The sequence below is a fragment of the Perca flavescens genome, chromosome 7 (assembly GCF_004354835.1).
Source record: "Perca flavescens isolate YP-PL-M2 chromosome 7, PFLA_1.0, whole genome shotgun sequence".
NCBI lineage: Eukaryota > Metazoa > Chordata > Actinopteri > Perciformes > Percidae > Perca > Perca flavescens.
The window spans coordinates 26,963,415-27,197,529 of record NC_041337.1 but is presented as its reverse complement, the minus strand read 5'-3'; the positions used below and the strand labels follow the sequence as shown (position 1 = coordinate 27,197,529).

At 40.1% G+C, this 234,115-nt stretch overlaps 10 protein-coding genes and 2 long non-coding RNA genes across 20 annotated transcripts; 4 read left to right on the top strand and 8 right to left on the bottom strand.

Moving 5' to 3' along the window:
• Positions 1–2,841: 2,841 nt before the first annotated feature.
• fam131c (family with sequence similarity 131 member C) lies at positions 2,842–17,922 on the bottom strand. Its single transcript, XM_028583808.1, is given in 7 exon segments — positions 2,842–3,491; positions 4,395–4,484; positions 4,743–4,819; positions 4,821–4,965; positions 11,679–11,763; positions 15,871–15,935; positions 17,661–17,922. Coding segments are annotated over 7 exon segments (765 nt in total). The 5' UTR covers positions 17,692–17,922; the 3' UTR covers positions 2,842–3,219.
• Positions 17,923–28,858: 10,936 nt separating this feature from the next.
• On the bottom strand, positions 28,859–52,907 carry epha2b (eph receptor A2 b). 2 transcript variants are annotated; one of them, XM_028582925.1, is made up of 17 exons: positions 52,768–52,907; positions 51,975–52,054; positions 49,735–50,383; positions 38,489–38,644; positions 37,795–38,154; positions 37,277–37,401; positions 36,829–37,000; positions 36,629–36,728; positions 35,873–35,928; positions 35,639–35,764; positions 34,771–34,968; positions 34,559–34,620; positions 34,180–34,389; positions 33,814–33,963; positions 33,467–33,660; positions 32,163–32,318; positions 28,859–30,632 (listed from the first exon to the last, which is right to left on the bottom strand). In XM_028582925.1, exons 1-17 carry the CDS (start codon positions 52,850–52,852, stop codon positions 30,524–30,526), a joined length of 2,988 nt encoding a protein of 995 aa, XP_028438726.1. In that variant the 5' UTR covers positions 52,853–52,907; the 3' UTR covers positions 28,859–30,523. The 2 variants fall into 2 exon arrangements, with proteins under 2 accessions (XP_028438726.1, XP_028438727.1); XM_028582926.1 differs by having other exon boundaries at positions 34,783–34,968.
• A 21,617-nt stretch (positions 52,908–74,524) lies between these two features.
• spen (spen family transcriptional repressor) lies at positions 74,525–103,843 on the bottom strand. Of its 5 annotated transcripts, none has more exons than XM_028581891.1 (15): positions 103,803–103,843; positions 97,661–97,981; positions 90,250–90,864; positions 87,199–87,356; positions 86,800–87,000; positions 86,567–86,718; positions 86,321–86,446; positions 86,060–86,173; positions 85,861–85,974; positions 85,657–85,757; positions 77,688–85,521; positions 77,205–77,549; positions 76,904–77,098; positions 76,621–76,797; positions 74,525–76,496 (listed from the first exon to the last, which is right to left on the bottom strand). In XM_028581891.1, the coding sequence occupies exons 2-15, from the start codon at positions 97,858–97,860 to the stop codon at positions 76,365–76,367; spliced, it is 10,464 nt and encodes a 3,487-aa protein (XP_028437692.1). In that variant the 5' UTR covers positions 97,861–97,981; positions 103,803–103,843; the 3' UTR covers positions 74,525–76,364. The 5 variants fall into 5 exon arrangements, with proteins under 5 accessions (XP_028437692.1, XP_028437693.1, XP_028437689.1 ...); XM_028581892.1 differs by lacking the exon at positions 103,803–103,843 and adding an exon at positions 103,730–103,782; XM_028581888.1 differs by lacking the exon at positions 103,803–103,843 and adding an exon at positions 100,498–100,898.
• LOC114558127 (uncharacterized) lies at positions 99,913–112,012 on the top strand. Its single transcript, XR_003692918.1, has 3 exons — positions 99,913–100,051; positions 110,997–111,167; positions 111,817–112,012. It is a non-coding gene; the product is annotated as an uncharacterized LOC114558127 (long non-coding RNA).
• On the bottom strand, positions 104,529–107,358 carry tmem82 (transmembrane protein 82). The gene is made up of 6 exons (XM_028581893.1): positions 107,146–107,358; positions 106,957–107,029; positions 106,587–106,785; positions 105,980–106,394; positions 105,493–105,680; positions 104,529–104,980 (listed from the first exon to the last, which is right to left on the bottom strand). The coding sequence occupies exons 1-6, from the start codon at positions 107,237–107,239 to the stop codon at positions 104,900–104,902; spliced, it is 1,050 nt and encodes a 349-aa protein (XP_028437694.1). The 5' UTR covers positions 107,240–107,358; the 3' UTR covers positions 104,529–104,899.
• A 1,435-nt stretch (positions 112,013–113,447) lies between the features above and the next one.
• mad2l2 (mitotic arrest deficient 2 like 2) lies at positions 113,448–116,832 on the bottom strand. Its single transcript, XM_028583274.1, has 8 exons — positions 116,452–116,832; positions 115,983–116,101; positions 115,789–115,860; positions 115,590–115,690; positions 115,371–115,465; positions 114,202–114,275; positions 113,930–114,022; positions 113,448–113,802 (listed from the first exon to the last, which is right to left on the bottom strand). Exons 1-8 carry the CDS (start codon positions 116,489–116,491, stop codon positions 113,764–113,766), a joined length of 633 nt encoding a protein of 210 aa, XP_028439075.1. The 5' UTR covers positions 116,492–116,832; the 3' UTR covers positions 113,448–113,763.
• A 3,907-nt stretch (positions 116,833–120,739) lies between these two features.
• slc25a45 (solute carrier family 25 member 45) lies at positions 120,740–129,606 on the top strand. 2 transcript variants are annotated; one of them, XM_028583425.1, is made up of 7 exons: positions 120,740–120,875; positions 123,762–123,818; positions 123,918–123,961; positions 124,048–124,119; positions 124,235–124,423; positions 126,126–126,360; positions 128,845–129,606. In XM_028583425.1, the coding sequence occupies exons 2-7, from the start codon at positions 123,782–123,784 to the stop codon at positions 129,123–129,125; spliced, it is 858 nt and encodes a 285-aa protein (XP_028439226.1). In that variant the 5' UTR covers positions 120,740–120,875; positions 123,762–123,781; the 3' UTR covers positions 129,126–129,606. The 2 variants fall into 2 exon arrangements, with proteins under 2 accessions (XP_028439226.1, XP_028439225.1); XM_028583424.1 differs by having other exon boundaries at positions 120,740–120,916.
• A 1,853-nt stretch (positions 129,607–131,459) lies between these two features.
• LOC114558882 (solute carrier family 35 member E2A) lies at positions 131,460–141,694 on the bottom strand. Its single transcript, XM_028583165.1, has 9 exons — positions 141,403–141,694; positions 140,224–140,704; positions 139,266–139,401; positions 138,444–138,571; positions 135,249–135,369; positions 135,123–135,176; positions 134,967–135,039; positions 134,520–134,665; positions 131,460–133,176 (listed from the first exon to the last, which is right to left on the bottom strand). Exons 2-9 carry the CDS (start codon positions 140,501–140,503, stop codon positions 132,948–132,950), a joined length of 1,167 nt encoding a protein of 388 aa, XP_028438966.1. The 5' UTR covers positions 140,504–140,704; positions 141,403–141,694; the 3' UTR covers positions 131,460–132,947.
• LOC114558884 (uncharacterized) lies at positions 137,868–139,495 on the top strand. Its single transcript, XR_003692994.1, has 3 exons — positions 137,868–138,096; positions 138,421–138,583; positions 139,340–139,495. It is a non-coding gene; the product is annotated as an uncharacterized LOC114558884 (long non-coding RNA).
• A 1,667-nt stretch (positions 141,695–143,361) lies between the features above and the next one.
• On the top strand, positions 143,362–156,471 carry LOC114558883 (uncharacterized). The gene is made up of 9 exons (XM_028583167.1): positions 143,362–143,399; positions 145,991–146,099; positions 146,756–146,930; positions 148,173–148,318; positions 150,214–150,390; positions 154,555–154,671; positions 154,831–154,917; positions 155,482–155,629; positions 155,914–156,471. Exons 3-9 carry the CDS (start codon positions 146,756–146,758, stop codon positions 155,931–155,933), a joined length of 870 nt encoding a protein of 289 aa, XP_028438968.1. The 5' UTR covers positions 143,362–143,399; positions 145,991–146,099; the 3' UTR covers positions 155,934–156,471.
• Positions 156,472–157,138: 667 nt separating this feature from the next.
• Positions 157,139–180,845, bottom strand: nadka (NAD kinase a). 3 transcript variants are annotated; one of them, XM_028583740.1, is made up of 12 exons: positions 180,762–180,845; positions 175,744–175,920; positions 172,344–172,427; positions 165,355–165,484; positions 164,983–165,091; positions 164,771–164,856; positions 164,207–164,309; positions 163,922–164,064; positions 162,320–162,419; positions 160,294–160,451; positions 159,732–159,814; positions 157,139–159,232 (listed from the first exon to the last, which is right to left on the bottom strand). In XM_028583740.1, exons 2-12 carry the CDS (start codon positions 175,893–175,895, stop codon positions 159,085–159,087), a joined length of 1,296 nt encoding a protein of 431 aa, XP_028439541.1. In that variant the 5' UTR covers positions 175,896–175,920; positions 180,762–180,845; the 3' UTR covers positions 157,139–159,084. The 3 variants fall into 3 exon arrangements, with proteins under 3 accessions (XP_028439541.1, XP_028439540.1, XP_028439542.1); XM_028583739.1 differs by having other exon boundaries at positions 180,653–180,841; XM_028583741.1 differs by lacking the exons at positions 172,344–172,427; positions 175,744–175,920; positions 180,762–180,845 and adding an exon at positions 168,554–168,956.
• Positions 180,846–183,563: 2,718 nt separating this feature from the next.
• On the bottom strand, positions 183,564–229,305 carry gnb1a (guanine nucleotide binding protein (G protein), beta polypeptide 1a). Its single transcript, XM_028582717.1, has 11 exons — positions 228,853–229,305; positions 197,695–197,801; positions 196,178–196,216; positions 195,813–195,919; positions 191,482–191,545; positions 190,867–191,029; positions 189,736–189,802; positions 189,065–189,266; positions 188,538–188,754; positions 186,360–186,475; positions 183,564–185,826 (listed from the first exon to the last, which is right to left on the bottom strand). Exons 2-10 carry the CDS (start codon positions 197,749–197,751, stop codon positions 186,369–186,371), a joined length of 1,023 nt encoding a protein of 340 aa, XP_028438518.1. The 5' UTR covers positions 197,752–197,801; positions 228,853–229,305; the 3' UTR covers positions 183,564–185,826; positions 186,360–186,368.
• Positions 229,306–234,115: the final 4,810 nt, after the last annotated feature.

The following is a 234,115-nucleotide window of genomic DNA, read 5'->3' as shown; positions in this document are numbered from 1 at the left end:
GCGCCGCCAAAGATAAACAAACGGTGACAGGAGAAATGGGAAGTACACAGAGACGGAGAAAGACGAGTCTAAACGGTCTAAACCTTTCTGTTATGTCAATGGTCTAAACGCCAAAATGAAAAAAAGTTACCCAAGCGGCTCAAATAAAAGAAAAAAGCGAAAAGACATTTTTTCGGGAGTAGCAGGACCTTCATCAGCTCTACTTTGGTAGCCTACACAATGCATTCTCTGTTGATTAGTTGATTACATTTGCCTTCTGGTTGACAGCACAAAGGAGCGAGGATAATAGAGAGGGAGAAGGGCAGAGAGAGCAAGATAAACAAGGTGAGAAAATGGCTAGGTAGCCTATAAGACATGTATATGGTAGGACTACTGTGTTTTGTTTTCTCTTTTATTTGAAGATTATTTTCTAGTTGATTACAAAATGTTTTGTATGTGATTGTCAGTGATAGGACGGAGGGAAGGAGATAGAGGGAGAGAGGAGGATGGGGAGAGAGAGAGAAGGATGGAGGGAGAGTGGACAAAGAGAGGGACCTGGAAGAACCAGGTGAGAAAGTGGACATATATTATACGGGCAAAAACACTTAAAACATTCCATTCACATTATATTTACATATGCATTTCATGGAGGACTAGGCTCTTAAGAAAAAGAGATGTTGTGTTTTTCCCATCTGGTTCAGAGGCATTATTAGATTAGATGAAAAAATTGAAAATCAACAGCAGAAAAAAACATGAATAATCTTGTCTAAAAATATGTTAAGGCTTATTTTACCATTCAAGGTATGTGCAGGGGTGTAGCTCCAAATTCTGGGCCCTGTGAAAGGCATTTTCTATGGGCCCCTCCCTGCAGCCAAAGCTATGAATTCTAGCATATTTTTGGGCCCTCCTCACATGAGGGCCCTGGGCACTCAGTCCCCTTCCCCCCCCAGTCCAACACCCCTGGGTATGTGTGCTGCAATAATCATGCTTTGTAGTTTCCATCTTTTTTCACAGCAGATGCCTTGAATCTGTTGATAGTTTGTCATAATTGCATATCTCAATCTGTCTATTTCTTTCCTCACAAGAAGTCATGATTTAAGAGTTTAAAAAAAAAAAAATCTTACGGGAGCATGCCCCCAAACCCCCCTAGCTTAACTGCTATCAACTTTTCATTAGGGGCTGAGCACCCCCAAAGGTCAGATCCTAGAATCGCCCCTGCCTCTGCGCCTCCCTGATAGCAACACGTAGCGTGCACCAACATTCACCCTGAAAAAGAAAAGAAAATGTATAATAATAATATCAATTACAAATCTTCTCACAGAGGCTTTGACGTAAAAATATTGAGTGATTTCTCATGTTCACGTCAGGAATATGACAAGAGTTGCCTTGGTAACGAGGTTCCTGCTAAGCTTAATCAAATCTTGATTGCACTCCAAATTATCATTAGTGCTTTTTTCCGGTGTGATAATTACAACTCAGAACATTTTTGAATACTAAATAACAAACTTCACAAATCAAATCAAAATAAAATGTTTTACAAAATCAATAACTTGTGTTGTCACGTGAACCTGCCAAAAGAAAATGTATGAAGGGAAAAAGTCCAGAGTAACAAATTAATAAGATATGACAGATGTTAAGTTAAGTATCCATATAGGTTTCTTCTTTGTCTTAAAATGTATCAATGAAAAGTTAATGTCTACCATCATATGATTATCCAGTATGAGGCAAAGGTCTTGTTTTCATTGTTTTGGCCATCATTTCGATCCGTTATAAGATTGCACTCACCAAAGTCATTATTAAGATGATGGACCACGGTGACATCACTACGTCACACTTCAGAAAAGTTTTAATAAACTGCAATTATTAAAAGCTAAAAGAATCACACTTAAGGATTCAGGGGGATTATTATGCAAGATTGCATATGCAATGCAATTATTATGCAAGAGGACTTTTTTGCGCAACTCATTTTCTAAGGACATTTAAAGTCAACTAAATAAGAAACATATTGCTTAAGATTCTACATGCAACAGGACTCTAATCTAATAGTATCTGAAGAGCAGCTCCAGTCCCTGTTTGCTGGTTCCCTGGTGATTCCAGACTGAGTTTTCAGACACTATATTGATTTTAATAAAATAATCATTCTGTCTGTACAGCAAGATTCAACCCTACAATAACTTGCAGCTTGTCAGAGTGAAACTGTCCAACCCGATACTGTCACATTTCTTTCGCAGAGCAAGCCGTTGTTTTTGCACTGTGGAACTAGCTAGGCCTCAAATCAGTCGCCTGTTCTGCTTCAGGATTTTTCTTTCATGGATGTGATCACCTAGCCGTGCACAGCCTTTTGTGACTGAGATAACAAAAGGGAAAGCAGCCATGACGCACCACACAGCAGAGCTTCATTTAGTGTAAACAGTGCTGAAAGAAACACCATGGCAAGTAACACTAACACCTCCATTCTCCAACCATCTCACACTCTCAAACACACAGGCAGGCATGCTTACATACATGTGCAAACACACACACCGACCAACCGACCGACGTGCACGCTGACAGGTTCTGTGTCCTTCTCCCGTTCTGTTTTTCTTCACTCATCTTTTCTCTGCACCCGTCGCTCTCAGACTAACAAGTGTGAATAATAGCTAACTATAGCTGGGACTCAGACATATAATTGTGTGTCCGCTTTCTTAACAACAGACTTCTTCTCTTTAGATTCAGGTGAGATTTCTTTCATATTTTCTCTACTCAGACTGCTTTAGGTTTGACTTCAATTCATTGACCCTTAAACTTAATTAATTTAATTGTTTAATCATCAATGTGAAGTGAAAAGGGTTCAAAAACAGAATTGTAGTCTTGTACAGCACATATATTAAACTTCATGTTTAATAAGGTATTTACACCAGTTGTTGTTTGACTCTTAACAGTTCAGTTCTACCTATAATATGAAAGTGTTTATTGTACACTGATTACAAAATAAAAATGTAACAGTGAAACTATGTACATTCACAAAAGTACACTCCTGTACAGGAGAGAAAATACAATTTAGAGTCTTTGTATCTGAAGACCATTCAGGCGCTGAAACCCTCCCAGACAAGCCATTTGAGGGAATTGCCTCTTGGAATATCTCACCAACATTTTGTTTTTTTTGTATCAGTCACTGCTGGTTGCTGAGAGTCAAGTCCCCTCAGTGAGGCTCATTTTAGAGATTGCCATGAACATTGCTGGCTTGTTTTCCTGTTGAGCCTAGTTATAAAAAACGTCATCCTCGGATAGCGAGCTGCTGTCTACGTGTCGGACAGCAGCCTCTGCAGTCGCAGGGCCTCTGTCCTCGATGGGACGATCTCTGTCCTGCTGGGTGTTGGACGTCGAGGGAGTGCAGTCGACCGTTGGCGGAAGGACCGGGTTGGCCACCCGGTTGTTGTCATACGTCTGGGCGTGGATGCTGTACAGGTGCTGAGGAACACTGACGCTTCCACCGTCCAGCAGGAACTGGGACAAGAAGTGGCTTTGTGCTGCTGAGGAGGGATAATAACAGTATCAGTCAAATGGTTGCTACTTGAAACACTAAAAACATGATTTGAACCAGGGGTGATTCTAGGATCAGACCTTTAGGAGGGGGGGGGGGGGCTCAGCCCCAAATGAGAATATGACACGGATACAGTGCCCCCCCACCCCGCTAAATCAATAATTTCATTAGCCAATAATCTCTGAGCTAGCTACTGAACAACAGCGTCAGCTAACATTGACACTATTAACACCATGATGGAACTCAACCTGACACTTTATAAGTCACAGTTATAACGACCAATTTGACACAATGCTCTAACATTCAGCAATTTTAGTTGCTTACGTTTCAATTTGGGTTCTAATCTGCGCCATGAAATTTCCAACTTCTTCTCTGGGGACTACAAACGTTCAACTTCACAACCACACTACTGCTCTTCCTCTGACAGATTGACCAAAACTATGTTTCTGTTAACCCTTTCCTTGACCATATATATGTTGTTTATATAGGTCATATGTTATATAACATACTATATAATATGTTATACAAACATTATTTGTATACTATGCAAATATATGTTAAAATAAAATGTATATCATATCATATGTTTGCATACTACACATAAAATCAATTATTTGGGGCAACAGTATTAATTATGTTCTCTGTTGTGTCTCATTTCTCTCAAAAATCCATCATCATCATTTAAATAAGGACATTTAGATTATAATCAGCCAAATCCAGACGGAAGCTATTACAGCCGAAATGCCCCATTACCTTGTAGTTTTAATCCATTTGTTTACATGTATTCAGACACAACAGAGCTGCACATTTTGCAAATTTCAAATTAAGATAAAAGAGAAATCATAGACCAAAAGCTCCAGTGACACACACATGATCCTTTTACATGCCGTACCTTGTAAACTGGTGGAGGGCTGCTCTGAGCAGTCGTTCATGGACCACACATGCATGGATGCCTCAGCCAGGGCAAACTGCTCTGCTACTCCTGTGAAACATACACATTTTACGTTCCTTTTCTCAGAAGTCGACCCCCAGTTGTTTTCACCAAGTCCCTCAGGAACAAACATGAAATCGAATAAGCGCACTAGATTTAAGCCACTGTCATGGGACGTCTTAAGGGCCATTGATTTTTGTAGGCGCTCCCTCCTTGTAACAGCCAATCGAACAGAAACAATGCCCAGAGGGATCTGAGCTTCACTTCATCTCCACTGACCACATCTTGTTTTTCATTGGTCTGTCTCACCTGCAGCGAAGCGAGCTTCCTTGATCTCGTCCGTCATTTGGGAGTAGAATTGTTCATCCTCCTGAAGCTCGGCCCCCATCCCCCCAGGCCCCGCTCCAACCGCCCCCACTTCCCCTGGCCTGGCTGCCTCCGCCCCAACCCTTCCACTCAATCAGGTGAGCAACTCGCCCCTGGGCCATCGCCGTCGGCTTGGTGATATGCTCCTTTACCGTGGCCACCAGACCTAAATAAGGGGAGGAGGAGGAGGGATACATCTTGATAAAGTGGATTAGACAGTACATGTGGTAACAGAGGAAAGGAAAGTGGAAAGTGATAGGCTATAAAATGGTGTACAGTAGGTGAAACAAAATGCCACAGTAAGGGACGTGGGATGTGGAAATGTAAAAAGGCGACACAGAGTAGAAAGTCTACACTTGTAGCATATTTCAGTGAGCATTTACTCCTGATTTGCATAGCCTGAAGCATGAAAGAGGAACTTTACTGATGAAAAGCTTCTTGTTTTTTTACAGACAGCACTTTGTTTGTATCTGTATATATTATAACTTAATGAAAAATACATTTATTGTTTTTTTTTCTTTTTCTACAACTTACATAAATTAAAATGGCTATTTATTAACAACACAACACAAAACAAAACCACTTTGGTCCTATTGTGTCAAGTTCTTTTAGTGCATATAATTATAAAGATGTGTACAGACAGAAAGCGAAGCAAATCTTTGCCTTGTGTTGTTTGCGCGATTTTGACTGCTCTGTTTGTGCAGTTAGTGTTGATTCAGTCCAAAAAGCCAATTTACCAACTGTACGTCCCTTTTTTGGAGTATATCAGGGCATTTGTTTTAATTCTGGGATTTTAACAGGTCAAAATGTAAGACGTGAATCTTATTGTTTTCAAGTTTCAAGTCTTAAGTAAGGCCAGTCATAGCAGTCAATGGAAGTCAAAGTCCCAAGCCCTCATTATTATGACCAAGCATTACATCTTCAGCTATGTTACTTGCACTAAATGGACTCCTTTCAAGCAGTAGGAGGTGCTGTCCTGTATCTCTACAGTATGTTATTCATAACCTGTAGAATCACTGGGCAAAACCACAAAAGAACATAATTTATTTTAATCGCAAGAGGCAAGGGTATAAAGCTCCAGGGAAATAAAGAGTTGAAGTGAAAGTGACAGCATACCTTGGTCATATTGCAGAACAAATCTTACTTAATACATGTAAAATGATAAAAGGGAAAGCTTGAAAAGGCAAAGGTGGAAAAAGAGAATGAGGAGGAAAGGTTAAGGTAAGAAGATAAAGAAAAAAGGCAGAAGGAGAGAGAGAGAGAGAGAGAGAGAGAGAGAGAGAGAGAGAGGGACCGGGTAACAAGCTTAGAGAGAAATGGATACAGTTAAATGAAAGAAGGAAGCTAAGAGAGTTGGCGTGCATCCTGGCTAATTAAACCCGAGAAAAACATCCCAACGTGTTATTCTCATTTGATCTCAACACATAGAGACTCTTCTCTGTGTTTTGTTGTGCACTGCAACTCCCACTGCTGTCTCACCCTGCGTTCACACTGTGACGACTGTGTTATGATGCTGTTCTGCTGACGCTCGATGGTGAGGAAGCTATGCTTGCATCTATTTAAGTTATGTGCACACCACAGGAAAATCCTATTGTTTTTCAAATTGGATATGTTGGCCTTACTGTCCACACTGCAGTGGGAAAAGGACCAAATCATATTAGGTTGACGTTCGCACCCCAGAGAATAATCATGTGTCCCTCTGCATGCAGTGGGCAGCAGCAAGCTGATTTCAGATTTCTCTGTTGAATTGTAGCTATAGTGCAGGCTGCAGCCAACGAATACTATTAAAAACACTGTGCTGTTTCGGGCTACTGACTGTGCAACTGAATAGGCTTGGTAGGGTTCTTATGTTGAATTAAAAAATGCCACACAAACTATATATGAAAGTGTCAAATGTGGATGCCTTTTTCTGTTCTGATGTGAGAAAGAATATTTGAATTGTATGCCAAAATGTGTGATTGTCTGTAAAATATTTTCATGATGGATCAACAATACTATTACAGTCTTGTTAGTCTACAGTATATCGACAACGTTTCCGGATGTCCCTAATTTTCGGCCGGGTGTCCGTTACCTTCTGCTTTCTTTGTGTTGGCATTCTTAACGCCGGTGGATTTCTGAGGACTATGGTTAACTGCTCCTCAGATCTCTGCAGGAAAAATCCAGACAGCTAGCTAGACTATCCGTCCAATCTGAGTTTTCTGTTGCACGACTAAAACAACTTTTGAACAAGAGCATGTTCCACCAAAACAAGTTCCTTCCAGAGGCTATTGAGTACTGAGTTTCCTTGGTTGCTGTAAGAAATGACTGGATTTCTCAGTCTTGTTTATCGTCTTGCTACAGTAACACAAGCTTACACGTTTAACAAAGTAACCAAAGTCAGTCAGGAATAAATCCCGTTACAAAAATAGACATATATTGGATTATGAGAGGCATGCATGTTGTGAGGAAACAGAGTGGATGAACAAACATCCAAGTCTTATAAAACCTGTAGGTGCTTCATTCAGAGCTACCAGCCAACACAGGACTAATTCTAGAAAACAACAGTTAATCAAATCCTAAAGAGGGTAAAATGGATAAGTACTGTAATTTGCTTGTTTACAAGCCACAAGTGTTGATTTCAAGCTGTGGTGGAAGAACAACAAAGCAAATCAAATTTGGCGCGTGCAAATGTGATGCTAATGAGCAAATGCTACCGACGTTGCTCTTTCTACGGACTAGAAAAAGAAGAAAAGGGTAAACAACGGGCAGCAGCATTGCCGTCAATGCTTCGATTTGATTCAATGACCTACTTGGTTGGATCAAGCTTTTCATTCACCATAAAAGAGCTCATCTTAACCCAGTAAGTTTACAAGACAGACTTGCAGTCACTCTGAGAGTCCTGGCATCCGGTTGTTGGCAAACTCGTTCAGGTCTCCTTTTTCCACTTTGTCGCGCACCTCTGACAAAAAAAAGAAGAGCTGTGCGCGACCTCTGCTCGCTCGCTATAAAGAATATTACATCATTTTGACGCGCCACCTTGGATGCGTCTAGTATATAAGAGCCTTAACGTGACACACACACAGAACGTCGGAGGTGTGTTGTTGTTGCCACAGCCAGAAGACACATTTTGTTTCAAATGAAGCTGGAGGCTGCAAAAAACCCCACAGCTGACTAAACTATTTAAAAATGACGGGTTTGTTCAGGACACCCCCGTCTGTCACTTTCACGTCACCTTTTGGTATCGGCTCAGCTCGCTTGGAACCTCCACGGAGGTGGTACTAAAAAAGTACCTGTTTCGTAATGAAAAACCAAAAAAGGTGAGTAGAGTCGAGGCTAGTCGAGCAGGTACCATGTAATGGAAAAACGCCATACCACTTTGTTTAGAAGTGATCTGTCTTGAAATCTGTCTTTATAATATGAGCTATGTTAAAAACACAAAGCATGGTTTAACCAGTATATTGTGTCATGGTTGTGGTTTTCTGTTATAGTTTTTCCTGTTCTATTGTGTTCATTTATTCCCCGTTTCCTTGTTGTTTACTGTCTCTTTGGTTCTCTATTTCATTTTACCACAGCCCGTCTGTGAAGAGCCTGTTCACTCCCTATTCAGCCCCATTGTACCGAATTTGGTTGCAGTTTCACCAGAGTTCCACCGGGGGTTATCGCGGGCGGGGGCAAAACGAATGGAGCTACATGGCTAATTTTTCTCTTTCGCCTGATTGTCGTTGCGAAATCTCAGATTTGATTGTAGTTTTTGTAAGTTCCACATGGATTATAGGTTGAAAGTTGAATGAACGCGTACATAATGTCCTTTCAATTTCTTACAGGTTGAGTCATTGCCCATAACACTCTAGCATTCTGCTAATGAATGCTGATTGGTCAGTGAAGGCCTGATTACGATCAGAGATCCCGTTTGACGGCATCCGAAGCGGAACCAGAATGTCAGAGCCCGTCTGTCTGAGCCCAGTGTTGGGAGTAACGGCGTTTAAGTATAACGGCGTTACTTTTCAGTAACGGAGTAATCTAATTAATTACTTTTCCCATCGTGCAACGCTGTTATCGTTACTGAGAATGTAAAGTGGTGCGTTACTACAATTTGGTTGAATGAAGCGCAAGGTTAAGGTGTCAGGCTTTTCCTTTACACACCAGCTGCCTGGAGAGAACAGGGGGATGATGACACCGTTGCAAATGCAATGATGATTGGCTGGGTGGGGGATGCCCTGCTCACGCTGTCTCACTGCACGCTCTGACTACCACTAAACACAAGACTGCGACAATAGCAACGAGCCAGGGAAATTCAAAGGTAGCGTTCTCGAACTGGAAGTACCGGCACTACTTCTCCCTCATTGAAATTAAAGGCAAGAATGTTTATGTAACATGCACACTATGCCCTGGAAAAAATACTTTATCCACGTCTGCCTCAAGCCACTCCAATCTTATGAAGCTCCTCACATCAACACATACTAACGCGACACTTGTTGCTGCTGCTAACCCAACCCCAAGCCCAAATGCAGAGCGTGAGCTCCAGCGAAGGAGACAGAGCCACTCTGTTAAAACAAGCAACGCTCGATTTTTCGGGTCAGCAACAGGTGACCAAGGCCGAGCTGAACACATTGATTGCAAGGTATGTTGTTGAAAACATGCTACCCCTGTCCACTGTGGAGTCTGAGTTATTCAGAGCTATCCTAAATACCAAATGTTCCAAAATACTGTTTATAGTGTTTTTATTCTTCAGTCAGTTAATATAAACATATTTGAAGATGCTATAGAAAGTAATAGCGTTATAGAACATAACAAATAACGTCACAGTTACTTTGCTGAGTAACTAATTACTTTTACACTGTGGTAACTGAGTTACTAACTGAATTACTTTTTGGGAGAAGTAATTTGTAATTGTAACTAATTACTTTGTTAAAGTAATTTGACCAACACTGTCTGAGCCTAACCTGTCAGCTGTGTTGTCGATGGCTCGAGAGAAAAAAGGAAGTGACTCAGAGCTTGCCGTAAAGCAGTATTTCCGGCCATACGATGTGTATGACATCATTTACATTTTAAAAAGGCTTTTTAGAACAAAAAAGCGACTCTAAAAAAATCGAACACCCAGCAGTGTGTATTTTATTTGCCTCCCCTTTTGAATGCAACATTCAAATTACTAGACACAAAATGAAATCCTGAGAAAAGTGGATTTTGAAGGGTATAGCTCCATAGACCACCATTCATTCTGCACTCGCCCATGAGCGCCCTCATATGCAACCAGAGTGGAACTGTTCAGAAGCCAGAGGTTTCCAGAGAGTGGAAGTTCTCCCCTTATTAGACATTCTTTGTTTTCATCCTCGTGTATGTTTTTTGCTTCAGTTTCCTGTTTTATTTTGTAGTCTGTTTCTCCCATGTCACGTCTTGTTTTACGCCTTTGTGATTGTCTGCCTCACCCTGATGTGTTTCACCTGTTCCTGAGCCCTCGTGTCACCTGTCCCTTGTTTCATCCTTGTTACCTTGTGTATTTAGTCTCTGTGTTGTCTTTGGCTGTTGTCAGATCATTGTGTGGATTTCTACCCCGTTTGTCTCGGTGTTCCAGTATGTTTTAATGCCTGGTCTTTTGTTTCCTAAACGATTTTTTTTGAACTATTTTGCTAACTTGCTTACTTCAGGATTCTTTTTGTTGTATCCCTTTTTATTTATTAAATTCTCGAACTCAACACTGCCCTGTCATCTCTGCATTTTTGGGTCCACCATTTTTCTAAATCCTGACAATATTGTTTACCATGTTCTGGCTGATGGAAATGTCATTAGGTTTGGAGCCATTTGGACATAAACCAAAGTAGTGAACAAATTACATTTTTTTACCTGATGATGGTGCTAGATGAAAAGTTAACAGTTTAAACAGTTAAACAGTTGTTGAAACATTTTACCTAGTGGCGCTAAAGTTAAAGTCAGGGGATCACCAAGGTCATTAGGCTCCATCCACCGGAGATCATGAATTTTCCTCCAATCCATTATTATTGAATATCAAAGATATGCACACGTTTGAAAAAAAGATTTTTCCTCATTTAAAAAAATCATAAATCCTAAAAAAAAGACCTCGAAAAGAGCCATTTTTCATGTGATCTAAAGATTTCAAAGTTTTAATGTTAGATACTTAAATTCCATATTTCAAGGCTTCAGAACAATCAGAACAAATGTTGTGACATTTTTCCTTATCAAACTAACTGCATACTAAATATAGTCTTTGGGCACAAAAGATGATTGACAAGTGATTAAGTCTGAGCAAATGTCAAAAAGCTTCTTTTTTTTTCTGTCACTCCAAAAGCAGGTGTCAGCCTCTCAACAGTCTGCCTGAATGTCTGCATCTGTCTAATGTATTTATGAGGTTTTCACAGCCTTCATAATTATACTGTTGGGCTAATAAAAGAGCTTTCACTGGGGAAAGTTCAGCAAGGAATAACACATTAAGTCCGATAATTAACCTCCTGCCGAGAGAGGGAAGCAGCGGAGATGAGGCAGATGTAGGACACAATGGGGAAAAGGAAATGAAAAAGAGTATGAGGCACCAACATGAAAAGAAGAGCAAGTCAGATTCAAAGGTGAAGAAGAAAATCAATTGGGAGAAAGAAACCTGTCTGTCTGTCTGGTGTGTGTGTGTGTGTGTGTGTGTGTGTGTGTGTGTGTGTGTGTGTGCTTGTACCTGACTCTTTACTCATGTCTGTCTGGGTATATTGGCATTACAGCATGCATATGTGTGAGAGAAAGGGCACGAAGGAGGAGGGAAATTACATTACTGACCTCCCATGGTTAATACTTTAGCTTGCTGTTTTCCCAGTCTTGTCTTGTGTGTGTGTGTGTGTGTGTGTGTGTGTGTGTGTGTGTGTGTGTGTGTGTGTGTGTGTGTGTGTGTGTGTCTCTCACCCATCAAAGAGGAAGTGGCCAGCTCGCCTATATCATAGCCACTGCTTTTATCTGCCACACTGCCATTGGTTGGATTCTGGCCATCCTGCACAATATGATGCACAAGAAGAGGGAGAATATCACATCTTTATCAACCCCTTTGTATGATAATATAAAAACCTTTAAAGCAGCTTTTATGATGTTTTCAACCGAGTAGTTATGACCTTTACATACACATAAAAACAGCACACTATACACACAAATGCACACATAAGCTCCTTGCATACATCCTCCTCTGGCAATCATGTCCTATGTGTGACAACTCAACTCATTGTATACACAATAAAAATGGCGATTATGACAATAACAGATGGTTTTTGTGAAAATCCTGCAGTATTCACACTCAATCAAAAGAAGGTGTTTTAAACTCAAGTAGCTGTTTATGTTTATGGGTTTAGACTATGGATTCATATATACATAATCAATAAAAGATGTGATGGAGAGATGCAAAAAATGTCTCCAAAAAAGCTGTAATCAATATGGAAAGATAAACTGCACTTCAAATACAGTACATCTCGCTTGGTTTAGTATTCTTGATCTAAAATTAAAGCTTAAAATGTTTTTGTTGCAAGCAAAATTGGATTATGAGTAAGTACACTGTTATCCCGAATTTAATTTAATTTGAGTGGAAACACGTTGCCTTAAACCATCTAAGTTTTTACACAAGGTGAAACTTAGCAGGTCAAATTAACACAGTATTAACACAGAGCGGTAAGTCATTACTCAAATCATTAGTAAACATACATTTTTTTCTGGAGTCATGTTGTCTAAAATAGGTATGTTAAGTTAAACCTTTACATCCACAAACAGACATCAGCCTACTTCACAGAACAGCTGAGTTGGAGTAGCTCTAACATTATCCAATCCAATCCAATCCAATTTTATATATATAGCGCATCTCACAGATAAACAAATCAACAAAGCGCTTCACAAGGTACATACAAACAAATATGGGGTAAAGAAAATACAGCATGACATGAGGAGAGACGAGGAGAAAAAGGCAACTCCCAGACTATGCCCCCACTAGGAGTACAGTGTGGGAACAGGAAAAAAACACCTCAGCAACATAATATAAGCACATAACCAATACAAGGGCAAACAAGACACGCAATGGGGGAGGGGGGTGTTGGGTGCATGGGGATGGGGGTGTTGGGGTTGAGGTAGTCCAGCACAGGCAAGCAGACATCTGGTCCTGCAGCCAAACAAAGGCGCTGGTCCCAGACCTGCCCGCCTGACTGGGGGTAGAAGCGGTGAAGGCGCCTGTTAGGGGGGGGGGGGGGTGGTTGCATATCTGTATATATGTAAGAGTTTGTGTATGTGTAGGCCTGAGTAGTCAAGCTACGTTTGGCCCCCGTAATCTGGTTTAGATGCTGGGTATATTGTCATAAAGCCCGTTATCACGCGGAGCTCTTTACCCAACTGACAGAACCACTTTTTCGGCTTAGAATTACTGTAGGAACCTGCTAAAAATAACACTACCTTGCCGTCCTCTCCACCCGACTGAACACACTATTGGCTTAGAATTACGGCAACAATTGATAAACACACTGCAAACTCACGGTCCTCTCTTCCCGATTTACAGCCTCCCTCTCTTGGCTTAAAATAGCTCACCGTTGTCTGCTACGCCGTGGCCCGCTTGCCTGGTGACGTTTGCAGTTAGCAGGGTTAGCATAGCGGCGTTAGCCAGGACCAGTCAGGATCACTTTACTGGCTGTCTCAATTGTTTTTGCGAGTAACCAACTCAGGTAACGTTACTCTAGCTATATAATTCAATGTGAGTACACAAATGTTGAAATTACATAAAATCCCCGTCCCTTGTAGCCATGATAAATTAGCCTGAAGCTAATGCTTAGCTACCTGTTCAGGAGGAAATTAGTCAACTCAGCATCCTTTTGGGCTCTAAGCTGTCTCCATCTTTCAAATATATCTTCAATATTTCTATCTCCGTTGATCCTGTTCGTTTGTTTTCTGCTTTCATGGCTGTACTGAGGTTACAGCTGTAGCGCGCTGAGTTTATGTTTTTACAGGTATATCTGGCAACCCGGCCTCGCTGTCAAACTGGGCAGTTGATAACAACACACAGGCCAAAACATAAATGGAACGGACATTTCAAAAGAAGAAAATACTGGCATTAGCATTGTTGTCAGAAAAGATAGTATTTCAACTTAGCCTTCATTAATATATATTTCCTTAATATCTGATGACGCATTGGGGCCCTTTTTAGATTTATTACAGTAAATATATTGGACCTTTAATATAAAAAAAACTGTTGGTTAGTGGTTACATGTATCATGTAAGACAGTTTGGCAGATTTGACATGTATTTTATTTGTAAAAGTAGCTTGTACTGGCAAATAAAACGTTTATAAAAGGGCTAAGTGTAAATGTAATTCATCCAACTGAACTAGGGGTGCAAAAGATAATCCTACATTCACAAACATTTCATACTTTAGTAAAAGTCTGTAATAACTCTAAACTGACATTTCTTAATTCTTCAGGGGCAGTAATACATTTATATGAGCAACAGATTGAGTGGCATCTAGCAGAGAGGTTGCAGATTGCAACCAACTGAATACCTCTCTGCTCACCCCTCCCTTTCCAAGTGTAGTAAAACCTACGCTGGCCTAAAAATGCAAAAGGTCAAGAAGTCCTCTCCAGCCAGTGGTTCGTTTGTCCGTTCTGGACTCCTGTAGAAACATGGCAGACTCCGTGGAAGAGGACCCCACTCCCTATGTAGATTTGAAGGGCTCATTCCAAACTATATCCACAACGTTTTAAACTCCGGTCGATTAATGAGGACTAACTGCTCCTCAGATCTCTGCAGGGTAAAGCCAGACAGCTAGCTAGACTATCTGTCCAATCTGAGTTTTCTGTTGCACGACTCAAACTACTTTTGAACGTACACATGTTCCACCAAAAGAAGTTCCTTTCTGAGGCTATTTTGCAGCGGCATCGGGGCTCCGTCCGGCGCTTAGTTTAGTCCAAGACGATTGTGATTGGTTTAAGGACATGCCTATATAGCCTACCACAGCACGTTTTTCTCCCATCCTGGAATGCTGCGTGGACTAGCCAGACCATCCTACACGGCGCTGTGGAGGAAGGTCTGGCAATGGAGAGTAATTCTAAGCTAATGAAAACACGATTCTTAGTTTCAGGTGATTATACACTAATGAAAACAGTTATGAAAATTGCATACCATTTTTGCCAATAAATCCCCCTAAATTCTACACTCTCCTTCTGCCAATATAGCTGTCCAGCTAGTTAGCAACAATATCTACAGTTAGTTAAATCAACCTGTTAAATACAAAACAATAACAATTTCGTTGTGAATATACTGATTCTATCTAAAATACCAAGACTAAATGCTTTTTTAATATTTAGGAATTTGTAAAATGCTGGTGAAATTAATTGTAATAGCAGATGTTCATATTTAAAACACAAATGTAGAGAAAGCTAGTTGATGAATCATGTAATTTCACTCCAGAAGCCTGCATGGAGAGTGTGATGGAGCCTGGCTGACGAACAGATTGAACATGTTATGTATGAAAGAGATATTAATCATAAAATGCAGCCGAACAGCTATCTCACTGTGCAATAAACATATAGGCAAATAATTATCTAAATTACATGATAAATCTGAACCGTGCTCTATGTATTAAAAGAATTACAGATGATTTTGAAGCGAGCATTAAAAGCAAACATTAAAGATTCTGCTTTTTTCACTCTTATTCAATCAGCACAACTGTGCTGGTAAACATTTAAAGGGTCGGCTCATCCAAATAATTTCTAATGGTATTAGAAATGCTGATAATTTTGATTTTATTTGCCCAGAGTTTAAGATATCTGTCTCTGAGATTTCTTCTCTTACCCCAATAAAATTTAAGTGAATAGATTTTTTTTTCCATTGCTCACAGCATTGACCATTTTAATTGAAAATTTCAAAAAGAAATAGCCTCTGGATAATTCACAGAACACAGCATCAACAGGTTTTATAGGGATTTTTTTTCTTGCTAGACAGCAGTTTCGGTGAAAACCGTTTGTTGAACCCACAATGTAAAAGCCAATACTTGTTGCTTACATATGAGCAGTAGACGCAAGAAAAGGCCAATTATAAGGCCAAAACCTATAAGGTAAATGTCATTGCTTTTACTCACCTTGACAGAGGATGGCTGACCCTCCTCAATCTGGTCCTGCACTGCTGTCATGGGATGGTGGAACTCTGTCGGGAATCACACACAAATACTGGTGTTGAATTCATGCTCTGTGTGTGTGTGTGTGTGTGTGGGTATGCGTGTGTGTGTGGGTGTGTGTGTGTGTGGGTGGGTGTATGTATTCATTGATGTGTAACGGCCAGGGGTCAAGTGAGGCTCATAATGGATGAGAGACAGAGACAGAGACAGAGAGCGAGTGTTGAATCCTCATCCATTCATTTAACTGGAGCCCCTCTGCATACTTAACTTGTAACCGGCCCACACTGTGCCTGTTTGCTTTTAAATTGCTGGTGATGAGGATCATTTGAACGATGAGAGGAAATTAAGCTGAGTACATAGCGATGGAGAATTAACATCATTAAAAAGGTCAGTGGACACACACACACACTCACACACACACACACATACATATATTTGCAGCAGGAATAGAAAAACACATGCCTGGGGTTTCCCCTGGGAGGTGTCATCAAGACAATTGGCTGTCGCTAAGGAAACGCGACAGCAACAGGAGGGAGTGATCTCCTTCCATTTACTTAAGTCACGATCGCCAGAACACACACACACACACACACACACACACACACACTGGTGCACAGGGCTGTATCTGGTCTCTGGCCTCATGAACTGCTATTAGCAGGTCAAGAAACCCATCAAGATCCCAGAACCAATACACTGTCTTTGTGGGGTTAAATCCCACCCTGATTCACATCACACACACACAAACACGCACACACACACACACACACACACACACACACACACACACACACACACAGACTTGAACACGGATACACACTCCTGTTGTTCTCTTAGCTGTCTGTCTGTAGCCTCACGGCTGCCTCTTTCTTTCCAGATTGAAAGCGCTGCTCTCATCACCCTCCACGTTGTTAAAAGGGACCCTTCCTGAACAAAAGCAGACTTTGTCTCACAAAATATTGTCACACTGCATCACAGATTCAGGCTGAAAATAATGTGCGAGTGTGTGACATGGTGTTAAATGTCATATACTAACAAAATAACATGTAGATTGTTCTGGTGGTATCACAGAAAGCTGGTACACCGAAATCACCTTTTTATATGAGATCTTTTGCTAGAACAAATAAGTACTTGTGTTCTTCCTAAAAAAAGGCCCTTCTGCCAGATGAGGCAACATCATTTTATCCAGACAACAAACACCACATACTTTCTCTCTGTCCCTGCTTTGGAAATAATCCAAGCAGGGACAGAGAGAAAATATGAGAGAGAAAATTGCAAATCAAGTCACAGATGACGAGCTTCGGATGGAGCTGTTATGTCCTAAAGCCACAGTTACTGTTTGCTGATCCTCACAATCCCTATCATCAACCTCCAAGTCCCCAAGTCTCATTTCTAAAGCAATCTCCATGGATTCACTCAAGATCCAGTGAAGCTGGGAAATAGCAGATGAAAACAAGTTTTTCGAATGAATTCTTTCATGGCAGAATTTGTCCTGTGCATCAGTTTCATCCTTCCTATGATGGATTCACATGCAAACACTTCTGCCAGGCTAAAAGGTGGTTGTCACCACCTCAAGGACCCCGTTACTTTCATTTACTGTTATTGTCTAGATTCTCACATGCAGAGCTATCCCTGAAAAGCTTGATGTAACTTTCTACAGCAGCCCTCAAATGTTTGTTGGCTGCTGTCAACACTTCCTGACACACACACACAGACACAAAGACCTGGACACAAACAGGTGGACTCGGGGCACTGACCTTTGTGACCTTTGCAGAGGCAGGCACCCATGGTGTCAGGACGGCCGGGCGGTTATCTGTTCACCATGGTGGCTTGAGGATGAGGTGTGGGTGAAAGGGAGGAAGAAAAGGAAAGATGAAGGGAAAAAAGAGGTATCAGTCAGCAGAGGAGCTGAGGCAAGGGGAAAGTAAAAGAGGATACCAGATGAACTGCAGGCTGATGCACTGTCTGACTTCTCTGTATATGAGGAGAGAGGTGAGACAGCGCCACAGACAAAGTGTGGGGAGGGGGGACAGAGAGAGAGAGAGAGAGAGAGAAAATCGGGGAGAAAGCATGAATGCCTGTTTGCTGACGATTTCGAATCTCCGCCCCTCTATTTTTTCTTCTATTCTCCTCCCACTTTATTATTCCTCTCCATCCTACTGTATCTCACTTTGAATGTAGGGCTTGATAACGGAGCTATATCTTGGATATTTTAATTGTATTCTATTCTAACCTTGCTTTACAGTAGACATTAATGTCTACTTGTTGCTACCAATGTACGGTGTATTACTGGGCAGTATCACCTATCTTTATAGGGTTTTGTATGGTTTCACTAACAAAACCACACCATTGTTCAGTATAAAAGTTGTTTAATTTGGAAGGGTGTAAGGGTGGGATGATTAGGGTTGAGGGGAGGGATGAAAAGGGTTTAAGTCCACCATCTAACTGCTGAGCTGTCGTGGTGCCCTATTAAAGAGGAGACGAAAAGGGTTTGGGGGTGAGAGAGGGAATATCAATATACATATATATATATATATATATATATATATATATATATATATGTATAGGTCTTGACAGGTGATTGTATAATTGAGTCACAGGTCGGTCAATTAGAGAGGCGCAGGTGACATCCATATATATATAAATATATATATATATATATATATATATATATATATATATATATATATATATAGATGTCACCTGCGCCTCTCTAATTTTTTTTTTTTTTATTAGTTTATTTGTCAGGGACCATGCACAGTTCAGGCCCTGTACCAGATTTAGCAATACAGCTAATTTACATCTGTGGTCCCTGGGCAAGGGAGATAAAGGACAATATAGACAATATAGACAATACAGACAATACAGACAATACTATCAAAACAGATAAAAACTTAACAAACAGCATGTGACAAGCATTACTCACACACACACACACACACATATATATATATATATGTGTGTGTGTGTGTGAGAGTAATGCTTTAGGTTTTCATATGTCAGAATGGGCTTTCCTGTATGAATTAGATTAACAAGCAAAATGTGATGCAAAATCTTATGTAGTTTGTGTTTTAAATGTATGGTGCTTTTCAAATAGATTTTAGTCTATATTATAATATATTATTATAATGTTTCTGCTCCATAAACTGTGAGCTGAATCTTGAATTTCTAGTATTCACTGAATAAAATTCAACAAATAGAATCGATAACACCCCACACTTTTATACACAGCACGCTGTGTTTGTGTGTGTGTGTGTGTGTGTTTGTGTGTGTGACCACTTTAGCACACACACACACACACACACGCACGCACGCACGCACGCACGCGCACACACACACACACACACACACACACACCATGAAACAATCACACACACACGTCGTGTGTGAATGCTGATATACTCTAACCAGGGCTTTGCTGATGTCACCCGCAGCAACCGTGCCCCTGCCTTCATCATGGGGAAAAACCTGTTGCCATGTCAACCAAGCCACTCCATGTTTTAGGAGCTATTCTAAAACTAATTAGCCAGAAAAAAGGAGGCAAATCATTTTTTTTTAATGGGCATGGGAGGATGGTGCTGATAACGTTAGCAAAACACCAGACGCCGACATCAGCATTCAAAGAAATCTCAATAAGAAAGAGCTGTGTGTTGAGAAAAGTTTATTTTCCCTTTAAAAAAACCTCTTTTCCTTTTCTTTGCCCTTGAGATATATGAATATAGGCGTACTCTTACAGTAATGTCAGAACTTCTCCTTACTATATCCACAAAAATGTCCTCCAGAGGTAGAGGAGTCAAGAATACGTTTGGAAATTAAATAACAAAACGTATGGCGATAAATGTGTAGCAAGCCTTAAATCAGGTACTCGCAACTATTTTCAAACTGATCAGAAGAAGAACAACAATCATATGAATATAATTTCTATGACAACAATAAATGGGATTTCAGGGAATTCCAGGGGTCCATGGGTTTCTGGAGGTTTTTTTTTTTAGGAGTTCCTGGAGGACATGCTGATAACATTTTGAATTGTGAAACAATTGTTCAAGAACTCCTAAAAAAGGCCTCAATGAACTCTAAAATACCATTAGGAAATTATGGAACTCCCTCAAGAAACCCATGGACCCCTGAGACCCCTTATAAAAAAAAAAACTGAAATCCCTTTAAAGACCCAAAAGTTCCTCAAGTACTATTTAAATTCGTCAATTCCTGAAATCTCCCCAATGACCCTGGAAAACCCTCAAGTGACCCTGGCACCTCTTTTAGAACCACTGGAACACCCTGTGGGACTGCTGGAAGATGTTCACTGACGCCTGTAAAACACTTTGGGGACCCTAAAAACCCTTAACCCTTGTGTTGTCCTCGGCTCAAATTTGACCCGTTTTCAAAGTTTTTTTACATCACAAATATGGGTTTCTGTCAACCAAATTGCCTAAAATTAACATGGATGCATGGAGGTACATACAACGTTCTTCGCAGGTCAAATTAATGATTACTTTTATTGAATTTTAGGTGTTTTATTCAATTTTTAGAGCATTTGAAAAAAAATAAAAGTTTTAAATGTTTTCAAAACTGTATCCAGACTAAACTTTGAGATAAGTGAGTCTGCGATTCACTCAACATCCTTTGATCTTAACGTTTAGTCAAAAATAATTTTTCTGCTTTTTCTTAACTCAAAAATTAGGTGTAATGTCATATAAATTGACCATGAATAAAAGAACTTTGAAAGAAGTGACAAAGAAAAGGAAAATGTAATCTTCAATTTTGACCCGGAAATATAACAAGTTAATGGTGGAAGGGTTAAGAAACACTTAGCTTGTCAAAGACTATTTTACTGTAGCTCCCTGAACCCCAATATAGAGATGTACTCCTCATCAAGACAGAGCAAAGGGCTGGTTGGAAGCAGTCTGACCTCTTGTGGTGAAAAGGCAACAGTGCAGCAGTTCTATTATTACATCTTATGCAGTATATCTTGGGAAGCAATGGCCTGATCAATGATCCTTGTAAAGGTTTGTTAAACCAAACAAGGCACAAAGCAGGAGGGTGCAGAAGGAAAGTGTTCAATCAATAATTCAATCCAGCAGTAGAAAGTCTTCCCTAATGGTAAGTTTCAGCATGCCTGTTGCAGAAAGCACAGCTGTTGTGCTGATGTGCACCCCTGCGTGCAGCTCTTAAGATCTACTGCCTATAAAACTGGCTTTCTTATTACCCTTATGTGTGGCTGAAGCTCTAGTTTGTTTAGATCTTCCATCAGACAAAATGGATCTTGAATCATTAGATGCGAATGTGGGTTTTTGCCCAGTAGTTGAAGAGAGCAAAGGGAGCAGAAGGAATGTTTACTGCCCACGTACACCCAGATACAGCAATGCTCCTCACTGGGAAGCCACAGACATTCAGCAACACTCATTTCTGTGGTCCCTTGAGGCAAAGAGGGAGTTGGATGCCTTTCAATACTGGATGATTCTCAAATTGTGCCATTTATGTGCATATCATACATGAAACAGTTTACAGTTCATACTGTCAAGTTATGATGAAATATAATTTTGATTACTTTGATTCTCTAATTGCGAAACATCCAGTTTCTAGGGAAATTTTATTTTTTTGTACGTGTCAATGTGGGAATTTCCCACTCTGATATAAATCAAATATGATGGCAAAAAAACGTTGTAGGTGTATTTTAAGCCGTTCACAAGGCCGAGCTGACAGACCACCATGCTTTTTATAGACCCACCCTGCTTCACATTCACACAGCTCTACATTTCACACTTGGAGCTGCCCAGTTCAGCCCTCCACTGTCAGTCAGCAGGAGCTGAGAAAAAATCATAAGTTTTATATGACAACTCAACATGGTTTGGCTGCAATAGCTATACTTGAGGTTGTAGGATCACATGCAACAACAAAATCAGTCCTGATGAGGCTAAGATTAAGGCTTGTTTGGCAAATGGCAAGTCTTGGACAGAAAATGGGAAGCTGAGATCAGAGAGTTTTGAGCTTTTGGATTGCTGCTACTGTGGTTTATATCCAAAATGGCCACCTCGGTATGACAGAAAACAATAATTTTTATATTAATTTAAATCTTACAATACATTTAATGTTAACTGAAAGCAGGACGTATCTATTGTTCTTATATTCAAGTTGCTCAAATTCAAATTGTCCTGTTCTGATCTTAAAATCAAAAAATCAAGCTTCTCATATATTTGGGGATTGCTGGAAGATATATTATGGAATTTGTTATTTGATATGGAAGAAAGCAGGCTGACAAGAAGGATATTTATATGGGATAAACACATGATTGTCTCTTGGTCAAGAGAGATGTGTGCACATTGTTCTATAACTATGGGTTTGATGTAAAGCTCGACATTGAATTTGCTCAGAATAAAGAGCAATGGGCTGATGATATATGGACTAAAACCAAAACTGTGTATACATTTGGGATGATACAATATAAATATGGCACTGAGAGATATGCTGTATATAATTGATCTAAAAAGACGGTTAGTCTATAAAGAAAAGCAGATTTGTTCATGTTCATGTGCTGTCTGACTGATATAGGAAATGAGTTACATTTTGTTTTCTGAGAATAAAGTCATTTTGTAAAAAGAGATGATGCACAATGAATCAATTGGCTGTTGATTCATTGATGAAACGTTTAGATTAGTTACTTGTTACTACTAATTCTTGTTACTTTATGAGGAAAAATGGTATGTAGCAGTTATTTTAGGTTCCAGTTTATGCTATTTAAGCTGTTGGAGCTATTTAAATTGTGTTCCTTATACGGTCCATTTCTGTTACAGATTTTAAACAACCTAGTACATTTATCTTCATATTTTCTAGGTAAATTTAAATGTGCTACCCAAATGGAAAGTGTCAATGCTGAAACACAAGAAAAAGCACACAAATGCAAAGCTTTTTCACAGTACCTTGTTTAAAGAAATTTAAACTTCAACTTTTTGGGAAATGCACTTATTGGCTTTCTTTCCGAGAGTCAGATGAGAACATCAACATCACTCTCATGTCTGTGCATTAAGTACAGAGCAGCAGTAGAGTAGGGAGCAGAGGGGCAATTAGCCTAGCTTAGCATACAAAAACGGCAGCAAATGGATGGAAAACAGTTTATCCATCTGCTAAGTACCTCTGTGCAGCGTCTGCGGCTTAAACCTCAAATACAGTCTTTCAAATTCAAGTCATTTTTACATCAGTTCCTCAATTCCTCATTTCCTCATGTGCACATTCCTTGTTCACTTTCTTTGATCCAAATTTTCTAACTTCTGAGGTCCCAGCGCCGGTAAATAAAGCTCACATCATTAACATGTGGTTAAAAGGGTTAGCTGGAGCCCTGTTTGGACCGCAATGTGCTTGTTACGATCTTATCTTCCACCAGCAGGATTTTATATGTTTTTTCTTTGTTGATGTATTCTGGATTCATTACAATATCTATTTCACGTCTACATGTCATTCACGAGTAAGCAGAGAAAAGCTGTATGGAGCTCCTTGTTCCTTGCTGGGTTTCACTTTTGCTTTTCTTTGCGGAGTTCAGAGACAGACAGGCCAAGCACAACATGAAGAATTCTGGGAAACACCTCGCCCAAACACCAGAGGACAGTTTGCTGTCCAACATGACTGACCATATGAGACTTTCTGAGGAAGTGTGAGGGACTTTTTGTGGCTTGCCTGCACATGTGGACGGTGACTGCAAGTCCCAGTTCCATTTGGCTCAATAACTAAGCAATCCCAGTTGTGTGTATTGTGTGTTAGGGCCTCGCTCTGCCAGAACTCCCTCTGTGTCAGGCACAATGAAACCATAATATTAGCTCTAGAATCACATGATAGACTGAGCATGTTGAAAACCACTGTCTGCAGATTGACCGCTCTTCCCTTCCTTTTGCCACTTCTGATCTCTTTTTCCCCATTTTCTGTGTTTCGCCACAGAAGCACCAAAATAGCCCTCTTAGCTTAGAGGAAAACATATTTTGATGACACAAAGCTGAATGGCTGCTTTGTCCCGCAAAAAAGGGTATGTGAAAATGGGAAGGACTTTTGCTGGCTAATGGTTCAGGGTACTTGGCCTGCAGCGAAGTTGGCAAGGTCTCTCAAGGCTACACCAACAGGAAATAGCATTAATCCGGAGCTGGGCTGAAGTAATTCACTCCCTTCTTCATTCAAGGCTTTGCCAGGGTTTCAGCGGACCACCTTGGTAAGAGAAGAACAGGGGTGGGAGGCCTCTGGGTATGGCTGAAACCTCCCCGTCCATGTGCTCCCTAATTGGTTTAATGACCGTAATTATCTGCTGGAGTGCATGTTGTGCAGGGGACGATTAATGGCCTCCAAAACATATGCAGACAGGCGGAAATTAAGAGAGGGGGGCGCTGAGACAAAGAATAGCTCCGCAAAAAGAGAGCCATAAAGTCGTAGAGAGATACGCATCCTGCTGGGTAAGAGAAACAGAATAATGACACAGCGCTTTTTTTCTCTTCTTAATGGGAATTTTGTTGCTGTTAAAATGTCATATTAACTTCCAAAGCTTGGGTTTTTTTGATAGAAAAACAACAACAATAAATCCTATAATACAGGTCAGGACATACCACCCGTGCAGTTAAAAGGTAAATATGAACTTCATGACGCTCTAGGAAAAATATGTAGTACAGGAACCACCACAGTGGTTGAAAGCTAAATGATGTAAGTTGCAGTTACACTGATGTCCTCTAGATGCTGACTCTGACTGACAAATTATCTCTGACTGCATTGAATCCCATTTTAAAAACTTCATCTTTTTAGTTGAAATGCAGTAATTTTTTTTTTTTACTTACACACAAGTTAGGGTCATGATGGTAAATTTCACTCTAGGGCTGCAACTAATGAACTGCAACTCCTTTTTTAATTAATCAAATTATCATTTGGTCTATAAAATGTCAAATAAAAAATGTCCATCACGGTTTCCTAAAGCACAAGGTCACATCTTCTAACAGCCCAGAACCCAAAGATATTGAGTTTACTATCACATAAGACAAAGAAATGCATCAAATCCTAACAATTGAGAAGCTGGTACAAACACAAACACCTACTTGTTTATTTCTTCTCACTGCCATACACTCTGCACTGCTTGTACAGCACAGTACCAGACCACAATCCTGTTTATACAGTACCAATCTGACCTGTATATAGCAACTGTATGCTTGTCGTATAAAATTATTTACATACCTAGGTAGCTGAACATAATAGCTACTGTATATGTTTATGGTTGCTTATCTGTGTTAGCCTGTCTATATTTGTATCTCCTGTACATTGGTTTTCAGCTCTGTCAAATTCCTTGTGTGTGTAAAAATACTTGAGCCGTAGCTGACTCTGGTGTTTTAGGGATATGTTTTCTTAAAGGACAGGTGTCTCAGCCTATCAGATTGGTTGCCACTCAACCCACTCTGGTCTACCTAGGCTGTTTCCCCTTCCATCAAATGTGGATTTCCCGGCTCCAGAAGCTTAAAACAATGATAGTGAACTGAAATCCAGGCTCAAAAACATTCCTTCACAAACATCACAGAAACTACAGACATGTTTCGTAACATGTATGTAAATCACGTACCTACAGTAATTCTGGACCGTATAGCTTCTCTTATTTTATGGATCTTTGTTCCTCATCTTTTTTCATTTTTTCTGCACTATACATTGGTATTGATTCTGTTAGAAATGGGTTTTCTCCTTTAATTCACTGTGAAATGCTCTTATTAACCTACCATGTCTAAAAAAAAAAGTTACACAAAATACATTTCTTTTAAAAATGTTGTGCGTAAATCTTTGATATTATTGAACGTCCGTTAAATTCTAAAGGGAAAAAAATCTCTGCATATAATAATAATAATCTCCCACATATGGGATCATTTTCATTATGTAGCACCTTCAACCCTGCTACCTCACCTTTAGAACAGCAGCACCGAAATGTTTATAGGCTCTTGTAAAGACGGATCTGTGAGAATTTTTATGTGTTGAGTGACATCAGCGAGTGCCATTAGCTGGAATATGGAGTGAATTAGGCCGGCGTTTCAAAATATACAGAGTCTGCAGAAAGACAAGGCTTATGTCAACAGCGGCTTGTGTTTCTGCTCTCCGCTCCCTCTCATGTCGCCTGGCTGACATCAAACAGATCTCAGCAGCACAGTTTGGGAAAATGCTAGATGCTGGTAATAATTATTTGCTCCTCGCTGTCTCATTAAATAAGTTCATTAAAGCACTTAGTTCCAGCAGCTTTGTTTGTTTTCATACTCGGATTAAACCTGGAGAGGAGCTTTGGAAGAATTCAGAGTGTAATCTTGGATCAGGACATATAAAATGTTCAGTTGAGAATTAAGGGGCTTGGAGGAGATTTTAGGGAGCAGAATAATCTGCAAAAAGCCCTGGAGCGCTGGTGAGAGAAACGGCAGCGGAAAGACACAGGAAGACCAATATAGACAGAAATTGGAGGATGTGTTTTCTGGTCAGGAACCCATTGCTAAAATTAGTGAGGATGTAAATTCCTCAGCGTTGCCGGTTTTCGAATCCGTGCATGACACTGAGAACTGCCAGGAGAACATAAAACGAAACAAAAAAATAAAGTAAAAATGGAAGGGGCGGCGGTCTAGGGAGAGGTCATACATGAACAGTGCCATGGTAATGTTTTCCTTCTTCTTTACTTCTTTTCAAATTGACCTTCGCCCTGAGAACAAAGACATCTAAAAAGCCACAAGGAGGAGAAAAGCTCTGAAAGCGAAAGCCGCGGCCCCCACACACAACAGTCCACGGGGGGAGGCTGAGGCCCTGGACGCCAAGCCTTCAACACAATCACCACACATGCTATTGTGGCCTGCAGTAAAGCCCTGGTATGGCTCAAATCTCCAGCTAAACCCCTCCACCCCTACCCCTCACCACTAGCCACCCGCTCCCCCGCTCTTTCTCTGTCTCTCCATGCATCCCTGTCATTTACAGTCCTAATGACAAGACACAAACTTCCACACATTCAACCCCGGCAGGGCGAGGATAATCACATTACAGGCGACGACAGGGGCGTAAACCAAACTTCTCCAGCAGTCAGTTTGTGGATTTGCATACAACCAAACAGTATAGTCAGCAGCTAAACAGTGTGTCTCTGCTCCTCTTTTTCCATCGTGGATGGAAGAGAGAGAGAAAAAAACATGCTGTGAACACTGAGGGAACGGAGGGATGAAGATGGAAAATAGTGGAAGACTTTCTCAGTTTACAGTCGCCACTCGCCACACAAAGCCAGGACTATTTCTAGGCATCCTATTGGTTCAACAGAGGCAGGAACACACAGCCAGCTGTAGGTCAAGGACAAAGACTCAGAAGGGACTAGTGTGAGATTCAAGTTCCCATGCCCCGTCCGCGTTGGGCTTTTTCCTTGCTACTTCTCTGTTGACCAGCAGATTAATTCAATACCTAAATATTGACATTCCTCTCTCTAGTTGTATGGCTCTTATCTTAGGAATGCATTTATGGCTTTGTCATCAAAGCATCAATCGACCAAAGCTGATAATTTTCAAAATGCGAGGCGCCAGGTACTTCCCTGCCACTGCGAGGTCAGAGTGAGTGAGATAAGTTAAGGTGACGCACAAAGTCAGCACTGGGCTTGTTTGGACATGCTGAGTTCTCTAGCTTGAACATTTACATTTTATTATAATTTGGGAGGGGTGGGAGGCCTTGCGGTCCACTGCTGGCAGTGTTTTATTGTTGTATTGTTTTTGACATGTCATTTTCATCATATCTGTTTTATTAAATCTTTTGCTTAATCTTCAATTGGACCAAGCCTTGCTCCTTCCTCCTCAGAAATCAAACGAAAACGTTCTTTTAGATTTTACTAACAGTGGTATGTAACACTTGTGCTTGACATCTAACATCGCACATGGCCCTCCGTTTGATATCTAGAGCCGTCACTGCTCTGGTTTAGTGTTGGGGAAAATATCCAAATGTGGTAATTAGAGAAGTGGGCTTTTTTTGTGGTTAATCTGACTGCTATCATACTGCAGAAGATATCCATGAGATTTTACAGATAATTCCAGTTTATTACAATCCTATTTATGTAGTTTTGACTGTCAAATGTCTGTCTTTTTACTCTCTCGAAATATTTCACATAATTTGTCCTTATAGTTTTCCAACTCAGAATCCAGAGGTAAAGGGCTGTTCCACTGTATTTTTCTGAGGCAGAATTTCTCACGTCCCACTTTGACTGTAATGCAACAGAGGAGTTAATGGGAGAAGAAAATGTGGTGTCAGGCGGCGGGTCATTACCCAGCCAAGGCCGATCACGGTCTTTGTATAATTAATACAAACATCAGACTTTTTTTCAAGTTTACTTTTGTCCCACAATTTAATATCTGGTTGATTTGATTAGAGAATATAAATCTAACAAAACATTTTTCTTAGTAATTGCTGACAGAGAAATGTGTTTTGTACAGAGTGTGTGTGTGTGTGCGTGTGTCCCTCTACATAGTATACCTTTAAGAAGTGGGGGAAATGCATAAAGGAACACTTAATCCTTCAGTTTATCAGAAAATTAAGTATAGTTGTCAAATGTAGTGGCGTAAAAAGGACAAGATGTAGAGGAGTAGAAGCATAAAGTCATATTACCTTAAATTTGTACTTAAGTACAGTAATTGAGGAATTGTATTTTAGTTACATTCCACTACTGTAGGACCTCAGCTTTCCCTTGCCGATAATGAAGCACACACATGTTTATTACAGGTTCCAACTCTGGAATTAAAACTTCCAGCAGCATTATAAGGATATCCAGGTGTAAGTATAAACATCCTGGCACCGTTTAAAACAAATAAAGCATTCCTCTGCTCTGTTTAGCATCAATCATACAGCAGGCTTTGCCAAATGCAATTTAAGACTTCATTGCTACACAATTGCAATGAAGGCAATCACGGGTTTGAATAATTGAGGAATAAAAAATAAAAAAAAGGGGGGACATAGAGCTTTTTTAAATTTATTATTGAGAATGAGAGCACAACCTTCAATTAATATCCCAGCTCAGTGTTTATCAGCATGAATAAATAAAAGTAAAAAATAAATAGGCTATTAAATACAGTATAAAACAACAGGCAAAAAGGAAAGAGTTTGCTTTTTGATGGAGGAACTCTCAAAATGTTTGGAAAGTCAGCAAAGGTAGGAGACATTGCTTTGGAAAGTGATTGGAACTTAAGAAAATAACCAGTTTGGTATTATAGTAATAGTGAAATCATACAAAAATGTAATTGCAACCAGTAAACCAGAGTAATAAAAAAATAAAAAAATCCCTTTTCCAAAGATGGATCGATCAGCTACAACAGAATCATGGATATAAATACAGTAGAAATTCAAGTAAAGGAAGGTGTACATCAGTAACACAATCATTTGCAGTCTTCAATTAAGAGCACTGGGGGAACAGTCCACTATACACTTCCCACTACACTGGAGAGCTGCTTCATTATAACAGACCGAAGCAAACTCCCGCTAATGTTCCACAAAAATGTCCTTGAATGTCTGGAACGAGCTCTTAATTGTAAAAGCATATCCTGTCAACATGTTACTCAAACCAACAGAAATATGAATGGATATTTATAAAAATTCTACAAAAACTAAATTAGACATTGAAATTGCAAACCAAACTATTATTTAGTACGAAATCATCTCAACCACAACAATCACTCATCATTAAATCTTTTTTTCCCTAGGGCATTTACATTTTTGGCAAACTTCACCCCCCGAAACTTATTATATATCTTTTTTTTGTTCAGGATTTTGTATGTAATCGCCCTTTTCCTGCAATTCTTAAACAAACTAAGAGATCATGAGATTCACGATCTAAGTGCTACATTATAAATTGTAATCCCAGTGTTTTTGGTAATCTTTACACAAACAGTACCTAATATATATCCTCTTTCTTTTTTCATATAACATCACCTATAGATCATATCTTAATTTCTGCACAGAGCAAGCAGGAGGCCAGTAACAACACCAGGTCCATCTGTGTTTATACACCTACGCAAGACCGTCTCTTTACCTTTGGGCCAGCTCAAGCTCATTTCAGCCGTGTGGACGCTCCATCCTCATTTGTCTGACAGGAAATGGACCAAAGTGCCAATTAAAAGGGAGACGCCGTGACATCAGCACCAACCACAACCTGAGCCAGGGCTGGGCTCCACTGCTCCCACTCTATCACAATGACTGTGCTTCTGTTGTTTGTTTGATACTGGATGCAACACACTCAGGCTGCAATTTTGTAAAGTTGAAGCCGCTCCCAGAACTGGCTTGTTTGTTGATTTTTATGAAGCAGGAATGTGAGATGAAGGAAGGAAAAAAAATGCATGAGCAATGAATTGTAACTGTACAGAAGACATGGATAATAAAAATAGAGATCTAAAATATACAGTCTACTTGATACATCTATTTTTGTATATTTGCTCAATTCCCGTGTGGATAAGATGAAGAAATCAAAAATGTACAGCAAGTCAGTCTGATTTCAGTCGACCCCAATGGATGGCACAGTTCTCTTGGTCCTGCCGATCCAAGGCCGTGCCTGCAGTTTTGCTCCAGCTCAGGTTAGAGTTCAAAGTCTGCCTGCTTCAGTGCCCGGACTTAATTCCCTTCGTTGTCAGGATCACACTGCAAAGACACTCAGGGTGCTGGTCTGGTCCTTTAAACCCAAGATGCTGTAGGCAATTCTTTTCAAATGGCCAGGCAGCCTCACCCCAATGTTCTTAATATCCCTGTAAAAGAAAGAGACGTGACAAAATATAAGAGGAGCTACACACGGATTTAAACTTTGGACTTGTTCCAACACTTTTCACGCACATCCTCCTTTGTGGCTCTCAAGCCTTGTAGTAATCACTGACTCATCCAACATGCTAAAATGCCAGCCTCGACTCCATTCATGTCTAGCTCGATGGCTGAACCAGCACAGCAAGGTGGGGTGTGTTCCAACTCAGCAATCTGCCAAAGTTTTTGGTTTATCTTCGGCATTAAAAAGAAAATAACTGGGGGTTTTGCTCTCCAGGAGCACATGATGCAAACCTGCAAAAGCTCTGAAACACAGCAGCCCAAAGTCAAAGCCTTAATTACAGCCTTAATTACTTAACGAGGATTCTCCCTGTTGACCATGAATCACTTGTCTGGCAAGCAGAGGGTGGGTCGTAAATAACTGCTGGTTTTCCAAGAGTGCTACCAGATGCCCTGAGATGGAAACATGGGGCCATGAAATCACACCATTCTATATGACAAATACTTCAAAGGGGTTTGTCGTCTGCTTTACAGTCTTCCCATCTTCCCAAATAATGAGCAAGACCAACTGATAAATGTATTCCATGGCACCGGGGTGGGGTGGGGGGGGGGGGGGTCATATTGGCTGGTCATGTGGTTAGGGAAAGCTCTGGCCCTCATTATTGCCCCAAAACAACCTTCTATTATGTGCAAGCCTTTTTTCCCAAAAGGTTGAGTCCATTTCATTAAATTGCCCCCTTAACGCTCCCACAGACACACACATCTGAGAAGATCCAATTGCCTTAAACTACCCTGTGAGAAGTTCAGGGGGTGCATTCTGAGCGCACCTCTTCAATCTTTCTAGAAGTACAAATATACCGACTATGGGGCTTCAAATGTCATCCATCTATTTCAGTTCCTTAATCCCCTCTAGCTGCTCCTGCTCCGTGGGCTATTCTCTCCTCTTCCTCCCCTCCTTTAATGACGAAGAAGCCACAAAGAAAAGGCCTTTGCCCTAAACAGGCAAAACTGGTGGTTTTGGGGCTCGAGCAAAAGTGCTGCCTACAGCTTGTGTGTGTGTGTGTGTGTGTGTGTGTGTGTGTGTGTGTGTGTGTGTGTGTGTGTGTGTGTGTGTGTGTGTGTGTGTGTGTGTGTGTGAGGGGGATTGGAGAAAGGAAAGAAGAATAAGGACTGTAGCGACCACAGGCCACCACCACCAGCCTACCACAAATGAGCCCACTCCTTCTCCCTCCCTCCATTCCTTTTTCCATATAAAACATTTCTCAAGTTGTAACTGAGGATGGCTACAATATTGTTAGCAAAATATTCTGTTGGTTGTTGAAAAACACATTTTTAGAAAAACAAACGCATAAACTGCTGGTGGGGGGGTTGTGCAACATGACTGTTAAGTTTTATGAGATAATTTGACAACAAAATGTTCCCCTGCTTTGCCAAAAAAACATACTTAACAAGTAAATAAAATAAATAGATCGAAACGTGTTATGTGGCGTTTACCAAATCTGAAGTCATGTCCCACTTACTCATTCTTCATCTGCAGGACATGGTCCATGGTGACGACCCCAGCGCAGGCGAAGTTCTCACTGTACTGACTCATCTTGATGGACTCCAGCCACTCCGACACCGACCTGAAGGGGGAACCGTCCGAGCCGCTGGTGCTTGGAAGGCGGATAGATATGCTGCATGCAAAGAAAAGGAGATCCAAATATTAATAATCAACAGGCTTTCTCACAACAAAGGAAGCTGACTGAACAGGAAACCTGTTGGTGATACAAACCAGTTGGAGCAGTTAGGGCGAGAGAGCCGATAAAGATATGAGCTTGACATCCTTTTTTCCTTTCTCATCGTTTCTGGCTTTGATGTTCCCTCACAAAAGGGGAAATATTCATTTATGCACACAATCGCATACAGCAGAGCTTTAGTAATCCCCTGCCAGGAGTGTACACATGTTTATTTCATTAGCCTGGCAGGCAAGGTGTCAGCATGTCTTTTTAATGGTTTAAGTAGAACATCTTAAAGCTATTGCCTTTCTTCCCCAAACTACCCTAAATACCCAGCCCATTTCTGACTTGAAGTAAATGGGGAGCTGCTGTGTTTAAGTTTTTTTTAAACAGGTCCAGGACAAGTCCATAAGACACTGGAGACAAGTGTAAGTCCAGTTTCCCAGTCAGTCAGGGGCAGACAAGACTGGGGTGTGGACAAGATCATACCAGATTATCATCATAATGTCGCTGGTTTGATTCCAGCCTGCATGCCATACCTCTTCTCTATATATCCCTTTGTTTCTTGTCTTTATCTCTACTATTAACAAAAAAAAAAAAAAACGGTCAGTGTAAGTTCAAAGACAAGTCTCAATCTAAGTAAATTGGTTGCACGATGCTGACCTTTAAAATGAAATTTCAGCATTTGAGGTTTTTCCTGTCTGAGTTGTTGTAAATGTTTTTACACTATCTCAGACCACGTCCGTTTGCAGGGTCCTAATCATTAAAAATTAACAATTATAAATACTGTTGTTTTTTCTTTTTAGGCTAACAGAGCTCTTTCTAAAGTTAAGAAAGGTTCCGCTTCTTGGAAGAGACCGCACGACTTTGGGTGCTTATTATCAGGGTTTTATGCCACATAAATAGATACCAGAACTAACCCGAATGGAAAGAAAGAGTACACACAGAAGTGAGACTAGGAATTGAATTTATATAACAAGCATTGCAAAAGTTTTGGTTTCAGGGTTGTTTCCAAGAACTGGTTGATGATAGTGGCAGCTACTGAAGAGTCAGGACTGGAAAAATATGCATTTCAAGCCCTTAGTCGCTATGTAAATAAATCTTACCGTGGGTCGAAGTCTGCGATGGTCTTCAGGGAGTCTGGGCTCCGCAGCAGCTTGTCCAGCAGGTTGACGATGTCTCCAAAGCGCGGCCTCTTGGAGCGATCCTGGAGCCAGCACTGCAGCATCAGCTGATAAACAGTTGACGGACAGTCCATCGGCGCAGGCAGCCTAAAAGCCTCGTTGATAGCCTTCATCACCTGCAGGAAGTTTTTCAGGTGACTAATTAGATTTTTCTCACTGGTAGGTTTTTTCAAATCTGTGTTGACATTTCTAAAAAAAAAAATCTTTTGACATAAAGAAATAAAAACTGCAAAACCTCAGAGAAAAGTGCTGTAAACACTAAAACTTACCTCATGGTTACTCATGTCCCAGTAAGGCCTTTCGCCAAAGGCCATGACCTCCCACATGACGATGCCAAAACTCCACACATCGCTGGCTGAGGTGAACTTTCTGTATGCTATTGCCTCAGGAGCCGTCCAGCGAATGGGGATCTTACCTCCCTGTTCAGGAAAAAAAGCTTCAAGTTAGAGACAGAGGAACAAAAAAAATTTATAAAAAAAAAAAAAAAAAAAAAAAAAAAAAAAAGGACTCAAGAATCTCAAAACCAACGTTGCTGCCCTTAGACACCATGCTGCACCTTGCAATGATGTGACTGAGGTTGGAATGATGAGACTTTTTTTGCTTTAAGCTAACAGGAAGTCCCATAATCTACTTACACTTGTGGTGTACGTCCCCTCAGGCTCGTCCTCCAGCACCCGGGACAGGCCGAAGTCTGACACTTTACACTCCAGGGTGTTGTTGACAAGGATGTTGCGGGCAGCTAGGTCACGGTGGACGTAGCTCATGTCAGAGAGGTACTTCATGCCTGCGGCGATGCCGCGCAGCATGCCTACCAGCTGGAAGGAAGGAAACTCGCCATCGTGGTCCTGATGGGTGAAAACCAACACAGATTCAATTTTGTGTACCAAAACAAAAAGAAACCAATGATGATGATTTTGTAAATGAAAAAACAGATAGCATGGACCAGAAATGGATCTAGATATAGATCCACTTTTCCAATTAACAAATACTGTGTTTCGTAAGTGGTGTACTTACCTTAAGATACCTATCCAGAGCGCCATTCTCCATGTATTCAGTCACGATCATGGCATGTTTGACTGTGCACACACACACACACACACACACACACACACACACACACACACACACACACACACACAAAAGAACAAATCATGTCCCTGAACTGGCCCAAAAACATACAAAAATGTGAGATTTAAAAAAATATATATATATATAACAAAACTCACAGAAATCCTTACATTTGGTGACCACCCCCTCTAAGCGAATAATGTTCTGGTGGGAAAACTGGCCCATGATGGAGGCCTCGCTTAGAAAGTCCTGCCTCTGCTTCTCCGTGTAGCCTGGCTTCAGCGTCTTGATAGCAACTGCCACCTCTTTCCTCGCCGGCACTTTCAGAATGCCACGGTACACCTCACCGAACTCCCCTGCAGGAAAACAATATAAATGGGACAATTGATTTAGAAAAGGGCTATTAGGTGAATGTGCGTTTAATACCTCTTCACATGTTTCTAGCTGCGGGGGTTTGCTGTGTAACAGAGTGAAAATAAGGAAATATCTGCAGCTGTTTTGCCTAAGGCTCTCTCACAGAGGTGTGTTCTGGCTGGGTGTTGAGAGAAAGCGTATGTTGTATAATAGGTGGATGGCCTGTGGTGTGGAAGCATGGGAATCAGCTGTCACATGAAGAGAAAGGGGGGAGGGGGTGGGGACACGGTCATGGGAACTGGGGAGGGGGTGTATGTTGATTCTAAGGGTAAAGGTGGTCGCACTTGAATAAACGTACCACGGATAAAAGATCTGGGCAGGGCCCGGGAAAGGTGCTCTGATCTCCTTCCAAAATACTGCTTCTGCAACAATTTTTGTGCAATTGTTCATGCCAAAACAAAGAGATGCCACAGCCAAGAGTTGCCTCACAACAAAATGTCTCAACTTGTTGTGTGAGATAGATGTTAATCTCGCTAAAGTAACCACTGTCAGTCAGCCTGCTAAGCTGTGGAAAATGCACAATATAAACAGCAAATTTGGGGATTGGGAAAATCTTTCAACATCTCCAAGTTAAGCCCCACAGCAGATTGTCTCAGCAGGCTTGTCACTCACCAGCTCCAATGACTTTCTGTTTGGTTATGTGGCTTGGGTGGATTTCAGTGGCAAACTTCAGGACGGCTACGTTGGGGTCCTCGTATGTGTGTGGATCCACGTAGGTCTTCAGAGGCTTCAATTGCTCTGTGAGAGAGAAAAAAAAAGAAAAAAAAGAAATTGTTTTATATTAAGAAATTAAATTAATTAATTTAATAAAGTGAGATAAAAGACATGTGGAGATTTTTTGTCTACCTGAGCTGGAGAAGTAGGTGTCCTCTGGCCCTTGCCTGGAGTTAGAGTTTCTTCTCCTGAATGAAAAGATAAAACCCATCTGCCAATGAATATCCCACTTTCCATGAACAAATGGACATGTGTCTTTATATCATTTGCCTCATTTGCCTAATATCAATAGCACATAGCAACCTCAGTAATCATTTTTCAAGACATTCTAATGGTTTCAAAAGGATCCCGACACTGGTGCAATGCGTCCATTCATACAAAGGCTGCCCTTTGATAAAGGCTGAAGATAGACTGTGTTTGCCAAGCCGATTTAAAGACTAAAAGACAGACAAGCAGGCGGGAGGGAGGTGGACAGACGGACCACAGTCTGCTAAAGTACAGGCCCAGGTCACCTTTACAAAGTGCCTGTGGTCTGGTACAAAAAGAACTAAGCACCTCTTATCGCCAACAATGTACCACCCCGGACCAATTTCCTTTCAAAGGCCCAAACACTCACTAGAATATAACCATTTAGCAATGACAAGGCACATTCGACGTAAATTCTTCCCCAGTGAGTGCTGGGACACGGATCCAGATAAAGAGAAAGAGAAAGTTGGCTAAAGAAAGACAGAAAGAGAGGTGAGAGGAGAGTGAATGCAAAGGCCATTTGGAGGCCCCACAAAAGGAAAGGCAGAAGAATGAGAGAGGAAGCCAGTGAAGGAGGCTGCATTCTGACTGAGTAACAGGACAGAAAGAAAGGGAGAGCAGGAGAGGGGGGCGGTTACTGACCGTCTGCATAGGAACAGGATCACGACCACTATGAACAACATGGCCGCTCCTCCGACTGCTGCGCCAAAAATGACTGCCGGGTTGTTTTGAGTAAGGCGTCCTGAAAAAGGCAAGTAAAGAAAACACAGACACAGATCAGAGCGATCCCATTATTGAACAAAGCTTGCCAAACTTTTTCCATGGGGGGTTCTCCTCCGTACCTTCAGACGAGGTCTCAAACTGTTCCTCTATGCTGGAGCCTCCAGGGCTGCCATCGCTGCCGAGGGCCTGCACCCTGAACAGGTAGGCCGTACCCGGGGCCAGATCGCTGATCTGCACAAAATTCTTCTCCAGTAGGAGCACGACGTAAGTAGTCACATCCAGGTTATCATCCTGAGGAAGGGAGATCAGGGGGAAATTCAGTAAAAGAACCAGTGTTAATGTTGAAAATGGAGGCCACAGATTTAATTTTAGCATTTATGTTAGAGTAATAAATTTAGACATTAATGGTGACAAGTGCTCTTTCCTATACCATGAAATGTATGTTTAACTCATGATGATCAGATCAGGAGTTCTGGTTAGAAGCGGCTTTACATTTGTACAGTGATAAATGAAGAATATACTCTTTAATTGTGACGCATAGCAGGAGAATACACAGGAGTGACGCACCTTCTTGCGGTAAGTAAGTTCATAGCGGATGGACCGGACCCGTGGTCGGGAGGATACGTCCCAGGAAAGGGACAAGCTGGTGGAGGTCCTCTCCACCAGTCGCATCGCGGTAATCTTGGGGGGGTCTGAGGACACAGGGTAGAGAATACTTAATCTTTAGGGATGTGAAAACCTCATAAAATAAGGCTGAGTAAAAAAAAAAAAAAAAAAAAAAAAAAAAAGTTGACCACACCGAGGTATGTGCACCACTGAGCACAAGTTTGGTCTGACTGCTGCGGGAATATCATTTGAGGAGAATCATTTTCAAACAGATCTTCCCCTGACTCAGACGGCTTGATCTGCAGTTTGGGATCCATGGTAAATTAGAGTCCTGGACCTAAGTTAGCTAGTTCAGTTAATTTAATCTTACTCCTGCAGAACTATTCGACTTGCAGAGCTGTCACTGCCTCACAGATGGCACCTGTCATTACTGCAGCACATATAGCATCACTCCACTGCCTCATTTCAGCAGCACTCACCTGTGTAGTGTAGTGATGTAGTTAGAGCGCTGGTGGACGGGGGTCTAGAAGACCGTGGCGTTGCCTGACTGGCAAACCGCGACACGCCGCTATGTGCCTCCACAATGAACGTGTAGTTGAGGTGAGCATCCAACTCGCTCACTGAAACCTTGGTGTCGGTCAGGCCCGTGCTGGCCGGCTCGTAGCGGATTTTCTCTCCGCAGGGCTGACACACAATGCCCTCGCAGCGTTGGCATTCAATGTTGTAGGTGATGTCGATTCGACCTCCGGTGTCTTCAGGCGGGCCCCAGGTGAGGAGGAGTTTTCCTGCAGAGAGCTGGGTGGTGGTGGCCACGAGGTCTCGTGGGGCAGAAGGGAGGCCTGATGAACACAGATTGGGAAAGGATATGGAATGGTAAATAGACGCAGGGAAGAAGAAAAACGGGAAGCAAAACGTGGGGTATTCCTTTCTGAGATTACAGTAACATTAGAAGGTAAAAAAGATAATGTCCTAAAATTCAGGATTCTGATTCTTTTATTCAAACCAAATTTTAATATGTGTAGAGAAAGTGTAACAAGAAAAGAATCTTTCATCTGTGCACATTCTGTAGTGTTAAGACAAAAGTCCCAAACAACATTACTTTGAAACTAATAGCTAATATTTTTAAATGTTCTTGTTTCAAGGTTCTCATTTGAGATCAAGGGGACTCGTTACCTGAGCAGGGTCCAGTAGATGGGTCAGTTGGGGCCCGGTAGAAGCCATCCGTGCAGGGACAAAACAAAGCCCCAGAGCCGAGCCTCTGGGTGTTGGCAGGACACAGCTCACACTTGTCACCGGATGCTACAGCTTTGAAGAAGCCAGGCTGACATTCTGCAAAACACAGAAACACATTTGCATGAGCAAGTGAACAAGGACAATGGTGACTTCAGGCCAAATCCCATAAGACACATATACATAGCCAGTTTCTCCAGATCATTCGAGTCTCTTTGAAAGATCAATTGTGCAGTGAACTTTTCAAGTTGCGTGGGTGAAACACAACAAGGTTGAGTGGACACGTCATTATGTCAAGGCTAAAGGTTAGATTTGGACTGAGATATGAGAGTGTTATGGGTGATAAAACAAGAGGCAAGGCTCTGCCAAGTGTTGACTCTACTCATTAAAACACTGTCCATTCCAACTAAAATGCTACTCACATGAACCCAACCCTGAAACAAAAACTCCCTGCCTAGCCGGCATTCCTACTCTTTACTTTTCAAACTACCAAACCCCCTCTGATGCTGCTTTCTTACTGTCTCTCTTACAACAAACACAACCAGTCATCCCACATTCCACGACAGTAAGTCAGTCTTCAACGCTGTGAATTAAAGGCTACAAAAATCAGCAAGGTGGAAAGAAATAGAAGTGAAGCAGCACAAAGCACAGCATCCGTTTGCACTTAACAGTCCATTCTATTTTTTTCTTTCAGAGACCCACATGCAGACTTTTGAAACTGTATCGCCTAGATAAGATGACACCTAATTTCACACGTCTAACTTGGAATAAAGAAATCCAGGTAGAGGATCCAACTGTGCGTAGCGGTGGTGAAATATGAACTTAATACGGTGTGAAATTCTGGAGAGAGTGCGCCATAAAGGAGAGTGAAAATGAGATGGGCCCCCCTTTAACTCTGCAAGAGCATTCCAATGGCTGCTGCTCATGTCCTTGCACCATCACACATTCATCCACACACACATAAATGTATGCACTGCGCACACACACACACACACACACACACACACACACACACACACACACACACACACACACACACACACACACACACACACACTCCCCTATGTATGCACAAAATACACATACATGTATGCAAAGCACACCCATGGACACATGGGTAAATCTGACATCAGAAGAGGGATTATGTCCGCTGCCTGTCACCTGTTCATGTCCCTCTGCCAAGTCAATTCAGTCACACACACACACACACACACACACACACACACACACACGCACACACACGCACACACGCACACACACGCACACACACGCACACACACGCACACACACACAGTTTAAATAGCTCATGACAGATGTCATGAGATGTTGACAATGCAAATGAGAGCCAAGATGAAGGCCAAAGGACAACCGAAGAAGAAAGACGCAAGAGAGAAAAGAAAGAAAGGAGGGAAATGAAGAAGAGTATGGCATGAGAGAGATCAGACAAGCTAGAAAGAGGACATGAAATGAAGCATGTGTGAGAGATTAAAGTTCATGCCAGTGACGAGGCAAACACAGTTTCGATGTCAGATTCCAACAGAGGCAAATTGAAAAGCAGAACCAAGGACAAAGACAATATCAGATTCACTAAGAGATACTGTCTCGGTCTATGGCTGCCTTTCACAAGTTCATTTGGAAGCCACAAGTGAACACACACAAGACGAAAAGCACACGGCTTCCACTCCATTTAAGTCATATCAAGGAGATTTGCTCAATTGACCATGAGTTTCTCTTCGACTCCAATTCAGCCTTTTCTATCACTGCGGTTTACCGAGTTTTGGCAGAAATGCGGTGAAGAGGTGTGTTTTAACCTAACCGAAGAGCATGACTATGGTGGAAAAAAACATAGTCATATGAGAAGAATTTGTAAATTTGTCCAATAGGCATGCATGTTACTCAATCCTTCCCTGAAGACAGCATTATCTTGGCCAGCTGTTTCACTAACAGCCACTGCTACTCATTAACGCGAACAAGGCAAAGGTTGGGCGAGGCCGGAGAGAGGTGCTATGAAGGAACAGAAGGTTCAAGAAAGAAAGAGAGGAATACTGTATCCTGCTGAGGACTGAAGAAAAGAGGGGAGAAAGAAAAGAGACAGGCCAGGGTGAACTCTTCCATTGAGAAGGGGGAACAGCTGCTGCCTCAAACCCCAATTCATTACCCTACCTCTCCTCCTCATAATCCCCAAATTCCTTCCTCCCCTCCTTTCTCTCCTCCCAGTCCTCACTAAAAAGGCTCCCAGCTAACCCATTAACATTGCTATTCGCCACTGACCAGCAGGCAAGGAGAATGCCATGCCACTCAAGTGCTGAAAGAAAAAAGCATACACACACACACACACACAAGCATTGCAGATGGGAATAGCCCAAATGCCACATGGCAACTGAATAGAGGAGGACTAGCCTCTTTTTGGCGCTACAGTGCATGCTGCAATGCATCGTGGTCTGCGGAGATGATGGCTTTACACTGTGAGCCGCCTCTATAATCAAGATGCATTCCAGTGCACACCACCCAACAGTAGGGCTGTAGCAGAGCAGCTTCACTGCAGCTTCAGTTTCAGCCCAGTTCTCCATTATCAATGTGAATGAGTTTGTGTGTCTTGAATATATGAGTAACAAAGACAGTAAATTAAACTAGATGACGCTCTGCTGAGGTAGGATTCCTCGACTAAAGAGCAAAGTCCAGTGAGAGGAAACTTCTTAGTTCCACAGAGAAGGTGGAGGGGGGTGGCTTTGAATTGTTGCTGGACACAACAGGAAGCAGGAAGTGTGAGGCTGATGCAGCCTTCCTTCCTAAAGCAGCCAATCAAAGCATGGAAACACAGGGGAGCGTGACCAAACGAAGAACCTGCGCCGAGACTACTAGAGTCCTGAGAATAATAACCAAAAAGGAAACCAAAATGTGTTGACCCGACATGAACGTGGGCACTAAAACCAAGGCGGGGGTTTGGGGGCTCCTGGGATGAATGCTTTCTCTCCCATAAACAAAAGTCTCTCAGCCTTTTCTGACTTAAAACATCTGAGAAACTTAGACCGGCAATTTTTTTTTACCTCCCTATTGCTACAGAGCAAGGAACTGTTTGTCATTTGAGAGGCCCCGTGCGCCTTGAGTGGCTCTGTGTTTGTTTATTGAGAGTGAGTGCAGGGGCCTGTTACATTCTGGGACCCAGAGTGGCTCTGGAGTGGAAGTCCCCAAGGGCCCCCCTCCCATTTTTTTGGCAGAAGTTAAGATGGATGAGATGGCGACAGTGATGAATGCATGGTCAGATAGATGGATGAATGGGGAACATGGTGGCTTGACAGCAGAAATCGCCCTCAGGACTAGAGGAGTAAGTGGTAGGGGGGCCCTCACAATCGAGTCCGGCGCTGGGTTTTTTAAAAGGCAGAAAGGTCATGTCTGCCTCAGGGTAGTTGTGAGTTAAACTGTGCATGGCTTACAGGGAGTCAGTGGCCAAGTAAAACAAACACATGTTCACAGTGAGGAGGAGGGAGAAAAGAGTTTCAGCAGCAGCAGCCGGTGGCTTGCCTCATGAGGAGGGAGGTTAAATTCAGAAGTACGTCCAGTGTACAAAAAAAATCTTGGAAAAATAAATCCATAAGAAATATATACAATGTCTAGATCTTTATCAGGGCAGCTCCCCAAACATATCTGGAGCCGATGAAGTCCTTGCATTGTCTGTTCCCTCATCTACTTAACTTCTCCTCCCCAACCCCCCCATTTTCATTCCTGAGTTGGTCAGACCCGTAATTGCAATATGTCATGTCATTTTGTTTGTATGTAGGATGACAACATGTCATTAGCATTTTGAGGGAGTTGGGTTGTGGTGGAACAATGGGGGTCTCTGATGGGGGAGGTGATCGTGTAACATGAGCCAGGGGTCACTGAGGGGGGAGCAGGGGGTAGTAAAGGTGTAGGGGCTGATGGAAGTGTGTGCGTGTGGGAGGGAGGGGGGGACATTAGTCAAAAGGATTAGCCGACCAATGGAGCAGCTGTAAGGGCATTACATCTGTTTTACAATTGCACTCAGGCTTTCATCTGGGGTTGTTAACAAACACAATAAATTCCCTGATCCGCTTTCTCCTCTCACTCCTTCAGTCCACAACAGGAGGAGGGATACAGGGAGTAACAAGTGGAGTCGTGGAGGCCCAAAACATACTCAACATCTAAAGTAAAGTAGATACTTTGAAGAAACCAATCCTGGCTGACATGAAAGTCACCGACAGCTTCCAGAGGCCTTAGTTGGACTGCAGTCATGGTCATTTGGCCACATTTCTTCATGTTGCTGGCCAAATCCAGACAGCCAGGTGTCAAACAGGAACACCATTTAACTACACCATGCCGAGCCAACAGGTCACACTGCATACCGACAACCGTCTGCTTCCTGGTTAGGGGAAGTGGCCAAAATGGGACCAAATGCACCAATAAACAAAATGACTTATCAGTAAGGGAAACAAAATGGAAAGTGGCTGAGTGAGGCCGCTCAGTGTGGAGCGACAATGAAAAGCCCTGAGCCAACGGGTCGGGGAGTCACCGAGGGATTAGGTGACCTCCGGTTTCCGCTGCTAGCTCGTCCTGTTAGCAGTGAAGGGTGGGTGTGTCTGGTGTGTGTTGCTGGGGGAGAATGACATGGTGGAAGGAAAGTGCTGACCTCACACACGAGCAGTACAATACAATGTGCTTCACATTGCTCTGGACTCCACCATTACAACACACACACACACATACACAGACACACACATACACAGACCAACCCGGTCTTACACACACAGCCCCCAGGCTCAGGAATGTCACCAAGAGGAAATATGTCCCAACGTCCCGTAGCAACCAACGCATACTCTAAAAAGCTGACAATCGCCAAGGCTCAGTTATTCGACTAATGGCAGACATTAAACTAAATGAGACTGAATTAAAATAGGCTGAAATTGATATGTAAAGTTACCAACCTAGGTTAAAGCTGCATGAAGCAATAGGTTTTATTTTTGCAGTAGATCAAATAATGTATAATGTGAAAGGTGTCGCTTGAAGAGATGAAGCCACAAATTATCAGCAGCTGCCCTCTGCTCTATGGAACTTTTTAGCCTCTTAGCATGCATTATTTTAGTTGTCCAGTTTGCAAACTTTAATCAACATTATTAGCAACTAGCTGAACATATTTTAACATCTAGCAAGCTAGAGACCCAGATATTTTTGGTAGAGACCAAACCAGAGCTGAAAGAAGAGTGACTGTTGGACTTAAGTGCACCAGGTGACCAGAAACAAAACTCAAAATGAAGGCATATGTTGCCTTGCGTCTGCTGGATGTATAAGGAGCTAAAATTACTGTTTGCTAACAAGTTTGCCGTATCAACATCATAAGGTGATAATATCTGAGAAGTTGTGTTGTCAAGTAGCCAAAAACAGATGCAGTAATGCAGCTTTAAACTAATTTTGTGCCAAGACCAAAAATGTTTGGCTTAACCGTGTCTGCAACCATATTTTTATGCTCCATTCTTACTACAGTATATGCTAGCAAGTAAACCCTCTGTTGTTCACGTTAACATGTCGGTCTTCACTATAAACAATGCAGTCAGTGCCTAGTGCATCCAAAGGTAACCTATCTGATCAAAAAGTTGATACGGAGTGTGTTCTACACAGTCTGACAGCTCAAAGGCTCAACCAACACACTGATCACACTTAAACCACAACAGTACGATTAGCTCTAATCCACATTAAAGAGACCTGGGGGCCAGCAAATCTACCCTTTGCTACATTTCCTGTCATCTTGTTTGCAGTAATTGCCAGTATTCTGTTCACTCCAAACGTGGCCCAACAAGACAGTGCAAGACACCACTTGAAAGTGCCATCAGAGTCCCCCCATTATCTAACCAACTCCCTCAAGTTCAGCCCGCTAGGCAGACGCTACGTTGGCATGAGATCTAAGGAATCCCCAAATTCAAAGTAATCACGGTGGCTTTCAAGAGCCGTGGAAGAAAAAGACGTTATATCCAGCCCGTGCATATAAATTAGCAGCTTTGTCCGATGTGTGTAACTTACAACTTTTTTATTTTTTTATTTCTGAGACTGGCTGCACGGATAAAGAACCAAGAGAATTCGGTAGAGCAGAAAATTTAAATCTGGGCATTATCCAGCCTTCAGAGATAACAATATTACTAATTAATTAATATTATTATGTGAAATCCACCATAAGCCAGCTGAATCAAATCCCTGAGAACTTAAGGTGTGGTGCTGTGTTCACATATCTTTGTATACTCTTCATCAGATAAGCTGAACTTGCACAAGACTTTGGTCTTACAAGGTTTGGGGTGGTGATGAACCGGTTGACTCCAGGTACGAGCAGATTTAAAGACTATTGGCCATGAACCACTGGATCTTTAGCTTTCTGTAGGATGTATTTCCAAGTCAACAGTCAATGTTCCAATTCCTAAACTCTATCATAAAGTTCATCAGCAAAAACAAAAGCTGAAGTTTACATTTCACTTTCACTAAATGTGTGTGCCTTAACCAATATGTGATATGGGCCAGTTGTTTTTTTCTCTCTCCTTCTCCACTAAAAACTACCCGATTGGCAGCATTGTTTAAATTGCAGCCTCTATTTATCTTTTAGAGTCAGCCGGGTAGAAATGTATTTACCAGTGAGAAAGAAGAAAACTGTACACGGTCTAAATAGTCCCATCAGGGCCGTGTGAAACGGGATGTTTAAACTATATTGGTGTCATATTCATGACCCGCACACCAGCCAAAAACAACAGTCTTTGCAACAACAGTCACTCTGTGATTTTAAGGACAACAAGAACACAACATACGAGGGAAACACTTTTTGTCAGTTTGTTATACTTGGGGCAGTATACATGTACGATCTGAGTAAATTGCATTAAGAACTGTAAAATTGACAGAAATCGTTTGTTGAGATAAGAATCCATCAAATAAATATAAGACGAGAGGTGGAAAAATTGAGGCTAAAATAGAAAGGCTCTTCAGGGACAGGCAGGATGTGGGGAGAGAGGTAGAGGACGGCAAAAGAGATTGCACAAAGGCAAAGAAGCATGCAGAACCAGTAGTTACTTCACTTAAAAAGCACAAACACACCCAAGTCAATTACTACCCATACAAATCACTCACCACAGCTCGCTGTCACACAACTGCAACTTAGTCACTAACTGTTTGTTACGTCAGCTGAGGATGAGTTTGGAGACACGGGCGGAGGGGAAAGGAGGGGGGAGAGAGAAAATGGTTTACTGGAACCTCTTTGGCGAGAGGAATAATAAAACTTTACTGGAACTCAGTGGACAGTTGTTCCACCGAGTCGCCATTTTTCACCAAGACACCAAAACTGCCCTCAGCTGTCCAAATATGTCACATTGTGCCTCCCTTTTTATATGCGGCTTTGTGGAAACCATAATGTGGGATTAAGTCTTATTTGTTGAGGCTTTAGAGCAGCTGATGAGGTGTGGACCTGGACGGTTACACACAATCCCGAGGACCAGCCAGGGCAGACCGTGGTCCTTTGTGGGGTGACACACGGTATGCACTTCCATTGTGCCAGGGAGGATTATGGGTAAGGAAGGGGGTGGCAACAGAGGAGAACTGTTAATGTCAACGTTGAGTCACAAGTGGAAACCTGAAGCGCCACTGGCAATTTAAAAGCTAACCACTTAATTGCTAAAAAGTTAAGATTTTTTCCCCCAGAATTAAAATAAAAAATGTTCATTTTCTCACTAAGGAGATTGACGACCAACATCCTGATCTAAAGCAGGTGCCAAATGACTTAAATTATCCACACACTGAAAGCTGCTTCCACCATGTTACATGTTATGGTTATTCACTAAATGTATTTTATTAACAATTTTCAGTCATAGAAAATGACTAATTACCATTATTCAAATACTTTGTTTAATTATAGTTTTGAGGTACTTGGACCTATATTGTATGCTGCTTCGTGGTTCTACTGTATTAAACTGCAGTAAATATTGTACCAATAGTTACTGTACAGATTAAGGTTTTCAAAAATACATTTATTTATATAAAGCATTGGTATAGATTAAATTACCAGTATACACAATGATCTCATAAACCAGCTACAAAATTAAAATGCTGCTTCATTAGTACTAATCCAATAATAGATATAAAAGTATAATGCTCCGACAGGAGCCATTCTGCATAAGTATTTTTACTTCATAGAATATTTTTCATTTTTAAACTAAGTATTAATTATTATCAATAATATTAATAATTATTGATAATACGTATATACTTTTACTAAAGTAAAATGAGTATTAATGAGTATACATGTTTGAATACTTCTTTCACCAGAGAAAGATTTTCTTTTGCATTTTATTAGAATAAAAAAATAAGAATATGAAGTTCTAGTGCTGCATACAGTAAGCTGATACAGCAGTAGGAGAGGGTAGGATAGAACAAAAGAAAATACACAAAAAGAGTATAAACAAGAAAGTAATTAATTTGAAAGATAACAAGCCCATCTTCAACCAGGCCTTCATCGTACTTGTGTGGATTTTGGCAATAAAAATGGCTCTTTGTAGTTTTGCTTATTTAAAGGAAATGTACTTGCACTTACTACTTGTTGTCTGGAGTTTGCACCTTCAAGGTTAAAAGCACTTAGTTGGAAGTCACTTTGGATAATAGTGTCAGCTAAATGACATTCATAAAAAACAAAAGTCTGTTTTGTGCTCACTGCTTCTGCTTACAGAGATGATTTACAACCAGTTCATAAAAGCTTTTGCATTTGCAGCTCCAAACACTGTGGTAGGTTTCTGCAGCACAGGAAGTGATGCGTTTTATCTCGAGAGTTTGTTTGTCCGAAAGACGGACTCTGTAGTTAGCATGAGCAATGACGGCCAACAGCAGAAGATCGCCACACACCACCTACAGTAACTTCAATCGGATTTTAAGGAAAAGAAAAAAAAAAGATCCTAGTAAATACTGTTTGACGGACGAGTGATCTCTGAGCCAAAAACATCACCGCGGTAAGCGCTGATGAGGAGACGAAGACAAAAACCAGATAAAGTCACAGATTGCTACTTTAACAGGTCCCACGGGGCCGAGGAGTCATAAAACTGAGTGAACACATCACTGAACATGGAAACTTTCAACCCAAGTCAGAAAAAAAGACCACAATTGAAGTTTTGTGGTTTCTCCACGAAACGGCACGCAGTACAGAAAAAAAAATCTGTCTGTATGAGATTCCACTTAAATCCCTTCGAACCATTCGTCTTGGCCATGCACTCCAACCCTGTGATTCATTTCCACCTTTTATCTACAACTGCCCTTGTGCGTATCTGGCCTCTCATTTGACTTCATCTTGGTAGTTTTGGGGGGTTTCCTTTGTTTAGTCATCTTTATGTGAGGGCATGACCCGGAGCTGCTCTTCCCCTCCCCTGGGAATTCTACAGGTCTGGAGTAATGTTGGGAGGTTCCTCCTCAGCAAACTGCAAACGGATCAGGAATGTACCAACCAAGGGAGAGGAGGTGGAGGTGGAGGTGGAGGTGGGCTTCTACGGCCTCACGGTGGAAACACAGCGCTTCATTGTTCTCTTACCTTTGCATTCCATTCCTCATCTCTCTCAGTTTTAAAAATCACACCCCTCCGCTAAACACAACCTCTCTGTCGCTTTTGTATGACTTTTCTTTCACTCCTTCCTGCCTCTCCTCCTCCCCCTCCTCCCTAATCATCTTACCTGGCACTTTCCCACAGCTAAAAATGATGTACTGACAGAAAACGTCATCACTTTTATCGGTCTGTTGCCAATGGCAGGGAAACTAAGTGGGAAAGCAAATCTATTATAAACAGGCTGCATGTGGATTTACCACTGCAGTCCAAGGTTTGTATTTCCAGAGTGTGATTAAAGGGTATTCATACCTGTGTGTGTGTGTGTGTGTGTGTGTGTGTGTGTGTGTGTGTGTGTGTGTGTGTGTGTGTGTGTGTGTGTGTGTGTGTGTGTGTGTGTGTGTGTGTATATAAACAAGAGCTGCAGGAAAAGTGGAGAAGTACTTGATGGGAGTCTTTAGGTGTTCTGTCATGGAACAGATCTCAACAGGCCCTTGCATACCAGCCTGTGTTGTATGTTCACATACACTGCTGGAGACACACAATACACCCCAAAGCTCATGAAAACTGAGAGGGAAGAAGGGGGAGATGGATGCGGAGAGGAGGGCCTCGGTTTTCTGTGATGCTTGAGATGAACAAAGTCAGTGAGGCTCAGAAGCTTCCTCCTGCCCCCCAAAAAAGCCTTGAAGATGCTAATCCATCACAGTACAGTAGCCTTCCGGCCTCTTTGATCACTTTCTGTCACTCTGACAGCCCTCCCCACAACAATAAAAGCCTTCTTTGCAGGACTTAAAAACACAACAACGCCATAGCAACAAAACCAAAGGACGGACTACGCAGAACACCCACATTAAGATAAGAGAACAGATGATGATAATAAAAAGAGCAGGAAATCACCTGCTGCAGCAGGCTGTAAGATATGAACTATGCGAAAAATTGTGAAAGGTAAAGGTGTTTGAGCATGACTCCAACATTCATTAAACTGCTTTTTAAATATGTGGTTTCAAAGACAAAAAAATTAAAAGACACTATAAAAGAAGATTGGCACACAATGTTTTGTGCTATAAAATTGAGTTTATGAGAAATTCCTTTCAGAACTAAAACGTTGTTCATTCAGGTTTAAAAACCTGTAGGTGCAACCTGAATGTGACCTTGATTGAAAGCTTTTATCATTGTCCAATTTGAGTCTTGATGACACAAGGGGTGTATCGTTTTATGGCACAAGCAAATGATCGAGGCTTGTAAAAACATTTCCATACTGCACATCTTCAATTCATAGAAACTCAAAAGCACATTTCCTAATTTTATAGGTATCAGCTTAAGGTCAGGAATGATGCCGGGACATGTACCAGTAGGCCTGAGCATTCCTTCCATTGCAAAAGAAGCCATCTTAGCCAAGGGGAGAATTCCACTGAACAATGATAATAATACCTATGAGACATATCCACACTCTGCCGTACGGGCTTGTTTTACAGCCTATGGTTATTAAAATAAAGCTAAATGACTAATGCCAAATGGTCATTTTAAAACACACTCTCAAAGGAACTGCATCTGGGGTTTACACCAGGAAGTGCCTAAGGGCAGAAAGACCTTTCCAAATACGAAAGATTCAACAGCACGCCCTTACCTTGACATGCATCTTTGACTTCTTCATAGCCTGGTTTGCACTGGCACTGTCCAACTGGTACCACCCACTCCCCATCCACAGTGCAGTAGATGCGGGGCAACTCCTCGCTGACGGCGTTATCCACGCACGCCCCGCTCACTTCCCTCAGCGCCTGGTTCTCACCTCCGGCCACAGTCTCGGGGAACGACGCAAGGCTTTTCACTGTGGCTGGGCAAGTTTTGTAGTAGACCCTGGTGGAGATAAGCGCGACGCAGGCTCCGATGTCTTGAAAAGCCAAATAGAAGCCTTTTCGAGACAGGTTCTCCACCACTCGTGTCTCAGTGTTGATGCGCATTTCACCTTTGCTGGTGATCTCATCAGGCGCTATGGTGGCCACTTTCTTAAACTGGCCCTTGCGGAAGGTAGTGCCCACGTCGGCGTCCGACTCAGATGTGAAGAGGTTGAAGGTTTCCTTGCAGGTCAGCGAGCTGGCATCAAAAGAGTTGCAATCGCGTACAATGAACTGGAGTTCAACAAAAACCCGCGAAGCCGCTGGACGCCGCTGGATGAAGGTGGTGCGCAGCCAGTTGTCTTGCTCACGTTCCCCAACATTGCAGACGGAGTAGGTATATAACTGAGAGCCGTTCAGGGTCCTCTGGATGACCTCCCACTGAAACAAAACCACACAAACCAACAAGGTTAGAGGTACGAACACTGACCCCTGGGAGCCCCTAAGCATACTGGGCTGATTGATTGCTATATAAGGGAAGCAAAAAAAAAGGGCACCAATGCACTTCACATTCAACCACTGTAATCTGAACCTGGGAACAAAAGAAGTGTGTGTGTGTGTGTGTGTGTGTGTGTGTGTGTGTGTGTGTGTGTGTGTGTGTGTGTGTGTGTGTGTGTGTGTGTGTGTAGGGGAACCCATGGCTCTACATGTTGCTAATTACCCCCCCTGAATATTTCAACTATCCTTTACAGTCATAACACATTTCTGCAACATGGATAACTCCCACTTTATGAGCCTTTACAGAATAACAATATCGAAAAACCTCAAGGACTTTGTGTGAGAAAGCATGTCTGGCATTGCAAAGATACCAAATGATTTCCAATTTTGCTCTTTCACATGCTGTCGCTACTGTTGGCATCTTCCCCTCGCATACTAAATGCTGCCACAAATATTTTTGAAAAAAGTGACAGCGTGTTTTAACGTAACCTCGGCTCTTGAGCAACAACTGGCCCCCACAGGGCAGAGCCTGTGGTTTGCTCCCCGCATGTAGCCACTGTGCTATTAATTAAAGGAATGTGCTTTGTTAACTGAGTGTGTGGCTCCATGTATAAACTTGATGTTCAACAGCAGAACCAACCTCTATTAAAAATCTGCTGAACATTTTTTTATGAGGAGCCTTTAAAACTTGAAAAAATAAAAGAATAGAAGAAAAGAATAAAAGTACAACACCTGATGCTTATTACTGCAAAAAGTGAATCTTGAATGTCAAAGTGATTATTTTAAGAAGTACAACCTTTCTTAGAAGTTGGGTGAGCCACTGTGAAAAGCACATCTGCACATGCCTTTGAGTCATCAGCACATTAAATTAGGCTATTTACAGTGAATCTGCATGGGCCTGACTGGTCAATTACTTTAAAACCGCAATATGGGAGAAGGCACACATGCCTCCCGTATACTGGCAAAGAGATAACCGCAGCATTTGGGTGCAATAATCTAGCGATTATCTAGACGCATCTCTAAACGTAGACATTCTACCCTGGTTTAAGGAAAAAAGGTAGCTCTGACTGATTGGCTCCATCTATAACCCCTCCCCCCTCTAAAAAGAGGTACCACATGCTGCAAACTTTAAAAGTTAATTGCTCTCTAACATACAATTCTGGAGCTGAAGCCTTGAAACCGCAAAAAAGCCACAAGTATTCCCAGTTCAGAGCTAACAGCTATTCTGTCTGCCTAAACTTTGGTGTAGCCCAGACATGCTCTGCAGGGCAGCAGCTCCTGATAGGATCCTACAACTCCTTCTCATATCCATACTCAAGCAACCATTAGGCTCTAACTGCCAGATTTTATAGCAACCTGACTTGTATATACACATGGCCCACCGAAAGGCTAACCACACAAGTCAAATTGTCAAATATTTTGCATTTGAGGCTCTCAGTTTGGCCGGGGGCCCTCCCTGTGCATTTTCTCCATGCAGATGTATTCTAATTCCAAGTGGAAACGTGGGAGCTGGAGAAGTAGAAGCGATACTTACCCCAGGTTTTTCACCCTGATCTAAGGGCCATGTCAACCAGCCCAGTTCAGCTCCTATTGCCCTCATGTCCAAAAGCACCTCTGTGGAGACAGGAGAACACTGTCAGTACATGAGAATAAACCTTTAACTCATTTTGACTGAAATTATCTTCTATTTCTTAAAAAGACCCGGATAATTTGCACACGGAACATTTACAAATGGCAGTTGTTGTTTTTTTTATGTTCTGCATAATAACCCCAAAGCTGACAGGATGTAATTACCTCATCTAATTTAACAAAACCAACACCTTCTTTAGTTAATAAATGTTGTTTTTACTTGGCAATAACTAGAAATACTATTTCTTTGAGTTTCTGAATGTCACACAAATGGGTGTAAAATGAACACTGCATACACCAATATTAAAAAGGCTAATACATAAGAAAAAAATATTACAGCGTGATCTAAACTTTCCAGAAACGAATTGCACTTTCTCTCCAGAATTCACCTGCAGGTGTTACAAAGTTTAGAGCAGCGCAGATGCATGCTACACTCTCAACTAGTGATTACATTATATTATATACAGTAAATACGAAACTTCGACGAGAAACATTTTATATAATTAAAGGGTTCTAAAATACGACTTTGAGAGACTATAAGACTGTGACAAGTTTAAGAAAGTGTTTCCTGGTTTTAAAGTTCCTTAAGGAGGTTCCCCGCATGGCACGCGTGCCTCACTTCAATAAACTTAAAAATAATTAATAAAAAAGATTTAGTCTGGTCAACTTTTGGGAAATCGTTTTAAAAAGACACTCACCTTCTTTAGTCTGTAAAGTAATTAAAATGCCGTTAATGAGTACATATGAAAATAATAAAGGTCTGACTCCAGTAAAGAAATCCATTTGGCAAACTTTTCTTCCTCTCGCTCTCCGCTCCTGGGCTTGGCTGGGACTGAGAGGTGAGCGCTACTCTGCAGCTCATTCACAAACGGGCCAGCACAGACTCCGCCTGCTGGAATGTGTGTGTGTGTGTGTGTGTGTGTGTGTGTGTGTGTGTGTGTGTGTGTGTGTGTGTGTGTGTGTGTGTGTGTGTGTGTGTGTGTGTGTGTGTGTGTGTGTGTGTGTGGGATGTGTTTTCAGGGTGCGGGGGTGGGGCATGAGAAACTTTTGCAACCTTCAGGCACTGTCGGAAATTTCGGATTTTGTCACACATTGGGAACGCACATGTAGGCTAGCCTACAAGCCTTATAAGTTGAAATTCCAGGTACAGCCTGATGCATGTCTATTGAACAAACACAAAAATAGCAACCATCTCTGTGTCTAATATTAGTCAACACAAAACGGTACATACGTGCTATACAAGGACAAAGTGAACTGCAGGATCAAGATAATATTATTAAGAAAATATGCTGAATTAGTGACCTGTAAATCATCAGCAAGTTCCAGTGATCCCTGTTTTTTTTTGTTTTTTTTATAAAATATTCAGGTAATTTTCTTGTTTTTTGTTCCTTATTGCATTGATAGAAACAACAAATTACTATGTGGGTTCACACTATATAAAAAGTGCCATACATGATCCAGGGAGGCCTGAGATACTGCTTTAAGGGGACAGAATAGGGAAATCGACTTAATAAATAAAGAGTTATGTGAACATTTGTAGATCCTACAGAAAATGTGTAAATATAATTTGCACTACTGTTGAAACCACTAGTGAATTAGTCGATCGATGGAAAATGTATCACTAATCATTTTCATAATTGATTAATTGTTTAAGTAATTTATCAAGCAAAAATGTCAAACATTTGCTGGTTCCAGTTTCTGACTTGTGAGGGTTTGCTGCTTTTCTCTCCTTTTATTTCACTGTAAATGAAGACAAGCAATTTGAAGACATCTTAATTGGGATTTGGGAATTGATGATGAAAATAACCATTAAATGCAGACCTGATCTGCACTATTGTCTTCTGGTGTAACTTTCAAGTACCAACTCGTCAGCCACTCTCCTTAAATCAAAAAGAAGTAGAGTTTACATGGGACATTTGAAGGTACCATAAGGCTGGTTACAGTTTTGCCTACCTGGCTGTAAAGCAGCCTGCAGAATAATTTGCATGGAGATATTGATTTAGAATTGTTTGCCACACTGAATGGACTCAAGGAGGGGAAAAGAAGCGGGAGCCGCTTTACTTGACGTCTCTTTGTTCTGCGCATCCCCACATACAGAGGTAGAATCATTGTGACAAGCGGAGAGAGATGTATTCATATAAGCATAAAAGCATCTCTGAATACCAGGATTCAACAGTACAGCTGGCCTACTGATAGGCCGTCATAATTTATGGGAAATATCCCAAAAATGTTGCACCCCGCCAACTCTGTAGATAGACAGTGGTCAAATTATGAACAAAACAAAGTTTAATCTGGTTTTTCAGTCCCAGGAGGGTATGTGGGAGTGGGAGTGGGGGAGTCCAGTATGAATATGGGGAATTAAGAAAAGTCCTTTACCTAGCAACTGGTGCAGAGTGGAATTCACTGTCAAGCGTTATTGGACTTAGTTTCATTGTTTGTTGCCCAGTGTTACTATGGCAAAAATGTTGAGCAACAGCTATGGAAACGATAAGGAGATGCTGTGCTTTACATCTGGCTTTCCAAACCCCCCTCCATTCTTGTATAAATTACTGAACACAGCGCTCTAGCCAGAGGGTGGATCCTGGTTCCTAAGAGTTTATTCCCAATGGTGTTTACCTTTGAGCACCAGCCTTGTCCCCACAACAGATGATTACAATACAGCATGTCACTGATTGGACACGGGTCTCTCTCAAACACACATTCATTGTCGTTCACACACCTGTGTCGCTGACACTGCGGGAAAAGAGGTGGGCTCCTGCTGGCCGGGGCTGGGTCCCACACCCCTGCGCCCTCCCTTCATCTCCCACCCCTGTGCCTTCTGGGGGCTCCAGTTTCACAAAGGGCCCTCAAACCACATAAGAACGCCAGAGCTCTCTCAGTGAGCTTTTGAATCCCTAAAACCCAACCACTCACCCGCCCACTCTCGCCTCCACAGCCGTCCTCACAATCCCTTCACGCTCCTGCTTCTCACACCTCATCCTCAGTGATGAGCAGGAGTGGGAGGGGAGGTCTGCTACTCAGCTATGGGCTCAGGTAATGATGGTTGGAGTATGGTTAGGTGTGGGGTGAACAGGGGAATGAAGAAACCTTTGATATAGTCCCTTTTACATTTTGATATGAAACCAAAATACGTGCCTGAGGGGGCACATGTGCATTATCCGTCCTGGTAAGCCTGTTGAATATGCATTGTTCTTTGTAGTGCAGCACTAAAAGATAATGCAGGATGTAAACCGAGAACTAAAGTGGATTGGGGTGTGTGGTTGAAGGCTCGGGTGGTGGTGGGTAAATTGGGGTTATGTGTGCGTTGGGGAGGGGGTTGGGTGCTGGGAGGGCTGCCAAGCACAGGTGTAAGGCAACCACAGCAGCAGTGGCGGATGGGCCAACAGCAGGGCCATTGTTCCCTCACACACACATAAACACATATAGAGGAACAAGTGTGGCCCAGGCCAGCATATGTGAGAACAGGATATTGGTTCATCTGTTAGTCTGATTAGCTATATAGCCTGGTGCTTCCATCTCCTGCAAATAACCCCCCCTCCTCCTAAAAAACAAAACCTGATCCTGTTGATCCAGCTATGTTCAGGACCTGGCATGAGAAAGTAGTTCCATGTGCCTTGTCAGATTTACTGCTACCTGATAAGGGCAATGGTGGGGAGGAGATTAAGAGGCAGGTTGGCGGTACATCAGGTTTGTGCGGATGAATTTCAAATGACCTGTGGAAGCCATGTTCAGCATGACAGTTCCTAGTTTAAGGAAAGATAATGATCAATGTGAATTTTCATTATGCTACCTCAAACAACCCTTATCCCTAACAGGACTTTACATCAATCCCTGTAGAAGCCACACACGTGGCAGCTGGATTTTCACGAATCAACATACATGGGAAAGATCTGTAAATTGTATATATTATGCATACAACTGTGTGTATGTGGTAATAAGCAAATGTTGGTGGTAATGCGGCCATGGTGTGTGTATTGAGGTGAGGGGGGGAAGCTTGAGGGCATGTGTGACCTACGTGTTGAGTTGTAATGTAAACCAACCATGTGTGGTTGGCTGCAGTGTGGTCATTTGTATTTCAAAAAGCTAAAGAGGCCATTGCTTAAGGGAAACATTCAGTAACAGCTGATGCTGAGATTAATCTTCCGTACTTTCAAAGTTGGGCCTGTAATGCCTTTCATGGTTTTCACATTTTGATAGTCTTTTCAGAGCTGCATATGTTTTGCCAGTCACTTTAATACTAAAAAAGTTCCCATTAAAAATATTATTTCGTGGAACCTTCATTTTAATGTTGTGTAGTGTCTTTTTTTACAAGCACTTGCCACATCATAGGAAATAAAATTCCTTTACGCTTAAAATCAGGTTAAAGAGGTCGGTGATTTAGTGTTGTATTTCCATAACGTTGGGGGACTTGCTAGAGACAGCTTAAAAAATTAACAGTCAAAACCAAAGCAGCACTTGCACCCATATCCTTATTTATAGTCAGTAGTATTGGGCAAGCTCCAAAGAAAGCTGTGTTCTACATTCATATAATGCATCCAAATGCATATTTTTGTTATGCAGAGTTCATGTAACAGCATGCAGACAGTATTAAAGAAAAGAGAACCTCTTCATGTTAGCCTCTTACTTATAATTTCAATGAGATATCTATGGTTGGTGAAAAGAACTACAGGCCTGAACTACAGGCCTACAGGCCATGGCCTGAAAATAGTAGCAAAGGCACTACGCCTGGCAGTTAAACAAAATCCAATATTTGATTTTGTAAAGTGTGACTACACTGCTTGCAACAGGGGTAACCATCTTGGAATAATGCAGGAGTGTTTCAAAGTCGAACCCTTTCCCAGTCTTACGATTCTGCCATTCCGAGTGCAGCATCAGACTAAAAAGCCAGAAGGCAGAGCTCTCCAACGGTCAATTTTTGTTCCTACCCTCACCAATGGTCATGAAGGTTGGGTCATTACCGAAAGAACTAGATCGCAGGTACAAGTGGCCGAAATAGGTTTCCTCAGGAGGGTGGCTGGCGTCTCCCTTAGAGATAGGGGGAGAATCTCAGTCATCCGTGAGGAACTCGGAGTAGAACCTCCTTTGTGTCGAAAGGAGCCAGCTGAGGTGGTTCGGGCATCTGGTAAGGCTGCCCCCTGGGCACCTCCCTAGGGAGGTGTTCCAGGCAACTCAACATGGGAGGAGGCCTCGGGGAAGACCCATCACTAGGTGGAGAGATTATACCTCCACACCGGCCTGGGAACGCCTTAGGATCCCCCAGTCAGAGTTGCTTAATGTGGCTCAGGAAAGGGAAGTTTGGGGTCCCCTGCTGGAGCTGCTGCCCCCGCAACCTGACCCCGGATAAGCGGATATAGATGGATGAAATACTAATGCAATGATAACCTGTGAGAAAAAAAATCTGAGTTAACTCTGCTCATGATGCCACCAGCCCAAAGCAGGCTAATGGTACGGAGAATTAAAAAACATTGCAACTGAAAATAACTGTCAAAGGATACGTTTTCACTGTGACTCTGAAAAGTGAACAAAGGTTAGAGTTTAGTTTTAACCCATAATAGTTCAGCTTCAGTAGGACACCTGATAGCAACTTACTTATTTAAAGTGCTCATATTATGCTCATTTTTAGTTTCTACAAGACATGTAGCCTCAAACTGCAAATGTCCTGCTCTACATGTCTCTGAAATAGGCTGACATACTATTTATACACTCATACTGACCGACACAAGACTCATTCACTGGCCAGTTACATTCGGTAGCCTGGTGTCTACTCGTGACAGACTACCTACCATGTAGCAACATTCACTTCTAACATTTAACTGAACTACCAAGATACCATAAACATAACGTGTATTTGTATGTGATATAATACTTTCCCCTTGGTAATGTAGCCTATGAATTTCCATGAACACAATTCTAAGATGCACGAGACATAAAGGCTTCTGGGATGAGTTGATTACTCAAACTTGCCTAATGATTAATGGTTTATCTGACAGAAGAGAACATAAACATGTCTGGAGCATATCTTAACCAGATTACCAGACATTATTTCAGCTATGTTTACCACATCCTCATTCAAGTAACTTTGGCTTTCACGGTTTTGGGACTTAACACTGGACTTGTTGGTTGTTTATCCTGAAAGCTATATTGTTGTGTTGTATTTAAGAGACTTTGACCAACCAAAGGTTTCCACACTCTTCTGCACATAAGAAAATTTAAATTAAAGAGATGCAACTTTTTTTCTTGGTTACCCACAGATGTTTCCATTATCTATGATCTCTGAAGGTAATTGTCTGACTGAGCTCTGTAACTAATGGCTTTATCAGTGCATCTACATATAATGATGTCCCTTTGTCCATGTTTGTTCAAAATACAGTCTCCTCTTCCTTCCCTCCTCCCTCTCCTGCCTGTTAACAGACAGCTTACTGTCCTTGGAAAGTACTGATCAACCTGCAGGGGAAAAGGCAGAATAGATGTACCGTACCATCCATTCAACTCCTTATCACAACATTATCTCAGCATTCCGATGCCCTGAGCTGGAACGTGCTCATATTCTCAGACGACGCCTCCCGTGTTTTTTTTTTATTGGAGACACACAGGTCACACTGGAGTGGCAGATGTTCCCATTTGCTCACTCAAGTAGAATGACCTGCTTCTTCAGGCGCCTCCTTCTTCTCCTCCTTCCATATCGTGTGACTGCCAGCCCAAAGGCCATTGTGGACGTTTAAGGAAGCGCAGAGGAAAGAGCAAAAGGAGACAGAGCTTAGAATAAAGTCGAGGTGGATTCCTGGAGGGGCTGAGGAGGAGGGACCCTGGGCTGCTGAGAGCCTCCATTGAAAGCCACCTGTTGATTCAGTTCCAGATGACCCCACCGGGCTCACTCGTATCAGATGGGATGGAGAGAGGGCGGAAATGGAGAGGTGTGTTTGGACGAGGAGTGTGTGAAAATGAGCTTTTACGTTCAAGTGTTTATCCGTGCACGCCTTAATGTTTTTGAGCCTGGGGCCTCTATTCTATTCTGTTGATCAAAATTAGAGGCCATAATTACAGCAAACAAGATGAGGTTGTAACCTAGTATACTGCAATCCAATGACAATTATGAACACAGCCTCAAATGTTGGTCTTGAGGAGCTGCAGCATTTATTCCAGAAACCTGAACTGAATCCAACACTACATTTACTACCACCTGACAGCTTTACTGTTTATTTCTTCTCTGTTCCGATGTTCCAACTCTGTTCCAGCTGTCTGGTCTGATACACCGTCTCTCAGTGCACAGATGTCAAAAGTTGAAAGTGAAACTTAAGTCCCAGTGGCATCTTTTCCTTGCTACTTTCAGATGGTTGTATTTTAAAGACAATTTTCCATTTTTCATAATGTGTAGTCCTTTCTGTTATTTGAGTGGTTTATCTTATCTGAGTTTTAACTCAAAACACACCAGTCGGGAATAAATTCAAGTATCATTTGATTTTTGTAGGTAACAATCCCAGTCGGAAAAACAATCCCAGTCCAAAAACCCCCTGAAGTTGGATTTCCAACTCGGAATGTCGGTAGAACTTCACAAACCCCGACTCCACAATCCAGCATGGCTGCTCCAAGCATCAGTAGTGAAAGCTGTATGGATATTCTGTTTATTACGACTTCCGTCTTTTTTGTGTCTGATTAAATCGGTTGTACACACAGTACTGACCATCTTCTATCTGTTGACATGTTGCTACAGTGTTTTTACATTCAGTAAAATTCAGTTTTAGACCCAATTTGAATTTCCCTTGAACATGTGGCTTTTTGGCCACCTATCCAACCTTTTATTTTCTATTCCTGGCCATGTCCTCCAGGCCCTTCTATAAGGGACCTTAAGTCTTAAGAGATCGGATGGGACATCCCCCCATTATGTTTTGGTTCTGGTCTCCTCCCAGTTTGATGTGTCTTGATGAGTAACATCAGAGGGAGGCGTCCAGAAGGCACGCTGATCAGATACCTAAACCACCTCAAATGGTTTCTATTGACAGGACGTTCTACTCCAAAGCTCCCTCCAGATCTCTGAGGAACTCATTTTCTCAATGACTAATTCTAAAATTTCTACTAAGTATAATGTGTATTTGACTTGCCACACATTTTAAAGCTGTGGTAGGTAAGTTTAAAGATCAACAGTAAGATAAACACTTAGTTTAGTTTCCGCTCCCCTCCTCCCTCCACCCTTCCTGCCGGTAGCAATTAGCAACAGGTGATTGACAAGCCAGAACACTGCTTTCATGCTTCACTGTTGATCCAACTTGGTCAGCCCAAGCTACACAACTTCCATTGAAAGCAAACAGAGAACCGTCAACTCTGCCAAGATTCTGACATATTAAACTACTTATTTATGTTCATCCAACATGGAAATTATGTTTGCTGAGCACACACAAAACATCAGTCAATCAGCTTGTAAAACCTGCCTGCAAGGACTTCAACTCTTTGGCTTAAAGTCTGCTCTTCGTTTAGTTGAACAGTTGGGCAGCCATAATTACTGTAATATCGAAACAAGTTGATGTGTTGAGGATGACTCATGCATTTTAATGCATCATTTCCTTTCTTTGTGAGACCATGAAGTCGTGCCTGACTCGCAAATCGTTGCAGTTAATCTCTACTGCTGCTGCTAAAGTCTAAATATACTACAGCGTTGCTAGCACTTATATTGTTGGTCACATTCTCTTTATTATTATATCCCCATTATCTCACAGTTGTAGCTGTCATCACTGCTTGGTCCTGGATGTGTCAGAGCTTTTCGAGTAGCATCCACCCACAGTAGGCAGTGATGTCATACCAGCAGCACCTGTCCTGGTGGTAGGAGCCCACCTCCCCACTGTGGTTTGTGGTTTGCTGAGGTAGGCATGTGAAGCATGTCTAACTCTGACTCCAAGTATTGAAGGACTGTTATTCCAATGAAAGTGTTGGGACAGCTGTGTGTGTGTGTGTGTGTGTGTGTGTGTGTGTGTGTGTGTGTGTGTGTGTGTGTGTGTGTGTGTGTGTGTGTGTGTGTGCGTGTGTGTGTGTGTGTGTATGTGTTTGTGTTGAAGGCTGGATGTTTATTCGAAGGGCTTAATCTCCTTCCTGTCTATGGGATTAAGATAGAGGCTAATTGTTAATACGTAATTGTTAATGAACACTGAAAGCAGCGATACTCATAGTGAACACCAACAATAGAGCGAAATATTGTGTTGCTAATATAAAAATATGTAGGATTAGCCAGACAGTATTTATTTTGTGCATATTTGTGATCAGTTAATAAAAAGTAAAGCATTAGATTTAAAGCCTTACCAGTTCATATTTCTATTTCAACAATGAATCAAATGACTATGTGTAATGTGCAACAGAGAATAATCACGCAACTCTGCAGTTCTCTTTTAGCTCATTATTTTGCTTTTCAGGTCTGCAACTTTATTGTTTTAGTTAGTCTTACCGGGCTTACAATTGCCTGCTGCATCGGTTTTCACCAAAAAAAGCTCTGATCAACCCAGGTCTGTATCCAAAAGAAACTTCTTGGACATGTCTTGAAGATGGACATCATTAATTACTAAATACAATAATGGGTAGTAATTTCATTTTTCAATAAAAAATATTCACAATATTTGTGGGATGTGATTTCTTGAAGAACCAATTTATGCATGCAATGCATTTGTGATTCAGCCAATAAAATCACAGTGTATTGCAGCTTGTCAGCACCATATGTTATGTCAGAACAATATGACAGCATAAAAATGATAAAAGAAGATAACTAACCTAAACAAAGCTCAAAGGAGTGTGAATATCAAGTCAATGTCAAGTCAATTTTTATTTATATAGTGCCAAATCACAACAGAAATTATCACATAACACTTTTCATATGGAAAAGGTCTAGACCATACTCTTTAATACAGAGACCCAATATTTCGTCATGATCAAGCATTTGGCGACAGCGGCAAGGAAAAACTCTCCTAAATTGGACTTACATTTGCCAAGTGAGACAAGAATCCAAATAAATGATAATTTTGCTCTGTGTCTTCTGGGTGTATAATTAGGCATATATGTCCTAACAATTTCCCCATATCAAATTTGTAAGGTGATAATATGTCAGTGTTGTGTTTAAATCTATTTGCAGTGCCCCCAAGGCTAAGTAAATATACTTGTAAAGGCTCTAAATACTTATTCCACCACTGGCGATTGGTATTTGCCAGATTACATCCTTATTGGGGAATTGGTCAGTTTTTCAGTGGTTGTCTGTGGGAAGCCCTGGACCTGAAGTGTTGATCACATTTCACGTTCCGATAGCAGCAGCAATGGCAGCTGCAGCAGTAGAGTTGCCAGCTACTACTGGCAGTACCAGTAGCAGTAGTGGTAGTAGTAATAGTAGTAGTAGTTGTAATATTAAACTTGGCTACAGTGAAGAGTTATTTTGTCCTACTGTGTCAGTACTGTTCCAGTTTCCACTTTGCAAGTACAACATTCCTGTGGTAAACATACTTGTGTTGTTTTTCTGTTTTATTCTTGTCAGGAAAATGGTTGAATGCAGGATGAAATAAAGTAATATTCAAAAGTACCCACACCTGAGTGTGCCAATAAGAATGACGAAATAGTCCAAAAAAAGAAGTTGCAAATCAGGTGATATGCAAGGTGAGACATGTTTGTGTGTGGGCAGATCTAAAATGCCAGCATAAGAGATGGTATCACTTTACTTCCTTTTGTACAAAGAAACGTGGGTGGTGCCATGCAACTGCTGTCTTTGCCAGAAGGCATAAAACTTCCAGAGTCTTTTAACCTCTTGCCATCATAAACACACCTAAAATGGCTTCCCAGATGGCAAATTACTATGAACACACATGTTCACTTTCACTTGCAGTACTGTCAGAAGAGGTTGTCACATTGCAGTGTTTAGACAGCCTGCTTGCAGCTGCTACATCCATAGATTCAAGTGTGGGAATGCAGAGTGTGTGTGCATGCTTGCATGAGTGTGTACATGTAAGAGCACGTACAGTATAGGCGGGTGCATTTATACCTGCTTGCTTCTTTGCCATATTAGTGAGTCAGTGGACACGAGCGCTAAGGGAGCTGCAGCTTGCTGATGATTGTGGTGAAGGTGGTTCATTGGAGCGATGCGCATCACAGCTGTTTGTGGAATGGCGGCTCATTTCAATGCCAGGACTGCTTTGCCGAGAGCCTGTTCTTGCTTGTTGGTCTCTTTCAACAAACACCAAACCAGCCCACACATGTTCCTGAGGGGATTTGTCCAGTGTTTAGCTGTTTTATTACCAGCCCAAATCGACAAGTGGGCCTGTAACAGAGTTTAGAGACATTGATCACCTGAGTAACCTGGTTTCCTGACCTGCGGGTGGAGCTAAAGAAAAAGTCAGGGGGTCACCAAAATCAGTAGGATATATTGTCATGTGAACAAGGAATGTCTGTACCAAATTTCATGGCAATCCATCCAATAGCTGTCAAGACATTTTAATCAAAACCAAAAACTTGAGCCTCATGATGGCAGTGGAGGAAATGTCAGGGGATCACCAAATCCCCAAGACCTTTGGGATTCATTCTCTGGTGATCACGAATATTGGTGCTAATGCTGCTAGCTTGGCTAAAAAGAGACCCAGACTTGAGTAAAAGTACAAGTGCTCTATCAAAAAAGTAACTTGAGTAGAAGTTGAAGTGCTCTTCAAGCACAACACTTAAGTGGAAGTACTAATGTATTCAACATTTGTTGTACTTAAGTATAGTTTATTTTAAAATGTACAACTCAAGTACTGAAAGTAAAAGTACAAGTATTGTGTTAGTTATTAAAGAAAGCAGTCAAAAGTTTGAATATCATATTTATATTATTTACATGTTTTTTGAATAGTTCTGAGTTTTCCTAGTAACCAAAAAGGCTCAGGGTGCTGCAAATTTTGGTATAATATGAAGACAAAAAATAATAATTTATTGAATGAATCAAATTTGAACATGTGTCAGTGGCTTGTTGATCTTTAAAGATTTAAAGAAAAAATTATACTCCATTAGAGTACAGATACAGCCTGTGAAGTAGTTCTACTTCATTGCTATACATCTCTGCTTAGGGAACCTTTTCAAAGGTTGAGTACATGCAAATCACACAAAAAAACATTTCATCATATACCCTCATGGGGTGTAGCCATGCAGATAGTGTCAGTTTTATCTGCTGAGATTTTGAGATATCCATCTCTGAGCTGTCTTCCACCACTAAAATACAAAGGAGCTAAATGGAATTGCATTTGCAATGATTGGAGCATTGAAGAGTGACTTATGATAATATCAGCAGTCTTTCCCTTGGTACTCAGGATAATCCATAGCTCATGATCCGAGAGTTTTCTTTCAAATTACTTTGTACTGAATGAATCATTCTCCCATCGTGTAAAATATGGGCGCCTGGTCAGCTGCCTTTGGCGTTGTTATTGACGCTAAAAGTCTCCTTTAGCGTTGGGACTATTGTCGTCACTTTTGACACAGTTAAGGAAAAGATTGTGGATGTGCTTACAAAAGGTACGTTTCCGTCACACGCGGGACAAGAACGGGACAGTTGGGTTTAGGAAAAAAAGAACGGGATAGTTGGGTTTAGGAAAAAAAGACCAGGACAAGAATGGGATAGTTGGGTTTAGGATAAGAAAAAAGCCACAGTTGAGTTTAGGAAACGTGGTTTGACCAACCAACCTCCCTACGCAGAATTTTGGGCTTTCATTCTACTCGCTACCGTTGTTGCCCTTAATACTATGTCATCTTCAAGCACCGCGTAGCTGCTGTTCTGCATGGTGCGTTCTACACACACTAACAGCCACTGCCAAAGCATCCGTATTTTACGATGGGTTGAATGAATCATTTCTGCTGAAGCGAGTAATAAAACGACACGAGTCAGTTCAGCAAAAACTATGCAAGTCTAACTTCATGTGGAAAATGCTTACTTACTTTTTTTTCAAGAGGGAAATTGGAACTTTTTAAATAGGTTTCAATTGTGAGAGATATTCTAGTGCTAGTATGTGCTTACCATTAGTGGGACTGCACTTTAAGGCTGCTTGGCGGCACTGACTTCAGCTTTTGGCCACGGTGGAGGCTGCTTGATATGTCCAGATGAAATTCTGGTGTAAGGTATGATCTGCTCCTCTCTGTCCAGAGCAAGCTATATTTTAACCTCTCATATCCCTTTTTTGTTTTTGGTATAACAGAGTTGCTTGGTATTGACTTTCTAACTTTTTACCAAGTTACCTCGTGGTGCCAGCTTTTATGACGTAAAAGATTCTGAACTGACAAAATGGTCTACTTTTTAAAAGCAATGTACACTGTTTCTTTGTTTACATGGTTCTTTTCTGGTCCCTTTAAGCTACAAAAGAGTGCTTATTCACTTGAAAAATGTGGATTCAAATTGAACATTGGTGGTTGTTCTCTGCTCAGAAATACATATTTTTAAGGTAGAAATTTAAAAGAGTCTCTTATGAAAACGTCATAAGAGGGAGATCAATTAAATCTGGGAAATAAGACTAACCCTAACCAAACTTCTCTAAGAATGCACGATGGCCAACTATATCTACAATGCCTCTGACAATAGTAATAGAGCAATCCACGACGTTCCACTCTCGATTGCTCTCGTTCTACCAGAAATTCCGCCGGATGTCACTCTTTTCAGATGTCTGTTTTCGGATGTCCCGTTACCTTCCTCTTTCTTTGTGTTGTAATTTTAAACTCTGTTCGATTTATGAGGACTATGGTTAACTGCTCCTCAGATCTCTGCAGGATAAATCCAGACAGTTAGCCAGACTATCTGTCCAATCTGAGTTTTCTGTTGCACCACTAAAACAACCTTTGAACGTACACGTTCCACCAAAACAAGTTCCTTCCCGAGGCAACGGGCTCCGCTCGGCGCTCAGCACCGCCCAAGACGATTGTGATTGGTTTAAAGAAATGGCAATAAACTAGAGCCCGTTTTTCTCACATCCCGGAATGCTGTGTGAAATAGCCAGACCCTCTTCCGCAGCGCTGTGGAGGAGGGTCTGGCAATGTGAGACTAGAGGAACACTGTTACAGTTTAAACAACTTAAAAGGCCCCATAGTCTTTCACCAAGACATAAATCTACGTGAAACTAGACTTTGTTAACTGCATCTCTGGTGAGACCACAGCTTTCCATAAATCATAACATGGCTGAGGTTTGAGGGCAGCAGTGATATTTTTGTAAACAGCTTCTAGCTTGTTAGTGTTTTGGATGCCTAGCAGAGGAGATTCAAAAACTAGCAATGCAGAGACTGAACAATTAGCTGTCCAACAACTACAAACAGACTCCTGATGGAAAAGAACACTGCTGAGGAATCCAGATTGTCCTCATTAAATGCCTTCCTTTGTGTTTTATCTCTTCCTTGATTCCACTTTCGCATTTTCCAGTCTTAAAAAGTTCCTACCCCATCATTTTCCCTAAGCGCTGTGCAGGCAGAGCATGCTGAACAATCAACACATCCTGACTAGCATAATAGCTCTTTGTACTCCCCCACCCCACCTCTGGAAACCTCTTTTAGAATGAGTCAGGCACATGCACACTGTTTTCAAACCTACACCCACCTCAAGTGACCTGTGTCCAGTTTTGGCTCACACACTTATTCACACTGGCTGACAGATCGGGTTCTGGAGGCGGAGAGTGTTTAAATCCAGAATAGATTTGGGTGGGAAAAAAAAGAAACAACACACGCTTGTCTTTTATTATGCCTGAAAAGTGAAAGAACCACAAATCAACTTTCCCTGGAGCCAGATCACAACCCAAACACCGCCACGCCGGGAAAGAAGGAATGGAACAAGAAAGGCACACAGTCCCAGTGTAATATATGGACCATAATGCTCTATTTAACTAGTGCTCAAACTAAAATGTGCTGATTTAACATATTCCATGCCCACTGTACCTGTGTATTAGAGTGTTTTATCTTAAAATGCATTTGTGTAGCATTGTGAACATATAAAGAACAGTCGGCACTAATGCATTTAGTCAAAAGTCCTGTCAAGGTGTGGCCGGGTTTCCTGCATGTCTTCGCCCTCTCTCTCCCCTTTCTCACCTAGCTGTCCTGTACAAATTTAAAGGCGGAAAAGCCCAAAAAAAGAATCTTTAAAAAGTCCTGTCAAGGTTTCATGCAATTGTATTGATGGCCAGTTGGTGACAGTGCGCAGATAAGTAAACATGAATGCAAACAATGCTGGTATTAAACATTTTAAGAAAAATCGGCTTTGCCAATGTCATGGTTTTATGTTTTATTTTGAAATCTCTGTTTTCTCCCTTGTCTTGTCTAGTTTTGCTTCCTGTCTTTAGTTTTCCCGCCCTTGTGATTGTCTGATGTGTTTCACCTGTTGTATCACCTGTGCCTTGTTACCTCCTGTATTTAGTCTCTGTCTGTCGCTTGTCTGTTGTCAGGTCATTGTATTTTCTGTGTATGGTTTTCCATGTTGGAGTTTGTTTGTCTGTTATCTACCCCTTTTGGTCTTGGTGTTCCTGATGTTTTGCCCGTTCCTGTTTTTTGTTGTATTTGCCTGCTGTTTCAGGACACCTTTTGTTTGGTATGAACTGTGATTTAATTATTAAATCCTCTGACAAACCTAAACTACCTGCCAGTCTCTGCATTTGGGTCCTACTCGTTCTCTGTAGCCATGACAGCCAATGTTTTATGAGGAAGGAAATACTTGTTAAACCTCAAGGATACGCACTTGTGTTTTGGTAAATAACACTGGAAAAAAAACACAATTTTAGTTAACAAGAAAGGGTACATTTCTTATAGTTTTGCGCACACACGCTGACCTTTGGCGTGCGTCCTGTTTGAATTTTAGCCACAGAATCTTTTACCGAAGACCTCAAGAGTCTAAAGTGACTAAATCAAGCTATAAGAATATTAGCAGACGGTGCTGTAGGTAGGATTGTGAAGATCCAGGACTAAAGCCCAAACAGTCTCCTAAGCCCCTCCCCCCACAAGGGAGATGCGTGTGCATGACCAGTGATTGACACGCAGTTAGACACCCCCCCCTGGACATGATTGGAACATCTGAACAGGGAGCGGTGGATTTTTGGAAATCACACTACAGCCTGTAGGTGGTGCCAGAGGAGCCGGATGTTTTTTTAAATGACCTGCTTTATGTAGTTCTACTGGAACATAGGGTCAGTTTCAGCAAATATGACAGAAAGTTAGTTTTATAAGACTTATTTACTGCACCTTTAAGTCCTCTGCAGCTGGACACTAACAAACTCCATCACAGCACACAATCTGGTTGAACTCTGTGGCTCAGGAGTGTGTGTGTGTGTGTGTGTGTGTGTGTGTGTGTGTGTGTGTGTGTGTGTGAGAATGAGTGAATGAGTGAATGCTGGCTTGTTGTATTGTAAATGCTTTGAGTGGTTGCAAAGATTGGAAAAGCGCAATGTAAATGCAGTCCATTTACCATTTACAGTCTCAGACCCTCAGCTGAAAGCACTAAACTTGGTAAGTGCAATTATCATAATCATTAAAATACAAAGTTTAGTTTGACAGCTATGATTTACTTTCATTTGAGCGGTCTTACAAATCTGACCTAAATTATGCAGGTTTATAGTTAAAGATTTGGCTGTAAGAGATGTTCACTCCTTATTATAATTAAAAAACAATTATGATTCTTGATTGATCAAGTGTTCTAACGTGCTAATAGCTTGATTTTACCTCATGTAGACTAGTGAGTGCTCTGGTAAAACAATTATGTGGCTGAACTGTATTATTTGCATCCGTAAAGAATTAATATTTCCTCGTGCCTCAGCACGTAAATATTAGGATCTTATTTACATACTGTATATACAAATGCAGAATAGATTAAAAAAAAACTTTTTAAGTCACATTTACATATTATTTTAGGTCTGTCTAACAGCAATACAGAGCTTTTATGAAACCAAGTGAACCTAGTAAGAAACAGAATATGAAAGGTGACACATTACATTGCAGATATCAGACTGCCATTAGGACAGCACGGCGTGATGTCAGAGGAAGGTGTTGTGTTTATGAGGCGTGAGTCACCAGGGTGAAGCCGTATAGCTAGAGCATTGACTGTACACGTGTACTGTGACCCCGTCAGTCACTTGATCTATGTCTAACAGTGGTCCATTGTAAAGTGCTGTTTGCCTGAAGCTGACCTTTCATATTGAGCCTGGAGAAGCATTCTCACTTTACATGGGCAGGTATTATAAGTCAGCTATGTGTCGTATTGTTTTCAGGACAACTTCTTTACAGTTTTACAAAGATGGATTGAAAGTTCAAATGCATTAAGAATTGTTTTAAAATTATTAAATCAATGGGATTTTTACTGTGTGCGCCTTGTACAATATCCGTAACTTACTTGATAGAGCCTGTGTGTATTTATCTACATGAACTTTGCCTCTTGTTCTCCCTGGTTGTAATGCTCTGTGCTACTAAAACACCAAAACAGCATCTTATCTAACTCATTCCTTGTTTCTCTACAGTTTAAAGCTCTCAGACAAAAGCATTAACACTCAGGCTCCAGTCAATGTCTATCTTTCAAACACACTGATAATTATTTTACCATTAGCAAACATTCATGTTAGCACAATAAACAAATACCACATTCTGTATTACAGTACTTTATCGCGCTGACATGGAAATCAGCCATGTCTACTTGTGTGAGTGGTTGTTTCCTGTTCCAATATTAGTGCTCTTGCTGTCTCTGGGACTGATGATCTCTGGAACATGTCACTGGTCCCTTCTTTGGGAAAAGGACATTTTGGGAGTTTGTTCTGTTGATACCCCTCCTCAATATGTGACAAAGGGACCTTCATTAAAAAGTATTTCTTCATGGGATAGTCATGCTAACTACTCAAAGCTTCAGCCTACAGTAGGTGATACAGAGTTGTAGGGAAACCATACCGTATCTCTTCTGATCCAAAATATTTAAAATCACAATAAAGCGTTTAACATTTGTAATAACTATTTCCTACACACCCATGATGGTTGTGGGTTAAATGCCAAAAGCTTCACAGACTGAAGCTAGTCCAATGGCAAGCTATAATACCAAATGATGGAACATTTATAGACAGCTGGGATTACAGCTAAAAAGATGACTTGCCAGAACCATGATGTATAATACTGTACTTGCATTGCAGTGCTTGAACAATTTCATGGGAGCTGTAGTTTTTGCAATTCCAACAAATGAATTGCTGTAACTTTGGCAAAAAAAAAATTCTAATAGCAAGTGCTGTAGCAGATACCCGTTTATGTTAGAATATGGATAGTAAACCCCTGTTACCCTTTTTTCTTCCAGAAAGACAGATTAAAGAAACCTTTTAATGAGAGATTTCCGCGAGTTAAGGAAGCTAGGGTGGAGCAGCTGCTAACATGGATGTGACATCAGCACTGTAAAATATGAGAGGCCGTATAGGAAGTAATTCATACTTCTGTCTTACACACAGTAAAGCCCCTTTCACACATGCACTGCAAACCTGAACTTATCTAGACATTACCCAGCAGAGCTGTATGTGAGAAGGCAAATGTCTTGGATCGGACCTCAAACGCTCTTTACCCTGCCAGCTCCCTTGTACAAAGTCAGTGCAATCTCCGATTGAGCCCAAAGTGTGAGAATTCACAGCGAGCGAGTGGGCGTATTGATGACGTACCATGCCTCCCGCACAAAATCAGAAGAAAAACAAACATCTAAGGGAGAGGAAGGAGGGTGAACTACACGAAGACTGCAACAAAAAAAGTCTAACTGGAGAGACGGTGAGATTTAGGAACTTCTGTGACTGTCTGTAAGGGCCAACGGCGAAATCGTCACACAAATTCAAGGACTCTGTTGTTTATGACCAAATTATGAACGCGGCATAATCCCGTCATTGTCCTGTCTGCTGCATGCTTTTCCAAGGCCAGGCACAAAAACCTTGTGCGATCCTAAGTTCATCCTTTTTGTTGAATATTGTTCATTCTGCCAAACTCCCTTAAACGGGTTTAGAAGTGTCTTTTGAATGAAGTAACCATCCCTACATGTTGTCCTTTAAGGCTAATCCAAAGCACCATTAATTAGCATACACAAACATTATGCTAAGCTGTTGGGACAGCAGAAGACGCAGAGACAAATTGGAGGTCAATCCTATGGGCTATAGATGTAAAATACATATTAGTAGTAAAAATATGCAATACAAGTAGTAAACCATGCAGTATACGTGTTGTATTATGAGAGCACATTTGTAAAACTTAAACACAGTCTGAAGAAAATTCAAGAATTGAATACAAGTTAATTAACATATCAGAATAAAAATGAGAGAGGAAACACACAAGGTATACTAACATAAGTCTTTCTCCATGTTTAAATCCAAGAAAATTTGAATGTCAAGGCTCAAGATTTGTCTTTATAAGGTGTTAAACAATCTTACATTTGCATTTCATGTTTTACAAGATAATCCTCAAAACCCTAATGTATATTTTTCAATTGGGTGTCATTTGTATCACATGTATTGTTTTTTTAGTAGTTGATATTTTATTCACTTTAAAAACCTGGATTTTTGGTATGGTATTTTTTAGAAACATTTTTTAACAATGTACCCAAATATTTGTTAATATTTGTTGCCAATTTATTTTGTTTCACAATCTGTCAATGAGAAGAAAAAAACAAGTTTACTTCTTCAGTATGCAGTTTATATAAATAAATAAAATATCTGGATTTCTATATTTTCTCAACATTAATTGTACACAAAAGGCCAAATAAAAAATGTAAATTAAATCTATTCATACCGCTATTATTGTAAGGCACGCGCGGACGAAGAAATGTCTGCTTTAAGGTTTGTATGAAAGGTGAAAAACGTGGAACACGTATTTTGAAGAGGTTTATAAACATACTGTACACACACACACACACACACACACACACACACACACACACACACACACACAGAGAGAAGAAACACCGAAAATCCACCAACTATGTAGAAAGCCTGATTTCTATTCCCAACAGCTAACAACTGCAATTAACAGTCCAAATCCCAGCATCACATGAGGGAGTCATTGTTCACAAAATATTCCACACAAATACAAAAGCTTCCAAATGTCTATGGCCTAGAACAAATCACAACACTGCTGTATCAAAGTTCTCCCACGCAGCTGTAGGCAGAGCAGAGGTGAGCCAAATCATTTGAAGCCTTCAGATACAATCACTCGTCAGGCTTCACAACTCTGGAAGAAAATAGGCTGGTGAAGCACCTCAGGACTTTTTCAAAGGTGATATTACTGGTGGCTCGGGTTATAATGGTTAAGGCTTTCATAGGTTAATGGTAAGGAAAAGCAGCCTGGCAACCATCTGCTGAGCAGAAGTTCATTTTAAAACCCTTTGAGCTTTGTTTGTGTTACTCTCAACAGCTCTTTCTGTTAATTCTCTTAGTGACAGTTTGAATAATATAATAGGTAAATGCCTAAACAAAAGCCTGCATTCCAGAGCTCTCGTCATGACTATGCTGACGCATCACGTACTTTGACATTTTCAGCAAAGTCATTTTTTAAATCAAAGTATCCCTTTTACTTGGTTTATTCTGTGCTCTCATGTAAGGACAAATTGTCCAACCACCAGCATGGAATGCTGCTCAATGCCAGAAGGGCAAAACAAGAAGACAAGCACTTATCAGCGTCTGAAAAACCAACCTCTGAATTTTCAACATTCTTTACATTTTCTAGCTAAAATTGGGCTTTCAAAATGTCATTTTGTGGCAAAGAATTCAAGAGGAGAACAGCTCAAAAATATGAATGAGCTCAACTTTAAGGCCAAGGGCACATGACGCCTTCTCGACTTTGCTTGACCGCCAAAAGGCCGAGTCTGTAATCTTTAGAAGAGCAATAAATCTGGAGGAGGGGAGACGGGGGGGCAACATGCAGGGAAGTATCTTGACTTTCTCCTGAAGTCTTCCGTCTTGCCTTTTCACTGTCCCAATCTGATCTGCTTCTTCTCATGCTGCAAACAGGGCGTCAATTAACATTCCAAGTCTTGGCCTGCCGAGGCACAATAAATCACTTATGCCTCACCTCTTCTGCGTGGTCAAACTCCTTTCTTTCCACTGTGGGCATAATGACGAGAGATAAAATAAGAACGGTATGACGCTATTTACCGTTCTTTGGTTGCTCAATCACCAGCTTATGCTGCTGCAGTTGGTGTTCCTCAGTATCATCCTTTATTAAGTCTTGACGTACTGTCTTACTATCAGCTTCGTTGGATGAAGATGGAAAATAACAGTCCATAATTCATTATATTCAGTAAGTTGGTGTCTCTTCACAGGCCGACTGCATTTGATTGTAATTAATTGCACTCTAAGGAATACTTCCAAAAATAATGAAAGATCCTGCAGCCCTGACCACCAAATGTTCCCAAATAGAATTCCAATCACCACTAAATCCCCAAGGCCTCCCTCCGGGGGAATCTGCCGGCTAGTGTACTGTTGAATTTGACGGGTGCAGCCGGAAACAGTAATGTTAAAGCTACAGTCTTGAAATTCCAGAAACCATGGAGCCGTTTGCCTCAGGGATGAGACTATAACTGCAGCCTTGACAGCCATAGTTTGTCTTGCTCTATAGCCATTTGAATACCTCTCTAAAGTAACAAAAACATTTGTATAACTTGTCATTGCCATTCAAGTTTTGTCATTGACACAGTGCTCGAAGGTGTATATAGATAATCCTGAATGCACTTAACATTATCTTTTTTGCCCGTAGTATACTGCTTTTGTTTATGCAGTGAGACAGCAAACCCATGCATCCTATTACTTAAAGCAGAATCTTCCCTGACCAAGTCAGACATGTTTAGGCATACAAGATCCCCCACAATTCCTTCTGTGTCAGACCAGAATTAAACCCAGGTCTTGCTGGCTGCTAATGAAAACAATATACAGTAAGTCAAAGACACATTTCTTACTTGCTTAGATGTATTTTTAAGGTCTGAGCAGAGCTCTTCCAAGAGTGCACATTTTCCTTTAACAAATTTAAAAATTCCAATATTCTATGCTCCAGAGTCATATCAAAATAAAGACAGGGTCAAAATTTCAAAAACCTAATCATTGGCATGGTGAATTAAAATTGAAATTCTGTGGAAGCCTGATTGGCTTCACAAAGCTGTGTCACAGCTTGAAGCTAAGCAATGTAGTCTAGGTAGATACTGACATCTTCTGACTGCTGAATAGACTGCAGCAGTGATTCTGAGAAGCAATGATATATCAGCTAGCGTATGTTCACTATATAAACTATTGCAACCTGTTGCAGAGAGACAGAAGTTAAAGCTTCCAGACAATGAACATAGTAGCTTGCATATTTTAGATTACAGTGATGCAAGTCCTATTTGTTAACTAACAGTCAAGATTCTGGAAAAAAAAAAAAAAAAAATTTCTTCACCAGTCCGTGCATCAAAATAACTAAAGTTTCTCAAGGCGAGTCACAAAAACACAAACCAAGAGTGAAAGACCAGTTAATGATCTTCAGAAGTAAGTTAAACAACCATTTATTTTACAGTTTAAAATGTCCTCATAGAGGAACAGCAAAATACACTCAAAATGAAGATTGATCAAAAGACAGTTTTCATATTAATCACCGTTTTAAGTTTTTTTTTCTCATTTATCAAAAATTATAAGTGCCTTCAACATAACAATGAGAGTATTTAGCTTGCAGTCATAGAAATATTTACACCACAAAACTGACAAGCCTGGTTTTACTTTCAGCATCGGTTTCACACACCTTATCTCCCGTCTCTTTCAGACTGCTTTGTTTTGTTGCACAAAACAAAAAGAAGGACCCTGAATAAAGACAATTATGAAGGGGGAAAATACACGAGCACAGATTAAGGACATTAGTATTTACAGCTTGGCTCAAGGAGACAGTCAAGGGGAGCGATGGAGACACATGATAAACACATCCATTAGCGGCATGATGTCAAGTTCAAGTCACATTCTTTATGATTTCAGTTTACCCTTTAAGATTTGAAAATAAAGCATGCTATAGCACATCTGTCATGAAGTCATGGCTTAAATGACCTCAGGATGCAGTGCTTAATATGTGAGGATGATTTTCAGACAGCAGGTGGCAGTGAAGGACCACATCAGGGAGAAGGAGTACAAACAAAAAAATGCAACCCCTACAACACAAGGTTTCCTTCAAAATGAGGATACAACTTCATAATGTAAAATCACTGTAGTAACAGAGTTGGGTTGATGACCAATACAAAAAAAAGGGAATTAAGTCTGCCCTCAGACAGGCAAAATACAAAGTCACATATGAAAATAGGTTCTGGTCAATTTTTGTTTACATTGCGTGTGTTGAGCATTTGCAAAAGACATTTTGGCACAGAATCAATTTTAAAAATATTTTTTTCTTCAATATCACTCCTGGATCCTGAACAGATCCTTCCCACCATTCCCCTTCTTGCCCCTGCCCAATGAAAAAAAAAAAAAAAAAAAAAAAAAAGAAAACATGATGATCTTTCTTGTAAAATAATTCACTTGGTCTCTCCACATTGCTTCAGTCTTTAAATATTTATAATATTTACAGTTTCACAATTGTCCACAATACCCTTCGGCTTAAAGATGCAAACAAAAATAAACTAATTAAATATTCTTTATATAGTCCCCTGTTGAGGCATTGAGTGTAAACTGTACAACTCTAAACGTCCCCTCATGAGTTCCTGGGGCAGGGAACACTTCGGGATGGAGAGTTGAGTCCAGAAATGACGTAGAAGTTGGCTGATGGTGAAGGAGCGAAAGCAGTATGATTGATCAGGCTGAAATGATTCTTGATCATTTTCCAGGCAATGATTTTCTTTTATCTTGCACAAGCATGGTGGATCATGAGAGTAATTCCATAACATGTATCATTTTATACTCAAATCTGTACATAGTTCACAATTTGTCCTTAACATAGTGCAATGACTTCTCATATCATTTGTCTTTTTTATAAAAAAAAAAAAAAAAAAAAAATCACAATCACTTTATCACTTTTATGAAGGTAAAAAATATCCCATAGGCAGGTCTCAATCCATAGCTTTATGGCTGCTATGAATTAGAAAAGGCTATGCACAACACCTCCAAAAATGGCAAAAATGAAATGAAAAATCAGAAATGATCATCAAAAATCCCCGTTCGACTCTTCAGATCTTCTCTGTAAAAAGGTATAGTTTTTGGAATTCAATGTCATTGAGTGACTTAAGGACTTGGTGAAGTGAAGAAGAAAAGAAAATTGTAAAAACTCATCAAAATATATGAGGCAATTCCAGTTTATAAAACTGGTCCAAAAGGGCTGGTGTTGGCTTTGTTCAGCAAAAAAATGGAGGTAATTAAACAGAAGCAATGACAATCATGAGGTGAGGGGAAATGCTGGAGATGCTGTTGAGAAGGTCTGGGGCCAGGCGCGAGAGGTGGCTCTCCGAGAACTCACATGGCGGGAAAATCTGCACCACATAAGCCGGCTGTGAATCAAAAGATGAAAGTAACAATTAGAGACGGAACTACATTTTATGATTTTTCATTGTAAAACACAGGAACTATTAAAAAAGAAAGGTAGAACAGAAAAAAGTTGAAATGACCACAGACCTGATTAGAACCAGGGTTGGGCACATTGATAATGCCAGCTGCCTGTTTGGCTTGCAGGTAGGTGATGAAGCCACTTTTCAAAGCTTGGGTTTGACCAAGGACATCTTCTTGGTCTCGACCACAGGGTAGAGCCAGGAGCAAACAGTAGTCATTCTTCACCTGCCATGAATGATAAGTCTAATTCATGTAAGAATGATACACAAATTTACAATTAAGTCTCCATTTGATCAATCTTGTTGATCCAAACTTTAGAACCTGCTTTAGTAAAAACGAAAGTACTTACAGTCATTCTGCGTGCCACACTATCCAACTGGGAAGCCTCAAGCCTCATCCTCTGGACAATACGGAGAAGAGGACCTCCTTCTGTGGGCGGCAGGGAGCGCTGGGCCAGTATGGTGTTGCCAGAAACAAAGTGCAACTGGACAGCAGCCTGGTCGTTCTTCAGTGCCAAAAGGCCTTGCCATACAATAGGATATTTCTGTACAACAAAAACAAAATATTTTTTAAAAATATTTTCCTCTTTGGTATCGTCTTGAAAACATATTCCATGTATGATGAAATTGCTTGTCGATCGGTCTTCCTACCGTCAAAAGCTGCACCATGTCAACGGAACGATGTCCCGAATGTTCCAGCTTAGCATCAGGCCTAGGATGCAGAGAACTTGATGGGGGTACTGTTTGCGAAGGTGTTGACAGGAAGGCTGGAGGGCCTTTCTGTAGAGATAGATCTGGCTTATGAGTAAGACTCATAGGAGACGCCATTGGAGACTGGTATGAGGGGGAGACTGTATCCCGTGATATTCGGGAAATGTGTGAAAGATCTGTAGAGGTAGCATGGCGAAGATGGGAACCCTCTGAGTTGGAATCACTTCCTCCCACATGTGACTGAGACATTTTACCCCTGTGACTCAACTCAGGCTCCGGCAGGACCTGATTGAGAAAATACATAACCCACTTAATAGTTTTTGCATATTTTGTATTTGTATATGATCTATTAAATACAAACATGATACATATTACAATGCTAAAAAAATGCACAACGTCAATAACAAAAGCATATCAAGTAACCTGTGAAGATGTAATGCCTTGGTTAGCCAGGTTGTGTCCCGATGAAAGATGTCCTGGAAACTGGGATGGAAATCCTCGCATATCCCGATATACTGGAAAGGAGCCCGCACCTCCTGGATGCATCAGCTGTACCCCATGCGGGTGAGATGAAACCAGGACAGGAGAAGATGCATGGACTCCCCTGATTCTACTTTCGTTGGAGGATGGATGTATCAGCTTTCCTTCTGGTGGTTTGAGAGATTCTTTTGCAGAAAGGTCAATGCTCTTTCCCACTATAGGACCCCCCTTTGAAGGCCCAGAGATGTTGCTTAGAGACGTTCCAGTTTCTGAGGTGCGTGACTGTCTTGCTTCTACAGCTGCCTGCTCACCCAGTTGCTGGTGCATGAGGATGCGCTGGTGCATGTCTCTGTACTGGTCCATGCGTATGCTTGGGTGGAGCCCTCGGTGATCACTGTGAATCATCATTACATCAGATTGGAGCTGGGGCACGGAAGATCTACTAAGAGCTTGGTTAAAGTGTCTGGGGTCTTCTTCACTTACACTGCTGCTGCCACCACCACCACCACCTGATACTGACCTCTTGGGACTAGAATGACACTGAAGTACCAAATCTCGGATGACATTAGGCTGCGGTGTGTTTGAGCGCTGTGGAGGACCTGGGTGTGATGAAGACAGGGAATCACCTCGCCTTCCATAGTTTATCCCAGACATTGGTGGGGTGTTCATCCTGGCTTCATGAGCCATTGCCTGAGTGACACTGTGAGGTTGAATTATGACAGAGGACTGTTCTGAGTGTGGGTGATGCATACTAGAATGATATGTAGACACTGGTGGCATGCCATGACCGAGAACGACAGAAGTTCCTCTAGGAGAACTGCTTGGAGGACAGGCTTTGACAAAGTGTGAAGGGGAGTGAACAGCTGTCCGTGGGGACTGGGGTTCTTGCTTTAGGTGTAGAGCTGACCGATCAGTTGGGATGCTAGGGCTGGGGCTCATGCGGGTTCCAGGTAGCGATGGGTGGTGTGGACTCATGACCGGGCTTAGGCTAGACTGCTGAACAGCTTTGCCAATGTCCATCTTTTTTGGCAGAGGTTCAGACCCCGGTCCTCTCTTGGCATGCTGTTGCTGTATCACAGCTTGGTTGTACATCAAGACTTGGGGAGAACTAACTGGCTGTTGGTACATCTTTACAACGCCACCCTGGGATGCGGTGTGATACGGGGCTTCAGATTTGTCACATCCAAGACTCTCCTGCTTTGTACTGGAAATGACAGGTTGAGAGTTATAAGACTGGCTTGTCAAGAGAACCCCTGTGTGTCCATAAGCTGTAGGGGTTGGGGCTAGTTTTGGGGTAGGCGACTGGGATGATGTTATGAGTGGGTCTTGCTTTATCGAAGATTTGGACACCGATTGCTGAAACTCTATATCACCAGCACTGGCTTGAGGAATTTGACTAATTTTGGCTCTCATCCTGTGAGGTCCATCAGTTTTCTGACCCGAATAACTCAAAACAACAACACCCTCCGATGTATTGACCCTTAGGCCAGGATTGGAGCCTCTACTGTAGGGAGTGGTCTCAACAACAGAGCGCCCTCTAGACCCATCTTCTACTATATCCATGCCATGGTAGCGGTTATTCTCATTAGAGTTTGATCTAAATTTTTGCTTTGGAATAGACAGGCCAATGCTTCGGTTGCTTAGGGAAATTCGGGGAGTTTCCTCTGTATCATAAGGCATTGGAATTCGACTTATTACTGAGGTAGCAGGAGAAATAACTGTATGCTGAATCTTCTCTCCACAGTTCTGTTGGGACTCTGTCAGTGGGAAGGGTTTGTGTTGTATGGGCTGGGGGGGTAAAGGTGGTCTCTCTTCGGGATGTAACTGTCTTGAACCCACTGTAACGGAGGGATTTTCATTCTCTGACATCCGCAAAGGATCAGACAATGTAGATGTCACCATAGTAGTAGCTATAGAATTGCTGTTTGATGCAGACACATATTTAGGTTCCATCAGGATTTTTCTTAAGGTACTGGAACTAGGGTCAATATCCGAGGCCTTCGTGTCAGGAGGCATTGGGGTATTTGTTGAAGGGGTTCCAAGTGCAGTTGATGCTGGTGGAGGAGTTACCACTGTAACGTGGCATGAAGGAGCAACATAAATTCTACTTTCTTCAGTTCTAGGAGGCCAGTCTGGCGAATGTGGCATTTTGGCAGGTCGCAGCAGGGGTATGCCGAACTGGGATATAGGTTGTGGGCGGGCAGGACCAGGAGTAGGGGTAGATGGCTTTTCTGCCTGGGGATGCTTTTTACTACTAGATATGTTGCTTGGGCCTGAATAAAAGGCAGATTCTTTTGGTACAGGCTGTTCAACTTCAGGCTGTTCTGCCTCTTTTGGCGTGTCTACAGTTATAGCACTTGTAAGATCACGCCTACAAGTTGCAACAGCAGTGACCACAGAAGCTGCTGCAGTTGCACCAGCTGTAGCAGTGACTGCTTGTGAATTGATGGTTTCTGGGTCTTCTGGGATGGACTCCGGTAACTTGACTGGGGAGGGCTCTGGTTGTGAAACCTCTGCAGCAATATCCCCTCTCTTATTAGCTGCACCTTTACGACTTCTCGATTTCTTCAGGGTTTTGGCTCTAACTCTGCCTGTTTTCTTTGGTGTCTCAAGTAGAGAGGTATCCTCAGCTGCCTTAGACTCTGCAATGTGTCCCTTTGGGCTGGGTGTCGGCGGACCATCATCTGAGTCCGCAGCAAGAATATTGTTAATCACCATGTGTGTTTCAGGTTCCATAATCTCGTTGGAGGAGGGGGATGTCAAGGATTCAGGGTTAGGAACAAGAGCAGTGTAAGTTGGAGGAGCTGTGAAACCATCTGCATCTGCACATGTTTCTTCAGCTGTAATGGAATCAATAGCAGCTGCAAGTTCAGTTTCGCTTGCAGGATTAGCTCGCTTTTCCTCCTCAACCTCAGCTTCTTGCTCTACTATGACCGGAGGCAATATTGTAGGCTGCTCGGAAGGTGGTTCCTTATACGGCCGAGGAGGTTGCTCAACTGTAAGTTTGGCAATATTTTCAACTGCCTGCTCTAGTTCCATCTGCCGTGCTAAGAGAGTCGCTGGATCAGCAGGAAGTTCAGGTTCTGACAGGCTGTCTTCCTGTTCCTGTGCATCAAGTTCTTTTGATTCTTTTGGAAAGCCTACAATCTTTGTTTCTGCATTCTCTTTTACTATTGTCTTAGTTTTTGTAAATGTGGGAGCATCAAAGGACTCCGGCTCATCATCCTCTGAACGAAGTAAAACTTTTACGTCATCAAGGCTTACACGGATTTCAAGATTTTTTAAGCTGTGTGATTTATCTTCATTGACCTGCTTGGTATTTCTTTTCAGCCTAGGTGTTTTCATTTTAACACTCTTTTCAGACAGTTGTCTCCTCTCAGAGGAGCTGGTGTCTACCGTTTCAATATCCCCAACAGTAGATTTATTTCCACCAGAATTTGTTAAGTCTTTTTCCATTCTGTGCACTGGTGAGCTTGCATTTTCCACCTTTTCTGATAGCTTCACAAACAGTTCAGAATCAGCTTTAGGATTAAATTCTGATTCATCATGACTTGCCAGATCAGCTTGTTCAGCTAGCACTGTAGTGCTCCCAGACGGTTTGTCTATTCTACCTCCTTTCTTGTTAACTGGAGCAGATGAAGTCAATTGTGTTTGTTGCACTTTCTGCGTGCGGGGTGAACGCCATCCCTCGGAGGATTTTACAACCTCTACAGGAGTAGAGGTCTCTTTGACCTCGGGGTCTTCTTCGACCATTTTCTGCTGATCCCCCTTAACTGGTGATACATCTTCACCTCGTTTGACGCCTCTTTTTGGTGGGCGTCCTCGCCTTGTATTGGTAGATGGAATTGGAATATCTTGCTGTAATGGTTCTTTATCAGCACCACGTTTGCGCATGGAGCGGGATGATTCAACCACCTCTTTGCCAGCTTGGTCGTCTTCATGTAGCGTGGCGTAGACTGATCTTACATTCCTGCGACGTGTTCTGCCATGTATCAAACTTGACTCAAGGTTTTGCTCAGAATCTGATGCATGAATTGGTGACTTGGAAGTGGCTTTGTACTCAATTGATGCTTTTGGTACATCTGCCCGAGGAGATGAAGCCCTTTTGAGTTTCTCTCGGTCAATCCGTTCACTCTTTCGTGTTGCAGGTTTCTCAGTGGCAACTATTTGGGAAGGTTGGGAAGTACGTAATACTGAAAGTGATTTTGCCTTTTTACTCTTGGGCTGTCTGCGGTTTGGTAATGGTTTTATGTCAGCCTCTAGCTCTGTTATACACGCCTCACTATCTGCCTCAGGTTTCTGAGATTCCTCAAAATGTTTTGTTTCCGGATTTTCTATTTTAGGTTCTATCTTAATTTCAGATTTTTCTTCAATCTTTGGATATTCAGAGTATGTGAATTCTGCAGTCTCTCTCTCAAAACCACTTAAGGAAGCACCAGGAGTGGGAGGCTTATCTTCCACAAGAGGATTATGTTCCACTGCCAAACTATCTCCAATTTTTGCTACGGGTTCAATTAACTCTTTTGTTTCCATTTCATTTTCTGACCCCAAAAGGACAAAAGGAGGGGTTATGGTTAGCTTAGGAGCAACTGGTTTGAAGTCTTCCAGAGGGAAAGAATGAGATGGAGATACCTCAAGAACTGGCTCTGTGGTTTCTTCTTTGACAAATGACACCGGTTCATCGGAGGATGGAGTTAAAAACTCTTTATTTTCGGATACTTTCGGGGAAGGAACAAATGGTGAAACTAACAATGTTAATCGGGGGCTGGTTGATTTGTCATCAACCTTTAGTACTGGCTCGGATTCCTTATCAGACAGAACATTATCACAATGCTGCACTTCATCTCTTTTAATCTCCACAACTATTGAATCATTCTCAGTATCAGGTGGAAGATGGTCCTTGTCCTTTTGTTGTTGAAGCTCCAAAAACCGACTATGGAAAAGCACTAAGGGCTCTTGTGGCATGTCACTTACTCCAGATTCAGGCTGTGCCTCAGTAGCACCTGGTTTAGCAAAAGGCATGCCAACTCCAGTTTCTAAATCTTGGTCTTTACGTTCAAGATGCTGCAAACGCCGGGAATCCTGTTCAAAGATTGAGCTGTGCAGGAAGCGAGAGGCAAACAGGTCTTGTCGCTCTTGGTCCTGTGGCTTAAGTTCCTCCTTTTTATCATGCAGCTTTTCAACAGAGTCAGTACGAATCTTTTTCTTATACCAAGAAGGAATAGGTCGAGGTGCTAGCTTCACTTTGTCTTTATCTGAACAGCTGTGGGAGGTTGGAAAGCGTGAGGGGAGAAAGGACCAATTATCTTCTCTGGAGGAATACAGTGTCTTGGCTCTTTCAAGGAGTGCTTTAGTATCAGGAGTTATAGTTTTATCTAATGCAAAAGAATAAAACTTATTCTTTTCCAATGAGCCTGAAAGCTTCAGGTCTGTCATCCTCTCGTCACGTTCCCTAAGGATATAAGACAAGGAACTATTGGACTTGGGAGAGATGGGTTTGTTTTCTCCATCATCATCTGAATCAGACTGCACTTCTCCAGGTTCCAAATCCTGGCCAAGGCGTTTGCGGATGGTTTCACATTTTGCAATATCACTGGGGAAAGTCATTTCCATTCTAAGTGAATCAGACTTTATCTGTCTTTCCCAACGTTGCATTAACTCCTCATCACAGCCAAGCAAGGTTGTCTTAAGCTTTGGGAGCTCACTGTCAGAAGACTGAAAATGTGTAGCTGTCAGGCCCAAACTGTTTTTCAATGACTCTGTGTGTGAAAATCTCTCGTCTGTTGTTGGAGAAGATTTTCTTTCTTTGTTTATAACAGCCACAGAAATCTGGGCAGTTTCATCTTCCTCATTTGCAGCAAAGTGACCATGTCCTATAGAGGAGGTTATACTCTGAAAAATGTCTTCATTCAACTTTTGGGAATTTGGATAGTTGCGCTCTCTTTTTGCAGTGACAAAGTCAAAATGTTCTAATTTCTTTCGTTTACTGGAAGAGAAGTCATCATTGGCCATATCCTGAATTGGTTTCGGAACATCATGTATTACATAATCTTTTTCAAAGTCATGAGTCTCATTACTTGCTGGGTTTTCAAACTTGACTAGCTTATCAGGATCGCCAAGCTTAGGTCGGAGCCATAGACTCCGTTTTGCGCAAATATTCTGGTCAATGTGCACAAAGTGTTCATCTCCGTCATCCGAGTCCATGCACTTCCCTTTTCCTTGTTCATTTTCAGACAAAACTTGTTTCTGTTGTTCTTTTAATTCATCCAAATTAAGGCTGCCATCATCTAACATCTTTGTGAGACTGGAGCTGTTTTCACTTTTTGATCCCTCCAAATCCATTTTAAGGTAGGGAGCGACCAATTGATCTGTAGAGTCTTCCGGCAGCTCCCCTAGCCGTGATTGCTGCTCCAGAGAAAAGCCTACAGAGTTGCTTTCACAGTCTCGTCCATCTTTAGGACTGCTAACTGAAACCATCCGGACACATTTATCCTTGTGGTGCTCCTTTTTATGCATCCCTTTTATCAAAAGGTTCTTATCTAAATCGGTCTCCTTAGCATTGTTCCATAGTTTATGAAGTCCAGGTCTAACAAGATCCTCCTCACTAGTTCTCTTATGTCGATCAGTTTTCCCTGAGTCTTCAAAACGCCTTTTCCTTGCAGCCAAACGATCAATATCCACAGCAATACCACTGTCAAATCCCATTTCAGATTTTCCATGTTTTTTGGATTTGATTTTAGCATCCTTGTCAATAACTTTGTCAATAACCTCCACAAAACTGTGCATATTTTTGTCTCTAGGCACCTTTCCATGCTTAGAGATATCACTTTTTGATGGTTCTGAGCGGAATGGAGGACTCCTCTGGTCAGCTGAAGGGGATACCAATCTAGGACTGTCACTTCCACCCCTCGGTATTTGTTTTTCTTGCACAGATTGACCAATCAATTTTCCTTCTTTTTCTTTAACGCGTGTCAATTGCACAACACAAGGAAGAAGGTCTAACCTTCCTTTGCTCAAGCCTTCCTTTGGAATTTTACTGTTTTTACTTCGAAGGACGGACTCAGGGCTTTCATCTCGATCAAGTTCAGGTTCCGTCTCACATGCTTGGATAATAATAGGTGATGCAACTTTTAGCTTTTTAAGCCTCTGTTTGTCACTTTTTTCCTTGTCGCCTCGATCTTTACGCCCAGCCCGCTTCTCCTTTTCAACCAAATTCCCTCTTTCAACTTCAAAGACTCGATCCTTCTCAAGTTTGTCAGTTTTATTATACCTTTCAGTGCGTGCTTTTTCAAGTTTTTCAAATCTGGGTGGTGAGATAGAACTGCAGCTTCCACTTCTTTCAGAAGACTGGCAACAAATACGCCGATCTGAATCACTTGGTATCCTCTCGGAGAGTGAAGGAGATGCAGTAGGGCTGGCAGAATGACGAGAGGCAACATGAGATGGGCTTTGGCTACGTTCAATGGTCCTCCTCCCATGATCACGTCCACGATCTGTTTCAAAGCGCTCCCTCTCTCTTTCACGTTCCCGTTGCAAATAGCTGTATTTGCGAATGTCCTGCTCATAAGGGTCACTTCTGTATTCTCGAAATTCCCGGGGGTCTTCAAAGTATTGTGGATCATAGTAATCTCCCTGATATGGGTCCCATTCAGTGTAAAACTCCCGACTTCTGGCAGGATATTTGCGACGTGGATCTTCAGTATATGTTCCTGGCGTTCGTACATTTTCATAATATTGTCTTTCTGCTTGAAATTCGTATTGAGTTCGTCGATCATCCCTGCCAAGAAATAAAACCCCAGAAAAAAAAAATCAAGCATATTTTTTTTCATCATACCTCGGCATCAATAATGTTAAGTTTAACATTAGACAGTATAGAGGCAAAAATATTATCCCTTAAGGAAACTACACAAACCTTCTTTCAGAGAGAATGTCATAAAAGTCTCGAATATCCTGGCCAGATGCCTGCATTGAACGATAGAAAGCCATCTGACTTTCCTGATTGGCAAAATCCACCTGAAGAATAAAGGGTAAGTTGCATTTTTTACAGCATGTCAGGCATTAAGAACACAAAAAAATTACAGAGCAAAATTTTCAAGCAAAGCTTTGTTTCAGTTACCTTGATTTTACTGCCCCCTATCTTCCACCCCTTTGTGTCTTTGACAGCGGCTTGTGCATATTCAATGTTGTTATACAGAATAAGGGCCATTCCTTTCATTCTGTCAAATACAACCTGCAAAAGACAGAGAAAAAAAGAGTCCCAAGGTGCCAGAAAGTAAACAATGGGTAACTGTGAGGGGGAAAATAAACAGACTTACCTTGACAACATGTCCATAGCGGCAGAAATGACGAGTAAGAAACTGCTCAGTTGTGTTTGACGCCAATCCATCCAACCAAACACACGTCGTTGGCATACTCTTTCCAAAGCCCAGCTGAAAAACAAGAAGGAAAAAATGTCAAATAGATGTTAACTTACAGAACAGTTTATACAAACCATGCTCATAAATAATACTTATGGTTGTGAAAGACAAAAATGTGGTAGTAAAGCCATGATTTTAAATTATGGTAATAATTCTCACCTTGAGTCTATTGTTACCAAGGTACTCCCCATCCATCTTCTTTATGGCCTTACAGACACTGGCGATATCGCAGTATTGTAGAAAGGCATACTGTGGGGCTCCATTCACCTTCTTAATGTCAATATCCTTTGCAGAATAATGAAAACAGAAATATGCTGTCAGTAAGTGCGATCATTTCAAACTGTGCAGCATGGTAACAATTGCATATATGGCCTGATTCCTAACCACTTCACAGCATTAACCTACCACTATTTCTCCAAAGCGTTGAAAGATGTTAAGTAGGTCATGGTAAGTGGTGGTCTTCTCCAGGTTTCCAATAAATAACGTCCGTGTGGCCTTTGGATGAAACTCGTCTATCCTCTCATCCAAGGGCCGAAATTCGTTCTCACTTTCGGTCTCTGAAAAACGTGCTTATTGAAACCTTGTGCGTTTTGTTGTTTTAGGTTTGTGCTGCAATATAGTCAATAATCAGAACTTACCGGGGCCATTCCAGGCTGTGACTTCGATTTGCATGCCGAAAAAAAGCTTTCCCTTTGATGCTCCAAGTGCTTTCTCTTGGTCCTCTTGCTGGCGAAAAAAGACAAGTCCGTAGCGCTCCTCTGAAGCTCCATGGATTTGTACAGATGTGACCTTTCCATGTTTCTTAAATTCATGGAACAAACCATCCTTCAGGCTCGTATCTGTAGTAAACAGATCAAATGTTTTATTAATTTTGTATACTGAAAAAGTAACAGGTTATTATTAAATAATAAACTATTGGTAATTTTTTTTAATTAAAATGTGTCAATATTTGAGGGATGTACAGAAATAAAATGCACTACTATTTGTGCAAAAAAGCTTGTTGTGCTTGCAAACCGCATGAGCCCCTTTTAACTAACCTGTAGAGCGCACAGGAAGATTTTGGACCTTGATGCCAAAGCTTTTACGTGGTTCATCCTTGTCAAGGGAGGATAAAGGAAGTGCTGAGGGTGCAGGAACAGCAGCAGACTGCACTGAACGAGCTGGGGAGTCATCACTTGAACTACTGCTAGAATCACTGTACCAAAAAAAAAAAAAAAAAAAAAAAAAAAAAAAGGAACATGGACTTAGATGTTGTTGCAAGCTTCACAATCTGAAACTATCATTATCAATGTATGATCAAAAGGTGGTGATTTTCTGTTGCTGTCACTTGTTGTGTTTGCCTACCCAAAAAAGTAAGAATCTAGTTATTATTTATACCTCAATGAAATCATAAATTGCTATGAATATGTATACCGTATACAGATTTATCATTTTGCAGTGATACACCAAGTGTAAGAGAAATGAGACAAATGACAAATCATTCATAAATTGGATAAAAGCCAAATGCTGTATTCCAATGTTAAGAACAGCAGTTAAAATGTGATTTTTGTAAACGCCGACTGAAAAAAGGTGACAAAATGTGTTTGCTCTGTCCAATCAGCAGGGCAAGAAAGGAAGATTTGATTACATATTGTATTGAACAGGTAATATTATGCTTTATATACACACACAATATAGATAGTGATGCATTTGCATAAAATATTGTGTAATGCACTGTGAATGGGTCTTTCTACGGTTTAAAAACCACGATGTCTCTCAGCTGAAGAGGAGAAAAACACCCTCTTTCTCCCCTATGTGTACAGCACATCTGGTAATCAACATAAGAAGATGGATTTGCATGTCAGTAGCAAATTCATGGCTGCCTGATGCACCTTTTTTCTCAAAAACAATTCCAATGACTGACTGAGCTTTCTAGGCCCTCTGCTGTTTATTTCCTTCTCACTTTCTCCTCCTGTGCTCAGACTCTCCCGGAAGTGCTGCTGACGGAGCATGGCCTGTGGGAGTGGGCAGGCAGCCAGCACTGGCCAGAAATTTCCAGTTCCAACTGGATCTCACGGAGGGGGGGAGCCATTACACATACACAGAGGTAGGCAGTGAGAAAATATACCAGCCGTCTCTTGAAATTCCCCCCATAGCACTACCTCATCAAACCACATGTGTCGCTACATGTCGTACAGAGCTGTGGACTCTGCTGTGTCCAAAGGTAATGCGGTTATCCAAAAAATAAACAAATGGAGAGGGGCGAGGGGAATGTATGTAGTGGAGTAAATCCCATGGGCAGTTTTTAAAAATGCAGACCTCACTTGCATTTGATTATTCCAACCTTTTCTTATTTATGCATTCCTTGCACAATTACGTAACACTAACCCCAAATCAACTAATAAAAAATACATTTACAAGAACTTGGATGCAAATATCATTACAACAAATGTAGCAACACTCGGCAGTGCACAACAACAGCTAAATTAGCATATAAACTAACAACCACAACAGAACTGACATCCACGGTTTGTGATGATGGCAATCTGGACCTTGACTTAATTCAAAGTTTGAACAGCGATAATAAACCAATTTAGATCAAATCTTAACAACCCAAAAAGTGTGTCATTGCAGCAGTTACATGCGGCAAAGGTCATTTTCCAGCCTTTGACTCCTAACAGCAATTAACTACTCAGCCAACAACTTGTAAAAACAGATTTGTCATTTGAAAAATTCACTAATGATCATACAAAAATGGGCAACGTAGAAACTTGCACACAGAACACTGCTTTAAAGTTCTTGCACATTTACAACCTATTTTATGCTACTGAATTAGAAATGATAGTGCTGCTAAAAACCCATACAATTGACCTTTAAAATGAAATCATCTTTCAAGGTGGCGCCATTGCCCAATCCTGGTGGGGGGGAATCAAGATGAGGTGCTATACAGTAATATTCTTGGTCATGGTGAGCCTTTACAATAATTTTTCTAACATGCAGATATATCTGCTATACTATCTGCTGACGAAATTATGGCACAGTATTAGGAGATATGATGTCTTGAAACGGTTAATTTTATAAACCACAACTTCTGCATTAAGCAATGTTGAGCAACAAAGTATTCTTGATAGGAATCATAGAAATTAAATGCAAAAGCAAGTCTTTGCTTGTTGGCAAAACTGGTGTTTTGACTAAAAACTGTTGCAGAATTCAGTAGAGCTCATACAAATATATGCTATTTTGGGGGGAAATGCATTTGGTTTAAAAATATATTATACACAGATTACAGGCACATTTTGTGAAAACTCAATTAATTCCCCCATATAGAAATCAAAATCCACATTCGGGAAAAGTAGACGTTTATTCAGCCACACTTAGATGGTCTGTTCCTTTGCAGGTTTTACTGAGTGGTAAAAAATGTATACCAGTGACCTTGTTTATACAATTTACCTGCTTTATTTCTGGTAAATCTGAGAAAAACTATGAAAGTTGAATTAAAATAATGTCAAAGTTATTTTAAATAATATACAATGGCAATATGAATATATTGTATTACAGTATAAAAAGGCAAAGACACTGAAATCATACCTGGGAATGTCAGACATTAATTCTGTTTTAGCCTTATCAAAGGCTCCATCCTGCTACCACTGTGACCTGGACTCAGGTAAGCAGCAGAAAACGACAGATGGATGGCATCATCTAATCTTTTGAATTTGTCCAATTAACTTAAACAAGTACTGTTCGATTCTGTGAAATAAATGTTTACAATCATTTCAAGCAGCATTCAGAGTGCAGATTTCTTTCTAAAATACTTAGTGCTCTATCCAGCACATTGTTTTTTTAAAGATTATTTTTTGGGCTTTTCCGCCTTTATTTGATAGGACAGCTAGGTGAGAAAGGGAAGAGAGAGGGGGAAGACATGCAGGAAATCGTCACAGGTCGGAATCGAACCCTGGAGCTCTGCGTCGAGGCATAAACCTCTCCATATATGTGCACTTGCTATACCCACTGATCCAACCCGGCCACATCCAGCACTTGTTTAAGCCTGGGATGCACAAAGGTAAACAACAGCGATGCACAAGGGTAGAAATCTTAAGGGCTTCACTCACCTGCCACTCGTACTGCTGCTGGTACTGCTGACTGAGTCTGAACTAGAGGAGCGACTGTGAGAGCCTGACCCACTGTGGGAGCGTGGAGGGCGGGTAGCCTGACTTGCCAGTCTCTGAGGAGAGGGATTTCGCGAATGTGTTGAGTGTGGAGACCGGCTACGACTATGGCGGTACGACCGCTCCCCGCGCCGACCCCTGTCCTCCCTGTAAAGGTCCCTGTGAACCACACTGGCCAAAGTAAAGGGTTCCCTGGCACGAGACTCATAGCGAGGCTCTGGCGTCTCAAAGCGACAAGGGCTCCTGCTGTGGGAGCGGTAGAAGCCGACCCCGCTGGATGTAGATCCTCCGCTTCCTCCTGTCGTGGGCCCTGCTGATCCACCTGTTCCCGTGTTGCCAGCAACAGCGCTAACGATAGTTCCACTAACTCCTGACGATACAGTTGTACCACTTCCAGTGGAGGTACCAGACCCACTCCCAGCTGTGCTTAGAGTCCGCTCTCTTGCATCACGATAATAGTCTGTTTCATAGTGCCGCTGGCGTTCAAAACTGCTACCAGGACGCTCGTGATGTCCATAGGCACTGTGATCGTACGCCCGATCCCGACTTTCAGCCGTTCTAACAAAGGAAGAGAGAACAACACATTACAGTTACATTCAAGACATTTAAAAACACTGCTGGCATCAAACATTGGGAAATGAAAATTATTAGGTGTCTCTGGTGGGTTTTCATAATTAGACACATAAGAAGACAGTACACTAAAGTGTTTGGAGAAGGGTAGTTTTTAAGCATCTAAAGAGAATTATTTTTCAGCCTACAGACTGAACTACAAGGGGATTTAAATGATAAAATGGTTGAGACAACTAAGCATTTCTAAACTGTTTATGACTTGGAGATGAAATGTATCAGATCCTTCTGCCACCATACTAACAACTTATTAACTACTGTTAAGTACCCGTCTTTCATGTTTGTTTAAAACAAATTCTTTGAATGAAGATGTGTTATCATTCACTGGTTTTTCAGGTTAGGCATCACAGAGATACATAACTTGTATACCCTACTGTAAAATGCAACACACTATATTAACAATACAATCAGCACAGGACAACCACAAGGGTTTTTAAGCAAAAGACATGCATTTATTGTTTAATAGAACAGAAATCTTCAGCTTATTTCTAAGTATAATTGTAGGATATAACAGACTTGCACAAAGATTTCTTATTTAAAAAAAAAAAATGAATTACATGAGAACCTTCTGGTCTTGTAACTCTAACAGAGGGATTTTATCATTTATCTGAGAGGCTTTGTTGAAGGTTTTTGGAGGTGACTTATGACTATCCTTTTGTTTATAATGTTATACAATTTGACACCACTTGTTCTCCTGAAAAAAAAAGGTCTTTAAAGCATCTTTAATGAAGATGCACACTAGAAACAGTGCTAATAAGGACATTCTGCTCAGACCCGAACATCCTCGTTCTGAATAAAGCAATTAGAATTTAATTTAGTAATGCGACTGCTGTGTCATTACAGCAGTCATATTACCCAACTCCCCGTAATGAGCGGGACAGGACAGCAATTACCACTGTTTGAATCCAGATCACATTATATCAGCAAATTAGCCATGATGTTCCAACACAGGGCGGAATATGGTTTAATATAACACTTACAAACCTTCATTGTACTGGTTCTTTAAATAACAGAATGTTTTATTCTTTGTCCAGTTCAAACAAGAGAATGGAAAATTATTAAGACTCAAGGCGGTGCCAGATTTTAATGGAAAACAAACCTCAACTGTCGAAATGGTAAAGCACCTTTGCATTGCTAACGTGAAAATAAATACCAATGAGATCAAAGCTTTATATGTGGAAAAACTAAAAGGTAATGTAGTGTTCAAACCACAAATGATGTTCATATGGTTGATAAACCAAACCATGTGCACAGCATTTTGTTGTACAGTAGTTATTTAATGTCCATATCATATAACTGCAGCTTCCTTGGTTTGACTTGGGGCAACCTATTAAGACCCTCACTACCTCCTTCTCCCATTCCCAATTTTTCCAGCCAATTTCTAATTTCAACTAAGAAAGAAAGTATCACATAACTAGAACTTAACTTTCAACAAAATTATATGCTCAGTCTCCTTTGAGGGTAAAATTAAATTGATCATATCAAGTGTGAGAAAAGGCATAATCCAAACAATTCCAAAAATGGGATTTAAAAAGTGTCCTTGCTGATAATTGATAGACGCATCCAAATCTTTTGGATCTTTGATTGATTTCGACCATCAGAGATGTTTTGAGTACATCTGTGTAAAGATGTTTCTATGTAAATTTTTGCTTGCTGGGTTGCATGCTGCTAAACTGTCTACGCCAAAACTGTCTATGCCAACAAAGAACAGTAAGAACAAATCCAAGATATTTGCAACATGGAGAAACTTCTGAAACCGTTTATCTCATTAAACAGAAGTTGGCAGCAGCTTTCGGTTAGTGTTTTCTTAAGAGTGAAAATGAGTACACAATATTTTTTGTTTTGAATCTCAAGCAAACATTTGTAATTACTTCCTTCATCAACGCATTTTGTAGGCTCTCTTTTGTTAGGTTTTAGTTCTATCATTTTCCAACTTTCTTGTGTTTCAACGTGCACAAGATGTGCAGTGTAGGAAACTGTATACCAGTTAATAGGGAAACGGGTCCTCACACTAGTCTGAGCTTTAGAAAGTAACGGGTCAACCAAGGTGCTAACAGGAGGCTGCTGCTATTTCTCTGAAGATATATCGAATATACGTCTTCCTCTGCATCGCTGACACCCTGTGATGTCCTAAAAGGCATTGTTGTAAATGATCCATAAGATGAGTTTCTTAAAATGCCCAACCTGACCTTTACAACTGACAAAGAATGTGTTACTCATATTCACGTCATACTTGAAGACTTTGACAAGACTGCATTTATCCCCTAAGCTTAACCCTTTTCAAGGACAAATGACTTAGGTTTTTTTTTAAAGTCTACAACAAAAGACAATTACTGATTGGATTTAAGGGTGTGCAGGGTGAGTCACTGTGCAATCATTTTATAATAACTTATGTGATGTGGCCAATCTGGAAATAGTCATCGGTGTAAAACATTTGACATAAATGTAACCTATACACACTATTAAGATCCATTTATACGCTCATAAATGAAAGTCTTTCATTAAGTCTTTCCAACAAAGGCTTTTGCCATAGAGCACAAGAACAAAGACTGCATGGGATGCACACAGTCTCCTAGATGTTGAGGATAAATTGGTTTACGAGACTAGCACTTTGTCTGTATTTCACTGCGCTATACATAAAGTACAGCAGGTCAGGGGCAAATTCTGTTTCAGCTTATTTGATTTAATCATCTGTGTGCTGGATTCATGAATAACATCTATGGTATAACGATGTCTGCTGTGAAATTGATGGATTACCTTGACCCCTAGATGCTCTCGAAAATGCTAATTTGGTGGCGCAAGCTCACTGCTCAATAGATAGCCTTCAATTTCACTTTACACAAAACAGGTCCTACATTATTCATAGAGCTTAAAAATAATTTGGTTCACTTTTTTGGCAGAATCTCCATGTGTTTGAATTTTAGTCTGCTCTGGTGCATGCTAAACACATCAACTGTTTTGGGATTACGTGAACACCATAATTACAGGGATGCATTTCAGCAGCATGCTAAAAAGGTACGTTAAGTGGAGGCTCAGTCATGTGGGAGCAACACATGCATATCAATTTAATTCAGAATTTCCAAAACTTTTTTACAATTACTTTATTGTTATATTTTCTTCTGCTGTGCAAATCAATATTTAAACTGTGCAGCTGTGGAGCACCTTGTGGTCCTTGCAGGATAAACAAAAACCACGGAGCTTGGGGGTGGGCTTCTGTCACTGTCATTTTATATAATGATAGATAGATAGATAGATAGATAGATAGATAGATAGATAGATAGATAGATAGATAGATAGATAGATAGATAGATAGATAGATAGATAGATAGATAGATAGATAGATAGATAGATAGATAGATAGAATACTTCTGAAAACTCAATTGAAAATCAGTTTATAAATAAAATAACCAAATTGGAATGTCTATTTTTGGTTAATCCACTGAATAAATACAAATTAAGGTAATCCATCAAACTGAAGCAACGGTCCTGTCAAGCCAGCACTGCCATGAATCAGTCCTGCTTATTGATTTGCAACATTGCCTACAACAGTCCAATATAATCAGAAATTAAAAAAGGCATAGATACCACAACATAAATGGAAGAGAAAAATCTGTGACCGTTGGGAAATTTGTACCATCTCACAGCAATTATGTTTTCTTTTCGGCCAACCCTACATGGAGACATTTAAATCCAGTCAGGGACTTTGGAGGGATGTAATCTCTCTACCTGCATACTGCCTGACAATGACTATGGTCAACTCTCTAATAAGAGTCAAAATGCCGAAAGAATAATCTTAAATGCGTTAAATTTCTCAGGAGTTTAAGAATCAAATTTTGAATCTGCACAATGTCACAGGTTATTCAGTATTCATATTCTACTCTTGTGCCATAAAAAGGAAGCGGAGGACATTTAAAACTGCAGCTGCAAGGCAGGAACAAAAGATACTGGGGCTGAAACTAATGGTTATTTTAATTATTAATGAACATTCTCATTATTATTTTTAATTAATCAATCAATCAATCATTTAGTATATAAAATGTGTTTGTCGCTAAAGGTGACATTTAAAATTTTGTGTAATCCAACCAACAGTCCAAACCTTAACCTAAAGATTTAAAATGATATACAACAGAGAAAAGTAGAAAATCCAGCAAATGTTTGATATTTCTGCTTGATACGGCTTTAATCATTCAATTCAAATTTCTTGTTAATTTTCTGTTAAATATTAATCAACTGATCATTTTCATAATAAAAAAAGATACTGACATAAAAATCCTAAACTGACCTTGACAAAGCTTGAATTAGAAGCATTCAAATATGTAAAATATAATTAATTCCATTCTGTCTCACAGTTTTTTTCAGAGACATTAGGACACATTGCATGAATACATTTCTAATTTTTATCTTAAAAATTACATCCCTTTACCTTTATTATTTGATCTAATCCTTATTTTTTTGTATTCCTATTCTAAATTATCATATTTGTACTTTGCCGGCCCCACTTTTCACTGCACATATTATAAATATGAGTATGTGACAGATCGAGTATCCAAATCCCTTGAATCTTCACAGCCCAGTCTTTAAGTTGTATTAAATTAAAAAGGGAATTTTACTTTGATCACTAGTCATGAATAACAGCTGAAATAGGGAATGAATATCTATTCATCATAAGGTGATTGGGGGGGGGGGGGGGGGCAGGTGAGAAGAAGAGAAAAGGAAAACAATACAGGATAAAATACTGATTTCTGCATAGAGACAGGCAATAATAGCAATCTATGTACCAGCTACTTCGGTTAGTGTGGGAAATGGAGAGAGACAGGGGTTCAAACTAGCGGGTTAGAGAGGACAGCTATAATACACAGGGCAGGACATACCAACCTTTTGAGAGAGTGGTAACTTGACCTATAATTCCAAATACAATCTAGGGAGATAGAACTTTGTGAGCAGAAAAAATGGGCAAAAATGTTGAGTGGAGAGGGAAAAATTTTAAAATGTAATCCTCATCTTCAGGGCAGGGAACCACGCGTACTTTAATGAGCGTTTTAATTAAAATGATGAAAACAAACTTGGCCTTGTATGGATCCAGGGTAGGATGTTTTGTATGCTAGAAAATGTCAATGAGTCCATATATCCATCCAAAGGTGGGGGGGGGGAGGATCTGTGTTGCACTTGAGTCCAGTAAAATAAATACATGATATCCAGGAGACCCTCTTCCGTAAGTAGTGCAGCATTGATTTCACAACAGCAATGATGGAAAAATTAAGTCTTGCATCTTCAATTTGTGAAGTCCTGCACGTTCCATGTTGGTCACACCGTGCACAGCAGTAAAAGTAGTCAAATTCCTTTGGCAGAGGGAGGGAAATTTGGCCATGACAGATTAAGAATAAAGAAAATAATGGTCTCTTAATGGTAATCCAGATTTTTGTTCGTAGTAGCGTTGTATTCATTCCCAGGGTGAAGAACATTAATAACAGTTTTGAAGCTCATGGATGTTCATGTCTGTTGTCAACCTCCTTTACAAGAGGAAGAGCCTGCATGCAGTCCAAACTGAAGCCGAGTCAATGGGAAATGCAGTGTCTGGGTGCAACTTTGTTCTCCAATTCTGCATGTGATTGTATCCAAGGTTAAATTATAGTTCCACATTCAGGAAAGGAGCAGGTAATCCACAGACATGAAGTATGTTATCTCCAACAGCAATTTTCCAGTCTCAATTTCCAGCATTCTTCTTTGAATTGTACGATCCAAACATAGTCCATGTTGGTCCTCATTGAATCTGCTAGACTCAGTCATTAAAAAGTGAAAAAATAATCTCCACAAAAATAAGACGGGGAAAAAAAATAAATAAAAGTAATTTGCTCACTTGTTTTTGTTGTCTCTACTGAGTTGGATCACCAGTAGAGGTCTCCCAGCACTCAAATTGTAATGCCCTGATTTTAGATATAATCCCAAATAAAAAAAATAAAAAAAAAGGACCAAGAAATCAACCCATACCTTTAGCATGATAGCATATCCTTAAGGTGTTTGGCCAGTGTTAATCCAACAGAGAGGAATACATATCCTGTGTAGGTTATCCAAATGACTCCGCCCATGAGAGAAGTGAAGGTGTGAATGATAATTGAAAACCAAATTAGACTAATCCAAACAATAGTGTCTTATACATCTAATGTATGCTCTTGGTTGTTTTGTTACATGAGGAAAAAATGGTGACATTAATCCAACGAGCAGGGCGTGTAACTCCAGATTAGAGGAATCCCAGGGATGGCCGCTGGACCACTCTCTCTTTTTCCTCTCTCTCTCTCTCTCTCTCTCTCTCTCGCTCTCTCTCCCTCTCTAGCAATCTCCAATAATCCTGGGAAATTTTACGATATCCAATCTTTGCCCCGTATTTTCCGCAAATGATATATCCACCTCACACAGATGTTTAAGATCACAAAGATTATCCCAAACAGACTAAACTATTGACTATTCCTTTAAGTAATAGATACACTTGTGTACAAACATGTTCTCACTTATGGAATATCTCTGTCTACAAGTATGAATCCAGGAGAGCTGGCCACGCTCTGAGGACTGTAGAGGGGATCCCTATAAGATTTAATTCTTGAGCATGAACTCTTTTTCTCCTCTCCCCCCCAAACAAGTAAATTAATAGATGGTGGGAAGATGCTTGGAGGTAAGGTGTATACCCGAAACCATGGTTCCCCCTGCCTTCAGAGAAACTTTGTCCACTTACCCGTCTAGTCTGCGTTCATAGCGTCCATCTCTGCTGTGGAGCGACGTGGGGGGCCCATACACAGTCCCCCCTGCCGCCCTTGTGAACCCTGATACATCCCGACCACGAGTGCTTAAGGTCAGACTGTCATCAAGCCCCCTCGCGGCACTAGGAATTGTGCCTGGTTCATTGTAATCAGTGCGCAGGTCCCTGTCCCCCATCTTGTTGATAGCATTGTGAGCCTTCTGAGCACTTTTAATGTCCACAAAATCCACAAAGGCTGCAACTCCACCTTCTGAACCTCGCTTGGGCAGGACCTTGACACTCTCCACACGTCCATATCTAAAGAGAAAACAATGGAAAAACAAGGTGATCACTAGGTTTTGAACAATTATGTTGGATCAGTGTTCATAAACTTCCAAACACAGTATTCAATTTTAATTCTTAATGAAAATAGTGGGTTTTTTTTTTTTTTTTACAAATAATTACTTTTTTTTCCCCCCATACTGCTGAATTCAAATATGCCTAAGTGTGTGCTTGTGTGTGTGTGTGTGTGTGTGTGTTTGTAGGGGTGGGAGGTAAGGTGGCTCTTATTTTCTGCTCTGTGGTACTTTCTTACAAGGCAACAGTAACCCAGCAACTGGACTTGAAACCTTGGCACATTGCATGTTAATAAATGCATAGATTTTGTATCATTAGCATGTTGTCTAGGAGGAGGGTGAGCTCATGAGATTACAGCTACTTGAAAGCACACAGATGAGGTTTGGCAGTCATAAAAAGACGTGACATTTCCTGATTCGCTTTGTGTGGTTTTAAAGAAAAAAATCTAAATGCATTACGCATGTCTATATGGCTTTTTTTGTTTCACTAATAGCAAAGCACTTTTGATGCAATTTTCCATTTATAAACATAATTTTCCATTTTTTTCCTCATATTAAAAAAACTGCTCTAAACTGATATAGCCTAATGTAGTTTTAATAGATATGGAGGGTAAGCATTCCATTATTTCCTTATTAAGTATGTGCAGGACAAAATACCTCGTAAAGTGATTGTTGAATTGACTGATAGGAAGCCTATTACACAAAATGTGCAAGCCCAGTCTGGGGTTACAAAGCCTGCCATCATCTTTGTGCGTTGAGTCTTCCCCCGACAGAGACAGTAGGGTGCCCATAAATTTATTGGCATGCCAGTTCCCAACATTGAACAGCCACCGACGCCATTTTAGAAAGCTGTTCACACTGCTTACTCATTCTGCCGTCCCCCATCTTCAATGACTTCTATCACACATTGGGCTGTCATGCACCTGCACATTCTGACTACCTCTGGGTTAACGCTGGAGCGGAGTGCATGCTAAAAGCGACTCGCCGACACAGTTTCCAATCCGCTATTGCAATAACATGCTGCCAGTCACCATCCCCCAAACATAACTTTAAGCGCATCATAGCACGGGCTTATGTAAATAAAACGGCATATAGCCTAGGTAGCCCATTATTGTGCGTTCTGCAAGGCTGCATGGATCAGACACAACCCACATTTGTAGTTCACTCACTGCATCCCTTCTACCGTAGGAATAAATAAAACCAAGAGAGTGCAAAGCAAAATAATTATTACACAGTAAAGAACGCAACGTTGCTCATATAGGTAGACCATGTTGTTTTAGCAGTCTGGTCTCCAGCACATATGGACGGAGAGGAGGGCTGCTATTTCCTTGACAGCCGAGAAGAGAGAGGCGAGAGCGCGCAGACAACCGTGATAGCCACAAAAAAAAAAAAAAATCATATTTACATTTTGTCCGTCCGAGGTAGACAACAAAGAGCCGAAAGCCAATAAATGGTGCATGGGTTTGATCTGCTTCAATAGCCCAAACAAAAAGCACAAGTGGAGCTCAATCAGAATATCGTAATTAGAATCGATATGTAGTCTGATTTTCCTTCAATCAAATCACGCTGCAGGCTGTGCAAGTCAGCAGCTGGGGGGAAGCTACGCGGTAATAATGTAGCGAAGATAACCATGTATGTGTTCATACACACACAAAGTGCCTACTACAACGTTACAATGTTGCATATCAGTTAACACAGAGCACCCTGCTCAATCACAGCCAGTTCGCAATAATGTTGCAGCGTGGATATCGCGTAACCTTTTAGCTTTCACTATCTTCTGTAACATCAAGTGGGAAAAAATCCGGTTCTTGCCACAGCTACATTGCACTCAGATAGGTACATAAGTTAATTTACCTTACTTTGTGCACAGGTCTGGTTGGAAGCAGTGACCTGACAAACTCGCAGAGAGTCAAGTGAAACACCGGTCCCTGATTTTCTCAGGCACCACAAAAACACACGGCGATAGACTTCATACGGTCTGCCAAATGCAGACTGAAATACATGGCGTCTAACAATGCTAGCGGCTCGCCAGGTAGGCTGAAGTTTGTTTACACTGACTGTTATAGAGAAATGTGTTTTCTTTACGGTAACCAGGTGAAAAGGTAGGCTCATTTAAAGTCAAATGATTACCTGGCGTGAATGATCAACCACACAACATTAACAAAAAGGGCAATTAAAGTTATCACTAGTCTAAGTTAGAAACCTTGTCAAAATGGCAAAACCATATGTCCGGTAGCTGGGTGGTTGAAGCGTGTTAGCGGTTTTCTTTTTTTATCTCAGCTGAACTGCAGCACAGTGTTGTTGCTTACGGAGAGCTGACAGCACAGTTGCCAAATGGGACTTTGCTACAGGGGAACCTCCTGCTTCATCCCGACTTCACTAAAATGTGACACAACAGAGAGATGCTGGCCATGCACTCGTCGTTACAATACAAAACACACACACACACACACGTCGCTCATTAGTGTTTCTACTCACCGCTTGAAGTGCTCAATGATTTTCTCTTCTCGCACATTTTCGGGTAAATTTCCCACCCATAAATGTCTGGTTTCCCGGACCATACTGTGTGCTCCTGCTCCCGTATCATACAGATGAGTTTGCTATGTCAGTTTCTTCCCGTGCAAAATAGAAAAGGTTTGCAAAATAAACCCCGGACAAGAAAAAGAAAAAAAACAAAAAAAGCACTTGGCGCAAATCATTGACTGGTCGTTGTGGCCCAATATAAACCATTAGGTTGGATCCCCGCACGCTGTTTGATACTCTTCACTGTTAAAGCGCGATCTTGAACCTCATGAACGCGCTCCGGACTGTTCCCGTGACTAGGCGCGTCCCTGACACCATGCGACCTTTGGGTGTCGAAATAAAGCATGTAGCTTCCTAAAAAGATGCAGCAACTTCGCATGTAATGAGAGTCTTACCGCGCAGGCGTGGCTTTGTGTGTGAACTTTTTTTTCTCCCCGATGAGATAGTGTTCTGCCCCTGCGCATGCGTGAGAAAACCCCTGGTTGAATGAAGGTGCTTTGACATCTGAGAGGCACAGGAGGATCCCATCAGTGTTAGTTGGGTATGGCGATGTGAGGCACTTTGCATACAGTAACTATATATTTGCATACAGTAATGTTTTGTTATTATAATAGGCTATATTTAATTTTTTTACCAATGGAGGAACATCACCCCACATTTATCAAGTCATATGCCAGCATTAAAAAAAAAACTAGCAGAGGGAGCTTCAGTAATAGTTTGTTGAGTGGACTAATGACATAGTAGTCACCACTAATTGCTCTTTATTTGTCTCAAGAACTTAGGGTACCATTTTACATCAGTAAAATAATACTAAATATAGGCATTTCGTCATACATGAGGGTTTGCTGAGTTGAGCCCCCTCCATTTGAACAGAGTTTTAAAAGGTTGTGTTGAAGATGCTCTCTTAAGCCTGCAGGAAACAGGAAACTAAGGGCCTGTTGTAGGCAAATCTGAATGTTAATGATAAGAACGTCTGAGGCTGTGATGAGTTCCAGTAAAGCAATATGCTGTGACGTACTGTGAGTTAAGATCTGTATTGACTCCATTAAAGTTTAATATCTCAATTATTGCTCCGAGGTAGAGCAGTTTTAATGATTCTGTAAATCAGAATAGATTACAGTCTTAAATCTTTATGCTTAAGAGAGATTTCTTTTATCATAAAGTGTACTTTTTGGCCCATAGAATTAACAGGAAATTATATATACATTTCAAACAAACTTTAAACAAAGTACTGCTCTGATACTTGTCAATCTAGGAGCACTAAATACATTATTGTCCCGTTAGTTTGTCACCTGTCAATAACAAACCAATTACCACAGTCTGTACACTGAAAGGCCATATATTTAGCCTAATTTGGGGGAATTGGGAGAAAAAAACATCAGTGACTTATGTATCACCAAAGCACATGGGATTGCCTAACACGTTAGTGCAAATAGAGAAAAAGAGCCTACTTTCCATTAGTCTTAAAAATGTTCTCAAAAAATAAGGTCTGGCAATTGACATGTGTGGCAACCAAATCCCTTTTACAGTAAGTCTTTGAGTTGACTTGATATACTGATAAAAACAAATACCTAAAATGAAACAATCATGCATTAGAAGGTTTTGCTGACTGACAGGATGAGACACAAAACATGATATACAAACCCAAAACCTGTAACACAGGATTGAAAAGAAGAGCAATGCAACAGACATGAGACAACAAACGTTATTCATAAAACACTTCACTTTATTATAATAAGGTTTAGAATTTGTCTGATTCTGCTTTAGCCTACCCTTAATGTGTTCTCTGCCCTTTTGCTTTTTACCTGCAGTCCATCGGGACAAATAAAGCTTTAACTAATATACTATTATACTACTTGTAGTTGGCTACAGAATGGTGTTAAGGCTATTAAGTCAAAAACGTTGACCTGGTCTGAGCTCTGTTTTAAGCTAATAAGTAACATGATCAATCAGGCCTATGTCCAAAGGTACAACTGGTTGTGATAAACATTGATGAGGGGTATATAAAAGCGGCACCATTTTTTATTATTATTTGTTTTTCCTTAAAGGATTATCCCCATATTTATGATACTTGCTTAATGTAGCTTACTATTTAATCTGGGGGTCAACATCTGTAAGAAGCCTAAATGGTGAGTAACCTGACTTTCAGTTCATTTACCCATGATATTTATAGTGGAGCTGAATGTTACGTTTAGCTCATGATATAAAACGATTATTAAATTGAATTTTGGGTTAAGGAAAAGCTCTGTTACTACACTATAGCATTATTCTGCTTTTGTTACTATATTAAGCACGCATATTAAAGGCAGAAGTGCGCTTGCGTCAAAATGCGGTAACAGGGGACACGCACAACTGCTATGCGCATGCGTCCAGCGTGCCTATCAGATGAGAACAGAAGTCTGGAAATCTCCTGAGGAGGTGACAACAAGTACGCAGTCATTTTAATGGGCATTTTCACCATATTCGGGTGCTCATGGAGAACGGTCCTCCCTGTGTCTACTGAACTCGTCCTGAAGTGGAACTGTATTCAGTTAAAAGTCCAATAAACCTTTTGGAGTACAATTTCATATTTTGGTGGATCGACTAGACACCAAAACTAAATTTCCTCTTCAGTGATTCTCAGACATGGATTATCTTGGGAACTGGACCGTCAGACTAATGTGCCCACTGTAATTTTACACGCCTTTTTGTCAAGGAATGACGGGACTATTAAAACAAAAACCCTCTCATGGAATATATATTTCTGTCAGTCCACAGCTCTCAATAAAGACACATCTAATGGGCATAATACCGGCAGCAAAATGTGGATGTAATTTGACGTGGGTGTCAGAGAGCTTATAAATGGTCACAAGAAGCAAGGCTTTACCGTTATTGAGAAACTAGCAAAAACTTGAATGTAATCCTCTGGTGTTATATAGCGAATTTGGTGTTCGTAAAACTTTGTCTATTAACGCGGGTCAGTGACTTTAACTTTTCCGCAAGTTTTTAGAGGAAATGTCAGAGTAAAACCAGCCTTTTCTTTGTCTAACGCCATTTTGTGCGACATTACAGCACTAACGTTGTCGTCAGCCATTTTGCCTTTTCTTTTGAAGTAGACAACCTCCGGAGAGACAAAAGCAGATGATATTTTTAGGCCCATACGTTGTGTGGAAATTGAGCTAACCGACAAAATGAAAATTAAACTTACCAATTGCCCAAGCTGTTTGGTATGTAGGTTGTGTGGAAATTGAGCTAACCGACAAAATGAAAATTAAACTTACCAATTGCCCAAGCCGTTTGGTATGGAGTTAATGTCTGTATTTCTTAATAACGTTTACAGCTGTCAGGAACTGCATAACCGGTGAAAATTGTGAGCAATTTTGTTCAACGTGTTTAGTGCTCGCATTCAATCCATTTGCTAGCTATTTGTTTTATGGTAAAACGTTGATGCGAGCTGTGTGTGATAGTCTCATGAAATTTCCCCCCTTTTTGAAGTTCATAATGTATGTAATGTAGGCCTACATAACACATGTTTGTGTTCTCATGCTATTTAAAAGGTAAAAAGAGAATAGCTAATCCCATTGCTAAATGAATGGAAATGAAATACATTCTTAAACCTCCTAAAATCATACAAATTAGTGGGATAATGAGAATCGCTGATTGCTCACAGCTAGGCTTGATTATAGCAACATAACCTACACACTGTAAACCTCGCTTATTTTGACCCTCATCTATCAGTAGCCTAAGCTGTAGAAAGGCTTACAGGCTCTGGGGCCTCACAAAGAAAATTTGGTACTATGACTCCCCACAAGTTACTGGCATTAATTCATCCAAGATGTCACACAAGCTCCTAGAATAACATCCAGAACTGCAAGTTTGTCACCTGAGTTATAATGAATGAACTGATAATCACAAAGAAAATCTGATTTATAAGAGAATAACAGACAAGAAGATTATACTGTGGTTCATTACTATTCCACATATATAGGCAATGGCTTTTGGATAACCTTTTTTTAAGATATTGAATTTCCATATTGGCATAATATGCTGCTTAGTCTTTTAAATATAAAAACATATTCTAAATAGAACAACATACTCATATTTATTGGCATGGAAGTTTGCACTTGCAGGGTGTATAAGGTGCATATACAGTAAACAATAAACATTAAAAAGGGAATAAACAATAAAGCAAAGTACTGATACAGTCAAGAACTTTAAATACATAATAGAAATTTTACCAAAAAAATGTAAAAAGAAACCTAACAAATATGGGCAACATAACTGTTTTGATGTTATATAGCATCCATTGTTAGCCCTAATAGGACTTACACAAATGAGTTAAAAAGAAGTGCCACTACATTTTAAAATCTTAGTGTGTCTATCTCTGATGCTCCTTCTCTTGTGCCTGTGGTCTTCGTTGACGTTCTCTTTGTACGTAGTCTGTATAATCCTCTTCATCCTGTATGTACAAGTATGACAGATGAATCATCATTACTCACAACATAATCATAGATTATATTATTACATTGAACATTTGTGTGGGGTTTCAATTTGGCTCCAATTATATGTATTGTTGAACTCAGTCTTTAAACATAATCTTAATTTTCATCAACTTTTTTTATTTGCTGAATATTTTCAATCCACTTTTATAAGCAAATTAACATATATGCAAAAAATGCAATTTTTTTATAAGCACTGTATCAACAGTGTATGCTTTTACTTGAAACTCTAATCAGGCTAGCTCAGTGAAGGGAAAAGTAGGCTCATTATTCTGAGTCAGAGAATACTTTGACCTGAATCTGTCTTGGGGATCTTATACCTTTCTCCACCTGGGATACAAGTTTGAGAAGTTCAGTTTTATCTCGGGACCCAGTCTAATGAACACATTGATATTCTGCCCCAGTTTTGGGGTCCCGATGGACAGATGGGGCTTTCGGCGCACGTGTGCTGCTTCCAGGGAGACTCACTGACCTGTGAGGATGCCGCATCCAGCAGATCCTTAGTGGGGATTAGACAGCTAGCCTCACCCAGGAAACACATTAGGATGTGGAGCACGTCAGCCCAACGTCCAACAGTCAGCATCAGGATCATCAAACCACCGAGACGCACCACCACTGTGTTCAAGACAGCCTGGCTACCGGGCAGACGGTGCTGCTCCTCTGCAGAACCAAAACACAGTATTAAAAGGAGATATTTGGCAAAAATTAATACAATTTAGGACAGATCTATAAAACACCAGGATGCTTAAATTAATGATGGATGCATTAGTGGTCAGACAAGACCAGAACGCTGTGTCTAACTGATGAATTAATAATTGTTTTCTTAAGTCTTGAGAGGGGTCCATATTATCACACCGCTAAAGGCTGTGTTATTATTGAAGGTCCTTGCCAGATTGATCAGTGTCTAATGAGTGATGCACCATAACCAGGACATGTTTCCCATTTTCCATGTTTCTCACCCTGCATGTACACAACCAACAGTGTGTAGCAGATAGTCAGTGGTGTCCAAAACCTGAGGGCCTCTGTTGCAGAGAGGAAGTGTTGATTGATGATTGAAATGGAGGCCACCACAGCCACAGATAAAGTAATGATCATAGTCCTGCACAGCATGGGCAGCACACTGCGGCCTGATGTCAGGAGGCAGATGCAAATGCCGCAGTAGCGCTGTGAGCTGTGGAGTTTATACAGAGCCGTGACATGGCGCAGCAGCCGTGTAGCCTGACTAGCCAGGAACCAGCTAAGTGCTGCTGCCAGGAGCAGGCATAGCCAGCGCTGGGATGCCCCCTCATGGAGAAAGTGCAAACTGCAGGTTAGGGCACAGCCTAGAGAGAACTGGCTTTGAACTAACAGCTGCTGCACATATTTCCTGGACTCCTGGGGAATAAAGGAGCATATAAACAAAACTGATGGATGAATCAAAACACATGATGGGGGTTTGTTATAATAGATGTTATTATGTGTCATCATGATGTGATAAATTCTAGAAATTGAAGTAGCAGCAACAGGCAAATCAGGTGATATAGTTGAGTACCAGGCATATGTTCAATCACATGATTGGTTTCTCACCGGTCCTGCTGTAACCAATCCAGAGACAGCACGAAGACAAAACTCTAGTACCACCAGGGAGGCAACACGGGAGCCCACTACAGCCAGCATCCCAGTCACAAAGAAAAACTGCAGCATCCCGAAAAGTCCACTGTAAGTGCTCCTTTGATGACTGGGTGTCCTCTGGCTTAATGTGTCTTTATCATTTTTATCATTACAACTGTGGGTTGTAGGGAAACAAATCAAGTCAGAAATGAAAGTAAAAAAAATTAAACTACACTATAAAGAGAATGGTGAAAAAAAACTTGAAATCTTACAAACTGTTTAGGTTATGAAAATTAACACCCAATTCATCTTCATGCACAAATCTAATAAAATGTGATTTCCTTACCTCTCTTCTTCTAGAAATAAGTGTAGTCTTATTGTGGAGCATAGCACAGAGATTCCACATGCACCCACCAGTCCTGCAGGACACAGAACACTGCATTTTCCACCAATGACATATTCAAGCCACCTTTACAGTGTAGAAACAGACTGTAGCAATGTGGACGTCAGAAAAATGAATAGATGAGTAGCTCACCTTGAAGTAAACTATCCAGTGGATTTATATCGAGAGTCAACCACTCTGGTATTAAGTAGGAAGTTGGAATAAGCGACGTGATAAAGGATAACATCGTACTACCTTTGACTTTTAAACTACAGCTCTTCCTTTTATTTCTATTGCCTCAGCGCGGAGCTTTGCTCATGCAGAAGCCTCTGCACTGTACCAAAGGTCACCGGGAGTGTCAGTGGAGTAGAGGCCCTCAGCGGCCTGAGTCATAACAAGATAATGGAACCTATTGCGCCATGGGACATACTTTACACTCTAAAAAAGAGATCTTCAACAGGAGGTCCGGGACCCCTAGGGGGTCCTCCAAGTTACTGCAGGGGGGCCATTAAATTATTGTAATTTTTTTAAAAGACTAAAATGTCTTAACATGAAATATTATTGTCAAATATAAATTAGCCTAGTTGTGAAGAAAAAAATCATTGGGTAGCCATTCACAGATACAGTTCATCCTAAGGATTCAATGTGCCACATGTACAGTGCTGCTCATAAGTTTATTTTTAAAGGCCAGTTATTTCATGGATCCATGATACTATGCATCCTGCTAAAGTTCCCTTGGCCTTTGGAATTAAAATAGCCCCACATCATCACATACCCTTTACCATACCTAGAGATTGGCATGGTTTTATTTCATTTAGCCTAATAGCTAACTGAGATAAGATCCATATCAATGCAAATCAAACCAGCTATTAGGCTAACTGAAAATAAAACCATGCCAATCGTGAGATATGGTGAAGGGTATGTGATGATGTGGGGCTATTTTAATTCCAAAGGCCAAGGGAACTTTATCAGGATGCATAGTATCCTGGATCCATGAAATAACTGGCCTTTAAAAATAAAGATCTGCCTTCCTCTATGGGAATTTAACATAGGGGTATGTATAATTATGGCCCCTGTATTTTAAGGATGAACATTTATTTATTTACAATACATTATTCATTCACAAAAAAAATTGGTGTCCTTAAAAGGCTGGATTTTTCCTCATTTTTTAATTAAGGCATTAAGATCAATTTCCAAAAGATGATTTTTTTATTCCTCTTTTTAGTCAACTTTAGCATGTTCGCCGATTGCAATTAGTTCAAAATGCAGCTGCACGCATGCTGACAGGGAAAAAGCGCTTTGACCACATTACCCCAGTACTATCGTCTCTCTACTGGTTGCCTGTCGCTCTCAGAATCCATTTTAAGATTTTATTATTTGTTTTTAAATCTTTAAATGGATTGGCACCTTCCTACTTAGCTGATATGTTGATTTTACATACCCCAGTCAGAGCACTTAGGTCAAATGACCAGCTTCTTTTGGACTGTCCTAGATCCAGACTGAAAACCAGAGGGGACAGAGCTTTTTCAGTTGCAGGTCCTAAGCTCTGGAATGCTCTTCCCTTCAATATTAAAGCAGCTAGCTCTATTGAGTCATTTAAATCACTTTTAAAAACTCATCTCTTTGAAATGGCTTTTAACACAAGCTGAGCTGTGACATTGTTAATATTGTTAATCATGTTTTTTAATTATTATTATTATTTCGGGGATACTATGTTTTTAATGGGTTTTTACTTTTTCTTCTTGGCTAATTAGTATGCTTTTATGCTGTTACCGGTATTAGTATCTGTACAGCACTTTGGGGCAGGAGTGACTGCTTGTAAATGTGCTCTATAAATAAAGTTGACTTTGACCTTGACCATGGGTATGAATACTTATGAGCAGCACTGTATGTTTAACATTAAAACATGATTTATAAAATCATGCCAACAATTATTATTTTAATAGCTTATTGGCTAAAAGCTTTATGCACTAAAAAGGTATGTATACTTTAGGCCACCCTACATGTTACTGTAGGCCAAGTTTAATATGAAACATTTTATACAATGTAGTAGGGGGTCCCTGATCCGTCTCTCTCAGTTAAGGGGTCCTTGGCTTATGAAACGTTGAATAGCCCTGCTCTAAAATAATGCTTTCCGCATGGACAGCATGGATGTGTAGATGGACAGTCGCATGGACATGAGCTGACGCGAAATCGTACAATAATACAACAAGTGCCATATGGTTAGACAGAAGTAGCAGTGCTACAGCTACAGTACATTACGGACAAATAGCAATACAATATTAAATAGTAGGAAATCAAAATATCGAGTTTAGTATAAAAGTCAATCGAGTGAAGTGTTGAGTATTATGGTGAAAAACAAAGTGTGCCTGTCTTTTGAGGAGATGGAACTCATATTCAAATTATAGCTGTAAATATGCAACTGAAAAGTTAACTAAATGTTTTATTATACGATAACAAAGAAAACCCATGGTAGTTAGAAATAGTTTGCAGTGCCTGATCCTATGCCAATATGTGCATGTGTTAAAGTGTTACATAATAAGAGAAAAAATAATGTGAAAAAAAAACATGTTATATTATTTCAAGGTATGAAGAGAGGTGTAGTAGGTGCTCAGAGTCATAACAGTCTATGGCTATACGCTTCTTACTCCACAGCGCTGTGCAGACAGGTCTGGCAATGCAAGATTATAAGCGTAATGCCTGTCCATGAGGGGGCAGCAGTGTACAACATTTATGTCAATAAACTGACAGGAATCACCTCCACCGGGCCATGCAGAGTGACCAAAGGGCAGCAAAAACAACACTAGTGCTGGCTACAGTCTTCCTCTTCGTACCTGAGGACCCATGGATGCATTTAAAGCCCTAAGCCCTGAAGCCAACTTCAACCCCTTAACCTTACATTGATGTAAAAGATAATATATATACAGACATTGTTACAATAACATCTTTATCACATACAGGATTTTCACCTGAGTGTTCCAATCTAATGAAACCTGAAAATAAGTTCATTTACATCTACATATCAGTGTGCAAATGCAATGTGAATACATGTTAACTCTACAGTGGGTATTGTACAGATAGCATCTGTCTACGCATAATGAAACTGCAGACGTGTTCCTGCTTTAAAGTGCCATATGAGACATTTTAAGGTCACTGGACTTAATAAAATGAAATGAATGTACAACTAAGATTGCTAGGTTTCTTTCCATCTAAAAACACAAGAGAGAGCTGTTATTCCAGCAAAAACAGAGGTGCAACATGTTTCTCTCCTGCAATAGAGCCAAAGAGAAAATCTTTAAAACAACACAGTGATTTTATATTCAACCAAATTACGTTTTCATGCAGGAGAGAGAGTATCATGAAAATCTGCAATTTGCTTTGCAGTCCATTGTCTGCACAGGATGTGATGAAACCGGAGACTAAGCTTCAATTGTCCCTTATCACAGAGAGTCATATAAGACAAGCTGGACTACAACCAATGGATTTATTTATGACCTCAGTGAACACATGAACTATGACCAGGGTCTCATACTAAGCAGGAGATATGGCTCTCTCAGTCTCAGTCGTGGCTTTAAAAGTGAGCAGCTGAGCTCTTTAGACAGGTTGTTAGGTGTTTGAGATACAGGTGAGCACCAGTTAAGTGTATTTGAATGTAGTGATATAAAGTGATTATGCTTGATAACAATCAAATCACTGCTTTTGAGTATAATGATTTCATATGTGGTCTGATTTAGCTCCAGGGCTAAATAAACACGGTTAATATTTGATTCATTTCACACTTTAAGGGAATTATGATGTATTAAAAGTAGATTTTTTTTGTCAAGTAATCCAACAGCAGTAAGTTACATTTACTTTTTAATATTACTACACATAATGATATGATATTTAACTCAGCTTTTTCTTATTTTTACTGTAGTGAAGATGCTGTAGTGTTGTAGACATTTTGTTACACAGACACCTCTTCATCCTCAGTGTGTCACACAGCACAGTGTTTATGTGTCCAGGCTGAGCAGTGAAGCGGTGAGTGAACAGTGATTCCAGGCAGCAGATAACCCTCTGAGGAGAAGAAGGACTTCCCACATGGACTCCAACAGTGCCGGCAGCGTGCAATATGATCGCTGGAACGAGGAAAACATCAACATGAAAGTCGATGCACCACAGTCTTCTGTAATGAGGTGAGACAAATGTGACGTCTGACATAAGATTCATCACATATAAAGTTTTCGTATTTCTGAGGATTTTCTGATGCTGTTGAAGAACAAACATATAAATGTAAGAAGATGTGGATGAAATAAAACCATATGTGGACATGTATGGTATAAAATTAGGTTTTAAAGCTGACACCAGTTTAATGTTTAAGTACTAGTAATCTTTGTTTGCAAGTAAAACCTCCATTTCTGATGGAATAGTTTAGTTTTTCATAAATCATAACATACATTCAGTCAACATCATTCATAACATACATTAACTTTGAAAGTTATATACAAGTTTGTAAAATATTATTTATTGTAATGATTATCTGTTGTGTTAATACAACTTCAGTGTTGCAACTATGCATCAACAAAGAGTCAATGGAATTAAAGAGAGTAAAACGTATCAAATTGTGTTTTTCAAGAGCACAAGAGTTCTTTCTAAATGGACATGTGCATATTATGTAAAGTCTGTAACATTACTATGGTGATAACAGCAGCAGGAATAATACTTCATCAAATCCATCAGCACTGTAGAAAGCACTTTGTTGCATGGCTTCCAAGAGAGTGGCATCAACTTGCTGCTGTCATTGTCTCTCTGATTACTAGTGTCATTTTTCTTCTTTTGTCTCAGGCCCACTGGTGCAGGAGTCAATGTTGCAGGAAGCTGTGAATCAAAAGTCCCTTAAATCGGTCTGGTGTAAGTCTCTGAATTCGGGGACATATGCTTTGGTCCCTGCTGCAAGAGTAACACTAATTTTATTTTATTTATTGGATGATAATCGTCTTTAAGCTAAACTCAGTTTGGTCATCCAACAAATGATGCCACCTCAAACCAGTTCATTAAATCCTCTATAATTGGTGATATAAATGTCTGCTACTATCCTCTGCTGCACAGGAAGTGCATGGTCTATTGTGTTTCAATGTGACCAGCTGTAACCAACATGGCTGGACAAAGACATTAATATTACAGCTGTACACTTAGACTTTGGTCTGCATATTTCTCTTGATGAAAAACAACTTGCCCTCAAATTGTGGTTTTCATAAGCTAGAGATACCTAATAACCTCTCATAATGTGTTCATGTTAGGGGAGTTGCATATCCAGGACAGACACCTCAGGCTGGTTACCTAAAGACAGCCATCACTGGGCCAGACTCTCAACATCAAAACTACACTGGTTGACCAAGGAGAGCTCTGGGCCTGATTTGATGCAAACATTACATTTGACTTAAGGCTGATTTAAAGTGATGGTTCGGACTAATTTCACCCTAGGGTTCTTTTGCACCATGACCTCGAGCCAAACACCCCCGAGAAGCTTTTTTCACCTGGGTCTAACATTGGGAGAGTTAGCGTAGAGAAGCGTTATCAGCTGAATAGCTTATTAGCGCAGGGGCTAATGGACCCACGTTTGTATCTCGTAAATGACCCCACTAATAATGCCCGAAATGATACCAAATGTCTACAGTAGTACATATAGGTTATGTACTCATAAAACGATGGATTGGAAAGTTTGTAAGTACACCAGAAGTTTATGAACACTTGCCTGCTGGCTTCTTGTTTTGCTTGCTAACATTAACTGACTAGCAGACACCTCACAAATAACAGACTTTTCACCCCCTAGCGTTATGGTGGTGAAATGCACCGGGATGCAAAGCAACCCCAATGCAGAACTCTGAAAAGGTCACGACACCGTAGGAGTGACGGTGTAGCTACGGCGTGGAGTTGATGTTGAAGACTTTGAACCATCTGCAGTAATTGTTATTCCATTTAGAAGAAACATTTTTTTATTACAATTTAATATTTTTTTTTACATACTAAAATCACATTATCAGCAGTTAAAGCTGTTCTTTTGTCACAACATCAAAACTTTGAATTTGTTACATAAGAATGGAGGAGAACATTACCACTGGTTGCTTTGAAATAACACACCAAGATCTCTTTTACTTCATAGGAACCCACCCAAAACTCTCTCACTGCATCCCCGACCGATAACACTGACTACGTTTACATGCACATAATATTCTGTTTTTTTCCTATAATAATATAATATAATGTTTAAATTTGCTGTGTTTCTCCTTCTTATCAGGTCTGGAGCCCTGCAAACTGTTTGGCTGGTTGGTTTGTTTACAGCAACCATAGCAACGCACAGAGCTGACAATAAGCCGTAAACAGGCAAGGGGCCATAAACTGCTGTAAAAACCCAGATTGAGATGCATGTTCCGAATGCCCTGTATACATGTCCAAAGAATGCCTCTAAAACCTGAATAATACCGGAATAACCCACGTCTTAATCGGAAAATGCTATATTTGGAAAAAGGCCTTATTCGGAATATCCAACCGCAATATGCTGTATACATGACATGTATCAAATTCGGAATATTGTCATATTCTGAATTATAGTGGAATATTGGTGTGCATGTAAACGTACTGAGTGTAGACACCATACACACCAACGCTAGCTGCAGAATGTTCACACATCCTGAACACACTCTACATTTCTTTCTTTCGTTTCTTTTTGACTGTTCCAGCTCTGATGGGCTGTGTTATATACTTTGCTCATGACTCAACATCGTCACAGGACTACGTTTTCTGGGCCCTCTCTTCCACATAGAGCTGCATCTGAAAGACAGAGATCAAATGAGTGAATTTCAATGTGACGTAATGACAATTCAAAAAAAACATAACAACACAAACGGAGTGTCTCTGAACAGCTGAACTGATCAATGAGTGGGATGTTTCTGCTCACTTTTACTATATCAGATGTCATGGTCTTCAGTGGGATGAGTCTAGGCTCCTGCATGTGGACCTCCTGCTCATCAGCAACTATCCAAGGAAAATCCTGAAGAGGGAAATGCACAAATGTGACACAATGCATGCATATAATTATTCAGGGTTTACATATTATTAGAGCTGATTACAATACTTACAAAACTAAGAATTAAACAGGCTGCTCAGTTAGTATTAGCAGTGGCACATCATGAGTTAATTTATAGGTTTGCAGTGTTTTAAAAACCTCACCTTGATGACTTGAACCTTCTCCATGTTGCGTGTCGCAGCATCTCTGGTATGTACCAGTACTGTAAATGAACACCCTGTGACAAACAGCAGGTCACAAACAAGTCTATGGTCTGTATCTATTCCCACTTGAATATCATTTATGTGTCATATAATCTCGTTATTAAGACTCTGATGCATTTTCAGACATTAATTCCAACCACAGCCTTTACTCTGATAATCTGCAACCTAAAGCATTTGATTAACAGGGCTTGTTGGGGCACCATTAGGATGACCAGACCCGAATTACGAGCGGTTGTCTCGAATCCTGTCCTGTTTGTCCAGAAAATTAGACTAAACCTAAGTTTGATTAGTTATAGCCACAATGTGCGTGTTCTTTTCCCCTTTTTGTTTTCTAGTATAGAGGCAGATAGCAGAAGATGCAAAGACAGGGAAAGTGTGGCTGCAGGCAGCCACAGAGGACTGATATGATATGCACGCCACGCAGTCAGATGTGACAGGCACCGCACTGACGAAATGAATAAAATAAAATGATTTTATGAAACTGTTGCATAAAACAGAGTCATTTTGTTTATTTTCCCTAATGACAGTTGACTTCATGCTCATGATGGGTTGAGTTTTGACTGTCACTGTGACACTAAACGTAATGTACTGAGGCCACGCCCACCCCCCAACTCCCCTGTCCTGAATTTCACCCATTCTCATCTGTTCACCCTAGGCATTACACAGCCTGGCAGGCTTAGTAATCATATTGTAATAAGCACTTTGTCTATTGTGTAGGATGAGATCAATTCTATTAAAGTTGGAAATCCTACCTATTCCCCATAAGGATCAATTATCAATTAACATAAGTAAGTTACATGTGATTTGTTAAACAAATAATGTTATCAATCGCTGCACTGCATGAATCTAAATCATTTGAGAGTGATAAATAAACTATTGTGCTCTGATGCTAACAATTGCCGACGGTTCTTCTTACAAAGGGGGGGCATCACTGAAAAGATTTTGCGAACCACCGTTGTAGAGACTCATTTCTTTAGCTAGGCTGAATCACGTCAGGGAATCAAAGCAAATCATTTTTCAAAATTCATAAAAAGGTTTTAGGAATATATAAGTTGGAGGGCACTGCGTCTGTCATGTGCTTCTCTTTTCGTAATCATAAGTGACGTTACCTGGTGGGTTATTATTTAAAACAGCATCACACACACTGATCTTCAGTATGAATGCCCTCAGCAGCTGCTCCACATGTGACAGTAATGTGTCTGAGCTGTAACAACAAAATCACAGGCAGTTAAGTTAGCAACCATGATCACCCTGAAAATGTATCAAAGTAGTTGTTTAGAATCACTACTGATTAAAAAAAAAAAAATGAGAAGAAGAAGGGGGAAAACCTGATGGACAGCAGAGGAGGTTGGGACATCTCAAACACAAATCTCTCTACTGGATGATGCTCTTTGTCCATGATGACCACCACCACCTTCTCTGCATCATTCTGGGACGGAAATGAAAGACTTCAGCAGTGCATCAGGTAGATGAGAGATGTCGGGCGTTCCCTTAATTAATCTCAGTCAGCATCACGTCATGTCTTACCTTCTCAATGAGTGGCTTTACACAATGAAGTGTATCTTGGATATATTGATTCAGCTCTGGATGACAAGACATCTGGAAAAAAAAAAAAAAACACATCAAAAACAGTAACCAAATATAAGACATACTGTACAAATAGACAAGCCTTCCTAAAAACTGTAGGCATTAGTGGTAATTCCACATATAGTCATCTGTACCTGCACAGGTACATTGTATTTCTTTCTCTTCTGAAATATTCCCGAGGGATAAACTTCACGGACATACAGGATGAGATGAATAGCGACCTCCAGGAACTCACACAGGATGTCCGCAACCACTGGAAAACAAGAATGAACTGGATAATACGATCTCCATGTATTTCAGTTTCCTTGTACCGAATTGAAAAAGTACCACCAAACTCAATGCAATTACTCAGCAATTTAGTGTTGCCTATAAGCTCACAAGCAACAAAGGGAGAATTTACAGAAATACAGTAAACTTCTGATATGTATTATGCTATGCCGAATAGGTCAGTGTAGCCTATACCCAGAATTCAGCATATGTGAATGGGTTATCAACTCATAGCCAGAGTCAAATTGAATTGCCAAATATATCAACTTAATTTTGTCGAGGCATGAGCAACAGCTTAAAGGACGGATGATTGGCCGGTTAGTTTGGTTGTCTTACCTTGTCCAAAATTGAGGTCTTGCCTTGTTAGAGTTGTCATTTTTTTCTATTCCAAAACTGTCAAATGAAACGAATAGCTAATTGTCTCGCTAGCTAACGTTGGCAAAGCAGCAAGCTGTCAAGCGTTCGTCATTATATTGAGGCTATTATAATTTGTTAGATATGCTTCCTTTGTCGCTTTCTGGCTTGACAATGACAACCAATGGAAGTGGAGGAGTAAAATGTCAGTTTTTACAAAGATACATATACATACTTTAAAACTAACTTAGGATATAATCAATTTCACGACCCGAAATGCACGAAACGCGGCTTTTCCTCCCAAACCTATTCAAAGCTTGGTAGCGCATTACATTGACGTCACTAGTTGTTTACAAGACGCTTACCGTCCACTAGTGATTACGTTACATGACCATACATGGAATTCCACAACGATTTGGTGCATTACCGGCATGGACGGACCTATGTTCTCTTAATACATCCATGGGACCCAGAGATGGACCATCACCAATTTGTATGGAGGGTCGATCAGGACACTAATGTGAATAATACTCAAAACTAAAATAAAATAATAATAAAAAATAAACTCATATCTTCTCAAGCTTATTAATTTGTCTAAGATATTAAATAATACTTAACACTCATTTTTGGAGTTCTTTTATAAAATATCTATCAAAATACACTGTACTTTTGTCTTTGAGAAATTTTGAATTAATTACCTTCTCTCATCCTCATATTCCTGACAGTAAAGTTATAATATGGTATGCTCTGTCATTTCTTCTTGCCCACAGTGATCACATCTTCCTGTGTTATGTTTACCTATTTAAACAGTGTGCTGTTTAATCCAGTGTGTCCAAACCATAGATATAAAACATTTTTTTTGTCTATGGTCCAAACCTTAGCCTTGGTGCTATTGCCTCTTCTCTCCTGCTCCTTCCTGCACATCTCATTTCTCCCACTTTCCTTTGATTCTGTAAAACTGTATTTCTGAATATACAGCCCAGGTAACTCTTTCATCCAAACATAATCCTAAAAACTTAAAAGTGTTTCACTCTCTTCAATTCTTGATTATACAATTTTAGCTTTGCCTCGTTACCAATTCTTTTCCTTGTGAAGAACATTATCTTTGTCTTATCAACTGGAAATTTGAATTCCCCATTTATATGACCACTCTTCTATTTTCATAATTGCCTCCTGCAGTTTCTTTACAATGAAATCCACATTTCTTCCCCTTTTCCAAATTGCCCCATCATCTGCAAAAAGCAAACACCCCAAGCCATTCCCTATGTCCTTACAAATATCATCTATTATTATGGAAAATGCTGAGGTGTTCCATTTTCAAAACATTTTTTTTTTCTGAATAGCTCTTTCCTATTCTGACCTGTATTGATCTTCCTATATAAAGTCCTTAACCCACTTATCTACTCAACCTTTGATCCTTCATTTTATGAAGTCTGATTATTAACCCTTCTTCCCACGTATTAAATGCATTCTCTACATACAAAATACAGCCATTACACTCTCTCTGTTTATCTGTGATTTTCTAATTTCATGGTCTATAAACATAAGGTGGGTCCATAGTATTTCTTCCTCTCCTAAAGCCACTCTGATATTTGGATATATTTCCTTTATTTTCTATATGATCTATCAACCATTCATTTACAATTTTCTCCATTATTTTGCAGATGTTGGATGTCAAAGCAATTGACCTATAATTCCCTGGGTTTGTGCATTTCTTTCCTGATTTGCTAATTGGCACTACCGTTGCCTCCCTCCAACTTTGTGGCAAGTTCCCATCCTCCCACACTTTATTATATAGATCTAATAAAATATCTTTGGACGATTCACTGAGATGGCTTAGCATTACATAACAAATCTGAGCCTTGCCTGGTGCGGACATTTTGGTTTTCTTGAGAGAGCGGTTTAGTTCTACCTTAAATGACTTGTTTTCATCATTAGTTTCTTCATCTTGTTGTAATAGCTTTTTATTTTTCTGCTATTGTATTTTCCCTTTCTCTTTTCCCTTCTTCACTAATATTGTCCAGACAATGAACTTTGGCAAAAAAATTGACCAACATCTTTGCTTTCTCCTCATCTCTTACTGCTGTTGTTTCCCCATCCTTTAAGACTGGATACTCATACACTCTTTTAATCCCATTCATGTTTTGTATAATTCTACAGATTTAATTTACATGCATTTTTTTTTAACTCTCCTTACATTTGCTTGCATCCTTTTATATCCAATAAGGTTCAGAAAACTATGATTCCTTTTTAGCATTTCAAAAGTTTAATTTCTATACTTAATTACTTTATCACATTCCATGGTACAATCTTCTTTTTGTGCTTGCCTCCCTTCTTCTACATAACCGGTTCTGCAGCCTCTAGAATAGATTTACAAACATACATATTTAAGTTATCAACATCATCATTAATATCAATATATAAATCAATATATTTTTCCATTTCTTTATCACTAATATTCCTAAAGTTCTTCCAATCAGCACCACTGAAAGACCAATTCTGTAACCCTCCTATGTCATATTCTTCTAAACTCAAACCTACTTCAGTTACTAGAGGATAGTGATCACTTCCTTTAGTCGTTCCTCTAACTGCCTCCCACCACCAAACTCCTGCCAATGAATTGAACACTTATGTAAGATCAATAGGCCAACCTCGGTCTTTTCCTCTAACAACTGGATTCCTTGCATGGAATACCTTGTGATGCTATGTAGATTTTGGCTATTTGAAGAAGAAAAAAAGGTACGTTATTTGAACCTGTTGCACCCAAAAATAGCCTACCTCTGGCTATGGACATTGTAAATGTTTATTTATCTTTGAAGGACAGCACAATCTATAAAGTCAGATGTTTTTCTAGCCAGATAAATCTTTACCACTACATATCACTAATTACTTTATTTCATTAAATGTTAATCTATTGTGTTTTAATTAGAATAGTTTTGCGAGAAAAACATTCAATTTGTTTCCTTACGCAGCAAGTTTGTTTTGCAGCAGAACCATGACCCTAAACAACAACAACAATAATAATAATAATAATAATAATAATAATAATAATAACAATAATAATAATAATAATAACAATAATAATAATAATAATAATAAATGAAGCGATGAAGTTTGCTGTAAAATATTGAAAAGTCCCGATGCGGTCTAGTCATGGTTTTACACCATGTCGCAGCCTCTATGTGTCCTTTAGAAGAACACCTGCTTTCTTAAAGAAAAATAACGATTGCACAGACATAAAATGATGATTAGATAATTAGAAAGACATAATTAGAAAGGCATATAATAAGCAACATTTTACGTACTGTAACTTGGATCAAAGTGTGCACTGATTGAAGGTTTCAGGAAAAACTCAGGGCTATTAGCAGAAATATGCAAAACATTGTTGGCAAAAAAATTCAAACATATTTAATGGTTCAGCTATTTCTAACACTGTGCCTTAACCAGCATAAACAGCTGGCATATTAATATACGTTTGCTATTATTATTAAATCACTTATTTATTCCTTTGATTATTATGGGTAAAATGATATGCCTGTGTGCATGTGTGAGTGGAGGGGGTGGGCATGCAGAGGGTTTGTGTCTATATGTGTTCATATGTGTTTTTAATGGATATTAACTGTCCTTCTATGAATGCTTTCTGTTTGGTTTTGTTTTGTAAATTGTTGTTTGTGTGTACCCTAAGGCGGCTTTTATTTGGAAAAGGCAGCCGTGTCAAACTAGAAATATTTGCTCAGGTACTTACCCTGAGCAAGAAGCTTACCCTACTTGCTTAGGGTGAAGCTTCTCTATAATTAGAATGAACATAATAAAATACAACAGTATTTTTTATGTTAACTACTTTTATTCTAATTTAGTTTAGTTTTTGGTTCATGTCCCTGGTTTATTCCAGCAGAGGAGGAGGGAAGGAAGCCAGGCTGTAGGCTTATTGGCCCGCGCCAGGGATCCACAGTTATAGAGAATTCAATTGGGATGGAAGGGTTAAAATTATACACAGGCATTTTCTTTCCATAATAAGTGTTGTAGTAAAACCAGCATGAGACCAGTTATATGTGTATATTGAGTGTAAATTCTTCAATTGTTCAAGGCATACACTAACGTTACACTGTATAACTATTTGAATATTCTTTGTCAATAAATATTTCGCCAAATTATGCATAGCCTATACCCTTATTTTACAAAAGTAAGTAACTAACAGGAGATCAGTTATGTGTGAAGCAATGACACTAGCTACATTAATATTGAAGCTATTAAATATTTTTGTTGTACATCTCTCTTCGGTGTTACATTTTGTAGACGGTCCCTGCGCACTCGTCTCACAGCCGGAGACCAATGTTATTTTCCAGGTCGGAGGACGGCTCGTTTTGATGAAAATGAGGTTGTAGCTTGTTGTCTCCCTTACTACGGTAGGAAATAGTCGTCGTTTGTGTTTTAATGACGTTCGCTGGTGAGTTATTGATCCCAGAAGTTCGAATCTGTGAATATCTTTTACTTTACCGAACTGAGGAGCAGCAGCAGGATGGTCTAGGCTTTTTTTTGCATGATATCATTCTTTTACACCGTATGATAAGCCACATGTGTAACTGAACGGGTTTTGCAGGCGACATATAGTTATGTTCAGACTATCACTAACGTTTAACGTAAAGTCACACGAAGAGTTGTAAAAAAGAAACGTCCTCACTTCTCAGTCATTTGTTCGTAACGCCTCTAAATTACAACCAGGCGTAGCCTTAACTTGTACCCCAGGGCTACGTCTTCTGTTGCCAGCTCAAATAATTTGAAAAAAATAAATTAAGTGACTTGATTAAAAGAATATATCAGCTGTAACACCTGAGTACTATGTTGTAGTTATGTAAACTATGGTTGAAAACTAGTTAGAACGCGAGGACAGACGTTTTAACAGTATCTCTAAAAGTAATGATAAAACCGTAGAAATAATGATCTTAAAGGTCCCATGGCATGAAAATTTCACTTTATGAGGTTTTTTAACATGAATATGAGTTCCCCCAGCCTGTCTATGGTCCCCCAGTGGCTAGAAATGGTGATAGGTGTAAACCGAGCCCTGGGTATCCTGCTCTGCCTTTGAGAAAAGGAAAGCTCAGATGAGCCGTTTTGGAATCTGCTTGTTATGAGGTCATAACAAGCAAGGTTACCTCCCCTTTCTCTGCTTTGCCCGCCCAGAGAATTTGGCCAACCCATGAGAGAGAGAGACATCATGGCTTTCAAACGAGAAAAGTGGCAGTTGGTCAAAGCCACACCCCCACCCTCCACCTTGCCCCTCCCTCTCTCCTCCTCAATAGCTTCAGACACAGAAATGGCACATACTAAGGAAAGCTCATTGTGGGACTGGCTCTAGTGGCTGTAGTTCTGCACCAAAGCTGAATTTCGGGAAAGAGACTTCAGATTAGAGGTCGACCGATATGGGTTTTCTCTGGCCGATGCCGATGCCGATCTTTAGAAATCAAGGTCAGCCGATGGCCGATAAATGCTGCCGATTTTTTTTGCCCAATATTTGGCCGATATGCGCTTGTTTTTAAACCTCTATTTGAAAGATAAAATGTAACACTAATATACACAGAATTTCTCAACAAAAACATTTATTGAACACTTCACCAATCTACACTTGTATACTTCAATTAAAAATGTATAATTTAAAAACATACTGTATATTGTATAAATAATATATGAAAAATATATTAAATAAACTAAACAGGTAAGAAGAAAATAAACTTTGTCAAATAAACAATAAAATAAAGTTTAGTGCACTTAGCAGCATTTATTAAACTTCTGAGAATACAAATCTGCACATCTTCACAGAAAGTGGCATGTTATTATTAATCTCAACACTATTTCCTCCTAACTCCTGTTGAATCAAATCAGACTAGGGTTATCTAAAGTCAATTCTTGTTCACCTTGTTTGTTAGATCATTGTTCATTTGTTGAAGTGTTGTATCTGTGTTTTGGGAATCCTACTGTTACATGTCCTGTTGCACTCATTAGGATCCAAACTCTGAGTTGTAATTTAAAACTCGTCCAGCCAATTTAATAAAATTAAGGGTTTTATTCATGCTCCAGTCCATAGATGCAGTTAATGGATACAGGCACGGAGAACTGAAGGCTCTGTTAGCAACGATTAGCTCCGTTAGCGGTTAGCTCCGTTAGGGGTTAGCTCCGTTAGTGGTTAGCTCCAATTAGCTCCGTTATAGGAGTGGATGAGACTGCCACGCACAGGGGTAACAACCAGGCTTTGATAAATGACATTTGGGGAGCTTCCACAGCGGTGTGGCCGCGGTGTTTTGTACGGTTTTATTAGTACAGTTAATCCCAAGGCAAGAACACCAGCAATATGCTAGCTACTACTAACGGTAGCGTCGGAGCCTGAAGTGACTGTGCGAGACACACAGCGCAAGAATTCACTAGGGGAGGGGCTGGAGGCAGCTGGTCTGAGTGCGCTGTAAAAAATGTCGCCTATTCATTATTTTAACACTAGGCTGCCCGCAGATGCGCCTGCCTATTAATCGGCTTGATATACTGGGATATTGGCCGATACCGATTATGTAAAAAAATGCCAAATTAATCGGTCGACCTCTACTTCAGATACAGTATTAGGGGACCACTAAGGTCTATATAAAAGCATCCAAAGAGCAACATGTCATGGGACCTTTTAAGATATTGCATAAGCGGCTTAAAGGGCTAGCTAAAAGCAGGCTTACAGATTAGACACTGCAAATAATTAGTCAAAAGGATACATGGTTGAAACATTAAGTAGTCTAAATATAGGCTATATACAGTTAAACAAGTATACAAACAAATCAACAATATTCACTATTATGAATAGTTTTATAAGTTTTTTAAGGGGTTGAGTTCATGTGACAGGGCTGTGGGGGGTCTTATACAATAAAGGTGGAAAACCACCTTTGGTTTAACTTTTGCTCAATTTGATGTAAACATCTACCTGACCCATATGTAACTGTCATATATTAACTAGTCAGTTCAGATCTTTATTGTCCCTTATGGGGAAATTTCATTTGCAGCAGAGGGCAAAACCACAAACACAACATACAAGAGGACATGATACATTTGTCACAGTTACAGAAAACAACCAAATAAAAAAAAAAACAGGCATTTCTGTTCTTTAAAAGTATCAACTAGTTGAATGGAAGCCATGATAAAGTGCTGCTGAGTGAGCACTGCAGTCAAGGTTCAGGTAGTCAGTCTGCTTTGTAGCAGCTGTAAAGCAGGATCCTCAGGTATTAGGTATAACACCTCAAACACTTTGGTCTTCTTTGCAGGTTGTGAAATTGTGCAAGCCATGCCTTTTTTGGAATTCATAGCTGGGAGCATTTCTGGTAAGACAAAACTATATTTTATTTTTGACATAACAGAGAAGTTGATTGAATACAGTATTTGTATGTGGAGAAATAACATTTCCTTGTTGGTTATTATAGGTGCAGTTGGACTGGCAGTTGGTCATCCATTAGACACTGTGAAGGTTGCATGACACTGAAATCTATAAACATGACCAAATGCATAAAAACAGGCTAGTTTTTCTTCTGACACCTCTTGTTTCATTTGTAGGTGCGCCTTCAGGCCCAGTCTGTTTACAAAGGGATATTTCACTGTATGGCTAAAACATACTCTAATGAAGGGGTAGGTGTTATGCCTCTTACATTGTTTCACCAAGTAGCACTGCATAAATAGCCTCCAAGACAGAAAGTATTGATGCATGATTATTTATCTGTTTATTATGCCTTTATTACACCAGCTCCATGGATTCTTCAAGGGCATGGCATTTCCGGTGCTGACCACGGGTATCACCAACTCTGTTGTCTTTGGCTCTTACAGTAATGCCTTAGATTACCTCACTCAGTCTCAGCGCTGTGAGCGCAATCAAGGCAAACCGGCTTCTGCTGCACAGGTCTTCACTGCCGGCTGCTTCTCAGGCCTGGTGCAGGTAAGAACACCTGACATATACAGTACTGGCTGGTTTGATCCAAAGCACCTTTGCAGGACCTTAACTGCAGATATTACTGGCATGATGATTGTGAGGGTTTCACAGGACCACTATGAAACTGACCATTCTCAGGGTGTGAAGACTCTCAATTCACACAGGTAATAGCAAATGTGTATAGTTTATTGTAGCATATGTGTTTTCCAGGAGGAAAGGAGAATTCAGAGTGTGTAAAAAGAAAACAAGATGAATGTGTAATGTGCTACTGGCCCCTAGAGGTTGCAAAGTTCATTACATCCCACAAAAAAGTAGTCAGAACTGGGTTAAGATTGAAAATGTGACCTGAGCCAGGTGCCTGAGAAGAGGCCAAAAGTTCATGAAAATCCAACTTGTAGCAATCAACCATGTACATTTAGATATTTCCTGTGCTCAGGTAAGAATTTAGCCTGATGCTTGGGCCTAAGTAAAGGCTGTAAGGTTGAAGTACAATTCAATAGTTGTCAGTTATTTTGTATGTATATATTACATTTTTCTGTATTTTTTTGGCTATTCCATATTAATATTTAATATGTTTGTGTGTTTGTTTGTTTATGTATGGATCTTCCACCAAGGAAAATTCCACATAAGTGTACTTATTGTGGCAATAAAACCTTTTATGATTTCTGAACATACCTTGTCATTGACAGAAGTGTCAAGAGAGCTCCATAATCATTAGAATTCATTCTGAGAGAACCATGAGTACCATACTTTAAGAGCAACCTTTGGGAAATCTGGCCATTAATCTTTCAGATAACCATGTCATGGAGCAGATAATTCATTCTGACCTGATGGTGGTGGAGGAAAGGCCATGGGCTCATCAAAATCTTTAGGAAACAATCATCCTCTGTAGATCATGAATATGTCAAATGTCATGACAATCAATATTAAGTTCACACAGCTTTTTTTTTATCTAACCACCAGGAGGCCTACTGGTGGTTAGATAGGAGGGGGGGGTCTCCTGGTGGTGTAACCAACAGGACAGCTCTAAGTACAGGTGTGAATGCACTAAGGACGCATTGAGATCTGATCACTCAGACCACATTCAGAAGGGGTTCAGACCACATGTGGCCACATTCTTATAGCAGTGTTTACGTGTATGTGTCCTGTGCCACATTAAGGACCGCCTACTAAACTGTGAGCGGAACTACGAACTCATTCAAAGTATTTCTGATGTCCCAGAAACCACTTAGAATGCAGTGTGCCCCCTAGGTTGACTGTTTTAGTCTGGCGGATGGGTCGGGGAAGTCCGGCACAGTGCTCACTTCACATAAAACGCTACATTACATCATTTCCAGCAAATTTCACGGACAGCAAAACGGCATCACCGGTCTGTTTCAACTGAATATTCTCTGTTCCAGCTCGCCTAAAGAAACAAAAACACCTGGATGGAACTTGATATTTATTCCGGTTAGCAAACACTTAATGTTTGAGCTATATCAGGAAGTACTTGTTAGTTTTAGATAAGTTTTAGTCTTTGTTGGTTTTAGTCTTTTTTGGGGATTTGTTGTCATTAAAAAATAAATCTAGAATATCACCAGGGATATCTGTTATTGTGATGTGTTTTGCTTCTTTATGTCATAAAACTTATAAAATACTGACTAAAACAAAATCATAACCATTAGGCATAATTTGGGTGGACTAACCCATTAACTTGATCTGCTTTCAGGTGTTTATTACTGCCCCCGTTGACCTGGTGAAGGTGCGTCTGCAGGGTCAAACAACTGCTGACCGATACCGTGGACCCTTTCATTGTGTTGCTGTCATCCTGAAGAAAGAGGGACCCAGGGGTCTGTTCAGAGGAGGGCTGGCCCTAGCCCTGAGGGACATACCCTGCTATGGACTCTACTTTTTACCTTACGAGGTCACTCGAAAGGCTCTGACTGAGAGCAACAAAGAGCCAGGTCAGTTTCAGATGGAACAGTGCAACATTACTGACCGTCAATAGACCTTTCTCACGGCAGACATGTTGACATGTCACAGTAGGAAAAGCACAGGTGTATTCAAAACCATTCATGATGGCTGCATTCCACTTAGCAGAGGCCCTCGTATTGTGCATGCTGACTCACTGAAATAGCTTACTGGGACACTTGATGGAATTGAGCCATCGTTAAGGTTATCCGTTTCAGCTGTGCATTTCCTACTATGACAAGTCAACATGTCTGCTGTGAAAAAGGTCCATAATTAAGTAACCAGGGTATTGTGTGAAATATGGAAGGTCATTTTTGTCAGGAAAAAGAATGGATAAAATGTTAGAAATGAAGAAAAAAATAAATAAATGATGACATGGCTTTCTTAGTCAAAATTATGAGATACTAGAAGAAAATTATGATAATATGTCAAGAGATAATAAAATGTTGACTTAGCATCATATGATTGTTAGCAAAAACTCAGGAGCAGCTTAACTCAATGCATGAAGAAGATTTTGGAGACTTTGATGACTTACACAGAAGCATTTAATGAAATCTTGAATGAGGAGATTTGGGCACAATGTAGTGCTGTGTAGTGCCATCCAAACTCTGGGGATGTGTGTATTTACATGAGACATGTATCTCCTGCTGAAGCTGTTAAGTTTGGGTTATGAAACAATATTGATGGCGTCATAGGTGCCACAAACACAAATACTCACCGAAATCAATGTAATGTGTATGTGTTTGTCAGTAACCTGTGTGTGTGTGTGTGTGTGTGTGTGTGTGTGTGTGTGTGTGTGTGTGTGTGTGTGTGTGTGGCTCTTTAGCCTGTTTCCGTTGGCCTTCAAAGGAGATGGCCCTTTATCATACAGCTGCTTCGACTCCCTCAACTTGTAGCGACAGACATCAATTTATACTTTCAATTCAATTTTATTTATAGCATCAAATCATAACTCGAGACACTTTACAGATAGAGTAGGTCTAGACCACACTCTATAATTTACAAAGCCCCAACAATTACAGTAATTCCCTCAAGAGCAAGCATTATAAATGGCTATTGCGACAGTGGCGAGGAAAAACTCCCTCTTGGGAAGAAACCTCGGCAGACCCAGACTCTTGGTAGGCGGTGTCTGACGGGGCCGGTTGGGGGAGTGAAGGCGATAATAGTCGCATTGAAGATAGTGGAACAGTGACTTTGAAAGTAGTCGTTGTAGTTCATGTCACAGGAGGACGTTGCGGGATGAAACGTGGCGCTGCAGAGCACGGGTGGGTGTAGCAGACGCAGCAGGACGCGGCCGGGCGCTGAAGGGAATCGCAGAGCATAGCTCTGCGAAGAAGAAACATAAGGACTCCGGGGAGTAACCTCCCCAGAGCTAGGTTAGTAACAAGCAGTTCTGGGACGGGATGCATACAAAAGGAAACAAATGAAAACATTGATGAGAGGCTGTACTGGCCTGCCCCTCTCTACTCAAACTATATTATTGATTATATGATCAATAAATCTGATGACTACAAAGAGAAGCAGGTGGGACGGGTTAGGCGGACGCTGCAACTCTTCACTCCACCATAGACCCATATCTAACCTAACTATAAGCTTTATCAAAGAGGAGAGTTTTCAGTTTACTCTTAAATGAGGCAATGGTGTCTGCCCCCCGAACCCTTTTCTTAGTTCTCGTCAGAACACGCGCTGCAGCATTCTGGATCAGCTGGAGAGTCTTAAGGGACTTATTTGAGCAATCTGACAGTAGGGAGTTACAATAGTCTAGCCTGGAAGTAACGAATGCATGGACCAGTTTTTCAGCATCGTTTTGAGACAGGATATTCCTAATTTTGGCAGTATTACGAAGATGAAAAAAGGCTGTTCTCGATGATTGTTTTAGATGGGCGTTAAAGGATATATCCTGATCAAAAATAACTCCTAGATTTACTTGAACACCGGACACGTTTAGTGATGGAGTATGGCTGAATAGAGCTTCTCTGCTTCTAACCTCGGACCTGGGAGGGATCTGACCTTACATCATATTAAAAAGTCTTAATATTGACTCAGTATCTCATGCGTTTGATTTAGTATTGCATACATTTGACTTATCTCATAATTGACCAGTTTTGTCCTTTTTTTTGTTTTTCTTGTGGAAGTAGGCTTCTACATGAAAGATATCAAACTGAATTTAAAAAAAAAAAAAAAACAGATGTGTGGCCGGGTGGGCTCGGTGGGTAGAGCAGGCGCACATATACTGAGAGGCTTATGCCTTGATGCAGAGGTTCAGGGTTTGAGTCCGACTTGTGACAATTCCCTGCACGTCTTTCCCCTTTCTCACCGTGCTGTCCTATCTATTAAAGGTGGAAAAGCCCAAAAAATAGTTGGGTTTTAGTTTTGATTCAGCATCATTTAATGTTTATTTTTTAATCTACAGTAATTTTTCAATACAGGCACGACTTGAAATATTTACATTATTCACTTAACTTTTCTGTTGCCAGGTACGCTTGCAATATTGATGGCAGGTGGTGTGGCGGGTGTGGTGACCTGGGCTTTTGCCACGCCCATGGACGTGGTGAAAGCCCGGCTCCAGATGTCAGGGGCCGGCGGCCGGGAGTACAGAGGGGTCCTCCACTGCATGAGAGTGAGCTTCAGAGAGGAGGGACTGAGGGTCTTTTTCAAAGGCCTTCTACTGAACAGCCTGAGAGCCTTCCCCGTCAACGCCGTCACCTTCCTCAGCTACGAGAGTCTGATGAGGATTTTCTGCCCACCGACGAGATGACCTCACTCTTGACGGCAATTAGATACACTCCTTGCCATGCAAATTGAAAGATCTTCCTGTGGTGTGGACATTTTAATATACATACACAATTTGACTGTAGGTCAGATATTCTCAGGGTTACTTAAAATTTGCCTTATTGGGTGCCTTCACTATGATAGTTGGCAAGCTATTCCACATTGTGATGCCTCTAAACATTACAGACCTGCACACCGCATTTGAACACACTTCAGCTGAACACAATAGATGAAAATGTTCAAATTCAGTTCCAGCTGATTTTGTTGTGACTTGAACTGCAGGGTTAAGCTCTTCATGTTTACTGGATATCAAATCCATTGTTGTCCAAAATGTGAATGTAAAAGTTATAACTTTGTTGCAGACAGAGCCATGTTTTTCACTATAGGTTTTTTTTTTATTTCAAAGCATTTTATTCCTCTCAACTGGACACAAACCGTGATCATAAATAAACAGTACAAATAATGGAGATTTTATTACTGGTTACTGTTCCATGGAGTCCTTCTAGTAAGCCCATGCCCCCTACAAATTGTGTTTAAAGGTCACAAATGAATAAACTGTGTGTATTAGAATAGATGGAACATTACTATGCATGGCCTTCGGTATTCAGAGTCTCCAAAAGTTAATATTTACGTGCTGCTACTTCTGTTGAATCTGTACACATGGCACCTTTGGCATATCCGTCCATCCTGGAAATGAGATCCCTCGTCTGTTGAGGTCGGAGCTGTGACCAGTTTTGTACTGCTGTTAAGCGGATATTTAATGTTTCCAGGGTTTATTTAGTCGTTCCTCCAGGGATTCCCCCCTCGGAAGGTATTGATTGGTTAGTGTTAAGTCCTGTCTCCTTGTGACATAAAGACTCTGATGTTGTAGATGTTCTGACAGCCCAGCCAGGTTTGGTCGCTGTTGAGTTGGTAGTATTCGTCCTTGTCTTGAGGTGGGATTTGATGGACCTTGAGTTAAAGCTGCTAGAATTAACATATTTAGATCAAACGACTGTTTTGTTAAAAAAAAAAAAAAAAAAAAATTCTTTCTGGCCCACAACTCACTCACCACTATCATCAGCATTGATTCCAGCCCTAGCAGTCAGATGTTTAAAAAAAAAACATATCTAAATTCTATTTCCAAGTTGAAAAATGAATGAAAAATACATTGTTTACATATGCAAAGAAAGGATAAATGAAAAGTAGCATATTTAAAAAACTAAACGAGTTATAATCAGGATACTAGTATACAGTATAATACAAAATACGCTCATACAATGTGCCGAAGAGAAAATACTTTTATTTTCTGAACAGTGTCCACCAAACATCATTACATCCTCACTAAAGAGTCACATTAGTGAATATTTTTACATCTTTGATTTGCACGTTCCCAAACAAACAGTTCATAACTGCTCTCTCCTACCTCAACATCCCCACCTCATTATGTTTGGACTTACCTCTTGGAGCAGCATTCCAATGACTTAATATGGAAGAGAAGTGTAAAAACATATTCGTAGGGTATCAATATCAAATCTAAGCCCACACCTGGTTTTTTATAAGCACTTCAAGAAACAAATTCTCAATAACAGGAAATAACCGTATAGAATGAACATGTTTATAATGTTAATTAAAAAGTCAGACAACCCTTCTGGTGAAATTCAAAACATACATATACATATATATATATATATATATATATATATATATATATATATATATATATATATATATATATATATATATATATATATATATATATATATATATATATATATATATATATATATATATATATACATACATATATATACATACATACATATATATACATATATATATATATATATATATATATATATATATACATATATATATATATATATATATATATATATATATATATATATATATATATATATATATATATATATATATATATATATATATATATATATATATATATATATATATATATATATATATATATATATATATATATATATATATATATATATATATATATATATATATATATATATATATATATATATATATATATATATATATATATATATATATATATATATATATTTTGAGCCCAATAGGTCAGAACAGGAGAAAAAAAAGGCAGCAAATGTAGAGCAATATTAAAATGCTCAAACCGATGGTTTGTCAGACAGACAATGATTAACACAGATTTGTCCTATCAGATAACTGATGGACTTTGTTAGTCACCGACCTCAGAACAATTAGGAGAGAAGCCTGGACGCACACACACTAGTAGAGTAGGAAACTTGTGGCATGATTAAAACATTATTGTCAGAATAAGATTCAGATGTATGTTAAATTATTTATTTATTTATTATAATGCAGCCGTTTTTGGCTAGATGTCAACATGGGAAAGTCACTTACTGAATGTGAATTTCACAGCTCGTATCATGAAGTTATCATGAACAGCTGATGTACAATATGTTTAAAAGTAGCAACAACCACAGCATGGCTCACAGAAGTAGGTTTTTACACTGAATCCTACTTGTATAAAGTAACTGGGGTTTGATGCATGTGGCAAACTTACAAGTTGGGTTTTATTGATTTTGTCATAAGACAGCTTGTGAACAAGAAAAACCTTTTTTTTGACATACTGTAAAAACAGAGAAAAAGGTGAGTGCATTTGTATGTTAATGTCCCCCTCACAAGAAAACTGAGTTGATGCTTGAACCAGGAAGTTGGTTTGTAAACTGTGATGGACAGACAGGTTTACAACAGACAGGTTGTGTATGAATTTTACAGTTTACCTTCTAATGTCACTAACTTGGGGGTTTGTTTAAAACTTGTTTGATCGCCTGACTGTCGGACATATCCGACAGAGCAGATGGGCCGAGCTACAAAAATAAAACTCATGTTGTAATAAATCATTTTTCTTAAAGATTATGAATGTGTGATCTACAGCAGCAAACTGATTCATTCTCTAAGGCTCTTTTCCTGTTGATGGTCCCCGGGGCTGCTATCCCAGCATGCATTGGGGGAGAGTCAGTTTACAAAAAATAACACATTAAACATTAAAAACAATGCAAGAACATAAACAAACCCTACATACAACCGCAACAGTTCATGATGGAGGAAGAGCATTCTTAGAATGCAGTATGTGGCTTTCAAATGTTCCACACATAGTTTAAAAAAATTTGTCAAAAAAATGATAAGTCTATGCTTTGCCTGGACAACCCTCCAAAAGGCCTCCCATCTCAGGCACTTGTGCCCTATTCACATCTTATATTAAGATGCAATCAAGATCAATTTGCCATTGTGTGATACAGTGTATGTTACACCATCACAGAATTAAAATCTTACAGCTTCAATGCTTTACACATATTTACAATAACATACAATCAGCAGCCGCTGTACCACAGATGAAAGATAAACCAGCACGCTCTGGAATGCAAATGTAAGACAAAGAAAGTCAATTCCTTCAAAAAGCTGAAGGACACCCTGAGCTTCCCCTTTTACTGACTGATGAACAAAGGATCAAGGATGATTAGATACAGATAGACAAGTACGTTATCAGGTAAGGGAAAAATAAATATTGTCTAAGCTGTTCCACAGGACTAGGGATGGTTTTGTCAAACAGACACTGACCTGTACCAAGCCAGTCACCAAGGTTTTCCTTAAGCTCTAGGACATGACAATGACACTAAATGGACCCTGGGAAAACAAAACAAACTGGAATGTGTCCAGGCATGCTGTCTGGACAGCCACAGGTAAGGAAACTGAATTTTGTTAAGACCTTGATCTCATTTCAGGCTGCATTTTAGTCTAAAGTGTCGAGTCCTCAGTGTGACTGAGGGGCTTGGGCATTCTGGTCCTGCAGAAGTGGTTTGTGGTTGTGCTCAGGAGCCATGGCCTGTAAGGTTGTCCTCTGGAACTGCCTGGCCTTGTTGTACAAAAAGACCCCGATGAACACGAGGACGGTGCCGATGGCGCTGAGGATAGATATCTGGTTACTGAACACGATGATGCTCAGCCAAACCAACAGGGCGTGTTTGACAGTACTGGCAACACTGAGGAAGAGATGAGGGTTTTTACTCTTGGCATTAACATCAAACTAATTCAATTTAGGCTAATTAAACTAACTGAGCACGATTTACAAGTCACAACATACATCAGCATTATTGTTGACCAGCTATGGCCTTTCATAGCAACACGCTCTGCTTTTATTCAGCAGGTCAATGTGTCAAGTCATAATGCACTTATCATTTCAAGCTGCTAACAATAGATAAAAATTGATGCCGCAGAACGAGAGATTAAGACTTGTTTGAGATGAGCCAGGCCTGCGCAGGATTGATCAACGGAAATCGCCGCACAACGCACGCCTGTTAGATTTGTGTCTGACTTAGTCTATATCCACGACGTTCCACTTCCGGGATTGCTCTTGTTCTGCCAGAAATTCCGCTGGACGTCACTCTTTTTGGCCGGATGCGATACTAAGTCTGACTTGACTCCGATTTGCTCTGATGTCATGCACACGTGGGAAACAATAACCTCAAGAGATCGAGGTGGCTGCAGTTTTAAGAGCCAGGCGCTGCAGTTGCTCTCCACTGACTTCAAGAACCAGGGCATGATGGGAAACGCCTGGCTCTCACCTGATCTAACAGCTGATTGATTGAGAGTTGACTCAACACTATGACTTTTTATAAAAACCTTTAATTTTTGTTGAATTGATATTTGTCGGATTGGAAGGTTTAGTTTGTTAACAGAATACGTGTTGTGTGGCTGATGGTGACGTTTAGTAGTCATAAATACATTATGAGATTACAGATCATCTACAGTCTGTTGTATATTAACATCAGAAACAGATTGCCTTTACAGCATTCATAATCAAACCAATTGGAGACCGCGTCTCAAGCAGACTTGAGAAGAGGGCTACAGCAGGTATCGGTAAGCTTAGATCTTTTTCGCAGCCCCAGATTTACTTAATTTATACAATAGGTTTTCAGCTCCAGACATTGCACAGCTCTCTCCTGGGCCACAAAAGGCTTTTTTTAAACAACTTTTTTCCACAAATGCACAAGTAAATAGAAATAGAGGATTTGCAGCATGCATGCGTGGTTGAAACATGTGCAGACACAGCATGTTGTTATCTAATAAGCACGGACCCTTTCCAGCATGCTGATAAACCTTACCAGGAACTATGTTCTGTACTGGAGATAAAAGGGATCATATTCAGGCAGGTGTACCCAATAAAAATCTTCAACATCAGTTTCATTAGAAAACCAAAACCTGCAGCTGGTATAAGCCAAGAAAGGAATGGTGACACAAGTAACCAGACATGATAACATGTTGTCAACGGTTTTAGTAAATATTAAGAGCCATGTTATAGATGGGTTTTGTGCCTGTCTCTTACCTGAAGGTAACGGGGGAAATCCGTCCCATGAGAGCATAGGCAGTGACGCTCTGCAGGTGGAACAGGCCACCGTCGAAAAGCAGCAACAGGACAATGTCTTGACTGAAGAGGAAGCTTCGCCCACTCTTCCCGATCACTGGGATGTCCTGGATACATGGAGACGGAGCACGACAACCATCAACATCCCAACATCCCAACTCCACCTTCAGTCCTGTACTATCATCATCAACACATCTACATGTAATACAGATTCCTTCCCGTTTCTTATGGGACTATTGCTACTGTATTGCCAAACAGCTGATTGAAATTGGCAGTGTCATACTGCTTCTTATTTAAGAAAATTAAATGGCACAAATGACTACAGACTTTACTTGTAAAACATAATGTAAATACACTTGCCTAACTGTAAGAATAATAATGCATTGTAACAATTATGTGTTGACCTACCAGGAGGAACACCCAGGCAGGTATAAGCATGATGACTGCTGCTGCGCTGGTATAGAACTGCAGTTCTAGAGGGCTGAAATAAGTCACAGTTTTAATAACCAGTGTTTGATTGCATCAAATACTGTAATTTTACTCAGCGGGTTCAGGGTCTTTTACCTGAATTTGTATGTGTCTCCACTTAGCAGTTTTTTGGAGAATACGTTCTGCAAACTGAGATCAGAGATAAAGGGTTAAATAAAGCATCACACTGCCGCGGAATATCTGTGTTAAGTGCTGCAGTACCAGTCCATGATGTTGGTGGAGAGAGCGGCGGAGAAGCCAAGTATGTTGAAGCTAATCTCCGTGGCTGTGCAGAGGCCCAGACCGGCCATGACAGGCAACAGGGACAGGTTCACCCACAGTCCTGCAGATTGAAATGAGTCACCACACTTAACCACACAAAACCATTTGACCTGGTCTCCCTGTGGCAGTCCTACTGTTAGGAACACATTCCTGCACAATGCCAACAAAGCGACCAATGGGGGAGTTGTGAAATTAAATGTTTTACTCAAGTAACAAAGTACAAATACTTTGTTACCTTACTTAAGTCAGTGTTTCCTCTATGTTGATTTGACCGTGGCGGCCCCCCACAGCAACATTTCTGCCCCCCACGGTATCAGAAACAGGGCTGCATTGTTAGAGTGCATGTCGGAGAATAGCGCGTCACTCGGCAGAAAAAGGGAGAAATGAAAAAGAGACGCTGTCCAGATGATAAGCCAGTTGACATCATGTGTGTACGTCCTTGAGAACTGTAAGTCGTATAGCTTATGTTGTCAGGTCATTTAAGCCTGGTCTTTCAAATTTAAGTTAAAGGTCCAATATGTAATATTTGTACTGTAATAAATCCAAAAATGACACCAATGCCTCATCAGATATTAAGGAAACATGTTAAACTGAAATACTATCTTTTCTGACAACAATGCTAATGTCAGTATTTTTTCTTTTTGAAATTTACATTCCGTGACGGAATTTATGTTTTGATCTGTGTGTTGTTATCAACGGCCCAGTTTGACAGGCAGGCCGGGTTGCCAAATATACCTGTAAAAACGTAAACCCAGCACGCTACAGCTGTAACGGTAGTACAGCCATGAAAGCAGCAAACAAACAAACAGGATCAACGGAGATAGATTCTACATGACATAAAAAAAAAGAAAACAGCATGTTTCTAACAGTTGCGTGACCAGAGACGTAACAACCCCCTGGTAAATATTAGAGATGTATTTGAAAGATGGAGACAGCTTAAAGCCCAAAAGGACGCAGAGTTGGCTTATTTTCTCCTGAACAGGTAAACATTAGCTTCAGGCTAATTTATCACAGCTACTAGGGACGGGCATTTTTTGTCATTTCAACATTTGTGTACTCACATTGAATTATATAGCTAGAGTACCCGAGTTGGTTACTCGCAAAAACAATTGAGACATAGCCAGTAAAGTGATCGCGACTGGTCCTGGCTAACGCCGCCATGCTAACCCTGCTAACGTTACCGGAGGAAGCAGCCCATGGCTGTTTACAACGTGTAGTTCAGTGGCTGCAGCCGACAACGGTGAGTTATTTTAAGCCACGAGAGGGGGGCTGAAAATCGGAAAGAGAGGACTGTGAGTTTGCAGTGTGTTTAGCGATTGTTGCCGTAATTCTAAGCCAATGAAGTGTGTTCCGTCTGCAAGGTAGTGGTATTTTTAGCGTTTCGTATTGTAATTCTAAGCCGAGGAAGTGTGCCTGACTGGCGTGTGGAGAGGACAGTGAGGTTGTTGTGTTTTTAGCGGTTCATACTGTAATTTTAAGCCGAAAAAGTGTGTCTGTCAGTTGGTTACAGAGCTCCGCGTGAGCACGGGCTTTTATGACTGTCAATATAGCCAGCATCTAACGTTAGCTACTCCGCTGTGCTGTGGAGTAATGTCTGGCTATGTGAGACTAGCATCTACCGTTAGCTACTCCGCTGTGCTGTGGAGTAATGTTTGGCTATGTGAGACTAGTATCTACCGTTAGCTACTCCGCTGTGCTGTGGAGTAATGTTTGGCTATGTGATACTAGCATCTACCGTTAGCTACTCCGCTGTGCTGTGGAGTAATGTCTGGCTATGTGAGACTAGCATCTACCGTTAGCTGCTGTGGAGTAATGTTTGGCTATGTGAGAAAAGCGTCTAGCAACATTGTTGTGAATGCTGCGGTCTCAGCCTGGCAACCTCCGTGAACTTCGAGTCTGAGCAGTAAGGGGCGGGGGAGACGACTCTCCAGTATTTTCAATTGGTAGTACAGTAACTATTTTAACCGCTAGCTGCCAGTATTACATACAATATTACACATTGCACCTTTAAGTTAACTGGTGATTTTCGTCATTTGTATTCCTCACCTGCGAGCTAAATTGCACGTGGCTGTTGATTCGATATAATAGTATTGCTCAACGCCCTTGCTCACGTTTCTATTTTAGGTGCATTATTTACATGCTGAAGTAGTTACACTGCATTAAGATAATGTAATTAATAGAGGGTTTATTGTTATTTGCTACAGAATGCTTAGCCTATATGTCAAGATCAAAGTTGGCCTATATAGTAACTCAAAAAATACAGTTCAATCACAACTGAAAATATGCCTCATTGTGTGGGGGGGGGGGGTGTTCGGACATGCCCCCACCGCTAAAAAAAATCCTAAAGGAAACACTGTAAGTAGAAATTTTGGGTATCTAAACTGTACTGGAGTCAATATTTTACAGCAGACTTGTTTACTTCTTTATATTCCTTACATTTTCACGCAATTATCTGTACTTTCTACTCGTTACATTTTAAAAATAGCCTCGTTACTCCTATTTTAGTTTGGCTTGTTTTCATTCCGGCTTGTCATCGTTCAAAAAAACCAAAAACCTATCCAGAAAAATCGCGTCCAGATAGAGCGAATTTGATTGTGGTTGGATGAGAAGTATAAACATATACCATTCCGACACCCTATTGGTTTGTACGCGATCCATCGCACCTGCACATAACACAAATCACGTCACTCTCCAGCACAGCAGACGTATGTAGCCTAGTACGAAGATGTCCGTGGCAGAGACTCAAGAGAACTCGAGCGAAATGTCCCAACCAAGCACCAGCGAGGAGGTTGGTAGCCAGGAAGCACAGCTAACCCTTCTATATCTCTGGCCGTACCTGGAAGAATTTTTCGAAATGGTTGGATGCAAAAACAACTCCTTTCGAATGCGCTGCAAGCTCTGCGCACCTAAGTACCACGAGCTAATGGTTTTCAAAACTCGCCGTCTAATTTGAAAAAGCATATTGATATTATTTTTATGTCATCAAAAGCATCCATCTTTTGATCTAATTTCTAACGATTTCATGTGATTATTAGAATTGATTGATTTATTGATTGATTTGTCCCCTAAAGCGCTGCTATTCTGACATTTTATACCCCGACCCCTCACACAGACATGCATCAGTGTGTCCTCTACCTGTGTACTCTCCCAGGATCAGCCTGGACATGATGACAGTGAAGATGGGTGCTGAGCTCTTCACGGTCTCTGCAAAAGACACTGCCACATTCTTCAGGCTCACCAAGCCCAGAACCACTGTGCTGAACCTGGAGACAAAGGTGATGTCAATACTGGACTTTTAGAAAAACAAGAGACTGCATTAGCTAATTTGTCATTGTATTATCAAGTCTGTTGTTCTTTCTTAGAAGCAACTAGTTAGTCTCCAACTGGTGATTTACAAATTTACTAAAAGGTCCCATGACATGCTGCTTTTTGGATGCTTTTATATAGGCCTCAGTGGTCCCCTAATACTGTATCTGAAGTCTCTTTCCCGAAATTCAGCCTTGGTGCAGAATTACAGCCACTGAGGCCAGTCCCACAATGAGCTTTCCTTAGAATGTGCCATTTCTGTGTCTGTAGCTTTAAATGCTATTGAGGAGGAGAGAGGGGGGGCAAGGTGGAGGGTGGGGTTGTGGCCTTGACCAGCTTGCGGCCACGGTTGTAGCACTAATTCCTCATGGCTGGGCCAAATTCTCTGGGCAGCTGTGGGCGGGGGGGGCAAAGCAGAGAAAGGGGAGCTAACCTTTCCCCATATGACATCATAATGATTCCAGATCAGTCCATCTGAGCTTTCATTTCCTCAAAAGGCAGAGCAGGATACCCAGGGCTCGGTTTACACCTATCACCATTTCTAGCCGCTGGGGGACCATAGGCAGGCTGGGGGAACTCATATTAATGTTAAAAAAACTCAAAGTGAAATTTTCATGCCATGGGACCTTAAAAAAGAGAGAGGGGACCCACCTCATGAGCCCAACAAACAGCATGATCATGATGAAGTTGGGGGGGTACTCAGTTCTGGACTTGTGCTGGTACAGGCAACAGGGCACAAACATTTTTATGAAGCCGATGACGGTGGTGGAGAGCATCTGAACTGCACCTGGGCAGCATATGGAAGACAACAAGTTAGAGCTACAGCCACACCTAATTAACACCTGCAGCATGAATGTCAAATAAACTTCTTCAACTCCTTGAGCTGCAACTTGTAACCTACTATTTACTATAGCAGCTGGACTCTATCTAACAATCTACAGCAGCACAGGTCATGCTGTAGGTTTTGCATGTTTTAGTCACAGCGATAGGTTTCCATTAATATCTTTCGTCAGAGTTAAATTATCATCAAATGCAATTTCATTTACATTATAATATATTATTTATATAATGACAATATGTTGTTGGAAAAGTAAACGTTAGAGTAAAAACAATAAGCTAAAATGCTCATCGTGAAAAGGGTCATTTGCATTGCAACTGCAACTTGCATTAATTTCAACTTGCATTAAAGATGCACAATTGCTGTGTATTGTTGTTTATGCTACATACTGTTATTTATGGTGTGTTGTCTTAAATGCCAGTGCCAAAGACAAATTTCCATTTTAAGCCAATCTAATGGACAATAACCTTTTCTGTATCTGTATCCACAAATATTTGGCATCTGGCAGGCAGTCCTGAACTTAAGATCCATTAATGCACCAGCAGAGTTTTTTTTTCTATACTGTAATTTAATTTAAAACAATTCATGGTTGCTACCTATCTCAAGACTGTGGCATGTTTCTGCAAGTTGTTTTTCATGCCTGGAAAGCAGGAAGTCAACCTTAAGACTGGTGGAATGCTTTATAAATGCTCAGCAGTTAACACAAAATACATATGCAATATATAAAAGGCTAAAACCTGCAAAACCAAGTTTATTATTCCTTTTATTTACCAAGCATGCTTGGCTCCCCCTCTAGCAGTGACAGGATGTACTTGTTGAGGAACAGGGTGCAGAAGCTGAAGAAGTACCAAAGGCCCAGGTAGGTTAGGGAGCGCCAGTTCCATACCCCTGACTCCGCCTCTATCACAGTAGTCTCTGTGACTGTGATCTTTAGCACCTGCTCCCCTGGCAGGCTCTCGCTGCGGGCCAGCACCACTCGCTCCTGGTGGCTGCGGAATGGTGACAAGAGGCGCCACAGCGGGTGCCTAGCAGACTGCATGCCGCCTGGCATCACTCCTGCTGCCTGAGGGCATCCAAGGGCCCCACACAGGTGGGTGATAAGAGGGAGGTGAGGGGTTGATGAGAGTTGTGACAGTTAGTCCATCTTCTTTTTGGTCCAGCAGTCAATCAGTCGGTCAGTCTACTAGTAAATAGTGGGAATGCTTTAAGTCCTGGCGTCCCCTGTCATCTGCTGCAGAAGCTGGGAAGTATTCTGTCAGGTGAGAGACAAAAGGTGAACAGAGGGGGAGGAAATTATTCTCTTTGCAATGCACTGATAAAGATCACATTTTTTGTATCATACTGTGTCGCAAACATATTTAGTGATTGACCATCCCCTTGTTACATAAGTCTATTTTGTCTCATGCTGGTCTGATCTTTTACAAACAATCACATTGCCTAATGGATACTCTTCATCACTCCATATTACTCCACATTCGTACTCTATTCACTATACGAAAACTGTTTGTTGTGTTATGTTACATACTAACTACTGTATTAACCACATATGTATTGAATACTACACTGATGCTGCAAACAACTAGGTTTAAACACTTTTTCGTATTCTTAATTCACATAAACACCGCTACAACGTCAACAGAGCTCCTAAGTCCTAATATGACAGGAAGCAGTCGTTTGAGCCCACAAACTGAGCATGGTGCTGAAAAAAAGACCGAGAGGTAACAGGTGAAACAAACATGAACCAGTTTGGTAGCCGTTATTACACTGAGTTTAGAGTGGTTCAACCGGATCAGTATCTTTAAAACGCCCTGATCTTTGTTCTCAATAAGAAGAAATAAAACAATGTAACACTGCCAGACAGACGTTTTTTTAAGTTTAGTGTAGTTGACGTTAGCTAGAACAAAAAGGTGTCAGGACTAAATGCAAACTCAAGATATAAAGAACTCTTACCTCTTTGAATCTGGATGCTACAACTTTGGACTGAAAAATTATGTAAAGCGAGTTTTATAAAAAAAAAGAGGAAGCTGCACATTGACGTTAGCTAGCCGCAGTTTCTTCTTGCGGTAACATGAGATGCAAAGCGGTGGAAGCTACAAAGCCAGCTGTTCTGACCGACATACTCCACGACATGAGGGAGCGTTTAATGAGACTACACCCAAACACACACCTATCTGGAGTATCTGGAGTACTCGTATCTGTGCACCTCGACAAGTCGTAGCTGCTAACAACAATCAAGCGCAGTGTCAAGCTAACCTGAAAAACAACACAACCAAAAACCTTCAAAATAAAACCTCTTTTCCCGAATATATTTTAGTGCTAGCTAATCAATTGGCCTTAATTGGTTAAATTTAAGCGGGGGGTTTTAAAACTCATTTTATCGTCATTGTTGCTTTGAATATGTTTAGATATTTATATTTGATCATAGGTCATAGTTAGGTCTTTTGACAGAATAAAAGTATATGCTTTTATTTTACATGATACAATCGCTGCGTTTCCGGTAAGACTAATTTTAACTTGACGCAGCTGCCACGAAACAAAGATCTCAAATGTCTTCAAAATAATCGTGGGTCACTGTGTTTGTGGTAATTAAAATATGCCGTTTTTATTTGATTTGGATTTTTTTTAATGCACAATTTATGGGAAATGAGCATTATCTATTCAATTTGTGGGTTAATTTCCTTAACTAATAATTTATTTTATCGCTGACATTATTTAACCAGATGTATCAGTAGGCCTACACTGATATGAACAATGGCTGAACTCTCGTTAAACTTGTTAAATAGGCCTAATGGTGTTGCTATTTATATTTTTCCATTTAGTAAAATTATATTGATTCAATTTGTACTGCTGATATTTAATATAACAGTTTTTAATACTATTTTGAATGCTTTTATTATATTTAGTTATACCAATATTAATACTGTATAACACTGTTGAGGAGTTGTAGTTTCCCACTGTGACCACTGCAGGGCATCGAACACTAGCAGAATATATTTTGACTGTTGTGGGTCCTGCTCCAAAAACGCTGGAACATCCGTCCCCATAACGCAATCAATAGCATCTTACTCTCCCTGTCTCTTATACTCAGTGCCCCTGGTTTATAATGCAGGTTGTCCATTAATAATTTGGCATCTCCAATGATGACATCATCAGGGGTATTTTAAGACTTAGCCGAGCTTTTTTCACAGGGTGAATAGCAATCTCAGCGACTAGGAAAGTGATCTCTGTATGCAAAATCAACTCCACCACTGTAATAGAATAATAGCATACCATCCCTTGTGCCATCCCTTGTTTGATAACCAAGTATGTATTTTATATTTATATTTATATTTTATGTTACTTTATACTTCTACTCCACTACATTTATTTGATACATTTAGTTACTTTGCAGATTCATATTATTAATACAACATAGTATCAACAAATAAATATGAATAACCTATAAAAAATAATTAAAATGAGCCCCAACCACTAGCTGCAACAGTACATAGGCCTACATTAATCAATCAATGATTTTCAATCCATTATAATATAATTAAAATAAAATTAAGGAATAAAGAGGAATATATCAATCCTACTTCAATTCAGAGTGATATTGTCATCATATCTTGTTCCACTGTATGTATGCCAGTTATTTAACTACATTAAGTGATGGTTGAATTGTAATTTGGAAAAAGATGTCTAGAAACCAACAGCTTGCACATTATGTACATTGCACAAGGTTCATACAGAAGAGGATTCTCACTGGTTTGATTAGAAAAACGACAAATTAGGCAAATTATTAGGCTATATTGACAAATTATTTAAGAAGAAGAAGAAGAAGAAGAAGAAGAAGAAGAAGAAGAAGAAGAAGAAGAAGAAGAAGAAGAAGAAGAAGAAGAAGAAGAAGAAGAAGAAGAAGAAGAAGAAGAAGAAGAAGAAGAAGAAGAAGAAGCAGCAGCCTTGAGGTAAATCCTAAATCGGATCTGCTAGACTGGTCGACCTAGTTAGGGCCATAGACATTATGTCTATGCTTAGGGCGGTTAGGGTTGGGCATGAGGAGTAGGGATTGGTTAGGGTTAGGGTAAGAATACCAGGGTAAACCAATCAGAGGCAGAATAAGGCGGGCCACGAGGCACGTCTTTTGACGTCTAGCGGATCCGCTCTAGCATCGTGACCACAACAGGCTCTTGTTCTTCCTGTTTACAAATGTGAAACTGAAGTTCTGTCAGCTGGAGGTGGAGAAAGAAAAAGCTCGCAGGAATGTAAGCTCCAGGCTGGTCCTAAAGGAAATGGAAGAGATAAGGTCATTAGAGAAGTTTGTAGACTTATCTTTTACAGTTTATGATTTGTGCTATTCGGTCGTTTGCGTCATGAGAAAATATTTCAGACTCTGTTCAGATATCTCGTAACGTTAGTTAACGCTAGATGGTACCCTGCTTACAGCACCTACAACTCGTGACATCCGTTAATAACGTTTTATCAAACAACAGGTTAATTGAATTGAATACCTCATCTGACTGTTGACTGTCTGTTCTTCTATTAAAATGCCACATTACGGCTGTAAAACAGAAAATAGAAAAAGATGCGGAGACACATCTACAAAATTAGTTTTTAATACACAAAGAGAGAGGGAAAAAAACCATTAGAATGTCAAAGATTAAAGGATGTTAGCCTACCTTGAGTTGGATACTAAAGAGAAAAAAATAAAGCACCACACATATTCTGATTGATATTTTGGATCTGTTGTCTGCTTGTGTGTATTTAATTCGTTATTAGTCTGTAACGTTAGGCTATGTGTTATTTAGGTAACTTTTAAAACTAATTTAGTTATGTGTTTGACCATTTCATTCATTTTTCTAATATTTTCAATTTGGTTCTACACAAAAACCCATTATTGTGATTAAATCCACAAAGCTGATCACAAAAGTGCTGAACCATAAAGAAATTATATAATTTACTTAATTTAAGTAAATAATTAATTTCAAAACTTATTTTTAAAGATCTTAAGTCTTGAACAGCATGTCAAGTAACTGTCATGTTCCCAAATTTCCCAACTTTCCAACACACCATTTTCTACATTCAGTTATGAGTCGTTACTTACTATTCTCCTGACCAGCCTTTGATTATAATGTACGTAGCCTACAGGAAACCAAAGAGATGGTCATAGATTTTAGTAGAAATAAAATAACAGTTCCTCCCTCCAAGATTAATGGTGAGTTAGAAGAGCGGGTCTCAACCTACACACTACAGACAGAGGATGTTCTTTCTTAGAAAGCCTAATTTATTTAGAATAGACAGTCGCATTCTTTCAAAGTTTTATAAATCTGTTCTGCAGTGTTCTCTCCTTTGGTTAAATCTGCACTTTTCAAGATAAGAAATTACAGTGTTTGATTAAGACATGTTTGATTAAGACATGTTTGATTAAGACATGTTTAATTAAGACGGCCAGCAAAATTATTTGGGTTGTCGAAAATTGCACTTTGGATACTATTTATATTGTGTTTCTTCAGATTATGAATTTCTTGTTGCTTTTCAGAACTTCTTATTGTCTTACTGTATGTATGTTTGTATGTGTTGTATACTGTATTGTTCGTGTTGACCATATTTTAAAGTGTTGTGTTTTCTTTTTCTTTTGAGGAGACCCAAATTTCCCCTTGCAGGATAAAAAAGCTTTGACTTTTGACTTTTGTTGGGGCCCTCCTATAGACACTGCGTCAGTCAGCAGTGTGGGCTGTTTAAATAGTGCCTGGAATTCTTTTTGTGTACAGACACAACCTTTGTTGGTGGTTTGTGTTGGTTTGTCAAGTGTTGGTCTCATGCTCTGTTTTATTGACTTGTGAAGCACTTTGAATTTGTTTACTTACTTTTAACAAGGTCCATTTAATTCTGTTTTTTGATCACTAAACACGCTGTTTTAAAAGTACATCATCATTTCTTATTTCATTATTTGCCTGCTTTTTCATAGCCCTTTTTTCCAAAGACATGTTACAGTAGGACACACACGGGTTAAATTATGAAATTAATGATCACTGTCAACTGTCATGGCTTACTGGGACATTTTATTAGAACAGAGCCATCGCTAATTTTAACATCTGTACTTTTCCTACTATAATTCAAGCTGTGAATAAGGCGTACTGTATCTTCTCTGTTTGCTCATTCTGGACTATTTTTATACTACATACTGGCCTATATATTTTTCTTTTCCCTTTGCTTGTGTTCTGCTGTTGTTGCTTGTGCACTATCCTTTGCTTGCAGTTTGTTGCTTTGCTTCTTTATTCATTAAAGATTTGTATTTTATTATCTCTATTTACAGTTTGTCTGTTAATCAATGGCCATTGTCCTTGACACAAAAATGTATAAATTAAAAGTTACTCTACAAGGTATTTATGTTTGCTGACACGCAACATAACTTTACCTCACACATATTCTCTATTATACTTCCAATACTCTGTCCTCATTTGTCTTCACAGTGCTACACAAGATCATTAGTCATTAGTCCTGATGCATCAAAGTTAAAACTGAACCTGTGTATAATTCTTATTTTTTTACATTGCAGTCCTTTGTTGGGCAACCAGATTTCTGGGCAACCACATGAGGACCCAGACCTTCTGTCTCCAAACCTGAGGCCGAGACACCAGGAACTGATCCCGACACCATGTGGACCGGTGAGCTGCTGCAGCAGAAATGAAACGGGAAACATGAGTCTCGAAAGTAGAAGTTAGTTCGGTTTTCAGTTCTGTGGGTGTGATGAAGGGCTCAGATGTCATCTAAATAATCATTATATTAATTTCAAACTATTGAATACCAATGTCCCAGAAATCCCTCAGCCCTACTTAGGGCTGGACAATATATCGATATTATCTAGACCGATATGTGAGACTAGATATTGTCTTAAATTTTGGATATTGTAATATCGTGATATGACACAGATGTTGTCTTTTACTTGTTTTAAAGGCTGCATCACAGTAAAGTGATCTCATTTTCTGAACTTACCAGACTTCCTTGCTGTTTTATTTGCCTTTACCCACTTAGTCATTGTATCCATATTAATTATTGGTGATTATTTATCACAAATCTCATTGTGTTAATATTTTGTGAAAGCACCAATAATCAACCCTACAATATTGCCGCATTATCAACATTGATGTATTTGGTCAAAAATAAAAATAAATTTTTTTTTTTCCATATTGCCCAGCTCTAGCCCTACTGTGTTTTATACAGTATTTTTATACTTGGACTTGCAGACACTTGTAATGTAAGTGTTGTCCTTATCACAGGTTGCTTCACCTTCTTTGTCCTCTCCATCTCCACCCTCTTGCAGATGAAGCCCTGGTCGGAGCTATCATGTCTGCTCAAGCTCTACTTCTGCTTCACCATAGCGTCTCTGCTGGCGCTGCTCGGCCTCACCCTGTTCAGCATCTACAAGCAGCAGATGGACAAGGATGCATCTGATGAGGAAAACCTCACTGTGTCTCTCATCCTGTTGGTTGGAATCTGTGAGTAAAATCTACTGCCAGTGTCTTTGCAAGTCAATTTAATACCACTGCACTGTTTGCAAAAAGCAGAAGTTTTTCTAATGTAATCATGCGATGGAAACTGTGGAAGAAATGGATGCAATGGCTTTAACCTTGCATTTCCCCCAGATGGATTTACTGCCCTTATCTCCTACAGACAGAAAATAGCCATCTGCTGAAGCTTTATCTTTTACCAACGTGTCTGTATTGATCTTTTTTTTTCGCAGTGTTTTACTTTTCTTAATAATGGATTTGCTGCTTTATTACTTCCATCATTCTACAGTTAAACCTATACATTAGCCACAACTTTCATTAAATTATGTTTACAACTAACAATTATTTTCCTTGTTGATAAATCTGCCAATTATCTTTCTAGATTAATCGTTTGTTTTGCGGATGATCAGACTAAGTTAAGAAACCTTCAAATAAAACGTTGGGCTTTGGTAGCTTGTAATAGTCATTTGTTATCATTAATGACATTTTATACACTAAAAAGTTAAAAAGATCAGTATCAGGACCATAATAATAATAGATCCGACGTTTTCAGTTCCAATACGATACCTGGGACTTTTGAGTATCGCCCAATACAGCGTACTGATACAATACTAGTGTTTAATTAATAAGATGTATGCCTCACTGTGTGGAAGTGACTGGGATCTTTCCTTCATCAGACTTGCCTTTAAAAAAACTGCTTTTCTAATTTTGTAAAACAAAATGTAACAAATAAATAGATTTGGTAAATGGACTGCATTTAGATAGCTCTTTTATAGTCTACTGACCACACAAGCCAACATTCATACATTCACACACACATTCATACACCGATTACTAGACCACATGCGTACCTCCTGACTGAGCCATGCCACCCCGCAAATATAAATGTACTGAATTGCTGTTTATTATTTAAATAATACAGAATTGAATGAAATAGATCAGAGCCATTGTCACCGATACCCGATCCAGCTATTTGAGTCAGTATCGGCCCGATATCCAATATCAGTATCGGAATGGTGCATCCTAATAATAAGTATAAAATATCAATGGACAGTGCATCATAAGGGCTTTGCAGTCAGACATACAGAGATGATGGAGTGTGTGAGCATTAAATAAATCAAAAAGTACATGTAAAAGAGCAAATGTGAAAGTGTAGCTATTCGAAGAATACATTATTGTAATGAAGTGACTGGTGTTGTATGTGAGCATTGTATGGTCTGTCCCCCGCAGTGTTCTGCATCTACTACATCAGCCGGGGTGTGCTGCAGGAGAACAGACAGGAGCTGGTGGTGTTTGTGCTCAGCGTGTTGATGTTGATGGTTCGATCTGTGGTCAACTTCTCCGTGCTAGAGCCAAAGAGCAAGCAGGAGCTGCTGGTAGGTCGCCCTCTACTGGCCTCTCTGAGAAAACACACTGCACCAAGACAGTTTTATAATGAATGATCATCTAAACTTACAACAAAAAGTAAGGAAATTTGTGTTTGGTGGATTATTTCTCTGTGGTAACACTGCTTTTTGGCAATAAATCTTATACCGTTGGAAAGCCTATTTAGTTCCCTTTCAAATGGTGCCCCATTTGTAAGGATAATGCATTTATGGGATGAGCAGCAGCGCTGAGTATGTGGGTTGCGCCCATGAAAAATTTGCCAAATCTTCTGACGCACCACCATCAGTCCATAAGGCCAATGTCTGGGATTACTCCACATTTTAATTGTGATATTTTGTGAGTAAATTCAGAATCTGCCACGTCTGTCAGGTAAATGTGGTAGTACAATGTTTTTGTCTGATATCATGGCTGCTGGTTGTTTGCTGATGCTGAAACATCTACATTCAATATTTGCCTTCATATGGGGAAAATGAACTGATGGTAAATTGTGTGAATTTACAGTCGTCTTTCTCTAGTTAGAAGAACTAGTGCGGTCCCCGTTCAAAATGTGCCTGTTTGGAATTGACAAATTGCTTGGCCTCCTGTATTGCTGCTTGAAGCTTTCTCCAGAACCACTGTACCCCAGAATTACTTATTTACCTTACAGAGATATGTTACTGGTTTTGTTGCAGATTCAGACTTTACTCACAAAGTATCACAAATAAAATATGATGCATTATTATTCATTAAACTGTCATTTAAATACATTAAGTCAATTTAAGTACATTGTGCTGATATAATGCCTCTCTTTCACTCTTCACTTGGAAGGAACATTTGAATGCAGGACGTGTACTGTGCGGTATTAATAGTATTCCTATTAATAGTTAATAGTTTTACTTCAGAAGAAATGTTTTGAGTACCTCTTCTACCACTGCCGATACCAACATAGACTTTTCATTGTTTTAGTCGATGAAAAGTCATTACATTTTAGTCAACTTTTAGTCATTACTTATTTGTTTATAAATTATGTTTATCATGTTTAAATCTACAGCTAGCTGCTGCATCACTGGTTAGTTTCTCCTGTTCAGTAAAAGGTTTGCTGATCAGTGACCTGAACTCTCCATGACATATACTGTAGGTACTGACCCCTGCCCTGAATGATCTTACTCAGGCTTTACCACCCTGCAGGAAACACTATGTAAATGTCATGTTACTATGGATGGCAGTCGGTGGTTGAGTCGGTCGGTCAGTCCACCACTTTGGTCCGGACTGAAATGGCTCAACAACTATTTCAATCAGGAGAGACTTCATTGAAAGGTGAAAATAAGTTTATTCAACACAAGATGCACAGTGTTGAAATGTACAGAGTCTTTAGCGATTAGACTCCAACGCTATGTAAATTTGATAAGGGGTAGAGAGGCCGGAATGAGTGAGTAGGCAGGAATATCCCCCAATGGAGTCTAGACACTGGTGGTGGTGAAGGAAGCCTGAAGATCTGGATGAATGTTATGGGAGCGGAACTTGTGGTGTAGGGCCCTTGGTGCTGGGAAATGATGATGAAGGTGAATGGGGGTAGATGAGGGTTGCTTGATTTGCCTGAAATGACAACTGACAGCGACAGAGAGGAGAACTGATTTAAAGCAGGGGTGCAAGGATGTGATTGGCTCATGGAAATCATTTAACTGAAAGAGGGAAGGCCCAGAGTCACCTGATCAGATTGGGAATGAGAGGAGAGGAGAATGAAAGCATAGAAGTCTTCCTGAATGACCTTACGCTTAATTAGAAGGATTGCCATGGAATGATGAAATGAATAGTGGTGATCCTCTGACGTTTCCTGTAGCAGCACTTTACCAATCCATCCAATTTCAATTATCCAATTCATCCAACACTTTGATTTATGTTGCAGATTCGCTTTGTGTGCATCATGTGTCTGGGCGTGATCCACGTCTTCTGCACCACGCTGCTCATCCAGAGGCCCAACAGGATGGCATTCCGTGTGGGCGGGGCCTTGGAGAGCCTCCAGGAGCAATACTTTCTGCTCAACCTGTGTTTCTCCACGGTGACCTTTGATCTTCAGGCTCAGGTTCATGTACATTTCTTTATACAAAATGTTTCAGACAACCTCCACAGTGCAGACACACACATATACATTTACATACGTGTGTGTATGTATGTATGTATGTATGTATTTGTGTGTGTGTATATATATATATATATATACATATGTGTGTGTGTGTGTGTGTGTGTGTGTGTGTATATATATATATATATATATATATATATATATATATATATATATATATATATGTATATATATATATATATATATATATATATATATATATATATATGTATATATATATGTATGTGTGTATGTATAACTTTTTTCGGCATATATACTATGACTTTATCACTTTTTTTGACGTACAGTACTATAACTTTTTTCAACATGCAACTTTGTTATCACTTTTTTCAACATACCATATTATTATGTTGTAACTGCTCCAACAGGCAAGTAGTCACAGCAGACTCTGGACTAAACCTCTATACATAGCCTTTTTTTCGACATTTTAATTACATTTTTTGACATAGTATACTATGACTTTTCAACATACTATTATATGACTTTTTCAACATACTATACTATGACTTTTCATGACTTTTTTGACATGCTATACTATGCTTTTTTTCGACATATCTATACTATGAATTTTGTATGACTTTTTTTGACATGCTATACTATGCTTTTTTTTAAATACTATAATATTACTTTTTATAACTTTTTTCGACATACTATACTCTCACTTTTTTCAACGTATTATACTATGACTTTTTTCGAAATTTTTCATACTATACTATGACTTTTTTATGATTTCTTTCATGATTGTTTTGACATGCTATATTATGACTTTTTGGGAAATTTTTTGGCCTATTATACTATGACTTTTTTCAACATATACTGTAGAGTCTTTTATCAACTCCTACATTAGGCCAATATGGTGGGATCAGGGGAGAACTTGCTTCTGCGTGCCAATAATCAATGTCCACAATTTGTCTGCATTTCGGTGCTGTGACCCATTTATTTTCAGTAACGGCCTGCTTACCGTCGCACAAGCATAGAGTCCATTTAATTTCATTTCTGGTTTAGTTTCCTTGTCAAACAACTGAACACTGACCAGACTGACACGACAAGCACGGTGAAAAGCTGTCTGCTTTCCCCGTTTTCCACACACGTGCGTACCTGGGGCCGATTACCTTTATGCCTTCCCCAAAGGCAATGCTCCACCCAGTGCCCAAACACAAAACTGCACACTGACATAACCAACATGGTAGCCTATACAAATAGAGTGGTGAAATGGCTCCAACATATACTATGACATTTTTATGACTTTTTCAACATGCTATACTACAGTATGCCTTTTTTTGACATACTATAATATGCCTTTTTTAAACTTTTTTTCCCCATACTATACTATGACTTTTTGTGACTTTTTCGACATGCTATACTATTCCTTTTTTTGACATTCTATAATATGACTTTTTTATAACTTTTTTTGACATACTATACTATGACTTTTTTACTACATACTATACTATGACTTTTTTTATGATTTTTCATGATTTTTTTTCGACATGCTATATTATGACTTTTTGGGACATTTTTCGACATATACTATGAAATTTTTATGACTTTTTCAACATGCTATACTACAGTATGCCTTTTTTCGACATACCATAATATGACTTTTTCGACGTACTGTACAATGACATTTTCATGCCGTTTTTCGATATACTATATGAGTATATTTACTATGACTTTTTTTTTTTTTTTTACTTTTTTGACATTATATCCTGGGACTTTCTTTTCAAAAAATTTTCACAACATATTATTCTTTGACTTTTTTTACACATTTACAACATTATTCTATGATTATTATTTTTTTAACTTTTTTCGCCATACTGTACTGACTTTTCATACCATACAATGACTTTTTTCGACATACTTTACTATGATCGACATATATACAATGACTATTTTCGACATACTATACTATGACATTTTCATGACATTTTTGGACATACTATGACTATTTTATGACTTTTTTCAACATACTATAACTTTTTTTCGACATACTATTCTATGATTTTTTTATGACTGTTTTCAACATACTGTACTATGACCATAGACTGTTAATCTTAATGGACAGCGCATCCGGTTTGGCGAAGTGCTGCAAATGCCGAAGTGCCTTAAACCTGCATTCTATCTGAATTCCAGCAGGGGGCGACACGTGCGGTTGCAAAAGGAGGTCGGTTTCTGTAGAAGTCTATGAGAAAGTGACTCACTTATCACTTGATTTATTACCTCAGTAAACATTTTCATAATGAGTTTATGGTCTCAATCGCTAATTTGAAGTCTTTTGCAACACAGAATGTTAATTGAATTATGGTCTCGTTGATTTTAAAATTGGCGATAAAGCAGGGGGTGTTTTAGGGCGTGGCTATGATGTGATTGCCAGTGAAAGTGTGTAACGTAACAAAAAAAGTAAATAAATAAAACTCATTGTAGCAGCTGAGAACTGGCCTTCCATTTGGGGAACACAGCACAGCACGGGAATTACTGTAATTGTTGGGGCTTTGTATATTATAGAGTGTGGTCTAGACCTACTCTATCTGTAAAGTGTCTCGAGATAACTTGTGTTATGATTTGATACTATAAATAAAATTGAATTGAAATTGAATATGGACAAAACAAACATGCTAAATAAAGCAGATTTTAAATTACATGTAACAATTTAACAATTTGCCCTTATGAAATCCAATTGCAACATGGCTGTCTTGGAATGCATAGACAGACGGTGGTGGAATGCCCCGACACTTAAATTCAACTAAAATGTAACCGTGAACATTCAGTGTTCGACCTACAGTGTGTTGAGATGCCTCTCCAAACGCAGAAACGAAGCACAATCGCACCATAAAACGTTAAGACACGTTAAGAAAAAAGATCTGTATTTTGCCGTAATCCAATGACACGAAAAAAAAGTAATTCACAGTGATCAGTAGATCCACCTCGCCGTTTAAACAATGTGGAATGTTTCATTCCACATTGTTTAACATTGTATAAAAGTCCAAATCTACACAAAACGCACAATCAATTAGTAAGCTGACAGCAAATTTATATACATGGCATTTAGGCAACCTTTATTGCAACGTTGGCACGGTAAGATGTCCAGACTAGTGCAACAGGAATTTTTGAGACCTCAAGTGAGACCATTGTTTATTTTACTAAAGCAGTAGGCCTATGTGAAATCAGATGTATTACCTACCACCATTTAGTTGTTTTGTGTTATTTAAAATATTTATAAAATATCTCGTCATGCCAGAAGTAATTATTCCACTCAATTTTGAAACAATGCAATTACCCGCTTCAGCAGCTGACTTTTTATGATTTTTCCTGATTTGTTTTACATACTATACTGTGACTTTTTCAACATACTATACTATGACTTTTTTGACATACTATACAATGACTTTTTTTGACATACTAGACTTTTAATGATTTTTCATGATTTTATTTCGACATACTATACTATGGCATTTTAGTGACTTTTTTTTCAACATACTATACTATAACTTTTTTGACATACTTTACTATGACATTTTCATGACATTTTTCCACATACTACAATATGACATTTTCATGATTTCTTTCAACATACTATACTTTGACTTCTTTTCAACTTACAACTTTAACTTATGACTTTTTTCACATAATATACTATGACTTTTTTATGACTTTTAACATTTTTACATCATATTATACTATGACTTTATTTTTTACATTTTTACGACATACTATTCTTTGACTTTTTTTAAACATTTGTTACAACATACTATACCGTGACTTTTTAAAAACACTTTTGTGACATACTATACTATGACCCCTTTATAACAGTTTATTATTTATAGTTTATAGTATAGGTTATACAAGTACATATAGTGAAGTTCATGATACATTTATCCAAGGAGCTGATGTAACAGGTTAGACCTCAAAGTGGCGATGAGGCCTTAAAATGTTTTACACACACACACGTACGTTTCTCCTCGTGTTTGTTGAACATGTGGGTACAAAACGGCAAGCCTTTGTGTGTGATTTTAGAGCAAGAAGACAGAAACAAACCGAAATACAAGTACCTCTTCAAATGATCTACTTCTTAATTACTGACACGTTGCTGATGGTTTGTTTTAGTTGTGTCTGTGTATCGTGATCACCACGTCGGACTCGGCCATGTCTGCTCGAAACAGCATCATCCTGGGCGTCGGAGTGGTGTGGGCCTGCCTGACCGCCGCCGTTGGGGCTGTTGCAGTAAGTGCTCTTCATCCATCATCTTCACTAGTAAAACTGCTCTTCACACAAAGGGACCATAAGCTAAAATATCATACAGGATGCATTCCATGAACCATCAAGAGCACACGTGGTAGTATTCAAGCACGTCGGTGGTCGTAACTTCTTGTTGTTTTTCAGGTTTTAAAGGAAGCCAAGAACTTAGTTTGGGTCTTCATGTTGCTGAACCTTCCTCAACTAGCCTTCTTTGTTTATCTGATTTACACGGTGAGCTGCCAATGAGTTTTCCCTGAGATCAAATATTTCAATATCTGTGTGAGTACAGAATGCTTTTACAAAAATTCAATTTCAATTCAATTTTATTTATAGTATCAAATCATAACAGAGTTATCTTGAGACACTTTACAGATAGAGTAGGTCTAGACCACACTCTCTATATATATATATATATATATATATATATATATATATATATATATATATATATATATATAAAAAGAACTAATCGATGGATGACATTTGGTCACGCTTTTCCTAAAATAGGTCGCAAATATATAGCTTTATTAAAAAAAATAGGCTCACTTATTTCCTAATAGAGCTGGGCACTGTAGTTTTTAATCAAACATTACTCAAACAGAAGTGACAGTATGTTAGGGACTATTTTAGCACGATAGTGATGTGAGATTGATTCAAAGTAGTAGAAGTTTCCCCAAGGGGACATTAAAGTATATTATCTGTTGCTGTTATATGAGTTTGGCATTGCATGTGTATCATTCGTGTACATTCAGAAACGGATTACTGCAGGAAAACCATGGTTTGCTTTAATTACAGGTGGTGATGACATGGTTCCGGGACGGCACATACACCCAGGAGGCAGCTGCCATCACCGGAGCTTTGATTTCACTGGTGATTAAAGTGGTTTTATTCTGGGGCCTCATCAGACTGGTGAACAGCTTCGGCCAAGGCCTGAGGGAGAGGAGTGAGTATATGCGGTCTGATGTCACTGCTTTTTCTTTTCTTGGTTTTAGTCCTTCAAACGTTACTCTGAGCAGAAGACAAAACAAACGCTACATCGGCAGAATATTAACTAATCTTTGCAGATTTCTAAATATCCTAAACTACTTTCCTCTTTACGTTTGTCTTAATCACATTCCTGTATCTTAGAAACCTTTTAACGACAGTACTGACCTTAACCGTGTTTATGTTGGCTAGAAAGCGGCAGAACACCAAAATGTTTTTTGGGTTGTTGTTTTTTTTTTGCAGTGTTTGCACCCAGCAAGTGATACAGTAGGGGTGGACCAAGGACAAAGCTACATGCTGAGGGCCTGACATTGCTGCTCACTATGGAGTTCTATTCAACATCAACTCCACCAATCAGTCAGCTGACTTCCTAATTTTTGCCTAAAGTGCTTTATACTGTATAGATTTTTATTTTAGCTAACACTCCTTTTGTTAGTGTGCCTATTTCCAGGATTTAAAGCATCACAACTGAAATTACATCAAATGCCTTTTGTAGATTGGATTCATAATGGTTTTTAATTTTTTTTTTTTTTAAAGTGGCCAACGTCCTCCATTTCAAAAGGAGCTTTAATCTTAAAGGTATTTTTTGTTTCCTTCCTGTAAATTACATTCAATGTTGACTGACTTTACTTTTTGAAATTGTAATCGTGAAACTTAAACTTGTGATTTGTCCAAAGTGCTCTTTGGGCAACACTGGAATGTTTTTACTTACCGGTAACTTGATTTTATTCTCTCTTTCGCACCTTAATTACTTACTTTTTTTCATTCAAGGTTCTTAATAAAATATCAAAACAAGACTGATGTTTTGAATTGTTTGAAGTTTTTTGGACGCATCCTCCCTTCCCTACGCACGGCCTCATAGAACTGGAGTTACATCCAGGTAACTGTTTTTTTTATTTTTAGTGGATATTGCGAACAAATTGCATGACTTCTACCACATTTCCACGATTTATAGCAAACATGAACCCAAGGACTGGTTTCAGGTGTAAAGCACGTTGATTAAACAGGAGGATACACACTTCCTGGTTACATGATCTCTCGGTTTATTAAGGTGTTATGGAAAAAGAAATGGCAAGATTCTTATTAGAAACATTAAACTTACCAATACAAAAGTCAGAGTTACAAAAGTGAAAAGCACTTTGAGAGAAGAGTTGACAATGCTTCACAGAAAAGAGTTGACAATGCTTCACAGAAAAGAGAAGTCTTTTTGCAGAACTGCGAATAACAGGGACTTACCATTACAGCCCAACATTGGAAACAAACAATATCCGTGTACATTATCTGTTTTGACACTACTTCATCTGAAAATTAGACTTCAAGTTGTCCTGGAATTGATTTTGAATAAGCTTTGGCTCTATTTAAAAGTACAAGTACTTCTGACCAATTACAAGCTGTCGAATCACCGAGTTAGAGAATCAGAACTGCTAAAACACTTTTCATCAACAAAAATAATTAACTGAAGAAGGTATTAATGTAAAAAAGTATCAAATAGATTTATTTTCAGCAATGATACATTGTAAACGGGTTAATAAACATATACTTTACAAAATACATCTTATTCAAGCATCACATATACACACACACACATACTCAATAAAGGAATGATTGCCTTTTGGAGCTTAGTTGGTCCACTTCAGTACACCACCATTCATGTTTTCACCCTGACACAATTTATTAAACCAATTCATAATGTATATAACATCTAGACATTATCTGACCATTTATGCAAGGAAGGCCACATTCAGCAAGACTGTGCAGTGGCAAACTTGTAGAAAACTGACAAGTCTGAAAAATTCAATTCCTCACCCTACACAGAGCATTAAATCACCCACAGCCCACAGATATTGGTCTATTAAACCTACACAGGGTTCAGCTATGGCTTAGACAACATTTAAAAAAACAAACAATAAAAAGACACTGAAGACATTTGAACTGTGGTCTCTTTGAATATCACCTCCTCGCATTCTTGACATGTCATCCAATGCGCCGACTACATGACTGCAGAACAGAGACTGTGACACATTCTGCATTACTCAATTAGTCAAGTGTCATGCACTGCAGACAGCAAAGACAACAGTCAACATGTGGTTACAATGAAAATGCACAAATCACACATCTGTGCAAGTGTGTGATTACATCATCACCGTGATGTAAACCTTGAAAAATAACGTTTCTATACATTAATGATACCAGTGTTTAAGGCACAGTCTGTATAGTTGGGCCACTATTGCCAAGTAGATGTACTGTAAATGTGCTCTTCCCCAGGGTGCACCTAAAAATTGCGTAAGACAACATTTGTCATGCATTCGTGACATTACATCAGTTTTTCCTGATTTGATAAACAGAATTAAAAGTTTGACTTAACAGATATATATATATTTTTAAATCGTCCAGATAATTCCAACTGATCCTTTACCGCTACTGAAAGAACTTGCTTTTTGTTGTTTATAAAAGAAGTAGATGTGTCCCTGCCATCCGTCTTAAAGACTTAAAAGTGCTCAAACAGACCATCAAAGAGTATTGCAATAACTGCTATCTTCAACTGACCTTCAGAGTTGTAGTCCAAGTTCATCCCAAGCCTTGCCTTTTCCTTCTGATTACTTTCTCTACAAACTGCTTTTTGACTTCAAATAGCCAGTTTACACAGCATACAGAAGGAAAGCACACAGTCCTGGACCAATAGTGGGGCCAAACTCCATTCAAAGTCCACCATTTTAACGTGCATACACATTAGAACATGATATAATATCTTCTGGGTGTTCTACAGACTCCTTATTAATGCTGCGTACCTCTGACATACAAATGAGTTATGTTACTTGTGTAACCCCCGTTCTCTGAGTAGCATCAGTGAGTTTGATTAGGCTCAACATTCAGACTTGTTTTCTATGGAACCTCAGTGTGAATTATTAAAGCTAAACTAATTTTTATGAAATGTTACTTCATAATTTTCAAATGTAATAGTTTAATTTTTTTTAATTATACAATTTTTATTTTAAAACGAGTTAGTGTCTAAAGCCTGTCTTTATGTCATATTAGCAGATTTCTAAATTACTTTAAACTGTAACTATTTAAGTGTTGAGTTGTCACCAGTCTCCGCCTCCTCACCTTTCAGCCAATAACATGCTTCCAGCCTCTCACCAGACTCTAGAGCTAACTGTCTCCTGTTGTTTTTTTTTTTATAGTTCGCCTCTTATTTCCACACATTTATTCCAGCAAAAGAGCTGTTCGGCCCAATACTTGGAACATAATATATGAAGGGCAACATTAATATGACAGATGTTTTTGAATGGAGTTTGCCGAAACCTAAACCGTTTTGTCTTTTATCCGTCAAAGACAAAATGGCACAGAAGCATGGTCAAGCCATAACCAAGAGGAAGGAGTCCTTGAGACTTCTGAGGAGACTTTAAAGATGCTTCAGAACTCCTCGTCCTCTGAGCTGAGGTAGTTCTGCTTCTTCCTCACGTTCCAGTGTAAACACTGGGCCAGGCTCTCGAACCAGTCATTGACTGGGTCCCGGAAACAGATGGAGGGAACGGGAAAGCAGGAAGTAGTGATGGTAATACTGGAAAAGGGATGGAAAGAAGAAGAAAAAAAAAAAACATTAGAAAACGGTTTTGTGTCACAATGGCTGCAGGCGGAATGAGGAAAGAAAAGTACTTGCAATCAGGAAAGAAAAAGAGGTGTTGCCATCAGATGCAGCACCGCAACTTCCTTGTAAAGCAACACTGGGTTTTTGTTTAAGAATGCTCAAGTGACTCAAAATGACTGGCAGCTTATTTCAAGTACCAGGAAGGTTATTATCTCAATTGTTATCTTCATCAGTTACATAACGCAAGGACCTAGATCTAGCACGCAGGACACTCCTGGCCTTAAGCCCATTAAGCACATTGAGATGCATGGAACAAAGCATGTCTGTGTGGAGACAGCTGCCTCGGAGAGTTATTATCCATACAGAGTCTCTGGGCTTTGTTTTGCTTCATTTGCTATGAACGTCACTCTTATTGTGTTCGCGGTTTTTGTGTGGCTGGCGTGTTAACGAGCAGCTCGGCATGTGGACTAACCTGTCTCCGTGACAGATCTCCTGTCTCTTTCTTCCATCAAATGACACCCAGGCTGTGTTTCTGGCATCACATGACAGCATTATCTGGAGAAAAAAAAAACAACACTCAAAGAATGCAGAAAAGTCACAGAAAGAACAGGGTTTTTTTTGTTTGCTTTTATTTCTTTTTTCTTTTTATACAGTTGAGAGAAAACATGTTTTTTTGTCTTCAATGCTCAATGTACTCATTCTTAAATCACAAACTTTTACTGAAATTCCTCCACAAGTCAGTTTCATTACCTCTAACATACTATGGTCTTTTTCTTATATTTCTTTTTTTTTTTTAAACCAAACCTGTCTGTCTCTCTTTGGACAAACACAAACATTAAATAATCAAATAATTAAAAGCCAATATGTAGGATGTTTATCAAAATGTAACTTCAGTTAATGTGCCAGTAGTAGTTATAGAAGCACTGCATGGTAATGTACATCATATGCATCAGATTTGGCAAATGCCTCGACTTCTGATGTCAAACCAAACCATCTTTCTCGATTGACCCAAACACTTAGTGCACTGTAAATACCTTGAGCTCCACCCCGGCAGGCACCACGATGGGTCTGAAGGAGAGCGAGTGTGGGCAGATGGGGGTGATCATGATGGCTGGGACGTTGGGATGGATCATGGAAGCTCCTGCTGCCACGGCATACGCTGTACTTCCTGTAGGTGTAGATACTATCACACCTGAGGGGACACAGAGACACGCGCACACAGTGAGTTGAGGCACAACATCACATCTAAGACATTAATACTGTACCTCAATAGGTGAAAGCCTAACATTCTCCTAAAGGCACTTAAGGAGTTACTGCAAGTCATCTCTGACACTAGCCCTTTTCAACACTACTAGCCCTGGGTTCATTGTCAGTAGCCCAATTTCATCCTGGTAACTTTTACCTCCAGGCTTAGTAGTGTTTCAGGGGATAACCCCACAAACTCAGGGCTTACATTGCTCCAGAGCCTGGGGCTAACAGCCCCTTTAGCCTGGGGCTAACAGCCCCTTTAGCCTGGGGCTAACAGCTCCTTTAGACTGGGGCTAACAGCTCCTTTAGACTGGGGCTAACAGCTCCTTTAGACTGGGGCTAACAGCCCCTTTAGCCTGGGGCTAACAGCTCCTTTAGCCTGGGGCTAACAGCTCCTTTAGACTGGGGCTAACAGCCCCTTTAGCCAGAGGCTAACAGCCCCTTTAGCCTGGGGCTAAAAGCCCCTTTAGCCTGGGGCTAACAGCTCCTTTAGACTGGGGCTAACAGCTCCTTTAGCCTGGGGCTAACAGCCCCTTTAGCCTGGGGCTAACAGCTCCTTTAGACTGGGGCTCACAGCTCCTTTAGACTGGGGCTAACAGCTCCTTTAGCCTGTGGGTTAACAACTACCTTAGCCTGGGGCTAGCAGTTCCTTTAGCCTGGGGCTAACAGCTCCTTTTAGCCTGGGGATAAGTGCAGTGTGAAAAGTGCTAATAAAAGCATAATCTCTACAAATGTCAACTAACTTAAATATGGCACAAAAACAAATTATATGTAAAATAAACACTCTTGTTAGCCTGTATTTTAATCTCACCCCAACACTGTAGGGGTTTAAGAAAAATATGGGGAATATTTAAACTAGGGCTGCAACTAACAACTATTTTGGTGATCATTTGGATTAATAGAGTAATTGTTTCATCTATAAAATGTCACAAAAGTGAGAAAATGATATAAAACGGGAAAGCAGCAAATCCTCAAACTGGAACCAGAAAACATTTGGTGTTTTGCTTGATACATGATTTAAACAATTGACTGAATATCAAGTGTACTCAAATTTTACTGCAATTAATCGAGTAATTGTTTCAGCACTAATTTATATTATATTAATTAATAATCAACATTCCAACAGGAAGTGAACAGTGGACACTGTAGTTGCAATGCATAAATGATATTTCTATAACACATTCTTATATAGTAAGTATATGTACTTGCAAGTAAATATGAAAATTAACCCACAATGCAAGTTAATTTGTTACATGCAGTTCTGATTGCATTTGAAATGTTCTGTGTAATCATTAAGCAGCAGAACATCATGCAACATGCGAGCCAAAGATAGAACATGACACAAAGTGTATGATTCATTATCAAAAGCTACAAGTGACTGTTTTATAGATGGGAATCTTTTATATTCTTTGAATACTTTGCTGTGATGTTAAGGTACAATTTTCCTAAGTATATATATTGTTTTTTGAATGAATGTCTAAAGCTTCTGTCCAGAATACACTGTGTGCTGGGAGGGAAAGGTCAGCCAGAGGGGCAGAGACTAAAAGTTGCTATCCTTTCGTGCTAGCTCTATCTTGTTTGGGCTGTCAGACAGGTTTTACTCAGAGGGTATTAAGTTACACTCAGTTGTGGAAGTGGGAATACCCGGCAGCCTTAGCAGCATAAAACACTGCAGTGATTTATGTGCCAGCACTCTCTGACTCTGGACTGGTTAAATGGTGGTGGTGGAGCGCAAACAACACTGACCCCATGTAAGCATTTACATTTTCCCAGAGAGCGCTGAACATCGAGAGGGATATTCGTCCCACTCACCGTCTCCCTGCACTGTGGTAATGAGGTGTCCATCCAGGAAGAGGTCGACATTGGAGAGATAGGAGGATGGCCCTCTGTCCACCACCACCTCGTTCAGTACCTGAAACACACCGTCACACGGTAACCATGTTTGTCATAAACCCCTGCACCGACATGATGTCACTAACACCTGGTCGTCTAACACACACCCTCATCATGGGATTTGTTAAAGACTATTAACCTCATACCTGCAGTCAGAGGGACTTTTCTTGTGTTTACTTCTGTAGTTCTTTAAAAACAGGTTCAAATCCCACAGGCATCAGGGTGAAGAAAGGTGAGTAATTAATGATAACACATGGCTGAGCGAGATTAGTGGGTTAGCCAGGTATACTGAGTCCAAAGCCAGAGTTTTCGATGCTCCAAAGATGGCTCTCCATTTAATGTTTACTTTATTAATGCAAACTTGTTCAGCCGTAATGTGTACATTAGTTATGCCACCGAACAGAGCTGTGCAATTGTAGTAGCACAAACTGTAGGCATTGCGTTGTGGGTTTTTTTTGTGACAGGAACCTTCATCAGTGGTGCAGAAAATCTGAGCAAGAATATTATTTTATTTTGTTTGCAAGGTTGTTGGTGCTCTCACTGAACTACAGAATATGTCGGTAGTGTTCTCTGGATTTTGGCCCACACTGGCTCTAAAACAAGCTTATATAATATAATAATAATATAATATTAATAGTTCACTATATTATCAATCAGTATGATGTTTACTTCCTTCAAAAGTTACCGCTTTGGATTATGCTTGGTCCTGATTTGTCGAAGTCCGTTTTACACTTCACATATTGCAGCTAATAGAACACCGGTTAGAAAATGTATTAGTCTATTGGTAGCCTATTATCACAGATAATAATCAATCCATAAAATTTAATCAACTTTGATTTGGCCAAAAACTAAAGCTATTTCTACGTACATTTCATTATGGGACAGTGTCAGACCTAATTCTTGAGTATGATGTTTAAATCTGTTGCATCAGTACATCTTGAAATCTAATTTAAAGTGTAAGATCTGCAGAATGTGCAGTTGTCACGTTAGTTGTTGTTCTTTTACCACTCAGTTGGCATTGAGTGGTAAAATAAATTTTACAGCTCATGAATTTACACAATAAGTAATTTTCTGCCTCCTCTCTTGCCTCATTTTCAGCAACAGTGTTACTTTTTGCTTTAATCATTTTTTTCATATTCTTAACAGGTGGACATAGGCGGCAAGCGATCTGTCCATTTTGTGGGATAGTAGAGTGAAATGACGCGCCAAACGTCCGCGTTGAAGGGAACGCGCACCGAGCCGTAAGTTAACAGAGAAAGCTGAAAACCACCTTGGTGATAGCCATTATCTCTGATTGGGGTTTCAGGCTTTATCGAGCCAGCTACATTCCTGGCTCTGCTGAACTTTTGCCTTTTGGTACACACCTCAGGGCTGGTGTGTAAATCTCCCAACATGAACGGATTGACATAACAATCTACTATTTACATCTTGGCAAGGAGACTGAGAATATTAATGTTGGCAAAAGCTCAAATGTTTTTTTTTTATGTGTTCCAAAGAACTGGTGTAAGCTGCAGATATTACCTGATATTGCACGGCTTTCCGGCTGCTTTCGTTGTCCCCATTAGTCAGGATGATGCCCTTTTCATCCACTCTGGCCTTCTTCTCCCAGTTCTCTTTAAGCACCCGAACTTTCAAGCGGCTTCGCAGGACAATGGCAGCATTACCTATATACAATACATATACAGATATATAAAGTGTCTTTTGTATATAGAAACTGGAGTACAACACATGCTTTGCAAACAAAACAAGGGTGTTTATGCTGTAGAAAGACAGAGGCTGACAGACCGGTTAGAGAACTTACAGTACCTTCAATAATTTGGGTGACCTGAGACTGGTAGGTGTCAAATTTGAAGGGTGTCAGGAAACCCAGGGAGCCCAAGTGGAAGGCCATAACTGGTGGAACACTCTCCTAGAAAAGAAAGGAGAAGACTGTTGTGTTATACCAGTATATGTGAAAGCACACAACTGCTATTTTTAAAGTGACAGTAGGAAGGGTTGTTGTGGTTGATTAACGCATATTTTTGCATATTGGACGGTGTGCATTGGCTATCATAATGGGCCGGGTGGGTGTGACTGACATGCACATCACTAATGAGCACAGTCAGGAGGAGTCCGAGTAACTGAAAAGCTGCATTCTAAATCCTTTAACCAGTGTTTCTCATCAGATAATGATAAGACAAAATCTTTCTGTGAAATAAGTTTGACTAAAATGACAAAATAATTGGTTTAGGCGAGATTAGATTAACTGAAATGTTGAATATGAGGACGGGGCACCGTGGCCGAGTCGAGGAGAGTAGAGCTGGTACTAGCAGTGGGTAAGCGCCATAAGTCTACATCTGAAATAGCAGCCAATATAAAACTGCGGAATACCTGGAAGAGCGAAGACGCATACAGCAAAGTTCCATCTCCGCCAAGACAGATGATGAAGTCTACGCGATTGGAGATGTCATCAAGATCTGAGAAATAAAAAAAACTGTTAAAAATCTCAACTAAGATCCTTGTCCTGTTTTAATTTTATATATATATATATATATATATATATAAAAAATACATAGCGTCCATACAATGACTGGTTTTCATACCGTCTCTGAAAGTGCAGAATTTCTTAGTAATGGCTCCAAAGTTTTCATCGTCTAAAATGGCTGGGTCCTCCAGAACTTTCTTTTCCACATAAACAATCATGTCTTTCACCTTCCACACACACACACACACACACACACACACACACACACACACACACACACACACACACACACACACACACACACACACACACACACACACACACACACACACACACACACACACACACACACACACACACACACACACACACACACACACACACACACACACACACACACACACACTAAAGATTAGCAACTGACAGCAAGGACTTTGAATGAATGACGGCATCACACACAATGGTTGTGTCAGGGAACATGTAGTCATACCTCGGTGAGGAACTTGCAGAGCTCTTTGAAAGGCTGAAGCAGACTGGCATCTTGTATCTTCTTGATGACAAGGACACTTTTTGGTGGCTTGTTCCATGTCAGTCTCTGGCTGGCGGGGTCCTGAATGTGCCTGAACACACAAACACAACTTTCATCTCAGGAGGGAAAAACTTGATAAGGATTCCCCCGTTACATGAGCGTAGACCTGAGCGTTGAGCCTCAGATTGGAGCTTATGTAAGATCTGTTAACAAACTAAGGCAACCCACTGTTAATCATAACCAGGACTACTTAGAACCTATCCAATTAGAGTCACCAGCTTAAAGTCCAGCTCTGTGGCCACATACTGCTGACCCCCCTGTGTCGTCTGCAGGTCCTTCACCTCATCTTAACCCCTCACAGAAAGTCAGGGACATTACTGTATACACAATGTAAAATGTTTAGAAAAAGCTGAAAGGGCAAGATAAAAGTGTTGGAGTGGTGTTTTGTAAGAAAAAAAAAAAAAAAAAAAAAAAAAAAGAGACAAAATATATCTAAAATGCCACTCTTAAAACCAAAGTGCATTCACAGATGGCGGGGAAGAGCCACGAGTTGAGAGGATGAACCTAAAAGGGAAAAACATGACGTGCAAATAACTAAAACAGGAGGCATGAAAATCTAAACTCCCTTGGGCTGGAACTAATGAAAACCCTATGGAAAATGGGTAAATGCTGAAACTGGAAATAGCCAAGGGATCCTAATCTAGGATTATTGAACAATACTGAAGTCTGATGATGCCGGCTATCATTAGTTATAGCTCTGTCATACATATTAGGCACTTACGGAGTCAAATTGTTAGTTGCAGGGTTACACCGACGCAGGCTGCCCACATACCCAAACTTGACAACCATTAGCTCTGCTTCAAATGGTTTACAAATTAGCATCAGTATCACACCGCGACATTTACACCACTCGCACAGCGAGAACGGCGGATTCAAGCCTGGTTTCAAACAGCTGTAAATGAGAGAATGAGGAGATGGTTCCAAAAGAAACTAACAACTTAAATACATCAGAAAACATTCAACTTTAGCTCCACTCCACACTTGTTCCCCTCTGGTCATGCAATACTTTTACACAATATGAAAACCAATGTGCTCAACGCTGCATTAGGCTTCTAATGCTGATTAACAAGTTTTCTTCTTTGGTTCTTTGATATCTCTTCTCGGCCGAACAGATTTCAGCAGTGTGTCAACACCGGCCGCACATGTGGCCAACTATTAAAGGTGCACTATGAGTTCATGACGTCACTTCTGTTAATGTTGCAAGTAAATAACCAAACAAAACAGAGCAAGCTCGACCCTCCCCCCATGTTTCCGGAACGGTCATGACTAACTGACTAATGGCGTTTTTCCATTACGTGGTACCTGCTCGACTCTACTCGGCTCGACAGCGGTGCCCCGTCCTCCATTTTCCATTGCAGATTTAGTACCCCCTCATGCCTGAGGCGAGCGTGGCTGGTCGTCATAGCGACGCCACAGGAAACTGCCGTGACCTAACGTGACACACACACAGAACGTGGAAGTGGTGTTGTTTTTGACTCTTGGCATGTGGCTGTTGCCAGAAGCTACAGCCAGAAGACACATTTTGTTTCAAAAGAAGCTGGAGGCAGCAAAAAAAACAAAAAAAAAACACCGCTGGCCAAACTAGGTTTGTTCAGGACAGCCCCCGCAGTGATTAGTGACGATTCTCTCTGACCAATCAGTAGTCCGCAGGTTTTCACGTCACCTTTTGGTATCGCCTCAGCTCGCTTGGAACCTGAACGGAGGTGGTACTAGAAAAAAGGTTACCCGTTAGCCGGGACTTTTTTTCGTAATGGATAACCAAAAAAGGCGAGTCGAGGCGAGTCGAGCAGGTAACATGTAATGGAAAAACACCTTAACTGTCACTAACCCCCAGCCCTCCCCCAACCATCTTGTCGGTGATTGGAACGTGGTTTGTTGTATTTTGGTGCACAGCCTGTGCCTCTAGTGTTTGTTTGACGTTTACGACCCCTGTGTTGTCTCCCGAGACCGGGCTTTTTCACCGTGTATTCAGGGGGGGGCAGGCAGCTAGCGGATCAAGGAGAGATGCCTACGATTTTGAGACAAAAAGGAAATTATGCTGAAACCATGCAGGAACTCCTAGTGCACCTTTAATACCTTTAAAACCTACAGTACTACCTACTGTAAATATTAAAATTACCAGGCACCATTCTCATTAACACAATCAACCCTGAAGGTTCTCCCCACCTAAGGCCCCTGCAAGGAGAACACATCAGTGTTTGAAAGAAAAACCTGCAGACCCCTACATAGTTTGAGACCAGTAATTCAAAAAACACACAAACACAAAGCTCTTCAGTCCAAACAAATAGCATAAGAAAGCAGAATCATTAGAACATATCCTGTTCCTGTTCTATCAAAAACACCAAACAACACAACAAAGCAAATGCACTAACTAAAGCCTTAAAATTGCCACAGATTATTCACAAGGCACTGTAATTACTATCAGACTGCCTTGTACCGCAAAGGTTATTGTGTCAATCCCCTTTGACATTTAAATTTTTTTTTTACAAAAAAGGTGCCACAGCTGGAGGCAAACATCCAAATACAATAAAACACATCCTAAATTAAATGAACCGGATGATTAAACCAACCATGGACAAGTACAAACGGAAACTGTGCAGGCCTGGTTTCAAATACAAACACAGGACACAAAGCAAAACTTCATTTGCATTTGAAGCGGCGATGAGCTGTGCTCTATTCAGGGACAGCTTCTCCTCGGACCACCTCAAAGCGTCCACACACTGACCTTCCCCCTCTGTCCAAACCGCAGAGCCATGCTGTTACATCAGCCTGCCTGTGATAACACGCAAACACCGCCAATTGTGAAGCGTTACACTTCTACTATACTAAACCTTGATATCGTTCCAACCCTGAACACTCGGGACAAATATAGATTTTTCATTCTTCTTTTTTTAATTCAAGCTGAGCCAACGTCAAAAAGCCAATATTTATTCTTTACTTTGCCTTTTGTACTTTTAAAGCATGACAATAGTTTGATATTACTATTAGCTAGCTGCATGGATTACTGCAGGTGGCAGTAATCCATGGTGGTGCCTGTTAATATTTCAACCAATCAAACAAATTCTCTCTGTTGAGAAAGAGACAGGGAAGATGCTCTCACCATTTCCACACTTTGTTCTCGTTGTGATTCCCAGGAGAGTCCTGCAGTACGCACTGGTTAAACTTCATGGCTGTAAACATAAGCTGTAACAAGGATGCTGCTTCAGGTTGACTCAGCTGGAGAACGAGGCACTGTCCCAATGGCCCGCACTGACAGAAGCGCTCATTTTACCACTAACAACTTCCTCGATTGCAACACATTGTAGAGCAGCTGGAGCAAGTGAGTAAGTTCACTTCTTGCAGTCGAGCTGTGAGTCAGCCACCGGCTGTGTTTGAGAGGCTGAGCGAGGCGAGGGGAGAGTCTCTCTCTCCATGCGCTGCAGTCGGGCTCCAGGATCAGCTAACAACCCCTCGAGCTGGATCCTCTGTGGCTATATTTGTCCCAATGAGGACTTAACACTAAACCTTCCCGGTGCATTCTGCTGCTGAATTACAGCTCTCACTCATCTTAAAGTTGACTTCACCTCAGCCCAGCCCACTCTGCCCGGTCAACCCGCCCATTTCAGGGAAGGGCTTTCCTTATTGGATAGGTGTGATTTACCGAAACACAACATGCTGTTCCTGAAACTAGTATATCCACTGTAAAGATAGTATTATAAGCCATCTTTTGTACCACGACTATTCTTCTTTATTCAAAGAATTACGTAATCACTTTAATTACCTAAAATAACAAAGAATGATAGATGCTACGTGGAAAACACACACTGTATTACTGGATTAGATGAATGAATAACTTTGTGGTTTACATTCCTACTTATTTAACCCTTGTGCCCTCCTCAAATTTACAAACATTGGATATAGCTGGATATTCTCTAGTTACTTTAAGGAAACCATGTCAAAACTTCCCCCTTAAAGAATAAATAAAGTGCATGTGTTTTTATGGAAAGGCAGAGAAATTCCCTTTTCATTTTATGACAAGGAGAGACAATGTGGCCTGATGACCTGCAGGAAGAGGAAGTGCAGAGCGAAATATATCAACAGGGCAACGGGGGTAAATGATGTAATTATGCGTTATCGGAGTACAACAGGAAGTGCTTGATCTTCTTAATGTTCCACTACAGTCCCCATCATAATTAAAGCATAACCAGTTCACTGCTTACCAATCTGTAAGTTGCTTTTGACTGTCAAAAGCAATTTCATCTCACACACTGCCATGGCAGTGATTATTTACACAAGTAGACAAAATACTGTACAGCAGATACCATTATACTACTTCAGACTATTCACTGGGTTAGATAACAAAGACAAATCAACGTCTGCATATGCTTTTGATTGACAGAGATTTGCATTCATAATTTCATGGGTGCATCAACGTGGAAACCACAGCAGGAGTTTCTTTTGCATGGTGACATTTTGATAATTAAGTTGGTGAGAAAGAACTTTATTAACTAAACAGAAGATATATAATAAGTTAACTTTATTTTTTTTTGGGCATTTTTTTAGACCTTTATTAATATAGGACACCTGACGACATGAAAGGGGAGCGAGAGGCGGAATGACATTCAACAGGGTGGAGTCGAACCTGTGGCCGCTGCGTCGAGGGGTAAGGCCGGCTGCACGCTGCCTGCGTGGCGTGAGCGTGGCGTTTCTGTTGCGTGTCAGCTGCGTGGCGTTTTCTGTCTTTGCACACCAGAAATACCATGTTAAACATAAATATATACTGATTTGATTACAGCAAAGACGTGGGCAAAATTGATGGCAAAATAGGCTACAGAATATTTCATTCTGTATTGACAGGTGCAATATTTGAAAATCAAATTATTTATTTTATGTTTTTAAATTACATTTATATGTGCATTTATGTCAAAACCTAGAGACTTTCAAACATCAACATGTCATTTATTAAATGTATTTGTGTCAAAATGACACATAAACATCGTTTCCTATTCTATTTTGCCTGGAAACGCTTCCAACACGCTTGCGTGTCGCGTGAAAAATAGGCGTCGGTGCTATTTCTAGCATGCACGTGTTTTCGGCGCGGCAGTGTTCAAGCTCTAACCTGTTAACATGGGAGCCGAAATAAAAAACGGACACGCCCCGCAGCTGACACGCTCACGCCACGCGGGCAGTGTGCAAGCGGCCTGAATCTCTATGCATGGGCGCCCGCTCCACCAGGTGAGCCCCCCAGGTGCCCGTCAGGCTTGACTTTGATTCATTTTTATGACAAATAGGCACACATGGGCATGATGTGATGTTAGCATGCAGTGTACAGTCAATGGTATGGGTTATCGGTGTGTACTCCGCAACAGTTGGCAGGCTCTAAAATGCCTCCATAGATCATTGCCATGTTTCATTTCAAGGTGTGTTTAGGGCGACAGACTTTTGGGAAGGGTGATTCTCTGTAGTTGAACAACAAATGCTCTCCAACGATTAATTTTAAAAGCAATACCAAATAAAAAAAAAACTGTGCCAATCTAGCTTGAGCAGTGTCACAACCACACCCTTCCACAGAGAATGAAAGAATCGGTCAATTTTCAGTTTGGGTTGTCTAAACTGTGACTACTTTACATTAGCACAGGCATTTCTAAAAGTACTACAGCCTAACCAATTTTATTTTGGAATAACGATAGCCTGGTGTTGCTACTTTTAACCTTGTCTAGCAGCTTTGAGGAAGCTAATCCTTTAATTACAGCTGCCCAAAAATAAACAGTGCCAGGAGCCACTTACATAACTGAGGGAGTCAAGGGGCCAACCGTCTGTCAAGGCTCTGATGGAAAACATCAAGAGTCTTTCATCACGCTGCAGACTGACTCATTAGGTAGATCAATGCAACAGTATCAGCAGGTGGACACATTAACATCAACACCTTTCCAAATGCAATAGATCTGCAACAATTAAATACCTACGCACCTCTGTAAAGTGTTCAGCTTCTGATGATAATATGTCAAAATAATGCTGATATGATTCTGGAGTCATCTGTGTTGGCATACTGTATTGCATTATAAAACAAAATATGTTATATTGCTACGTGCATGGTATTCCATCTACAGAACGAACCAACACCTCTTTTACACAGTCTGAACAAAAACTAAGTGTTAGGAGCTTTATAAAAAGGTAGGGTTTATTGCTATTGTATTGGACAAGATTAATCAAAATAGTCAATTAATCGATCAGTTCAACAAAATGCAAGTATTTCTTTATTTTTTTAATTCGATTAAATACGTATTATAGCCCAATATCACAAATTTGTCTCAGAGGGCTTTAAAATCAGTACAGCATACAACACCCTCTGTCTTTTGACGATACTAAATTCGAACAGTATACTAATCCCTTCCCCCCTCCCATCCTGAACTCCTTCCCTCCCTCCCTCCCCAAGTGGCGACCATGTCCCTTCCACCCCTCCCTATAGAGGTTACATTACTTCACATTACTTACTACTTAATTACACATCCCATTGGCGTTCAATAGGGAGGAAGCGTGTTGATAAGCTACATGAAAAGATGGTTAAACCATTAATTGACAGGCAGGTTGTTTTTTCACAATGTCTGCTGGCAGTCGGCTGCACTGGCCTCGCCTTGTGTTGTTGTATTACATTTTCTTTTTAATAAGAAGTGTTACAATATTTCCACTATTTCATGTAATAGTGTAAGTGCTGTTCAGGCTTAAACGCCATCTGACAGCTAACTGTTGGTCGAAAGAAAGGTTTAATATTAACAGTGTAACTGTTTGGTGCTTCACAGACTTAACGGACACGACTATGCAAAGTTGTACGCTGACTCGTAATTGGAATAAAAAAAAAAAAAAAAACAGGGTACAAACACTCCTTATAACATTTGCCTTGTTCGACTTACATTACTGTATGTGGATTTTGAAGCATGCATGCCTTCGGGCCAAATGTGGTCACAGGGCTTGGTCCATGAAGCGACTGAGGCCTCCTAAAAGAGAAGATAAGAAAGGCAAACATTCAGGTTTAAGAAACTGAAGCTGCCAGGCAAGTATGCAAACGATCACCTACACAGTTAGTTAAAGAAAAACACAGGGGCTCTAAAGTGCCGGCTATTTTTAAACCGTAAAAAAGAAGAAATGCAAGTTTCATTTGGTTTCACTTGTGATATGTGAGATAAATGGTACAATCCCATCATTTACAGGACACTGTAAGCTGAGTTGGAGAGGATGGTGGTGGACGTCTCTAAAATATCTACAATTCTAAACGACAATGTCAAAATTTCAAATCAAAACACATTTCCCTTTCACTTCTCTATTTTAAAGAAGAAAAAAAAAAAAAAGAGAAATAAAGCCACAGTGACTGAGACATTGAGAGAAAGAGTCAGAGCCAAAGGATTTCCACAATTGAATTCATAATCAGCAGATATGATATATTTCATACACCGTGAGTCATTTTTGTGGTCACCCAGTGACAAACCCCAACTCTGTCTAATTATAAAACATTAACACATGCTAAATGTACTCTGTGACCTTTGGTGTGTCAAGACTTATCACAATTCTTGGCAAATGGTAATGATGCATTGGGAAATGTTCGAAAAACAAACACTTCTATCATTCCTACCTGCAGTACAAACACTGTATCAGTAAATGATGAAAAAAGCCCAAGAGTTTTAATAACCATTAACACATCAGATATCTTTATCTATTCTGGACCACAGACGACACTGCTTTCTGAACGGTGGAAAAATCCTAGCACACCCTGGGTGCTTTTCATTACGCCCCTCCACCATCACGGAGGATCTTCTGATCCCTTAAATGCACCCCTATATGTACAAAGAATTTTTGTGTCTGTAAATTTACATTGTGAAAGTGAAATTAGATTAATAAGGAAAAATACATTAATGTCCTTGTCACTAGGGCTGGGCAATATATCAATATCGTGATATGAGACTAGATATCGTCTTAGATTTTGGATATCGTAATATCGTGATATGACATAATTGTTGTCTTTTAAAGGTTTTAAAGGCTGCATTACAGTAAAGTGTGTCTTTTTCTGAACTTACCAGACTGTTTTAGCTCTTCTATTATTTGCCTTTTTCCCACTTAGACATTATTTCCACATAACTGATGATTATTTATCTAAAATCTAAGTGTGAAGATATTTTGTTAAAGCACCAATTGTCAACCCTAGAATATCGCCGCAATATTGATAGAGGTATTTGGTCAAGAATATCGTCATATCTGATTTTCTCCATATCGCCCAGCCCTACTTGTCACCATATTCATAGACCAAATACAATAAATTCTTTAGTAACAAGCTTAATCAAAGAGAATGTTGTCAACTATAAAGTAGTCAGCACATTGTCAACACAGCTTATATGTCAATTTACAAGACCAAAATAAAATGTTTCAGGATGTAATTCACAGAAAGAGCTATTTACATCTATGCCACTTTGAAACTTTTGTAAATGTTTCACTGGCTAAATGCCACACATCTACATGACAGATACGGCTGTGCAGCGTGTCATAAGTAACTGACGTCACGTAAGACTGATGCTATGTAGTCTGTATCCATGACGTTCCATTTCCGGGATTGTTCCGGTGCCGCAGGAAAATCTACCGGATGCATGTATTTTTTCCGATTTCCGTTTCCTTTCGCTTTCTTTGTGTTGGAATGTTAAACTCCGGTGGATTTATGGAGGACTATGGTTACTGTAACTGCTCCTCAGATCTCTGCAGGGTAAATCCAGACAGCTAGCTAGACTATCTGTCCAATCTGAGTTTTCTCTCGCACCACTATTTTGCAGCGGCTCCGTGCGGAGCTTAGGATCGTCCATGGCGATTGTGATTGGTTTAAAGAAATGCCAATAAACCAGAGCACGTTTTTTCTCCCATCCCGGAATGCTGCGTGGACTCGCCCGACCCTTCTCTGCTCCGCAGCGTGTGGATGGTCTGGCAAAGCGAGACTAGATGCTATGGAACCTGGGATTTCTCATTTGGCTGCATTATTACGCAAGATAGTTTAGTGCTGTGCGTGTGGCAGAGTGTTTTGGAGTTCTTCTGCCCATTAGTGGACAACATGTTTTAAATGCTGCTGTAAGATTTAAACGTTCACCAACTCAACAACAGAAAGGACAAACTGGAATCTTTAAAACTGCATCAAACAAGGTGGACAGATGTAGTTTACAGCCGATATGTAAATGGTTATTCATTTGAGTTTACTTTTAATCTATACCAAATGCTATCCTGATATAATATAATATAATCTCCTGAAACACCACCTGTTTACCACAGCCTACAACCTCCTTTAGCTTCACCACAGTCATTCTGTAAAGTGTCCTTGGGTTCTTCAGTTGTTGTTTTTTTCTTTTGGGTGATGATCAAAGAAAGTCAACAGAAGCCTTTGATCAGCTGGTCTTAACCGCTGACTTTATTTCAGGCTTTTAACCAAACCAGATTCAGATCCTAAGCACCTCTCAGCCAAGGGAACCCCCTTTCATCATGTTTGGTTTTCATAAGTCACTGACCTTTAATTTAAGTAACCGTAGCATTCACAACCTTCCTATTCCCATTCCTAAACAGTCATTTGTTTCCCCAAATCCATCACCACGGCTTTCTGTCAAATGTCATAAATTAGAAGTTGTATTGCCAAATTAGGATAAACTCAATACAACTGTATCTGTGGGAGTGTATTTCAACATCTTGGACAAGTGTAAACTTTGACATTTCATTTCCTCATCAATAATGGGACAGTCCTAATGGGTTAAGGACATGCTAAGATAGGCCAACGCCTCTTCAATTGTCCTCGTCAACACCACTGTTGCCATGACATACAAACAAAGCCCCTGCTACAGCTAAGGCAAACAAACATTTCAGGCCTCAAGCGTTTTGGTGTTCTTGAAGTCATTTCTGTGATGGTTGAAGGTGGTGCAACACAGATCATTTCACAAGGCTATTTCAAAAATGATTCTCACGCAGCTTCGAGCAACAGCAGCTTTTCTTAAAAGTAGAATTCCGGTCGATTTCAACACGTAGCTCTGTTGTTTGTAAATTTGGCGTGCTGTCAGTAGCGTGAAAAACGGAAACAATCGGTGTCGCCTACACCGTGTTATCCTCCTGCTATAGTATACTCATTTTTCTATACACCTCATATCTTGCAGCCCTAGTTTAATGCGTGGTCTAGGAAGGGATGGCAATAGCAACATGTAGTTAAAAAGGTCTTGTGGCCTATGGCTCCAAACATAACAGGCTTGTCACCACCTTAAGGAATCCTGTTCCGTGCGTGGGCCCCTGTTCAACACCCACCTGAAGTCAGAGGAGGTGCTTGCTGAGGAGGTGCTCAGGCTGCGGGTTTTCCTGTTGCGTCGAGCCAGGCTACGTCCGGCGACCTCCCCTCCGTCGCAGGTGGAACAGCAGTAGGGGACAGCTTCCACTCGCACCTCCTCGCCACCATCCATCTCAGACAGCCAGGCTGCAAGTCAACTGACAACAAGGGACATCAATTATTAATAATGAAGCTCGAGTCAAAAGTAACCAGGTGTGACGGCCTGTCCTGTGGCTGACGAGTGGGCAAGCCGACAGAGCTGGCCAGTCTCTCTCTCTCTCTCTCTCTCTCTCTCTCTCTCTCTCTCTCTCTCTCTCTCTCTCTCTCTCTCTCTCTCTCTCTCTCTCTCTCTCTCTCTCTCTCTCTCTCTCTCTGCATGCAACCTCTTCATACACTATATTCTTCTTATCCTGGCACTTTTATACACCACTGACTTTTTTTTATAAATAACATTAAATAGTTTAATTTTTTACCTCCACCCTTTTGTGTATTCTACCTCCTTCTGTCTGAACCATGAGCCAGTTCATGAAAAAAAAAAAAAAAAAAGGAGGCTCTTCCATTCAGTGAACAATATGACTTGTATTTTTGCTTTAATTTGGCAAAATTAGTACTTTTTGTTCTGGGAAACTGAACTTGGATGGCAAATTTGGGAGAATTATACGGTTCCGTCTGATGAGGTTGATCTCATTGGTTCTACTTCGAGAATCCGTGGTGCCAACGGTTATGTGGTGGCGAAAGGGGGTAGAGCTATGCTCAGGTTCATGTCAGAAGGTTTCTGGGCGTGGCTGCATAGCAGGTACTTTTTTTTTAGTCCTGCTGGGTTTTATGATTGAATACCTCTCGTTTAAAGACTAGAGTTACGTTACGATAGGTAGTTTTGGTCTAGTCTTAGTTAGTGGGGGTTTGGGACTTCTTTGTTGTTGTGGCTATTGGATCATTGTGCAACTGGGTTTTGGTAAGTAAAAGTGTGTTCCATGCTATGTGTTGGCATTGAAATATGCGTTGTGTTGTATTTGTCCAAAGTTTAAGAAGAATCCAGATCTCTTTTTGTTGTTGTTTCAGAGGGTGCCGAGTGCCAGAGAGTGGTCGGATGAAGAGCACACCCTTCTTATCCAGTGGGTCCTTATGGGTAAATTACAGTAGGCCCATGCCTCCCTTTCCAAGTCAGACAGAAGCAAATATGAGATAGTCAAGGCAGCAGTGTTAACTCTTGTGTTGTCTTCGGGTCAAATTTGACTCGTTCTCAAAATGTCTATATCAGAAATATGGGTTTCTTTTTAACTTCCTAATTTTAATTACCCAGAAATAACATGGATGGATGATCCCATACAACGCGCTTCGCGAGTACAACAAAAGATCGGATCTCTACTTTCATTGAATTTTGGGTGTTTCATTCAATTTTTTAGCATTTGAAAAAATAAATTGAAATGTTTCAGAACAGTATCCTCGCTGAACGTTGAACCCTTCTGTGATTATCCTTCCTTTAATATTAGTCTAAATAATTAATCATTTCTGCTTCTTTAACTCAAGAATTAGGTATAGTTTTATAAATGAGGTTTTTAATTGACCATGAATTTCAAAAATAAGTGTTAAACTACATTGGTAGTAAGTTGGTGTTAGTGATGTATATACATGGTAGTGAAAAGTGGCCCTCTACCACCAGGCAGCAGAAGAGGAGCTGAGAGATTCAGCAGATTGTTAGCACTGAACACATGGCTTTCAACTGCATGTACCGTCCATTCACTGCATTTCATTGATCATTTTAACTTTTTCTGGGACCGCAGACATCTTTTTAAGGCAGATGAACTTTTCCTTAACAAGTCAGGAGTAAAACTGTTCACCTCTAACCTACTTTACTTTCTGCTCCCTCGGCCAAGGACACGAGACAACAGGAATCTAAACAAGAGGAAGACAACCAAGTGCGGCAGCAATCCTCCACAGCCCCCCAGCTGATGGAGAGATTTGACCATGTGAGACCACAGAGACGAGAAATCTCAGGACTCTTTCCAGGACAAGCCCGGGCCCTGTGTATTAAATTCTTATATTATAAATGCTGATTCCATAGTTTGGAAAATGCCTAATATCGGCCGATAATATCGGTCGGGCTCTAGTTTTTATGCTCCACATATCTGGAACAAACTCCCAAAAAACTGCAGGACAAATCAAGGCTTTTTGATGCTGCCTTTCTTTAAATAATTGTTCATTTCTTATACTGCACTGTAACTTTTATTCTCGTAATTTATCTGTTTTCATATTTTTACTGGAATTGTTGGGTCTTTGTAAATTATATATATTATAGAGTGTGGTCTAGACCTACTCCATCTGTAAAGTGTCTCGAGATAACTCTTTTTATGATTTGATACTATAAATAAAATTGATTTGAACAGAATATTATTAATTGTTTTTAACTGCTCTTTATTGTTTTATGTAAAGCACTTTGAATTGCCCGGTTGCTGAAATGTGCTATACAAATATAGCTGCCTTGCCTTGCCTAGGCAACAATTCAGGAGTTTTAACAGGATACACAGACGCGCGTAGAATTTGGACGAGATCTTGAGGCTCAATTTAATTACTGGTTATGTCCTCAGGTCCTAAAACATGTGAAGAATTGTGCAATTTAATGATTTTTGAACAATTTTTAAACTGTGTGCCTAGCCGTATTGCCACATTCATAAATAAGTCATCCTTAAAGGTACCTAAAAGTGTTCCAGAGCAGAGCATTTCCAGCCTGTGCAGTATGCAAGCCATGAGCCGTGCAGATGCTAATGAGTCTCAGGTTCAGTTTCCTAGAAGTAATTTCCGTGATGGTTGAAGGGACACGTCTGAGGTGGTGCAACACAGATCACGTCACAATGCTATTTCAAAAATGTTTCTAATGCAGCAGCTTAGAGCAGGGATTCAGATTCATTCATTTTAAAATCTATAACAGTTTAAAGATTACGTTGTAATCTTAAAAAAAAATTATAACTTTTAGAATCTGCAATATATGTTGAATGCATTGCTAATATATTTCTAATATATTTACCCTTGTCACATAACTAAGAATAGAAGTGTAAAAAATAGGCTATGTCAAATTATTTCAAGAGACATACATGAGGAGGTTCCCCGTAGCGCTGCACGATATGACCTAAAATATAATAAATTAACGATAATGAATCACGTTGTTCTAAATCATCTTATCTGAAGCCAAAATATTTCCAGACGACGGACACTGCGGGGTTTTTTGGGCACAAGGACTAAGATTCGGTATGTTTGAGTTATCGTCCATTATGCTTTCCTTGCAGCTGACTGGTCGGGGCGAAGTCACGTGACTAAACACACTAGAATGTTTTTACGGAGAAATTAGGCCTATCAACAGGAATAAATTATCAAAATTATCGCCATGGGAAAAATACATTGGTAACAGCTTCAGAATTTTGATGTCGATACATTTTCGATAAATCGTCCAGCCTTAGTCCCCTATATATTAATTCTCAATCTTGTAAGGGGTCCTTGGCTGGAAAAAAAAATGGAGAACCTCTAGCTTAAAGCAACTGTAGATGTTCTTAAAATATCACAGAGCAGTAACTCAGTCAGGTTATTGCTCTATGAACTGAAAATATCATCGCATCAGTTCAATTCAATTCAATTTTATTTATAGTATCAAATCATAACAAGAGTTATCTCAAGACACTTTAGAGATAGAGTAGGTCTAGACCACACTCTATAATTTACAAAGCCCCAACAATTACAGTAATTCCCTCAAGAGCAAGCATTAGCAGTAGCTATTGCGACAGTGGCGAGGAAAACCTCCTTTTTAGGAAGAAACCTCGGCAGACCCAGACTCTCGGCGTCTCACGGGGCTGGTTGGGGGTGTGATGAACAGTGGCAAATAATAGTCATAATAATGATAATGGAACAGTGACTACAATGTTCAATCAGGACATGTTCTTTCATGTTAAACAGTTGAACCAAGTTTGCCATCCTTATGTGACGTCTGAATGTCGCTCACATCTCAAGTGAGTGGTAAGGAAATGTTATTTAAATCCTTCAGGCAAGCCCATTATGTGAAACTGATGTAGTTTCATAAACAATAATAACTCAGAAATGTAGGTGCAGCAGGTAAGAGACAGGGGACACCAGTCCAGGCTAAAGGCTGATTTCACATTCCACAGACACACAATCATTAATCAACCTGAAGTCTAGGCCAAACTCAATTGAAAAAAAGGGCAATTTAATTGAGGTTAATAAAATCCGAATACCTTATAGAAAATTATTGTACATATAGTATGCATTGATAAGTAAGAGTCGGTCTATAATTCGGCACACACACACACACACAATTCACTGGTCCGCACAGATTTCTTCTAATTTTCAACTTTTAATGTTGTTTTAGTAACATGCCTTCGCCAAATTTAAGTTGAAACTATTTCTAAGTCTAACGTTAACGTCCCTGTTATATCAAATTTAAATAAAGTGCTACCGAAATGTATGTTACAATCTGAGAAACTCTCAAGTCATGCTAACGGAAAATGTAAAGCAGCACAAAAGGGATTCATGTGATGTGAGGTTACCGTTGGCTAGCCAGCTGTAACTTAGCTAGCGATACCATAACGTTAGATTTACAGTTAAATAATTATGATACGGCTAACGTTACGTAAATTAAGCAGCCTTGCTGTCAATTAAGATAGCTAGCCTAGTTAGTCTAATTGTTGATCAACGCTAGCAACAACAAGACCTCTACCGACATACATGACTGTTAAGCGGATGAATGGTGACATATCCATATGGTAGAATATTTACAGTGAGCTAGCTAACTAAGCTAGCTAGTTAGTGAGCTAAGCTAGAATACAGGCATGCTCAACGCAACGCGTAACGTCAATATAATTCACTTAATGTGGCAAACAATACCTTTCACCCAGAACGTTACAGGGGACGAGACAAGTTCGGAGCGCAGCAAACTGCCGTAGGGATCAGAGCCTCACCATTATTTTATTAGATAACAGTTACACCATCTTACTTTGCAAGAGAGCTGTCAACAGTCAGCTCATCACTTCCTGATACGGACTGACCAATCACAGGCTCTCTTCTCGCCGACGTCATGTTGGACGACTTCACCAAACTGACCAGAGAGCCAGCCCTCTTGTGCATTTATTTTGGCTATGCCCTCATACTCAACTACTTTTGGAGTAAACTATCTCGGTACTTAGCTGATCTTATTTACCCTGAATTCTCCTTGTGCTGGGAAAATGTACTTTTTGGTTTCATTAACTTTGACACAAATCTCACCTCTCAATTTTATGTAATCAACCTGATTTTAATTTTGACCAAATTTTCCATCCATAAGTCAAAATTCCAAAATAAAACACCTAACTTCGTTGAGCTGTCCATTCACATTAAACATTATATATCTACTATATCCTGTTGCAGTAATAAGAAGGCTGTTAGAACTCACACAGTATTTGTACTTTTCAAATGCTTTATGTAAATTGAGTTGTTTTCTTTCTTTTTTTTATTCTATTATTGGTTGTATCTCCCCTGGCGTACTTGACCTGTTCGTATTGTATACATTTGTGACTGTATACTTGTTATGTGCTCAATAAAATTATACAAAAAAACCCCCAAAAAAACAGAGTATATATCCTACTAACCGGATTGTCTCGAAATTCATGCCCAGCAAAGGGCATGAATTTCATTGTAATTTCTGTAAAACAGAACAAGAATCGTTAACCCATCTTTTTTTTATGGTTGTTCATTTTGTGTTGCATTCTGGAAAAGCTTTGAAGATTATGTGGTATCTAAAACAAAACATACAATCACACTTGAAGGAAAACATATTATTACCTATTTTGAATGTAAAGATAGAAAGTTATGTAATATTGTAAATCTCTTTATTTTATTAGGTAAGTTCCATATCCATAAGGAAAAATGTTCTTATTGTACATTAGTACACTTTTTGTACCTTTGGATTTTTTTTTTTTTTTTTCTCTGTTTAGATTACTTTCATACTTACTTCCATACTATATTATTTGCACATTTTTTTTGTATAATTTTATTTGATTACAAACTGTGATGACTGAATATCTGTTTTTTCAAAAACAGATATTCTATATTCTATATTTCAAAAAATAAATAAAAGACCAGAGAGCCAGCCCAGGATATATAACGGTAACTTTCTGATTGTATCAGAGAGACAAATAACTATGTCATAACATTATAATAAAAACATATTTTACAGGCTTAATTAATGAGCTTGTCAAGCCATTTAATTCACTATCTTAATAGTTTTACAGTCATTGTATTATAATAATTCTATAATATATATCATATAGGAGTTTTTTTCTCTTGTGCTTCATGTATTCAAGCCTACACATTGATCAACTTTGTATTCATAATTCTATATTTAAAATGTAGAGAAGCAAATTGTGTCCCTTTTGTATACCCTTCTATGTGTAATTTTGAACAAGTTCCATGATGTCAACTCATCATAAAGTGGCAATTGGAAATTGTTTGTCTAAATAGTGACGCAATCTGGACAGTGATGCAATAGGACTGAATGCGGTCTGACCACTGTGCATTAGCCAGAAAAACTTGTTGTAGGGCCCTGAGGCAAAAATGAGGTGCTGGCCCCCAATTGCACCCTGGGAATCTGACCTGGGGGCTTTGGGGCAGTTGTCCACTTTGTTCGGTTGGTAATCCAACTTCGGCAATCTAACACACTTTGGGTTCTTGTCTCCCAAATAGGCAGTTATGTGGGCCATACAGTAAAGAAGTCATGCCTAACCTGTAAACCACAGTGTGATAGCGCCACTGTCTGGCTCATTGCACACAAATCTATCCCATCCTGGTTGTTCATTTAGTCTATTAATGTACCAAAACTCTGGAATAATGCTTTGTAAACTTGCAGAGCAATACAATTCATTTATTTCCCCTTACAACCCATGACAGATGTGACCTTATGTGAACATTGTTTCTTAAAGCAAACTACTTGGCATTCAGTAGGTCACAATAGACATGCACAGGGAACTGCTATAGGACAGGGTAATTACAAATTTATCAGTATTTAACATGTAGCAAAAAGTATTTCACTTTCTAAAATAAAGTTTTGTATCAGCCACTCATGAATACATGTTTGAAATAGGTACATGTTGTTTAGGCCATTTGGGCACAATACAATGGCCAGTGACCAACTGGGCTGTCATGGTAAGACTTTCTATCAGGCTGTGCAGATCCCAGTTCAGTTATATTCATTTGATTTCGCATCATTTTAATTTCAAATTCTAACACTTTGTAAATAAATGTTGAGTTTAATAATTATTTAACAAGTGTTACCTAAACAGCAAAGCTCGACATACAGTATAATATGCACACCAACACAAGAGGAACTGGACAGTGCGAATAGTATTTATTTCATTTTTTTTTTGGCAGTTTAATAAGTGATTTTGATTAGCGAGTAGTGTATGATGATGATCATGTTACATTACACAAACCATATAAATTATGTATTCTCCAATAAACTATACAATCTTTTCTTTTTAAAAGCCTTGTTGCATTTCACACTTATGTCCAGTAGGGGGAGACACCGGTGCAGTTGTGCTCAGTAAGTGGGAGCATATTATGTAGCTTCTCTTCATGTGTGAGTTTACCAAACAGGACGCATCACAATTTGACGGTCATAGTTTGCAGATTTAATTTCGATTCTCACAGTAACTCCACATACAAAGTATGCTCCGTGTAAATGCTGCTGAACAAAAAGCATGACTATTAGCATGCAAAGAGACAAAAACTATGTGCAAATGACAGTACAGAGAAGCCAGGCTGATTCAACAGTGGATAAGAAATTGTTTATTTGACTTGAACATAATTACAAGGAAACCAAACAGTCTGCAACATTCTAGCTTCAGTGGTAACTGCTCTAAGTGAATCACACTCAACACAGTAGGTCATCTCAAACTGCTTTTTATTACATCTTAAATAACAGTACATTTTAATATAGTTTCTATCTTGCATCCAGCTTTCGGTTGTACACTGACTGACTTTAAAATTAAATACAAAAGGTGAAAAGGGAATAGTGGGGGTGCAGAGCTCTACAGTTATCTGATGGAGAAAGAGAGAAAAGGAAAGGGAATTTAATTAATTTTTTTATATTTTTTATTTTCATTTTATTTTTTGCCAACTCCAGGCCTAACGCACAATTACAGCACATTTTTGTACAGAATGTCGCAGAGAAAAAACAGAATGGAAAAAAATGTCACTACTGCTAAAGAAAGAGCGTCTCTGTTTACAAGGAGAAGGGAACAACAGAAAATTCTGCCATTCAAATGCTGCAAGATTTTTTTTTCATTTTTTATTAAAGGACAGAAAAAAACCTGTTATAAAATGTTTTTCTTTGTAAGTGGAATTTTGTTTGCTACAGAAGGAATGACAATTTATTTGTTCCATTTGAGATTGTGTATGTTTAGGTGAATGAATGTACGTATGCATGTGTGTACAATTTAAACATTTACGTTACTTCTTAATTTGTGGAATCCCTCCCAAGTATGGACCAAGTAACAGTTTATGTTGCAGGGTTGTGCATAGCTTTGACATTTTAGTTAAATCATGTATGCACGGAATAGCCAAAAACAAAAAAGGAAAAAAAAAGAAGAAAAAAAGAAAAGAAAAATATAAATACCATTGTATTGATATATTCAACAGGTTATTTTCTTAAAGAAAGACATCAAAGGACTTAATTCCATATGCACCTTTTTAAGCAATTCTACAGCATGCGATTCTAAGAGATAACCCACCCATGGCAGACAACCAAAATCCTTTTTTTTTTTCGTTTTTAACTTAAAAAGTTTCAATATCATTATTTTCAAACATTGATTTTTACAACATGTCATTCACAGAGTAGTAACTGCATTTCCAAGCACGGAATGGGCACCTCTGTTAAAAGAGAAACGTCCGGATTGCAACCGGGCTAAAGTGGAGATACTCCCTACCCGACCAAATCACATCACCGGTCCCAACCACGGGCAACAGAAACCGGGGAAAAACCAAACTAAATTAAAGGAGAGAAAAAAAAAATAAAATAAAAAAAAACTATTAGAAAAGAGGGGCAGGGTGGATTATGATCTGATGGGTTAATCTTCATTTAATTATTCTACAATGTCTGCAGACAAAAAAGGTATAAGAATGGTTAAAATGGTTGTTTTTTTTGTGGTTGTTTTTTCGTTTTCAAAACGAGCATTCATTATCATAAACAGCATGTGCTTGGTTAGTTCACTTTTTTTCTTCTTTAGACATTATTCTATATATGCAAAGTTTAATTTTTGTGCAAACAAAGATTTGTGGACTACACTGGAAAAAAGAAACAGTAAAAGTATCATGGGACTAAATATACAGAAGGGCCAGAAGTGGCTTGAGGACTCCCTGTTGAAGCTCAATTCTCTCGCTTTGTTCTCCAGTGCGATAAAGCTGGAATTAAAATGACATGAGATCTGGAGGTTCTAGTTTTCAACTTAAAAACATTCTCTAAAATGTGAAAAGACTAGGAAATAAAACAAAAGCTTTGATCCTCATTTTAAACATTAACTGACAGTTCACTGATCTACTTCTCTTTAACAAAAAAAGAATGAAACCAAAAAAAAGAAGAAAAAAAAAAAAAAAAAAAAAATTGGCCAAAAAGCTAGATCACTGTCATGTTATAACCTTCACTCAGACCTCTGTATTATGAGGACGCAGGAAAAGTTTGCTTGGTGGTGGTGGTGCCGGCAGCGGCGTTTGCATTTGACTTATTACAATACCAGACCATGGTCATGGGAGGAATGCACAACTTTCCCCTCCGTTCCATTTTGAAACCACTAAATTCCTCGAGCTTTTTTTTTTATTTTTTCCTTCTTTTTGTTGTAGCTGAATGATTGACAGACAATTGTGCTCTTTTAAATGAGAAGGAGAGAGAGAGAGAGAGAGAGAGAATTTTTGCCCTTGATAGTTGTTTTTTTTGGGTGTTTGGAGTCAGTATCGTGGTGTTTTTGAAAAGATTGGATATGCAATAAAATTGAACATTGTGATGTTGGAATGGTCTTCCACTCAGATGCCATCTGGAAACAAAAAAAAAAAAAAACACATTATTTGATTATCATTATTCAACAAAATCACTCATAGGCCAGACAACTGTAAAATCAATAAATCCAGGTTTGATCATAAATGCATTGCTTACTCCAAGTTTGATAAGCAATTACAAATATTCACAAACTGCAGAATGTTTTTTTTTTTTTACTTGTATATGTGTTTAAAATTTCAAGTCCAAAACCACATCACTTTGATGAGAAATGTCTGAAGCTATGACAACGTGAAAAGTCAGATTCGCCAGAAACTGGCAGTGCATGGTAAAAAAAGACATTTAACACAGGGGCCCTCAGGTAAGATCATTCCACTATGTGTAGCTTATGTGATACGTCTGGTTTCTCTTTAGGTTTCATATATTGCACCTTCATTCCCAACCCCCAGATGGCAGTCAATGCAACCTCTAGATGGGGTCCCATGTAGCAGATGCTGCTTCTAAACAGTTACTCTGACAGCTGTTCACTGTCACATATTGAGGAACATTCCTCTCAGTTCATCATTCTTTTACCTCGAGACTCTAGTTCCAGATCTTGAGGAAGCTGTCCCAGGACCCTGTTGCCACTGCCATGCCGTCGTCGGTCACACCCAAGCAGCTCACCCGGTTATCGTGACCAGCCAGGACACCTGCAGAGAAACCAGAGGCTGAGACACAGCAACACACCTGCTCTGTCTGATAGATACCACATGCTAGGTTAGACTTGGGTAACCAAGTTACTGGATACCAGCAAGTTGTGTAAGTGACGAAACAGTAAGTTCATAATTTTGACATTAATGACATGTCTGCGGAAACCTGATTCCTAAAAGATGAAACATGGAGAATAATGTGAAATAGGGAGGAGGCCAAGCAGGTTTCAGGGCCTTGTGGGTCCTAATATCTGCCAACCATATACGTTTTGGTTGTTTACTTTAAGATGTAATGACCCAATATGCTAATAATCAATATTGCACCCACCAATGTATCAAATAAGGGTTCTGTATTTGAAATAGCCAGCTCATATGGGGGCCTCTTCTGATCCCCAACCCACTATGCAGTCAATAGCTGTAAAGTATTCATGCCTCTGCAGGGACTCTTCCCTGCTGGAGAAGGGGACGTTTGCTGCTCATCCAGATGTATAGAAAGGCCTTCTATACTGTAAAAAGTATAGAGCCATTATCTAAAAAAGTTGCTTTCTGCTCAATAATTTGTTAAATAGTTTTTGGTAAAAGGCCATGAAAGTGGTGTTTGTAGGGATGTGCGTGGAACAATGTGAAGCTCAAAGTCTGCTGTGTCACGTGTCAAGTAGGGCCACTACAAGAAAATAATGCTAAAACAGCAATCACCAACAAGAGGTTACCTACTTTGTAAATAAATTTACTGTCACGTTGGCAAAATAAAAATTAATTACATGTTTAAAGTATTTCGTCAACATTATAATATTCTCTGGCAGCAATATTGTAAGTGGACAGATATGAATCAGATTTGCACTTCTGGCCACTACATTTTTACCCCATTCTTCTTTCCAAAATGCTAAAACCCAGGTTTCATGGGGCGCGGGACACATATTCTGGACTGAATTAACCACATTGGACGTCATGAGACCTTACCTGAACATGCCCTCAAAAGCTCCGACTTGGCCACTCTAGGACATTAAAGGTGTTTTAAAGCCATTTGTGTGCAGCTTTGGCTTCATGTTTAAGTTATCTTGCTGGCAGCCAGTTTTCCCCCCAGGATTTTTTCTGTATTTTGCTGCTTTCATATTACACTCTACCTTCATAAGCATTGCGTGTCTTGTGTGTTTCTACGGACACGTGATGTTTGACTTGCGCCAAATATAGCCTTTAGTGTGATGGCCAAAAAGCTAACTTTTGTCTGATCATATCACAAATTATTCTTCTGCTTTCTTTCCCTGTGTTTTAGAGTTGCCTTCTGGCAGCCACTAGTCCAGATGTCATGTGATTTTTTTTTTTTCTTTTTCTTTTTTAACAAGCATAAAGCTGCAACTTGTTAAGCAGCCAGGCATGAGTTGTATGACAGTGTCTCCCATCACAGCCATGCAGCCCTGATGCTCCTTCAGGGTGTCCACAGACCTGTTGGTGGCCGGCCGGATTCAGTGCCTTGAAAGATGTCTTGTATCCTTTCCCTGACTGGTGATACTCCATAAACATTTCATAACTATGTTTGGAAATGTTCTGTTGCCTTCATAATGTAGTTTCTAACAAGTAATTGACTAACTAGCTGTTTAACTTCCAGAGAAAGATACAAACAAAACTCTACAGTCACCCTACGATTAAGTCAACCTATGATTAACGGCTCTTGGGATTTTGGATCTGTTGCAGTAAATTAATTATTTTTTTTTACTCCACATTTCTGACTGGGGCTGACATCGATCTATGAAATTTACTGCTTGCTATTTAGACGGCTAAAGGTGCTACCACTGTAATGGAGCGGCCCTGTAAATACTTTGAAATATTATAATTACAATAAACAACAACTTAGAGGTAGAAAATAAACCATCATTGCTCGTTCATAAAAGTGTAAAAGGACGAGGAGGTTTTTGCCCGAGGAGACGCTAACTCACCTAAAATGTGTGTCGTGTCCAGTGTCTATCAGACATGTTTTGAACGTGTGTAAGTTTTGGCATGGAGAAGTACATCAGCACAACATATTCTTCTAGCTCTGCTCTTTTGCCCCTGTATGGTGGCTTACCTGCACGGTCAGCCTTCAAAGTGTCCCAGACATTGCAGTTGAAATCGTCGTAGCCGGCCAGCAGTAGGCGGCCACTCTTGGAGAATGCCACGGAGGTGATGCCACAGATGATGTTGTCATGTGAGTAAACCATCAGCTCCTGGTCAGCACGCAGGTCAAACAGCCGGCAGGTAGCGTCATCTGAACCCGTGGCAAATGCGTTGCCATTGGGGAAGAACTGCAACAAAGGTCAAGGGAGATTTTTCAATGTTGGTACGTTTGTGCATTTACCCTTTAGAGTGATTGTAGCATATAATTCACATGCCTTTATATTATTAATTGTAATTAAAGGTGTTATTGTCCTGAGGTTGTGGAACAGTAACTTGCCACACCCTTTTCTGTTTTATTGGTCCATAAAGAGCGTAATTATGTGGCACCAAGTCATTTAAAATTTTTTTTTCCAGAGTCCTTCTAGTCACCCCTAAAAGAATTTATGAAATATTATTGTGTGAGCGTGCGTGTGTGCGTGTGTGCGAGCGTGGCCTTACGCAGATAGCATTGATGTCCGACTCGTGGCCAGTAAAGGTCTGTCGGCACATTCCTTCTCTGATGTCCCAGAGCTTGGCCGAGGCATCGCAGGCTCCAGACACAAACAGCCTGGTGTCGGGCGCCAGAGAGAGACTCATGACATCACCGGTGTGACCAGCAAATGTAGTTGTCTGCTGACCAGTCTCAATGTCCCACAGAGCACTGCAAGAAAGCAAAAAGAGCATTGTCAAATTACAACTGCAATATACAAAACAACATTTAGAAACTGATTGACCCACGCTGTGATGCTGGTAGCTGTAGGACATCGGTCTAGCTCAGGCAGACCCGGCACTTGGGGGTTAAGGTTGGCCTGGATTTTAACGGTAGCTCACCAGTTACAGTAGACAGCGTTGGCTGAGAATCTTAATATTACTCTAGGGAACTGATATGGCTATGTTTCCATAAATAGTGTTGACAACCAGAAAAAAAACGACCAGGTGGACTATATGTAGGAACATTTAGCAATATAACAGAAACAAAGACGATAGCCCTGGAACTAAAACTTTATTTGAAATATATAATGCTCAATTCTTTGATTAAATTGTGTTAGACAGGTGTTAAGCTAACTATGTCGATCTTCTGAGGTTGTAGTTTGTTGTGGTGTTGTATTGGGTGCAGTATCACAACTCACCAGGTGGTGTCTCCAGAGCTGGTGACAATCTGGTTGTCATCCAGGAAGCGACAACAGGAGAGGTAACCTGACAGGAATCAAACACACTGATTGAATAATCAATTCATGATGGTCTGTCTTTTATCTCGTATTAATAAGTAGAGGCTTCATTTCCTTACTGTCACTAAACAGAGGAAGAAATTCTATTCCCAAATTATCATCACACCCTCAGAGAATGCTGTGTGTGCAATGTGGGGGAGTTTAATTGACTAATTCACTCCCAGAAACAGAAAAAAACTGTAGGGTATCTCCCAGTTTATGACTTGCTTCCATAATTCATCCGTTACTAGCTGACAGAGAGTACATACCCCTCCCGATAGCGAGGGAACTAGAACTAAAATGCTGACACATTTCCTGCATCATGTGACAGTGATCAGATGAATGCTCCTTGCCTAATAGCTCAACACTTATTAGTTTGCGCTGGGATACGGCTCAACCAGCTCCTGTATTTATGGAGAAAGACATGTGACTGGCATCTCTTGGATATGAAAATAATGAGGCTCACACCAGTACATGAGCATACAATATCAATATCAGACATCAATAATAGAATGGCTTTCAGTATCTTCACACAAAGGAAGAGTCAAATTGAAACTTGAATGAGGAAAGCAAACTGTCTCCAAAAATGCAGTGACTGAGTGCTCCGTGACAATAACATTATGACAACATGACATTTTGTATAAAGCAGTGCACACTGGCTGGGTGAACATGATCCTGCCAGGTGTTGTCTATTGATGTTTTACATGTTCCAGTTACTTCTTAAGCTAATGTGTGCAGATCCAAGAGTAGATTTAACATGAATTCATTAAAATCCCTAATTTCTTCTGTGGGTTTATTACTGCTAAGCATAGTATGCTTATATCAGCAGGGACTACTGGGGGCATTATTCAGTACTCCTAAAGGATCCAAAGACAACTATTTTAGTTCCCAAGCCTACAGAACCTCCAACTGCGGACAAATTCTGGGGGAATACTGAATAGTAGATACTGAGTATCTGTACGAATATGATTTATTGGCAGATTGACCAGACCTTCAACAAATCCTGGGATTGATGGGTAAATGGGTGCATGCTAATGGATGTGTCCAGCCTACCTGTGTGTCCGGCCAGCTCACGGCTGACACGCACATTTCCCTCACGGGTCTTCAGGTTGTAGATGGAGCAGATGTTGTCCAGGCCTCCACAGGCAACGTAGTTCCCAGAGGGGGCATAGGCGCATGTCATCACCCAGGAGGAGCGCAACGGGATGGCGTGGACCTGGAAGAGAGAAGGAAGATTTAATATTAGACAGCATGTGGTGACAGATGGGAGAGAGAGAGGGGAGGGCATGTGACAAAGTCTGTCCGCAATATTAACTTAACCTTTCAAGGGCACAATACCCACTATAAAAAGCATGACTTGGCACCTTCAAAGACTTGTGAATTATTTTATAATGAACTCAGCACTTTGTCAATCTAAATGAAACTAGTTGCCAGAAATGGGGGAGTAATGATTATTGCTGACTTAAGCATTGTTGAACAGGTAAAGGCAACGGTTCACCTGACAAACACTTACCAAACCAAGTCTTTTTTTTTTCAGTTGGAAATCTGGTGATAGTCAACCATACACATTTTTTTCTGAATGAAGGCTTTTACCTTCCAAAAGTGTAAGAAAACAATAATTACACAGCATTGAGATTGTTTCAGTTCTGTGGAAAATGGTGTTTTTACCTTGTTTGTGGTGTAGCTGTCCCAAATGATGAGTTTGCCGTCCTGGGAGGCGCTGACCAAAAGCCTGATTAAAAGAAAGATAAGACGGCTCAAACTACAGAACAATTCAAAATGATCAGTCCATTGCCCATTTTGGATAGGTACGTTCTCACACAAAATACAAAAAATGTCACCTTCATCTATACCTGTGATGGATATGTTTCACACACACACTAATGCAAATAACAGTGATTGACACGGTATGTGAGAGCATGGCTTTTTTCTGTTTGAACATTTTGAATATAATTTTGTTGTGCAGACTTCAACCTCCACAACCGGAAAATAAAAAATTGGATTGAAAAAGCGCAATGCTGTATGGAGTTTAAGCAGTTAAATCATGTTTGGTAATGAATGAAAAGCTTTAAAATTCTGTATCTGTATAGCAGATAAATATGTCACAGCATTATTTTAAAGCTGCTGCTGTATCAACTTCACAGTATTCCACAGAATGGATAGTGCTAATTAAAATGGACTGATCCAGAGAGTTGAATTTCTGTGTATTTCTTATACAATATTAGATACTTTCAAGACCATTTATTTACTTTAAATATTTTATGTGCCTCAAAAACACAACCTGCAGAACCTGCGTGGTAAGCAGTTATTCTAATAGAAAATTGTTATAAACCCTGTTTTGCATTCTAGAGACAGCTCTTATGTACCTCTGTGGCTGTGCTCTGCTATCTGGGTGAATCCAACAAGAGTAACCACAGTGACAGTCCCAAAACACATAGGACCAGGGAAAGGAGTGAACACACCAAGGCCTGCAGGGACTATGCAAATCTTAACTACCAGGCTGGCGGGAACGCGCCAACATGTGCACACTCCGGCAGATAATGAGCCAGGGACAGAATGGTCTGTGCTGGGAATTTTAGTCTAAAAGAAAATGAGGCATCAACTTCCTAGCCTTAAAATGAACACATTAAAGTCAAGTTGATGTCAAAAGCAAGAAAAGTACTAAATACTAACTAACAGATTAGGCCCCACATATAACTTCTGGTGCAATGCGAGCGAGAAAGTAAGTTGTGCGTGTGTCAGCTGAAAGACGATGATGCAATGCAATTAAAGGTCCTATGACTTGCTGCTTTTTTTATAGGCCTTAGTGGTCCCCAAATACTGTATCTGAAGTCTTTTTCCCAAAATTCAGTTGGTGCAGATTTACAGCCACTGAGGCCAGTCCCACAATAAGCTTTCCTTAGGATGTGCCATTTCTGTGTCTGTATCTTTAAATGCTATTGAGGAGGAGAGAGGGGGGGGAAAGTTGGAGGGTGGGGGTGTGGCCTTGACCAACTGCCACTTTGCTCGTTTTCAAGCCATGATGTCTCTCTCTCTCTCTCATGGGCGGGCCAAATTCTCTGGGCGGGCAAAACAGAGAAAGGGGAGGTAACCTTCAAGCAAGCAAGATTCCAGATCGGTCCATCTGAGCTTTCATTTTCTCAAAAGGCAGAGCAGGATACCCAGGGCTCGGTTTATACCTATCGCCATTTCTAGCCACTGGGGGACCATAGGCAGGCTGGGGGAACTCATATTAATGTAAAAAAAAGATTTCATGAAAAAAGATTTCATGCCATGGGACCTTTAAGGTGCTCACTTTCTAGTCAAAACAGAGCTCTGACAACTTGGTTGGGAACAGACACCCAAGGTTTGGAAAGACCTGATTTTGAATTTGCAATCACTTGCTCATCACTCATCAGGTCTGTTTGAGTAACTGTGATGCTGTCAAGTGACATAGTCAAACACAAGGAGAGGAGTGCGTGTTTGGCTGTAGTTTTGTTCTGCTAAAGTGAATAGCAGCAAAAGAATAGGAAAACATAAGACGTAGCCACAATTTCCATTTCTTCTAATGTTTGTTTCCCATCCATTGATGTATTTGTGGCGGTACGCCACAAGGGAGAGTGTCAAACAAGGAAGAAAGTCTTGACGGCTGATTTCCAATGGATTTTCCTGTGCAATATGACAGCTATAGTAGCTTGGAAAATAGCGGTATGGGCACCGTTTTGGATTTTGAATTTACGTTTTATCAGACCAAAGATGAGACAAGAAGCTAGAGCACCCTGCGGTCCGCCTGCCTTACTGCCTGCTGCAGGAGTCTGTATGTTCATGTGACAAGCTGTATTCACTTGCCGTTTCAAACTTTTGTCAGTAAGGATACATAGCACTCAAAACCAACACGTAGTAATGTCCCAGATGAGCATATTGTTTTGTTGTTAAATTGTATTAAAAGCGAGCGGTGACGTTAAATCACCTCTTTCACGTGTCCCAAGGTGCCGTGTAGGTGCTGGATTTTTCTTTAGCTGTGGTTAGCTAGCAATTACACCCACTGACCGCAACATTATTGTTTATTGTTTACAATAATTGCTATTTATTATTTTGTCACAATGTTCACTATGTGAATCGACCCAGTCAGGTTTTCTTTGTAAACAACACTGATACAGTTGCTTCAGTTTAGGCTTGTGAAGATATGGTTTAAATGTTATCCTAACTTAACTTTGGCAAAGAAAAAGTAAAGGCTGAGTATACTTGATATCACCAGTTTGTTAGGTTTGCTTCTAAGTTTCATATGGTGTTGAATGCGTTAAGGATATGGAGTCACCTGCTCATGTCAAGTATAAAGCCAGAAGGAATGTTTGTATAATGCAGTGGTCATAGTGAGTGAAAATGTGATTGGAGATGGACATTGCAAAATGTGTTATGTATCTGGAATTGTTCATTAGCTGTGTGCGATATCTTTCAAGCTGAATGGATTAACAGTAATAAAACATTGTATTCTGGTCCAAAGATTGAAACAGAACTCTTTATGTGGGAGAAAGGACACTTTATCGTGGAATGCAAATGTAAGACATGATGCTTTTAAAAGAACCATTGCAAATAAAGCAATTGTTGCTAAAAAGGAACAGCAATGTATTCACTTAGGTAACGTCACCGTTTACAACTTTTTCCAGCTGTTCCAGCATAATCTGTTCATATTGGACCACACTCGTTTTCCCCCACTAATTTTCAAGAAGAAATCCTAGAGGAAAACACTCATTTTAATTGTATACCCTAGAAACACAAATCAAATGTAACACAAGTAGTTTTGGCTACAGTTATTGAGTAAAGTAGGGCACTGAAACACTGAATGCAAGCTGTCGCATGTCATATTAGTAAGGTTGTTGACCTAAAAGTTCTTTGCAAAGGGGTTATTACACCAACAAGATGATCAGCAGTAACATAAAATTTGGGCTACACTTTTTTATTTTTGGTTTAATTATAATACTCCAACTACAAAGCTTTGCCTCTTACGGGCATTTTACAATTTATAAGAAAGATTTGTGTAGTTTTTGGATCATTACTGATACCAATACTGAAAGTACATTTAACTCAATATATTACTGGTTAACGAAGGGAAGTGGAACTAACTAATGGTTTTCCTTCTCAAAGTGTAAACTCACCACAGACTGAATCTAATAGTGTCTCCATGGTGCTAAAAATAGCAGACTTAGCCTAGACTATGGGTCAAAACATCTTCATGCAACCTTCTTCCTGGGTGGCTGAATCTCTGCAGGTAGTCTAATAAATACCCCAACTCCTCTGGGAGGTGAAACATTAACAGATGAAACAAACAAACAGTAGGTAAACACAGTGGTAGACGTTTTCTTAGTTATATGACTGGAAGGATGATGATGAGATGACAGCAGTTTGCAATGGTGTCTCTGTGGACTGACGCACACCAGCACCACAGTGATTAACTTGTTGGACGGTTGAGAGGTGTGTGCAACTCTAGGGAAAATGCTTTATATGTGAAGAGAGCAGGGTTGCTTCATCTGCCTTGGCTATGTAGCCTAAACACGGCTCTAACGTAGGCCGACTCCATTTTGAGTATTTTCCCTACCCACATACCCCGTCCCCAATGCACACAAACACGGCACACAACACAGTGGAAAGATAAATGACTTATGCATGCCCAATGTGCATTCAACAAAATGCATTATCTATTGAGCATGTGCAAAAATATCCTACAGTTGAATTGTTAGAACACTGAGTATATATATATATATATATATATATATATATATATATATGTATGTTAATCTGATAGATCACTTTGGACAGATGTAAAGAAAAAGACCCGTTTTTGGATGAATGAGTGAGCCATGTGGAATGTCATTTGATTTGACGAGGACCCTCAGGAGAAGTAACTAGCACAAAGACAGTCAAGCTTGCTTTTATATCCAATTCCTGTATTTAGGTGAGGGGGCTGGGCTGATGGAATGAAATATTTAGTTAATGGACGCAATGGAGTTGAATGAGATTACCTCGAGTCAGTGCCCCAGTGCATGGCATAGATTTTAGCCAGATGTCCCCTCAGTGTCCGTCTAGTGCGCATCTGAATTCGGCCAACAGGGTCGATGTTAGCTGTGATCTAGATGAGATTAAAATGGGAGAAAAAGTCACTTTTAGACCGCTATATATATGTTTCTGCTATTTGCACTGAAGTAGTGCGGCATTTCTTTTAATAGAGATTTAAAAGGCATGATTAAAGATATGACTGACAAAAACATAAGAATGCAGACTTCAAATCGTGCACTCACACTCACATCCAAAGATCAAAGCTAATTTTAGTACATTTTATAATAGTTAAATAATGGTGAGTGAAGATCATGGTATAAACATTTCTTACCTGAGACAGGGTAGCATCCGCACACGCTTTCCTGGCATCCTGAAACACAACAACCCAGTCAAATGCTGTTTTGGCCCACAAACATCAGTGAATTAACAGGATCTGTGTCGCAAACCTAAATACTTTGAGTACCAACCAATAAACCAAATTGTGTTGAAAGTGTACTGAAAAAGTATGGTTTCGGTACAGGTAATAAAATGTATCCCATGCATAACTTGTCTCGGTCACAAAGTGATTATATTGTAGTTCAAAAGCCAGTGGGCTCTGGAGCTCATTCACTACTAAACCAAAGTGCTTTGTCAAAATTAAATAATAAATATATAATTGTGTTATCTCAGGGTTACTGCATTGTGGCAATAATAGTAATCGTTAAAAATAAATAAATGTCATTATGCAACTATAGAGTAATACAAAAATGACAGCATTTAAACTCTGCATCATAACAATTAAGACAGATATAAATAGAATTAAATAACATTCTCATTAGGTTGCATATCACTTTAATGATGCTAATGGAAACCCTGTACCGCCTTTAGCAGACAGCTTAATGTCACAGAAAGCATCTGTGAAATGTAGATGACATATTGTCATCCCACTTCAGTCTTTGCGTTAGGCTCGTTTACAGCATTGTAGGCAATGGCTTCAGTGAATTTGTTCATTTGAGCCAATGACAATATGTATTAACATTAGAGGTGTGCCGCGATATTGAAACAAGGGGAGGTATTTCTCATTGAGGTGAAAAGTTGTCTTACGATATCAGTACAAAAGTGCACAACAGCAGCCAGCGAGACGGAGTCTGGATTTGACTTCGAAATTAGCATAGAAAATCAGCCCGCCCGTTCTCCAAAGTTGACTCTGAGCTAACTTTTGCAGAGCGGTCGCGGATTTGCAGTTGGAAAAAAGCTGCCTGTAAAACCCTGCTTTCGAACATTAGAGGGTACCACCGATCTCTCTCTCTCGTGCTTGCTCGAGACGCACGTTTTTTTTCTTTTCTTTTTTAAAAATGAGTCGGGAAGCCGATAACAAAGCTGTTTCAGTTTGTGGCGAAACCTTTCACAGTGTCATTTTGTCACTTTCGATTGAATAAAATACGAGACTGAAGTTTCCTTTAAAATAGGGTTAAAATCTTGCCTCGTTCTCGTAAACCCAATATTGTGCATCGTCTCGTGAGACCCTTAATCAACATACTGTCATGTGTTAACATACTGCCATTGGCTATATAACCTGTGAAAGCTTTACAATGTCCTAACACTTAACCAAGACAGACCTGTGTTTTGAAGTACAACAGCCAATTTTATCCAGCCGTCTGACTCTGAATGGCTGAAATGGCTTATTTGTGTATATTTATATATGTCTTTATAGTATCAACAAAGGGACGCTTATAAAATTAGTGAAAAATCTGCTTTCATCAACACCAGTGTGAAATATATCTAAAGCACAGAAATGAATTGACAAAATATCAATCTGGATTTATAAACTAACAGAACAAAATAAAAAATAAATAAAAACGGACTTACTCTGATCTGGTTCTTGAGCTGCTCAGCCTCCTGGCGTAGCTGATCCAGTTCACTCATTTTCCTCTGCTAATGGTGTGCTTCGCTCCGCCGCCTAGACTCTTGCTGATCTGGAGGAGACATGAAATGTAAGGTTCAACATGCATACACCACATACTACTCATCTCATGTTGTTGGTAATACACAAAATGTACAGTTAAGTAACTTGTACCGTTGACTTTTTTTACATGCAAAAACATCAGGCCTACGTGCTTCGTCTTCTGTGATGAATTTATGGACATGGTTACATCAACAAAATGCAGCCGAGGATCACACAGTGTCTCTTAAATCCAATCTGTAAAAGGCCCAGACAAAGTCGCAGGGAATCGCAACAACCCAACACTTTCTAGACAGCTCAAGACTTTTCCTTGCCAGCTTGAAACGGTTACCTAGCAACAAGCACTCAGCAGCTACTTTGGGCTTAAGATAACAATTTTGAGGATGATGTTTAATTTGTTCTCTCTCTCCCCTCACAAACAATAGCAATACCCTCGGGCAAGCAGCTGATAGCCATTCTTTAACAGCCAAGGCAAAAATAAAAAAGGTTTTAAAATATCCACTCGGCGACAAGGGAGCAAAACGTACCCCTGCCTGTCGGTCAAAAGAAGCAAGGATTAAGAGCCCAGATATCAAGAAAGCAGAGAGGCCGACCAAGAGCCCAGCTTGGGTTTCGTTGCACTACTGGAACCCCAAGGTGCTCAGGTGATGGGCAGGGATTGACAAAGCTGTCAATGCTCTGGCCTCTTCTCCAATGTCATTCCTGTAATCCTGGGACACAGTTGATTCAGCTTCTCCAGCCAAATCCGGTTAAGACAAAACCTGCTGATGATCCTAAAAGCAGTGGCTATCCCGCTGACCCCAATCCTCTGGTTGACGCTCTTAGCACAGACACTTTCACTTTCCATAGAAAGACAAATTCTACTAAAAAGAAAAACAATATTGTTACAATTATTAACTGGCTTCCAGGCAGGAGTGTACGTGGCACAATTGTTACTGCTTTAGGTGTCTTTAAGTCACAGCAAGTCAGCAGACCACAACAAATGTCCATTGAAACAGTAAACTCTAGAATTTCAGTGACTGCATACAGTGAAATAAATTAAGGAACTGTTTTCCATTGATGCCCTCTCCTCTTACTAATTTCAAAGACCAACTATCTTAACACTTCTATAGAACTAAATCTCTTTCTAATATAGGAAACACTAAGTAACATAACCATCTGTCAAATACAAGCCAACTACAGTACCATTTGCACTGCAAACACACCTTACCTCCCTGTTTCTCTGGGTTTCGATATAGGTCCTCTAGGAGGGTTGAGACCTTCTAAATGAACACCTTATCCTTCAAGCGCCTGACATCCCAGTAGCTACCTGTCACCTGATTGGCCGCCGCTGCTAAATGGGTCTGCATCTAAGCAAGGCGACTTAACCCCTAATCTTGGTCATAAAAACTTCTCATGGTAATATCACGGGGTAATTCTTGTCTTCTCTGTAATAGCCCTCGGTGTAAGAGGTAATGTAACAGATTTTGGAACCTGACAACGTACCAAACTAACACCTGAACATTTGTAAAAGTTGTACTGGGCTATGGTTATGTTTCACTGTTGAAGTCTAGGTTAGGGTGATTCATATACACTGCAGTGTATATATAACTCAACACACTCCTACTGCTGACAATTCTTCATTCGCGCCAAATTATTAGATACGTTACAGCTAAAATAACCTCTAAAGCCTTACGTTTGTTTCAATGTTCTGTATTCTTGTCTGATTCCATGTTTTGCAAAAGGGCCACAGATCCTGCTCCAATAAACGTAATTGCTCCTGATGTAGCGTTTTCCCATGGCCGAGGAACTATGGGGGTGGAGTCTGCAGTGCTACAGGTTGCTGACTGGTCACAAAAGTCTTGTGGCTGCTACAACATGTAAGCAGCGGCCATTCAGTCTGCAAGCAAGCACCGGCTGTCCTAGCTTCAAATGACAATGCGGCAGAGAACACAATCAGTATACCCTTTGCAGTCCTGTTTGTGGGCTAGTAAGTTGTATATTGTAGTGTGTTCAGGCAATCCTGGTCAATTCTTCTGGAAAACATTTTGTCATTTACTAGGTATTTGGTCAGGTACTCATTAGTCACTAGTAGATATATCACATAGACAATACCAATAACAGAGTGGACCAAAGGTGTGGTGTTTGTTGTAGGTGAAAACAATGGCATAATGGTTAACAGGCTGGCTTTCAGTTTAAAAGGTCTATAAATCCATATTGGCTCATTTTACCAAAGATAATATAATATATTACCTCAAATTAAGTGACATATTTGGTTGCAAGAAATCTGCAATCAAAAACAAGCTAGATGTCTACAATCCATTTACACGAGTACAGGTTTGATATCTTTCCTGGCAATGCCCTGCCAGACCTGTAGTGTAGCCATCTTCACTTCTTTCTTGTTTAAGGGTCCTTTTCGCTTCACTTTTGGCTTAAACAAGTGAAACACATGCTAAGTTGAGCTGAGGTCAGGTGATAGATGCAGCCTGTCAAGAAAATTCCACTGTTTGGTCCTTAAAAAAAAAAAAAAAAAAAAAAAAACACTTTTGGGAAAAGATTTTTCCAAAGTTGGGTCAATTTCAGACTACTTTGTATGAATGAACTAAACCTATTTATGCTGTAGTCAATGGCCTCCGTGCTCAAAAACAGCCTGGCCTCTAAAATGCAAAAAAAGATCAGGTTAATGTCTAATTGATGAAATGATGACGTCTACTGACAAATCATAAAATAAGGCAGTAGTCTTTACTGGCAATTAGTACTAGGGTGAGATTCAGAGGACTCCTTTCCCCCTGTGCTGGTGGTGGGAGAGTTGAAACCACTGGCAGCCAAACAGATAGAGCATAGACTTCGCAGCCTTTTCTTTCTGCTAGTTATTTTTAGAGAGGTGGTGGGGGAGGAGGAGAAAGAGGAGGGGAGCAGACTTCACATTTTCCAGCCACTCCTATCAGCTCCGACATCTCGAGAACAACACAGTGACAAGGAGAGAGGAAGTGTAATTTGACTCCACCCACCCACACACACTTCATTGGTATTTCTTCTTCCCATACGACAATGATCAGGCATGCACCATTCATTTTCACATCATACAGACTTTTTAGCGGGCTAAATAAGCTTCTAAATCAGAGAACATTTCTGAAGGGGTTTCTTTACACACGGCACAGGAAGAGAAAAATAATGCAAGTTCACTTCTCTACAACACTTAATTTCACAGGAAGGATTGATAAATAATGTTTAACACTTTTAAATAGTAACTTGTATTCAATTAAATCTATCTGAAAATGTGATTTACAAAAAGATGTTCATAGTTCTGAAACCATGTGCAGTGTTGGAAAAAGTGGAAAAAAGGACAAGACTTATTAGACATTATGTCTGTAATAGCACCACCCAACACATACTGTGGACATCTGATAATTGAGGACACTTGTAATCTCCAATATTTAAATATTTTAAAAAAATAAATCCTACTACTTGACAAAATAAATTATGGATAAAAAAATAAAAAATAGAGCAGCAGGTGTAAAGGGATATAAAACCACAGGATGGTCTCGTGGGGTTTACAACTAGATTTTTGGGGTAGATGAAAGGCTCCACCCTGATGACAAAGAGTGGGGTAGGCAGTGAGAGGATAGAGGCAAGAGAGGCAAGCTAGAGGACAGAGCCAGATTAAACTAATGAGAGTGAACAAGCAGAGGACAATTGGGAGGGGAGCTGCTAATTAACCCCTTGGTGAAGGGGAGCAAGGCTCGGTAAGCTTCCCAGCATTAAAGACTGAACAGAGGAGACCTACACTTACTTGGCCTTTCCAAAATATAGCTTTTCTCATCTGGTTTTCAGCCAAATACTCTGTACAAATAAGTATATACAGTACAAAGCACTGTACATTGGAGTCACAAGGAGTATGAGGAGTCAGCACCGAAATAGCTACACAACATATTAGCAATATTGTAATGATCACCTTACCTAGGTTGATGTGACATGATTGACGAGCACAGCAAACAATATCAAAATGTTAATTGCCAGTGATGGGGTATTTACTAGCAAATTTCCCCTTGGAGAAATGTTCTTTTTCCACTTACAGCACCATATTTTTAAGTTAGACCCACACTCAGAGATTATGTCATACCATATATACACACTATATACATATACATGAAATACTAGCCCTGATTACTTTGTCTCGTTTTGTAGTCCAGAGCAAGCAGGCTAAATCTTCTGTAAAGTCCCAAATTTTTCTACAATTAACTTATTGTGAAATAGATGTAACCACACTGAAGCATGTGTCCAGCACTTTAAGCAAACAGGGAAAAATACCAAAGTGCACATCTATCAACAGTAAACATGTAAAATCACCTTCATAATAAAAATTTTAGTGACATTTGCTGACACGCTAATCTTGACGCTGAAAATGTTTTATATTCCAGTGTTTCCCACAGGATTTGAGAGACTATAGAGCTAAACAGTGACCGCCCACTTTTTTAACGGCTCTGGTTCTGGAAGGGTTTTTCCCTATTCAATTGTTTCGAACATTACTTATATAAAGAGTTTTAAGTCTGGAACCAAGCCAACCAGCTATGAGATGAATAGTGAGCATAAAACATTTGAGTCGGCGCAAAAAAATAAGATTTTGAAAACGGCGAAAAGGGAAAGGTTCAAGACCCTGTACAGAAACTATCACAGACTTCAATGGTAGAAGCTCGCGCTAGCCGTTTGCGGTTTCGGTAAACGTTTCTATGGTAACATTGAGTTGGACCAATCAGAGATGTTGCGGTTACACTTAGGATTGTGGGTACTGTAGTTTTTTCTCCATGAAATCACGAACAAAACATGTTTTTCTTAAAACAAGGTTGATTTCATACAGACTTCTGGCTTCTACAGGAGCAGAAACTTCCATTTCACAACCACGTAGCTCGTGGTCAGTCTAACTCGGATGGTTTAGACATTATGACTGATAATCTAAATCCTTATGGAGAAAATCAATGGGATTTTTACTTCCGGAACCACACTTTTGAGCTCTATGGTGGGGGGACCTCGGACCTAGAGCTGCAAAGATTACTCGATTAATTGCCTATAACTATTTTGATAATCGGTTGGAGTAATTTTTTATGAAAAAAAAAAAGAAATTCTCTGATTCCAGCAATGTGAATATTACTAGTTTCTTCACTCCTCTAAGACAGTAAACTGAGTATGTTTTGAGTTGTGAACAAAACAAGCCATTTGAGGACGTGATCTTGGGCTTTAGGAAACCCTGATTGACATTTTTCAACATATTCTGAGATTTTGTAGACCAAACAACTAAAACGATTAATCATCATAGGGTTATTAGGGTCATAATCAACTTATTATTTATTTAAATATTTATTACGAACACCCTAATCCAGAAAAGGTTTCAGAGCGAGGGCGTCAACGTAACCATAGAAACTCTACAGTTGAGTTAGGTTAAAACTCTAAAACCAATAAGAGTTTGTGAACAAAACAAACAAATTGCAATAAGGAGTTTGAACAGATTCACTTTGACTGAGCCGCTTCGGTTTTAAGATAAGGTTGTCCTTAAGTGCGCGTTTCTGTTTGGTAGAATCCTCGTGATTATTATTTTTCTTTACATATTGCCCAGTTGTAAGGGCAGATGGACAGCCATGTAGACGGTAGTGTTCCAAAGGTGGGATGGAGATGGGGGGGGGCTTAATAATTTACGCCCTCCTGCTTGGATACCATCTGCCCCACCCTTTGCCTTCATGAGGGCTGCATCCCGTCTCCCCGGTCCTATTGTTCCTGCTAACTAGCTTCTCTGTGGGATCTTATATTCTAGTACTTTAGAGTTCAATTTAGGTTGTGGTTGATTTGCTGCTCCTAGAAACATACAGTATGTGTTACAGCAGGGTATAGATGGGACTGGTTTATTTCAGTGGCTGGGGCAATGGCTCGGCTACTGCTCATCTGTGTCAGCAGGCTGCCTACACCTTAATACGAGCACATAGCCTCTCTGAGCAGGCGTTTCCTTGTTAAGGGTGTTTCCCTAGCTGTGCTTGTCTCTCTCTTCCCTTTGTCAAAACATTCAGCGGATGTGGCGACAGCAGACACACTTTACAAATACACTTGCTCTGTGGTTTCTGCTACTACCATTGCACTTGCCAGTGTCCATCCAGGCTTTGAACCAGGCTATGCAATCAGCTGCGTTACAATAACAGGTTACACAGGACATCCTGACACTCGGCTTATGCCAACAGACAAATGTAGGGATAAAATCAGAGAGAAGGATGGAGGATCAGCAGGAGGCGCTGTGTTGGTGCTGCAACACCAGAGGATAGGCTTGCCCTTCATACAAAATTAGGTCAGTCTGACATAGATTATGCCCAGTCCATGCTGGTAAACAAATATTCAAGACAAGAAGCCGGAGGAAGCCAATGAGTATACGGAGGGAAAATGCCATGAGACAAGTCACTTTGCTGAGCCACTGTAAGTCCATTACTGAATAAAAGAGGGAACCAATAGGTATGTAACAGTAACCACTATTAATTTGCTGAGCAAAACTCAGAGGAGCGGCTGGTCCACCTTAATGGTCAGTCCACCTTAATCAGCAGGTGGCAAGCAAGACATGGGGAAATGGCTTGAGTCTTGAGGAATTGTAGCATTTGTTCACTGACAAATAGCCTAAACTGTATACAAACTGCACTGACACAATCACCGCTGCAACGTTACTGCTAACTTCATTCCTTAACTTAACACACACGCCCTCGACTGCACACTCGCTAAAGTAACACACAACCTAAGCACTAAGTCAGGGCTGCAACTAACGTTAATTTTCATTGACAATTAATCTGTCGGATAGTTTCTCAATTAATCGATTAGTTGTTTGGTCTATAAAATGTCGGAAAATGGTTCTAAAAAAAAAAAAAAAAAAGTGATCAATGTTTTCCAAAGATGACGACCTCAAATGTCTTGTTTTGTCCACAACTGAAATATATTCAGTTTACTGTCAGAGGAGTGAAGATATTAGAAAATATTCACATTTAAGAAGCTTGAATCAGAGGATTTTCTTCTTTTTTATTCATAAGAAAACCAATTATCAAAATAGTTTGCCATTAATTTAATAGTTGACAACTAATTCATCTTTGCAGCTCATTCTTAAAGTGCTCATATTATGCTCATTTTCAGGTTAATAATTGTATTTAGAGGTTATATCAGAATAGGTTTACATGGTTTAATTTTCAAAAAACACCATATTTTTGTTGTGCTGCACATTGCTGCAGCTCCTCTTTTCACCCTGTGTGTTGAGCTCTCTGTTTTAGCTACAGAGTGAGGTATCACACTATCCCATCTTTGTTGGGAGTCGCACATGCGCAGTACCTAGGCCAGCACAACTAGCCAGTCAGAAGCAGAGTATGAGGGAGTGCCACGGTAGCAGCTAGGCGAGCATTATAACGTGTGTTACAAAGTGACGCATGTTCATCCCGGAAGTAAAGGCTGGACTACAGTAGAGCTGTTTGGAGCAGTTTGTGAACAGTGTTTTCTCTGGAAAATGGTAAGTCCCTTTGGGGTGGACTTTGGGCTTTTTCACTTTGTAAACCTATTAAATGCAGAAAAAAGATATAATACAATAAAGGAAAGGGAAAAAGGCAAAAAGAATGATATGAGCACTTTACAAGGAGTTTGCTAATTGTATAACACATTTTCCTTTAAAATATATCTTAAAAATACTATTTTTTTTAATTCCCAGATGCTTGGGCCCGGCAGGAACACTTATTGACAGTGATCTGTTCTGTAACACCGTACTGTATATTAGAGTCCGGATCGGGCCGAATTTTTTCTGTCCGAGGCCAGCCCGCGTCCGAGCCCGACAGGTATTAACAAATTTGTGTCCGAGCCCGACCCGAGCCCAACACAATTAAAATCAAATTTTTTTTTCTCATACCAATGACACATGTAGGCTACGTTTGTTTGTGTATATGTGCCTCGTTTCATTTAGAGATAAACGTCAAACTTTATCTCAGGACACTTTACAGATAGAGTAGGTCTAAACCACATACTCCATCATTTACAAATACACATGACACAAGATGTCTGTGAAACAAATACAAATCTGAAAGTAAAGTATTATCCTAGAGCATTCATGATGCGAATACGCACATCAGAAACCACAAGAGCAAACAACTACTGGATCTCATTCTGGCTTAAACAAGTTACGAAAAGCGGTTTTGTGCGCCATTTTCAAATGTCATATCTAAATGGTCACACATATTCTACCTAGGTCAAAGCCAGAATAGTAAAGTGGCAGATGGCTCTAAAACCCTATTCCTGGCTTACAATGGGACTGCACTTTCAGGTCTTGATGCAAGTGGAATGGCTTTTATAAAAAGCACTCTGTCTGGAGAGAAGCCATCTCATTTCTTCTTCTCTCAATCCATCTAACCAACCAACCAATCAACCAACAATCCATCCATCCAGTGGAAGAAAACACACTGCAATATTTAAAAGCCCTGTGTTCTCTCACTTAAGTTAGGAAAATCTCATATTGTGCTCAGCCCCTCTAGTCTATCCAGTAGTGAATCCTAACCATTGACTAGCTCTAACTACCAAATTGGCAACATTATGATCACTCAAAGTAATGTCAAAAATAACAACTAGCAGATTTAAATCAGTAAGCTGCTCCGATCCATTTGTGATGAATCCTGTTGGCTTATTGATGCGATCCGTTCCTGAGGTGGACCACACCTCTACATTTGTGCTCTTGGTTTAAAAAAAATGCATTAAAACTTCAGGCTGGGGATGGAGAGATGATGTTCAAATTCTGCCCAAAACCTTACTGCCACATCACCTTGATTCACTAATTTACTGTAATGTAATGGATGTTGCAGAAAAGTACAACAATCAGATCATATTGGTATTGGCAGTTACTTCATATGACTCTGATCGCAACCTGAGGTAGTATAATCCCTGATAAAATACAACTTATATCGGTTTTAATTTTCCGTGTTTAAAGATATCCAATATTGACAGTTTTTACTGGTACAAAACAGAGGCAAAATGATACTTTAAGTGCATGTGCCTTTTTGTCTGGTTGTTGGGTGAGGGTCTAAGTGCTGTGGGGAAGTGATGCATGGTAAATGTAGCTGAAACACAACCAGGTCACAAAGAAAGCATGAAAAAGGGGGTTGATGATGCAGTAAGAGAAGACAGAAGGCAATTGCTCCTGGACATTTCTTAAAAGCCCTATTCAATCTTACTCACTTTGTCATTCTCTCCAACACACTTTCTACAGCTTGGTGTTTTTCCAAAAAACAGGAGGCAACTACAGCGGTGTGGAGAAGGAAGGGAATCTTTACTCTCTCTGTATTGGGTAGAATTGTGTTTATTTGCATTTGGAGCTGGGAAGAGAGATACGATCACAAGTGGTCACTTAAGACGCCAGTATGAACTGACATATAAAGCTGTCCACTTGTGATTGAATCACCAAAGACGCATGTTAATGCCAGGTCTGAACAGGGCCTGAGAGACTGCCCTGACAATGCAAAGTGTGCTGATTAGCACTGTGCCGTGTAATGCCCACTCCTCCTAATGATATACAGCAGGCAATGAGCAAAGGTTGACAAACTGTGGATTATTCCTTTAAACACTATCTGAAGAGTAGGTGGATTTCAAATCCTTATGAGTCTTAAGAAGAATGGCTGAACTGAAAATGAATAGCCTTGGGCCCCATAACCCACTTTGCTCCATTGAAAGTGGAGCAAAATCCTGGGGCTACAAATGAGTATGCATAAGCTGACACTGTTCTGATCATGACGTTCCACTGAATTGGGTTTACAATTCTTTTGACAGAAAAATGAAAAAGTACATTTCAGCTAGCTTCTGACTTGAAGAGGCTGCCTTTACCTTTGCCCTGAATAGTTGTGTGTGTGTGTGTGGGGGGGGGGGGGATGTGGCACCTTCCATTCTGATGTAAACTGAGTGGAATCATACTCCAAAGATGGTTTCATTATTCAGCTATTCGTAGCAAGTCAACATTTGGCCACTGAAACATCCATACAGGACAAACATGGGCCCAGAAGAATTACACATACATTAACAAAATAGCTGATATTTACATTTGCTTAAGAGGTGGGAAGAAAAATCAAAAATTGTATTTTTTTGTGTGACGAAATTGATTCTTTTCCCTAGAATCAATCTCAATGATTGACCTAAATATTTTTCTGTTTATATGGTACCGTTGACTACATCTACATCATACCCATTTCCAGGAAAACAGGGCGAAAGCAGAAAACGCAAAAACTCCATGTTATTTACTTTACAAAAGGAAATCGCAATACTCAATACTATCAAATCACAATACTTCTAGAATCGCAATAAATGAAAATTGCAATACAAATCGGCATCCATGTATCGTGAAAGAATCAAATTGGGACAAAAACATACCGTCCCTGCCCTACTTTATATGCTTTCATTTGATTTGATGTCATTTCAGTCATAGAAGGGCTGGCTTTAGAAAAAAAGCTTTTCATAGGATACATTGGAGCTGTATGCGTGAGACAAAAACCTTTCCACATCAGCGGACTTGGAGCCAGGGCAATAAGAGTATGGTGAAACCCTTGCATTTCCTGAACAGTCACACAAGACTAAAAGCTTAAGAAAAACTATGTACTGTCAATTACACAATGCAAAGCTACTTTGCTGCTGTAATTGAAAGTATGCTGATCAATGCAATACTAACTCCTCTTTTTTCCCTCGTTATGTAATGTTTATTAGGCTCAAGGTTGTGGGTGTGTTGGTGACTAACTGTAATGTACAGTAAGTATGAATGTTATACATCAGTGTTAAACAATAAGGGTTACCTGTAAAACACCACGTTGGGTAGGGCTCGGCAGTATTAAGGTATATCAATATATTTTCAAACTAGATACAGGATAAGACAATACCGTTTATATCGATACAGCTTCTGTAAAGCCGTGTCTGCTCGCATTTCTCCTCTCACATTCTCTGGGCAACCCTGCCCCCACTGACTCACACGCTCTCCTGCAACAAGAGCCACATTTGCATAAAGTGTTAATTCAGGGCTCGACCGTAATGTTTGCCCTTGGCAACCATAATGAGTCAATAGAGCTCAACAGTCCCGCCCACAGCGGAAGTAAAAATACAATGCAATTTCTCCACTGACAAAGCCATAAAATCGTATCAATCGATTGTAGACTTAAAACCAGCATGCCAACATGACTAAGCGATTGTATATGCTCATATAGATGCCAAAAGTTCATGGGGCACCCACCTTGTTTTGAGATTAATGTCTTTTATTCGCAAATGTCTTGGATAAGAACTTCATTACCCACAGTCCTGAACAATCCCACAGTGATGCCTCTGATTGGTGGAACTCATGTCACGTGACTTTTGTTAAACCATAAACCCCGCGAAAGTCCGTGAGAATCTTTGCTGCAGCTGTACCGTGTAGGTTACTGTCTACTGTAGGATCTTTAATAACAAAAATAAATAAAACATGTCTTGCGTTTCTGCACGGTAGACTTAGTGCAATCATGATCTCCTTGGCTGCCATGATGGCTTTTTTCAAGGACGAATGCTGACAGCTAAACGGTGTAAAAGTGTGACTATTTCACTGTAGAGGATTCCAACTGTCTGCCGCTAAAGCTATGAGACACAAATTAGCACTATGGTCACTGCTGTTGTCTGAAAAACACAGATGGGACAAAATGTTGCATTTACTGGTAAACTGGTAAACCTCGTTGTGCATTCAAAGTTATTGTAAAATACCCTTTTCTCATTAGTTTTTTTTTCTTTTAACAGCAATTTACAATTCACCAATGTTTCAGCTGGTAACGTTCTGTTGTGGCGGCTGCAATGGCAAAAAACCCGGCAATAAGCATGGTTAAAAACACAGAAGAACAGTAGCTACTGAACACTTTAACTTCAGTTCTATGAGTAAGAGTGAGTGGGACCGCACCTGGATGCTGGCAATAGATGCGACCCATGACCAGATAATCCTAGTTCATAAAAAAGCAACATAGTGACAACTGACAATACAGACATTTTATACACAAGATGTATAGAATGCCGGTGACCTGCCGATGCACATCCAATCCACGCTGGACCCGTTCATAATGAGTCAGCTGTCACTGAGTAGATAATCCAGTGTGCAGTGTTCATACACTTTACTGATAAAAATTGTACAGTATGAATTGGATTCATGATCAAAAAAAAGGTTTTGTATCATACACTTCAGTCCATCGCATGCTCCCTCTCTCTCCTTATCTATGAGCCTCTCTCTCTCTTTTAATCAGTCGGTTATTGTGCAACTGAAGGAGCATTCTCAGAAAAGGCCTTTTGATTTAATATAGGCTATTTATTTTAGATGATTTTCCATTCAGCCAAAACATACCGAGACATGATTTTCTGTCCATATTGCCCAGCCTAACATCGGGCAAGTAATAGAATAACACCCCCCAAAAATGGAGTCTGCTCCACTAAACTAAAACAAGAAGGTGAGCAACTTGAACAGTGACAAGACTTCATCACTCGCAAAGTCATGACAACCAAATAAACGACTGCATCGAGTACAGCATTTTCTACATAGCCAGAGTGACAAACAGGGACGGAAACTTCTACTCACATTTACAAACATTTTAAACATGCAATGGTGGCTCATTGGCCATAGTTCTTACAGTTAAGAATTCAGGCACTCAAATACTGGCATATTGTCTGTAACAAAATAAATAATCAGTAATGCTTCATTAGGGCTGGGCAATATAATTAAGTAATTTCCTGAACCTACCAGACTGTTTTAGCTTTTTTATTTGCCTTTACCCACTTCACTTCATATCCACAATATTGATGATTATTTATCAAAAACCTCTTGTGTAAATATTTTGTGAAAGCACCAATAGTCAACTCCACAATATCGCATAGAGATATTTGATTTTCTCCATATCGCCCAGCTCTATGCTCCATCACAGGACTCTGACCTGTTGATAATTTTTTATCTGCAGCTTGCGCTTGTTTATACAAGGCAGACAACATGGCCTGGTTAAAACGCACAAGACTGTGATGCCATGGGGCCCTCACCAAGTGTCCCTATGTAACAAGTTGGGAATGAGAACGGGTTATGCACATATGAAGGCACATTGTAGCGGAGCTCAATGACTTGGACTACAGGCTTTAATCCGGTATTCTTTTTGACATACAGTGCTGTCACATGTACACAGCGTTTAACACTTTGGTACGGTATGAATCTGCAGCGGGAGGCTGCCTGAATGCTGTGGGGAGAATGACATGCCTTACCGTCTGTTTTTGTCTCATTTTAATTGTCACATTCAGGTGATGCCGTCGTAACTGAAATGTTAGTTTAAAGTATCACTGCTGACTTGAATGTGCCAATGGGATCTGCAATCTCAGGATTATTAGCAGCCATCCTGAGAGCTCCCACAGCTCTGAAAAGGCTGAGGTGCTAAAATAGTTTGTGATTTATAGTGGTCCTTCCCATTACCTCCTGTTACCTTCCTTATATCTTTTTGCCAAATAAGTGCTTTGCTGTATGTATACCACCAATGCAGATCGGTGTATTTTAATTTGCTTTTTAAATTCTACCTGAAAGTAGAGATGTTCCGATACAGATACCAGTATCTAAACGCTAAACCACCTAAAACGCTGGTATTGGGAAGTACTGGAGTTTATGCACCGATCCGATACCACGTAATAAAGCCCTAAAGAAAATCTGTTAAAGTAGTTTATGTTCTTTTTCCATTATAACTGACTGTCAAACTGCATAATAAAAGAAAGTTCTGTGGCATTCAACAACAAAGATAGAAATAATATCAGGTCCATACAGGGATAGTAGTATACAGTTGTTAAAACATAAAATATGACACACTGGTATCGGATCGGTACTCTCTATCGGCCGATATGCAAGTTCAGGTATCAGAATTGGTAAGCAAAAAACAATATCGGTCCATCTCTACCTGAAACTATACAGGGTATCGAACATCTATTTAGAGGCAAACTTTGTTTTTGTTACCCCATGCAGCTCCTGCCATATTGTTGCTCTGACAAAAAAAAACTGACATTTGAGAATTAAAGCTGCTGCCACTCTCAAGTTAACTTGCTCACAACAATGAGTCCCTTTCTAATAGAAATTATTTGGGCTTTATAAGAGGTAATATTTAAAAAAAAACTTGGACCAGCTCATTAATGAAGATGTTCAAGGTGCTCTAAACTGTTTCTTGCGGCGTGTAAAGAAACTAAAGGGACGAACGCTTTGGACGTGCTGACGTGTAAGGTGAGCGTATTGTGTCACTTCCAGTGTTCCTGTGTTAACGCTAGTTTGCTGCTCCAGCAAAAACATACTGAACTCTGCTTTACTGTTTAAATTAGCGGCTATTTGCCTGGACTACATTTGAATTACAATTGTTTTACTCAAGCACTTATACTTAGCTTCACTTACAGTGACTGACTCGCTGAATTTACAATTGTTAAAACGCTGTTAGCTACTTTAGCTTAGCCATTAGCAATGGCTAATTCCTCTCCCTCTCCTTCTTGCTCTGTGTCAAATGTTTAGCTATTCCTCTGCCTCCATGTAATAAATGTAGTATATTCGCTGCTCTGGAGGCAAGGCTTAGTGAATTTGAGTCACGGCTCCGCACCATGGAATCAGAATCGTATGCTTCCGTAGCTAGCCAGCACCATGTAGTTAATGCGGACCACCATACTGTAGCTTCTGTAGCTTCTTTAACTTCTGCTAGCTGTCCCCCGTCAGACCCCGAGCAGCTGGGCGAGTGGGTGACTGTCCGAGGGAAGCGTAGCGTTAGAGGGAAGCGTAGCGTTAGATCTAGACCAGGGAGTGCACATGATGACGGTCGCTCTAAACCGGAGCGTCTTCGCCTCTCTAACAGTTTCTCCCTACTCAATGATACACCCGCTGAGAAGCCAATTCTGGTTATTGGGAGCACTATACTGCGATATGTGAAGCTGGCGGCCCCAGCGGCTACAGTACCTACGGTCATGTGTGTCCCCGGGGCTAGAGCGGGCGATATAGAAACCCATCTAGAGCTGCTGGCTAAAAAGAATCGTAAATACAGTAAGATCATACTTCACGTAGAGGGTAATGGTCGTAAATTGGAGATCACTAAATTGAATGTTGAGTCACTTTGTGCATACGAAAAGACAAGACAAGACTCAGTAGTTTTCTCTGGACCCCTGCCAAACCTGACCAATGATGAAATATACAGCCGTACGTCATCCTTCCACCGCTGGTTGTCGGGGTGGTGCCCAGCTAACGATGTGGGCTATGTGAATAACTGGGGGGCGTTCTGGGGAAAGCCTGGTCTGATGGAGAGAGACGGCATTCATTCCACCTGGGACGGAGCCGCTCTCAAATCAAAAAATCTGATCGAGTTTATCAGACATAAACCATGACAACCCAAGTTTGATATTAGTAATCAGGGGTAGAGTACTACGCGTCCCTCTGTGCTTCCGTTGGAGCAGTCACCCACTCATAGTCTAATAAGCACGGTGTCTGTTCCCCGACTCAGATCGGTTAAATCAAAGGTGAACAAAAGATGCGCTATACTTAACAACCTAATTGGAATTAAAACGACTGCAACAATAGAACAAAATAGTAAAATTAGATGTGGACTATTAAATATTAGATCTCGGTCTTCTAAAGCATTATTGGTAAACGAGTTGATATCAGATAATAACATTGATTTATTTTGTCTTACTGAAACCTGGCTGGGCCATGAAGACTATGTTAGTCTAAATGAAGCCACTCCTCCCAGTCATATTAATACTCAAATTCCTAGAGGCTCAGGCCGAGGAGGGGGAGTTGCAGCCATCTTTGATGCAAGCCTGTTAATTACTCCTAAACCTAAATTAAATTATAACTCCTTTGAAAGTCTTGTTCTTAATCTTCAATATTCAAAATGAAAAACATTACAGCCAATTATATTCGTTGTTATTTACAGGGCTCCAGGTCCGTATTCTGAATTTGTGTCTGAATTCTCAGGGGTTTTATCATGTTTAGTCCTTAAATCAGACCAAATACTTATTGTAGGTGATTTTAATATCCATGTGGACGTTGACAATGACAGCCTTAGTACTGCTTTCAACTCATTACTGGATTCAATCGGTTTCAGTCAGCGTGCACAAGGCGACGCACTGTTTTAACCACACCCTCGACCTTGTGCTGGCATATGGTATTGAAATTGAGGATTTAATAATATTTCCGCAGAATTCGGTATTATCAGATCATTCTTTAATCACTTTTGAATTCTTACTACCTGACTATATTAAATTAGATAAAAGCTTCTACACCAGATGCCTATCTGACAGTGCTATAGCTAAATTTAAAGAAGATATTCCAACAGCATTCGACTCTATGTCATGCCTTAACATAACAGAGGACCTTTATGTTAACCTCAGTCCCTCTCAAATTGATTGATTTGTAGACGGTGCTACGACTTGCCTACGGACGACCTTAGACTCCGTTGCTCCCCTGAAAAAGAAGATGATGAAGCAAAGGAAATTAGCACCTTGGTATAACTCCCAAACTTGCAAATTAAAACAAATCTCGCGAAACCTCGAATGCAAGTGGCGTTCCACAAAAGTGGAAGAATCCCGTTTGGATTGGCAAGAAAGTCTCAAAACCTATAGGAAGGCCCTAAGAAAGGCCAGATCAGACTATTACTCATCACTAATAGAAGAAAACAAGAACAACCCAAGATTTCTTTTCAGCACTGTAGCCAGGCTGACAGATAGTCACAGCTCTACTAAGCCATCTATTCCTCTAGCTCCGAGTAGTGATGACTTCATGAGCTTCTTTAATGATAAAATTATAACAATTAGAGATAAAATCAGTCACCTTTTGCCCTCAACTTCTAACGGTTCACCTTTAAACGCAGAGTCGCTAGAAATAACGACTAGTCTCGACATATACTGCTTTTATCCTATAGACCTTCAACAATTAATGTTAAAGATATCCTCAGCTAAGCCATCTACCGGTCTCTTAGACCCCATCCCAACGAGATTACTCAAAGAAGCGTTACCCGTGGTAAACACTTCATTACTAGATATGATCAATAGGTCCTTATTAACAGGTTATGTACCGCAGTCATTTAAAGTAGCTGTGATAAAACCTCTTCTGAAAAAACCCACCCTCGATCCTGAGGTCTTAGCAAACTATAGACCTATATCTAACCTTCCCTTTCTATCCAAGATCCTTGAGAAGGTGGTTGCTAATCAGTTATGTGATTTTCTACATAGCAATAGTTTATTTGATGACTTTCAATCAGGATTTAGAAAGCATCATAGCACAACGACCTTTTAACTGCTGCAGACAAAGGACTTGTCTCCATTCTTGTTTTGCTAGATCTTATTAAAGGAATCGCTCTAAGCTGGTTTAAGTCCTATTTCTCTGATCGATCTCAATTTGTTAATGTTAATGATAAATCCTCTAAGTACGCTAAAGTTAGCCATGGGGTTCCTCAAGGCTCAGTGCTTGGACCAATTCTATTCTCCTTATATATGCTTCCTCTAGGCAATATTATTAGGAAACACTCAATTAACTTTCACGGTTATGCGGATGACACCCAATTATACTTGTCAATCAAACCAGACGAAACCAGTCAGCTAGCTAAATTTCAAGCGTGCATTAAAGATATAAAATCCTGGATGACCTATTTTTTGATTTTAAACCCTAACAAAACTGAAGTTATTGTACTGGGACCTAAACACCTCAGATCCTCATTATCTAAAGACATAGCTACTCTGGATGGTATTGCCCTGGCCTCCAGCACTACTGTCAGAAATTTAGGAGTTATTTTTGATCAGGATATATCCTTTAATGCCAATCTAAAACAAACCTCAAGAACAGCCTTTTTTCATCTTCGTAACATTGCCAAAATTAGGAATATCCTGTCTCAAAACGACGCTGAAAAACTAGTTCATGCATTTGTTACGTCCAGGCTGGACCATTGTAACTCCCTACTGTCAGGTTGCTCAAATAAGTCCCTTAAGACTCTCCAGCTGATCCAGAATGCTGCAGCACGTGTTCTCACAAGAAGTAAGAAAAGAGATCATATTTCTCCTGTATTAGCTTCTCTGCACTGGCTTCCTGTTGAATCCAGGATTGAGTTTAAAATCCTTCTCTTGACCTACAAAGCTCTAAATGGTCTAGCACCATCATATCTAGAAGAGCTCCTAATACCCTATTGTCCCACTAGAGCACTGCGCTCCCAGAATGCAGAGTTACTGGTGGTACCTAGAGTCTCTAAAAGTAGAATGGGAGCCAGAGCCTTCAGTTATCAGGCTCCTCTCCTATGGAACCAGCTCCCGATCTGGGTTCGGGGGGGCAGAAACTGTAATCGCTTTCAAGAATGAACTTAAAACTCTTCTATTTGATAAAGCTTATAGTTAGGGAGTGAGGAGTTGCAGTGTTCACCTAACTGGCCCACCTGCTTCTCTTCATAATTGTTAGATTAATAATACATAACAAAGTAGAGGGAGGCAGGCCAGCCAAGCCCAATCCGGCAGGGGGAGAGTTCTAAGCCCGAAAAAGCTACCTCTCCTTATGACCTGTCTCTCTTAGTTACGCGGTTATAGTTACGCTGTTATAGTTCTAGACTGCCGGGGGACTTCCTTCCTTCATTTGACACACTGAGCTGCTCTCTCCTCTCCCTTTCTATTACTATTTGTGTGTATCCCGTCCCAGAAATGCTTGTTACTAATCCTAGCTTCTGGGGAGTTTAATCCCCGGAGTCCTTATGTTTTTTCCCCCAGCGTATTTTCTTGGAGAACGTTGGCACCAAGATCCTGGTTCCAGCTGTCGCCGTGGTCCTGCTGCACTCCCTGCCGAGCTCAGCGGTGCCCTGCAATGTCATGCTGCTTCCTGCTGAACCCTGCTGCGTCCTGTTGAACTCTGCTGCTTCCTGCTGAACCCTGCTGCTTCCCGCTACATCCAGTCACTGTTCCATTATTAATGTGACTACTATTGCCACTGTTCATCACACCCCCAACCGGCCCGTCAAACACCGTATACCAAGAGCCTGGGTCTGTCCGAGGTTTCTTCCCAAGAGGGAGTTTTTCCTCGCCACTGTCGCACTGCTTGCTCTTGAGGGAATTACTGTAATTGTTGGAATTGTTGGGGCTTTGTAAATTATAGAGTGTGGTCTAGACCTACTCTATCTGTAAAGTGTCTCGAGATAACCTGTTATGATTTGATACTATAAATAAAATTGAATTAACAATCCTGCTTATCAGATCACCAATTTCAAAGATTGTTGTTCCTATCAGTCACTTAAGGTCCTGACACACCAAGCCGACAGCCAGGGACTAGTGGCGACTTGCTACGATACCCAAAACAAACAGCGTTTGGTCAATCAGCATCAGAACAGAACCTACAGTTCCTCTGCTTCACTCCCCGCCGGAAGACAGTGGACACTGGGAGATGGCTAACTGGACTGTCCCTCTCCCGGGTGTCATCCGTTCTCTCGGCAAACAAGTCTCCCTACAGGGGGAGCGGAGGCACCAAACGGCCCGCTGCTGACTTGTTGACCAATGCTGGCTTGGTAATTTCGCCCAAACAACATGCCTTCATCATATACTGGTTACAGAAAATTAGCCAAACAAAACTGCCACTCATCTGGCGATAGCAATGTGCTTTCCTTCGAGGTGACGTGTGAATTAAACATGAAGTTCTTAACATTTGACTAATTTAGAGGCGCGGCAGGCTGGCTGTAAGCTTGCTTGCTAGGGGGCTGATTGTTTAGCGGTGCAGAGGGCGCAGAGAGAGAGGTCTATTACAGTCTTTATATTAAAAATCATGGTATAGGATAATAGTTTATTAACGTATGCCTACACAAGTAGTTATTTATATCTCGTACGTTTGCCATCTTGTGGACACAATGTGCAAAAATTGTTATTCCAATCGTTCAAACCTGTGTATTTCATGGGTGTCATTTTTGACAGCTCTTATGTGTATTGGATAGATCAGATGAGATGAAAAATTAAAGGGGAGCCTTGTGTGTGTCTCTCACAGTCGTTTGTTTCGTCACTCTCGTTTTCAAGCTGAACAACCAATCATATGAATATGACAACCGCCGATCAGCCGAAAAAAGGTTGACGAAGGCCGACGCTTGGCGACGGTGCGGGACACACCGCACAAACTAGACCGATGGTCGGTCGCCGTTGGCCCAACTACAACCGGCGGTTGGCGATCGGCTTGGTGCAAAAGGGCCTTAAGACACAAAAACCTAGGAAAATTAAAAAAAAAAAAAAAAAATGTTAGTAGTTACCCTTTAAGCCTTCTGGTAAGCTAGATGTAAAATTTCTGTGAACTTTACCTTTAACTGGGCACAATTGAATGTGTGTGCCCCCTCAATGCTGGCTGCTGTGGGTAATGTCTGATGATAGGGGACATAACATCAATGGGACTGACAGTGGAGTTTAATTGATTGATTAGTGAAACATTCCATGATGCGGTGTACTCTTACTAGACAGGGTGTATTGTTACTAGAAATAGCAGCCATTGGCTATTGTAAAAGAATTGAATCCGAACAGACAGAACTAGCTAAAGGAAAACAAATATCCGACAACATAATTCAGTATAAACTGGTCTGTAATACAACTGAGCAACAGAGCTCAAGCCAAGCAAATGTCTGAAAAAAATTAAGAAATCCATGTTGAAAAGAAAAAAAGGCAGTCCCATATGTTAACAAAGGTATGTTTTGTGCTTGGGACAGCTGAACAACCAGCTTTTTATACAGATAAATGAATGAGTTAAATTAAAAAAGGAAAGAAAAAAGTAAGGGAAGGTCAGGCTAGCCCAAAGCCAAAAGCATGACTTTTTTTTCAAAACATAAAATACACTCCTTTGATTGCATTAATAATCATTACCCTTCCCCCATGCTTTCTCTCCGAGCTTCCAAGAGAGGAACAAGTGTGTGTGTGAAAAGTCACATGACAGCTAGTCCACTCTTTTGCTCAAGTGACTATGGTATTTCTTGCTTAAAGAGGAAAAAACTCAATAATACTAGCTGGCTTTCCTCGTCATCCCAGGATTCAGGTTTGGTCACATTTTTCCTGTGGCAGTGAAATGTAAGGGCTAGAATGTAAATAGACATAGAAACGGTCTCTATTCAAAGCAGGGCAGCCATTGAGGTGCACATGCAAAGCACTGCTTGGGCTTGTGATGGGCTTTCAGCAGGAGTGACAGGCTTGTGTGTATGGGTCACTAAGCTGCACTGGTGACACTTACTTTAACTATTCAAAACAGTGGCCAAGACCTTTTGGTCAGTGGTGACAAGCTATGTATGCATAACAGCACCTACAGTCAAACACACTGGGAAAACTTTCTACCACACACTTTGAAAAACATAAAATTTGTTTCACTGTGCTTTACACGCTGGGTTTTCACAGGCAGATAAAAAAAAATAAAAATCAGCTACCGTACAAGCAGTTAAATTTTTTTTTTCTCCATAAAGAACAGATATGTACGAGCAAAGTCCGGTGACCGTGGCAAAAGTGCCCCGATATTCACCGCTCTGCCCGTTCTCCAAAGTTTGTCCAGCCAATGAGGCTAAACTGCCTTTTGCCAATATGACACCTTTTGGCGAATTAAAAACTATCCTACATCAGCAACCTTAGGCAACGGCGTCACATCACTAAATTTCAAATTGTATAGCAAGCAGTGTTGGCCAGTAGCGTTACTAGTTTAACCACTTCAATAGCATCGCTGTTTTCTGAATCAAATAGCTTTTCAGTAGCGTAGCTCTTTTATTAATCAAGTAGTGCAGTAGCGTCCACACAAGCTACATTTCCCTGAGCATTCTGAAGCTCAAGCACTAGGGCTGAATGATTTTTGAAAATAATCTAATTGCGATCTTTGTCTTCTGTATTATTCAAAGACAAACAATAAATCATTGTATAGTATGAACAACACACAATTACACACTAGACAGTTAAATAAGTAAAAACACACACACACACACACACACATATACACATATATATATATATATTTTTACAGTGCACAGAGAGGAGCTGCCTCCAGCCCCTCCCCCTCGTGAAGTTGCGTGCCGACACCGTCAACACTGCACTAGCTCAGAGAGGCTATCGTTACGTTAGCTGCTGGTGGTCTTGCCGTGGGATTAACTGTACTAATAAAACCGTTGAAACACCACGGCCACGCTGCTGTGAAAGCTCCCCGAACCGTCATTTATCAGTCTGATTGTTACCCCTCTCAGTGGCAGCTCCTCCACCCATATCTTTATAACGTAGCTAACCGCTAACCGGAGCTAACCGCTAATCAGAGCTAGATTGTTGCCAACCGAGCCTTCAGTTCTGCGTGCCTGTATCCATTAACTGCATGTATGGACTCGAGCCCGAACAAAACCCTTCATTTTATTAAAGTGGCTGTAAAAGTTTTAAACTTCAACTCAGAATTGTTTGAATGACAGAGATCAGCTCAAGGTACAGTGTAGCGTTAGCGTGCTAAGTTGATGCTTTCTCTGCGTAGTGCAGACTGATTTGCTCTTGCGAGTCATCAAATCGAGACCAAATCGCAGCCTTTGCGATTAGGAAATTGCGTTTTAACATATCGCGATATTATCGCAAATGCAATTAATCGTTCAGCCCTATCAAGCACAGCAGACCTTTTTGCTGCGGTCTGAAATAAAACTGCTGAGGATCAGTAACCATGGATGTATACCGGTACATTGATGTATAAAATGTATGATAGTTCGCGTACACAGCAGCAGAAACGGTGTCACAGCCACACACGCACAGGCACACACACACACAAAGCCGTCTCGCGATGGAGAGAGAGAAGGAAAAAGAGAGCGGTAGGTGCATTTGTCGACGAGTACGAAGTAGCAGTAAAGTTATAGCTGTGAAGGTAGCAGTGCTGTCTGTTTACAGTTTCTGTCGGTAAATAAATGCTACAAATCAAGACCCAAGCCAAGTTCCTGTGTCTTGCTTGCTAGCTGCTTGTTAAAGTGAATGGGTTAGCCACGAAGCTAGCAACGACTTCAACACAGGCTCACAAACTAAGGGTGGGTTGGCCTTAAGGTGGACCAGCTAGCACTCCATTTTAGTGAAATGCTGCTCCTCCAAATTCTGCTTTAGTAATCTCTCTCTCGCTGTAATCATCAACCACTAAATTGTATGTAAATAAATGTGCGATGACATCATTAATATGCAAATGAGCATATGACATAATTTGCACCCAAGCGCTCTAAAAACCCAGGAAAAACGCTGTACTGTTTTTTTAGACCAAAATTTAGCTGAACAGTGACGGGACATCGTCACTCGCAAAGTCATGGCAACCAAATAAGCAACAGCGCGAGTACGGCAGTTTCTCCTCAGGCAGAGTGACTGAATACAGCGATGAAGGTGTGGCAAATCAGGGGAAACGGGTCAGCCAGTCCAGCACAGGGCGCGGGTACATAGGCTCAGACTGGGGGAAGTGATTGAGGGAGTCTATCTGCCTGTGCAGGTGCTGCAGCCACTTGGCACCTGGTACTGGTCACAGGGGGAGAGGAGACAGTGAGCAACAAAGGCCCAGGGGAGTAACATGTTAGGAGCTGATGGTCAACGAGGATATTGGCCAGGAAAAGACCTAACTGCTTAAATCCTCCCAGGACTACACCTTTTGAAGGCTGACCGTCCCCAGATGGGAAGAAACCTAAGCTGCAGTTTGTACCATTACCCTTTTGTCAAGCTGCTTCATTAAAGAACACTTTCTGTTTAAGCCGACTGTCTCTGTTTCCTATGTTCATTGTGAATCTGGCGTTCACGTCCCCTGGGTTGCCACAAAGGCCACACTACACGGCGGATCCAGTGAAATATGACAGCTACAGTATATTGGAAAAAATCGCGTTGTGGACACTGAATTTGATGAATTTACTCTTTATCATTATCCCAGCTGAGACAAGAAGCTAACGTTAGCAAACCCTGCGGTCCCTCTGCCCCACCGTTGCAGGAGACATATTCCCTAACACGTTGTATTAACGTTACGGTTTAAAACGTTTTCCAGGTTGGTGGGGGTGCATACCACTCAAAACCAACATGAAAACATTTAGTAATTCCCTCAGTGTTTTGTTGCTAAATTGTGTGTAAAATGAGTGGTGACGTTAAATCACCTTTTTCAGGTGACCCTAGGGTACCGTCTATTTACTGAATTGTTCCGAGGTAATGGTCGGTAGCTAACGTTTGCAAATAAGCCCACTGACGCCGACGGCTACAGCCTCCACCGCGCACACACCTGGGCAAATATATTGGCAATCCCCGCCGTAGGATGCTGGGCTGAAGGTGGCCAGTTGGAAAATTTACAGCAGACTCTGCATAACATTGGTTAACTTTAACCATCCCGGTTCCATGTGAAAGAAAGAAAAACGACCGAGAGAAACAGCAGTGTTTTCCCTAGTATGGCAAATCATGCTCTCCCCCCCTTAAACCCCTCATTGGAAAACAAATCAGAATGCAAAAAAATCAAAATACAATTTTCATAACACCCCAACCTCGCCCCCCAGCAGTTACCACCACAAATAGAGTAATTATATGGGAAACACCAACAGACAGCTACAATTACACCATCTTTAGTCCCAAATTTGCCAATACAGTAAATGTGCAACACACCCAGGTGAAACGGTTTCAGTTGTGTTCTGTAAGAAGTTTAGTGAGCGAAGAGGAAAAAGGATTTAGATTGCTCAACCACAATACTCTCAATCAGACCTAAGAGTAAAGTAATGGGAGCCATAATGCAGGGCCAACCACTAATGGTCCATTTAACACTAAGATACAAGAATAAGCAAGTTGATGAAGACACCATTGTGGATGAAGAGATCTACGCCTTTCAGAGCTCATAACAACGAATAGGAGCACATTTATTAGCAGACATGCCGTCCTGGGTATTTTGTCCGCAATTCTTGCACTACAATGAAGGAATAAGGAACCAGGAAAATAGATGTTGAAAGCAAACCACTGATTGCGGTAGAAACATTTCCTCGGTAAGACAATTTGATCATGGATGTATTAGGAGAACTGGATACAGTGTTCGACACGAAGCCCTGTTCATTCCAATGAGAGTTGCTCAGTGGCGCATGAAGCACTCATGGAGCTAAAAAAAATTAATAATACACTGATCTTCCACTCTGCTTCCACAGTTTGCGTTACAGCAGCTGTTTGGCAGGCATTACGTCTGATGTATTGCTATATATTCACCAACGATAAACGTGTTTTTGTTGTTCCTCATTGTTTAAATGCTTATCAAAATAAACCCATGGATGTATTAAGAGACCCAAGGAGATGTAATCATTATGTCATGCTACTAGCTGATAGCCGGTGGCAGTTTGGGAACTGAGACGTTAGTAACGTTACATCCACGCTACAGGCTTTACATCATACAGCCCTTGGATGCATTATAAGATAATACAAATAATGAATTACAGTAATTATATCTATTATTACAGCCACAGGAACACAGAATCGTCATATTAGCCTGCAGTGCAGGGCGGCTCAGCCCGGCGCAGTTCTGTGGGTCTCCTCGTGTTCATTTTGTGCGTTCATTATGCAGAGTTAAATAACTCTGGATTCAGCTATTTGTGAAGGTTATAACTTTTACAACATAATGATTTAAATAAAGGACAATTTAAATGTTGGGACTGGTAAGGTGATGTACCTAAAAAAAAAAAAAAATGATCCACTGATATATAGACGTGTCTTTTGCCATGTAAAGTCTATGGGAAAAGTCTTTCTGGGCTAGAGGGTTGCCAGACGTTGCAATTCCACCGTTGGCCGCTAAGCATGGTTGCATCAAAGCCTGGCGCTGTTCCTGGGGGCTTGCATTTGATATACGGTCAATAAGTGAAATTGCTGGACAATAAACTTACAACCAATCATATCACACAGAGGAAGTCAGGGTTTTCCTCGCCATTATACGAGTTAGGCGCAGTGCCAAGCGTTTTTGCGGACCGCCTAAGCGTCTGAAACGAGGTGGAGAGCGTCTAGACGAGCAGACACACAGGACGGGCGTCTGCTGGTTGTCTTCTGCACACACGTGTGTACACACAGTATGCATGTCACACACAGCACCAGCTGCAGCCCACACATTAGGCAAGTGTGCGATGGCGGAGAGAGTGAGGTGCGTTTGTCGGCGAATATGAAGTTAGCAGTAATGTTCTAACTGTGAATGTAGCAGTGCAGCGTATAAAGTTCCCATGTCTTGCTCACTACCTGTTGGTTAAAGTGAGGGGGTTAGCCACGGAGCTAGCGACAACTTTGGCACAGGCTCACAAACCTAAGGTGGGCTGACCTTTAAGGTGGACGAGCTATTCTCATTTGACCGACAAGCCGCTCCTCGAAGTTTTGCTTTAGTGATCTCTACCGCTCTGCAACCACTAAGCTTTATGAAAATAATTGTGCGATGACATCACCAAAATGCAATGCGCGTATGACATCTTATGCACCTTAGCACCATGTTGTTTTGATAATAAAAGTTGGATAGAAAGATGGGAGTGCTAGCACCTAAAATGACAACTTTCAACGTAAAGAGCGGTTTTGGATAAACTAGATAAGACGTCAGTGGTGTGGCTACTTAGAGCACGTTTAGCCACACAGCCGATAAGACCACCCTAAACAGGATTGGGGTAAATAAAGTCTGGAAATAAACAGACTGGTGATGTATATTGTTACTCTGTAGAAAAACACTGCCAATAAAGACAGGATAGTGTAGCACCTGAAGCAGTCTTGAAAACAATTAGCAATTAGACCCATTCCACTGGAACAAACAGTGAGGCGCTCGGAGAAACAAATCACAATTTGAATATCTACTTTTTCTAATGTTAAGACGTTTCGAGTCTGACCCGCAGCCCTTTTCTGCATGTCATTCCCTCTCTCTCCTTTCCTGTCTTCAGCTGTCCTATCATATAATGGCCAAAAAAATTTGCTTTAAAAAAAAATTAAAAAGGGGTTTTACCTAATGAATGTGACTGACCCCACATATGATCGACCTGGATGTAAATACTTTACACTTGGAATTCTATGAATCAATTTTGAATCGGTAGAGCTTGAATCGCGATACGAATGTGAATCGATTTTTTTGCACACCCTTACCAAATAGCCACCTCTTTGGTTCTACAACTGTTGCTTAGGCTAATGTGAATTTAGCGCAGCCCTGTTTGAGTCTTGACATGAAACACCAATGCTGCCATACTGTATATATTTCCAAGTATAGATGTTGACAAAAATGTGGGGCTTCTGAGCAAACTGGATGATATTAGAGTGCATTAATGAATTTTTACCACAATGTATATTACACTGTATTAAAAAGTTGGGTATGCATGTAGTTTAACACTCATTTGTATGTGAATGGTTTTAATACCTTTACATTTATCTGCAGTAGAATAACGGGAAACCTTGGTGCATTTTACTCAGTGCCTTTAGAAGTTTTTTTAGGTGCTTGTTCGCAAAGCCTGTCAGCACTTTTCTACCTTTTAAAAGATGCCTAGTGGACGTGCAGTTAACAGAAGGATCACATCAGAGAAGTGAATAAAAATCAGCACTATCACTGACCAAAGCCACATAATCCCAAAGAGTGAAATCCAGAATAAGATTTTAATCCCATTCATATCATCCACTCGTAGATTAAAAGATGAAAAAAAAAAAAATACAGCTGGATGAAAATCCTTTTTATTAAAAACAAAGCCCCCATCGCAAAAGGCTAATGACTCAGGTTTTAAACACATGGTCATTATCTTGTGGTGACAGTCATCCTACTGTCAAGCTCTGCTGTATACAAACCCAGGGATAAATGTCTTTCAGACAAACATTACTGCCATGAAGGCTTTCGGATAGGCTTGTCATACACCACTACTATCATCATATAGACAATACAATTTTTCAGAAATGCCAACAGATTATGCCATAACTGTCCACCAGGGTCACTGGACAGAATGCCACAAACATTCTGGGCATCAGTGCAGTGTGGGTCATATCCAGGTCACAAAAGCTGACTAACATTAAATGGAACAATGTTTTATACCTAGTTAGATAACTTGATGCTTTTGGATGTCCATACAAGTTGTTCTCAAACTAAAACCATTATTGATTAAAATTATAATGTGCTCTGTCCAGTGATATTGTAATGGAGAGACAATCACTGAGGCAGCAGATAACAGAGCTGCCTCAGGTGTGGTGGAACCATCCTGTGAGTAATTACCAGGACAGAAAACAAATCTTTAAAAAAAAAAAAAAAAAAGATCAGCATTGGGAGCTTTGGGTCGACGCTTGACAATTGCATTTAAATGTTTAGGTCATTCAGTGGCATTACATTTTTTGCAAGACCCTTCCAAACTGATAAACTACAAAGCCAAAATAAAAAAAATAAAAAAAAATACATATATGAACTCTGGCAAAACAAAATGTGGCTTATCTATGGGGCATGTGAAAGCACACAGCACTGTTTTTTTATAAAGTTTAATACATGTCACATTTATGTTTTGCAGTTTCAATTGTTTTGACAAAAGAAAAAAAAAGGTGAGGAAATCACTGCACTTAAAGCTGAGCGAAAGCTATATCTCTGGATATTTTATGTACACAGACAGACATATATATAGTATCTATTCAGTTACATTTAACAGAATTTTAGTCAGGATTGAGAAAAATATGTCCCATTTCCCTGAGGTGTGGTTACAGATGTTTGAAATAATACATTAAGTTTAATATCAAAATATGTAAATCATTGTTTATTTTATTTATTTCTTATAAAATCATACAACATATTTATCATAGTTGCCATGTTCCCTGGTAGGTTCACAGTCGAGATGTACAAACTCCTTCCCCACCATGTTTCCCTGTATCTGAGGTGCACAGATTGGATCCATTTTACCAGGAATCCCATCAGCTTAAAAACGTTTTAATGCAAATACATTCTGTACATTTTTACGATTGGGAAATCAAAGAAATCTAGTCCGCCAAGCCTGGACCCATCCGATGCTCGGCATCTGTCTCTCTCAGTCTGAGAAAAAGCGGTGATGAAAAAGGCTTTGAACGCCATCTTGTTCATTGCAGCTGCCTGGGCCCTGAATACAGGAACCCATTCATTCGAGGAGGCGGAGGGAGGGGGCACACTGGCAAAATGAATTCATCTTTGTGAACCAGTAAATACAAATAGCTCTTTTAAAAAAAACACCGAAAATGTCTTATAAACGACTAGAGATCGGCTATTTTCAGTAATGGACTAGTTAGATGCCATATCTTAACACTGCTGGTCAATAACTTCGTCAAAGCGGTGCTGGAGGAGGTGCTCGGCTCGGCTTCCTGCGACAGCACGTCTGAGTCGTTGCTAAACCATCTTTCGAAATATTTACCACTAAATAAAAATCTCCGAACTCCTCTCTTCTACTTTAACACCTTATGTTGGTGTGCTTACTAGGATTTGGTGCTTCATTGTGGGTAAAGGGTGCCCGTTTTCCGGGCTAGAGCTTGAAATACTATGGAGCAGCGCGGCCCGGTGGGGCATGGTTACTGTAGCTGCTAACAACTTGCCCTGCAACAGACCCGCTATCGAGATAAACAGATTGTCAAAATCCAATTAGACAATCTCGTTTACACATCATTAAAAGAAGAAGTTCAGATAAAGGTCTAACTATGTGTTCGCAAACCAACGCTGGTTAACGCTCATGAAACTAAAATGGCTATTACCCCTATCATGTCCACAGCGGCGCTTATTGTCATTTTTTTTTTTTTTCAATTACCGCTTGCCAATAGATGTAAATTTCTATCATTTGTATGCATTGAGCATTCTAGGGAATCGCCCTAACGAATTATCCATTTCAGCGCTATCAGGAGTTGACTGAACGGCTGACTCTGCAGACTAAACGTGGGAATGTTAACATATAGCTGTGACATACAGTAGTAGCCATAATCCATGATGGTTTGGTTTCGATTCACTGTATTAAACGCTGTTAGTTGAACTAGCCCGTTTAACCCTAGCTTGTCAAATAAATGTCCACAACTACGAAATTCAGTGTTAGGTAACGTTAACGTTAAACAATTTTAGCAAGGCAAATATTAACGCTTCAATACACGATGTTTTACATAAAAGCGGCACTTAACAACAACACCGTTCATATTCACTAAGGATACAGTAAATTGTTCTGGCTGCCATGTTCAGAATATACACACCCAGATCAGCCATACCAGGCTGCAAACGTAGGCTGTGGTCACTGCTGGCTAACTTGTATGGACTGGCTACGGAATAGTGGGGGTGGTGGTGATTCTGTTGGTGAAGTAGCCATTTTTAGACTCCCTTCGTTGTCATTTGCATGATGCTACACATTTTCAACATGGGAGGAAGTAAATCCAAACTCTGTTCACGTTTGAGTTGTGCAAGTGTAAGAAGTTGCACCTATGTGGCCATTATCTTACATAGCTCGCATAACGTTAGTCAACACTAAACAGAGTAGCTAATGTGCGACCAATTAATGTTAGCTTACCTGGTAATCACTAACGTTAGCCATAGAATAACGTTAAAGGTGTGAAATGTGGGCCGAGATACAGATCCAATATGTTGGTGATAACTGGGCTCACTATTACGTCTATAATGCACCCTGAATTAAAATATTGTTCGGGTAAATTGTCTACTAAAGCAATGCTGATACAGTTTAATCCAGACAGCTTATTTCTTAAGAGAAGGAGAAAGATACCCGGACGTTGGAGAGGGGTGCTGGCTAACCTAACGTTACCGAGCTGTCACCAACTAACCTTCTAGCTAATGTTAATTAACATTGTCACTGGGCATGAACTACCAGCCTGCTGGATAGAACCAATTTATATATCAAACCAGCTAAATATTGTACTGGTGTACTGACATCTGGGTTAACGCAGTGCGTTAAGTTTCTCTAACGGTGACCCCCCACCCACTCTCTTGGCAGCAATGACTAGCTAGCGGCAGGCTAACGGCAGCTAACTCTAACGGAGGAGCCACTAAACCCAGTTTAACCCCTTTCGTTCATCTTTCCTGCTCGAGAAGCTAGCCAACGGCACAGACACTTAACAATCCATTTCCTGAAGCGCAACTTAAAATATCAAAATATCCTTACCCGCTTTCAGTCGAGGGTATCCGTTGTTTATGTCACATTGACTGGAAACAGCAAAATCTTGTCTCTCCTCTCTCCGCCCAGGCGCTAAGATTTGGCTAGTTTAGCTACCGAGGAGCGGCACTCCCCGAACCCTGTTTTTGACCCGCCGAGGGGGAGACACACCGGCACAGAGGCGCAGAGACAAGTCGGTGTTCACCCAGAAAGACGTGTCAGAGTCCCGTTGGAGCGTTCTTCCGTTTCGACGCAAATTCCAACTCAAAACAAAAATCCCTTATTGTCTTTCCCACCGTTGTCGTCCCTCTTTTTCTTCCTTCACGCCAGGATCTCAGTTGCTTCTTCCTCCGGCCATCAAACAGCAGAGATGGGCGCGGTAACCCTGCACTCAGGTCTGGGAAACCCCACGTTACGGCAGCGTCACAACGCACAGCGAAGGGTCGGCGACCAAAAGATCAGGAAATACTGCCATTTTTGTAACACCAGCACACCTAGATAAAATGTACCTACTAAACCCTGCTTTTTATTCTACAAATTAGCTCATTTTAGGAGTTAAAATCAGATGTGACCCGAAGACCAGCATATCTCATGATGCCAGTAGGTTAGAACAACAGCCTTTCTACACAGCAGCCCTTGTTTATGCCAGTGGTTCTAAAACTGTGGCCTACACAGCTCTACAGGTTCTTGGAGGTACTTTTACTATAATTTACCACGAATAATTAATTTTAATATTTAGTAATAAGTATACTAGTGTTCTACCAATAGTAACTCTCCATACACAGTGTATACTCTAAAATCCCAAATAAATGTGCATATGGCCATACGTGTCTTTCTGTGAGTCTGTGATATGAACATGTTTGAGGACTACTAGTGTGGTTGTTTTACTCATGTAAGTACAACAACCGCTGCTTAAAGGCAACAAAACGGTCTCATTTGCAAACCAAAACAGACTGCGCCACAAATGTAACTACAGAAGTGAATGCCAGTGTGCATGGCTAAATCCAAAACACATCTTTACTAAATTCAACCTAAATGTTTAGTCTAAAATTGATAAAAAAAAAAAAAAAAAATCCAATCAGTAAAACATTCACGAACAAATTTTCTCTACACTTATAGTTTGATAATCTATGTCAAATCAATTACACTGTCAATAACAGTCATTGCCACTGTCCCCAGAAATCTGGTCAATACAAGCTGGCAATGGAAGTTTTTGTTGACAAGTGATATTAACTTTGCCATACTTTGAAGTAGGGCTGGGCAATATATAGATATTATATTGATATTGTCATATGAGACTAGATATCGTCTTAGATTTTCGTAATATCGTGATATGACATAAGTGTAGTCTTTTCCTGGTTTTAAAGGCTGCATTACAGTAAATGTAACTTTCTGAATTTACCAGACTGTTCTAGCTGTTCTATTATTTGCCTTTTCCCCATTTAGACATGATGTCCACATTACTGATGATTATTTATGTAAAATCTAAGTGTGAAGATATTTTGTTAAAGCGCCAATTGTCAACCCTAGAATATCGCCGCAATTTCGATATCGAGGTATTTGGTCAAGAATATCGTGATATCTGATTTTCTCCCTATCGCCCAGCCCTACTTTGAAGTGTATGAACTGATGCCTCTGTGCTCTAGTTCAAGCTAAAAAAAAAATAAAAAATCAGTGGGGATTTACCTCCTGTGCTGAGAGTTGGTGGGTGGGCCATCACTGCAGCACACAGAGATGACTTGATCATTATCACCAGTAGTCTAGGTAGAGTGCTCAGAGGAGGCGTTAATGCTCAGTGGGTTAAGTCGTTACTTGGAGACGTGGAACACTTTGGCATCCACCGGGACAACAAAGTGTGTATGGGCTGGGTCCAACGGGGGAAGACAAAGGCTTCATCATCTACAGTTTGGATGAAGAACGCTCCTGAGGGAACGCTGTTCTGTCTACTGTAGCACAGCATTTGGGGATGGGGATGTACTGTTTGCGCCAGATCTTTTCCCCTGTTGTCTCTAGACAGTAACATTTTGCAGTTAAAATAATTGATACATGTACTCTGAAAAAGCATGTGTCAATTAAAATTGTGTGTGTCCTTGCCAGTTCTGTAAACCTCAAATATGTAGGAGGAAATTGGCTTGCTTTCCTGTTTGAACAATCCTCAATTATAGAACAATAATTGCCTGTAACTTAAAAAAAAACAGTGCTATACAGACACAGAATGAGTTGAAAACACTGCCCCTGTGTGTGTGCTTTTGTTCTGGGTGTGGGTTTCCGCCGGGACTCATCTGCCCAGGTTAATGCTGGTGAGATTTAGTTGCCCCTGGATACACCCCTGCCTGTCTGCATACATGTGTTGTGAAGCTTTTTTTATATGAGCATCAGACCACCCAGGGGAGAAAGCTTATTATCTGCATTCAGCCTTGTGATGAGGAGAGCTGAAAGAGAACAATCCACACCTCGATGTGCTTTCGGTGTCGTACGTAAGCTCCGATTTAGTTGTGATAAATATAGTAGTCAAACAGTAATTCTAATAATCATTATGGAGCAAAAATTAGGAGAGTTCTAACTGTGTTTCTATTTCCTTCTGTGAGAAACATTAATTCATTGTTTTTATAACTAGCATCACTTGCTATTATGATGACAAATATACAATTATGTTTTAATATAGTAACCGTATATACAGTACATAGGCTACTTAACAAGGGCATGGCCTCCAAGATAGTCAACTTTTATGAGCATCTTCACTCTCCTGAATTATTTTATACATTCACTTTCATTAACTCCATGGCTTGTATTCACATACAGACAGACAAAGACACACACACACACACACACATACAGAGCAGGGACCATAAGTAGCCCTATCTCACAGTATTAGCGAGAGATCAGAGGAAAAATCAGATTAGAAAAAGAGGCGAAATGGCAACACAAATATTGCCTAATATGATCTCATACATTTCATAAAACGAGTGACATTACATGAGGCTAAGCTCATAATGACCTTGCTTTTTATAGGCAGGTTGGGGTACAGTAATCTGATTTAGCATAATCTCCTACAATCTCTGATAAATGCTTACAGCATGTATCTCTGAGAGAGGTCAGATCCTATTGGTCTATTTTGAGGCATTACTGACATCTGCTGTTCACATGCACGGAGCCTGTGTCACAAAGAGTTGGACAAGTGAGTATCAAGTGAGCTGAGTAATACTGTAAAAAAATTAAAATCTGGATGAGAAAGATTGTCCGTTTATGCTGCTGTCAGTACTGGATTATTCTTCATATCAACTATCTAAAGATGTTTTTTCTAAATGTCAAATGTTATTGTAATTATTTGCATAATACAGTGATGTATATGGAGCAATTGCATGATTTTAATTTAATGTTTAAATAAATGGCAATAAAATGTACATTGGTCCTGATTATTTTGGTATGTGGCAAGCCTCCTCTTCATTTTTGATCCTCAGAAGCTCTAAACGTAGACCAAGGAGTAGTTTATGCATTTGAAATCCATTGACAAAATATCTATTTTTCACCTTTTGATCTTTTTACACATTTTGACATTGCATCATGAAGTCAAATGTGATTATATGTGATATATATATATATATATATATATTGTTTAACCAGGGCAGCAGTTTTCAGATTACATTATGTTCTTATATAATTGCAAAAGGGTTCTCCAATGTTTTTTCAGTAAATGATATCAGATTAGTAAACAAAATGTGCCTTTGGAACATTGGATGAATGGTTGCTGATAATGGGCAATGTAGATATTGCATTAAAGATCAGCCACTTCTTCCCAAAAATCTTTTAGACATAAAGAAAGAAACATAAAAGAATTCTGGATTTCAGTAGGTCCTTCTTGTACAGAGTGTCAGATACTCAACACATACCTCCTTTGGATTAAGTTCATATAATTCTGGGTTTTGGAGAACAAATGTTGTCCAAAGAGCTGTACCAAAATATGTTTTTGAAAAGGTGGTTATAATGTTGTAGGTTAGTGGCCATTTATTTGTTTTATTTATTAAGAGTCATAATTGTATTTAATGGTCGAGACTCTGTCATAAAAGAAGAATTGGGAACGAGAGAGCAGTATGCAGGTATGATTTGATCTTTTGTGCAGATTAGTGTTATTAAAATAGAAAAGTCCCATTAAAGTGACCCGTTCAAAATACACTATTACAATCCAGGACTTTCCCCAGAGTGGAAGGTCAACATCCCTAACTTTCACAATTTCAAATACACTACAACACTTCAAATTCCATGACATTCCAGCGATCCCATAACAACTGGAGGGCCAGTGGGGACATTAGGGGCTCCTAGTGCTTGTAAGAGCAACAATCTAGTGCAGTACCGGGCAAAGTCTGCAGGCCTCCTGGATCGGAGTGACAACCTAAGTGAGACTGAAGTGATCTCCCTAATTTTCAAAATCAGGTGAAATATATTTTGATCTTCATTCACAATCAGATATCGGCCAGTAAGATTTGTCCACAAGATAAAAACAAAGAAGGATTTCATTCAGCAGCGTTAGTAAAACCCTTCAATGCTGCTGCTAATGCCTCAATTTCAATGCACACACTGTGATGATCCGAATGCTCTTTCACTACCTGTTTCACCATGTAAAAACAACATTCTGGGGTGACATTCCAAATAGGTTTTATTATTATTATTTCTTTTGGTTTTCGAAACTGAAATGATCTAATTCAGAATTATAAAATGCTCATAACATTCTCCATAGGCTAGGATAGGCATTTTTTGATGTAATTCTGTTGACTTTGACATCCATTTAACGGCAGGGTTAGTAATGCTAAAAAGCTAAAGCCAAACTCTAACTTAGAATAGATATATGTGAGCTGGAGATTTGACAAGCTAAAGGTAACAGTGTTGCACCTACACTTATTTGGTGGATATCCAAAGTACCACAGTTAAACCAAACACCTATGTGTTTTGAAAGGTCACATGACCCTAATATCTTTGGATTGAAGCTGCCAATAGCTGAGCTATATCTTACAGGAGTCATCAGCCTATACTACTAAGATTAATACCGCTATTATTGATACTACCACTATTACTGTTACTGTAGCAATTACGCTTACAGCTCCAACTACTGCTATTAATACCAATATACTAGAGCAATACGTCAGTATATGCCTGATCAATAGGCTATAATTTTACACAAGTGGCTTTTATGCCCAACTACGGTTTTCCATCATGTCTCTATATCAATCTCTGTTCATTCTGTGTCATATTTCACAGACTGCACCTTGTTTGGCCT

Coding starts and splice junctions, on each gene's coding strand:
- spen (XM_028581888.1), bottom strand. CDS start 100,580: ATGGTCCGGGAAACCAGACATTTATGGGTGGGAAATTTACCCGAAAAT. Junction 77,550..77,687: donor AAGGCATTACATCTTCACAG/GTTACTTGATAT, acceptor TTTCTCAATCAG/GTCCTGCCGGAGCCTGAGTT. Junction 77,099..77,204: donor ACATGGTGCAGCTTTTGACG/GTAGGAAGACCG, acceptor TTTGTTGTACAG/AAATATCCTATTGTATGGCA.
- epha2b (XM_028582925.1), bottom strand. CDS start 52,852: ATGGATTTCTTTACTGGAGTCAGACCTTTATTATTTTCATATGTACTC. Junction 38,645..49,734: donor AGTCAAAGATGCATGTCAAG/GTAAGGGCGTGC, acceptor TGTGTTTTGCAG/AATGTCAGCCTGGCTTCTTC. Junction 35,929..36,628: donor ATCCTGTTCCTATGCAGACG/GTCAGTAACCGC, acceptor CTTTTCATTCAG/GAGAAGAAACTCTAACTCCA.
- mad2l2 (XM_028583274.1), bottom strand. CDS start 116,491: ATGACAACTCTAACAAGGCAAGACCTCAATTTTGGACAAG. Junction 116,102..116,451: donor AGACCTCAATTTTGGACAAG/GTAAGACAACCA, acceptor CTTGTTTTCCAG/TGGTTGCGGACATCCTGTGT. Junction 115,691..115,788: donor TAAAGCCACTCATTGAGAAG/GTAAGACATGAC, acceptor TTTCCGTCCCAG/AATGATGCAGAGAAGGTGGT.
- LOC114558882 (XM_028583165.1), bottom strand. CDS start 140,503: ATGCCAGGCGGCATGCAGTCTGCTAGGCACCCGCTGTGGCGCCTCTTG. Junction 139,402..140,223: donor GGGGGAGCCAAGCATGCTTG/GTAAATAAAAGG, acceptor TATGCTGCCCAG/GTGCAGTTCAGATGCTCTCC. Junction 133,177..134,519: donor ATTTCCCCCGTTACCTTCAG/GTAAGAGACAGG, acceptor TCTCTTCCTCAG/TGTTGCCAGTACTGTCAAAC.
- LOC114558883 (XM_028583167.1), top strand. CDS start 146,756: ATGAAGCCCTGGTCGGAGCTATCATGTCTGCTCAAGCTCTACTTCTGC. Junction 154,672..154,830: donor CCGCCGTTGGGGCTGTTGCA/GTAAGTGCTCTT, acceptor GTTGTTTTTCAG/GTTTTAAAGGAAGCCAAGAA. Junction 154,918..155,481: donor TTGTTTATCTGATTTACACG/GTGAGCTGCCAA, acceptor CTTTAATTACAG/GTGGTGATGACATGGTTCCG.
- tmem82 (XM_028581893.1), bottom strand. CDS start 107,239: ATGTTATCCTTTATCACGTCGCTTATTCCAACTTCCTACTTAATACCA. Junction 107,030..107,145: donor ACTGGATAGTTTACTTCAAG/GTGAGCTACTCA, acceptor TGTGTCCTGCAG/GACTGGTGGGTGCATGTGGA. Junction 104,981..105,492: donor TGGATGCGGCATCCTCACAG/GTCAGTGAGTCT, acceptor TTGTACATACAG/GATGAAGAGGATTATACAGA.
- slc25a45 (XM_028583424.1), top strand. Junction 123,819..123,917: donor CATAGCTGGGAGCATTTCTG/GTAAGACAAAAC, acceptor TGGTTATTATAG/GTGCAGTTGGACTGGCAGTT. Junction 124,424..126,125: donor GCTTCTCAGGCCTGGTGCAG/GTAAGAACACCT, acceptor ATCTGCTTTCAG/GTGTTTATTACTGCCCCCGT.
- nadka (XM_028583740.1), bottom strand. CDS start 175,895: ATGGATGGTGGCGAGGAGGTGCGAGTGGAAGCTGTCCCCTACTGCTGT. Junction 162,420..163,921: donor GGAAAGCCGTGCAATATCAG/GTAATATCTGCA, acceptor GGTGTGTTTCAG/GTACTGAACGAGGTGGTGGT. Junction 159,815..160,293: donor CTGCCGGGGTGGAGCTCAAG/GTATTTACAGTG, acceptor TTTTTTCTCCAG/ATAATGCTGTCATGTGATGC.
- gnb1a (XM_028582717.1), bottom strand. CDS start 197,751: ATGAGTGAACTGGATCAGCTACGCCAGGAGGCTGAGCAGCTCAAGAAC. Junction 195,920..196,177: donor CGGATGCTACCCTGTCTCAG/GTAAGAAATGTT, acceptor AATCTCATCTAG/ATCACAGCTAACATCGACCC. Junction 191,546..195,812: donor CACTGGGGCACTGACTCGAG/GTAATCTCATTC, acceptor TCTTTTAATCAG/GCTTTTGGTCAGCGCCTCCC.